Genomic DNA, 204,522 nt, shown 5'->3' on the forward strand with positions numbered 1-204,522 from the left:
GCTATTTAGTCAGTTAATATATATGCGTGTGTATTGGCACGATTGTTCAACTAATTAGCCAATTTCGTTCATCATTATAAGTAGTAATAGACTGAATTGAAAATAGGTAGCCTAATTCTAATACACGCAATGACTATTCATAATTACATTTTTATATTTATGTAGCCTACACAATAATATTCTTTTACACTGTAATCTTTTTGTTTTTAATATTTGGCATGTTTGTGTGATGCGCATCCCTGTGTGTAATAAGCAAAGTCGACGCGCACTGTGGACGCGCCCAGAGGCGCAGTTTCTACCAACGCGCTCTAACAAAAAAATATTGCGCCATTGACTTTAGACCAGGTTTGAGTTGGTCTATGGCGCAGTCTATTTTCAGCCCCTTAAAATAGCAATGCGCCGGCAATGCGTCTGAACACACCTCTTTTTTACACCAGCCCATGGGCGCTCTAACTGGCGCAAATGCATTTACTAATTTAAGGACGTGGCGCTGAATGGGAAAACGCGAACGGCGCCGGACGCAAACTAGCAAACACACTTGCGCTGCGCCTTGTGTCGCATTGCGCTGGGTGTATTATAGGGCCCTAAGTGTCAGAACTCAAAGTTGAATGTGATTTTTTTTAAGTTAAGAAACTAACTTTAAGTAAGATTTTTATTTTGTACTCATACATTTTTATTGTTCTTAACTTTAAATATTTGAGTACACTAATTTACACATTTAACTTAAAATTATCAGGTTATCTCAGTGTAAATATTTTGCTAGCTATAACAAACTAATTCAGAAAATGCCAACTTGCTAATTTGCAAACATGTTAACAACAGCATGGTATAGCACTTACTGGATGAGTACAGCAACTTAAAACATGTAACTTACCTGCTATCAAACCAAGCCGCATGTGCCACTTCTCATCATTAACTCTCCAAAAACCCACATTAACAGAGACTCTAAATTAGCATAACAAAACATTAATCACTGATAAATCTACCACTTAACATTAATCTAGCACACAAAAAAACCCAAAAACATTATATAACACTTAATTTTAGAATTTACTCTCCCTTTCAAAGTGCCATTCGCAAAGCATGCTGGGAAACAGAAATCCCAGCCCAGTTTCAGTTAAGCTTAAGTTTGTCTAAATTAAAAGAAATTAGTTCATAAAACTCAAAACAATGAAACAGTTTGGTTTACTTGAAATATGTCAGTTCTGTGAAGAAAAAGAAAGTTCTAAATACTCATAAGTTAATTTAACTGAACTAATTTGTTTAATTTAAGTTTGTCCTACTCAAACCAATTAAGTATTTTGAGCGTTAGGGTTTACTAACCCCAATGTGCACTGCACATTTTACAGAGGATGGCTTTCAGAACACAAGAGTCCAGAGAGTTCAGTGTTAGTTTCTCCTGAAAGGGCAGTTCCCACTTTGTCATGACAATCAGTTGTTTATGGTTCACAACCTGTAAGTTTGTTTTATTATTTGCTGTTGTTTTCTATCAACAGTTCCAACCTTATGTTGTTGCAATGATGAAAACAACTTTTGGAAAATTAACCTAAGTTTTGTGATTGATTACTGTTTGTATCACCATGGTTTTCTAAAAAAATTCATGATTAAATGGTGAATAACATTGTATCTAAAATGTAGAAGAAAATTACAAAACAAAAAAACATCCTGTGAAATCCGTGCTTGAAATCCGTTCTGCACGATCCTCTTGTTCAGTAACATTTTCAGGGTCTGAATGAGGGTCAAATTGGTTTGAAATTGACACCATCCTTAATATTGATGAAACTCGTGGTTATGGTAAGGGGCGTGGCATTTCCTGATGATGCAAATCACAACACACTGGACCAGCTAACCAATCACAGTACATTTCCCATTTCGGAAGGCAGGATTTCACCGCAACAGGAACTAAATGATGCGTTCGAGCCAGACTGGGATGACAAAATATGTGAAAAATAATGCATTTTGGTAACACTTTACAATAAGGTTTATTAGTTAACATTAGTTAACAACATTAGTTAACTTGAACTAATAATGAACTGCACTTACACAGCATCTATTAATCTTTGTTAATTTCAACATTTACTAATACATTGTTAAAATCTTGGTAACAGTTAATGCACTGTGAACTAACATGAACAACTGTATTTTCATTAACTAAGGTTAACGAAGATTAGTAAATCCAGTAACAAATGTATTGCTCATGGTTAGTTCATGTTATTTAATACATTATCTAATATTTAACTAATGAACCTTATTGTAAAGAGTTACCTGCATTTTTTGAACAATCAAGCACAAAAACCTATTTTAGTACGCCCAAAAAACAAAATCAAGACTTCGTAAAATGGCATAATAGGACCCCTTTAAGTTTGTGCCTGTACTTTTTACACAGACATAAATGAGATCAAAACAACAACAACTACAAAATAGGAAGACAAAAGCCTTGATCAATTGTCATAATGTTTAAAGAACAAACATGTCAGCTTTAATTTCCAAGACAAAGCCAATGCTGTCACGTCAAGGCCTTTAAAAAAACAAAACAAAAACGACTCAATTCACCATAACTTCTAGTCTCTTGCTAGAATTTTTTTATGTCTTTCAGTAAAGTGTTTACATAAAAAAGAATAGAAACTTCAGCAGGGAAAAATTGTGGGCAGAGAGAGGAAGGACGGAGATCAAAGTCCAAAGGTCCATGAAAAGGCTAAGAACCAGAGCTTTGAAGTTATTATGATGTGCTGCTCACGTACAGGATACTCCAATGAGGACTTTCCCTTGATCCCGTGGGATCTAGGTTATTGACCTTGCACTTTAACGGTATAACAGGGCCTTTCTTGAAGCACCAGAGGTGTTAATTAAATGGAGCGGCGGAGTCAGGATGCAGGAAATGCACGGACAGTGATGAGTCTGTTGTTTTACTCCACAAATAACCATTTATTCTTCACACATTTAGCGAAAATCACGGTTTATTGTAAAGGACACAAGAAGGTAGAGAAACAGAGAGATGTAGCAGTAGATTAAGTACTCGGTGCATGGCACATCATTCTTAGGGAGACGACTCACTGTGAGTCGAGGTTTTCTCTTTAATTCTGGCACCAAAAGCTCCGAAATATTCAACAGTGATAGTTGGCCAGCCAACTTGAGCCTCGTAATATGGAGTAGGAGGAGTAAATTAATCTTTGCTACAACACGAGACAAACCGTACCTTCACTTAAAACAGTTCTTTTCAGAATTTTAGCTGAATTGGGATTGATTCTGTTTCTATTAGGGCTGCACAATTAATCGGAATAAAAAAGAAAATGCGATATGGCTTAGTGTGATTATCAAATATATATATATATATATATATATATATATATATATATATGATGGTTTAACATTTGAAACAGAAGAAATTAAGTTGTACTGTACAATAAAATAATAATTATTATTAATATATTTTTCTTAAATACTCTTAAATTAAATACTATTATAACAATAGTAATATTTCTAATTTTATTTAATATTTGTATTCAGTAATAATAATAATAATAATAATAGTAATAATTTTAAAAACATCACATTTATATCACAAATTATCAGAAAATTCACAATTCAATTTTTTCCCCAAATCGTGCAGCCCTATTTTGCTTTTAGGACATACGGTATTCAATAGTTCAATATTTTCAGAAGCTGCTTAGACAAAAGTTTGAATTTGACCTCATGTGTAAATTTACAGAACTCAAATGACCCCCAGCGTGACCTTTAACACTGAAATTCTGGTCTGCGGTGCCAGAAATAGTTCTTAATTACAAACAACACAAATTAAAGAACATTGTGTCCTCACTTTGGGAGAAAAAAGAAAGAAAGAAAGAATCAAAATAGATAGTGAACAAAAGAAAAAGTGAACAACCAGTACCATCGTAACCTTGTAAAATCAATATCTAAAACTCTATAATGCATGCCATACTATGCGGTTGTTGTATTTTTTATTTTTTTATTTTTATTAAGAAAGTTCAAAACAAATGTTGGGAATTTCTTTTTCTACATTAGCAGTGTTATTTTGTGTTTGTCGTTGTTTGTGTTTTCCTACAGTGTGTGTGTGTGTGTGTGTGTGTGTGTGTGTGTGTGTGCTTATAAGCTCAGTGAATGAAGAGGGGCTTAAACAGATATGACATCATTTTTACCATGCAGAAAATCTGCCAAGTCTTCCACTGTCCTTTTAGTTGTGTTTGTCCATTTGTGTCTTTTTTAGGTCTCCGTCTGTTTTCCCACTTTCCTCTGCTGTCCTTGCTTGGCCTTGTCCGATCTGCTCTGGGGTCTTGGACTGTAGAACAGAGATGAGAAGAGAAAAGAATACATGCATATCGTAGTGCAGCGGGGCACTGAAGTCTGGCACAAACAGAGCAGGTGATTAGACATTTACACCTTCCTCTCCATTTCCCCTGTCGCCGTCAGACTGACCTATAATTTGACAAAACCTGTCAGCGCTCGCTGCAGTGCTCAGGGCTGACACTGCTTAGCACCGGAGCAAATAGTTATCTTTGAAAGGGTGTGTGTACGTCTGTGCTTACTGCGTTGTGACAGATCACTTACATAACGGAGAATATGGAGGTTCAGAGATGCATTTGAATATATTATGCCAATTTTGGCAAATTTCTGCTCCGGGTGTGTGTTCACGGTGTGTGTGTTTGATACTCACTGCTGTGTGTGTGCACTTGGATGGGTGAAATGCAGAGTACAAAATGTGAGTATGTGACACGTGACTTTTTCACTTTCAAAATTTGCATTGGAGTCAAAAGGTCTGAGATCACATTGAAAATCTGGAATTGCTTTTTTTTTATTTTTTTTTTTTATAAAATTTAGTTTTATTTTAAACCAAGAAATATTGATGTACAGTAAAATTAATAAGAAATAATTGAGATTCTGCACATATTCTATTCTAGTATATTTTTTAAAATGCAATTCATTTCTGTGATGCAAAGCATCATTACGCCAATATTCAGTATCCTTCAGAAATCATTCTAATATGCTGATTTGCTGCTCAAGTAATATTTCTTATATTATCAATGTTGAAAACAGTTGTGCTGCTCTATATTTTTGTTGAAACCATGATACTTTTTTGGGATTATTTGATGACTAGAAAGTCAAAAGCATTTCTTTGAAATCAAAATCATTACAGAAGTCTTTACTGTCACTTTTGATCAATTTAATGTGTCCCTGCTGTTTAAATTAAGTTTAATCAAGTTTTGAATGATACTGTAATTTATAATGAAGAAATTGAAGTAATATATGTAAATGTATTTCATTAAAATAAGCACATTCACTTTCACAAGTTTCAGACCTTTGGACTCCATTGTAGATGCTACTTGGAATACTTGTATGGGAGTGGACAAAAAATATATAGGTTTTTTGTAATTAAATCATACACTCTAAAAAAGGCTGGGTTAAAAACAACTTAAGTTGGGTTGAAGATGGACAAACCCAGCCGTTGGGTTAAATGTTTGTCCAACATGCTGGGTGGTTTTATTTAACTCAACTATTGTTTAAAAATTACTGTATTGCTTGCTTAAAAAGAACCCAAAATAGGTTGGAAATTAAAAATCAGACACATAATTACTAGAGGCAACAATAACAATCATTAAACTTATTACTAAATGTTCATTTATTTAACATATTAATAAATGTTAATTTCCAACATATTTTGGGTTCATTTTAAGCAAGCAATACAGTAATTTTTTTAACAATAGTTGAGTTAAATAAAACTACCCAATGGCTGGGTTTGTCCATTTTCAACCCAACTTGGGTTGTTTTTAACCCAGCATTTTTTAAAGTGTAGTTTACCCCCCAACAAAATGGAAATAATTGACTTGTTTTTCTGCGGAACACAAAAGAAGATATTTTGAATTCCAATTACGCTTTGCTTTCATATGGGAAAAACTGTTGAATCATTCCTTTAAAATCTTCTTTTGATCATGTTCCACAGATGAACAAAAGTCATACCGGTTTGGAAAGATGTGAGGGTGAGTAACTGATGACAGAATTTGTATTTTTCGGCTGAACTCTCTCTTTAATTCGTTCAATAGGGCACATCAGAACACTCACTTGACTGTGTCCAAATGTCTTTTTCATCTCAGATGAACTCTCGGTCTGATTCTGGGAACAGTCTGCTCCCACCTGAAGATACAAAGAGAGACAGAAAAGAACATGTTCATTTATAAAGCAAACAAGATCATCTTATGATTTTTAAATCCAAGTCTTAAAAAAAAAAATACATCTTTGGCCACAATGGAACAGTGATACTGTGTAGGATATTATTGTTTGCTGTTTACATTTTCCACAAAAGCCCTGAGCTATGAGATTATACAATGTTGCATAGAAAACAGATTAATCATGTTACTCAAGGGATGGAGTATTTTAAGGAAATGTTTTATATGCTTGTTTCTAGGAGCTCTGAAACAAAGATGTTTAGAGTAACACATTAAATAGAAGTCTACAAGAGACTGTGTTTAACTGGAAAATACACCCTCATTTTTTTTATTCTGACAGGACAAACAACATGGAGGTTAAGTTAATGGAAGTGTTATAGAATGGTGCCAGCCAAAAATACAACTTTATATAGGCAGTAAAGAGTATCTAAAACTCTAGTATCTAGTATGCTTACAGAATGCACTGAAGCCAGCAGAGATAAACAAGTAGCAAATATCAGCACTGAAAAACTTAAATGTATATGCTTCTGGACCACTGTTGCCAACTATTTTCAATGGAAATAGCTAAAGCCTGTTCAAAAAGTCCCTAAAGTTCCTAAATATCGTCAATTAGCACATTCATAACATCATTACGTCATATTTGCATTCTGCCTAGTGTCAGTCCTTTACATATGTTTGCATTGTTGAGCTTAAGAAGTCTGCATTTATTTGATCAAAAAATAATAATAATAATAATAAAAAAAATTATATATATATATATATATATATATATATATATATATATATAATTTTTTTTATTATTATTATTTTTTTAATGTAATTTATTCTAGTGATGGCAAAGCTGAGCCTTCAGTGTCACATGATCCTTCAGAAATCATTCTAATATGATCTGCTCAAGACATTCCTTATTGTTAATGTGCTTAATTTTTTTGAAAACTGTGATACATTTCTTTTCCCAGATTTTTTGATTAATAGAAGTAAAATCAACATTTATTTGAAACAGAAATCTTTTGTAACATTATGCATCTGTAACTTTTGTTGTGCATGTCCCTTTAAATGCAAATGAGCTACTGATCCCAGCCCGCTTTCCAGAAGAGGGCGGAGCTTTACCAGCTCACGCATCGGTTGCTTAACAACAACAAAGCTGGAGAATCTCACACAGCTAAAATGAGGATTGTCAGTAACGGTGTTCAGCCTTACATTGTTCAAACCGGAGTCGACACTGATGGAGAGACTCAGGAAGAAGTTACAACTTTTAGACGTTTCTGAATGGTTAGTGGATAAATTTATGTAGTTGCTGTGGAGTTGATTCAACTCATCCACTAGTATGTGCCGTCATGTTAATTTTTTGTGCAAATCCAGCGTTGAATTGACTCTCGTTTCTGAAACACTCTACTACAACAACTCTTCCTCTTCTCTAAAGCAGCCCAACATTTCCTCATCCCCTTTGTTATGTATTTTCTGGGGCAGTCATCATTTAAAAAGCATTTAGAAAAAAATCGCTTTTTAAAAGGCATTTAAAAAGCGATTTCTGTAAAAGAAAATATCTCCCTTTGCATTGAACTTTGAGCGTCGTAACTTTGCAGATGTTGTTTATGCTCAAACAGCAACATTGCACACTAACTAAAGTTAAAAAAGTGAAATCATAATCAACCACCCCTTTAAAATGTAAAACTTACTGATAAAACTGTAGATTCTGCATTATTTTTATTATTTTATAATAATAAAATCTACAATAATGAAAAAAACTAACTTGTGGTTTTGTCTTCAAACACACACTAAACTCTATGCTAAATAACTTGATCTTTAGTAAGAGAGAACATTTAGCAGCATTCATAAATGATAAGATGGCAGTGGTGAGAAAGTCACACTAATGTGTTTTATCTCACTCACAGTCTCTCAGTTCAGTCTCAAGGCTCCGTCACACTGCTCTCATCAGTCAGTACCATCAGCAGGGTGAGAGCTGCTTCGGGAACATTTTCATTAGACAATCTTCATGGCATGTCATCTACCGAGGATGACACCTTCTCCCTGGGATCCCGTGTTTCTCTCTCTCTTTTTGTTTCCTGTCTCTTCTTCACGTGGCTATTTTCCCCTCTCACACACACGTTCAGCTAACACACAGCCACTTACTCACAATCACACACACACAATCCTGTCATTATAGTTGATAAGTGCATGTCAGCAGTCAGTGAGATGTATCTCGTCTAGCCTACAGTACTGTTCTCTGCTCTGCTGATTTCTGTGATGTTCCCAGTTCATATTCCCAGCACTGTCTCAAACCTTCCAGAATATAAGATCCAACATCATGTGTCAACTGATGACAACCGAAGATCAAGCAAGTTTGCTTTATGCTTACATAATGTATGAGGATTGTAATCTGTTTAATCTGCACAAAAGCTTTACCTCCAAAGATGACAAAGAAAGAGCATAATCATTTTGAGGCTATTTTTAGCTATCTTGGAGGCAATATATTACAGGAAAATCAGGTTAAATCCCCCAAACTTTTTTTTTATTTTTTTAAGCATACTCATTTTTATAGTATATTGATTGTGATGTAAACTTCATCACCAGCCATATTTTTCTAAACACGTGTACTCTGTATGCTCAGCTCACACATGCACATTGAACTTCTTTAGTGCTAATCAGCTTGTCCAAAAACTGGAAACCAGGGCTTTTTTTTTTTTTTTACAGTCAAAGAAAAAAAAAGGGGGAAAAAAGGATGATAAAGAACAGCAACAAAAAACTCAACATTACACAGCTAGATGACAAGCACTTGTGTGGCACGTCCTGATTTTGATGAGTTAGATCAACATATTTTGTTGATCCTGGAACAACATTCTAGTCTGAAAATTTAGTCTTAACCCTATTCCTACCCCTAAACCTAACCCTTCCCATAAGTTATCCCAAAAATCAGAGGGAAATGATTGATGAATAACACTTATGTAGAAGCACCAATTCATGATTTTAAGTCTAAACTTGACATAATCTGTAAACTTGTCCCTCAAATCTGACGTCAAATCAAATGTTGTTCCAGGATCAACAAAAATGTTGATCCTGGAACATGTTGAACTCAGCAAAATCAGGTTATGTCACTTGTGTGAGTGATTAATGTATGGCGGGTCAACATACACTTACATACCACGTATCACTGGTAGTTCCTATTGTGTTGAGTTAGACCCTACTCTGAAGTAGGAGTTAATTTAGACCTTTAAAAGGTGTACAATAAAATCGTTCCCATGTCCTGCGGTGCAAACACACCAAAAAGCAGGTATATCCAACCATAGTTATATGACTATAAAAATGTTCCTCCAGTGCAAAAGCCCCTCTCACTAGCCCAAAACGATACTGGCTCACCAAAGGCAGTGTATCCTCAAAACAACTGGATGAGAAAATAATCGATATTACAAATGTAAAACAATGCAAATATTACAATATTGACATTAAAAAGTGTAGAAGTCACTCATTTTTATAAAGTAACACTGTCCAAGGCTAAGTTACAGCGGAAGGCTAGCCTCCGCTCAGCTCATTGACTTTTAACAGACCCCCTAAAGTGTGAGTTTGATGGGGGTTAATTGAGAATGAATGGGTGAAAGTCACATGAAAGGAGGCAATTGCCTCCATCGCGCTATAATTGGATATGATCGGTTATGATTGGATATGATTGGTTCATGTGATAAATCCCGCCTCTTGTTTTCATGCGTGTTCTTGACTCTGCCCCAATGAAGACAATGATAATGTTAATGGGAAAACTAATTAAAAAGTAAGTAAAACAACTCAGCCACTGAGTAGGAAAATAAGATGAATTACAAAGAAAAAAGAAAAGAAAAGCTGAACATTAGTTCACAAATAATATTATTTTGGAATGAATGCAAAAATGTGTAAAAACACTTGATGACATTTATACTTGGTTTTAAATACATATAAAATGTGAGGACTTTGCCTCCTCGTTTTAAAACACCACCACACACCAATGCCAATGGTGTGATTTTGAGGCAGTTCTATGTGTTTTTAGCTGACCAATGGAAGGAGTGTTTAAAAAAATCTGTTTGAAAACAATCATTATTATTGGTGCCAAGAAGGGACAGAAATTACACACTTCACCCGTGACTAAACGGAGTGGCAATATTTTCTCATGGGTCCAACAGCAGCGGTTCAATATACCATTGATCAGGAGAAAACTGCTGAGCGAGGCCTCAAAGCTTATTCTTGAACGAAATTTAATGCAAAGTTGTAAATGATCTTAAATGGCTAAGGGATACACTGAGATGCAATGAACATAAGTCGCCCCATTTAGTCCAAAGGGTAAGGAAGTGGCCATTAGAGTATAAGGGCACTAAAGATTTACCTTCACCATCTGGCAGTCTTTCGGTCCTGTGCTCTCTCTCCTCATTACCGCACTGCTCACAGGCAATTTACTTGTTGTTGTGATCCGGGGAACTTTCGGGATGTCCTTAAGGAAGAGAGCATAAAGAAACAGAATGTTACGTTATGAAAGACACAAAGGAATAGATAGAGAAAGAAAAAGAGGAAAAACAAGAGAGTGCTGGGGTTAAATTCTCCAGACGGTTTATTATAAAACATAGACAATTTTCCACTTAGGTTCATTTGAAGTCAGTTGTCAACTCTCTCTCTCTCTCTCTCTCTCTGTTGTGATCTACGACTCTACTGTTCTGTTATTGTTTTCCATTCAGCAAAAGCTTTTATCTAAAGAGACTAACAGTAAATGGCATCTGTTCAGTAACAACATCAATAAAAATGCTAAGTATTTGGCTGGTTCTGTGTTTATAGAGATTTTATTAATAATAATAATAATAATAATAATAACAACGTGTGTTTACAATATCATAAGGTTGTACTATATATTATATATATATATATATATATATATATATATATATATATATATATATATATATATATATATATATATATATATATATATATATATATATATATATATATATATATATATATATATATATATATATATATATATATATATATATATATATATATATATATATATATATATATATATATATATATATATATATATATATAATACTTTTTCTTGAGAAGCAAATCTGCATATTAGAATGATTTCTGAAGGATCCTGAGACAATGGCTGCTGAAATCCAGCTTTGCATCACAGTAATAAATTATATTTTAAAATGCATTCAAATATTAAATGGTTATTTTAAAATGTAATCATTTTTCCACAATATAACTATTTTTACTACATCAAATAAATGCATCCTTGCAGCATGAGAGACTTCTTTCTACCCAAACTTTTGAACGGTAGTGTATCTTTAGAGAATTATTTTAGGGTTTTTTTCTTTCTTTCTTTTTTAGGGGAATGACATTTTGCCTGTAATAATAAAACTAATAGAAACTGATCATGTGATCAAATAATATATATTTGCATTATTAATCTTCAGATACTCAGAACCAGCAGGAAAATATGTCTCTGATTACCGTATACGTGCTGAAATCACGTCTCTGTGTAAATCGATGTAATTAGCGTAATTTAAAGAAAAAAAGCTCTGAGTGGAGAGAGGCTTCTAGAAAAGCTTTTCACACATCCTATCACTCATTTACTGAGCAAAGACAGATGAGATAAATACTACTACAGTAACAAACTTCATACAGTCTCTGAAGCGTCTCTCTGGAGGAGTAATGATATAACAATAATCAGCTTAGGGACTCTCTGCTCCTCCGAGTGAATGAAATGGAATATGACACACTTATTGCCTCCCCTTTGCAAATCGGCATGATATCCATAGAGGCCCAGTTTTTTAGTAAGCCAGTTTTGAACGCAGTCATTTGTTATCAATTCGAGTTCTCTTTATGTACTAAAACTTCCAGATTTTAAAGGAAAATGTGTATATACAATCAAATGACTATATGTTGCACAGGTACACAGTAGACAGGTAAAGATTTGCACATTTCACTTCAAGACAGATCCATGAATCTTGCATGGAGCCCTCAGAAGTCTTGATTTTACATCAGAAATATTGTGCTATATTTCAATTCAAAACAACTCTCATGAGAAAACCAACTGCATCAAGACAGAGCCGTCGGGCGACTGCTGTAAAGAGTTATTAAAATTAGGATTTGGTTTCTGAGTTACTTGTTCAAAACACCTGCTTTAATTAATCGGCTGGGCCTCTTTGGTTTAAGATGAGCTAATTAGCGGATGTTTGGTAGAAATACCTGCAGGGAAAGCAGTGGTATAAATATTTCGCTTCTCGGTTTGTTCAGATTGTCAGTTAATTAACTGTATTAAACTGTACATAGCGAATTAAGAGAGTTAACACGATCCATTTCCATGATTTCCATCGTCATCTCATCCAGTGTTCTGCTGTTGGCTTGAGACAGAGAGACCAAAACTTTTAGATATTTTGTCAATTTAATGCATTTACAAACTAGTCTTCAAAATTAGCCTGTTTACTTGTAATGTGACTTATTAAATACATAATTTAAAGATGATGTAATTTCTGCGCCACTACAGACACAGAATAGAATTGCTAAAATTTGCCATATGCTTTACCTTTAAAGGTGCCCTAGATTCAAAAATTTAATTTACCTTGGCATAGTTAAATAACAAGAGTTCAGTACATGGAAATGACATACAGTGAGTCTTAAACTCCATTGTTTCCTCCTTATATAAATCTCATTTGTTTAAAAGACCCCCGAAGAACAGGCGAATCTCAACATAACACCGACTGTTACGTAACAGTCAGGATCATTAATATGTACGCCCCCAATATTTGCATATGCCAGCCCATGTTCAAGGCATTAGACAAGGGCAGCCAGTATTAATGTCTGGATCTGTGCACAGCTGAATCATCAGACTAGGTAAGCTAGCAAGGACAATAGCAAAAAATGGCAGATGGAGCGATAATAACTGACATGATCCATGATATCATGATATTTTTAGTGATATTTGTGAATTTACTTTCTAAATGTTTCGTTAGCATGTTGCTAATGTACTGTTAAATGTGGTTAAAGTTACCATTGTTTCTTACTGTATTCACGGAGACAAGAGAGCCATCGCTATTTTCATTTTTTAAACACTTGCAGTCTGTATAATTCATGAACACAACTTCATTCTTTATAAATCTCTCCAACAGTGTAGCATTAGCCGTTAGCTACGGAGCATAGCCTCAAACTCATTCAGAATCAATGTAAACATCAAAATAAACACTGTACTTACGCGATTAGACATGCTGCATGAAGAACACTTTATAAAGATCCATTTTGAGGGTTATATTAGCTGTTTGAACTTTTTTTATGTTGTTTAAGGCAAGCGCGAGCTCTTGGGGCGTGGAGCACCAGATTTAAAGGGCCACACACCCTGAATCGAATTTCTAATTATGCCCCAAAATAGGCAGTTAAAAAAATGAATTAAAAAAAATCTATGGGGTATTTTGAGCTGAAACTTCACAGACACATTCAGGGGACACCTTAGACTTATATTACATCTTTTTTAAAAAAAATTCTAAGTAATTTCCAGATAACATATTTGGTATGCCATACATACACATAAATACAGCAGCAGCAGCAACAACAACAACAACAATCAGCAGCAATCTGAGGTCTGTCTCGAGAGGCAGGCTAAGTGGCTTCCCAATTACGTTTCAGTTTAGTTTGTGCAAACTCTGGTTTTGAAGTTAGATTTTTTTTTTTTTTTTTTACATTACGATCATAACAAATGCTGCATGACCAAACCGGTTTTGTTCAGGGAACGATATTGTGGTAACACTTTATAATAAGATTTAATTTAACTTTAGATAACTACATTAGCTAACATGAACTAACAATGAAATGACTTGTAAAGCATGTAGTTAAAGATGCAGTAAGTGATTTCTGAGAAACACTATTGATATTTGATATCATGCCAAACAAACACGCCCCTCCCTTCATTGCTCCACCCCCAAAAGGCACAAACACGCAATTCAAGAGTGGATCTCTCTTTAAAGGTGCCATTGATCGTTTTTTTTTACAAGATGTAATATAAGTCTAAGGTGTCCCCTGAATGTGTCTGCAGTTTCAGCTCAAAATACCCCATAGATTTTTTTTTAATAAATATTTTTAACTGCCTATTTTGCGGCATAATTAGAAATGCGCCGATTCAGGCTGCGGCCCCTTTAATTGCTCACGTTCTCCGCCCCCTCCCGAGCTCTCAACTATAATACGGTGCATAAACAAAGTTTACACAGCTTATATAACCCTCAAAATGGATCTTTACAAAGTGTTCGTCAGGCATGCTGCATGCATACATCGGATTATGTGAGTATTGTATTTATTTGGATATTTGATTCTGAATGAGTTTGAGGCTATATGCTCCATGGCTAACGGCTAATGCTACACTGTTGGAGAGATTATAAAGAATGAAGTTGTGTTTATGAATTATACAGACTGCAAGTGTTTAATAATGAAAATAGCGACGGATCCTGTCTCCGTGAATACAGTAATAAACGATGGTATCTAAAAATATCATGTTATCATGAATCATGTCAGTTATTATTGCTCCATCTGCCATTTTTCGCTGTTGTTCTTGCTTGCTTACCTAGTCTGATGATTCAGCTGTGCACAGATCCAGACGTTAATACTGGCTGCCCTTGTCTAATGCCTTGAACATGAGCTGGCATATGCAAATATTGGGGGCGTACATATTAATGATCCCTGTTACGTAACAGTCGGTGTTATGTTGAGATTCTCCTGTCCTTCGGAGGTCTTTTAAACAAATGAGATTTATATAAGGAGGAGGAAACAATGGAGTTTGAGACTCACTGTATGTCATTTCCATGTACTGAACTCTTGTTATTCAACTATGCCACGATAAATTAATTTTTTAATTCTAGGGCACCTTTAACATAGCTGAAGACAAGCAAAATAATGCTTTGCCAAGAAAAATAAAGGTAAGATGGTGAATGAACGACAAGGAAGAACAAAAAATTAACATACAGTACACAAGAGTATATACAAGCAGAGTTGGTTGTTATTCGCCTGCAGCTCCAGACAAACAATGACACTCAAAACTGTTCAGTTATAGACATTACAACAACAACAACATGTAGCAAAACCAATGTTACTCATGTATGGAGAAGAAACAACACAACCTCAAAATCCATTTTCAAGCCTTCTCGCTTGGGTCTCTCCAGTGCTGGAAAGCTTTTCTAATATTAACGCAGGTCCTAAAGCTCTTGCCTGATCATAACCCTTTTTCCAGTGATATTCCTCTGAGCTTTTCTCTTTTGTAATGTCTTTCAGCCATCTCTTTTTCTACAGTCTTTCTTCAAATCTTGCTCACTCTCTCTCCTTCCCCAATCATGAGTTGAGACGCCCCCTACGGCTGATTAGCTCACTCTCTTTCCTCCCTCACCACAAGGACACGCCCCCTACTGCTGATTGGCTAACAACTAAGCTTTTATGCTTCTTGTGGACCTATATAAATGATCAACTTCTTAAATTCATTTGCATTAATACGTGGACAATGATATTTTGATCTAAATAATCTACTTCACATACGCGTATTTGCTAACAGGCAAACAGCACAAAAAACATTAATGTTGCAATTTAACAAGCTAGCACACAGCATCCATCAACGGCTGTTAAATATGAAGCGACTCTCATTTAAAACTGGCTGTTTGTTAAACCCTCACGCTGATGAATTTTTCAGCAGCAGGGACTAGTGTGCACTGGCTGACAGTATAGGTTCTGCACGGCTGTTTGGAAAGGATTAAGGCTCATTATGTTCCCAACAGTTGATGAATAGGGACTGTAATGAAATGCTGAATGGGACACTGTAAGGAGGACCAAATGTCTTTTCCTCATCCACTTAATTTGAGTGGAAGAAAATGATTTGCACTTGAGAGAAAACCTTATTTTACAATGACATATTTAATCTCAAGAGAACACATCTTGACTTTTCAGAGCTGAGGTTTGTGTCTGGTTTCCAATTAAAGTCTTGCTGAAAAGCTCAAGGTGAAACACTTTAGATAAAGATTTTAACAAAATTAAACAAATGTGATTATATGCAAAGATACTGCATCTTTTTTCACTTTCATGTCTTTATGAGTGCTTAATAATAATACATTTTGAATGCCATGTCCAAAGTTCAGTGTCTTACTAACTTCTACTTACATTAAATAAGCTTATTTGGAGAATAAAGCTGAAGGCTAAAGCCTTGTTTTATGAGGTCTTTTGATGTTCTCTAATATGGTTCTTCTGAGACCTCGCTTACGGACAAGAGTATTGGAGCGTAATCAAAAAGCACTGCTCTGTCCTCTGGGTAGTGAATATAAGCATTGAGATTCTTAGCAACACTTCTCACTGAGGCTGAGAGCTTTTGCGTCATCTAGGGAAAAATAGACACAGATTCTCCCACACTGTCTGCTAAATAAATCAAGCACTGTTAAGTACTGTATGCACTGAAAGAGCTGTTACTGAACAGTTTGGATGACAGTATGTCTTTTGTAGATTATGACATTTAACCCTAAGATTATAGTGTTGCGTCAGAGTAACAAACCTCTTTTTTCACTTTACAATCACACTATGCATATGAGATGACAATACAATTGTTAAAGGTGCCATAGAACTTATTTTTAAAAGATGTAATATAAGTCTAAGGTGTCCCCTGAATGTGTCTGTGAAATTTCAGCTCAAAATACCCCATAGATTTATTAATTTTATTAACTGCCTATTTTGGGGCATCATTAAATATGAGCCTATTCAGGCTGCAGCCCCTTTAATTCCTCACGCTCCCCGCCCACGGAGCTCGTGCTTGCCTTAAACAGCATAAACAAAATTGACACAGCTAATATAACACTCAAAATGGATCTTTACAAAGTGTTCGTCATGCATCATGTCTGATCGCGTAAGTATGGTATTTATTTGGATGTTTACATTTGATTCTGAATGAGTTTGATAGTGCTCCATGGCTAAAGCTAACATTACACACTGTTGGAGAGATTTATAAAAAATTAAGTTGTGTTCATGCATTATACGGATTGCAAGTGTTTAATAATGAGAATAGCGACGGTTCTCTTGTCTCCGTGAATACAGTAAGAAACGATGGTAACTTTAACCTCATTTAACAGTACATTTGCAACATGCTAACGAAACATTTAGAAAGGCAGTTTACAAATATCACTAAAAATATCATGTAATCATGGATCATGTCAGTTATTATTGCTCCATCTGCCATTTTTCGCTGTTGTTCTCGCTTGCTTACCTCGTCTGATGATTCAGCTGTGCACAGATCCAGACGTTAATACTGGCTGCCCTTGTGTAATGCCTTGAACATGAGCTGGCATATGCAAATATTGGGGGCGTACATATTAATGAGCCCGACTGTTACGTAACATTATTATCGTATACATTTTAATATAATTACGGTAGGAAATGTACAAAATATCTTCATGGAAGAGGATCTTTATTTAATATCCTAATGACTTTTTGGCATAAAAGAAATATCAATAATTTTGACCCATACAATGTATTGTTGGCTATTGCGACAAATATACCCTTGTGACTTATGACTGCCTTTGTGGTTCAGGGTCAAATATCACACAGGGGCTATTTTCTCAATTATCAGCACAGTTGCAAAATGTGATATTCATTTTATACAACAGTTCAATAAACAATAAGCTGATTATATGAATTGACAATTTTTAGACAAAACATTACATTTTACTGTTTTTTTGGTCAATCAGGTAAATCAATTTAATTTTTATATATAATAGTATCATTTGATTCCACCCCCCCTTTAATCTCATAACATTATTTAGGCAGTTGTAATTGCAGTGTAAATGAATTTTAATAAATGGCAGATGGATAATGTTGATACTGATTTCATCTAATTGGTATAACATCCCTATAGTATATAGTTTTAAATAGTCTAACTAATTAAAAGATGATCAACAATATGTAACTATATATATATATATATATATATATATATATATATATATATATATATATATATATATATATATATATATATATATAAATCAGTTTCAACTTGAGCACCTGCCCTTTAAAATGTCTGTGCACAGCCCTGCCATTTTCAACTAAAAACTTAAGTATTTTGGCATTTTTTGTGGACCTGAAAACCCAAACTTTTGAGAACAGGTTTCAAAGTGCATTTCTTTGTAAACTACAAAAATGTGAATTTGTGAAAACGGTGACGTTATGCATATTATGTGTTCAGTCTTTTTTGTTTCTTTACAAAGTGACATCGCCACCTACTGGCCTGGCAGCATAATACAGCATTTTTAGTCGTTTTTGCAGATCTGTGTGAACGGGGATCCCTGTTTTTAGTACATCGCTGTCATGGAAACATACCATACATTTCTCCATTTGTGTTCTGCAGATGAAAAGAGAGTCATACTGAATAAATGATATAATTTTTTTAATTATTCCTTTAATATTTGATGGAATGACTTCATGAATAAACCAAAATAAATAAGTCTGTTTTGATCATACTACATCCGATGGTCCTATTTTTCTTAGAACCTTTTTCTGTGCTTTTTCATCACATCAGAGAATGGTTTTGGTGTTCGTACCTTTGCATGCGGCTGCTGAAAGGTGACTCTGGAGTTGTTGACCAGGGCTGAGTACCTCAACAGGTTGGTGGGCGTGGCTGGAAATCTGTGTAAACTTCCTGTCTGGCTGTGTAGGACAGACGAGAAGCAGATATGTACGGTGTCCTTCAGGGCTTTCAGCTGTGACTCCTGCAACAAATTAAGTGAGACAACACACATGAGATTAATGGGCAAATGTTTATCACACTGTCATCTTATCCTTTTGTCCTCAAACCATTTATCTGATCATTTGCTCCACGCTCTCTGCAGAAATTGCAAAATCCCTGGCATAAAAAGATAATAGAATTCATTTTCAAAGTTTACATTTTAGAAGATAGCAGAAGGAACTGGAATGATGAAACAGATCGGCTCATGTCTCACCTTGTCCAGCGCTGCCTTCTCCAGTTCATCTTTGGCTACTTTGAGTTTATTCTCCAAGTCCATCAGCTGCTGACCCTGCACAGAAGATGCATTGATCCTCTTATCATCTTACCAAACTGACATAGGCCTATGTCTTAGTTCAAACTGTCTATTTATATTTTAAGTGGGTTTAGTTCTAAAAGTCTAGCAAAAATGATTCTCACTGGTAAAACATGATAGCCCCATTAAATTATTTGAATTTATGTCTTCTCTTTAACTTTTTGAATTTTGAATTCAAGTTTGAGTAATCCATTGTGAGCTGAAGCAAAGGTTATTTTCAAGGTGAGTTTACTAAGGTTTAGTTGAGTTTACTCATGTTTTTAAGGCAGCAGGAGATATTTCATTTCTATGTTTAACCAACTGGAAATGTTTTGCAGTATAATACATTTTAATTCAATACATTTTTCACTACAAAGTAGATTGTCAGCATAGTTTAAGAGAATCATTTAATAGAATAATTAACAGGAATTTACAGAATGATTTGAGAATGATTCAAAGAGCATCTTGAGCTTCAATGGAAGAATAACATTTTCAGGACACACTTACTTATTTGATTAGTGTCCTAGAAATAGTCCAGAATCTTAAATATGACTTTCTTAAATATTTAATTTTGCACCTGTTTCTTTGTTTTAAAACCTGCTGCTTACTTTCAGGTTTAACCCTCTGGTGCTTCTCACATGGTGGTCAAAATGACCAATTATTATTCTTATTTTTATTTCAATGGAATTAATTTACTGTATTTTAGTTATTAGTTATTTCATATTTTAGGGGATTTTATGGTACTAAATTATATTTAGCAGTAGTTATAATCCATTTATTCACTTTTTGAAAATTAAATTTTCAACTTAAACTGTCATAAATCTTGAATGCTCAGATTTAAGGTCTCTTTTTAAAGAAGAGACTTGGCAGATTATTGCTGAAGTTTAAAAAAGTGAAAAAGAAGTTACAGAAGTTTACGTTTATTGTTATGAAAATTGCACAAAATACTATTTTAAATGTTTATATGAAATATATATTTTCCAAGCATGTTTTACTTTAAATCTGAAAGAAAATCAAAGCAATACATTTAAACAAGTTGTGTTTCAAATTTGAGGTTGATATCTCGAAAAATTAGCTTTCAGTAAGATTTCGTTTGGGCGCAGAACCAAACGTTTCCACTAGATGAAATTCGTTTCCCAATGCGGCCATTTTATTTATTTTTTTGACCTTGAGGAGTACAAGTGTGACTATTTTTTTCAGCACCATTTAACATTTGCGAATCAAGATTTTGTGTGTGTGTGTGTGTGTGTGTGTGTGTGTGTGTGTGTGTGTGTGTGTGTGTGTGTGTGTGTGTTCATATAGCAAGTGCCAAAACCTTTATAAACTTTCGTACCATTACGACAAATTAAAAAATTATAAAAAAAACCCAAAACTTAACATTTTTTGGTCAGAAATGTACAAAGAGCACCAGTGGGTTAAATTATATTTGAATCTTATATTTTCAATGTGTTCAAAGACTTTGTGAATAGAAAGTGTGCAAAGTGAACAAACTAACCAAAAAACTATAGCTAGATTTATCTTTATATCTCTAGCAGATCTACATCGTTTTCATGATTTGTTATCAAAACATTTTTTCTTTGTCAAATCAACTTCAAATGATTAATGTGGTTAAGATAACATAATATTTTGAGTTTCTGTTGATTAAACCAATCGCCTTCATTGTATTAACTTAAATTTTTAATTTTAGTGAACAAAATTTTTATTTGTTAAACCAACAATTCTTTTTATAGTGTAAAGATAAATCTTGGTATAAAAAAGATGTAGTTCTTATGTTAGATTGCTCATTTTGCCCAATTTTTATATTTAACTAGATAAGACATACTTTTGGTTCAGTGAGCTCTACTGTGAATCCTTATATAATTGAGCATGATGCTCTTTATTCCGGCAGAACTACATAATGACTTGCCTTCAGTATGTCATTAGTTTAGCTTCACAAATATTGCTATATGACTGTGACACTGTGTGTGCAGTCAACAACAGACTCATTGAGATCTAAACAGGTAACAGAGATTCCCCACCTGGGATGATTAGCACACGTTATCTGCGCGATGAAAAGTAAAAAGCTCGGTTATAAGAGAAATGTGGTATTCATTCTTTACAGAATAGACTTAAAATGTTCACATAGCTTTTTGAATATGAGTAAGTCATCTAAAATCGAACATGAACAGGCTATGATTTTGCATTTCAACAAGTTTGAATGTTCCTGAAATTATGAAAAATGATGAAGAATCATTTTGTTTGTGCTAAAAAGCCATTTGTTTTATGAATAGCCCATTCGGAATGAGGTGAAACCTTTAGAAAGTTCTAAAGCCTTTAGTTTTGAGCATGAAACAAAATCAATGGAAAAAACATCAGTCTAAAGAAAAACAGCACTAAGATAGTGTTTTTCAGTGACTTAGCAATTAAGCATGCACACACACACACACACACACAGTTATTACACAACAAAACACAAGTAATTTAGAAGTGAAAATAAGATTAATCCAGCCGGCTGGATAAATCAAGCAAATCTTTAATATTTCATTTTGTATTACATTATAAATTAACTTGTGACTCTACATCAGTGGTTCTCAACTGGTTTGGCCAAAAGACCCACATTTTCCCATGGTCATTATGCTGTGACCCAAATTTTTAGGCATTTAAACCAAGCAAATATTTTTTTCCAAAATTATTGAGAGGCACATAAGTACCATCCCAAAATATAGAAAATAACACAAAGTGAAAATAAAGTGGGTTAAGGTTACTACAGTTTTACAGCATGGTAAATGCACAATACTAACGTGAACTGTTAAAGGGGACCTATAATGCCCCTTTCACAAGATGTAAAATAAGTCTCTGGTGTCCCCAGAATGTGTCTGTGAAGTTTCAGCTCAAAATACCCCACAGATCATTTATTATAGCTTGTCAAATTTGGGTCTGAGCAAAAACACAACGTTTTTGTGTGTGTCCCTTTAAATGCAAATGAGCTGCTGTAGAGCTTTAGGCTCGTGCTTCGGTTGCTCAACAACAACAAAGCTGGAGAATCTGTATGTAGTCCATACCAGCTGTTTGTTGTAGACCTTAAACAGCGAATTCTTTAAAAGAAAAATCTCCCTTTGCATTGAACTTTGAGCATCATAACTTTGCAGATGTTGTTTATGCTCACAGCAACATTACACACTAACTAAAGTTAAAAACGTGAAATCATAATCAACCACCCCTTTAATAAAACACATGGACACTGATGAATAGGACACTCTTATAAACTAGGCCTGAGAGAAGAGTCAACTGCTTTCACACACGTCTTTCAAAATAAAAGTCTTGCATCAGAAAAACATTTAGAATTATGTTTTTTGTTGATGTTGTTGTTTCTTTGACTTACACACTCCGTGACCCACTCAAAATGGTCTTGGACCCACTTTTGGGTCACGACCCACCGGTTGAGAAACACTGCTCTACAAGAATGTTCATTTTATAGTGACTGTATATCATTGTAGGATATTCTGTAATGAGATTTGTTTTCAATCAATGTAATATTATCGTAATCACAGTAGATTGTGGAATATCCTTAATTGCTTGTTAAGCAGCTGCCGATTTATAAAACTGTATTCAAAATATGATTAAAACAAAGAACATTGCAATCATTTTGATTGTGCTATAACAAGCTATTATGTCATTGCCATCACAATTTAATCTATTTAATCTTTAATCTATGTGTAATTATTTTCACAGACATCTTTCGAGCAGAGCCACCAAAGAGATGGATCACGAAAGCCAAATCTTAAATAAGAAAGGTGTTTTGCTACAGGAACTGAAGAGAACTGATGGTAGAACAGGTGAAAAAGGACAACTACTGTACCAAGCAAACGTTAATGCTTTATATTACTATGTTTTGAATAAACAGCAATGTCACACAATATGTTCCTATGAATAATTTGACACATACATGTTCATAATTCAGGCACTTCACAACAAAGAATGATTGTGATAAATGGCAGCGATTTGAATGAGAAAAAAAATCCATTTAATGCTAGCTAGATCTGGGAAAAATACTTTGACAAAGCAATCTTGCTCATTGTCCTTCTCGAGCTTTGCCGTACTATCCTAAGCATCTGAACATACCTTTGCTTCCCATTACCGAACAATACCTCTTCAAACAGACTCGTACTTAAAAGGCAACTCTAGACAAACTCTGAAAAGAACTTCTTTAATCATGAATATAAAAGGAGGAAGGATAATCTTCCTTCATTGATTTCAAACGGGGGAGGCAGAAATAGACGTACAGCGAAGATAAAAACACATTAGAGGAAGGTAAGCCCAGATTGGATATTGCTTTTTGAAAAAGTTTTGCATACGACTCGACCGACAAAATTAATAATATTCTTTCTTAAAAATTTACGAGACATTTTTTGCAACACGTGTTAGCCTGTCTTCCTGATTAAGAAGCAATGGTTTTAAAGTGATGCACTTTGTGTGAAACCCCAGTGTTTGTATGATGTACCAAAGGGCAATGTGCTGGAAATATCAGCTGACATTTTCCCATCTAACACTGCAAATAAGAGAGGAAAGGTCAACCTACATGGCAGGAAAGGTCACTGTTTTTTACATGAATCTTCACTCTCATCGCACATGAAAAGGTCAAACCATTCAATTAGAGTGCACATATTACCCTAATCTGCTTTATTTTGGCCAAAAATGCAGATTATTGTGTGTGATTTTTAGGATGGTGACATTCACATTGCTTTGTTTGCACTTTCAAAAGCATCTCAGAAGTCAGAATGGTTAAAAGCGGTTAAAGACCCCATTTGTGGAAGCTCTAAATGCTTTTGTACTTATAAAAGTTGATAAAAGTAACTTATAACAATTATATTTGACTTTATTCTTGTTTTCCTTTGGATAAAATAAATACACTACACTGTAAAAAAAATTCCATTAAATTTACGCCAGCTGTGGTTGCCAGAAATTTACTGTAAAAATTACGGTAGCAATGTCTTAGGTTTTGCGGATTTAACTTATATTTACAGTAAAATACCGCATTTCATTAACTAATATAATGTGAATTTACCAACCTATTGAAGAACTATTTTGTACCTTTATAATACACTGACAACTACCAAACACAATGGTGATGAGAGTCACATGATGAATCAAACAAGTAGCTTTTCCACCATCTGAGAAGGTATATGGGTCAATGAAGTGACGGGTCATTTTTTTTTTTTTTTTTGTCCAAAAGCCTTAATAATAATAATAATAATAAAAAACAAAGATATGACACCCAATGTATGTGAGGTAGTACAACTAGATCTCTCTTATTGAATCCAAAAGGTTTTAATTATATTACTACATATAAAGGTATTTTAAAGAATCTGAAGTGTCAAAAGGTCATTCGGTTTAACCATCCAAAGGCCAATACAGACATTTCATTTGTTATTAAAATATCTTAAAATGTAATAAATGTATATATATATATATATATATATATAATTTTTTTTTTTTTTTTATTCTGACATGACTTTATAACATCATATATCAAAAAACGGTATTACAATTATTATTTTATTATACCAGTTTTATTAAAATTGGTATTAAAAGTCGTTGCTTTGTTATGAGAAAAGATGTCCGGAAAAATGAATTTCATTGATGTCATTTGGAGTAACCAATATAAAGGGACCATTTTGGATCAAGTCAAGTAGTCAATATCATGTGACAGGATGTGACATCATTCAGACACCTGCAAAGGACCACATGGTCATGAAGCAAAGTAACTAAGTCTCTCTTAACTATTTGAAATAATCATGTTTTCACTTGCTCATACGCATGTCCCGAAACATCATTTGGTACAACCGCTATAAAACATGGAAAATGTTGTAAAATTTTAAATTGTCCTTTTGCCAGCTAGATATCAGCCTGTTAGCATTGTTGAAAATATTGTCATTTAGTATAACCAAAATTGCCATTCGGTAAAACCGAAATTTTGGTTAAACCGAATGACTTTTCTTGTAAAAAATGACAAAAGCAGTGCTAATTGATTATAAAAACCACATAATCTCATTGTTAACACTCAATAAAACTTCAAAATTAATTATACCTCCAATATGTTTTTTTTTTAATACTTTTAAAAACCGTCAATGACCCATATACTAATATATAGAAAGTGCAGAGTGTCACACAAACACTAAACACCATCATGGTAACACACATGACATTAAAACAAGGCAATAAACATTAATTTAACAACATTAGATGTAACATAAATCCTTAATGTACATAACTGATTAGAAAAAACTAAGAAGAAACAATTATTTCAACAAAAATACATCAAATGTCAAGTATCACGCAGGGAATTCTGGGAAAGTCAAATTTCCTTTTTTTTTTTTTTTTTTTTTTACTGTAAATTACACGATGACGTTTTTTTTTTCACTTCCAAAAACTGTAAATTGAATGGTATTTTACTGTAAAATTACATTAAATGCAAGGTTAGATCTACTACGTACATAAACTTTCTGTAAACCAAATAACAGCATTTTTACAGTCTTTTACCGTTAAAATCGTGATTTTTTTTTTACAGTGTAGCATTCAAAAGTTTGGGGTCAGTAATATATCATTTTCCAAAAGATTTCTATTTCAAATAATTGCTGTTCTTTTGACCTTTCTATTCATCAAAGAATCCTGAAAAAAAGGTTCACATTGCTGCAAAAATGTAATGTAATGATCCTGAAAATTCAGCTTTGCTGTCACAGGAATAAATTACATTTTAATATGCATTAAAACAGAAACAGTTTTTTTTTTATTGTCTCATGGATCAAAGAGATGCAGCCTTATTGAGTGTAAGAGACTTTTAAAAAAAAAATCTTACCAACACCAAATATTTGATTGGTAGTGTAGATAATACATCTAAGGACAAGCCAAAACCTCCTGTTTCAATAGTACTGTAAACACGTCAACACTGTGAAAACTGCTCATCTAGAGATTACATGGGGTGGTCTTAGCACAAATAAACTGAAGCATCTGCTGATGTGTCCTGGCTGACTGACATCAGGCCGAGTGAATCAGAAACATCCTGTCAGTGGTTACAGTAACAAGACAACGCACAATAGCTTTAAGCTTCAGACCTGTAGTCAAACTGCTCAGGTAAAATGATCTTTTCAAGGAGGCGCTAATGCCCCTGCGCATCATGCAAGGGTACAGTAATGACACATCCTCTTTGTTTGGTTCTTACCTTAAAAATTAAATCCTTTTTGCCATACCTCAGCTCTTTCAGTTGGGCTTGGATTTTTTTGGACTGCAAAATGAAGATAAGAGAGAATGTGCGTTAGCTTATTCAAATAGTAAAATTGGTTTTAGATTGTGTAGCGGGCTTTTTGTGGCCGTGCCGAAGTGTTCCTTTGTGAGGGCTTGCTGGGCAAAGCTCCAATTCAAAGAAGAGACCGTCAGTGAGCAAGAATATATAAAACTCTTCCCTTCAGTGGACTGCAGGGACCACTCGATGACGCAAACACATTAACACATCAACACTCGCACATACACACTCATACAATAACACTCACTGCATGGTATGGAATTGTCTTGGCTTGCTGCCTGTGGATTGCTGCCACAGTTGTAAACATTCACAGAACACACACACTTCTCTTTCTCTATAGCTTCAGTGTCTTCAGTAATCTCTTAGTAACTGCAGTGTACAACACCTCAGCAAAACTAATGACATTTCATTACTCTCATCCCCTTAGAGAAGCAAAGTAACGCTGCCAATACACTTGCGTTTAGTTGTCTACCTTGCCAATTTTCTAGCTTGGAATGTTTAGAAGGTTGAGTCCGTAATATCAACGTTTCTCGCTGTTTGCTCAGTTTAAATAGAATAAGCTGAAACAACACAAATCTTACTTCACTTTCATTGCACTCAATTTAATTGCCTTAAATGTTAAAATGTTAAGTTTACTTAAACCATTTGTGTTGGGACTACATGAATCATTTCTTTTGCATTGAATGAAACTGGGCGGTGGATTTCTAGTTCCCAGCATGCTTTGCACAGAGACAGATCAGGAGAGTAAATGTTGAAATTAAGTGCTTTTTAAAGGGTTAGTTCACCCAAAAATGACATTTCTGTGATTAATTACACTCCCTCATGCCGTCCCAAACCCGTAAGACCTTCGTTCATCTTTTTGATGAAATTTGAGGGTATGTGATCCACACATACACTCTAAAAAATGCTGGGTTAAAAACAACCCAAGTTGGGTTGAAAATGGACAAACCCAGCAATTGGGTTGTTTTAACCCAGCGGTAGGGTTAAATGTTTGCCCAACCTGCTGGGTAGTTTTATTTAACTAAACTATTGTTTAAAAATAACTGTATTTCTTAATTAAGATTAACCCAAAGTATGTTGGAAATGAACATTTATTAATGTTCAATGAATAATTATTAAACAATAAACATTAATTAAATTGTTTATTAATAAATTTATATTAATAAACTAAATCTTAATAATTAAAGCTTATTAATAAACATTCACCTTTTGTCTATTATTGTTGTCTCTAATTGCATCTGGTTTTTAATTTCCCAATTATTTTGTGTTCATTTTAAGCTAGCCATATAGCAATTTTTAAATAATAGTTAAGTTAAATAAAACTACCCAGCAGGTTGGGCAAATATTTAACCCAACCGCTGGGTTAAAACAACCCAATCGCTAGGTTTGTCCATTTTCAACCCAACTTGGGTTGTTTTTAACCCAGCATTTTTTAGAGTGTAGATCGGCCAATACTGAGCCTGCGTTCGGACATAAACACTGAAGTGCTGCAATTAAAACAGCGTAGCAGTATGACAGGGGAATGCCGTTACTGCCTATGTGTGGATCAGATACCCTCAGATTTCATCAAAAATATCTTAATCTGTGTTCCGAAGACAAAATGAAGGACTTTCAGGTTTGGGATGACATGAGGGTACGTAATCAATGACAGAAATTTCATTTTTTGGTGAACTAACCCTTTAATGTGTTTTTCTTTTTAGTAAAGGGAAAGGCTTGTTCGTGTTTGATGTTAAGTTATGCTGGACATTTAAAAGACTTTCTATGTTGAAGTGGTTACCACTGTGCTGAGGAGTAGAGCTTGTTGTTAGGTTGTGGGTGGTGACATTAAACTATCATTGAGCCATAGCTTTTTTTGCCATCGTTGCAGTAATTGGTAGCTTTTTATTCATTATATTCAAATGCTATAGCTATAAAAAGTCATGTATGAACATGTTCCAGACAAGCTATTTATTGTAACTTGAAGTAAGATTAGTTGATTACAGTTCTGCTCTTCTTCATAGGCAGATTTAGCCATCTGCGTACGGTTTATGACCCCGTCCCCCCAATCATGAGAATCAGACAATGATGAAACTCTCATGTGCGCAACCACAACCTAAGCACAAGCTTCGCTCTTCACCACAACGGTAACCACAAAAACAATGAATTTAAGTTCATACAACAAGACTACAATAAGTCAGTCCAAACTAATTATTTTTTGTTGAAAAAACATTTTTATATTATTTTCCTTAAGTTCACGCAACAAATTCTTCTTCTGACACAAGAATCCAAATTAATTATTTGTTTAAATGGACTTCTTGTTGTATGAATTCAATTGTGTGGAAAAGTTCAATTAAGTTGAAAGAACAAATATTAAACTGTTCAAAAATTACAGTAAAGACATTTATAATGTTAAAAAAATATTTTGGTAATACTTTACAATAAGGTTTCATTTGTTAACTTTACTTAACTACTTTAGTTACATGAACTAATGGGAATGTAAACTTTTTGAATTGGATGAGCAGGATAAAATGCTTTTTTTTTTTTTTTGTCTTCTGGGAAACATGATAGTATCTAGCTTCTGAAGGGCAGTACTAAATGAAAAAATATGATCTTCAAACAAAATAATAAAAACTTGCACATCATCTTGTTCAAAAAGTTTTCACCCCCCGACTCTTAATGCATCGTGTTTTCTTCTGGAGCATCAGTGAATGTTTGAACCTTTTTTAATAGTTGTGTTTGAGTCCCTCAGTTGTCCTCCAAGTGAAAATATGGATCTCAAAATCATTCAGTCACTGCTGGAAATGGTTCAAATACGCAAAAAAATCCTGGAAAATTTTTGGGATCTGGAGGAGAGCTCAGGACAAACAAGGGACTCATGAACAACCATCACAAAATAAAACAAAAAAAACAGTCGTATATCATCCAGGCAACCACACACAGTATTAAAAATCAATGGTTCCCAAACTTTTGAACGAGGTTATTTTAATAAATTCTGCTTTTTTTTTGTATTGTTGACTTTATGCAAACATCTGTTATGTGAAATAGTTTATTCAGGACAGTACTAAATAAAAAATAACATGTCATTTTCATGATCCTTCTTATTTTTGCATATTCTGCAAGGGGTAAACTTTTGAGCTCAACTGTATATACAGTAGACTGCAGTATTTTCCACTATGTTTGTGTGTTCAACATACCTCCTCTGCATGTATGTCACAGAGCTTGTTCCCAGACAGAAGTTTGTTCTTCAAGCTTTTATTCTGCAAGGCAGGAAAAGGCAATAAATAGAGATATACTGTACAGACGGCTTTGTAACATCAAACATGAAACAAGCCCCGACGTCTTGTTTTATCTAGGCAAATACACTCAATTTAATGGTACCCTGTCCCTGCATACAAAAGCAAAGCTTCAACTGTTTCCATAGAGTTCATTTTGACAGTTCCCTCACAGGCTTATTGAAGCTCAAGGTGACCCAGGAGTATATGCCTCATTTCTGTAATAACCCGCAGTGGATGTCTTTATGGAAATAGATGATGGTAGATTAAGAATCAATACAGAGATGATGGTGGTGCTGAGTTTAATCTAGTGCTTTTCTCCACCTCCTCCTCTGTTTGTCTCTCTGTTCGTGTCCTTTTTCTCTCATTATCTCTCTCTCTGCCTCAATTTCTCACTTCCTTTGTCTGCGTGTTGCTCTCAGATGCAAATGTGCATGCTTTTACTGCCAATGTCACTCAGATTCAGACCTACCAGGATTTCACAGGACTTTTTTCTGATAATTGCGGCCAAAAAAAATTTCTGAATTACTAGAGGCTTTTCTCCAAAATTGTGATGCTGATGTGGTACTTTAGGTGTTGTTTTGCAGTGAAAACCCACCAGCAATCATGCAATTAGTGTTAGTGACAGTAGAAGTACAATTACCTTTAATTGTTTTAGTCCATAATAACAGTACAAATTGAAATATTAAGACAACAATGATGCCATAGGCTTTATATTTGTGTATTCAGCATAAACAGAGGGATCGTGTTAATAAAACCTTTTCAGTCATTAACACAAATAGACAGTTCGATTGTGAGAGTTCTGGGAATAATTTTCTTTAGACACAACATTTATAATGTCATACATAAACAGCAATTTACTACTCTCATTCATTACTGTTCCGTTAGCGTCATTAAAGTTTGCCTGCAAACAATTTTATCACTTAAAACTTAACTTTAATTATCAAAATTCTATGTTTAAATGTTTTTTCCCTGTGAAAATAATTACTTCATGCCTTAAATAGCTTGAATGTAACTCTACGCCTTTGCTTCATTTAGTATATGTGGAATTTGAATATGCAAATTAGTCCCCGCCTCCACTCGCTCACACCAGCTCAGATTACCTGATCCACTCAGTCAACTGTAGTAAATGCTACATAATGGCAAGTGGAAATATTGGTTTAATTCAGCCATATATGTTTGAAACAGAAACTGATTCAGACATGGTTACACAAACAATGTTCCATTTCGCCATCTCAGAGTCAGATAGCTGTCTTTTAAAATCAGCATCCTTACAAATGCTTTGAACATCAGTGGAAAAAAACCCCGCCCACACGTGACAAGACTGGTTACATGTTTGTGATGGAAGGAAACAGGGGCGTTGTTGAGACTGTCTTTGGTACACTGTAGTTTTAAATAGAAAAATGGTGTTGACTGATAAATTTGCACATGGTTTGTCTTAAAGCATATTAAAAACACCACATAGACATATAAACATTAAACGTAACATTAATTAATAACAACTTGATTTTCAACACAGGGGGACTTTTAAGATTTTTTCGCTCTAACACTATTTTACAGTGTCCTTGTTTAGGGCTGGGCGATATACCTGTACCTAAAATCTTGATATCTTCCAAATTTTGGAGATAATTGATATACTGTATTTTAATATTTTTGCAGTTGATCTAGAATAATTAAAAAAAATATATTTTCTTTTGCCACAATTAAAACAACAAACATGATTTTGATAGACCAGTTATTGTCTCTAAGCACATTCAAAATGTTTAGTGCAAAAAAAAAAAAAAAAAAACAGTAAAAAAAAAAATCTCTAGAAAACCTAGTGACCACTTACTTTAATTAACATATGTAAATGTAACAATATGAAAGAGTGCAAAATGACATTCTGACAGCTTCTTTAGAGCAATATAATTCACATACATCTTACACTGTGCAGCTGAGGTAAATCCTGCAAGTGTTTATGCATTCAGATGGGGAAATAGTTTCTGGAACACATAAGTACTTCTTGGCTAGTTTTGCATGAGGAAAGAAATTGCCTGTTGGTGCTGTCTTTGGCATATTATTCTTAGTTTTCAACAATATTTGGATATTTTTGTAATTTTTTATTGATTATTAGGTAACACTTTATTTTAACTAGTTGCTTATTAGCATGCATATTACTAGAATATTATTGCATTATTTTGCATGACCTAATTCTACATTCTTATACCCAATATCTAAACTTAACAACTACCTTACTAACTATTAATAAACAGTAAATTAGGTTTACTGTTTATATGTTTATTTATATTAGTTTATATGTGTTCCCTATACTGAAGTGTTACCGATTATTAAATTATCATGATAATATTGCTTATATTCGATATATAACCCAGCCATGAGCGTACTATAGTAATAACAGCACATTATGCATAATTGCAAGCAACTAACTCTAAACCAAACCAAAACCATAATTATATATACAATATAATTATATATACAATAAGTACATGTTATTATTTGTATAATAGCACTGTAACAAGGGCACTGTAAAATAAAGTGTAACTTTTTTTAAAGATATTAGCAAAGGATGCATTAAACTGATTAAAAGTGACAATAAAACTTTTACATTGTTACAAAAGATTTATGTTTCAAATAAATGTTATATCATGTAAATCATGTGACACTGAAGACTGGAGTAATGGCTGCAGAAAATTCAACTTTGCCATCACAGAAAAAAAGTGCTTTACAAAGAAATAAATGAAATGAAAAAAAGTTCTTTTAAATTGTAATAATATTTCACAATTTGGCTGTTTTTATTTAATGCAGCCTTAGTGAGCATGAGAAACTTCTTTCAAAACATTGAAAAAAACCTTACTGACCCCAAAGTTTTGAACAGTGTACACAGGTTGACACACATCTACAAACTTACTGATGTTAACGTTAATCTAACTAGTCAGTAAATGAGTGTGACTGGAAAACTGAACATCCTAATATTTATGTGAAGATCAAGGGCACATTTCAAGTAGCACGTTCAAGGGCACTGCGGAACGAGACACTTTTTATAGGGTCATTCCAAATGAACTTGAGTAAATGGACAGGACACAAAAGAGACAGTATCGAATGCTGTTTTATTTGTCTGAACAGTCTTAACTGATATGACTTCTGCTACTACTGAAGGTTTTTTAAATATTATGGCACACTTGTCTTTATCTAGTGTTCATGTTGTATTGCAAAACACTTTTACTGCTATTGAGGTGGGATAAGGTTATGTTTTGGGACATATTTGGTGGTATGGTTAGGTTTAAGGTAATCTCAGCCTCAAACATCACGTCTACAGATTGGCTTAACGTCTGATGCACATAGCACAGAAAAGAGTTTCAGAGTCATCATCTGATTGGTTGAATTCTCCAGGATTTCACATGTGTTTCACATTCTTTAATGGTCCACCTGGAAACAAAGCCGTCGTGAAGCCAAACCCCCTTATGGAAAAAGAAAGCTGTTGTGTTTACAACTGTGACAATGAGCGCTTGTCAGGGATAATGCTGGATTTTTATAGGTATGTGAAGTTCACAGCACCATTGCTGCGCTATTGTTTCAGTAAACTTGCATGCAATCTTAAATGACCAAACGAGCTGTGATTGGTTGCTTTACATGTCAGTCCGACGGCCAATGAAAGCTGCTATGGAGTCCAGACCTTCTGCTGTCAGTCTGAAGATCTGGCTGCATGAGACTAGGTTTAAGGGGTGAGGCAAGGGTCAAAAGTGTAATTAAAGATGTCATTACAGAAATTATTTACAGCTTTCATTACATGCAGGTAAAATGTAAAAACTTGTATAGTGCATTGCATTGTATCAAATGATTAACTTAAATTATAGTATTTAAAGATATTTAATATAAAGTGGGTCTAAAATTGTTTGAATATTAAGTGGCAGTGATGTCTTTGTGTAGCCAGACCCTTCAGGGTGTTGATTCCCTTTCAAGTTTGTGTTTTTTAGCAGAAAAATTGTGAAAAATGAGACCAAATTGCACGCTATTACAAAAAAAATGGCGAGTGAATTGTTTGAATTTGCATCATTAGATTGCTAACTGTGGAATTTATTCTCATGGGGTGCAGAAATGCTCAGTGTTTCACTCACTTCCACAAAGTGATGTTTGACAGAAAATTTCAAAACAACTAAAAATGGCAAAGCCATTATCACAGCAGAACACTTGCTTTTCAGACCATATGTTCAGCGCTTCCGTCATTAAATTAACGCTGGAAGTTCAACAGGCTCCTTTCTTCTTTTACTGTAATTACAACACCTGCTGTGTAACGAGTCACAGTGGCCCACACCAACAGATTGACTGGGGAATATATTATAGCTGCTGGGCCACAGAGGTGTTACATTAAAGTGACTGTGTGTGAAAGAGAAAGAATGGGAAAGAAAAGAAAGTAAGGGATGTTCCGAGAGCAAGTGAAAGAGTATTTGAGGTAATGAAGCAGAATAGCATTGCAATACGATTCAATGAGGTGGAATTGGCTGACTATCAAATCCACACACTTGCATCTCAAACCCTCTATGAAGAAGAGCGCGTGCCCAAGTCTGCAAGAAAAATGGCAGCTGTCATTAAAAGTGACATGAGTCTGCCCTGCTACAGACGGCAATGACACAGGGATCCACCCAAGTAGATAGGGCACAGTGCAGTCAAGTCACTTCAAACAACAGCCATGAACATTCAGATTCGAACCGCATAGCCTTAAAGGGACAGTTCACCCAAAAATGAGACTTCTGTCAGCCTCAGATTGTTCCAAACTTGTATGACTTTCTTTATTCTGTGGGACTCAAAAGAAGATATTTTGAAAAGTGTCTCAGTGTTTTTTGTCCTTACAATGAAAGCAGTTCCAGAGTCGTTGTCATACAGGTTTAGATGACATGAAGGTGAGTAAATGATGGCAGAATTTCCATTTTTGAGTGAACTATCCCTTATTATTGTTATTTTGTAAAACTATAAAACTAAATTGCGTGATAAGCAATCCACTTTAATTATCTATGGCTTGACTTCAGTTGAACTAAAGGAGACGATTTTAATTTTATGTTCAATTAAAAATGATTTCACCGCAGACTTTACCTTGAATAACACAGCATATTGCAGAAGTAATAGCATAATTTCTCCATTCATTCATTTATGATCAGCCGTTGGCTGGAAAACATTCAACATTGTTTCATTTAATTGCATTTAATCTCACATATCCTGTGAATGCCAGGACTATATTTTTTCTTTGATGTTCTGAGGCATCATTGCATATATTCAGAATTTATACATTAATAATAATTCCTTCTCTTCAAAAACTGTAAAATAAAAAAGTGGTGCTCAGTACCTCTTGCTGAAGGTCTTTGATGATTTTGGTCTTCTTTTCCATTTCCATCTTTAAAAACTTTATCTGCATGGAAGGGGAAAAAATATTGCATGTTAAGGCGACACTGTCAAAAAAACAAATGCTGGTTTAACTTAAAAAAGTAAGTTGCCTGGTTTCCTTAAAATTTTGAGTTCATTAAAATTAAAAGGTGATTGGTTTAATCAACAGAAACTCAACATATTATGTTACCTGAACCCCATTAATTGTCTAAGTTGATTTGACTAGAAAAAAAATATATATATATATTGTGATAACAAATCATGAAAATATTTGGTAACACTTTATTTTAGGGTCTTTTAAGTTGCTTATTAGCATGCATATTGATAGAATATTGGCTACCCAAAACCTAAACTTAACAACTACCTTATTAACTATTAACAGTTTAATACAGTGCAGTGGCATTTCATACAGAAAAAAGCATCATAAATTGTGCATGATTTTTAATCTATTTTAACAAAGAATAAAGTATGCTGTTAAAAATACACTACCGTTCTAAAGTTTGGGCACAGTACGATTTTTTAAAGAATTTGGTTTTGTTTTGTTTGTTTTTTTTTTGTTTGTGTTTTTTTTTTCACAAGTTGCATTTATGTGTCTATCAAAAAATACAGTAAAAACATAATATTGTAAAATATTATTACAATTTACATTTTTATTGCATCTTGTTTTTTCTATTTAAAATGTAATTTATTTCTGTGATGGCCAAGCTGAATTTTCAGCATCATTATCATGATTTTTCAGAATTCATTTTAATATGCTGATTTGATAATCAATAATCATATCTTATTATTATCAATGTTGAAAACAGTTGTGCAGCTTAATATTTGTGTGAAATACTTTTTTTCCCCAAAATTCTTTGATGATCTAAAAGCTCAAAAGAACAGCATTTATTTTCTGAAATTGAAATCTTTATAACATTATGAATGTCGTTCATGCCACTTTTGATCAATTGAATGAATCCTTGATAAATAAAAGCAATCATTTTTTATTTTATTTTTTTATTTTTTTTGCATGACAGTGTACAGTAATATAGAAATATAACTGCACAGTTATGTGAAAGCAAAAGAAAACCAAGAAACTGAGGCAGTCTTGGGTAGGGTAGAAACCGATGACATATAATCTGGATTACATATTCAGATTTCAAAGATTAAATACTTGTAATTAGATTATATATCTTTTAAAATATTCATAATAAGACTACTTTTAAAAAAATTTATTATCACAATGGCAGTAAATTATTCATAACTCATTGATTCTCCCTATGCTCTTATAAATAGTCATGTGACTGTCACAGAAAACTGAGACCCACACCTTTTGATCAGATCTTACTGTACATTTCCTGTATAACGCAAAGCAAATTCATGAAAACCTCAATCACTTTTACCACTGGTGAACTAAACGCAAATGAAAAGAGAACCATATAAAATATCTCGACACGTCTCTATATGGAATACAAATGTGGAAGTGAAGGTTTCCCAAAACAATCCAGAGCGTGTTACAAACAGCCAAAAAAGAATCCGAAGTGTTTACAGCCCTGAGGGTGAACCGCAACACCAATCAAATAGAACGTTCCACTATTGCTTCTTATTCCTTATTCACCCAGCTCAGCCCTGAATGTCAAACTGCCTCAACTCTCATACTCTCTCTCTCCTGCCTCCAGTCATGGCAGACACTGGGAAAATAACAACACATCTAAATACTGAGGTCGAGCAGCTGTGCACATTTCCAGACAACACGGCTGCAGCAGTGAACCTGCAGGTGGATTCATTCTGATTAGCACTTTAATTGAATTCAGTCCAAGTTCACATATTGACATGCTGCAGTCAATGCATACATATTTTTTCAATCTTGTTTTTTGGGATTACAATAGAACGGGATCTTATTTCTCATTTCCTGGTTTCACGCGGCTTTGTTTGTGAATTATATGCATCCTGAGTCCAAAATTTTCACTAAACATGATTTGATTCCCTGAATACTTCAAAGGCTTTACATCTGATTCAGGTTCATGAATCATTTCATTTGTGTCCTAAAAATGAATCAAAGTGACAGTTCACTAAAACTTCAGTGAACAACTTGTTCTTTCTTTCTTTCTTTCTTTCTTTCTTTCTTTCTTTCTTTCTTTCTTTCTTTCTTTCTTTCTTTCTTTCTTTCTTTCTTTCTTTCTTTCTTTCTTTCTTTCTTTCTTTCTTTCTTTCTTTCGAAGGTATTTTGAAGAATGTTAGTAGCCAAATAGTTTTGGTTACCATTGACTTATATTGTACAAAAAATAAATAAATTAATAAATAAAGACTTGGACCCCCCAAAACAACACTGGACCCCCATTGGCTTTCATTGTATGGATTAATATTAATATTAATATATTTTGAAATCTTCTTTTGAAGAAAAAGTCAATGACATGAGGGTAAATAAATGATGCCATAACAGTCTCTAAGTGCATGAGTTTTGAACATGCAGATTTAAAGGGTTAGTTCATCCAAAAATGAAAATTACCCATGATTTACTCACCCTCAAGCCATACTAGGTGAATATGACTATCTTCTTTCAGACAAACATAATCGATAAAATATATATTGTAAGATATATTTAAAAATTTCCTTAGTCCTCCGAGGTTTATAATGCTTGTAAAAAAAGTAACCCATATGACTCCAGGGGGTTAATAAAGGTCTTCTGAAACAAAGTGATGCGTTTTTGTAAGAAAAATATCCATATTTAAAACTTTATAAATTCAAATAACTAGCTTCTTCTGGCAGACGACCGTTGTGCATCAGGTCAAAGGATACTCTTCTGCCGCAAATTGACTTGTGCATTCTGTGTACGGTCGTCCGCCGGAAGCTAGTTATTTGAATTTATAAAGTTTTAATATTTAATATGGATTTTTTTTTTTACAAACAGGCATTGCTTCACTTCAGAAGGCCTTTATTAACCCCCTGGAGTCATATGGGTTATTTTTTTTTATGGATGGATGCATTATTTTTGACTTCAAAACAGGGCCCCCACCCCATTCACAACCATTATAAACCTCGGAGGACTAAGGATATTTTTAAATATATCTCCGTTTGTGTTCATCTGAAAGAAGATAGTCATATACACCTTGAGACTTGAGGGTGTGTAAATCATGGGATAATTTTCATTTTTGGGTGAACTAACCCTTTAATATACTGATATGGACCTTATTTCTTTTATCAAAACAGTTTAGTCTCGGGATAATGCTAACTGTTTAACATAATAGACAGATAATACGAAGGTTGTCATAAAAAGACACTTACAGGCAAACAAAAGGTCACACGCTCGTTGGGCTGTGCCAACAGCAGTGTAAAATGTTAACATTCCCCGAAATGAACAGGCACATTGTTGCAGCTTGTGAATATATCTGGGGTTGTGAATCAGCTTTGCTATCTGTAATTGGTGTCAATTGGTGGTGAACTGTTCAGAGAACGGAAAGAATGGCCAGAGCTGGTGAAATGCTAATTCTCAGAGATTCATTCTCATTCCGAACACGAGCCTCTGTGCCTCTATCCCCCGCAGTACGACGCGCAGCCACACACAGAGATGAAACAAGAAAAGTTGCATGCAGATAATTGTGTATCTCCTCCAGAGTCAGCAAGGTGCTTCCTACAGTTTTCTATAATTACTGTAACATAACTCTTCCAGACCTAAAGGTAAATGCCTAAAATAGAAGAGGCTTTCTCTGGCCCCTCCATGCCATCTCACTGATTTCAGTGAGGATTCTAGTGTTTTCCTGGTAATTAGTTTAGACGAAGGTAAGTAAAGAGGGTGCAGTGGTAACAGCAGAATGAACTAAACATTCAAACTGGAAGTCATAATTAAAACAAACATGCTTCAATACAGCAACAAAAAACATAAACAATTCTGTTTCTGTACTGATCTTTGGGGGGGATTCTTCAATTACAGAGATGTATTCGTACAGTAGTCTGATTTATTTATTTATTTGTTTATTTACTTTTAGCAACAGTCATTCTAGTTTTAAAGGATAAAACTTCATTTTGACGGTTTACTTTTAGACATTCTACTAATTATAAGTATCTTTGCAACTACATGTCAACTAGCAGTCATTAGAGTATTAGTAGACTTCCTGATTAAAGGTGCCCTAGAATCGAAAATTGAATTTACCTTGGCATAGTTGAATTACAAGAGTTCAGTACATGGAAATGACATACAGTGAGTCTCAAACTCCATTGTTTCGTCCTTCTTATGTAAATCTCATTTGTCAAAAGACCTCTGAAGAACAGGAGAATCTCAACATAACAGTCGGGATCATTAATATGTACGCCACCAATATTTGCATATGCCAGCCCATGTTCAAGGCATTACACAAGGGCAGCCAGTAACGTCTGGATCTGTGCACAGCTGAATCATCAGACTAGGTAAGCAAGCAAGAACAATAGCGAAAAATGGCAGATGGAGCAATAATAACTGACATGATCCATGATATCATGATATTTTTAGTGATGTTTGTAAACTGTCTTTCTAAATGTTTCGTTAGCATGTTGCTAATGTACTGTTAAATGCGGTTAAAGTTACCATCGTTTCTTACTGTATTCACGGAGACAAGACTGTCGTTATTTTCATTTTTAAACACTTGCAGTCTGTATAATTCATAAACACAACTTCATTCTTTATAAATCTCTCCAACAGTGTGTAATGTTAGCTTTAGCCACGGAGCACCATCAAACTCATTCAGAATCAAATGTAAACATCCAAATAAATACTATACTCACATGATCCGATGTATGCATGAATGCAGTATGCATGACGAACATCTTGTAAAGATCCATTTGAGGGTTATATTAGCTGTGTGAACTTTGTAAATGCACTGCATTATAGTCGAGAGCTCGGGGGGCAGGGCATTTTAAACACTGCTTCATGAAGCTTTGAAGCTTTGCGAATCTTTTGTTTCGAATCAGTGATTCGAAGTGCTTATCAAACTACCAAAGTCATGCCCCCCAGTGGTGAACCATTTACTGAAATCACGTGACTTTGTCACTCTGAACCACTGATTTGAAACAAAAGATTCGTAAAGCTTCATGAAGCAGTGTTTTGAAGTCGTCCATCACTAGATATTATCATAAAGTCGTTATTTTTGGGTTTTTTTAGGCGCACAAAAAGTATTCTTGTCACTTCATAACATTTAGGTTGAACCACTGTAGTCACATGAACTGTTTTAAATGTCTTTAGTAGCTTTCTGGGAATTCGAAAGTGTTAATTGTCTTGATGGCAAATGGAGCCATCGGATTTTATCAACAATATCTTAATTTGTGTTCCGAAAATGAACAAAGGTCTTACGGGTGTAGAACAACATGAGGGTAAAATAATGAGGGTAAGTAATTAATGACAGAATTTTCATTTTGGGGTGAACTAACCCTTTAAGGGTATTGAAATATTAGTTTGCCAGTACTCTATTGCTATTATAAAGTACCCAGACTTTTTTAGCTTCCTCTTTGTAATACGTTTATATTTTGTACTTTTTCCAAATAACTTCCAAAAATGTTATCATTTATTTTGTTGTGTCTACAATTTGTAATTTTTTTAATAATCAAGAACAGCTTTTCCAAATGCTTCTGCCATTAGGCCTACTATCATGATAAGAATTTATCCCCCCCCCCCCCCCCCCCCAAAAAAAAAAGCTTATATTTATTTATAGGATGACAGAATAACTTCATTTTGAAAAATCATATATGTCATTAAATCAGAAGTTTTCCACCATGATCTAAAAAGGACCTTTATTACATGTTCGTATTTAAAAATATAAATCATTTCATTTTTTATTTTTTATAAATTAAAGTTTATTGACTGATATCTAACTTCTTGTGTCAGTAACATCCAAGTTACTTTTTTTTTTTCTTTAAAAAGTGTGTGTGTGTGTGTGTGTGTGTGTGTGTGTGTGTGTGTGTGTGTGTGTGTGTGTGTGTGGTGGTGGTGGTGGGGGGGGTCATTAACATCACACATTATGCCACAATACAGTTGAAAGTTGATCAAGGCCATGATCAGATCTGTTTTCCAGGTTATGTGATGAATATTTTAACATAGACTAGAAAAGCTTCCTTTCAAAATTTCAAGTAGTCAAATATGCCCTTAACTAAAGAATCAGCCATGGACACATAATAGTAATGAGTGAGTAATGTCATGAGTAATCATGCAAACGGCAAACGCTATAGGCCATAATCATTAGTGTATCATTAGTGTTTAGGCCAAGTTTCTGTGGTTAGCTTTTGTATTTATTCAGTTTAACACATCAGTGTAAAAGGTCTCACGGTGGCCTGTTGTTTCTCTGCACGTTCAGCTGCATCATCCAGTTGTTTCTGCAGAGCTGCCTGGAGTGACTTCATCTCATCCCTGTGAATGAGAGAGACAGAGGCACAGAGAAAAACAAATGGAAAACAGTGAATAAGAGTCGCAGGGGGATAGTGATCACAATGGCCACTCTAAGGGCTTACTTTTATCTTGAATGTGTGATATACACGTTCTACAACACACATACATTCATGCCATTTCTGCACATGAGCACAACCAAAAATCCATCAACATCTGACCAATATCAATAAATAAAGGCCCATGACAAATAAGTAAATCAATACAAGTCGGTACTGAAAATCTGATGAGCTTGTGAACACAATGGCCAATCAGAGGTGTTTATGAATCCGCTCAACAGCACTCAAAGTGTCACATTTTTAAAATCTCAGTACCAACTTGGTATCGAAGTCAGTACTTTTGACAACACTACTATATGATGCAGGGTTTGCCCAGGGTTTGACAAACAACAAATATTGTGAATTGATTATGAACGCCATACCCTTTACTAAACTAAAAAGACTAAAATATAATTAGCTGCATTGTGCAGTATAAACAAATTTGCTGTGTATCAATATTTTATGTCATTAGAATTGTTTACAATTGACTATAATCTGGGAGTTATTGCTCACTAAATGTTCAGAAGGAAAAGAACCATTTGATTTGGTCATTCAAACAGTCATGAAAAAACAAAACAGAATAATTAAATAAATAAATGGAGATAAATGAGCAAGGGGGGGAGGGGCAAGACTGAACTTTTTTCCCTGTGGTGAAAATTCACCAAACTTTGCATTCATGCGAGGTCTGTGGCTAATTGAATTCTCTGTAATTTTAGGATGGATGGGATGTATGGTTGCCTAGCAACTAGTGGATAAATGTGCAATATTCATAACATCAGCTCCACTACAGTGTTCAGCGCTCAAGACTTAATATTTCACATGAGACTCATTCTCCTCATGGGAAAGAAACTTTGCCTCAAGGACCACCAAGTTCCACCATAAAGATGTTTTTCACTATTTGACATTTCAGGCAAAGACTTTATTAAAGGGTAACACTTTATTTTGATGGTCCACTTTATTCTACTGACTATAAGCAACTTTGCAACTTCGTGTCAACTTACAACTTCAGGTCTTCTATAAAGTCTAATACTCTAATGAGAGCTAGCTGACATGTAGTTGCAAAGTTTCTTATAGTTAGTAGAATGTCTAAAGTGGACCATCGAAATAAAGCATTATCATCAGGATCAAACTGTGAAAGAATGGTTGGGAGGGAACATGAAGAATCAGTTTCACACATGAATTGGCACCTCTGAGCCCAGACCTTGAATTCACTGAAAGTCTTTGGGATGTGCTGAAGGTGATTTTACAGAGTGCTTGACTCTTGCATTGTCAATACAAGATCTTGAGCAAAAATTGATGCACCTCTTGATGGAAATACATGTTGTGGTGCCCTGATGGTGATAAAGTGTTGAAATATCCTTTCTAAATTACCTCATCTTGAAGCTTTCTGATACTTTTTCATTACCCATGTATGGGAGGGCTCTGTTCAGCTTGCTTAAAATGTAACACATTTCATTTGTTTATAAAATGTATTGTCATGGATCTAGATATTGTGTAGGATTGTCAATGCAATTTCATCTTCACAAAAGGGCACTTAGGGTGCAAAGCAGCCACAAGGGCTTGACTCACAAAGACCTTCTGAATCATGAAATGACATAAAAGACAGCCTAAAGTTGTGTTGCCTTAACAGACACAGACATTTGAAGGTCACAAGACCACAAGCCTCCATCAAGTGCACCATTTCGGTCAAGTCCATTTCTCTTTCATCTACTTTATGATGTATTTTTATACCCACTGGATTCTATTATTTGCTGCTTGCAGAATTTTATAGTTTTTCTTTTTTTTTTTTTTTTTAGTTTAATGAAGTATAAAAGTCATACTTACTGCTTATTAAATGACTATATCAGCACGTAGCTTAAATTCTAAAAGAAATGGGATCCAAAGGATTGAGACCACCAGTGAAAATGCCTTTATTTAATTAAATATATTCTTATTTTAAATTATATTATCATTTCAACAATTTTAATGAAAAAAATAAATAAAATAAATTTAAAAATATTAAGAGAATTCCAGGATTTTTCTGCATTTAATACCTTCTAAAACATCTGAAACATTCAACACAGGCTCATTGTAAAAACATACCTTTGGTGACATCTCTGCAAAAAATTACACAAAGTGAAATGTCCAGTGAGTGCCGTTAAAAGCGCATTCAGATGTATCCAAAACAGATTAATATGAATCTGGCAACATTTTGCTATGCTGGTTGTTGTAAGTCGTGGCAGTTCAGAAATGAAATGTCTGGTGAGTGGTGCTAAAAGTTAATGCTCTATCACATTTTAAAATAGCAAAGCACCTACACTAAACCTACTCTCACCCTCAGGCACCAACAAACCATTGGCTGAACATCTGATGCATACGGCACACTAAATGGGAAACACTTCAGAAGTTTTGAAGTCAGTTTGAATTCTACAGGATTTCCAGGAGATGTGTGTTCCACCTGGAAACAAAGCTGTCGTGATGCTAAACTCCCTCATGAAAGAAGAAAGCCGTCGTGTTTACAACTGGTTTTAAGATGCGTTTTGGTCGATCGGATCACGAGTAGATGAGGGAGACACATTCCCATTTACACCTGGTGTTTTAATCTGACTCTTTTGTCCACTTTCAACCACTTCTGTCCTGATTTCTTTGAGGGGAGGGTCTATGGGCAGGTAAACATACAGGTTTTTTCAGATCTTTTGATCTAATGGACAATATAAGCTCATGCAATTTGAACATGACTGGAGATGATTGAAAAACAGATGGAGAGCATCAGCTTTCATTTCTGCTCTGACAGCCACAAGACTGGCTGAACGCTGTGAGTGCGTGTTAGAAATCAGGAATAGTGGGAGAACATTGTGATTGGTACATTTTTCGTCTTCAAACCAAACTTGGGTCTCCAGATGAAAAAGTTCAAATCCCATCTGGCTAGAGCGCTTCCCATAATGTTTACACATTAGGTCAGTAGGCAGAGAGCAGGCGGTCTTTTGTGGCTGTTCAAACAAATTTGAGCATTTATATTACAGTCGAATGCATTTTCGACTACCTCTGGAAGTGCTCGAAAGTGGACAAGCTCAAAACGTTTTAGACCTCATTTACACCTATATTTAGCATTGTCCACTTGTGATCCAATCAACCAAAACCATCTTAAGGTGTAAACAGGGTCAATGAGCGCTTATCAGGATGAACTAAATGATGGATTTTCAAATGTATGTGAAGTTTGCGGCATAGACTCTTTGAAATACGTCCAAGAGCTTTACTAGCAAATCGGTTATAGTTGTAAGTAAGAGATAAAAACACATTTGCTGAAGCAACCATGCCATTTTAGCTTCCTTCTATGAGACTTTGAGCTCTTTTATTGAGTGGCATGACTTGAGTTTCATGGGAGTGTTCAGTTTGTTCAATTCTGTACCAAGTGAGTTACCGAGCAAATTAACTTTTTTGAAAAAGGCATATGGAGCTGGTTATGTGATTCAAACTTCAAAATGTATTCATTTACAAATCATGCACTATTATAAAAGTGTTTTGTGGTCATAACATAGTATTGTGCAAGGAACTACAAGAAAATAAGTCTTTATTAATCAATAATCTGCCCCTTTATTCATAATTTATGTGAAAAGGAATAAAAGTCATTGGCATTTTACTGCATCTGGTGTTTATTTCAGCTGGAAACTGCAGTGAATTGGATTTATAGCCACGTTGTAAATAGGGCTTGACATTAACACCCGCCAAATGCGGATGGATTTTAGCAGTGGTGTGTAATGCAGTCACTCCTACTGGCCACTTTGGCAGGTTGAATTTTATATATAATATATATATTTTATATAATATAGTTGACACAAACCCGCCTCCCCTCACTCACTCATTTGCACTTAATGAATATTGTTGGGGTTACAGGGCTTGAATTTCAGTGTGAGATTTCATGTATTGCACATAATTTTACCCAATCCTGAAGATTTTATGCTCACACCCAAAGTGCACGAGCATAAAGCCACCTCTCAGTACTAAATTGAGTTCTTTTTCACTGCTTATCTTGTTTAAACAAATACACACAAAATAATGTCAACATGCAGCTCTTGGTGAATATTAATGCAAACACATTCAGTTATGTTTTAAGTGAAAGCAAACAGTATAATGAATCTGTGCATCAGGTCTTAAAGTGACTGCAGCCTAATATACCTGCTGCCAAAATTATGAGATAATATTAATAATATAAATATGTCAAAATTGTGGCAAGTGAGACACGTTTTTAATCAAAATAAATATTTCTTATTCATTCAAAATTGTAAAGCTTTCTGTTTATTTCCAGGTTTTGAATATCAGATTTTCTATGTGCTGTCAGGTTTTTGCTTCTATGCTGCACTAAAGCCTCAGAGAAACATCACGGTTTGCCAACTTGCAGGCAAAATACAGCATCCATTGTCATTCTCCTGACTTGCGTAATCACAAATGTCCATGAGATGGTCTGCCCATTTCTTTTTCTACTGGGTGCTTATATTGTCATTTTAATCAAGAGAGTGAAGGTCAGGAACTTCAGCACATCTGCCCTGAATTTCAATATCTGTCTGCTGTTGATTGGGGTTAAAAATAGAAGCCATTACGCACACCTGACACAGGGGGAAATTGAATTCTGTCACTAACTCTCCACAGCCAACGTGGTTGAACCTTGATGGATCCAGTCTCTTGCCATGATGCAACCAAGAGTGTTCTGCAGTTTTTTGTGACTGAAAACCTATGACAATTCAATCTGGTTTAAACCGAGGAGGTCGTAAAAGCTGCGTTAAGAAACCCTGTTGCTCTTGAAACTGGGAAATAACAGTCGCTGAGAGAGCCTTAGAAATGCACACGACAAATGGCGGAGCATCTGTCTACAGCCGTGTGCATGTAAACAGTTGCTAACAGTCTCTAATTACTGATGTTGGTGTGTGAGAGTGAGTAATTCATTAAAATGGTCTCTAAGAGCACTGTTTCCTTCACAGTTCATTTCATCTAAAGTTGACTGAAACACTGCATGGGCTGAGATCCTTGACTTTAAAATTTTTTGAAAAGATTTATTTATTTAGGCACTGCTCATTTAAAAAATGAAAACAAAAAACAAAAGAACAATAAAATTAGGGCTTAACCTTAGAAACGTTGCACATGTTAAGTAAGGAATTAATATATTTATTCATCAAGGACATTTAATTGTGACAGTAAATAGATTTATGGCGCTTAAAACCGTTCTTTTGAACTTTCTATTTATCAAAGAATCCTGAAAAAATATATATCAGTTTCCAGAAAAATATTAAGCAGCACAACTGTTTCCAACTTTGATAATAATAAAAAATGTTTTTTTTTGAGCACCAAATCAATATATTAAAATGATTTCTGAAGGATCGTGTGACAATGAAGGCAGTAAAATTGTAATAATATTTCAATCAATATTTCAATCACAACATTGTAATAATATAATTGTAATAATATTTTATTCCATTAATAATATTATTAATGGAATATTAATAATATTCCATTAATAATATTTTATTCCAAAATATTTTATTCCAACTGTAATAATATTTCAATCAATCACAAAACTGTTTTTGCTGTATTTTTAATCAAACAAATGCAGCCTTGGTGAGCATTCTTTAAAAGAAAAAATCTTACCGACCCCAAACAGTAGTGTACATGGTAATAGAATGCAATTTTCTATGATTTTTATTTTTCGAGCTGATGAATAATAAAATCATTGACAGCCAATCAGAATCCATGCTGCTTTAAAGAGCTCGAGCATTTAAAGTGGCAGATGACATAACTGTAGTGCGCACTTATAATCAACAGAACGATATCGTCTGCTGGTGTGGACACTATCATAGTTATCTTTATAGCTATCAGTCTTGGTGTGAATGGGCCTGTAGTGTTGCAGATTTATAAGTAATTACAGTAATTTATACAATGATTCAGATCATGGGAGGAGCTGCGGAGAGAGAACATATACCTTTGCTTGTGACTGAGCTCCAGGATCCTCTGCACATCCTTCTTGGGCACGGCATCATCATTCTTAAGAGACTGTGGAGAAAGAACAGAAGGTTGTGATGTATGCTTTATGATATTACATATTTGTTTGTGAATGTTTGAGCTGTTTATTTTTGGATTTGACATGGCAGATGACGCTGACACTGTCAGATTTGTTCATCTGTAAAGATATGTCAACCTCCTATATGCAGATTTTTTTTCAGTAAGCCCGGAAAGCCCAGTAAACAGAGCTTTACCAAATTAAGCAATGGTGTTTTGGTGGGGCAGTTCCAAAGCATCTGTTTCCTTCCTCAGAGAAACATCAGCGAGATCAGAGGGAGGAAATCTGACTAATTCTCATTATAGCCTCATTTCCATTTTCTTCAATCAGCGTACACCATGAATAATGGAATGAAAAACCTTGAAAGAAAAAAGATATTGAACCTCTCTCATTCAGCGAAGAATTTTGATGTTTATGAGTGTTAATTTTTTTCTTTCATTAAAATATGTTCAATTTTTTTCCACTGACAAAGAGAAGTCGTGCGCTGTGTTGGGTACTCTGGATTACATAATCAGTTAACACTGTTTATAATTAATGTCACATATTAATATTAATCACTATTAATGACTCAATAACAGTATTAATTGTAAAATTATAGTGGGTTTACTCCTCCGCCATTGATGCTCGCTGTGAGAAATGCCGTCAGTATAGATCTGGCAGAAACAAGCGGAGTGATACAAATTGTGAAACGGGTTTCGTGTGATATTAGTAGAATGTCATATGGCTGGAAAAGGCTCTCGGCCAATCAGATTTGAGAACCATTGCTAGAAACCGTAATGCAAACCGACAAGACATATGTAATTGTTAAAGATAAAATGCATTATAATATTTGCAGATTCATTATTACATATGAAACTGGTTGTTTGTCATTTGTTTTAGGTGTAACCATGTATTATACTATAAGCTGTATTACAAGGCATAATTAAAGGCAAGGCAAGGCAAGGCAAGGCAATTTTATTTGTATAGCACATTTCATACACAATGGTAATTCAAAGTGCTTTACATAAAAAAGAATAATAAAAATAGAACATAAGGAATAGAAATAACAGTAAAAACAGAATTTTGCTATCTGGATGGAAGAGCTAGGAAGTCTCAGGGAGTTTTTTGTTGTTGTTGTTGTCGTCCATCAGAGTTGGATCTAAACAGATCCATTCATCAGAGCAGATCAGAATGGATCTTCCTCATCCAACAGGACTGCTACCTGTTAAGGCACTTCAAACTGATAAACATAGTTTCAATCTCCCCTTTTGCCAAGACACCTCAAACTGCACCACACAGCCCTAATCCCCCTTCCGGAGATATCTTACCTATGGAACGCAGTTCAAATTTCCCCTTTGGAAATTTCCCCCTTTGGAATGTGTCCTGGCTGTAATCCAGAGATATCTTAACCATGCACTACAGCTTAAATTTCCTCATGGTTTGTCAAATTTACCAAATTTTAACCTAATCAATTTCTTCCTAATTCTCCCAGCTCTTTCAACCAGACAGCAATAATGCATTAAAAGTCAGAATAACAAGATGATACATAAAAGATATAAAATACATTAAAAATGAAATAAAAACAGGAAAAGGAATTAAAAGAATAAAAAGATAATACGTATAAAATAAAGTGCAAACAGTTCGGACATAGCACAGTGCTCAATCAGCAAATGCATAGATAAAAAGATGTGTTTTGAGTCTGGATTTGAATGTGGCTACTGTTGGAGCACACCTGATCTCTTCTGGAAGCTGGTTCCAGCTGCGGCTGGCATAACAGCTAAAAGCAGACTCTCCTTGCTTTGAGTGAACCCTGGGTATTTCTAAATGACTTGATCCTGATGATCGGAGTGATCTGTTAGGTTTATATTCTATGAGCATATCTGCAATGTATTGAGGTCCTAGGCCATTGAGTGATTTATAAACAAGTAACAGTACTTTAAAATCAATTCTAAATGCAACTGGAAGCCAGTGCAAGGACCTGAGGACTGGTGTGATGTGTTCATGTTTTCTGGTTCTGCTCAGAATCCTGGCAGCAGCGTTCTGTACGAGCTGCAGCTGTCTTATGGTCTTTTTGGGAAGACCAGTGAGGAGCCCATTACAATAATCCACCCGGCTGGTGATGAAAGCATGAACAAGTTTCTGTAAGTCTTGACTGGAGACAAAGCATCTAATTCTTGCAATATTTTTGAGATGATAATACGCTGATTTAGTTATTGTTTTTACATGGTTACTGAAACTCAAGTCTGACTCCAAAATCACACCAAGATTCCTGACTTGATTTTTAGTTGTAAAGGATTAGTTCACTTTTAAAAGAAAACTACCCCAAGCTTTACTCACCCTCAAGCCATCCTAGGTGTATATGATTTTATATGTCTTTCTGATGAACACAACTGGAGAAATATTAATAAATATCCTGACGCATCCATCGGGATCAACAAGTATGAGCTGAAGATAGTGTCTCCATTCACATCCATCCATCATAAACATACTCCATATGCCTCTGAAGGGTCAATAAAGGCCTTCTGAAGCAAAGCGATGCGTTTGTGTAAAAAAATTACTATATTTAACAAGTTATGAAGTAAAATATCTAGCTTCTGCCAGATTGCCTTCCGTAAAAAAAACAAAAAAACAACAGAACTGCCGTCGTGTCAGTTATGTTTTTTTCCTGTAAGTTGAATAGGGAAGGTGTAGGATGTAGCATAAGCTTTTTGAACTGCGAGAGTTTTACACTTTTACCGTAAGTAGGATACAGAAAGCGGTGTGGCGGAAGCTAGATATTTGACTTCATAACTTGTTAAATATGGATATTTTTCTTACACAAACGCATCGCTTCGCTTCAGAAGGCCTTTATTATCCCCCTGGAGCCGTGTGGAATATGTTTATGATGGATAGATGTGGATGGAGGTGCTTTCTTCAGCTAATACTTGTTGATCCCGCTTGCTGCCATTATAAAGCTTGGATGCATCACGATATTTATTAAAGGTGCCCTAGAACTTCTTTTTAAAAGATGTAATATAAGTCTAAGGTGTCCCCTGAATGTGTCTGTGAAGTTTCAGCTCAAAATACCCCATAGATTTTTTTTAAATAAATTTTTTTAACTGCCTATTTTGGGTCATGCACCGATATATAGGTTGCGGCCCCTTTAATTCTCGTGCTCCCCCTCCTCCGGAGCTCACGCTTGCCTTGAACAGCATAAACGCAGTTCACACAGCTAATATAACCCTCAAAATGGATCTTTACAAGATGTTCGTCATGCATGCTGCTTGCATACATCGGATCATGTAAGTATAGTATTTATTTGGATGTTTACATTTGATTCTGAATGAGTTTGATGGTGCTCTGTGGCTAAAGCTAACATTACACACTGTTGGAGAGATTTATAAAGAATGAAGTTGTGTTTATGAATTATACAGACTGCAAGTGTTTAATAATGAAAATAGCGACGGCTCTTGTCTCCGTGAATACAGTAAGAAACAATGGTAACTTTAACCACATTTAACAGTACATTAGCAATATGCTAACGAAGCATTTAGAAAGACAATTTACAAATATCACTAAAAACATCATGATATCATGGATCATGTCAGTTATTATTGCTCCATCTGCCATTTTTCACTACTGTTATTGCTTGCTTACCTAGTCTGATGATTCAGCTGTGCACAGATCCAGACGTCCTGCCCTTGTCTAATGGCTTGATCACGGGATGGCATATGCAAATATTGGGGGCGTACATATTAATAACTTATGTTGAGATTCGCCTGTTCTTCGGAGGTCTTTTAAACAAATGAGATTTATATAAGGAGAAAACAATGGAGTTTGAAACTCAATAAATGTCTTTTCCATGTACTGAACTCTTGTTATTTAACTATGCCAAGATAAATTCAATTTTTAATTCTAGGGCACCTTTAATATATCTCTGATTATGTTTATCAGAAAGAAGAAAGTCATACAGTATATACCAAGGATGGCTTGAGGGTGAGTAAAGATTGGGGTAATTTTCATTTGAAAGTGAACATCCTTTAATGCATACTTAATTGTGTTTATCATACTTAATATCTGAAGTTAACACATTAACTTTGACAGCCTATATTTTGTAAAATCATTTAAGCATGGGGGTACTTTTAAAAAGCCCTGGTTTTAAGCCTCTGGTTTGTCCTCTTTACACCCCTTTGTATTTTTGTCACTACAGTACTAGATCATTCTAGTCTCTGACAGCAAATAAATAGTAGTTCAAACAAAACAATCCCCCCAAAAGATGCAATCATTGATAAACCCAATTGAAATCTTCTAGACACATAATTACATTATATAATGTACAGCACTTAAAACAACAGCACATCACTTGACTTCAGGACATTCTTTGGCGTGAAACATATTGGTCATCACTATTGCTCCGTCGCCTCTCTCAGACTCCTTTGTGTTTCCAGAGACTAACAGCAGCAAATCTTTGTCAGGGGAAGACCATCTGTGCAGCTGTTGAGTTGTATTGAGATTGGCATTGCAGTGTCTACTCAGGCCAAGCTGGCAGGAAAGTGCCGGCACAAACACACAAACCTCTGCCAAAACTACAGGCTCCATCAGGCGAAGTTTAATGATGATGAGCAGCACTCTGGGGAGCTCTCATTATAAAAATAAACAGTATGGACAGTAAATCTGCTCAACAAAAAGGTTAATTGGTCACATATACATAATTGATCACGCTAAAGGGGTCATAGTTGATCATGGTTTTACAAATCCACTGGAGATCTCGGACTTAAACTCAAGGGATCTAGCAGCTCGGCGCGGGGCCAGGGATTCTCCGGCTGCTGTCCAGCAGTCGGGCCCCGGAGGTTCTGCTACTCCTGCATACCCAACTAGAAACACCACATAACATCCTAACAGACCCATTAAACGTACACTCGCCTATTACTATGAATTCACATGCAGGAATCGCAGGAGTGACCCATTGAATTTCAATGAACTGATTCATACAGAAACACAACTGCGTCAAAATCATGATAACCCATTTCAGTGATAGATATATTTCTCAATATAAAAAAGCTCTTTCAAACTATTTCTGTCAGTTTTATTTACGCCGTTATTGTCCTTATCCATTAATGCTCCAAGCACTTTAGCAGAACAATAAATCGCTCTATGAATTAGATTGAATGCGTTTGGAGCGTATGGTTTTTCTCAGGCACCGGTGCCTGGTTGACTGCCATTGGACAAGGCAATCAAGTATTTGATTGACTGGCTCAGATGCCTGGAATAATGCATTCTCTTTGTGGCTAATCGGTCTCCATATGCGCTTGCCAGGTTTACTAATGCAGCTTAGTTTTTTTATAGTTGCTTGGTGGCTATTGGTTGTATTTTAAATATTACTATGTGTTTTGCATATTGGTTTAGTTGTTTCTTCTTTCCTGTTCACAGTACAAAATCCAACAGATAATTATCCTCAAGGATTTTGGAGTTCGCTCATGCAATAGCATGTAATAGGGCGCTTTCATTTGCAATTGTTAGTTCAGCCAGAAAGTTTACCCATCTACTTGGGCTAACAAACATTGCAATGTGTAAGAAACAAGCCTTATTTGTAGACTGTGAATATTTGATAACTGCTCAGTGTGGTTCATGCTTAAAGGGACAGTACACCTCAAAATGAAAATTCTGTCCCAATTCACCCTCATGTCGTTCCAAACATGTATGACTTTCTTTTTTCTGCGGAATACAAAAGAGGATATTTTGAATAATGCTGTTACTAAACTTCCACTGCATGGATATCTTCGTTTGTGATCCACAGAAGTCATACAGGTATAGAATGACACAAGGGTGAATAAATGAGGACAGAAATTGAAAACTGTATCTTTAAAATTGAGATCTTTTTTGAGGCACAAATACTACAAACCACACAAAGTCATAAAAACACATTTATATTTCATCAAATTAAGATATTTTTCATGAAATCCTAAAGTTTTTTTATCCCCCATTGACAGCAATTTGACCACCACTTTCAAGGTCCAGAAAGGTACTAAAGACATCGTTAAAATAGTCCATGTGACTGCAGTGGTTCAACCTTAATTTTATGAAGCAATAGGGGCTTTCACACCGAATAGTTCTAGGAATTCAGTTATAGAAACTAACCACAAGGATAGTTCCCCGAGAACAAATTTCTCCCTCAGGCCATGTTCCTGGTTGGTTTTGCACCGGGAATAGGAACTCTGAAGCGGCCGACAGTGGCGTCTTTATGCTAAAATCTGGCGGATGGAAGATGCTGTGATCGTAGCTGTGTTTGTTGTGTGTCGTGGGTTTCGTGATAACGGAGATGAAATGTAAACGCAAAATTTACGAGACTGAAAGAGCAAAAAGTGGGGCTAAGAGACGAAATCTACTATAACAACTTTCAGTATTACATGTCAATGAGGCGAAAAAACGATCTCAACCCTAGACAGCAGGTTATCACTGTTTTTCATGTTCGTGAAGTAAATATATTTACACAGCTTTTTAAAAATGCTGTGTGCCGGTGTTTGATATTCGTTTGACCAATTAACATACATTTATGTCACTGATAGTTCCTGTAGAGCTGGTTTAGACCCTACTCTGAAGTAGGAGCTAATTTAGTTCTCCCAAAAGGAGTTCCTGGAACTAAAATCATTGCTGTGGTGCGAACATGGCAAAATCTGGGTACTTCAGCCAATAGTTCTAGGAACTATGAAAATGATCCTCTGGTGTGAAAGCCCCTAAAGTCTTTAGTACCTTTCTGGGCCTTGACAGTGGTAATTTAATTGTTGTCTGTGGAGGAATCAGAGAGCTATCAGATTTCATCAAAAATATCAAAATTTGTGTTCTGAAGATGAACGAAGGTCTTACTGGTTTGGAACGACACGTAGGCGAGTAATGAATGAGAGAATTTCATTTTTGTGTGAACTAGCCCTTTAAATCGTGTAACAAAGATGCACTAAAATGGATTATTTAAATTTTCAAATCACCATCACATGAACAGCGCTGAAGAGGCAGGAGAGGGTTTTACCTGCAGGTTCCCCTTGATGCTGTCCAGCTCCTTTGAGGTTTTGGAGAGTTGTCGTAAAATTCCTGTCCTTTCTGTGAAAACCTCCTTCAGCTTCTTCTCCAGCCCCTCATAGCTACAGGAAAAGAAAAGAAATAGAAAGATGACTTCTTTAAATCTACGGCATGCCTGGCAAATTCATTCTGCACGGCAGGTTAAAGCAGCCTGGAGGATTTGAAGCCATTGTGAGTGGATGATGAACTCAAGAAAACCCAATAGTTGATCACGAAAATCCTGAAAAACAACTCGCGGCCTCGCCTCAAAGTTACATCAAGGTCTGTTTTAGGATTTCTTAACATCTAAGGCAGCAGACAGAGATGTTTAAAAAGCCATTCGGTAACACTATGACATACATACTTTATGTACGTTAAAATATTAAGACGATCTCATTGGCCGCAACTGCTAAGCTACAAAACATCTGGCCTCACCCACATAAATACACACATATACATATTTATCAGGATTTCAACATTTTGCCAACCCAAAAAGACAGACACAGCTGTGCATAGCACAAAAACAGATATATAACGTGCCGTGATTTTCTTTTTGTCATCGTCCCAAATACAAATCATAAATAAGTTATGTAGAGTAGTCAAACGCTTTCAACAAAGGGCTCTTTGCCAAAGCATCCTGTGCTTCTCATAGCTGAACCTTTATGTCAGGGAAACCAAAGCACAGTCATACTAATCTCCATCATAGGAAAGCAACACCTGTGAAATAAATAAATCATGCTGGAAGGCATCATGCCTATAAAACTCCCACAGTGTGATGTCTGTGAAACTGATCAAGGGTGTGGGCTGGAAGAGACAGGTAGAGATAGAAAAAATATCATTCTCTCTCTACTAGATTTCAGTTGGAGTTTGGCTCATCTAGAGCAGACCTGTGAGAGGTCAATAATGGAGTCTGGCTCAAACAAGGGGTCAAGGTTTGGCTGGTTAGTGTGACCCAGTTAGCCTCTGCTGGTAAATGGTGCAACTACAATATCTGGCAGCAAGAAGCACCTTCTCTCTCTTCATTGACGGCCATTCAACCAGAGTTGTGTATGGTATGTGTGACGAGCAGGGCGGGCGAGAGCCGTGAGGGAACGGCGCGAGGCCGGTGACGCGAGTGATAATGAGCGTCACCTGCGAGGCGTGCCGGCCTCGAGTCTCTCAGACCAGGCCTGGACTTTATTTTATGGTTTATTATGTTTGTGTGGCCGGCAGACGTCCGCGAGGGTCTGCCGGCATTACTTTCGTTTTGTTTGTTTATTTTATATTAAAGTTTTGTTGAATGTTAAAAAAAAAAAAAAATGCTGGGTCCGGCTCCCATACACACTGCCGCTCGGTCCTCAGCCTGCCAAGAGGCTCTTCTTCGCGGTGCCATGCGGTGGCACTGGACGCTCGGTGGACGGCCCGATCCTCGACCGCCTCCTGGCGGCCGGCGATGGCTCCTCCGACTGAGGGCAGCCGGCAGCGAGTCCCCCGTCCCCTGCTCCTCCCCTTCATGGCGGACGGCAGCAGGCTCCGGCCCACGGCAGACGGCGGCGACTCCTCCGCTCCCTCCAGGTCCAGGACGGCAGCCACCCCACCTCGTCCCAGGAGCACGGCATCCGGGTCTCCGTCCCACCTTTCACTTGGCTCCAGCACCACCGCCTCGGGCAGCCTCTCGCGGTCTTCACTCCCGCGCTGCCCGAACTCCGCAGCACCGCGATCCCCCTCAGCAGCGAGGGCTCTCCAACAGCATGTCCCTCCTTCCTCCCGGGTTTCGGCACCAATGTAACGAGGTTAGTAGATGGGGGAAGAAGGAGGCGGGAACCGGTGAACTTTGAACCAAACTTTAATATAAAATAAACAAAGAACAAAACGAAAGTAATGCCGGCAGACCCTCGCGGACGTCTGCCGGCCACACAAACATAATAAACCATAAAATAAAGTCCAGGCCTGGTCCTCTCTCGTCCTTCACTGATGTCGCTCCTCCTTTTATGCCTCCGGAGCTCCTCCGTGAGAGACTCGAGGCCGGCACGCCTCGCAGGTGACGCTCATTATCACTCGCGTCACCGGCCTCGCGCCGTTCCCTCACGGCTCTCGCCCGCCCTGCTCGTCACAGTATGGTACTGTATTTAGCTGTGCACATCATTATTATTTTAAAATGAATGTGCCCTCATAATCTCTAATCAAAATAACTCAATAGCAACATCTCTTCTCTGATGTTTACTGGCATGAGAGCGGGACAACTCATCACTCACATTAGATCAACCAATAGCAAACCATTCAACGATCCAATCAATTCCCCACGGACAAAATCAAGTACTGCTCTACATTGTAACAGTCACTGCCTGTCACAAGGTTTATTGTATTTATGGTTGCTATGTTCTTCCTGTACTCTAGGGGGAGATGGAGCATACTCATTATGGTATATAACAGGAAACAGTAGAGTAAATGGTAGGGTCTGTTTGATAGTGGCTGCGTTCAAAAACCTAGGTAGCTGTCTTGCTGCCTCGCTGTCTTATAAGAGAATGACTTGTACGGCAGCGTTTGTACATGAAGGCACCTCACGAAACAGATTTCGGACAGACTTCTGAGGCAGCCTAACGTTTTAATGATCTACAGCAATATAGCGCGAGCTTTGGTGAGACCTAAACAAATAATTAATTATTACAGTAGTAATTTCTCGATAGAAATGTTATCAAAATTGAAATATGTTGGTCAAAATCGTACATTTATACACAAACTGAGCAGCAAATGCAACTTTCGGACGCCATCTTTATTTTTCTAGCTCAACTGTCACAGAATGGAAAGCACAGGATTGTGGGATATCAAAGGCAGCTAAGGATACATCCATGCTTCCTTCAAAAATCAATCTGAGGAAGAGATCTCATGAGAGAGGAATTGAAGCTAACATTGGATTCGGATGTGCCTTCATGCCTTCTTACCGTGAAATGTGTCCTCAGAAGGCAGCATTTTCCAGTTTTCGGACGCAGCCAGTGCCTCGTGGTTGTTTGCTACCCGTTTACGACCTGTTTGCCTATCCTGTTTAAGAAACTGTTTGTTTCCTGCTCAAACGTAACTTTAATGTTTGTATCATTGTCATGAACTTGCATGGAATGTATTTAGTTTAATTGGTATATTGTTTTCCCTTTATAGAGGATTTTGCTGTGATGTAGCTTTTGCTAATCAACTATGGCTACTTCTACATGTTTACATACACACTGTGTTGCTGAAGCCACCCTTGGTTCATGTGGTGTGAAACTGAAATTGACCAAACATTCAACAAACGACCTCATCAACTTCTTCATCCTCTGTAACCATACTCAACAAAAGATAACACTGATAACATCCTTCAATTCCTGAACTGTTTATGCACATACACTTTCCTTTGATGAAATCGTTGAATTGTATATGTATGTATATTTTTGATGACTTGTGGTATTGTGAATATTGAATGTGAATTTTTTTTTTTGAATACATGCTAATTGTTTGTTCAAGACTTTATTTATTAATAGACCTTTCTTGCACAAAAGACGATCTCCTTTTCAACTCTTGTAGCTTGACCTGTGCACAGTAACTGGGATGGTTATAATTTTTTTTCTTGTTGAAGAAGCCATTTCACTTCAGCTACATGCTGACTTTAAGTGGTGAACAGTAACTAATTATTCTCACTTTGTTACTGTACTTAAAAGGATAGTTCATCCAAAAATTAAAATTATCCCATGATTTACTCACCCTCAAGCCATCCTAGGTGTATATGATTATTTTCTTTCAGACAAACACTATATGAGATATATTTAAAAATATCCTGCTTTTCCTAGCTTTATAATGGTAGTGAATGGGGGCATGATTTTGAAGCTCAAAAAAAAAGCATCCATCCATCATAAAAATAATCCATACGGCTCCAGGGGGTTAATAAAGGCCTTCTGAAGTGAAGCGATAGGTTTTTGTAAGAAAAATATACATAAAAAATATACCCTCTGCTTCACTACCTTTATAAAGCTTGGAAGAGCAAGGATATTTTTAAATATATCTCTGATTGTGTTTGTCTGAAAGAAGAAAGTCATATACGGCTTGAGGGTGAGTAAATCATGGATCATTTTCATTTTTGGGTGAACTAACCCTTTAAGATATTTTTCAAGAATCTGTAATTTATTGGAGTATTTTTACTTTGGGAAAATTTTACCATTACTTCACTACATTCCAAAGCATAATATCCTACTTTTTACCCCACTACATTTCATAAAAACATGTCGTTCCTAGTTATTTTGAACTGAAGCAATTGTCACCCCCTCTGAGACACGATATCGATGTCCTTATTTTCAATTAACCTGTTAAATTGGTTTGCAAATCACACTGAACTATTAATTCGTGAATTGGACTGATCCTATTGCATCTGTTGTCGAGTCAACAACTCATGCCTGTAGTTCACAACTCACTGAATTCACAAGTCTGTCTCAAAATGAGCCAAGAATGGGAGATCGTTGAAGCTTGAGTGCATGTGCGCCTGATGGCACAAAGTGTACTTATCGCTAGGACAATACTTTCTCAATACTAGATCACTTTTCTCAAAACTCTTCTTCAAACCAACTTTCAGCTTGGCACATCAGTTACATTTTTAATTTTGCAATCAAATTACACTAAAACAACCAAAATACTTCTTATGTCTCAAATCCACTCATTCTTACGTAACACTAGCAAAAGATGTGACCCAACAAGCAAACTTTGTAATAAAAGCATAACATGTTTACATCACAGTACAAAATGATTCCTAAGTTGTCTCTTTTTATAAATGGTAATGAAACTGAAAGGCTAACACCCATGTAGGTGTTCAGCTACATCTAAATGTTTGAATAGCATTTCATTTTACCATTTTTATATGGTGTTACTGTAGAAATGTCTTACTCAGTTTTGTATTATGTTCGGTTTTGAACTTAAAGGATTAGTTCACTTCTGAATAAAAAATTCCTGATAATTTATTTACTCACCCCCATGTCATCCAAGATGTTCATGTCTTTCTTTCTTCAGTCGAAAAGAAATTAAGCTTTTTGAGGAAACAATCCAGGATTTTTCTCCATATAGTGGACTTCAACAGTTACCAGTGGGTTGAAGGTCCAAATGTCAGTTTCAGTGCAGCTTCAAAGAGCTCTACACGATCCCAGACGAGGAATAAGAGTCTAGTGAAACGATCGGTCATTTTCTAAAAAATTTATATACTTTTTAACTACAAATGCTCATCTTGCGCTCTGGGATCCACATGCATGACGTAATCACGTTCATCATGCGTGACGTGGGCGGAAGTACCGATCCAGTGTCTACAAAGTAAATGTGCAAAGATTAAGCCAAATGCCCTTTTGAAAAAAAAGGTTAAATAACGATATCGAATGATTTTGAAGTTTTTACCGTGGAACTTCCGCCTATATCTCATGTGATTTGATGTACACTGTAAGTGCACATTCAGTACAATTAAGAGCACTTCTTTTTCACAAGGGTCAATTCACTAGCAGCATTTAAAAGGGGCAAAGAAGACAGTTTTTACAAACCACATGCTACCTGCGTCAGCCAAGCAGCTGCCATTAGATGACCGGGAATGCTAACGGATAACTTTCTCCCAATATCATCAACATCCTTTGGCGCAAGAACAGCTTCATCGACACAACAGTGCAGATAACCACAGAGTCTGGATTATGAGGAATAAATTGGTCATTACTATCACAGGTTAATAATTATGCTGTGACCTCTTTCGACACAGCTGTTTTGGCAGGCTCTCATACGAGAGAGACCACAGAAAGTGTTCTAATGAGAATCAGCCTGTCAGACAAACAGGCTTATAATCGCACGCTGCACTCCACAGCTCCTCATTGCCAGCGATCGCATAGTTCTGATTAAAGCCACACCATGTGAAGGTTGACGATAAACCACAATCCTTCTTGAAGAAAAGGTGGCTAGCTGTAAGGATCTGCCAGAAACAATCTGCACACATGAATGGTGATGCTGTCTGAAAAAGTGATTGTTCAGGATGAAGGGAGCTTTGAATAACAGCACACGACAGGCAGAGAAACAAGCAGGCGCACACGCAGCCTCATTAGACAGAACCTCCCTACCCACCCAGTACGTTTCTGTGCTCGACTTTCAATTTTATGAATCTGATCTTCCTCCGTAATGAAGAAGTGCTGAGCCCTGGTCATTAAAGTGGAAAGTGCTGAGTTTCACAAGTCCAGCGCACGAGCTGCTGCTACAGCTCAGTATGGATATATAGGCCTTTACTGAGGTAAAGATCAGATGGAGTGTGACTGGGCTTTAGCCAACAAGTCAGGAAACATCGCTCCTCGTCTTCCATTAGCCACTGTTGGTCTGAACATTTCCTGTAAAACTAATGGCTTTACAGTGCAATTTTATGTGTTTTCAGAGTGATATAATAAAGATATCGTAGCACCCTGAATATTATATATAAGACATCTTCACCCTTTATGCCCAGGCTGTCATACAAAGACATTATAAGAACATGCAAAAACAAGAGAGAATCAATGAAATATTAATAACAGATTATACTGTAGTTAGTGTATGCCTTTTTTTTTTTTTTTTGGTGTTATAGTAAAATAAAGCCTGTGGCTGTAGTTTACCCCTTTTTTGCCAAATATTTTTGTTAGAAAAAATAAAAGTTTAGTGTTTTGTTCTTCTCTCATATTACAAATATTTAAAAACACAAAATATTTTACTCATATTTTGATGGTTTATTCGAACTTGTAGGGTCATTAAAAACAAATCCTCAAACCGATCCCCTCTGGATATTACTTTTGGCCACTACTTTGTTTTTTATATGAATCAGTTTTAAAAAGTAACAAATTAAAACACACCTAGCATTTAAAATTTGTAATCATAAATATATTCGTACATTCAGTTCTAAATTAATCCAGTATAAGCATGAGCAGGTGTAGACATGGGAAGTCGGGGAAAAAAACACAGCACTGATAGAGTTTTTTTTATGTTAAATAATCCATATTATTCACAGAAAGTAAGACTAGTCCTATTTTGATATGATCTAAAACTAGACTAAGAATAGCTGTCACACGTGTAACTATTTTTTTTTAAGTCAATTTCAAAAATAGTATGCACATATAGTTATGGAAGTTGTTTCCGCCATAAATAATAATAACAATAATAATAAAAAAAAAAATTAACAATTGTGATATAAACTCACAATTGCGAGTCAGAATTGCGTGATACAAAGTCAGAATTGTGAGTCATAAAGTCAGAATTGTGTGATATAAAGTTAGAATTGTGTGATATAAAGTCAGAATTTTGTGATATAAAGTCAAAATTGTGTGATATAAAGTCAGAATTTTGTGATATAAAGTCAGAATTTTGTGATATAAAGTCAAAATTGTGTGATATAAAGTCAGAATTTTGTGATATAAAGTCAAAATTGTGTGATACAAAGTCAGAATTGTGTGATAAATTTTGTGAGTTATAGTCAGAAATGTGCATTATAAAGTCAAAATTGTGAGTTATAAAGTCTGAATTGCATAAAGTCATAATTGTGTGATATAAAGTAAGAATTGCGTGATATGAAGTCATAATTGTGATATAAAGTCATAATTGTGTGATATAAAGTCAGAATTGCGAGTTATAACATGCAGTTCTGACTTTCCTCGCAGTTGCAAGTTTTCATCTCGCAATAATGACTTTATATCATGCAATTCTGACTTTTTACCTCACAATTGCGAAAAAAGTCAGAATTGTGAGATAAAAAAATCAATTACCTTTTTTTATTTTTTTTTTATTTAGTAGCAGAAACAAGCTTTCATATATAGTACCTTACCTAAAGTTTATTTATAGTTTTCCTTGCAAATACAATAGAGAATAAAAAACTTCTGTAGTGCATTTTTAAATACTTTAGTTGAATAGCTGCGCTCAAACAGAGACGAATGCATCCTGCAGCTGCTGAGCATTATGACCAAACATCTGCCACTACACATCCTGTTCGGCTGTGTGGGATTTAATGTCCTCTATATATTTTCTGCATGCTTTGAAATTCTTGGTTATGTCAATTTTGCATTAAATATGAATGAGAACAAAAAGAAGGAGAAAAGAGAGATAAAAAGGGAAGCACTAAATGAAAAATTGCTGGGGAAAGCCACATTACTCCTTTTAAACAAGCTGCAGTGCTGGGATGTCAGAGTATCTTTTGTATCCATACCATTTGCTTGAATATCAAATCCTTATGCGCTGCCATTCTTTGAGCCAGATAAATGTGACAGCAAGCAATTGGCAGGAATCACTGTGGCCACAGACAAATACTGTAAAGGTAGAGTAATAATGGAAATAAAAATTGCGACTGGAGCTGCCCATCTAAATTCCACACTTTCTAGCCTATTCATCTGCATAAAACCCTTCCACAGTTGTAGAATGCAAATAAATATGCAACAGCTCATACAAAATCACGCACAAAGAATTCAATGCCACAGGGAGGAAATAAACAGAAAAAGGCAAATCAGCCCTGTTTAAATGCTCTTCATAAACACAGTACAGTTTATATTAGTCCACTGAATGACCAGGACAATAGCGTGTAATGGCAAATGCAACAAAAACCAATTCACATGTAAAGCACAAGAACTATATTTGAGTAGAAACACATGAAATGAGTTTGATGAGCTTAGACTGCACTGAAAGGGCATGCCAGAAAGCTTTGAAATACATGGTTGCCCAAAATCATTTGTGCGGTTGGAGCTAAAATTAGGGCACTTGTCATACTGCACATATAATCTGTTACTATGAGACTGAGTTTAAAGGGGGCGTGAAATTTCCAATTCATGTTTTCATGTTGTTTACCATTTGCAGTTGCAATGAAACGCTCATCTACAATTCTACAACGCAATAAGCATGCTAACATCTGGAAACAACCTGTGCCCAGTGAGCTCTTTACTGCCTCTGTTTCAGTATTCACATCACCGTCATTCTGCTTTGCTAGAAATTACTTGAGTTTGAGCTTTAGAGTTGACTCATAATTGCTGGATATGTCATTAATAATTTGTCCCAGGCGTAATCTTGAAATTGAAATATAATCCATGATGCATTATTGAGCATTTCATTCAGGCATTGCAGACGTGACCAGATATGTACCAGCCATATCGTGCATTCCTATTAAATCCTGTTTAAAATAACTAATTAATTGAGGTATTTCCGGAAGGTACCGGGGTTGTTTGCTATAGATTTGTTTTGACTCAATTTTCAACTCTAGACATGTGATATGATTCTCTCCAGCTGCTCTCTTGTCTGGTAGGATGTTAATATGTGTAATAATGCCCAGCTGGAGGTGTCTAGAGCCCCCAGTATTACAGCCAGACTGGTAGTGTTGTCACAAGATCTGGAAGATATTTTTTAGGCCAATTTAATACCTGGAATACATTTTGTACCTCTCTGCACATTGCTAAATATACGGCAGAATACATGCAGTGAGTCAGTAAGCTGGTGTATCCTAATGCAATAAATTATGTCCTTGACAAGCACTCTATGACTATATATTACATTGTCTAACACTGGTTATTTTTGTTTGCCTCGTAGGATTAGGGTGGACATATACGTGTTGATGATAAAGAGCCTGATAACACAGTGTGCTTCGATGAGTTTGGAAAGGCTGCACTTAAAATACAAATGCGTCATTAAACTTACAGCTAGAATCAAAGATGAAATGAAGCCTATTATTGTGGTACACAACAACAGTCACTGGAATTGTCAGATTGTGAGCAATTAAGTCATATCGCATGAGCGGGAGTGGTGTGGCTCTGCATATATGCAACTGTAATCAGCAATTTGAATACTGTTGTGTGTGTGTGTGTGTGTGTGTGTGTGTGTGTGTGTGTGTGTGTGTGTGTGTGTGTGTGTGTGTGTGTGTGTGTGTGTGTGTGTGTGTGTGTGTGTGTGTGTGTGTGTGTGTGTGTGTTAATATTAAGTAAATTACTAGGGCTGCCCTCGACTAAAGATTTTTCTAGTCGACTAGTAGTCGTTCATCTAAGCGATTAGTTGACCAATTGCACGTTTATATTAATAAACCATAAACCATATAAATCATAATAATGCATATATAGCCTATAATACATAGCCTAATCAGCGCTAAAATGCATGCATAAAGCTTGCAGCAGAACACCGGCAAAAGTAATGATTATGAATGTGGCATGAAAAAAAACAGAAGGAGACTGTCTGAACATTTTAATAATTTATTGATAAACTAGTGTTTTGTTTGTTTTCGGCTGCAGAGATGAAGTTATCTCCGCAGTAGTGGACACGCCTATATGCACGTTTCATACAGATGACATAATCTGAGAATATTTGCTTTAGATTTGAATTGGTTCATTTAAAAGTAGACATTTCTTTCCATAGATACATTTCTCGTGTCTGAGTTTCGGTTCATTTTTGTGGCACGCTCAAGTTCAGTTGAGACCGAGATGGTAGAAAGCACATCCTGTTTATTTTAATTATTTTACAGAAGTCCACATCTAATGGATATTTTAAAAAGTGATTTCTGATGGATCTAGTCACCTGTTTTGCTCCTTAATCATGAATGAATAGGTGAAGTAAATGATTCAATGAATCACTGAATTAGTTCCTGGATGAACTGTTTTTGAACAAGTCATTTGAGTAAAAGATTATCATTTGTTGGCCCCAACAGAAATACTGATTTACTGTAATATGCAGAAAGTATCAGTGAAAAATTCCACCACTAAAGGATTCTGATTGACTGTTAATGTTTTTATCATTCATCAGCTGGAAAAAATCATTCTAAAAATGAGTCCAATGTTGTTCCTCTATGTTGATATAGCTATATATGTAGCTATGGTGTGGACTTAAAATAATGATAATTAAAAGTTTCAGTTACCATTCTTGGTGTGAACGGGCTTAATGCAAAGACTTTATATTTAAATACAAAATGCACATTAATAATGTAAATATTAGCTTTTACGCTATCAGTAATCTTGCTTAGTAGTAACTTAGTTTAATCACAGACCAGTTTTACCCATGCAGAAATTTTGTGTTTTGCGTGTATTCCAAATAATCTTCCTATCAGGATAACAATTAGTTTTAAATCTGACATGGAGGTAAATACAATTCTCTGAAAAAGGCTAATTCATTGGAAGAAAAAAGGCCCTGGGATACTAGGTTCACAATTCAAAGGTGTTTGTAGCAGTGATCAATCAGCAAAGAGCAAAAAAGAATGAGTGATGCTTGGAAATCGTCCAGCCCCATACCGAGCCAAAAGCAGTTCAGCATGCAATGCTGCAATTTCATCCTACAAATCACAACTCAATATGCCATACTGACCAGACTTGACAGATTGCTCCACTAACATTATATGGAGGGAAAAAGTCACAGGAGGTACACAAATCACAACTGGTGACTTCCTACTTCTGTCCTTACTTCCTAGAAAATCAGCATTTGGATTTAATTTAAATTAATTTCAAGTATGATTGCCCTCATCTCATATTTTCAAACACCTGAGACATTACAATACTAAAATGACTAAAGTCGTAATCTTGTTAGGCAAGAGTAACTGTCCCTGGTTAATTCACTGGGTACGCATTTTAATTATGTCGCATAGATTACCAATATGTTGACAAGAGTCTTTGTTTCATTCCAAAGGGCAGTGAAACATTAAAAATCAATCTCTTTCCATTACCCTCAGATACCTGTATTGACTGGCTCACAGCGTCTCAGCGTCCTCACATATGAGAAAAGACAGCAATCTGACAAAGCCCGCAAAGACAAAAGAATGACCTTTTGGGTTTAGTGTAAGGAAGGGCAAAGTGTCGCTGTGGGATGGTTCAGGGCCTCTGTGCTCCAAAGGCAATTTTCAAAAGCTCGGGACACACGTGTACACACTTTCTCCAGTGAAGCGTTTAGGAGCGCTGCTCTGCTTCAATGATCCTTCTTGGAAATGTAATTTGATTTTCTTTTTTGCCATTTTGTGTTTTTAAAGAAGAGGAAAAAAAAAACACATTTAACTATCATACGACAAAATGAACCTGTACATAACTGAATCTGCTCCTAAAAAATGTCAAGGTTTTTTTTACTGTAAAAAACTGAATATTTAAAGTAACGAGAAGATTCTGACACCCATATGGTTTGAGAGAAATTGGATATAAAAATATTCATAAGTCTAGGATCAGTAAGTGTTTACTTTCATCCTTTATTCAGCATACAATTTATTAAAAGTGACAGTAAATACATTTATAATGTTACAAAAGATTTCTGTTTAAATGCTGTTCTTCTAAAATAATAAGAAATGTTTCTTGAGCACTAAAGCAGCATAGTTGAATGATTTCTGAAGGATCATGTGGCACTGAAGACTGGAGTAAAAATTCAGCTTTACCACCACAGGAATAAATTACATTATAATATATAAAAATTAAAATAAAAAAGTTTTAAATTGTAATGATATTTCACAATACTACTGTTTTTACTATATTTCCGATCAAATAAATACAGTCTGGGTGAGCATAAGCGAAGTTATTAAGTCAGAATTGCATGATATAAAGTCAGAATTGAGATAAAAACTTGCAATTCTAACTTTTTTTCTCAGGATTGCAGAACTCGCAATTCTGACTTTATATTACTTTTTTGCGACTTTTTTCCCAGAATTGTGTGATATAACAATATATATGCAATTGCAAGTTATAAAATCAGAATTGCGAGATATAGTCTCAATTGCATGTTATAAAGTCAGAATTGAGATAAAAACTTTTTCTCAGAATTGCGAGTTTATCTCTTGCAATTCTGACTTTATACCACTTTTTTGCGACTTTTTATCTCACAATTCTGACTTTTTTCCCAGAATTCTGAGACATAAAGTCGCAATTGTGAGTAATAAAGTCAGAATTGTGAGATATAAACTCGCAAATATCTTTAAAATTGTTTTATTCCTTGGCGGAAACAAGCTTCCATATCTTGCACACTGGGGCGCACCAAGATAAGTATTAAAATCAGTTCATAACCCTAAGTGCTGATGTTACCCAGACTAGACGATTATTGTTCCATTGGGGCCATAATTGTATTTCAAAGATGCACAGTATCAAGTAGCATTCAATCTTTTTACATCAATTTGGATTAAATGAAAGTGATAAGGTGTTCTCAGACTGCAAGCCGCATGAACACGAGCAGTAAAAATGATTTGCCGCAGCCCATAATGAAGTGTTTTTGTGTCTCCTTGTGTCGTGTGGCGCCTCATTACCGAGCCGCTGCCCAAGGTAAGCACTATGTGAAGCACTGGGGTCAAATCTGAGAATGAAATTATGTGTCATTTCCCTAATCAAACCTTTTCAGTAGATGGTTAGAAGTTATGTTAAATGACAGAGAAAAAGGCCTTGCTGGTCAGGAATACGTTTGATTACGTATCAGATAATAAGAGCAATTATTTGTGCTTGTGGGAATGAGGTTTCAAAATACTTTATTGTTCTGTACAGTAGCAGGCAGAGGGAGCCGGACTAAATAAGCATGCCAATCTTCACCTTCCCATGTGGAATTAGACTCAGGTGCAATGTTTTCTCGCAAGGCTTTAATTCAGAGCGCAAATAGGGAATCCAACGTCCCTGCTTAGAACATATGTGCTTATGGAAGTGGCAGTACTGACTATTTATCCTCAGTGTAGCCGGCTCAAAGTGTTCGCTTTTCGCCACGGGCTTGCACCTGGTTCCTCTGTGAGGATAAATTATTAACCCTCGTCGCTTGCATTATGAATCGTCATGCCACCATCGCAATGTATGCATGCCAAGAGGAGCGAGAAACCTCACAAGTCCCGTTCCAGTCAAATGGCAGTCGTTTCCTACAGTATACAGACTGCCAAAGGTCTCTCTGCAGTTCTGACCCCTCATCCGTCTTAGTGCAGCTCTGGCTGCATGGGCTACTCTCCTCTATGCTAGAAGCTGCCAACTTCTGCATTTGCCAATGTTTGCTGAATGAAATCATTCCAAATGTTGATACCAACCAATGATGTCACTGTTTAACAGACCTCGTTCAACCTCAACTGATCCATCTGCATCAGTGTGTCTACAAATGTAAAAGGGAGGGAGAGAGAGACTACTGAGCATTTCTATACATCTTTGTAAGCAAATCTTTCTATTCTCATTTTCCTTTCCTTGCTCAAATGCTAAAAAGGCTAAAAGCCATCAGCCAGCAATAGGTTCACCATTAATGAGGAATAAACATAAAATAGAGAATGTAATTCGATGAAAAGCAGAAACCAGATGGAAAGAAACAGAAATGTTTGACCCTTTTTGCCAAGTTTCTGCTCTAAATATTGTACCATATTTAATTTAACTGAATACTTTTATTCAACAAGGATACATTAAATTGATCAAAAGTGAGAGTAAAGACATTTCTATTTCAAATAAATACATTATGGGTTCCACAAAAATATTAAGCACAGCTATTTTAAGAGGATAATAATAATAATATTTTTGAGCAGAAAATCAGCCTATTAGAATGATATGTAATAATATTTCGCAAATATTACTGTTTTACTGTATCTTCGATCATATAAAAGTAGATTTGATGAACATAAGAGACTTAAAAATCATACACCTTAAACACTGTAAAAAATGACTGTGATTTTAACGGTAAAAGACTGTAAAAATGCTATGGTAAAAAATTAGTAAGACATTTAGATCTAACAGTAAATTTAAAATACTAATAGAAGTGAAAAATAACAAGTCTTCGTATAATTTACAGTGAAAAACTGTCAATTGACATTCCCACAATTCCCTTTTTTCATTGAAATAACTTCAAATAAACACAGTTTCTTCTAAGTGTTTTCTAATCAATTATGTTCATTAGGGTTTTATGTTAAATCTTATGTTGTTAAATTAATGTTTATTGCATGTTTATTGCTTGTGATAAACTGCATTTGATGATTTATCATGTGACTCTCAGTGTATTACAAAGGTACAAAACAGATATTAGTACTTCAATAGGTTGGTAAATTAACATTATACCAGTTAATGAAATATGTTTTTGTGATTATTACAATATCAACCTTTAAATTACATGGTTTTGAACTGTAAAATACACAGTAAACTAAGTGCTGTCCCGTAAAACCTTAAATGTTGCTACTGTATTTTACGGTAAAGTTCTGGCAATCACAGCTGCCGTTTTTTTACCATAAATTTTACAGGGATTTTTAAAAAATGTATATGCAGTATGGTAGTGTATACTCATATCACTATGCAGTTATATTATCCTGGAACTTAAAAAAATAGCAAACTTGTTTTTAGCAACATTCCCATTGCAAACATTGAAAAAATGGTTATCTCTACAATCCCTCAACAATTACAAGGGTGGTTAATTATTTTCATCCTCCAACATTCACCCGGTCCTGACACTAGCTTTAGTGGTGATGCCTCCACAAATATCAGCCTTTAAAAGTCTGGGGATCACTTAGAGTCACTCCTGCCAGTGTCAAGTATTTCAGCTGGAACGCTGGGACATGATTGTAGAGGAAGAGAGAAAGAGATATATATATATATAGTTCTCATTTTCAGATGTATTTTCACAGCCATCTGTTCGCCCATGGGTGTGCTGGTCTGAAAACGAGGTGTGTTCAGGCGCATTGTTGGCGTGTTGTTGGAAAATAAAGTCAATGGCACAGTATTTTTTTTGTTATTTAAAGGGCGCGTTAATAATATGCGCCTATAGGCAGTGCACAACACGTGTACACTCTGCTTGTTATATAGCTAACTAGTTTACTGAAAGAAGTGCCTTATTTAATGTAGTGTGAAAAATAGCATATGCTAATTGTGACATTAAACTGTTTACTTCAGCACGTCAGTGGCGCCGTTTACCCTCTTATCATTTACTTCCACTTTCTAAACCAGAAATGGGAAAAAGATCCATGATAATCTTTAAGGATCAGTTGAAACAAGAACAACTGATCTGGAGAACGATTGTGACCTGATTGTTTTTTTTTTTTTTTTGTTCTCTCTCTCTTTCTCTCTTCCTCTACAATCATGTCCCAGCGTTCCAGCTGAAATACTTGACACTGGCAGGAGTGACTCTAAGTGATCCCCAGACTTTTAAAGGCTGATATTTGTGGAGGCATCACCACTAAAGCTAGTGTCAGGACCGGGTGAATGTTGGAGGAAGGGGTAATGGTTTCACTAATCTTGTACGTGCTAGACATCCCATTAAAGTTGTAGGGACAAGATGTCAAGGGAACAATCAGTGACCACTTAGAGCCACACAAAGCAGGTGTCAAGGTTCTTTCACATGTAGAAATGAGAATATCTCTTCGGGTTATCCGCTGGTGTCTAAGAAAAAGAAAAAAAAAAAAGCTGTGTGGTCAAATTGGGTGTCAACCACAGGTAAAGGCTTGACATTTAGATGTGTGGCAGATAGGCAATATTCTTCTGTAGGCAGAATTGCTTTTGTCATTTGGTGCATGTGAGTGTGCTGCCCTGATGCTGATGGGGTGAGTCCTATTAAGAAACTCTTTGGAAAAGGGATTCAAAGTAACATTGCATGATTTGTTCAGTAACTGATCAAACTCAAAAGTCATTTTGATCACTTCTGAACTCTGAAACTTTCTGAGAGGCATTTTAAATGACGCTCTTAGTCACCACAGTCAATGAGTTTGTCTGAATGTACCCTCAATTACCTGTCCATTGGATTCAAAAGTGGTCTGTGTGTTAAACGGCCAATACCTGGGTGTCACTGATAAGCATTCACTGTCATCTGACAGCTGTTCATTAGGGTTTGACAGTGTACCAACCTTTTGGGTTAATTCACACTCAGGCTGTCATACTGATACGCACCAGATGTGTGTGAGTGTGTGTGAGTTAAGGTTAGGCTATAACCTGTTCAAATGTCTGCCTGAAACCAATCAAAACCTGGCAGGAGATCCCATTCACAGTGCTTGATTTCAGTGTGTGAACACAGTGGCACTTCACATTAACAAGCAGCAATCGATATACTTTGAGCTTTCAAAAAAAAAGAAAGAAAAATCGCATGCTCAGCATATTCACGAGGACTGCTTACATTAAATGGGGGGGAAAACGCCCATGTGTTTTGATGTAATCAGATATGCTCTTTTAAGCCGAGCCTGTGGCCTGTTTTAATCCTGCATTTCAAGAGTAAAAGAGATAAAAGCGTTATTATTTTCAGAGCAGAGAGCTTTTGTTATTTTTCCTCAAGGGCACTTACTTTCGAAGAATTTGTTTACCATGAACTGAGATGTTGTGTTCAAGGACAATAATTAGACATTTCACAACTCCCACAAGACCAGTGTGAGAACATCCCACAGAGCATTTCTGCAAACGAGCAGTAAAACTATAAGAAAGCAAGAAAGAAAGAAAGAAATGTTTTAAAGTTATATGACAAAAATAATATAAACATATACATACATGCGTACGCATTTAACCCCTCTACCCAGATCCTACTCACCCCGCTCTGTGCGGGCCTCGAACCTGGGTCTCCAGCGTGGGAGTTGGACGCTCTAACAAGGAGGCTAAAGGCTGCAACCTCTAGCATCAGTTGCACTCACCCCCCAAACCTCACTCCCATCCGGGTCACGGCACCAATGTAGCCCCTCCAGTTTGCACCTGCCCGCTCCAAGTGGGACGCGAACCCAGGTCCGTCCGCATGGGAGTCGGACACTCTAAAAAGGAGGCTTAAGGCTGCAACCTCTAGCATCTGTCGCTGGAGCATCTCTTGAGATCAGGGGAGTGAGGTTTACATGCACAGCTCTTACTAGCCTATGTCTGTTGCACACACACACTTCTGTTCGCCCATGGGTGTGCTGGTCTGAAAACGAGGTGTGTTCAGGCGCATTGTTGGCGTGTTGTTGGAAAATAAATTCAATGGCACAGTATTTTTTTTGTTATTTAAAGGGCGCGTTAATAATATGCGCCTATAGGCAGTGCACAACACGTGTACACTCTGCTTGTTACACACACAGGGATGCGCAGCAGCACACAAACATGCCAAATATAAAAAAATAAAAGGATTACAATGTAAAAGATTATTATTGTGTACATAAAGGCCCCATTTACACTGCACATTTCAAGTGACCCAATTCCGATTTTTTCCTCCCATGTGGCACAGATCGGATATGAGTCACGACCATGTAAGCAGGAAAAAAGCGCATGGATTAGTATAGGAACTAGTATAGTATAGGATGGCTGATTCGAGCCCATGAAGCTGTGAATATCTACCCGTACCCGTGTATTATTCAACTCGCACGCTTCCAGCGGAGCTGCGTACAGTACGTATACTGTCATGAAGAATTTGTATTATTTTTATTCAGGGATGTAACTATTGCATTAAAAGGGTTTCTATATGAATTCATGTCAATAAATTAAGCTAAATGTACCATTGAAATTGATTTGTGATATCATATAGGCTATTTTTGGTACGTTTCGCCAAGTGCAGTGTAAAAAGGAGACATCCGATACAGGTCACTTTTAAAAGAAATGTAAGCACGTCGTCCAAAAAAATTGGATATGGTCAAAAGATCGGATCTGTGCATTAAGACTTGCAGTGTAAATGCGGCCAAAGATAAAAATGCCTACATGTCATAATGGACAGTCATTGCATGCATCAGAATTACCTATTTGCAGTAATGACGAATGAAATTGACTAATTATTTGACCAACCCTGGCAATACACACATGTATTTAAACTGACTCGTCAGGTTGAGAGTGTCTATATTCCACCATGTAAATATCAATCCACCATGGTGCAAGCACACCTGGAATTTAAAGGGAATGGGAGATGACACTCTGATTGGTTTATTGTATGTTATGCCCAAAACACACCCATTACTTATTAAGAGTGCACCTGCGCCATGCGCTTCAGACCATGTGCTTAGATCATTACATTGTGCTCTCTTTACTACAATAAAAAACAAAAACAAAACAGAATGAATGAATCTGAACAGTTGGAATGATTGATTCATGAATTAGACTGAACCGGTTCTCAAGTTCAACTCACTGATTTAATGATCCAGTCAGCTCACTGTCTGTTTATCACACAAAGTTTCATATGACTTCAGAAGATTTGTAATGTAGTATTTAAAAGAGCAGCCAGGATATTGTTTGGAAGTTCTTGTGCTCCACAGATGACAGAAATTCAAACAGGTTTAAAACAACATGAGGGTGAGTAAATAAAATGGCAGAATTTTTATTATTGTGTACACTCTCTCTTTAAATGAGGTGTTATTAGCACGGACGATATAATCATCAGAGATGCACGCAATTACATGTGAAAAGAGGCAAGCTTCGTTTCCAAATGCCCCAAGTAAAGATATCCTGTCAATTTTATAAACTTATATAAACACAGCCAGTATAAATACAATGAAAGCATCCAAACTGCAATATTTAACATACATACTGTATAACTATAAAGCCTCCAGTGTGAGAACAATATTATTTACGCACTAAATTCCACATAAACTCCAGCACAACCTGAATATTTTTAAACACTCAAGACAGAGTCACTACCTGAACCTCATAGCGATTAGCTGCCATGTTTTTCACTTGATATCTGCATAAAGTCAAGAACTGCTCTGGTTTCTCAAGTCCGCTGCCAATCCCACAATTCACACACGAGCATGAGGCTCAACTTCCATGGGAATAAATTGAAAACGCTTGCTCCGCTCCGTGCCAGTGGGCATGCAACGTAACCCTTCAGATTAGAGGCTACTAGCTTCAAACAACTGAAAAAACAGGGAGGCTGCTTCAGTGGTGAGTTAAAGCTAGCTCCTCTTATTACATTGGACAGGAACTGGTTTAACGTCATGCTAGTTCAGGAACTAGAGTGATGCATTTGTCTCTCTGCATTACATTCACTTGGGTTCTTCAGTTTGGAGCATGCTGACACATGTTGACTGTGTGAAGGTCAACCACCATCTCCATTCATTCCACTATAACTCAGTGGTTGGAAATGGAAGTTCACACTTAATGTGCACAAACTGTACATACATGCATTGCACACAGATACAAACATGCCCAGTTTTTGTCTATCTTGGATGAGATCTTTTTTCCTGCATACTGAAGCCCTTAAAACCACTTTCTAATGGTTTAATTAGTCTAATAACAATGTCGAACATTGGATATATTCACTGGGGTTGGGGTCCAAAGTGTCGTTTCAGTGCAGCTTCAAAGAGCTCTACACGTTCCCAGATGAGGAATAAGGGTCTTATCTAGTGAAACGATTGGCCATTTTCTAAAATAAAAAAAAAATTATAAACTTTTTAACCACAAATGCTCATTTTACACTAGCTCTTTCGCCCTACCATGGTACTTCTGCCTAAATGTCACACGTGACCTTTCCAATGTGATTATGTAATGCGTGGTGCGTCGCAGAGCAGTGCAAGACGAGCATTTGTGGTTAAAAAGTATATTAATTTTTATTTTTTTAGAAAATGACCGATCATTTTACTAGATAAGACTCTTATTCTTCGTCTGGGATTGTGTAGAGCCCTTTGAAGCTGCACTGAAACTGACATTTGAACCCCGTTGAACCCCAGTGAAGTCCACTATATGGAGAAAAATCCTGGAATGTTTTTCTCAAAAACCATTATTTCTTTTCAACTGAAGAACGAAAGACATAAACATCTTGGATGACATGGGAGAGAGTAAATTATCAGGAAATTTTCATTCTGAAGTGAACTAATGCTTTAAAGTCTGATTGTAGTCAGCGCACAAAGACAAAGGCTTTTTTTTTCACAAACCAAATCAAACACAGAAAATCACAGGAGAAATAGTATAAACGACTTGTCGAGCAGTTGCGCTCATGCAAAATATATATGTTTGAATCTGTCTTGTCAATCATTTTACAATATTATGTTTAAAAAGTGAACATAGCAAAACGGGACATGAAAGAGCAGCAAACCATAGAGAGAAATGTATTTTGAACTGGTGTAGTATTTTTGCCCCAGGGAGCAAACACTGCATCACTTCCCATTAAGATCTACACATGAAATACATGTAAGGTCACACCTGTCATGGCACTCTCCTCTACACAGGGCCTGGCAGAATAAATAAACCTCTCTCAAAGACCGAGGATGCTGAATGACAGGGGTTCGGACCTTATCTTGGCATCTGGACGGATCTTCATTCAGGCCCCCCACGTCACCGGCCCTGAGCTAAGCTCATTATGTAAAACACAGCATGGTGTGAGGGCCACATCCTGGTGACTAAATCCACATTGACGATGCACTTCATGTTTGGAAACATCTATTTTAAGCTGACACTGTCTGCAGCCCCGCTCAGAGGACAGACGTCGGGCGCAGAAATCTCCAGTGACATTGAATCACCCCTTCCCGGCTGCTTTGTTTATATCCCTCCACAACACAGGTAGCCCACTTTTGTTGGACTATTTCTTTCAGGAGATGAGAAGCACTGCAAAAATTGCACTTGAAGTCTTGGGTTTTTAATAAATAATACCTTATACAATATTTCTAAGCTAATAATGGACCTGAGATCCAGTGGCCCACATGGTGCATCTATATTTGACCAAAGTTAAGGGAAGAGAATCACATACAGTGTACACACTTTTAAATTCAGCCCAATATGGCTAAATTTAGGATGGGCAGAGGACTAAAACATCCTTAAAACCTTTAAATATATTAATGGAAAATTGTGCAATTAATCTAATTAGTTAAGTAATGGCCTAAATGATTAGAAACAAACTAAACAGACTTTTAATTGGCTGCGAGGGAACTTATCATTCCGGCATTGCACGTCTATTTCATTATAATTCAAAAGACTTGCTTGGCGCACTCGAAAGTAATTGAGGTGATATTTTAAAACTGTAGTGTTAGCAGCTTTTCTAAGATGTTTTTAAAATGTGATGATTTGTTCATGCATGAATATGGAGGATTTCTCGCTTCATGCTTTTGCATCAACAAACTGAGGGTATGCCTATTTAAATTCATGCTTAAATTTCTCCCATAGACGGTAATGAATTCCAATGAATATTCCCGGGTTCGTATTTAGTCAGATATGATTTCTTCTGACCTGTTTTCAGAAGTAAAGACTGACACTGTGATTCAATACTGATTAATTGCTGGCCCTCTGTGGATGTTTTCACTGTGACAGAATGACCTGAGATAAATCACTACGGTGTGTTTAACATATACCTCTATGTGACTTTTTCATGCGGATTCAAATTCGTATAAAAACCTACACTATTAATGAGAGAATCTTGATTAAAATAAGTAGAATAAAAGCAGAATATCTTGGAAATCCTGTCCAAACCACCCATTTTGTCAGTCAGTCTACTCGATAGGTTTTGCATGAAGGCCCAGATGAACTTTCATCACCCCGCTTTTGAGTTGTGTTTGCCCCCATCAGTAATGGCTGTCCCCCTCAGTGCTCTTCCATCTCAGATGGCCCATCATCCACCCCACGATCAATTCCTCAAAGTGATTTGCCATTAACCTTGCCGTTGTGATGGACTTCTGTGGCCAGTGGCTGTAGCCCAGCAATTTTTCCGGTTTGGAGTTTGATAGGAAAATAATGAGTGGAATCCCTGTTGTAATCTTTAACAGTAGGGGGAACATTTGCAAGATCCACAGGCTCTAAAACGCTTGAATTACTTGACAGGCTACACTTCGCTGAAAGCCACCGATTAAACCCTGTAGAACAGGAACGTCAATCCCAGTTTCCCCAAGAGGTAGGCAGTTAATTTTCCTATCAGCACAATTATATAAGTCAATTACATGAATGTGAGCAAACAGGAAAAGATTAAAAGATCAACAAAAACAATCAATCTATATAGTTCTGTATTTCTACACTGTAAAAAAAAATATATTTTCATAATTTAATCACAACATTCTTTTTTTTTTTTTTTTGTCGAATCAACTTAGACAATTAATGTGGTAGATAACATACTTTTTTGAGTTTCTGTTGATTAAACCAATCGCCTTCATTGTCTTAACTCAAATTTTTAATTTTAATGAACTCAAAATTTTAAGGCAACCAGGTAACTTACTTTTTGAAGTTAAACCAACAATATTTTTTTTTACAGTGTACTATTAAAAGGTTAGTTCACCCAAAAATGAAATTCTGTCATTAATTACTCACCCTCATGTCGTTACAAACCCGTAAGACTTTTGGACTAAACCACTCAATTCAAATGGATTAGTTTTAAGATCTCTTTATGAATTTTTTCAAAGTGGTAGTCAAGTAGCTGTCTGTGGAGGGATGGAAAGCTCTCAGATTTCATCAAATAGATCTTCATTTGTGTTCTGAAGATAATCGAAAGTCTTACAGGTTTGGAACGGCATGAGGGTGAGTAATAAATGACAGAACTTTCATTTTTGGTTGAACTCACCCTTTAAGATGAACCAATCCACCCTTATAAGGCCTCTATAGCCATAAAGCTGTAGTTTGTCATTTTCATGAGTTCATTAGCTAATCCAGAGCTTCAAACGAACTGGTCATATAACTGGTGAAAATCATTTAACGGAAACCATTACAGAAACCGTCTCGCAGTCCTCCCTACCATCAATTTTACATTACGTTCTCAAGAAGAATCATGTTTAATGATTATTTTCAATTTCGTTTTTCAGAGCAGCAAAAGTACTGCATAGTTATTCCTTTGATATATTGAATTGTAGCTGAAATAGAAATTACTCCATTCAAAGGATTTTAAATCAAACTCATACAGAACAGACATGTATCACTGAAGCAAAATATCAGCTTTTAGGACTGCTAGGTGAGTAAGTTGGATTATTACTCAGCCGCCTCAATATTTCACTCAGTATTTTACTCAACATTAATTTCGCACAGCAGGACTTGAAGACTCCATATGGTAACTTGGATGATTTGCTAGAATACAAAAAATAATGATGCATATATTTTTGACATCTTTTCCCTTTTAAATACTTTATTTCCTTAAAGGATTTCATTTATTTCAAAAGTTGCGATTTTCGCTTTCATGTGACAGCACACAGACCGAAAAAATAAATAAATTGCAGTTATCAGTTATTTTCACTGTTTACTCCTTGTTTCTTCTACTTGTTTTGTCCAAGAAATTGCTTTGCAGCAAGTATACAAGTATATACTGCCTAAACTCTAAAATTGTGTTCTAGGAAGACAGATAACAAGTCCAGGTTTCCAGCTCTCACAAACAACTTGATTACTCTATATAAATTTGTTGAAGGTCTGACTAGTTAAAGATATTTCCTAGGACTTAAATGTGGCAGTTGGGCTGACTGCACTGATGTGTTTTCGCCAGTGTCCACAACTCGACACGCTATATCGTCCAAATTAATTTCCTTTAATTTGCACTCTGCCAACATCACATTTAAATTGTGCTTTAAAGTTAGGCCTCTGTGGAATATGGCTGTGTGAACCATGTAACTAATGTTCCATGAACAGCACATCGTTTGAGCTTCCCTCGCAATGCAACTTGCTTTGGATATTAAAATCCATCAATGAGTCCTCAGCTGTCATGTAGGTCATGAAAGAGCAGAATGTCTCTTCACCTGCCAAGCAAACTAGATAGAGCCAAATGTTTTTGATAAAACTGGAATATTTAGTCAAAAATGGGTTTGGGTGGTTATTTTTTCAGCTTTACTTTTTACAGGCACGTACCCCTCGCTTGGTTTTCTTTTTTTAAGTCCAATTAAACTTTTAAATCCTGTAAGCAAGGCATTTGGAAATCTTCAAACCAAATAATTGGATGCCTTTAGAAAGACAAAGCTAAATATGAACTCATTTTGGCAATAAACATTCTCCTTTTCTCTTAATTTAAAAGTTTATTTAGTCATCTTCCAGTTCATTATGCAATTTCTGACTGTCGCATCAACAATGGAAGCGTTCGGAGATCTCCTGCAGTAATGCGCCTGTTTCTTTTGGGTGTATCGTGCAGGCTGTTTTTGTTCACCGAAGAGCATCAGCCCACCTTGGTCCTCTGGGAGCCGGTCCTGTTTGCTGTGTCTGATGTAAATGTCAGGTTCTTCGTATGTATGTTGCTCTGTTATATTGAGCATGAATAGCCTCAGGGGAAGTTATGTCACCATCGATCTGGGGATATTTTCTTCACGCTGATGTCCTATTCTTTCTGAATGCAGTTTCAACACAGTTTCAGCACTCTTGTCAGATGTGCTCATGAGGTGGCCCCAGGAAAAATGCTCCAGAAACTTGGGCATACTTAAAGAAAGGGCCACTGTTTAATCAGTGGGAGCCGGGACCCATTTGAGAGGTTCAGCACACTTGAACGATGGCTTGAAAGACACATTAGACAAAATCAGCTTTAAAATAAACAAAAACATCTTAAAACCAATACATGAACTGACATATTTCTTATTTGAATTTTTTCCCCCTCAGCAATGTAGCGACAGATCATTCTGAGTTGTGGCGTATATCTGAGCCTTGGTTCTATCCATCAGTTGATTGGATGAAGGCAGATCTGAATGTGAGCTCAGTAGATTATATGAAAGGGGTGGGATTTTTTTTGTTTGCTTGTTTTTTTTTATAAGGACAATATGATTGGAGGAGTCTTGCATATGTCACCGGTGAAAAGTCTTGACATTTTCTTCAAAACTTAAATAAATAAATAAACATGGATGAATTGTTCACAAAAAGATCATGCATTTAGAAAATATACACTTTAAAAAGAAATTCAGGGGACCTGTTACCACGACTTCAATAAATGCAATTCAATATGATTCAATTAAAACTTTTAAGTTGCAAACATTACTCTGAATTCTGTTGACATAATAATGTTGATCATTACATTAACTTAATATTGTGTGTAATTTAAACTCACATTTTTTTTAAATTAAGTTGTTGTAACGTAATGAAATTGTCTTGATAACTTTGGAAACTAGGCAGTGGATTTCTAGTTTGCATGCTTTGTGAAGGACTGGATGAGGAGAATAAATGTTGAAATTAAGTGTTATTTTATTTGTTTTTAGTGAAGGGAAAGACCTGTTAATGTTTAATGTTGTTATGTTTGACGTATAAAAGATTTTCTGTAATGTTGGTGTTTTTGTGGTTACCATTGTGCTGAAGAGTATACATGAAAGTAAATACATTGACTCTTTAAGCAGTGACTGCGCTAATGTCAGTGAGATTATTTATTTAGCATGTAATTTTAATAAGCAAGTAAAACAACATGCTAAATAAGTTACATTAAGCATGTGATCGCTGTGGATTTTAAAGTCCCCCTGTGGTGAAAAAAGCTTTTAATGTTGTTTATATGTCGATGTGGTGTTTTTAATGTGCCATTGCAGAGTATTTTCTCTTTAAAACTGCAGCGAACCAAATACAGTCTCAAACGCTGTTTGAAATAGCTGGTGTTTCTGACGTCACACATGACCTTGTAACCAATCACATCAATGTGTGATCATCAACGAGGGGATCTCTGAGCTCGTGGAGTGGGTGGAGGTGGGATTCATTTGCATATTCATAGGATCACGTATACTAAATGAGGCAAGGGTGTAGAGTGCATTCAAGCTATTTTAAGGCATGAAGAAATTTTTTCAAGGAAAAAAATGTTTAAATATGTCATTTCAGTGATAAAAGATGAGATTTAAGGGATAGAATGATTAACTACATGGGGACTTTAACATAGTCTGACATAAATAAGATTAATTGGTTCCAGGGCTACAACTACTAATCAACTTAAAATTTGTATTTATGTTACAAATGATTAAGTTCATCGAACTCAATATAGTTTGTTGGTTGAACATAACATAATTCAAAGTTGTCATAACTAAAAAAAAATAATGCAAATGGTTATTTATTTATTTTTTAATTTTTTTACCATTATTTTAGTATAGTGTAAATTTCCATTTCATGCTGACTTTAAGAAGCAAAAGCTAAATTTCCTTTGGTAATAGTGGGAAGCTTTTTTTGTCTTCTGGGAATCCTGGTCAGTGTCTTGGTTTATGCAGTGCTTTTTTGGGGAGGTAGTATGTGGACGACAAAAATAGGATTAATAAAATGATTAGGAAGGCTGGTTCGGTTATTGGTTTTACTTCAGATTCACTTGAGGTCACGGTGGAAAAGGGAAAAAGGGCAAAATTAAAAATGGCTTTGACTTATGAAAGTCATCTACTATTTAGTATATTTAGTGGACTTAAAAGTTCATTTAGTGAAAGATTAGTGCTGCCTCAGTGTTCTACTAAGCGATTTAGAAGGTCTTTTATTCCTGCTGCAGTGAGTGTTTTTAATGAAGCTGTGTAATTACTGTATGGATTGATTGTAGGGGTGTAACGATACCCTCATGTCACCATTCGATACATATCATGATACTAAACTCATGATACGATATTATTGCAATACTCCAAGACATATGGTTAAAGGTTAACAAAAAATGTTGATTAAAATGTTAAATCTGGTATTACATTGGGGGTGGAAATGAATAGGCTTGGACTTGAAACACAGATTTATTTTAGATGAAAATGCTTGCACTCTTTTACTGACTAGATATATTTAAAATAATGTAGGCCATTACTGGTAACATAATTTTATGTAATTTTGTTAAGTTGCTTTTAGTTGTACTTTAAATGATTTTATGTTCTTATGTACAGCTATTTGAGAAGCTGCTTTAAAGGCGCTATATAAAATAAAGGTATTATTATTATTATTATAAAACATTGGGTATTATCAGGAGCAACAAATATTCCCTCATTGCATTACTATACATTATATTCAATATTATATATAGTAGCTTAATGTAGTACTGACATTAAAACTCTGTTAACTTGAATATTAATTTTGGGTGAACTATACACAATACATATTATCACTATCCACGATACAATATCGTTGCATTTTTGTATTGCGATATTGATTGTGTTGTAATGTTTAAGTATTTGTGCTGTTTGTGATGTGTAATGGTGGCAAATGAGTTTCCATTCAAGGGGATTAATAAAGATTTCTAAAAATGTGATTTCTAGGCCTGGAAAACTCATGTAAATCAATAAAAATGTAAAAAAATTATAATAAAAAAAAAACTAAATGATATTTCTGACATATTTCTTTCTAATTATGTCAAGCTTTAAAATATCTTTGTGTACACTGTAGGGAAGCTGCTGTTTTTGTAACTACAAAATAATAAAACGACTGGAAAAGACATTAATTCATTAGTCATAAAGAGTTTCAACTCTGAAAAACAGTCAGTTCTTGAAACTTCTGGAATTAAGTAATTCATTTTGATTTTATAATTTATAATTATTTTATTTAATCACTTAAATATTGCCACCCAAGTTTCTGTAAATAAAAGTTTAAAAAGCTTTGTCACCACTCTCCTGGCCAACTTCAGCAGGGAAGTAAAACACTGATATCAATCTATTGCGGACCATTCCTATAGAGACTTTCGGGACCTTTGGCAAGTGCTATTCGGGACCCTTTCTTTTGATGTTACAGATTGATTCGTCAGTGAACAGAAGTTCATGCACCCAAGTGACTTGATCCAACTCTTAGTTCCACTAGACACTTTACAGCCAACATCAGGGGGCCTTGAAATATTGTCTTGAAAATATTGGTCCAAGCTTTGGATCCAACCATTTTAAATCATTTCTTCCCCTTATATAAGCTACAAGTAACCACAGTAAACAAACAGGCCTCTTGTGTATATTCTGAGTGTTCCTAAACTCCAGCAGCCTCTCGCTGCACACAGAGAGCACTGGCTCTCTAAAGAGCAACGCACATTAAACTTCAAATGATCTCATTCCAACTGAGAATTTGGAGCACGTTTAAATTGGCTCCCATTATCAGAGTGACTCATTTCTTGTACGGGCTGCGCAAAGTCATTACCAGAATTCTCACCATAGTGTCAACCTAAATTGGCTGTCTAAATGTACCCGGTCCCACTTGAAAGTGGAAAATGTAATTTATATTTAAAGTTTTTTGCATTTTAAAACAGAATAATTATATTTTTATACTAAAGCGATATAGTCAACATGTGGTAATACTATCTGATATCTATGAGAATTATGTGTGAGATACCCATCACAGGTAATGCGCTGATGTATTCAAACATTTCTAGGAGTTGGTCCTTGACAAGTTATTAAAGATAAGGACCATGAGGAGTCCCGCAGGATTCTAGTGTCATCCTTTATATTAATGATTTCCTGGAGAGAGAAACTTGTTCTGCACAGAATTCATCTTGGCAAAGCTATGCTTTGTTTGATCGACATCCTCTTTGTTCCAAAGAGTTTGCATTTGTCATTCTCCAGCAGCACAAGTAATGATCAGACTGCATGATAATCATATCCACTGTCACTCCAAAACATATGACATATTATACATTACTGCATTTTTCTTTCTCCTGAGACAATTTTTTCCATTGACAATAGACTGATTACATGCCCCCTGAAGGGTGGATATTAGCTTGAGTTGTTATTGGTAATTATTAACACCTGTGCTCAATCAATTTTTTTTTTTTTTTTTACAGAAATACATCAGTGAAGCATAAGTCTGGTGAATATTGTAGCTCTTTGTGCCCAGATTCAACTAAGCCAATAGCTTACACCAGTCTATATCAGGTTTGCTACTTTTTGAATCATCTGACCAGCAAAACCATCTGAAAAACAGTTCAATGTTACAATGTTTTGTCTTTATGAAAGAGTCAAGGAATCATTCTTTCAACCAAGCAGTTCAAAATGTTGATTCATAAACGAATGAAACAAATGGCTGCATCCAAATTCGCACACTTCATCACTATAAAGCAGGCGATAAGCAGTATGTGAACAAAGTATGTCTGAATTTACACTCTAAAAAATACTGAGTTAAAAACAACCCAAATTGGGTTGAAAATGGACAAACCCAGCGGTTGGGTTAAATGTTTGCCCAATGTGCTGACAGTTTTATAAAACCCAACTACTGTTTAAAAGTTACTATATGGCTGGATAAAATTACCCAAAATAGGTTGGAAATTAAAAATCAGACATAATTACTGAAGTCAACAATAATATTCAAAAGGTGAATATTTATTAATAAGCAATTTAATAAATGTTTATTGTTTAATTATTATTCATTAAACTTATTAATAAATGTTAACTTCCAACATATTTCCAACATACATTTCATTTTAAGTAAGCAATAAGGTCATTTTTAAACAATAGTCGAGTTAAATAAAACTCCCAGGAGGTTGGGCAAGCATTAAACCCAACCGCTGGGTTAAAACAACCTAGTTGCTGGGTTTGTCCATTTTCAATCCAACTTGGGTTGTTTTTAACCCAGCACTTTCAGAGTGTACAGTATTCATTGAACTGTAGGAGGAGGACCTACTATTTCCGGCGAGATTCTGACGTGTGTATCCAATGGTAATTTTACTCTCCCAAGTGACGCAACTAACACATGAAATGATAATGACAGCATGATGAATGTAGAACACGCAGAATACATTCGTACCAAACATGTTTATGAATGTTTATATAGAACCTGAGTGTCCTTGAAATGGAGACATTGAATCTTTCATTCATTAGATTCAATTAGGAATAAAACAAATGACTGTCCTTAAGAGTGACTAATGGAATCTTTTATTCAAACCAGTGAGTCACTGATGAATTTATTCAACCAGTTCATTCAAAAACATGAATTCATTCAGTACCAAAACACTACCTGCTATACATTGCTCAAAGACGTACAGAAAGCAGAGAATAGGTTATGTGACATACCCAGGTGAATAAACAGATAACATAACTTTTTGTTCCAAAAGCTGAAGTAACTTTCAGGGTATGTAAGTAGCTATAGCAACTTGAGTTACAGTTAAATTAACTGGCAATAATAAGTCTAAGATATAAGTTACTCAATTTTAACGTCTTATTTATTAAACTGCTGTATAAAAGCAATATCACCTGTACCTCTTCATGAGTTAGGCAGTTTTGATTTAGGCCTATATGCCGTTTAATGTTTGAGTGTGTTATTTTACATGTGTGTAAGCAATGCTTCCATCACTTGTTTCGGCTTCTTCTTCTACTGTGTTTTGATCCGGAGGTTCTGTACTCTTTTAGAAGATGCGTAATGGCGCTTCCTACCGTATAACCGTGAAAACATGGATTGCCGGAAAACCCCACCAATGGAGTGGAAGCGTTGTGTCATAAATAACGGTGGGGAAAGATTTAAACAAACACTCTTTTGAGAATGTACGTGTTCACCGTGAACATGCACTGGGTTGACTGAACTTATGCCCCGCCTTGTTCCTGGAAGCTAAAAATTTTGACTGAAAGGTTTAGGTTTATCAACCAAGAGATCAGGGTTTATGTGACACTAAGTTAACCCTGCTTTCTGGAATACCCCCAGTTAAATCTGCTTTAGCGTCATTTGGAAACTATTTTAAAGAAAAACAGGCAAAGTAACTGGCAATAGTAGGCATAAAATTTAAGTTCCGCCTTATTGCTTTTAAACAACAGTTATATCACACTTGCAATCATGCTTTTTTTCTAAATGTGATTACAACAGTCTTGCTTTTGACATTGCTTACACATTAGCAACACTCAAAAAAGTAGTTCAGGGTTACCACAGCTTAAATAAATGCATGATTTAAAATGAGTTAAAAATTCTAATTTATTGTTTTAATTAAACCTTTTAAGTTGCAAACATTATTTTATTGAGTTCTTTTGACATAATTATGTTGATCATTACATCAAATTAATATCATCTGTAATTTAAACTCAAATTTCTGTTTTAATTGCCTTTTTTTATATATATATAAAAAAATGAGTTGTAGTAACTAATAAAATTGTCTTCATAACTTCGGAAATTGGGCAGCGGATTTCTAGTTTCCAGCATGCTTTGCACACTCTAAAAAATAAAACATTGGTTTAACAAAACAAAAAAAGTTAACGTTTTCCATTAGAATTTTTAACTTAAGCCAATTGGGAGAATTAGATTAATTCAAATCAATATTTTGAGTTGATCCAACATAAAGTAAGGTGAAGACGTTTTTTTGCCACAATAAAACATTTCTAAGTAGCATGAACTTAATTGTCAACATGAATGCAACTATTTAAGTTGATCCAACATAATGTTTTAAGTAAGGTGAAGATGCTTTTTGGACACAATAAAAATGCATTTCTAAGTAACATGATCTTACCAAGCACTGCTTGTAACCATGATGGTAACTATCCAAAAACCCACATTAACACATGAACTCTTCTAAATTAGCATAACAAAACCCTAATTACTGCTAAATCTCCCTTACCATTAATCTTGTGCAAAAAAACATTATATAACACTTAATTTTAGCATTTACTCTCCCTTTCAAGTGCCATGGGCAAAGCATGATGGGAAATATAAATCCCAGCCCAGTTAAAAGAAGTGTTCATACAACTCAAAACAATGAAACACGTTTACACGTGATCAGGTTGTATTTTATATTAACAGAACTTAAAATGAAATACATTTTTGATTAACTGAAAATGTTCAACTATGACAAGTCATGATAGTATATCGAATCAATAGGCATAATTTGTGTGTCATCCAAGCTCAATAAAATAACAATTACAAGCAAAAAGTCTAACAGCATTTCAGAACTTGATTTTTTTATTTCACAACAATATATATATATATATATATATATATATATATATATATATATATATATATATATATATATATATATATATATATATATATATATTTAAGTAATGACTAAAGGTCCCCTGAATTAGTTTTTAGAGTGCATAGGGCTGGATAAATGTTGAAATTAAGTGTTATTTTATATGTTTTTAGTGAAGGGAAAGACCTGTTAGTGTTTATTGCTGTTGTGTTTGACATTTAAAAGAGTTTCTGTAATGTTAAAGTCTTCGTGGTTACCATTGCTGAAAAGTAGACATGAGGGAAAACACTATTTGCGCTAATGCCAGTGACAAGTAGGACACTTTTTGACATTGAGCTGACTTGAAAAAAAGTGTCCCAATCAATCTGAATTCATTCTAATATCTTACTTGTTCATCAAATATACATGTTAACAACTCTAGTAGTTGGAGTGACTTAATTTATTTGAGTAATCAACTTAAAAATTTGTATTTATGCTACAAATTAAGTTCCTTTAACTCAATGCAGTTTGTTGGTTGAATGTAAATTCTCTCAAAGTTGTCATAACTTTAAAAAATTGATGCGTTCATTTTTTTGTAGAGCCAACACATTATTTTTAGAGTACATTTAGTGAACTGCAATTAAAAAGGCTAAAAAACAAGACCCTTACATCCTAAGTTGCCCAAACAGAAATATAGGCGCACATTTTCATTGAACTAAAAAAGCATGAAAACAGCATTGCATAGTTATACTTCAGAACAAAGCATCACTCTGCGATGCCTACATGATAGCTATGACTCATCATGCAGACTACACAATCAAAGAACTTCATAGGAGCTCAACAGCAACGGATGCACGCATACACTCAAACCCATCGTGATTACGAGGAGTTTGCTCAGTAATTTGGCTCTGAACAAGCACATTTGTTCAGTATTTGGTCATGGTGTGGAAATCAGACACAGAAATCCTCTGTGGACTACTCTGTCCCAGTACAGCTGCTGTGAAACTCTGTGCTCTAAATGAACAGCTAAAAAGGGTCACCAGTTATACGACTTTCCATAGATTTACTAGGCTATTTTTTATTTCTAAGGTTAAGTGACTCATAATGTTTACAATAGCTTAATGTTATAGCATTTCATTAATTTAATAAAAATGTCTAGCAACATTTTAGGGGGGAAAAAAGCTGTTCTACTCTTGTCTAGTTAGTGTTTCAAAATCTTGTTATGCTTCATTTTCATCATAATTTTATCTAGTTAACTTTCGCTTTCAACCTAATGGCTGAAGCCACATATCCTTAGAAGAGGCATGCATAATTAGTGATATAATAATCATTAAAAAGATTAGGTTATTGATGCTGCTCTATACATAATCTATAATTGCTTATTTCTTTCTCATAAATGGCCTGAGAAGTTAACACCCTTCCTTGATAATCCCCTTTGATGAGTTCTCAAGACTAAGTGCCAGGTGCTGTACCATATCCAGACAAGCTGCAGTTTCCCTGCCAACAGTGGGCAAGAGAATAATTAACTCGGCGTCCCAATTAAAGAGACACAATCCTGGGAGAGCATTGAAAGACGTGGACCAAATAAGGTAGAGTATACTCAACAGGAGCAGCCCGAAAGGCCCAGATAAATACATTAGAATGAGAAGGGAATCAGATAAAAGATACAGTAAAGAATAGAGGGCAAGAGGGACCCAAATCTAAAGCAAATGAAAAGAGGCTGATAGGATAAAAGCTCTCCAGTAATGACCATTTCATTTATTTCTGCCCTCAGTTTCCCTTTCAAAGAGCTCTGTGGCCACAATAAGAGCTTAAGCACTTTGTGGTATATACCATATTATACACTGCCTATCCTACTAAAAGTAAAATAATAATAGGCATTATTACACAACAAACTCTCACACACACTACATGTTTAATTTCACCGTATGTTATCATCTTGGAAATAATAATAATAATAATAATAATAATAATAATAATAAAAAGTTAATTTGGCTCTTTAACCCAATTTTGGTTATTAACTTTTGGCAATCCAAAAAAATAATGAGTCAAAAAAACATTTGTCACACTGGAAATTGAAGGTCAAGTCGAACACACTGCATTGTGGGAAATAGCACTGGAGTATACAAGTAAATGTGCTTGTATACTGTTTATTTTGGCAAATGTTGAAGTAGGTCATCTATGCATTCTGAACATATATACTGCTGCAATTGAAAGTACATCAGAAAAATGTGGGGGGGGGGGGGGGGGGGGAAGGCAGTAAGACCAAAATAACAAATAAAAGAGTTGGGGAAATGAGATTTAGCCTGATTTAGACAAACAGCCAATTAATGTCACTGTGAGAGGGAAGACTAAATCAATTATGTAGTAACTAATCACAAATTCTATTGGCAAAAATATCTGCTTGTGAGTTATTTATTATGGTAGGCCTCTGGGGTGGCCTGTTTTAATAGGGTGAATTGTCTATCTTGATTTAGTAAGATACTTCCTCTTTTTTTACTGTATAAAGGTTACTGAAAAATCCAATTAACACTAAATCTCATCCTTGTGAAATGTTTAATGGGTTAGAAAAACTGCATGGAACAGGATACAATTTATTATCACATGAGCATAAAGGAGAGATGGTTAATTGTACATTCAATATCGTTTAAATTTGCTGTACTGTATGCGATTCCAGTGCTTGGATGAATGTTAATGATTAATAATAGAATAAAAATGCCATTGTTTTTTAAGAAAGAGGAATGAACTCATTTACCAAGTTAATTTGTTTAATTTGTTGCATGTTCCTGCAGCATTGCCATCCAAAAAATACTCTCAAAATAGCATATAAAAGTCTCTTTAAAATGGCTTACCTGACAGCTAACAATATATTGGTTCAATCTATTATGTAAGTGCCCTCGAACGCTTCTTTATTAAAATAACTAATAATGAAAATTAGTTAATGAACCTGACTACTCTGGAATACAGTCAAATGATATAGGTTACAGAGAAGACTAGAGACACAAAATGTCACTGAGTTTGAATTTGACCTGACACCATTTGCAGGATTCAGGCTTGTTTTGACAGATCTTTACAATGTTTTGAAGGATTGAGGTGACAGACCTCTTTTTACCTCATATTATCTGGCTCACACCTGCATGCAACCAGAGTTTGGCCCTTAACATCTCTGTTGTCAGCGTGTAATGTGATATAAGCTGGGCAGTTCGCAGCAGAACATGAGATTGGTAAGTCCATGGCAGACAGGTAGTCAATATCTAAACAGCAGTCAAGCTGTGACTAGCCGCAAAAGAACCAACTTGGAATAAGGAAAAATCTGAAGGCAAAATGGAGGCCACAGGAAGGAAAAATAAAAATGCCAACAAGGTAAATTCACTTCGATTCAATGTTAATTGCAAATAATGCTATGTTAGGTCCTCAACAAATCATGCTGTTGTTTTCAATTCTTATTCAGCTCATCAGTCCATTGTGATTTAGAGGGGAGAACACATGCTCTGACTCATTTAGATCACCTCTCATCAATGCACGGAAGCAGAAGCTCACACAGCCACCATAAGTCATCAGTGAAATCAGTGGAATTTATTATTTTTTGGATTGCATCCCTGCTGATTTCCATGATAGCGCAGCTGTACTGCTTTTTGTTCTTTTTGTGTGTGTGTGTGTGTTGTGTGAAATATAAAACGAATTGATTCAGACCATTGCTGGACTATTGTAAAAGTTGTTTCTCTCTAGATAGCCCTTATGCTGAACAACCTGAAAAACAGCCAATTAATCCAAATGACCCCAATTCACTGAAATGTTCTGCGTGTTCCAGGTAGATTGTTAATGTTTTTTTTAGTTGTAGGGATTTTTCAGTGGTTCTTTTTGCTATGCAAGTAGGTGGCGACAAGTTAAAATCTGATGGTCCTGAGATGGCAGTTTTGTCTCGGGTCCAGCATAGGTACTGAAACAACAAACAATCAGATTTTTACACCCCAGTCTTAGGAGACAATTTAAAGGTGCCATCGAACGTTTTTTTACAAGATGTAATATAAGTCTAAGGTGTCCCCTGAATGTGTCTGTGAAGTTGCAGCTCAAAATACCCCATAGATTTTTTTTTTAATTAATTTTTTTAAACTGCCTATTTTGGGGCATCATTAACTATGCACCTATTCATGCTGCGGCCCCTTTAAATGCTCACGCTCCTCCCCGCCCCCAGAGCTCGCGCTTGCCTTGAACACCATAAACAAAGTTGACACAGCTAATATAACCCTCAAAATGGATCTTTACAAAGTGTTCGTCATGCAGCATGTCTAATCACGTAAGTACAGTGTTTATTTGGATGTTAACATTTGATTCTGAATGAGTTTGATGGTGCTCTGCGGCTAACGGCTAATGCTACACTGTTGGAGAGATTTATAAAGAATGAAGTTGTGTTTATGAATTATACAGACTGCAAGTGTTTAAAAATGAAAATAGCGACGGCTCTTGTCTCCGTGAATACAGTAAGAAACGATGGTAACTTTAACCACATTTAACAGTACATTAGCAACATGCTAACAAAACATTTAGAAAGACAGTTTACAAATATCACTAAAAATATCATGTAATCATGGATCATGTCAGTTATTATCGCTCCATCTGCCATTTTTCACTATTGTCCTTGCTTGCTTATCTAGTCTGATGATTCAGCTGTGCACAGATCCAGACGTTAATACTGGCTGCCCTTGTGTAATGCCTTGAACATGGGCTGGCATATGCAAATATTGGGGTCATACATATTAATGATCCCGACTGTTACGTAACAGTCAGTGTTATGTTGAGATTCGCCTGTTCTTCAGAGGTCTTTTAAACAAATGAGATTTATATAAGAAGGAGGAAACAATGGAGTTTGAGACTCACTGTATGTCATTTCCATGTGACAAACATGGAACATTCCATGGAAATTTTGTTGGATTTGAAATGAAGTTTCAACATGTATCCGTTGTTTTACATTAGAAGTATGTAAGCCCATTTTCAATAAGAAAATAAACTCAACATTTTGACATGTTACATCATAATTCTGACTTTTTATCTCAGAATTATTACTTAGTACTGTATGTCAAATTTGACTTTTTATTTCATAATTATAACTTACCAAAGCACTTGGTAATTTTTTGAAAAAAGTAAGCATGAAGGGCCACCCCTAAACCTAATCCTCAGTTGGCGAAATGACCCCAGTTTGATTAAAACTATTGAAATGTTTGGTGTGTTCCAGGTAAACTGTACATTTATTAGTGATTTTTCAGTGATTTTCAGTGATTCTTTCTGCAAGTTACATTGTTAGGCCAATAGGTGGCTACAGTTATCTGAGTGAGTCATTGAGTCATTTATTCAACCATGTTTAATTAAATTTAATTAACAAAAATAGTAACTGTCTTTGAATTAGTGAAAAAACAGAAGGTGAAAGTGACATGCTAACCCATATGGATGGATCATTATTACAGTTATTATTATGTTTTTCACTTGCAATAATCATGTTGGTCTAAATATCGCAGTCAAAAACAGTAGGCTACTACTAAACAGGATTTGAAATACAGTATGTTGGATTGAAAATGAAGTTTCAAAAGTATCATTTGTTTTACATTAGAAGTATGAAAGCCCATTTTCGGCACATAGGGAAAAAAAAAAAAAAATCACCATTCTAACCTTCACCTTTTTACATCATAATTCTGACTTTATCTCATAATCATGACTTAGTACTGCATGTCAAATTTGACTTTTTATCTCATAATAATGAGTTAGTATCTCAAAATTTTCATAATTATAACTTACCAAAGCATTTTTTTCTTATTTGGCAGAAATGGGCAGAGAGTCAAAAGCTAGATTTTTAACCTAATCTAATTAATTTCCCTGCTCTGAAACTAAAACAAAGCGTCCAAAACAAGTACAGGTTTCACAGCCCTAATAAGACTGCAACGGACTACAAGAAAAATGATGAATTAAACATACACCACCTAGAGTGCTGTAGACTAATGCAATTGAGAAAACGTCCTCTCCACCATCGACCCAGCTTGTCTAGAATTCACCTGCAGTGCATCCTCATCCTCTTCATTTAGTCAAGCCTTAGTCTATTGATATCATCATTTCTCTCACTTCACCAGAGCCTCTCCAGAATCATAATTATGACAGCATCAGGCTCGGCCTCGGATCGTGTCTCCGAACGCTGTCAGTAATAGGTCATTTACGGGCTTCTCTCCACCGCATCCAATCAGACACCAGAACTGTGTCAGTCCCTGCCTCCAGGCTCACGCTCACCTCTTCAGACTGACATTTATGGGTTTGAGATGGAGCCTCGAGGACCATCACGACCAAGACGAGTCTTAAAGATGGACTCCGTGTGAGTGGGTTTTATTTAGTTCTGTCGAAGGGACCTGAAGGCTCAGAGGCAACAGCTGTTCCCGCAGCTAACTGTGACTAATGTTGCAAAGCTGTGGATGTGGAAGCGAGGAATGCAAAGCTCTATACCTTCTGTTGCGATAATCCTACAGCAATGCTACAGTATAGTCAGTGATGATTGCTTGTGTGGTAGGCCTAATGCTTGTTGTACAGAAGCCAGTATGCAATGCATATTGACATTGATGAGCTCAAATGTAAATCCACCAAAAGAATGACTAAAATATTCCTAAATATTTGCCTATTTGTGCATTTTTATTTTTATGTCATGCTGCTGACTAGGTCCGTGGGTTAGTATTTGACCACATACGCCTATCTAGGTCAGTGAAAGAGTGGATGAGTTCCCATGGCAATGGGGCCGTGTAAATTTAGTCATCGACCTACGTGCGGCTTTCTCTCCACTACTAGCGTTGAACTCTGGCTCTCAACCGTCCATTTTGAGGACAAAGCGTGTGTCATCATTGATGAGGTGCTGCGTGTTATCAACACGGGCGTGTAGGTGATATGATTCAAAGGTCGTATTTGCGGATGCTACAGCGGCTGGAATAATTGTCATCACGTTGGAACCATGGCCCTCAGAGATTGTGACACACAGCTGCAGTTGTGTTTATGACCCTGCACATTTCTGGGTCAGCATGCAGTTATCAGTGCTGTAGCTCTGTCATAAGCAAGACTACATAACAGCATCCCGCAGTGCCTTGGATAGTGTAGGCGGGTCTTTTCTTACTCTGGCTAAATATCCAAATTGAATCATGACCTCCAAGTCTGACCCAAATGCAACAACCAACACATTAGTAAGATCTGAAGCCGTACGGTCTTAGCAACCCCATCATTAGAAAGCGAGACTAAATTCAATGCGGTACAAATGTGAAAGATATTACTGAAGGAAAGCGGCTGAAATTAAATCTGATACCTGTAAGGCAAAGAATCCTTTTAGTCATTTGATTTGCCTCTTACTTAAACTCAAAGAATATCATGGCTTCTGCGAGTAAAATGTCTCTTAAAAATCACATTAGAGAGGAAACAACAGAGAATTGTTCTTTTTTTTTTTTTTTTTGAGACAATTGTACAGGTTGTAGCACCTGTATGGTTCTTCGTAATGCAACAAAAGTCTGATAATGTTTGGAACAGGGCAGCCAAGATTGGTTTTCTTATAAGGAGATAACACCAAGACCTTGCTGAAGGCTATGGCATGTTAAATCTAATTTTCAAACTGGGGGAAGCTAATGGATTGTACGAAAAACAAAGGAAGACAATCATTTTGGGATTAGAGAGCCTCCTCTCAGATGCACAAATACATCTATATAAATCATCTCATTCCACAGCCGTAAAACCAATCACAAACGCACACAAAAAAGCTCACAAACCATCAGTAGAGACACTTTATGCCAAGTTTCCACTGGCAGGTTGACAACTTCCAGTGAGGTAACAAAGATCAGAAGGTTTTAGGATGGAAGCATGCATAACACGCTGGGAGATTTGAGTAGGTGCTGTCGGAGGTTAAGCTGATTAAGACAGTCATGATATGCCAGTTTTGTCACGGGTCCAGCATGCTAGGTACTGAAACCGCAAACAATCAGATATTTACAACCCGATCTTAGGAGAAACGTAACTTAAAGGATTAGTTCACTTCAGAATGAAAATTTCCTGATCATTTACTCACCCCCATGTCATCCAAGATGTTCATGTCTGTCTTTCTTCAGTTGAAAAGAAATTAAGGTTTTTGAGGAAAACATTCCAGGATTTTTCTCCATATAGTTGACTTCACTGGGGTTCAGCAGGTTGAAGGTCCAAATGTCAGTTTCAGTGCAGCTTCAAAGACGATCCCAGACGAGGAATAAGAGTCTTATCTAGTGAAACAATCAGTCATTTTCTAAAAAAAATAAATAAAAATTGACATACTTTTTAACCACAAAATGGGCGTCTTGCACTACTCTGCGATTTGCCACGCATTACGTAATCACATTGGAAAGGTCAGGCGTGACAGGCGGAAGTACTGCGGTAGGGTGAAAAACTCCATCTCATTTTATCCTCCAAGCTTTAAAATCGTCTGACATTGCCATTTTACCTTTTTGTTTTGTAAAGGGCATTTGACTTAGTCTTCGCTTGTTCGCTTTGTAAACACTTGATCCGTACCTCCACCTACGTCACGCATGACCTTTCCAACATATTAACATAATGCGTGCCGCATCATAGAGCAGTGCAAGACAAGCATTTGTGGTTAAAAGTATATAATTTATTTATTTTTTTTAGAAAATGGCCAATCCTTTTTGATCCCTATTCCTCGGCTGGGATCGTGTAGAGCCCTATGAAACCATATTGAAACTGCAATTTGGACCTTCAACCCGTTGTACCCCAGTGAAGTCCATTATATGGAGAAAAATCCTGGAATGTTTTCCTTAAAAACCTTAATTTCTTTTCGACTGAAGAACGAAAGACATATCTTGAATGACATGGGGTGAGTAAATTATCAGGAAATTTGAATTCTGAAGTGAACTAATACTTTAAGTTTTGGCAAATTTGTTGTCAAATTCGTATGGATTTGTATGATTTCAGTTGTATGAAACATTTTTAGAAAAAACTAAGCATGAAGGTCCTCCCCTAACCCTAACCCTCAGTTGGGCAGATTGTACAAGTTGTATTGAAATATGAATTTGCCACCAATTCGCCAAAACGTAAAACTGTTACGAATTGCCATGAAAGTGTTGGACCTTTAGTTTATACTGTAGGTACAAAATGTGTGTTGTCTTGAAAACTGAAATTGCAGACACAGTACACAGTTACACAGTTCCTTTAGGAAGTCATAGGTGAGATATGACTGTCAAATGATCACCCAAAGGAATGGGCTTCTTCATCTGCCAGTCATTCTTGACAAAATTCACGGAGACAGCAGCTCCCTGAAATATAAATATGTACTCAGAGTACCTTAAGGGTCGATCTAATCAATAAGCCTGTGGGAGCTCACTGTCACATTAAATTTGAGGCCGGAATGCTCACACAAAATGGGTGGCTCAGACTTCCCAGAAGGGGAGGGCATTGATAGGCGGTTACCCACTAATTCAGAGATCCTTGTCAATCACTGTAGGACAACAAATACATCAGTCTCACTAGAACAGCACCAAAAGAGATAAAAAAAAAGAGGTAAATTGAAGAAAAAAAAAGAGAAATATTTCACCCCAATCAATCAATGTCATTCTCATTATGTCACTTAGTATCAAATGCCCATATGCCGTTATATTTTCACTGAACATTTTTGTAGAGAATCTTTAGCTCCATAAATCAGTCCATTTGGCTTGTGCACTATATTCCAGGTCTTCTCAAGACATATGACAGCTTTGGCTTGAGAACAGCTCTTAAATATGGTGTTTATGGTGCAGGCTGGATGTCTATATGATTGAATGTCACAGGTTCTTGTATATATTATGATCAAATGGCATGATGTCCAACCTGGTGAAGATTTTCAGTAAATAATCACTCTTAAATACTAAGGTTCTTTATTGGTGTCAATGGTTCCATGAAGATCCTTTAACATCCATGAAACCTTTCCATTGCAATTAAGGTTCTTTAGATTATTAAAATGTTCTTCACACTAAGAAAAATTGTTACTTTTAATAACTCTTCACTGAAAGATTCTTTGGGGAACCAAAAATGGTTCTTCTGTGGCATCGCTGCAAAAAAAAAACCCTTATGGAACAGTTATTTTTAAGAGTGATGGATAAATTCGGGCAAAGTTCATCACACAAAGCTATTGTATAGCTTCAGAAGATTTGGAATATGCAGCCAAAGTCACATAGACAGACATTATAAACATTTGTTGCATGGAAGCTCCTTTCGTGTTCAAAAAACGGCAAAAGGGTTTGGAATAACATTAGGGTGAGAAACTAATGACATATATACTGTACACCGCCATTCAAAAGTTTGGGGTCAGTATGCTTTTATATGGTTTTTGGAAGAAGCCTATGTGCAAGCATATGTGCAAGCTGCACGTGGCAGGCAAAGCAGGCACTCCTGTGGACACCACACATCAGTGCTGATTGCAGCTCACAGTACTTCCTGATTACCCTCCCATGGGCTGACAGTGGCATGACTTCTCCTGTAGCGTCCTTCTTTCTGTAGGGAACACCTGAGTAGAGTCCCCTACTGGAGCGGAAACTGGCGTGCGCCAACCTTTCCGAACCCCCTGCCAAGGAACACATATGTCCGCCTGTTTGCTCACTAGCCAGACCTTGAGGCAAAGGGATAGATAGCAACATGGAGTTCTAGTTGTATTTCTTTCTCTTTTTTTATAGGTCTCCTATGCAGCCCACAGAAAAAAAAAATGATTCAGAGACCGAAGCAAACATTCGGTCACACAGATCTCCCAGGAATGTTGCTGCAGAGTCTGGTCAAGAATGATAGTTCATGGTTGAATGAAGCTGGACATATTGTTATACTGTCCTCAAGATATATCTGCACAGTTATACTGAACTGTGTACTTATAACTGAATCAAGGATCTGATTCCCTGGATCTGAACAAGCCCTTTAAATAAAAAAGAAAATAAGATGAAATCATTAAGTGATTATTGCAGGTAATTAATTCTGCTATCACAACCAGTTGGCACTTTCCGTAAATATTTTCATTTTTATTTCAATTGTAGTGTTGATTTCATTCCTCAAGGTCAACCATTCAACCTTATTGCCCAAGTTATTAAAGAAATGAATGTGTTTGTTTGTATAATTATATACGTTTAACTAGTTAGAAAATAAAATTTGCTAATAAAACAAAACAAAACTCCCACACTTGATATTAGGGTCCAATTCTCACTATTAAATAAATATTAAATATGACGATTGCCTATTGCTCCTAATTACTGCTGATTAATAGTTAGTAAGGTAGTTGTTAAGTTTAGGAATTGGGTAGAATTAAGGGATGTAGAATATAGTTATTATAGGCATTAAAGCCACAATATGTAAGATTTTTGGATTAAAATATCCAAAATCCGCTAGAACAATGTTATATATTTTGTTGACTTGTGTACTTACAGTATCCCAAATGTTTCAAAGAGTGATAAAAATCCAGAGAAATAAGTGTCCGTGTGTAGCCTATCAATGACATCACATCCGCGTTACCCTCGGTTTCCGGGTTTATTTTGGAGAAACCATGGAAACACTAACAACACTTTAATATATTATGTGTTTTATTAGACAGGTGAGCAATTGTTTGGATACATTCATTGACAGAAAACGAATCATGTTATATAGCTTAACACAGTAAGTCTCAGGGCCCTATAATACACCCGGCGCAATGCGATGCAAGGCGCAGCGCAAGTATGTTTGCTAGTTTGCGTCTGGCGCCGTTTGCATTTTCCCATTCAGCGCCACGTCCTTAAATTAGTAAATGCATTTGCACCATTTGGTGCGCCCATGGGCGTACTGGTGTAAAAAAGAGGTGTGTTCAGGTGCATTGCTGGCGCATTGCTATTTTAAGGAGCTGAAAACAGACTGCGCCATAGACCAACTCAAACCTGGTCTAAAGTCTAAAGTCAATGGCACAATATTTATTTGTTAGAGCGCGTTGGTAGAAACTGCGCCTCTGGGCGCGTCAACAGTTCGTGTCGACTTTGCTTATTACACACAGGGATACGCATCACACAAACATGCCAAATATTAAAAACAAAAGGATTACAGTGTAAAAGAATATTATTGTGTAGGCTACATAAATATAAAAATGTAATGATGAATAGTCATTGCGTGTATTAGAATTAGGCTACCTATTTTCAATTCAGCCTATTACTACTTATAATGATGAACGAAATTGGCTAATTAATTGAACAATCGTGCCAATACACACACATATATATTAACTGACTCATCGCGCGGAGCAATTTGAAAGCCTGCATTTGCAAGCCCGCTTTAACTTAAGCAGATCGGTTTCTTCGCTTGAAAAGCGTTCAACTTTTCCGCCAACAAATTCCGCCATGTAACTAATTGTAGCAATCCACCATGGCGCGAGCGTATCTCGCTCTTAAAGGGAATGGGAGATGACACTCTGATTGGTTTATTGAACGTTACGCCTATTACTCATTAAGGGAATATAGACAACCCATTTCAAAAATGCGCCCCGGCGCACGGACCGTTTTTCCGTCGTTAAAATAGCAAAAGTGGATTTGGACACGCCCTGAGTGCACCTGCGCCGTGTGCTTTACACTTTGCGTTTAGATCGTTAAAATAGGGCCCTTAGTGTTTAAACCTTTTTTTTCTTGATTTACTGAGAATACCATGTTTTACCATGCCTAATATAGATCTAGCTTACTGCAGTGTGCAACAAGTGTCTCATAGCAGCCGCCGGGTGAATGCAGAGTAACACTATAACAACTTTCAACATACAAATGTATCTAATATGATAAAACAGCTCTGCTTTTCCCCACATACGCATGACCGAAATTGCAACTGCGGCATAATAAAAGCTCCGCTGCTCTTGAGACGTTTCTCACACTCGTCTCTCATTAGCAATCGCTCCAGCGGCCTTGTTTCTGCTCTCACAGCACTCGGCCCTGCTCTGCTTCAAACTACAGTTATATTAATATTAATATTCTCATCCATGAACATGATTTCTGCCCAAGTCCCATCCTGATTCATTTCCACATGGCTGTAGACGTGAAGACAACACCTTCAGCGAAATCAAGGCATCATCAAGCTACGCCTTTGTTTTGAATAGGTGACCTCTAGTGGTGAAAAATTACATAGTGTGCCTTTAATATGTGCTTTATAAGTACTAATAAACAGCTAATATCCTAGTAATATGCATGCTAATAAGGAACAAGTTAATAGTGAGATTTGGATCCTAAACTAAACTAAAGCATTACTCGAAACTCATATTTTGGTAACATGGTTGCAAAAATTATTTTCTATTCATTGGCTCATGTATTATTTAATTCGACTTCCTGAGTTTGGCAATCAGCCTCTTTCTGTGCATCTCGTTCCAAAAAGAAACAACTTTTTTTAAAGAGTTCTCAAGAGTTGTAGGCCCCTGTACCCTACAGTACTTGTGGAAAGTGCCAGTTGCTAAACAGAGATAAACAGACATTACAATGGACCCACTTCCATCACATAAAACTTTTCATTCAGTTTCTTTGCAACATGAATTCAGTGCAGCAGTGACAACACGGTTTCAATCACATAAGTGAGTGTTAGCTCAATGTACTAAGAGTGTCTGGGGAATGCAGATAGATGGCTAAGCAGGACTGGATGCTTGGCATTTTGCGACTCCAGGGACAGTAGTTTGCAGCACTTCCGTTTTTTTAAGTCTGTAGCTCAGGATTATTCTCTTGATGCATTGATGCAGCAGGATCATTGCTTTCCTTGTGTTCTTACATTAACATTATAAGTTATAGACCAATTAGAACACAGAGAATCCACACTGCAGCAATAAAGACAGACAAAGTTCTCCATAAATCTACTTTGGACCCAGAAAGACCTTTTGTTTTGATCATGGTCTGTGTCCTGCAGGGTTGCGACGTAACTGTAAATTGCTACTTAGAAGCACGTCATTCCCATTCACCTTTAAAGCTCCCGCAATGCTAAACTACACAATTCTGGGGTGGAAATAAAGAAGCTTATAGGCTTTACCTAGCAGGGGCCAACCATAGACAGCCAGTTTGGCAAATCCCTGCAAATACAACATCTGTGCTAATCAGGTTGCGTTGGAGGTTACGCTGCATTATTGGTCCTATCCATTAGGTTAATAGGATTTACACTGTTATGTTAGCAGGCTCTGCGCTGTCTGCTTTAAACAGCGGCCTAAGGAACATTATGGATCGTATTTGCATTACGCAAGCCCAGAGTGACTCGTGAAATCAAAGCCTCTCAATACGAACACCTTTTGCAAATCTTTATTACTTTCATTAAACCTAATGAAATCCTATGGATTTCTTCATTTAAAACCTCCAGGTTTGAAACCTTATCAGGATCGAATAAATCAAGAGCATAAAACATTGAGATTTATTTTGCACCGCTTATGAGTTCTAGCTAAAGATTCTTACGGTATTACACACTATATCAGCAGAAGGTCTCTTCAGTGATCAAATTACAATAAATGTCCAAATGTAATTTTGTTATATTTTGTTTGACAGAAGTCTCTTTCAGTTTTAATCAGGGAAATCTCATTCAAAAGAAACTCATTATGTGGGGTCAGTGAGTAGATGAAGAAACTGAAACTCATTCTCTTTTTATGAATACCGGAGAACGTATCAGGATAACGCTGGCCGTAGAATAGTTATTCTTTGCACATCATTACATTTTTTTCCATTTCAAGAGCCTCATTTCATTTTCAAAGCATCAATTTCCTCTGCTTTGCCCTCATTTTAATTGCTGTTTTTTTGCCATCCCTTGTTTCCAAGAAAGTGCAATAATGAGATATTAAAAATATGGCATGAAACCAAACTTTTTGGCAGAAGCCAACAACAAAATTAGACCTTTTAAATGACATTCACTTGATAAAGAACAATATTTGCAAAGCAGAAACTGTGAGACCTTCCTGTGACACAGCTGATTATTCATGCCTGTCTGACCTTCCTGTTGAGGGAATTTAATAAAGCCAATCCAAGAAGCACTTCACGGAAATGCTGTTAAACATCAACACGAGAAGAGTCAAAGTGGAGAAGAAATAAGTTTTAGGGACTGAGGGAGACAACTTTCTCTACAAACAATCAAATATTCCCTTCCTGTTGACTCTCAGCCTTAAATGTTGATCTTCTGAGCTTCTTTATCACTTGTCATTCACATGTTCAAAAGGATTCAGTTGGTAACGTGGGTGGTTTTTGTCATCTCCACATACAGAGAGAAAAGCCATACACGAGGGGCTGAGCTGGTGGATTGACAGGCGGCACTTAAGCATCCGTGCTGAGCCTGTTTCATGTGCTTTATTCCTACACGTTGAATATTAATAGAAAAAAATTTAACCACAACTCAACTCCCACAAACTTTCTCTTTCCCTTTTCTCTGTCTTCAGTTGCCGACACCCTCTACACTACACCAGTAAGTTCAAGGCATTGTTGAAGAACTGAACTTATGAAATGCCAGTATTTGCATTGGATATGAGATCACAGGATTCTTATTCCAAGGCACAAGACTGTCTTTTACCCAATTTATATGCAAGGCCTCTTTTGTCCAAGCCCCACAAGGCCTGCAAGTTGTTGAATCTAGATTCTACACAGCCCCCTGTGACAATGTCCTTGTTTTCAATGACAGTTTAAATTGTGGAGCGCTTGTCTGATTGTCCAAGGTTAAGATAAGATTGCAAAGGCCAAAGCAACCAGGGCTCCCCTGGATCAACCACTAATCGCTCACCTGCAACTAAGACTTGGGCTAATCAGTCTGAGTAACTTCTACATGTGGGAGTAAACTAAACTGAACTAGGACAATTACACAATATCATTTCTCAGCACAGTCTAATCTTGTGGCATTTTCATGTTTAATAGGTTCAGTGGGTTCCTCAAAATTGGCTAAGGGTAATTAAATGTAACAAATCATGTAAAAATGTATTATCTTTTATTGGAAAATTGGATCAAACTTTGATAATTGCATTTATCTTTTAAATTAATGTCAAGTTTATAATTTATTACATCAGCATACCGTATGAGAGTCAAATTAGAGGACTCTCACACAAAGTTGTTTTTATTGTCTATTATAACAAAAAAAATATTTTATTTAACCCCATAAAAATGCAGATCCTGTTCTAAATAATTTTGACTCATATAGACCTTATGTGCCAGAGAAACGTGCACGCAGCCACGTTGAGAATTTTGTCTTTGTATTTCCGTTTTGCGATAACCCTGTATATTCCTATGCATCGCTGTCAAAGAATAATTAGCTGGTGAAGTGGATTTACTTACTGTAGAGTTAACAAAAGTTATCATGAGCATTATAGTGTTTGAGGCAGATTTCTTAATGTCAGTAGACTAGCATGATTTTAAAACGAACAGTTCATTCATAAATATGTAAGATTGCTGTGGAAATACAAACTGGAAGTCAAAAGACAATGAGCGCAGTGCTAAAAAGAGGCAGGGCTACATAAGGTCTATAGAACCCTTTATGTCAATAAGGTTCTATAAAAGGATACATTTTAAAGGTGCCCTAGAATCAAAAATTGAATTTACCTTGGCATAGTTGAATAACAAGAGTTCAGTTCATGGAAATGACATACAGTGAGTCTCAAACTCCATTGTTTCCTCCTTCTTGTTCCTTATTAATGTCTGGAGCTGCACAGCTGAATCATCAGACTAGTTAAGCAAGAAAGAACAATAGCGAAAAATGGCAGATGGAACAATAATAACTGACATGATCCATGATATCATGATATTTTTATTGATATTTGTAAATTGTCTTTAGAAATGTTTTGTTAGCATGTTGCTAATGTACTGTTAAATGTGGTAAAAGTTACCATCGTTTCTTACTGTATTCACGGAGACAAGACTGTCGTTATTTTCATTATTAAACACTTGCTGTCTGTATAATTCATAAACACAACTTCATTCTTTATAAATCTCTCCAACAGTGTGTAATGTTAGCTTTAGCCCCAGAGCATATAGCCTCAAACTCATTCAGAATCAAATGTAAACATCCAAATACCATACTCACATGATCTGCCGCATGCATGCAGCATACATGAGGAACATCTTGTAAAGATCCATTTGAGGGTTATATTAGCTGTGTGAACTTTGTTTATGCACTGTATTATAGTCGAGAGCTCGGGGGGCAGGGAGCGCGTGATTTAAAGGGGCCGCAGCCTGAATCGGTGCGTAGTTAATGATGCCCCAAAATAGGCAGTTAAAAAAAATTAATTTAAAAAAAAATCTATGGGGTATTTTGAGCTGAAACTTCACAGACACATCCAGGGGACACCTTAGACTTACATTACATCTTGTAAAAACTGGTTCTAGGGCAAATGATTGCATAATACTTTCATGTTTAATGGATTATTTCAATTTTTTCTAGTGTTAAAGTATGCTTATGTGCAGTTTAATTCATAACATTTAATCAAAATAAATGAATTGACAAATGACAACATTAATTATAACTTAAAACATTAAGTGCCTGGCAGAACCCTTAAGGTTCTATATAGAACCTTTTCTTCTAAGAGTGTGGGTTGCATAATTTTTATAAAGTGCAAAATATACTGGGTCCCACTGAAAAATTTTAACAAAAAAAAAAAGTCTCCTTTTTTTATTATTAGTTATTGGGATAGCAATTTCATTGAAAAGTTCTCATGAATTTCTGAGTTTGTATTTGGCATGTTTTCCTTTTGCCTTAATCACAGCATGCATTAACACTCAGTTTCGACATGGATTACTGAACAAGAATACATGAACAGGTGTTGGCCTGCCATCATCTGTTAGCAGGCGTGACAAGGTTTTTCATTCCAGCATATAATAATGAAATTAGCTTTGTAATAAGTGTTATAAAACCTTACAGCAAGTGACAGACTGAGAGATCTCTTATACAACTCTGGGAAGGTGATGGAAAGGTAAGAACAAATTATTTGCTCACAGTGCTTCTTTCTCACCACAAATGACTAGAGAAGAATAACATACAACCTGCTAGAGAAAGACAGGGTGCTAGCTACAGTATGTATTACTGATGTTTTTATATCCATGGTTTATGAGAGGGAATGTCTCATGAATGTCTCAGTGCTTCATGGTCAAATGTACACATAAAGCCAACCAAGGATTTGCTTTGGTTTTGCTAGCCTATTGCATTTTTATGAGTGTTCAAATGAAAGTTTAGTCAGGCTCCATGCGGATGATGTCCTGGAATTTCCAACACACACGCAAGACAAACACAATCAGAATTGAGCTGGGCATTGAAGGATTTCAGATATTTCAAGGACAAATATGGAATAAATATTGATTAGGTGCACATGGACATACTCTGTAATCTGATGACAATGTCTCTGTTGGACAGAGCATTGCTTCTTATTCATCCAGTTTTGCAGGTTGCATGTTTTAATTAGAATTTAACAAAGCCCTTAGAGAGTAATGCATTCTGTTATAACATAGTAGATGATCCAGGTTAGGGCTGGTATTAGTTCTCAAAAGAAGAGTGTTAATTGTAAGGCTATTATTAGAGCATCCCAATTAAATGTTTGAACATTGTGAAATGTTGTTAAACATCCTTTTGAGAGCCATATAATTTGCAATGAAATATGAATAAGTACTACTGAAAAACAAAGAATGATATACATTATTTACATATTGGTTTCGTTAAATACTACCTTTTCAATTCTAACCAATAACCAATGCCAGAGTTACAGATTTCAAATACAGTGTTTTCAGATCACAAACAAAAAAAGCAAAAAAAGCCATATGACCTTGTATTATCACATTCAAATTCAGAAGAGCTTTTCCCAGAGCTCAGAACTGTTAGAATCTCAAGACAGGCACAAGAACAGCTGGTCTTCTTCTGTTGTGCATGTAAATTGCATTTCCATTATGGTTAATCAAGATGTTAACACTCAACTCCCAGCATCCAACAAGATCTTATAGAGAAAAAAAAGCTGTATTCTTCATTCCGCTCACATTACTGTGATTTATTGAGCGACCGTATAGAGTCAAATTTCAGAGGGTCTGCTTTTTAGGATGAGCCAGACCACAACAAAACAAGTGCCAAGATGCAAAGCCAGATTATGCACGTTCACGTTGTAACATTAGTATGCAGAATGTTGCAATAGCAGTTTTTAAATGTCTCACTCAGCATCTAAATGGGTAAATGAGGGCTAAAAAATGAAGCAACATTTTAAATGGCTTTTCTTGAACTGAATTCATAATTATTTAAACGTATTTACTGAACATGAGGTGGCCATGACTTGAGGTGCCATCATTATAATCGCCTATTTAGATCATCTCCTAAAAGTGTGCATGACACTAAACTGTTCAATATTACATGCTTCATTTCATGTTTTCTACAAAAAAAAGAAAAAAAAAAGAAAAACAGTGCTTGTTGTCTTAAATAAGCAAATAAGCACTTGAAATACTATTCCTCGTTACACACAGACCTCAAGACTTGGTCCATGAGCCATGACAAGGGTAACAACCGAGTGTTACTAGAGAAACAAACATCCTGACTCCACAAGACAAGTTACGAAACGCGACAACAAAATCAACACCAGCAGTGTAAATAAAACTGGCAAACAGTCATACAGTGCAACCATATTAATAATTCATGCCCCAGTGCATGCTGGGAAACCCAGCTTCAGAGAAACCAGTATCCGTGCAGCGGGTAGAATAAACATTTGTACTACAGACAAGACAGCTACTAGACTTCAGTCCGGTGGATCTCTACTGGTTTTGCTTCAGAACACCAGATTTGAACTAACACGAAACCCTTTGTTTCTCATAAGGTAAAAAAAAAGTCCTTAAAATTAAACATTGAAATGTATTTAAGGGGACCTATTATGCCCCTTTTCAAAAGATGTCTCTGGTGTCCTCAGAATGTGTCTGTGAAGTTTCAGCTCAAAACACCCCACAGATCATTTATTATCGCTTGTCAAATTTGCCCCTATTTGGGCGTGAGCAAAAACACGCTGTGTGTCCCTTTAAATGCAAATGAGCTGCTGCTTCTGGCTCCCTTTCCAAAAGAGGGCGGAGCTTTAACTCTTCAGTTGCTCAACAACAACAAAGCTGGAGAATCTCACACAGCCAAAATGAGGATTGTCAGTAACGGTGTCCATTGTTCAAACCTGGAGTCGACACTGATGGAGAGACTCAGGAAGAAGTTACATCTTTTAGAATGAAACTGGACGTTTCTGAATGGTTAGTGGATAAATTTATGTAGTTTCTGTGGAGTTGATTCAACTCATCCACTAACATGTGCCGTCATGTTAAACTTTTGTGCAAAACCCGTATGGACGGCCAGTATACATTGCGTACATGTTTGCCAAACAGAGCCATACACACCAGGCTAAAGTTTATGATTAGTATCAAATGCTGTAAATGGTCTAAACAATTTTCCAAAATATCGCTCGGACATAAACATTCTTTTTTTTAGCAATCGAGCATGCCAGGGTCAACTTGCAGGGTATCCAAGCTAACAAGACTCTAAATAGTGTTCTGTGCTTGTCTGTGCAGCCTAAAACAGAACAGTTAGCATGCTTTGCTCGATCTTTTGCCATGGCATTAGAATCAGTACACCATTGATGCTTATGAAAACAAAATGGCAGCGCTATGTGTGGAAACGTGCAGATTAAGGGGCAGTAATAATATGATAAGATCCCCTTCCTACGTCACTAGGAGAGCAAAATCTGAGCGGCTCATTTTTTCACATGCTTGCAGAGAAAGGCTTACCAAAACAAAGTTATTGGTTTGTCTTTTTTCATGTTTTCTGGGTTGGTAGATGCACCGGGGACCCGATTATAGCAGAAAAAGTCATTATAGTCGTAATATCATTTTCATGATATGTCCCCTTTAATATTACAAACGACACACCAACATCATGCAAAGTTTAGATGCCAACAGATCTCCGACGACAAGCATGCACAATTTAATGGCAATAAATATCTAAATATATTTTTAAAAAATTATAAAATAAAATATGTTGATTTTTTATTCTTTAAATCTGTGGAAAAAAATCTGAGAACAATTATGAAACATTTTTATTACAATTATGTATTATTATTTAAATAATAAGCATGACTACAAACTGAACAACAAAACCATTTTTCTTCCCTGTATAGGCATATTTGGACAACAAAAAAAAAACTCCTATATTATATATATATATATATATATATATATATTTTTTTTTTTTTTTTTTAAGAGAGGAGGAAAAACTGATTTTAAACTCACGAGAGACACCCTGCATCATGACTGGCACAAATGATAATGCAATGTGAACAGCATAGGCAAGTAAAGTGTGATTATGGGCAAGTGTTCAGCCTGCGGGTGTGTGTATATGTATGTGTGTGTGTGTGTGTGTGTGTGTGTGTGTGTGTGTGTGTGTGTGTGTGTGTGTGTGTGAGACACATCAGTTCACCCCTGTGGCAACAGACAGCATGTAAGTGAACAAAAGAACGTGTTGTAAATGAGAAAAAAGGACGGAAAGAAAGTACAGTACATGTATCTGTGTGTGTGCTGGTTATGCTCACTGATGCATACAGATAAGCAGTATGCTCTCTGGGACTGTGTCCGAAACATCCAAAATATCTTATCAGACCGTCTATGGAGAAGGCATCAAGACAAGTTTGAATCTAATGTGCGCATTAACACCTGTCAGCTGAGATGCCTCCATCTGGTCAACTTCTTTTCGCTAGAAAACTGCACTGCAGAGCATTTATTGCATGGACAGAGTAAGATGTGTTTAAAACAAACTATTTGCTGAAATATCCATAAAATTAAAATCAACACTAAAATAAGTGTGTGTGGTTTGTGTGTCAATCCAATGTGTGTGTAAGCTGAGTTTGTTACTATAGCAACAGTTGGGTAACGGGGGCGTTTTCGTTCAGAATCATTCATTCATTTATAATATTAAAATAAAGTAATGTACAGCAGGGTTTAGATATTCTATTATGATTCAATTCTATTATGATTCTATTACAGAAAGCTAAATGGTAGACCTAATATTGTTGGTTTAGATATTCAAAATTGTGTAATTATTGTCTACAGCACATACTGACATAGAAAAAAAAAACTCTTCATGAGTTATGAGTGTGATGGCTACCATATTTATTAAAATGGCTTTAAATGACAAGAAATTGTACTGCTTTTATGCTGCCAGCCTATCACCAATATCAAAAATCAAACCTACATCATTGCCTGTGAGTGCGATTTGGCGATCGAAGGCCCTGATGTACTCAAGGCGAAGTTCTTTTTTTGTTCTTCGCTTAGGGGTAGAGCTGCACGATTCTGGATAAATTGAGAATCATGATTTTGTTTTGTTTCAAACGTTCTCCCACGATTCTGAACAGACAACTAAACAAAATAGCTAACGTCATTTACTAGGTTCTGACAAAATGTTAAAATGTTAAAAAAATAAATAAAATGAATTTGAATGATTAAAAATATCAGTTTGAATGAATGATTCAATGATTCATTCATAAGGATTCACTTTCTTCATTTCTGGATGAATTACCGTTTTTAAACGGATCTCTTAAATGAATGATTCAGTGACAAACGGTCAGTTCAGTTTTTAATTTTTCGTTTTTAACAGTTTTTAACAGTCACTTTTCGCCCACCTACTGGTGTAACAAAGTAATCAATACAATCGTTATTTAATGCACCAAATTAATTTCAAAAGGTGATTTACTCTATTTTTATTGCTTCCATAGACTTCAGTGTTTATATCCGAAATATAAACTTTGATCCCAGTACTGAATTATTGTAACACAGAATAATGATACTGTGTGTTTGAAAAGACTGAAGCTGTTTCCACATACTTATACATGACAACTGCTCTCTCTGGCTCCATGACAGCTGTGAATGTACTTGTCAAAAGTTTAATAGACACAGCCGAATCACTGTCATTAGTAATAAAAATCACGTGGGTGTTTGAATCGAGATCGCAATCTTTTAATGATTAATTGTCCAGCTCTACTTAGGGGTAAAAAGAAGATCGAATAGTTTGCAGCAGCACTCCAGTTAAGTCATAATTATTTATATTGCACTTTATACAGTATATATAGATATATAGATTGCTTTAAAGCAAGCAGCTTTATAGTACTAAACAAATGTTTTCATTGACGTCACACCATTTTGTTCTTCGAATCCGCTTGAACTATTCAGGGTACTTGACTGAACGAATAAAAAAGTTATGTTATATGTCATCAATGATTCTGTCTCTACCGAGAAACAAAAACGGGAGTCATTAAATATTCACTTGCTGATCTCAAATTCTCATTTGAATTTGTTCTAGATCTTTAGATGTGATAGTTTGGAGCCTGGAAGCCAGTCGGAAAACCAGACTGGGCAGCTGCCGCCTGTTTCAAGCACACCCTGGATTTGTGCCTTGGGCCCAGGCTGAAGCGTACACCTGATTCATGGCTCTCTCTTCACATCTACAGGCAATCTTTTGACAGCCTAACTAGGCCACAGCAACAGATTGAGCCGTACCCCACAACCTCTTGTCATTTCATAATAATAAGTGCCGCTCGGCTTGGCAGAGCTCAAAACAAATCTTCACACGTTACTGTATCATATGAGCCCTTGCCGACATTGTTTTCAGGTTACATATTTGTATGCAAGTCATAGACCCACTTTGCATCCATGAGACAACTTGTGGTTTCACACTGCTGTAGCTTACAAGAACTCCAGTGTTTTATTGAAACAGCAATAGGTCAAACCGAAATGTGTGGTGCTTGCAACACCAAGGTCATGGTCTCAACTCAGAAGAAAATGAACTTGTATATCTTGAAACCAATATAAGTTCATTTGAATAATAACATACAGGTTTCAGACACATGACCAAGCAAAAAGTATTTGAAAATCGGATAAAAAGACACGACTGTGTACTTAACAGCTTTAATGAGGGAAATAATCAAATGAGGAACTGAAATAAAATGATACATAAATATAAAACTATTGATTTAAAGATTGAGTTTTAGGGGTGTAACAGTACACAGTTGTATCACAGTTCGGTGCATACAGTCAGACGACGAATACAGTCACTCACAGGCAATCCACACTCTAATCCAGAAGGGGATGTGCGGTAATGCAATGCTATTTGCAATGCAGGAAAAAGTTAAGAAAAAGAAGAACAGACAATCTATGCATCTATTTTTATGTGTAATCTCAAGTCCTTCAACTGTAGAAAGACATAAAGAAAACAGCTTGAGAATAATATCTGACGTGGCATTACATTTACCTCAGGCAAGTCGTTCAGTGTCCACAGCATGTTAGTTCACTAGAGAAATTAACTTTAGAGAGGAGCATTTCACTAAATATATGCACTATATTAGCTTATATATTCATTATATTTATTTTACCTGTTAGTAACATCTTAATTATTTAATGTTATTTAATAAATAAATGACATTAACTGTGTAAATGATCATATTTCAAAAAATGTTTTTTAGTAGAAAAATAAATTTCTAATTAGATTTAGAAGTTAACAACAAAACCTGCCTTATGTGCAATTTACATGTTTTTTTTTGTTTGTTTGTTTTTTTTGTTTTGTTTTTTTGAGTGTTGATTATTATATCTAAAGATAAACAGCAACTGAATTTAATAGTTTGGGCTCTGTCATTAATTGTAACCTTTAATATTTTAGTAAAGTGCAAGAAAATGCTCCCTGTATATAGTTAACAGCATTAGCTTTTTTTTATCCTTAAGAAAATGTTCATTATAATTGAATTTATTTAAAGAGAGACACATTTTGTTCAATAAACCACTGTTGAATAAAAAAAGAAGAAAAAAAAAGCAATTTTATGTTTAGTTTTCCAAACCGTGACTTCAATGCTGAGGTACGTACCGAACCATCATGTTTGTGTACCGTTACACCGTATTGATTTTATATAGAAACAATACAATATGTCAATACATGATCAATAATCAATGATCAATCATTTTGATGAGCCTAACAAGGCCACATATTAAGGTGTGGGTAGATTAGATGGTAAACAAACAATCAATGTGTTGGATGCAGAAATAAAGATCTGAATGACTTTGGCAAGGCCAAATTGTTATGGCAAGGCGACTGGGTCAGAGTATTTCTGAAACAGCAAAGTTTGTGGGTTGCTCCCGGTCAGCTGTGGAGAGAATTTACCAACAGTGGTCAGAGGAGGGACAAAACAAACCGGCGACAGGGTGTTGGCCGCCCAAGGCTCATCGATGCATGAGGACAACGAATACTATCCCATCTGGTCCAAGCCAACAGAAGGTCTACTGTGGCACAAGTCACACAAAATTTTAATGCTGTTTATGGCAGGAATATGTCACAACACACAGTTCATCACACTCTGCTGCATTTGGCTGTGTAGCTACAGACCAATCAGAGTGCCTATGATGACCCCTGTCCACCACTGAAAGCACCTACAATGAGCATGCGAAAGTCAAAACTGGACCTTGGAGCAGTGGAAGAAGGTCGTCTGGTCCGATGAGTCCTGTTTTCTTTTACATCACGTGGAAGGCTGTTTCAATAAATACTGGAGATTTTACAGCTGTGTTGAGGATTTATTCTTGCATCTTTGTAATATTGCGTCCTCCAACGTGTCTGCCTGCAGCCATTCAGATGTATGAAGGGTGTTTATATTTTGTTATGCATTGTGTTTCTAGATCTATTAAAATGCTGGCTGTTTGTCTCAAACTCTAACAACTCAATACCACATAATATCTTATTGACTTGCGGGAAGGCCTTATGAATTCTCATTTAAAATTCCCAAGTCGATTCTCTGTTAAAATGCAAACTTCTCACTCTCTATCACCAGATGTTGCTGCACTCCTTTGAGAACCCTAAATACGTCTGTGTGTGAGTGTGTGTGTGACGAGCAGGGCGGGCGAGAGCCGTGAGGGAACGGCGCGAGGCCGGTGACGCGAGTGATAATGAGCGTCACCTGCGAGGCGTGCCGGCCTCGAGTCTCTCACGGAGGAGCTCCGGAGGCATAAAAGGAGGAGCGACTACAATGAAAGACGAGAGAGGACCAGGCCTGGACTTTATTTTATGTTTTGTTATGTTTGTGTGGCCGGCAGACGTCCGCGAGGGTCTGCCGGCATTACTTTCGTTTTGTTCTTTGTTTATTTTACATTAAAAGTTACGTTCAATGTTCGCCGGTTCCCGCCTCCTTCTTCCCATATCTACTAACGTCGTTACATTGGTGCCGAAACCCGGGAGGAAGGAGGGACATGCTGTCGGAGAGCCCTCGCTGCTGAGGGGGATCGCGGTGCTGCGGAGTTCGGGCAGCGCGGGAGTGAAGACCGCGAGAGGCTGCCCGAAGCGGTGGTACTGGAGCCTAGTGAAAGGTGGGACGGAGAGCTCGAGGCCGTGCCCCTGGGACGAGGTGGGGTGGCTGCCGTCCAAGAGGGAGCGGAGGAGTCGCCGCCGTTCGCCGTGGGCCGGAGCCTGCTGCCGTCCGCCATAAAGGGGAGGAGCAGGGAACGGGGGACTCGCTGCCGGCTGCCCTCAGTCGGAGGAGCCATCGCCGGCCGCCAGGAGGCGGTCGAGGATCGGGCAGTCCACCGAGCGTCCAGTGCCACCGCATGGCACCGCGAAGAAGAGCCTCTCGGCAGGCTGAGGACCAAGCGGCAGTGTGTCGGGGAACCGGACCAAGAATTTTTTTTTCTTTTTCCTCTCTCCCCTCTCTCGTCCTGTCGCTCCCCTTGCTTCCGTCTCCTTTCTCTCGTCTCGTCTGTCCTTACCCCCAGGTGCTGCGGCCGCCGAGACAGGCCCCGGGGGGGAGTAGAGCGCAGTCTCGGAGGTACCCCCCGGCCTGCGAGGGGCGTTGGGGGTATGTGACGAGCAGGGCGGGCGAGAGCCGTGAGGGAACGGCGCGAGGCCGGTGACGCGAGTGATAATGAGCGTCACCTGCGAGGCGTGCCGGCCTCGAGTCTCTCACGGAGGAGCTCCGGAGGCATAAAAGGAGGAGCGACTACAATGAAAGACGAGAGAGGACCAGGCCTGGACTTTATTTTATGTTTTGTTATGTTTGTGTGGCCGGCAAACGTCCGCGAGGGTCTGCCGGCATTACTTTCGTTTTGTTTGTTTACTTTATATTAAAGTTTTGTTGAATGTTCGCCGGTTCCCGCCTCCTTCTTCCCATATCTACTAACCTCGTTACAGTGTGTTTGTGAGTGAGTGAGTTTGTATGTGCTGCAGATCATGCGGAAACCGCGCTCGCCCACATTGACATTCACCCCTGCGCGCCCCTGCTGTCATCCTGTCAGCATCGTCACAGGCGCGAGCCCAGCCAGGAGAGCTCCAAGACAGACAAACCGGGCAAATGGGGGCTGTGGACTTCAGCAACATAACAACGGCCTTTCACCAAAAGCCCTGCTGACCAGCATCCAGCACCATGTCAACCCTCACCACAGAAACCAACAGTTCCCACCACCCCCAGGGCTCACACTGTCAAACAACGGCACAAAAGCCCATACAAACAGCCATACAGGCATATAAAGTGGCCCCAGAAAGTGTTTGGATACTTCTGTCACACTTAATGAATATCTTTACTTTATTTACTTATAAAATCATAAAGCAATTTACTGACATAACTGATACCAACCTTCATTAAAAGATCAAAACTCTTGAAAAAGAAATTATTTTAAGAGAAAAGAAAGTATTTTAAGTTGGCATTATCTGTTTTTTTTTTTGTTTTTTTTAGGATTATTTATTTTTTTAGGATATATTAGTGGTGGGCCGTTATCGGCATTAACGTGCTGCGTTAATGTGAGATTCTTATCGGGCGATAAAAAAAATATCGCCGTTAATCTATCCTCAAAGTTGGGTTGGGAGCTGGGTCTATACTACGCAAGCTATGATGACTTTCACCTTGATATTTTAGCGCGGATGTATACCTAGCCGAACTGACCCTTCGTAAAGACCCGCCCCCCTTAGTTACTATTGCTTTGTCCGACAAGCCGTGGTGCTGTCACGCCACACAGAATGATATATGCATCACGGAGCAAAGAGGACACTGACAACACGTCGACAGACAAGACAGAGCAGGTTACTTATGATATTTAACAAAATCCCAACTTTAAAACTGTGTAGTTTTTTAAGAATTTCAAACAATAAAAACCGTTTTGTTGCTCTTTAATGTGTCGTGACAGATCGCTGTAGCGCCTCAGCTCAAGAGGCTCGTAAACCGATCATCTCTTACTACGAGTCCATTTATAGCATCAAATGAACATGAGAATCAATGTTGTTTAAAACGCGGAAAGATGTCAATATACACAATATAATATACAAAAGTTTATCTCCACAAAAGGTTAATCTTCTAACTCCTATCTGTTTTGTCGGATAAAATGCTGGATTACTTTTAGTCATTTGCTGCGTCCCAATTCGACTACTTATACTACGCCCTAAAAGTATGTACTCTTTCTGTGAACAAAAAGTACTTACTTTTGAGTGTGTAGCAAAAGAGTAGACAGGCTTTGGGACATACTAACACGTCATACAATCGCGTCTTTTCTCTCTGTCGCATCCTGTCACCGTAAACTGGCCTGTCAATCATCTCACATCCTCCACATTTCATTTAGTTAATTTCCTACCGTATCGGAGAGAAATGTAGCAGGTTGATCTGCAGTCGCGGGTCTTTCATGTGGAGAACTCTCCTCATATTAATGCATAATGATGCATTTAAAAGTTAATGGCCAATCAGATCTTTATAAAAGTCCACATTGGTATTTGCAGATGAAAAATAACACATATAACATTAAATAAATATTTCTATCAGTTTGAACTGATTATTAGTCACTCAAACAATCTCTCAGCATCGATCGTGCATATTCGTCATGTTTTGTAATTTTTAATACTTTTTACTCGTGTTTGTAGTTCTGAACTGAATCCTCGTACAATGCGCAATGGGTTGTGGGCAATATTAGCCTCTATAGTGTTCACGGATCCACACTTCGAAAATCTACCGGAAATAGTGGACCATCCGGGGAATTTTGGCATACTCTTTTCAACATACTATGCTTTGGGACACACTTATTTTAATCTCACATACTATTTAGGATGGATAGTATGGACATTGGGACGCAGGGACAATTTGGGTATCTCACATATTCTGAATGTCTTCGGCAGAATTCAAACGAGCCATTTTAATCTAGATTAATCTAGATAAAAAAAATTAATCTATGCCCACCACTAATATATATATACCTTTTGAACAGTAGTATAAGTGCCCAAATACTTTTTTTGGCACCACTGTATACCACTGTGAAGAACTTGGCACAAACATGGCTAGACAGATGCAAACACACACTGTGGCATTGCCAAATCCAATGATAAAGACATTGCTAAAGCCAGACACACCTGAGTGCTTTTCCATTACCAAGCCAAGTTGTAATTCACAGTTTAAATTCAACACAAAATACAAAAATTAGTTGGTGGCACATCAGGGCACTGCCAATAACACGCCTTCAAAGAGCCACTCTTCACAGAAAAACTCCTGTTGAGCAGAACCGCAAAAACATCATTTCTCAGAAAAGTTTCGAACCAAATGAGGCATTTGATTTAACATTCCAGCTCATATCTCAACACTTAACACCAGCCGAGCGCTGCTCTCACGCTGAGCATGTGCGTACAATCCCATAAACAACTGCTTAGATTTGCTGCTCTGCTCGGTGCAATTTCGTCGCTCGATCCAGCATTTTATTTGCAGAGAATAAACAAAGGAAGTCGCTCTGCAGCACAGAGCCTGGCGTGGCGGAAATAGACCTTGCGAGTCCAGACTAAAAAAGGAAAAACAAACCCAGAGAAATGAAATATCAGCCCAACAGATAATGTTCCACTGCAGCATTATTGGCTGGGAATTTTATCAGTGTTTCTTGAGAGACATCGGTGGCAAAATACTCCCTCTTCACTGACGCACACGCGGGGGGGTTGGGGAGGAGGGTGCTTATCAGAGAGAGGTGTCAGGGCAAAACATTGCACCGCAGAGGCTAGATACAGCACTAATGCAAGCAGCTTTCCTGTCAGAGGAGATGGAGGCAGACACAGAATATGCTTGGTGAGGGAGATTAGATAAAAATAACGGGATCCATCCCCGTGTCGTCCGGGGTGTAGCGGGTATCCTGATAAGGGATTCAGATTTATGTAGGGAGGGAGCAAAAGGAGCAAATATGACATTTTGGAAATGAAATAAGGCAGAGAAAAGAGGCAGATTTAAAGGTTGAAGCAGTGGGGGTTGACGTAAGCCTGGGAACAAAAGATAGCCACATAAGGGTGCTACACTGGCTCTTATACAATGAATGACATCAAAATCAATTTTCTGTCGCATTTCTTTCCAGCCATCATGAAAAGAGAAAGGTCTCTGTGCCAGATTCTACCCAGACTGTCAAAACTTTTATTTATTTACATGATTAATCAAATAAACTGCATACATATTAATATTTGCTGGGGATAATTCAAATGAATTACATTATTGTGGTAGACGAAAGATTTAAGACAGAAAGTGGAGTATGAAGTCAATATACAGTATTATCTTCTTCCAATGTGGATGAAACACTGTACAAAAACAGAGTTTCCTGCAATACTGCAACACCACTGAATTCACAGCGCGAACAGTGTAGAGCAAATCCGAAATGACCGAATCTTATGAACAGGTACTTATTAGTGAATCAAACACATACAGTGAAACAAATGAAGTCTGATTCCTGAATGAATGACTAGGTCACACTTTAGATTAGGGTCCAATTCACTATTATTAACTAACTATTAACTACAACTTTTGCCTAAATAAACTTCTAATTTCTGCTTATTAATAGTTGAGGTAGTTGTTAAGTTTAGGTATTGGGTAGTATTAAGGGATTTAGAATAAGGTCATGCAGAATAAGGCATTAATATGTGATTTATAATTACTAATAAACAGCCAAAACCCTGGTACTATGCATGCTAATAAGCAACTAGTTAATACTGAGAATTGGACCCTAAACTAAAGTGTTACCAATGACTCTAGTGAGCCGGTTCTTTTAAGTGAATAAAAAACATACTGCAAAACCAGAATAGGCCAGTTCCCTAACAAATGACTCTTATTTTTAGTGAATCAAACACATACAGTGAAACAAGTCCAGTCCGATTCCTGAAGGAATTACCCTAATGAGCTGGTTCTTTTTAGTGAATCAAACGCATACAACAAAAGGAGTGAAATCCAATTCCTAAACGAATGACTCCAATGAGTGGATCCTTTTAAATGAATCACCAACACACAGTAAAAAAAGTGAAGTCTAATTACTAAAGGAATTACCCTAATGAGCTGGTTCTTTTTAGAGAATCAAACACAAACAGCAAAACAAGTAAAGTCCAATGCCTGAAAGAATAACTCTAATGAGCCGGTTCTTTTAAGTGAATCAGAAACATACTGCAAAACCACAGTAGGTCAGTTCCCTAACAAATGACTCTTATGAGTAAGTTATTTTAAGTGAATCAAAAACACACTGTGAAACAAGTGAAGTCCGATACCTGAAGGAATGACCCTAGGGTTCTTTTTAGTGAATCAAATCAAACACATACAGCAAAATCCGATTCCTAAACAAATGACTCTAATAAGTCGGTTCTATTAAAGGTGCCATCGAACAGATTTTTACAAGATGTAATATAAGTCTAAGGTGTCCCCTGAATGTGTCTGTGAAGTTTCAGCTCAAAATACCCCATACATTTTTTTAATTAATTTTTTTAACTGCCTATTTTGAGGCATTATAAGAAATGCGCCGATTCAGGCTGCGGCCCCTTTAATTGCTCGCGCTCTCCACCCCCTCCCGACCTCTCAACTCTATCATTGCATAAACAAAGTTCAAACAGCTAATATAACCCTCAAAATGGATCTTTACAAAGTGTTCGTCATGCAGCATGTCTAATCGCATAAGTATGGTATTTATTTGGATGTTTACATTTGATTCTGAATGAGTTTGATGGTGCTCCGTGGCTAACGGCTAATGCTACACTGTTGGAGAGATTTATAAAGAATGAAGTTGTGTTTATGAATTATACAGACTGCAAGTGTTTAATGAAAATAGCGACGGCTCTTGTCTCCGTGAATACAGTAAGAAACGATGGTAACTTTAACCACATTTAACAGTACATTAGCAACATGCTAACGAAGCATTTAGAAAGACAATTCATAAATATCACTAAAAATATCATGATTTCATGGATCATGTCAGTTATTATTGCCATTTTTCGCTGTTGTCCTTACTTGCTTACCTAGTCTGATGATTCAGCTGTGCACAGATCCAGACGTTAATACTGGCTGCCCTTGTCTAATGTCTCGATCATGGGATGGCATATGTAAATATTGGGGGCGTGCATATTAATGTGTTATGCTGAGATTTGCCTGTTCTTCGGAGGTCTTTTAAACAAATGAGATTCATATAAGAAGGAGGAAACAATGGAGTTTGAGACTCACTGTATGTCATTTCCATGTACTGAACTCTTGTTATTCAACTATGCCGAGGTAAATTCAATTTTCAATTTGATGGCATCTTTAAGTGAATCAAAAACATTCTGCAAAACCATAGTAGGCCAGTTCCCTAACAAATGACTCTTATGAGCAAGTTATTTTAGTTATCTAAAGTCAAAGCCAATTTTTTCAAATTGCATTTACATTAAAATGTACTTTTTTCCAAATATTTATTCCTTACAAGTACTCAGGAATAGTTTAGAACTGGTGCCATTCTGTATGACTCCCTGCAATTTCTCTGTAAATTCTTTTCAATTGCTTTGAAAACTACATCATAAACATACAGGTCAGGGGTCACTATCAAATGAATTCACTTTACTTATTTATTTTATTTATTAAATGAACACATATTTAAAATAAGAGCCCTAACCGCTACGCTTTGAAGTTTCTTACCAAAACCCAAGTGATTTTATTCCCGAGGCAAGACCCCAGTTTGGCTGATCCGGCTGTGGGCCGCTCCATCACTCAACACAAATACAGCCTCCCTCCGGCACTGGGCCATCCTCCTTTCATGATCAGAGCCATAGATTTGTAGCATGTTTTATTCATGATGTCGTCTTTTGTACATGCCTGACCAAGTCTCTTCTTGCACACTTTAATCTGAGTAATCACTATTGAGTTACGCATCTCTGCTTTTTCTTTTCAGTTCCATGGGGGACCAATTACAGGCTATTAAGGAAGAGAGACAAGACAAAAGGCACGAGGAGGCGGAGACAGAGATACAATCATGATTTATAAGAAGCTTTCATGGTGCGATGGCTGCTTGACATAAACACCCGGATATAGTTTGTTGTTGCTTCTACCATCTTTTCCCTCTTAAATAATTCATGCTGCTCCACTAAAAATCGGTAACATAAATAGAGGCATCAGAGCCGAGCCATTACACCACACCCTACGAGACGGTTCCTGAGAGAGGACTCGAGAGCCGGAAAACGAATTTCTGCTGTCTTCTTAGAAAAATAGCTCAGGGTGTGAAGATTTGAAAATCTCGTATTATTATTATTATTATTTTGCTCTCCGTTTGATCACCCTAATGCTGGAACTAATGCAAGCGGAGAATTAACGTGCATTAGTGCTCCTGATTCAAAAGCGCAGTGTTTTTTTATTTCACAGACATCATTTGTTTCAGAGTAATTTTCCCCGAGAGCCTGTGGAAAACATCGGAGCGCTGCATATGCAACGGAAACCTCTAATAAATTTAAGTCCATATATCTTTGACTTCAGAGTTTGTCTTCTCAATCAGCTAATGCTTTCGAACATCTTGGCGTAATGTGCTGCAAATAAATGCACACAACTTTGCAGATGCTAGAGGACGTCATTTGAAAAGGGGCTAAAGAGTTTCCGGCTTAAATAATTCAGAGGATCCTTTCAGCGTCAGTTAGTCGGTCATTCTGAATGTCCCCTTTGTCCTTTTCAAGTCAAACCATGTGGCATCCTTGCAAACCGCTCATGTCATTGCATTGCAGTGTTGTTACCCTCGATACTGGGGGAAAAGGCCTCATCCGATCCCTGGACTCTGATCAACCTTGGTGACAAGATTGATGGCTGAATAAAACTCACAAACGATCGGACATTTTTGGACTCTCTTCCGCCCTAGATCCCCGAACGACAATACATGCACATACATAAACACACACACACACTTTCCCTCTCCGGCCTTGTCCTGACACACCTCAGGTCGCAAAGCTGCTGGGAGATTCAAGTTTGACTGACAGGCGGCCATTTTTCTCTCTAGGGGGTGTCAAGGTTACTTTCCTTTTCCTCTACAGCATGCATGAAGTTTAAAATAAAAAGCAGACAGACAGATCCGCAGGGTCCTACAAAGAGATGTGACTTTATAATCAAAGCTCAGGATCAAACAGTACAAAGCAGGGAATACAGTATGCCAAACAGCTTTATCAGAAAAGTTTTATTTTCTGACAAATGCCACTTTGGATTCACAACACATTGATTCTTGAGTTCTGGGACAAAACGGGCAACAACACTGGAAAAAAAATAAAGGTTTGTGTGAAAAGGATTTTTTTTTTTTTTTTTCCTGTTCAGCATGTTCTGAGGTTTTCACCTGTGTTTAGGTGCAATCTCTTGATGTTTCCTTTGTCTCACAAAATGTGTTTTTCCTTGCCTATCACTCTTTATGGATCAACACGGCTATATACATCAATAAATACTGACAAATTCCCTCCAAAGATTGAACTCATTTAGACCACAGGATGGTTTCAAACTGATGTTTAGCTCCATCTACTGAATTGTCACCATAAAAAATTGCCATATTTTGCACAGCACACATAATATATTCAATAGCCAGCTATTGTTGTTGTTACCAAATATAGAAGCTGTTTAAAATGCAAAACCATTTTTTGATAATCTGTGTGACGGAATTGGCATATGGTTGTTATAAGCACAATTACTTATACTATTTAAAAAAAAAAAAATTACGCAACTCTACAGAGCCTGTATATACACCGATCAGACATAAAATTATGAGCACCTTCCTAATATTGTGTTGGTTTTTGCTGCCAAAACAGCCCTGATCTGTCAAGGCATGGACTCCTCTAGACCCCTGAAGGTGTGTTGTGGTTTCTGCACCAAAATGTTAGCAGCAGATCCTTTAAGTCTTGTAAGTTGTGAGGTGGAGCCTCCATGGAACAGACTTGTTTGTTCAGCACATCCCACAGGTGCTCGATTGGATTGAGATCTGGGGAATTTGGAGGCCAAGTCAACACCTCAAACTCGTTGTTGTGCTCCTCAAACCATTCCTGAACCATTTTTGATTTGTGCCAGGGCGCATTATCCTGCTAAAAGAGGCCACAGCCACCAGGGAATACCGTTTCTGTGAAACATGACCATGCTTAGGTAGGTGGTATGTGTCCACATGAATGGCAGAACCCAAGGTTTCCCAGCAGAACATTGCCCAAGGCATCACACTGCCTCCACTGGCTTGCCTTCGTTTCATAGTGCATCCTGGTGCCATGTGTTCCCCAGGTAAGAGACGCACACGCACCCGGCTATCCATGTGATGTAAAATAAAACGTGATTCATCAGACCAGGCCACCTTCTTCCATTGCTCCGTGGTCCAGTTCTGGACCACAGCCCCATACGCAACAAACTGTGATGCACTGTGTATTCTGACACCTTTCTAACAGAACCAGCATTAACTTCTTGAGCAATATGAGCTACAGGAGCTCGTCTGTTGGATCAGACCACATGTGCATCAATGAGCCTTGGCCGCCCATGACCCTGTTGCCGGTTCACTTTTGATAGATACTGACCGCTGCAGACCGGGAACACCCCACATGAGCTGCAGTTTTGGAGATGCTCTGACCCAGTCATCTAGCCATCACAATTTGGCCCTTGTCAAACTCACTCAAATCTTTAGGCTTGCCCATTTTTCCTGCTTCTAACACATCAACTTTGAGGACAAAATGTTCACTTGCTGTCTAATCATAATAACCCACTAACAGGTGCCGTGATGAAGAGATAATCAGTGTTTTCACATTCACTTCACCTGTCAGTGCTCATAATATATTATATATATATATATATATATATATATATATATATATATATATATATATATATATATATATATATATATATATATATATATATATATATAGCTGTTTTGTCTCAATGTTTAAGAATCAGTAAGCAACAATAACAGTCTATTATAACTGTATATGTTATATGTCCTTACATTCATGATCATTTATGTTATAGAAAGACATTAAAACAAGGGGATTGTTCTTGTTACATGTGTTTGAGCATAAAGTGTACCACATTCAAGGTCCAGAGAAGTAGTAAAGATATCATTAAAATAGTAAACGTGACTACAGTGGTTCAACCTTAATATTATAAAGCGACAAGAATACTTTTTGTGCTAAAAAAAAAAAACAAAAACAAACAAAAAAAATAACGACTTTATTCAACAATTTCTTCTCTACCCTCAGACTCGTATGCATTTGATGCTGTGGACGAAGTTCAGCACTTGAGGATACAAAAAAAAAACTCTTGGATTTCATCAAAAATCTCTCAATTTGTGTTCTGAAAATGAACAAAGGTCTTACGGGGAGTACTTAATACCAGAAATTTCATTTTTGGGTGAACTAACCATTTACGACATTTTGAGATAATGATGAAAAATGTTGGAAATGGCTTTTAGAAAATCGATATACTGTTTTAATGGTGCAATTATTGTAAAGTAATGTTATTGTGGAATATATAGATGATAGGCAATTATGTCTCATGATATATGCTAAATTATACAGTAACCAATCCATTAGCAATCCTAAATAGTATCTTAAATATGCAGTATACTGTAGCATTTCATGAAAAATCCATGAATTTAAAGATTTAGAGGCAGATTCATTCAAATATTGTGACCATTATATTTTGCCTCTGGCAATGCATTTCCCTCAAATCCCTTAAAAAAAAAAAAGAAGATAAACTTCTGAGAAACATAACCAGTATAAATATGGCACTCAAGTGAAGCACGTCTAGTCCAGGGAAAACAGGACAGACTAAATGCATTCTGTCCCAGGGTTATTCTGATATAGCAGCTGTCTGTCTGCCTCCATTTGTCCTTGAACTTTGAGTTTCACCTAAAAATCAAAATCATCTCAGTACCAAAAAATTACTGGAGAAAAAAAAGAAGGAAAAAAAACAAGGAGGGACTTGAGAAGTTATGACCCAGAGAGGATGAGAAAGTAGACAGAAAGAATGAATTGCCTCACCATTCCTTCCATCTTTAATAACGCTCTTATTTGAAAGAAAAAAGAAGCAGCCTGAACCAAGGCCAAGCTTTTCTGTGTGCCTTTTATGAGCTCTGATGAACGTTCGTTTTATGGAAATTGCCAATCATGCCGTTCACCAAAACATCTGGCTTGCAAAATCTTTGCCTTATCTTCCCGAGTAACCAGCAATTCCTTGGCGCTTTCATTTTTATCTCAATTAGAAATGTCAGAAGGGAAACATTTTTGGTGGGGAATCTAAATTAATTTACTGTAACATCCCGTTTGCAAATAAAACTCTTTCCACTCTGCTCTGACTGGAAATGGAACTGTTTGGTACTAGAAAGTGTTTCTCACCAGGGATCGGAATCGAAGAATTCAACAGTTCTGGTTCTGATTCCAGTTCATAATCAATATTTTGAAATTAAATGCAATTTTATTTCCAAATGGTAATACATATCAGTAATACATTTATTTAAACCATTCTGGTGTGCCTATATAGATTTTTTAGTCATTTTAGAGGCTGCATAAGTGACTGTAGTAATAATTAGCAATTATGCATAATTACATGCAATTAACCCTAAACCTAACCCTTATCCTATAGTAAGTACATATACAGTAGTTAAAGTCCCCCTTTGGTGAAAATCAAGTTTTTAATATTGTTCATATATATATTGTTCATGCAAATATATTCTTTAAAACTGCAGTAAAGACAATCTCAAACCCGTGGTTTGAAATCGCTGGTGTTTCTGATGTCACAAAATACCCTGTAACCAATCACGTCAACGTGTCGGCAGGCTTTAGCATATCATCAACTGACCATGCAAGGGAGTCTCAAATGAAGGTTATCCCGGTATATTTTTCTGTTGATATGAAAAATCAGGTAGATTTGGCAATATGGCAGGTGTATGATGTATATAACCATGTTATGATGAACTATATGCCTTTCTCCACTGACGTTCTGAATTGCTCAAAGCGTTTCTAAGAATAGTGATTGTTAGAAGGCAGCTGTCTGACTCATGAATGTGAACAGGGTTTGTGTAACTTTAGCAACACATTATTAGCTGTTTGATAACGTAGTCAAGCAAAACGCTAATCATATTAATTACCGTTATGTATCCGGCTTTGTAAAAAGCGATAGCATCATGCACCGTTTACCTCAGTAAGTTGACCGAGTGGATCTTGTCTGAGCTTGTGCGAGCGAATAGAGGCGGGGCTAATTATCATATTCATAGATCCATGTATATTAAAAGAGGCAAGGGTGTAGAGTTGCATTCAAGCTATTTTAAGGCATTAAGATTTTTTTCACATGAAAAAAGGTTTAAATATATAATTTTGGTGATCAAAGAGGAGTTTTAAGGGATAAAATTATTGACTACAGGGGAAATGTAATTATTATTACTCAGTATTTAAATGTAGAATTACACTGTAATATTGACACCTTAAAATAAAATGTAACCAAAAAAACTAATAAGCATAGTTAAATGTATAACTACACTGTAAAAAATGCTGGGTTGTTTCAACCCAAGTTTGGGTCAAAAATGGACAAACCCAACCATTGGGTTAAATTTTAAATGCATTTTTTAACCCAACTGTTGGGTTTGTCCATATTTGACCCAAATTTGGGTTAAAACAACCCAGCATTTTTTAGAGTGTACACTTATTAGTTGTGTATATTGACTCAAATGAAACTAAAACGAGCCAACATTTGAAATTAAACTAGTTGCGCTGTGTTTTTGATTCACCCCCCCAAAAAAAAAACTATTTGCTTGGGAGTCACTGTTACACTGTTTTTGATTCACTAAAACAACTTACATTGTTTCATAAAAGTCACTCATTCATAAATTGGACTACACTGGTCTTATCCGCACTGTAGATCCAAAACGAAAGTCATTCGGTTCTGGATTATTTTTTTTAAAAAACAGGAACGCTTCTAAATAACAGGTCCTCTGTTCCCACATTCTTTTCAGGGCAAGTTAGAGAGCTCATGAGGTTTGTGAGCCATCTCAAACTGTACGTTTTTGACAGTTCAATTTACTCCTATTGCGACAAGTACCAGACATGCTTCAATGTCTACGTAACAAACGCAGAACAGCCAATGCAATACTTCACACCACTCACTTCCTGTGGGCATTAATTTTAAGCAAAAGCACAGAGTGTGGCGCTCCCTGTCCCTCTATTTAAACGGCTCAACCGTCAGCCTCCCTCAGCCACTCTATCAGTGGAAGCCCAGCTGATCTAGGGCTCCAAACTTCAAGCACTAGGTAAGGCATACATCAAATCTCTTTGTCTGACAAATCCCCTGGGGCCATGCTCTCCCTCCTGTTCCGAAACTGTTCCCGCTGCTTATTTATTTATATGTCCCTTACAATCCTATTAGAGTGTTTATAAGACATGGTTTTATGATTTCTGCTATAATTCCACTAAGAGGTTTTGCATATTCATTCATGTCCCTTCATAGAGGGACACAAAGCATTATCATATTCTGAAATCGACCAAAAAATACAAAAGGTTATGCACTCCCTCCTTTTGTCCGCACTACTTTATGAAAGCCTTTCTTTTGACCAGGGAAAAATAACCTCCTGCAGGGGTGTATCTAAGGAGGAAGCAAGAGTTTTCATGCTGTTTGAATGTGTTGCTGAGATTTTCTCTCCTGTGCACAACTCCGCTCCCCATGTGGATATATATCCACCAACATACAGTACTGCACTGTTACTGTTAAAAAATGTGTTAAATACAGTACGATTTGAACCCAGAAACCTTTGCACTCACAGCAAAAAGCTTACTTCAAATCCAACTGTGCAGGATATAAAACTGATGTTATCGAATAAAAAATGTCACTAGCTCACTGGAGCATTTGAGTTTATCAGAAAGAATGATGTCAAACACAACTCCATTAAATATGCTTTTGAAGCGAAGTAATTCCCTACATATTAGGGAATACTCTCCTCCCATAAATTTTGCATCTGAAAAGGTATCTCCTACAAATGCTTATGCAATGAGGTCAGCCGCAAAAATAACTATATCCACGCCTTTCCGGCACTATTTTTTCCACTGAGTGTCTTTAGTAAATCCTGACAGTAGTTTTTTAATGCCAAAAGGTTTGCCCTGGCACAAACTGACCCTTCGTTTCTAATCAATGTTGATAAATTGTTGACATTCTGATTTGACTTGGAAATGAGCAAATGCTACAATAAAACCCCATCTTGAGATCATAATGTTATTATGTTCAAATATATGTAAAGCTGCTCTGTCTGTCTGCTATTTTTTCCTTGATGGCAAGTTGGCACAAATGCTATAAAACTGAAGCCAGTTAGAACAGAACATGAATTTAAAATCCTACAATTACATTATGTTTGACTGTCCCAAACACTGCATAAAACAATGTTTCAGTGTGTTTTTATTTGTTTTTTTGTCTTTGTCTTTGTTCCAATGTAAATTTGTTCCACACGATGTTTAAATGGTTTCTGGGTTAAATGCACATGGAGCACATATACCTTACACTTTGGACTATCAACATTCAACTGATACTATAATACGTATGTAACATAGCCTACTTTTAGGCCTTTTCAACCTGGTATTAAAGGGGTGGTTCAATGTGATTTCACTTGTTTAACTTTAGTTAGTGTGTAATGTTGCTGCTTGAGCATAAACTGAATCTGCAAAGTTACAGTGCTGAAAGTTCAATGCAAACGGAGATATTGTCTTTTAAAGTTATGGCAGTTTATTGCAGGTTTGGACTTCAACAAGCTTCTTCCCGGGTTGGTGACATCATAAACCCTTGCTATTAACATAAACACTGCCCCCCGGGAACACGCAACAAAGTGGGCGAGGCCATGTGGCGCAGCATAATGGAAGCGGAAGAGTTGTTTACGCCGAACGCGAGCTGTGCGACGCGACGCATCAAAAGATATAGAACCCATTATTATCTGTGATATTTTCTACACTGGATGCGGTGCTGAAGACAGATTCCAGAATCTACACAGTTCAATGCTGGATTTACACAAAGACTTTTACTGAAAGATGAAGCAGTTCCCATCTTTAAAAGCAGAAGCTGCTGTTTATCAGCCCCAAACTGTTAGTACGTTTTATTGTTTGTATGTCTTTTAAATGTAATGTTATAGTTCTGTTGCTATTTTTAATGCATCAAGGACATATGAGCAACTCGTTTTTGCTAGCCAGTTAGCTAAATTCTAGTGCAACAAACACCAACAAACTTCTATGTTCATAGACACAGTTGTTCATGCTATAATTTAAACGCTACCTTTACAAAAATGCGACTACTCAGTCATGTATTCGGCTACAATAAAGCTTTAATCAGGATAAAACTGTATATTGAAAGCTAACAAACAGCAGTGACAGCTTATCTAAACACTTTGACACAAATACTAAATGAAATACCATTCATAAACGTCCTCTAAAAGCCGTGATTGCAGAGGTTCTGCTTGACTCTCTTCATCTGGGTCTGATTCGGCTCAATTTGATACAGCAATATAGGCGCTATTATTTACATTTCCTCTGAAGCGCTAACTACGAATTGTAAGGGGCGTGGCGTTTCCGGACGCTTCAGCGAATCATGATACACTGGGCCAGCTACCAACCAATCTGAGCACACTGCGTATTTCGGAGGGAGTGGCTTAATAGAAGCAGGAAGTCAAACGAGCCGTTCATATGACAGTGGAAACAGAGGTGTAGAATAAAGCTAGAATATATGAAAAATACAGTGTTTTCAAAAAAAATGACGCATTAAGACCCCAAAACACAATCAAGCCTAGAAAAAAAACACTGAACCACCCCTTTAAGATGTGTTTTGGTTGATCAGATCACAAGTGGATGACGCTAAATACAGGTGTAAACAGGGTCTAAAGCGCTTTGGATTGTCGACTTTCAAGCACTTCCAGAGATAGTTGAAAACTCATTCGACCGGACTGCTTTCATAGTGTAAACGCTCATGTGGTCGAATGCGTTTGAACAGACACAAAAGTCTCTCCATGTACTGACCTAATATGTAAACATAATGGGAAGCGCTCTAGCCGGGTGGGATTTAAACTTTGTCAGCTGAAAACCCAAGTTTGGTCTGAGGATGAAAAATGTACCAAGCACAATGTTCTCTCACCATTCCTGATTTCTAACACGCACTTGCGGCTGTCAGAGCAGAAACGAAAGCTTCTGCTCTATGTGTGTTTTTCCGCCTTGTCCTTTCATGTTCATATGTAAATTGCACAAGCTTATTTTGTCCATTAGATCAAAAGATCTGAAAAAACCCTTACATTTACCCACCCATAGATTCTCACCTTGAAGAAATCAGGACAGAAGTGGTTGAAAGTGGACAAAAGAAATCACTACGAATAAATGTGTCGGAAATGTGTCTCCCTTGTCTATTTGTGATCCGATCGAACAAAACAATACCAGGTGTAAACAGGGCCTTTATGAAATCACATTTTTATTGACAATTTTGTTACATTGCTCCAAAAATAAAAGCATATCATGTGTATCTTTTATTCACCACTAACTGTTCACCCTCTTTTCAGGCCATTAGTCATCAGGTGCTCTGTAAACACCAGGGGTTATGAAGGTCACAGGCACGGAGGTGTAGCTTTATTTAAGGAGCTTGCATTGTGCTTTTCAAAAAGTTTATTTTGATTCAATGGTGATTTATTAGCTTTTTTGGTACATTTTAGGTCGATTTGCGAACCAGTTTATGTACTGCCACATATTTTGTCATCAAATTCATGGAGGCACTGCCTTGAAAAAACGCCCCTGACACCGACAAACCCACTGGAGGAAGGAAGCAGTTAAAATGCTGACGTGTCTCATAAACGGTCCAGGTGGTAATCGTCCTCGCAGATCACCAGGTGCCTTAATTAGTTTTATATTTGTCGTGGAAATGCAAGGTTCTGTTTATTGCTAATTTACTTTGTGACTGTTTGACAGCCTGTTTGGTTGCCATGGCTTTCTGATTATGGTATGCCTCTTGAATTTCAATTTTCACTTTCTGTCAAGACACAGAACAACACCTCTCTGCATTAACGTCCAATCTACCCCTATCTGCATGCATATCCTCACACCTATGACATTGTCTGTGCATTCAGAACATCTCTGGGAATCTCTCTTTCTGATTGGCTTATCTCATGGAAGCCGCAATCCCACTTCAATCATCACACTTGCATGAAGTATATGGTTGATCCAACCGCAGAAAACAGTAAGTGCTAAAACCTATTATTTATTAATGCCTACTATGTAGGTCAAGCTAAATAGTAATGCCATTTCTTTACTTCACACATTAAAGCAATATTACAGATTCAAGCCAAGTTCAATCAACAGCATTTGGCATAATGGTTATTACCATTAAAAATAAATGATGACTTTATGGGGTTTTGAGGTTATGGTGATTTTTGGAGGATTTTAAAGCAAAAATGTGAAGCATATCTCATAAAAGCACTTACATTAAAGGAATAGTTTACCCAAAAATGAAAATTTGCTGTTGATTTACTCACCTTCAGGCCATCCAAGATGTAGGTCACTTTTTTTTTTTGAGGATTTTCAGCTTAAACTTTGGTCCTTGGTGATTCATATAATGCAAGTCAATGGGTACCGTCTCTTTGGGTGTCAAAAACACTTTTGGGAGTCACTTTTTTAGCTTTAGTTAGCGTGTAATGTTGCTGTTTGAGCATAAACAACATCTGCAAGGTTATGATGCTCAAAGTTCAATGCAAAGGGAGATTTTTTCTTTTACAGAAATCATTTTTTAAGGACTACAACAAACGGCTGGTAGGGACTACAACAAGCTTCTTCCTGAGCTGTTGACATCACTAATCCCAAAATTTACATAAACCCCGCCCCCGAGAACATGCAACAAAGGGGGTGAGGCCATGTTGGGCTGCTTTAGAGAAGATGAAGAGTTGTTGTAGTAGAGTGTTGTTATCATGCCGTCATTTTACTCCGGACTGCTACACAAACGAGAGTCAATTAAATGCTGGATTTGCACAAAAGATTAACATGACGTCACATGCTAGTGAATGAGTTGAATCAACTCCACAGCGACTACATAAATTTATCCACTAACCATTCAGAAACGTCCAGTTTCATTCTAAAAGTTGTAACTTCTTCCTGAGTCTCTCCATCAGTGTCGACTCCGGTTTGAACAATGTAAGGCTGAACACCGTTACTGACAATCCTCATTTTGGCTGCGTGAGATTCTCCAGCTTTGTTGTTGTTGAGCAACCGAAGCACGAGCTGTTAAAGCTCCGCCCTCTTCTGGAAAGGGGGCCGGGAGCAGCAGCTCATTTGCATTTAAAGGGACACACACAAAACAGCGTGTTTTTGCTCACACCCAAATAGAGGCAAATTTGACAAGCGATAATAAATGATATGTGGGGTGTTTTGAGCTGAAACTTCAGACACATTTTGGGGACACCAGAGACTTATATTACATATTTTTAGTGCTTACAGCATTACGTTGTCATGGTGGCAAAGTTTGAATTGGACACAGAAGGTTATTTAGTAAGCATTTTTCACACTAAAATGATGCTAACATCACACATTGCGTGTCTTGTGGCTATAATAACAAATAAAGCAGTGAGTATTTTAATGTGTACAAATTCCATTGTAAGTGCCTCACTGTAACCTAGATTTTTGGACAAGTCCAAATTCATTTTTATGGTAATTAACTTTATGCCAAAATTCTGTCGACTGAGCTTAACTTTCACTGAACCCATAATACATCTTTAATATACATGAATCATGCTCCTTGAGCTGGGTAAAATTTGAATTAAAGCAATCTCAAATCATAAAGCTAAAATGCAATCACAATTTCTAATAGAAATCTCCCAGTGCACAAAACAGATGCGACCTGAGGAGAGAAAGAGGTCTGTAAGGTGGCTGCCATGCATCACGCAGGTGAGCACAGAATAATGTTGGACCTTTTCCATTTACTACTCACGATGCCAAGCACTCTGGGCGCGGTCACGCATGGGCACCTCTGGATCTGCCAACAAATCTGTTCTATTCTCCAGCCTGGCACGTGCTCCTCTCGACTCTGATAGATTCTAAAGTATAAGGAACTGCTGTGGCTATATCTTGCGTTCAGTGACACATACAGGGAGAGGCTGTCAGATTAAAGCGATTGCGTCAGGCTGGATATTTTAAGAAAATTTTCACATTTCAGAGGTTTAACACCCAGGATGCTGCCGAGGTAGAAAAAAAAAAAAAAAAGACAAGACACGGAGAAAATGGGAGCAAAAGAAACATTTCTTCTCAAACCACAGTCTTTTGAAAAAGTTTCAATCACATGCAACTGGGTTAACCTGAATTAGAAACTACATTGTCTTTTAGTTTGCCAAAGGAATGAAGCACAAAGCGACTCGCTACTAAACAAATCACACAAAAGCGCATCACTCCATCACTCATCAGTGTGTTCGCTGCAAATTCTGCTAGTACACTCACAGACGAGAGCGATTCCTATCGAGGGAACAATCACGGTTGCCATGGCAACCAAAAAGCATCATTCAAGGTCATTATTCACACAAAGCAAGAATGGAATATTTTATCGCATCCCAGTAGCCAGAGCGCAAGGATATCAGCGAGAATGTTCGAGCCATTAAAACACGAGATTTATGGGTAATGATCGGGCCCATAGAGCACGGCTATGAGACATATGACCCCCTCCCACCAGCCACCGTGTCATCGATCCACACCGCAATGAGTTTGTCTTCCCAGTCATTTTCCGACATGACACCACTGCCTCTGAGGCTTCGCCTGATAGAAACAAAAGACGCAGGCTTCTGCAGGGGAGAAAAAAAAGCACATGAGCAATTACATGACCTATCCGCCATTCTTGATCTAGGTTTAAAATGGGAGTTCCCCACCTTTCCTCTTACATTTATACCTTGGCAAATGCTCCTTTTTGACATTTCAGTCACTTCACTGGAGGCAAAGTTTTGGCAGAAGAGGCTGCCACGGTTCCCTACATCAAAGTTTGAGTCATCAGAGAGAGAGACTGCGATCCTGAGGGAGACGCTGCAGGCGTGCGAGCGGAACTGAAAAGCACTGACAGTTGTAACAGTGAACTAAGCCACTTGAGCCGGGAAACCAAAACCCAGAGCCACAATATAGAGGATGTGATAAAGAGACGTTTAAAAACTTATCCTAGCAGATGTGAAAACTTTTTATGGACATATTCCGAGAACTGATCATTCAAACAAAGCATAAAAGAATGTGTTAAAGGGGTAGGTCTTCCAAAAAAAATGTAAATTGTGTCATCGCTTACTGACCCTTCGTGCCATTCGTTTTCTTCGGTGGAACACAAAAGAAGACATTTTCAAAAAAAAAAGTTAATGAGGTTCAGCGATGTTTTGAACCCCACTGACTTTCATTAAGAGTACAGAAACTGTTGAAACATTCTTCAAAACATCTTTTTGTTCCGTACAATAAAAGGCATACAGGATTGAAAATGGAGTTGAAGTAAACGTTGATTGAACTGATTTTTTTTTTTCATAAACTGTTCAAAAGGGGGTTTTAATTATTTTTTTTTTTAAATAAGTTTCTTATATTCACAAAGGCTGCATTTATTTGATAAAAAAAATACACCAAAAGTAGCAATATTGTGAAATATTATTACAATATAAAATACTTACAGTTTACGTATTCAAATTTCAATATATTTTAAATATATTTTAATTTATTCTAGTGGTAGCAAAAATATGTCATTTTAAATATTTAAAAAATGAACAGAACGGTTTAACACCGTGTCCTCCTAACCAGGCGTTAAAATTGCGATAAAATTCCAGCGAAAAACTATTTGTCTGTTCACACCAGACGAGACGCGATAAAGTCAATCAAAAGCCACAGCCAGAAGAGTGCGTGGGCGGGAAGTACACAATCAAATTCATCAATATTACACCATTTTAACATGATTAAAAATACTTACTGAGTTACTGAAACAATCTTTATCATAGAATACGCTTGTCTGTTCACAATGAGTTCTTGTTTCCTTCCATTTAATTTGAAGATCTGAGGTGAATTATCAATTGCTGCTTTCAGTACGGCTATAAAAGACAGACAAAATGATATACAAACTCGCATTAGATATTTTTAATATTAAATAAAGCACATAAACAGTACATGAGATTATCATTGCCATACTTTTTGCGTTGCTGTTCCAGCCAGTTAGGACAAAAACTCTGATTAACATGGAAAAGATACCTTTTTTCGCATGTTGCATTTCACGTCGCGTTTGGTTAAGACACAGTGTAATAAGAATATATGTAAAAGCTTTTTTTACCTAACTCAGGCCTAATGCAATATTCTCAAAGTACAAGAATTCCATGAGAAGTGTATGGCCTTGTATGAATGCATAAAACATTCTGACATGCACAGTGATGTATTACCAAAGCAATGATGTATAGAGCGTAACATGCATACACCGCAATGCTTATGTTAACCTACAGGGGTGAAAATTTATACATGCAGGAATGGTAAATTTCCTTTACTGTCCGAGATTTACTGTGTTTTATGGGTGTGTGGCAAGGTCATGGTTACCCTTTCAAATGAAGTTCCCAATTCATTCATCAGCCATGGCTTGACCTATTCATCACCCAAGTGCACAGGCATGCCATGCACATGTAGCTGTGGAAGAATTCAATTGCTTCAAATAAGCAACACCCTCACCTCATCCAGCCATTTTTGCGCTACTTAAGAGGCTCTGATGAAATCGCTCAGTACAGTTCTGTTTGGAGTAGGTTTCCCCAAACATCAAATGCTTATGCAGCATAATGTAATCATCTCTCTGTATAAAATGCTGAATAGTACAGCTTTGCTGATTTATACATGTGTAGCTCAATGCACTTGTCTGTTGAGCTTTGCAGACCAGTAAGCAGAATTGATGAAATGTTGGTGTAGATTGTGAGAAAGCGTTTTTGCTGTTGGCATGAGAGCAGTTTACTGCTGAGCTGGGATTCTGGATATCTAAATGAGAGCCACGCAAACATATTTTATGACTATGTTTTTAACCAAGGTATCTGAAGGAAGTCGTTTTAAATTGAAGGAAACTTCAAAAATGTAGGTCGACGAAAGTCTAAAATTTCTATACTAATAATAAGTGAGAATGTATGATTTTTGAGCTCTATGCAACCGTCTCTTCTACTGTAACATGGTATGTTTTATGCACTAGAAAATTCTTGATATGAGATTTTATGGACCATTTCTTTCAGAATCCATGATCTTTGGAAAGGTAAAACTGGCCAGAAGTGACAGACTCATGTTCATCCTATACCACTTACTTTAAATAGTGTGCTAGATTATGATTAGCAACAAAACTGAATATAAAGACAATATAAACACACAAAAAAAACAAAACAAAAAAAACAATAGACGACAAGTATCATCAAAGACAACAATAGTATGATTCTGAAACTCTCAAGAGTCCTAATGATGTGAAATTAAGGGAAATTAGGGCAAGTGTAGTTTTTTTTAAACCACTTGAGTCATTGTAGGTTGCTGTTTTTCTGCTCCACTGCACTGTATCTCAATGGCTGAGAGTGTCTTTTGCCAAATGTCTGGCCAAAAAAAAAGAAAGAAAAAAAAAAAACTGCAGAAAGCCATTTTGAAAATGTCTTTGATGTCCTTAGTAATAACCAACAAATAGAATAATTCTTTTGAAAAGGTGTTTTCATCAATAAGAACTGAAAGCAAATGATCTGTAGAATCACTCAAAGTAGAAACGACAAGATCATGGGTTCGACTCCCAGAGAAAGCAAGAACCGATAGAAAATATGTACCTTGAAAGCAATGCATTCAAAAGTGTATTCCATATGCATAAATGTAATGTAAACGCAAGTAGGAAACGTAAAATGAAAATGTATTAAAAAGTTGTTTTGATACAAAAAGATTCTCTGTTCAGTAAAACATCACAGACATCATCATCCAGTGTCACTTTCAATGCAGTTGCATCTGGGTTTGTTCATCTCATCTCAGTTGCAAATTCATCTCAGTATTTGAAAAGGGATGTCAAATGTGTGTTTGACTTTGCCCTATAATCTGGAGATGTGACTCACAGACACTGGCCTTGATAAATGTCTTGCATTAAGAAAAAGCAAGTGAGATTAATTTCTCTTTAGGTTATAAGATGATCACATTTACATATTTTATTCTGGCCATGCATTTGATTTAAGTGTATAATGTTTGAGTCTGGTTAATAGACCTTGATCAGAGCAGAACATGCTATGGATTTCATAAAAAAAAAAAAAAAAAAAAAATGGCACTAATTTTAACAGAATGTAAAAATGTTACAATAAAAACAATATAAATGTTGACATATGAGAAATTATATTATAATAATACAATTACAAAAATATTGCAATATATATTTAAATTTAAATTGTTTTGGCTGTAAAATGTTTTGTAATATTATGTGGTTTTTATATTTTAAGTAAAAAGCAGGTGTTAGTTGTCCAAGTAGCATGGTACTCTCTAAGAAATGCTGGGTTAAAAACAACCCAAGTTGGGTTGAAAATGGACAAACCCAGTGGTTGGGTTAAATGTTTGCCTAACGTGCTGGGTAGTTTTATTTAACCCAACTATTGTTTAAAAATTACTATATGACTGGCTTAAAATGAACCCAAAATAGGTTGGAAATTAAAAATCAGATACATAATAGAGGCAACAATAATCATCAAAAGGTGGACATTTATTAATAAGCAATTTAATACACATATATTGTTTAATTATTATTTATTAAACATATTAATGAATGTTAAATATTTTGGGCTCATTTTAAGCAAGCAATACAGTAATTTTTTATACCCAGCAGAAACAAAACAAAACAACCCAATCACTGGGTTTGTCCATTTTCAACCCTACTAGGGTTGTTTTCAACCCGACATTTTTTAGAGTGTTTATTAACATTATATCAGTAAGCAAAATATATGGTTATGAGCTGTAAGATATACAGGCACCCGAGGGCCACACCATACCAACAGAACGCCGGATATCTGGCAAGCACATCTGCCGGTTTTGTTTTGTGTTTTAATTAATACACGGATGATTTTAAAATAACTGTTACATACTAGTGGCAAAGTGTGTTAACGTTTGTATTGCAAGCCTGTGTACTCTAGGGCCACTCCCTGGACAAGTCTAAAGGGCAGAAGTATTTGCAGAACAAATAAGCTATTAATACGCTGTTTAATTCACCCAAAAAGAGTATAAAAATACCCCAAAGATGATAAAGTCAACGTTCAAATCTTGGCTGAATGCTCACTGACCTTTCCCGTGCTCTGGGTTCAGAGAGGAAGAGGCACGGCTTTATCAGTAGTTAAATTAATGATCAATCCTTGAAAACTCCCTGACTCTGCAAGACTCCTCCTGGCTTAGCCTTTCTTCTCTCTTTATTCCTCATCTCAGATTCTTCCCCTCACCGCATAATACACACACACACACACACACACACACACAAATTCTGCAATCGCACAGGCATCCCAAAGCTCTGCCTGCCACAAAACTTGCTCCTTCCCGTGAGCCACAAGCCCCTGCCACATTTCACTCACTCTGTGTGCCAGAAAGCGAACGTCTCTGTTTTGTCTGCAGCACTAGCCAAGCCCAGAGCAGAGGCAGGAAAAAGTTGAGCTGTTATTCACCTCCGTCTCAATCACTGTGCTTCTCTCTTCAGAGGTTTTTAAAGCTTAAACAGTAGCACACATCACTGTGGTTGTCACAGACGAATATAATCAGCTATTGTGTCCGCGGCAGACAGACTGATGTGGCTGAAGGATAAAGCCGGAGATGTAAATCTGCTCTTACCTGCTGTTGAAGCTTAAAGCAGGAAGGAGGAACAGGAGGTAAAGGGCTCCGATGAATTTCATTGCTTTGTCTTGCTCTCATGCACTCGGTGTCTCTTTGCCCCTTTTTCTCTCGATCGCTCGCTTTTCCTTTCTCCCTTTCTGTCTCCCTCTCCTCGCTGGCTTGCTCACCCGTTCTCTCTCTCTCTCTCTCACGCGTTAACGCAGGCACACGCCGCGGCAGACAGATGCAACGCTGCGAGCGGTCTGTGTATGTGAAAGTGCGGGGCTCTTCGGCTTCAAATAGCAGGGATAGGGAGACGGACGGATTTATTAATGGCCAGAAAGCAGGGGGGGGATCCGGAGAGGAAGACTGGAGAATGATTTGAGGTGGTGAGGTGATGTCAGCATCAATACAGCCAGTGGCTCCCTGTCTTTCTCTTCTACGTTCCACGGCGAGATGAATACCTGCTGGTGTGTCCCACATGATATCCATCTGTCTGCATTATTACCGGCAGCCTTGGGACGGGGCAGGGCGATTATCTGGGCTCGAAGCGAGCAGGGTTACTCCACAAAGACCAAATTAATCAATTTTCGTGGAGATTACACTTTGATGGCAGGGTTCATTAGTTTGACATTTTTGTTCTCTGTTGTCCGTCAAAGTAATTGATGAGACATTTCCCTGCTCACCGTCTCATATTGTGAGATTAAGAGGGTAACCCCATGATGATAAATTTAACAGTCATGGAGTCACTTCACTTTACCTTTCGGCCGTGCTGCATCTGATGTCTCCATTCGCGTGGTCAAATTCTGGACAGAAGGAAACAAAACATCACAGGAGGTATATGAAATGATCAACATCAGGGTCGTGCCGCCCCCACTTTACATTCACAATTAAACTCGATCTTTGTGAAAGACTGGAGGTTTTGTTTATTGATTTATTAATAAACATGCACTAATATAAAAGCAACAAGCATGTTTTCTGATTTCTTTTTTCATTCTGCAATGTAAAAAAATAATCAACACGTAACCTCTACAAATGCAAACACATATTGGGCCGGCAGTAGCCTATTCGACGTAAAGACGGGACGCGCAAAGCACAAGTCACTAGACACACGAAAGCCGCAAATCATTGGTAGTTCTAGCTAATTGCGAAGCGACGGTGTGCAAGCGGTTCTCACGCCCAAAATCCCGTCACTTGTGCGTGCACAGCTTCATTATGAATAAAATAATATATATAATAATATATATAAATATACGGCATTTATAAATATTGTGCACACAAAAGTGAGCAATGTGACTGCTCTGCTTTCTCTCACACACATAGGCGAAAATCTCATTTGTTATTAGGCTATCTATTCATAAAAAACGGGGACAATACATTTTTTTTTTATTGTTTTTGTTTTTTAATTGTTGCAGGTTCCCTATATCATTACATTAATAATTATTATGATTTAATTTTATTAGGATTTTTGTTCTATTTTTAATACAATTCACCAAAAAATATTACACTATTAACCAGGCCTAACTAAGAAAAACTATTTTGAAAATTCACATTACAAAAATAAAACAACATAAATATTAGATTAGGCTATATTAATAAAACAGCATTTAACAAATATTTTTAACATTTATTAGTAAATTTAATATTTTCATTTTTACGAGCTGGGCTAGCCTGTAGCCTACAGAAATTTCAACTTTTTAAAGTTGTAACTATTATTTTGCATTTTAGTCTCAATTTATGCACTAAGTAAGTTGCAAGTGTATTATTTATTTATTCATATCTGAGTGTACCTTCACCACTTGATAAGACATGTGGAAATTGCTGCGTTGTGACCAGTGTTGGGCAGTAAGGCATTAATGTAACGCAGTTACTTTTGACAGTAACTAATACTGTAACGCATTACTTTTTAAATAAATTAACTCCGTTACGCTGCATTCACACGGGGCGCCGGCGTTAACGCTTCTCATTTACTTTGAATGGGTGACGTCATGCGTTGCCGAACTGAATTGTGGGTTCCGTCGCATCACTTCACTCACGTTGCAAGCGGCAGAAGTTGAAGATTTCTCAACTTTTCAAGCGCCAACACAGGCATCATCCAATCAGATGGCCCTATGCAAATACTCTAGAGCAGTCGCTAGCCAACTGCGTTCGTGCAACACCGGAAAGTAATGTGATTGGCTGTAATCACTATAACGGTCTCGTCAACACAAGCTTCAGACACGCCCTCCGTCAAGCGTTGATGCTGACGCCCCGTGTGAATGCAGCGTTACCATATGGTGCGTTGTACGTTACTTTTTTAAATTAATTAATTTTGGCTGAAGTGTAGCCTACCGCCTAACCTGTTTACAGCAGCGACGCATTGTAGGATTGGTGGATGCCAACCACTGTAAACACTAAGACGCACTGTGGGCGTGTTTCCGTTTATTCAAGTACTGTATGTGCGGCAGTCATGGCGAGTCAAGGCGAGAGCAAAACGAGTTTCTCAAAGTGGAAATATGCTCATTATTTCACTTTAGTTGAGCATAAAGACAAAAACCTATTAGTCAAATGTAAGCCGTGTCTTTCTGGTTCGAAGGTCCTATATACTGCGATAAACATGTGACATGCTGGATCGAAAATATGTGAAATAAGTTTTTCTAGTCGACTAGTAGTTGTTCATTTAAGCCATTAGTTGACTAATCACATTTATATTAATTTAATTTCTTAAATACTGGAGAGAATAAACTAATAATGAGCGTTTATGTAATATAGGCTATGCACCATAAAGAACCGGCAAAAGTAATAATTACGAATATGACAAAAAACAGCAAGGAGACATTTTAATTGTTTATTAATAAAGTAATGTTTTCTGAATCAGTGTCGGCTGCAAAGATGAAGTTGACATTGCTGACTCTCATCATCTCCGCATATACTGAAGAGAGAAAATGCACATTTCATTCTGATTACATAATCAGAGTAAACTATTTTCTTTTTTAATTATTTCGTTTTAAAGTAGATATTTCAAGCTTTCTATAGATATACTTCTCATGTCTACGAGGCAAGCAGCCGCTGAGTTTCGGTTCATTTAGCCTATAAGTCGCGCTCCAGTTCACGCGCCAGTGATCGCGCCCGCGCATCCATTATATTGTCTGCTATATTTGCTTCTTATTTATTAAATCCAGGCAATTGGTTGATGAAACATTGATTAAAATTAAGATACAATTTTTACAAAATGAAATTCACTTTAAAGAGAGGCTTTCTATAAAAACAAAACTTAATGAAGTGGTCAAAATCATGTCTGACCCACTCCATGACTCCCGATATTGCGCATCTTATGATGCATCTTACTAATGGTTTTCACTTTTCATAATCAAGTAAATTAATTTAAAACATAACATAGGACTATTTAAACATATATATGACACTACATTTTCTTTAATGACAGTACAGAGAAATTTCATAAGCAAGAGCGGATCATGAGTCACGAGTCGGATCAAGAATTATTTATTCTTAGACTTATATTTAATATTGGGGGCATTCAAGTTATTTGACGTATTTTTTTTAAGTAACGCAACAGTTACTTTCCCTGGTAATTAGTTACTTTTATAATGATGTAACTCAGTTACTAACTCCGTTACTATTTGTGAGAAGTAACTAGTAACTATAACTAATTACTTTTTTAAAGTAACGTGCCCAACACTGACTATGTTATGGAAGCTTGTTTCCGCCATGAAATAAAAAATAAAAAAGTTAATTGCGAGTTTTTATCTCACAATTCTGACTTTTTTTTATTCGCAATTGTGAGTTTATATCTCACAAACTTTTTTTCCCTCATAATTGTGTGATATAAAGTCAGAATTGCAAGTTAGAAAGTGAGAATTGTGAGATTTGAGAAGGCACTTTAACGCTTTCCCCATCACTAGAAGAATTTTCCGGCAATCCATGTATTCAGTGTTAAATGGTAGGGGGCACTATTATGCATCTTCTGAAAGAGTACAGAATTTCTGGATCAAAACACAGGCAAAGAAAAAGCAGAAACAAGCGAGAGAAGCATTGCTTACATGAACATTCAACCGCATATAAATCAAAACTGCCTACTGAATGAAATGTTGAACCCATGAAGACTGTACAACTGCTGGGGGTGCTGATCTACTCTATGTTTTGATCATCGTTCTGAATCCGATCCAGACATAGTCTTTGACAAAAATGATTTTTTTTTTCAGCTTTTTGTTCAAAATGTTGCTATTTTTAATGAAACTTACCCATATTCAAGTGTTGATAGACACACAAAAGCAGAGGGTTCTTTCTTTTGATAGATTGTACAGTATGTTCAAATATTCATAGAACAAAATATTCTGGGGGCCATTAAAGTTTTGTGAAAATGATCAAAAAGGCTGGCGCTTGCTGGCAAACTTAAAGCAAGACACTATAGGCTAAAATGCTATTTTTAAAATTTTGAGATTTTGGGCTTTTTGGCTGTTAATAAAATGTTTTTTTGTTTGTTTTTTTTGTTGTTTTTTTTTTTCTCAGACTAATGGTAGGAAAACGTCCAAAGCATTTATTTATTTATAAACCTTTAAGCATTTATTTTTTGGCACTTTATCTATTTGTGTCTACTTTTCCTACACTGAGTCATATATCTTCACTTCAGAAGCACTTACATACACCAAACAGTTTAAAACTTCAAACATTACAGTTTTATTCCTATCTATATTCTTAATATATTTTATTATTAATATCATATATAATTTGCCAGATTATATACAACATTTTATTTCCAAGAAAAAATGTGGGGAAAATTCTAACTGTTTACCCAGTATTTTCTGAATTATGGAGTGATAAAAAGAGATACCCAAAATCCCCTCTGTAAAAACCTTTGACTCTAATATGTCCTGACTTCATCCAATGTTCAGTTTTTTGTACTAGAATTGTATGCAAATGAATGCATGTTTAAGCAAATAATGCCTCATTTGCATATTTAAAATAACTTTTCAGAAAACTTGTAATACAAAAATTGTTTGCAATTCTTATTGTAATCAATCCACTGGGGAATTATGGTGATAACTATTTGATTTTTTTTTTTTTTTACCCTATTCACCTGCAGTGCCTCGCCTTAAAAAGAAGAAGAAGAAGAAGAAAAAAAAGATTCACTATTCCAAGAGCTTTATGTGAGGAATAGACTAAAATTTAAATAACTATTTGCTGATAATCTCCTCCTGCTGCAGACAACTGCTGAATAGGGGCCAACTTGAGACTAGGATATATTTGATTTGTGAATAAATCCTTCAGACCATTACTGTAAACTGGATCAACCAATTCGTTTAAAAGATCTGATACAAAAAAAAAAATTATTTGACATTAAATTGGATATTGCAACTCCTTTCATGAATGCAACAAGGAATATCAAGATTTTTAGTGAATAAGTTTTGGTTCTTTTCAAATACAAAGCAATCAAATGGCTTTGGCAAATAATAGCACACAACTCTTTTATGATGCCTTTGCCTAATTTAACTTTAGGTTAAAATTAAAAAAATAAAAGCTTTATTGTAATTTCATGGAGGAAAAAAGGAAGCCTTCAAAACTTCTCCTTTTGTGTTCTGCAGAAGAAAGTCATACAGTATTTTCTTTTTTTAAGGTGAACTGTCCTTTTAGTATCCTCCTGGGACCCAACATTTTTTTTTTTTGAATTTAGCATTTTTTTCACGTCATTATATTGTTTAGAGCATAAGAAACAAATGAAAAAATACATTTTTTTAAAAATTATATTTTATTCATATGTTATGATATGTCCTCTGTAGTGGACACCAGGACTAAGTTGTTTAAAAAATAAAATGACATGAAATGACATTTATAGGCAAAAACAATGGAATTTTTTTTTAATCACCAATCAATTTTTAGGCTTCAATATTGTTTTTAACCAAACTATGTATAAAGATGATTCTCAACTATGTTATGAAACATATAATGGAATTAATTGATATACCATTTTACTTTATGCAATATGAGGGTAAAATGGCCATACATCGGTTTTCCCATTCAATACAATGTATCTATACACTGTATCTAATTTGCATATTAATGTATTTTTGGAGCAACATGCAATGAAAAAAGAAGTGTAATAATGGGAGCAATAATTGGTAACATTTTCATAATAATATCTAATAATTAATAGGAATACTGACATATAATTTCTTTCCCTATTCACTTGTTGTATCTCCTAAAATGCCTGATAAACATGATGTCCTGGTGTCCTCTACAGTGGACATGTATGAAATCAATGTTCTGTTTCATAACAGAAAGTCATATTTTGATTTGAAACCCCATAACATTTTCCTGAGATGTTGATTTATAATAAACAATTTGAAAATTAATCCGATTTAAATAAATTTTAAATTTAATCACAAAATATTATCATATTTCCATAAGAGTGCTAATTTTCATTTTCAGTCATAATTAAAGACCAAGAAGTTGTTGTTGTCATGGGGAAACCTCTAAAAATCTGGTATCTCTGCAAAGCCCTGAATGTGCTCTTTACGGGACATCCAGACTTAAAACTGTGACATGTATGATGTCAGAGAAAATCACTCAAATATAATGTCCACTACAGAGGACAGAAGTCTATTCCTGGGTCCCAGGAGGATATGAATGCTTAGTTTTTTTCTGAAATGTTGTGAAAAAGGCCACTTTAAAACAAAATGCTTTAATATGAGGGCTAGAGCAGAATCAAAACAACCAAAACTCATTAGGAATGGAGAAATGAAAAATGGAGGGCCTGAAGTACCCATCCCTCTTTTTACCTGTCTCTCTCACACTATTTTTGTCTTCAAAGGGAATAAAAGATTTAGGGATAGCCACTGCTTTTAGCCATGGAAGGCTGACTGATTCAAGTTCTATGATCAGAACAGTGGAAATGGAAGAAAGATGTGTCGGCGGTAGAGGTCGTGTTATAAAAGAATGATGAATGGTTTCCATTAGACCACTAATGGAGTTTGGAGTCTATTGTCCCTAAGTTCTACTCTCTGCTCCTAATTCCGCACCTATTTGATTTGCGTCTAATTAGAGCGTCATGGGTTGCATAGGCACTCAGGGAGTAGTCACAGATGAGTGGGGTCCTGGCCCTTGGGACTGCAATACGTATCTTTAGTAATCTGCTCTTATTTGTCTTAGTCACACCTCCAGCAGTCTGTGTCACAGTAGACAAGGTGAAGGAAAACATGTCTCCTGTCAGGTTTAAGAGAAATGAACAGTGCTTTTAGATGAACAATGTGAAGGCAAAAGAAGGATGGTCTGGAGGGTTCTTGCTTTCTGGTAAAAACATTTAAACCATCTCATAAAATAAAACTGTTTAAGATCATTTGAGTGGATGTCAAATAAATATTGAATTAACTTGTTTTAAGCATCAATTTTATTATCCTTCCTCATCCATTATGCTTAAATCAAAGGGAAAAACTGACAATGTGGTTAATTTAATTCAAGATATGTTTTTCTGAAATATTGATATTTGATATTTGATAGTTGATATTTTTGACAACATTAAGACAACTCATTAAGAAAAGGATTTTAGCAATTTACATAAATAATGTTTTAGTGCATATTTATTAATGCATTGAAAATGAATATTTTAAATATGATTATTTGAAGCAACTGTACAAAGTAAAGCACAAAGTATATTGTGTATATGGGTCAAATCAAAGCCTGCTGCCTGCTGTGTTAGTGTTGAAAAAATAAAGGAAAACAAATAGACAAATGACTAAATCCATTTTTAATCCAACTCAGTTTTCTCTCTATGCCTTCCATAAAAAGCAATATTATAAATGCTTTATAGACCAAAATAAACCAAAATATTTGGTCTGTTTTATCATTGGAGAGTTTATAGTTTATAGTGGAATAGTACTAATTAATTGTTTTCTTATTGACATGAGCTTTATCTTTCAGTTTCTTGTAGGCAAAATATGTGAAGATGACGGATATGATACTGTATGTCAGAGAATGTATAAAAGGAAACGTGGAGTACAGATGTAGTGATTTAATCTACCTACATTTTCTTAAGCCTTATGAAGCAGATGACTCTATAGAAATGACTTTCTGTGGTTGAGGGATTTGCTTCTCTTCCAAATGAACAAAAATATTTCATTACACAAAGATATAAGAAGCTGTACATTTAAAAAATGAATCTAATGCAGTGGGTCTCGGCCTTTTCAACTCCACAGCCATAGTCGTTCATGATTGACTGGATTGAGGACAAAGACTTTTCAAGACAAAGAATTTCTACCTGATCAAATATTTTAAAGCTTGAAATAACTAGATTATATATTTATTTATTTATTTATTTTATAAAAATGCCCAATGGAGTTATACGATTTTATTAATTTACATAATATTTCCAAGTCTAGAAGGTCTAGACCAATTCATACCAAGAACATTAACTATAAAGATAACTATATTAGTGTCCACATCAGCGGACAATATTGTTCTGTTTATTCCATGCAGTCTGCCTCTTTAAAGCAGAATGGATTCTGATTGGCTGTCAATGTTGTTCTTGTTCATTAGCTGGAGAAAAAAAAATGATTGTAGAAGTAATTACAAAGATATTGTTTCTCTGTGCCATTACAGTTATTGTTGTGGTGTTGACTGTGCTATTCTCTTACATTTACGGGTTTTTTTTTTTTTTTTCATATATAGTTATTGTTATAGATCCTTTATCCAGGTTCAGCTAGACAGTTATATTTATATATATATATATATTATATATATATATATATATATATTACATTACATTACATTACATTAGTATATATATATTAGGAGTGTAACGGTACATGTACTGCCGAAACACAGCTTGAGAATCTCACATAGCATTACATTTACCTCAGGCAAGTCATTCAGTGTCTACAGCATGTGAGTTCACTAGAGAAAATATAAAATTTAAATATAAACTCAAGAGGGGAGCATTTCACTAAATATATGCACTATATTAGCTTATATATTTATTATATTTACCTGTTAATAACGTCTTAATTATTTAATATATGTTTAAATAAATCTGTCATGAAAACAAGTTATGACAGTGTGTAAATGATTATATTTCAAAATTGGAGTAGAAATGAAAAATTATTTTATAATTGGATTTTTTTTTATGTGAGTGTTGATTATTATATCTAAAGATAAATAGCAACTGAATTTAATAGTTTGGGCTCTGTCATTAATTGTAACCTTTAATATTATAGTAATGTGCAAGAAAGGCACCCTGTATAGTTAAGATAGATTTTAAGAAAATGTTAATTGTAATTGAATTTATTTAAAGAGAGAGACACAATTTGTTCAGTATACCACTGTTTAATAAAAAAGAAGAAAAAAGAAGCATTTTTGGTTTTAGTTTTCTCCCCCCTGCTGTACTGAACCCGTACCGAACCGTGACTTCAATAGTTGAGCTCGAACGTTTACATACCCCTTGCAGAATCTGCACAAAACATGGTAATCGTTTTAACAAAATAAGAAGGATCATAAAAATTGCATGTTATTTTTTATTTAGTACTGTCCAGATTATTTGATTTTCCAGCATCTTCTGCATATTTAAACCCTTTCCAACAATGACTGAATGATTTTGAGGTCCAGCTTTTCACACTGAGGACAAAATTTGTTGAGGAGTTAAATTAAAATAAGTAATAAGTAAAATAAATATTAGTTTATTTTAATGCTTGTTTTTTTCTTGTATTTGGTTAAATCATCTTGAGGCACCTTGGCTGAGAACCACTGGTATAAAAATGCACAAATATGGTGGAATTTAAAAACTATTTCCACAAAGAGATGTCCTTCACAGTCGGTGCAGAAAGATCAAATAATCTACACGTCTCGGCTTATTCTTTTCTCATCTTGTCTCCTCTCCGAGTGTCAGCAACTATAAACTCTGAAGGTATCTAAAGTGGCTCCCTCACTGCACTTTCTGCAGACAAAAAAATCACTGTGACTTCACACTGTTTCAGGCCCGTCTTCAGACCTGCATGTGTCACAGATCATTAGACATGGGTCACCTCAATCAGACCCCCCGAAAAACTGGCACATGGCACATCCAAAAGAAAAAACTGGACATGCCCCGAGGGAGAGGAAAGCAGCATGACTAAGACATGAGTAAGAGGACAGCTGAAAGCTGCTCGGCCACAAAAGCTTGTAACAGAGGAACTGTGAAGGCTGTCAAAACAAATCCAAGAAGGGAAAAATGCCAATATGCAGAAACAATCCAAAAAAGATAAGCAGGAAATAAATAAACATATGTTGTTTAACTGTTCCAGATCTCCTTCATATTAATTACCAAGAACAAGCACCAATCACGGGCCAATTACTCCTCTGGCTGCTCAATTCCAAATTATATTTTTATTGCTCGCTATTAGGCAGTAAAATTACATCCATCCTTGTCCACGGGAGAATTAATAATTCATTGGAAAGAAAGAGTCAATGATCCTTGCAAAGGGAATTCAAATGACCATTAAAGAATATGACTACCGCCACAGCTGCTAGCAATAGTGTTACTACACAACCTTTGTTGAGAGTTATACTGCCTGAACACTTCCCACAAATCCCTTCCACAATAAAGGTCATCATCACTTAATAAGTGTTGGTATTGAAAACAGGTATAATATTGGGTCAATGACAAGTGTCAACAACAAAGAAAAGACAAAAAATCTCATTTAGTAAAAGTTCTTATACACATACTTTTTTGTATACATGTTGGTTTCATATGGTTCTGAAAAACCTTTATACCATTTTCCAGAAAAGCTTAATTTTATGACTCATTTTCCTGATAGCTTGAGCACGTGTGAATGTACACCTCTTCATTATTTAAATTAAATATATCTTTCAATGCAAAAATGTAACAAATAACAAATAATTATATATATATATATATATATATATATATATATATATATATATATATATATATATATATATATATATATATATATATATATATATAGTTTAGAAACACCCCTGGCAAAGTGTGGTTTTGGACGATATCAGCATAAATCTTTATCATTTTTTGGTGCAAATACATTAAAGTAACTTGACATTATCATTGAAGACCAGCAATAATAATTTTCATTTTGATTACATAATAATGGCAATACATACATGTCAAAGTCAGACATGCCCCTTTGCCAGCTGTGATGCCTGGTTACAGATTTACACTTGGCCCAGGTTTGTAAAGATTTTTGGGTCAGCACACCTTAATAGCTTCAACAATTGATTGCCAATTAAGTTTAGAATACAATGAAGCAATCAGAACCCAGTTTAGGTCAGATAACTGCTAATGGTGGATATTTTGAGGAATCAAAGTTTTTTCTATGTATAAACTGTTTATGTAATAAAATATGTTTTCGTAGTTTGTGTTGTCCCTTATCAGTGCAAAATTATCACAAATTAAAAAGGATTCATGCAAATGTTGTCCAAACCTTTTGGAGGGCAGTGTATATTATATAAATATATATACACACACACACATACAGGAAATGTGTCAATGTCTTAAAAAAATAAATACATTATATTTAAATAGTGTTGGGGTAATGCATTACAAGTAACTTAAGTTACGTGATTACTTTTTCAAGTAACTAGTAAAGAAACACATTCCTTTTCCAATTTACAACAAAATATCTGAGTTACTTTTTCTCAAATAACATTTATTGACTGACAGCTCTCTTCTCCCCATGTTGAGAGAAATAAAGTGCCGAGGTGTGCACTGTGCAGTTGTAGACTAAATGTGAACATGCTTTTACTCATCTCTCTTGCACAAAATCATTCAGTATTCCTCAAAATTAATAAAAACAGTGAAATGCTCTGAAATCTCAGAATTTTGTAATAATTAACTATATTAAATTTCACAAATATATTATTATATAATATATTTAATGTGATTTTATTATCCAATGTCTTTACCGGTGACCTTCAATGATCTAAGCAAAAATGACTTTATATTAGATTTAGAATTAAGTATGGAAGCTTGTTTCTGCCACCTAATTAAAAAAATTAAAAAGGTAATTGTAACTTTTTATCTCACAATTTTTCTTCTTGCAACTGCAACTTTATTATCATGCAATTCTGACTTTATAACAGAATTGCAAGATTTAAACTCACAACTATGAGTCAAAGTTAAAATGGTGAGAAAAACTCGCAATTCTGCGAAAAAAAAAATGTAATTTTTCCCTCACAATTGGACATTATAACACGCAGTTGCAAGTTTGTTTCAGAATTCTTACTTTATAACTCAAAATTCTAACTTTATAACTTACAATTCTGACTTTATAACTCGCAATTCTGACTTTATAACTCAAAATTCTGACTTTATATCTCGCAATTCTGACTTTACAACTTGCAATTCTGACTTTATACCTTGCAATTTTGACTTTATAACTCAACATTCTGACTTTATAACTCACAATTCTGACTTTATAACTTGCAATTCTGACTTTATAACTTGCAATTCTGACTTTATAACTTGCAATTCTGACTTTACAACTTGCAATTCTGACTTTAAATCTTGCAATTCTGACTTTATAACTCAAAATTCTGACTTTATATCTCGCAATTCTGACTTAACTTGCAATTCTGACTTTATAACTCAAAATTCTGACTTTATATCTTGCAATTCTGACTTTATAACTTGCAATTCTGACTTTATACCTCAAAATTCTGACTTTATAACTCGCAATTTTGACTTTATAACTCAACATTCTGACTTTACAACTTGCAATTCTGACTTTATAACTTGCAATTCTGACTTTAACTCAAAATTCTGACTTTATAACTCGCAATTTTGACTTTATAACTCGCAATTCTGACTTTATATCTCGCAATTCTGACTTTATATCTCGCAATTCTGACATTATATCACACTTCTGACTTTATAACTCGCAATTCTGACTTCATAACTCAAAATTCTGACTTTATAACTCAAAATTCTGACTTTATAACTTGCAATTCTGACTTTACAACTTGCAATTCTGACTTTATAACTTGCAATTCTGACTTTATAACTTGCAATTCTGACTTTATAACTCACAATTCTGACTTTATAACTTGCAATTCTGACTTTACAACTTGCAATTCTGACTTTATAACTTGCAATTCTGACTTTATAACTCAACATTCTGACTTTATAACTCACAATTCTGACTTTATAACTTGCAATTCTGACTTTATAACTTGCAATTCTGACTTTATAACTTAAAATTCTGACTTTATAACTCGCAATTTTGACTTTATAACTCGCAATTCTGACTTTATATCTCGCAATTCTGACTTTATAACTTGCAATTCTGACTTTATAACTCACAATTTTGACTTTATAACTCAACAATCTGACTTTATAACTCACAATTCTGACTTTATAACTTGCAATTCTGACTTTATAACTCAACATTCTGACTTTATAACTCACAATTCTGACTTTATAACTTGCAATTCTGACTTTATAACTTGCAATTCTGACTTTATAACTTGCAATTCTGACTTTACAACTTGCAATTCTGACTTTAAATCTTGCAATTCTGACTTTATAACTCGCAATTCTGGCTTTATATCTCGCAATTCTGACTTTATAACTTACAATTCTGACATTATATCTCACACTTCTGACTTTATAACTCGCAATTTTTACTTTATAACTCGCAATTCTGACTTTATATCTTGCAATTCTGAATTTATATCTTGCAATTCTGACTTTATATCACGCAATTCTGACTTTATATCACGCAATTCTGACTTTATAACTTGCAATTTTGACTTTATAACTCAAAATTCTAACTTTTTATCTCGCAATTCTGACTTTATAACTCAAAATTCTAACTTTTTATCTCGCAATTCTGACTTTATAACTCAAAATTCTGACTTTACATCTTGCATTTCTGACTTTATATCTTGCATTTCTGACTTTATATCTTGCAATTCTGACTTTATATCTTGCAATTCTGACTTTATATCTTGTAATTCTGACTTTATAACTTGCAATTTTGACTTTATAACTCAAAATTCTGACTTTATAACTTGCAATTCTGACTTTATATCTTGCAATTCAGACTTTATATCATACAATTTTGACTTTATAACTCAAAATTCTGACTTTATATCTCGCAATTCTGACTTTATAACTTGCAATTCTGACTTTATAACTCAAAATTCTGACTTTATATCTCACAATTCTGACTTTACAACTTGCAATTCTGACTTTACGTATTGCAATTCTGACTTTACGTATTGCAATTCTGACTTTACGTCTTGCAATTCTGACTTTATAACTTGCAATTTTGACTTTATAACTCAAAATTCTGACTTTATATCTTGCAATTCTGACTTTATATCACGCAATTCTGACTTTATAACTCAAAATTCTGACTTTATAACTTGCAATTCTGACTTTATATCTCACAATTCTGACTTTATATCACGCAATTCTGACTTTATAACTCAAAATTCTGACTTTATAACTTGCAATTCTGACTTTATAACTTGCAATTCTGACTTTATAACTCACAATTCTGACTTTATAACTTGCAATTCTGACTTTACAACTTGCAATTCTGACTTTATAACTTGCAATTCTGACTTTATAACTCAACATTCTGACTTTATAACTCACAATTCTGACTTTATAACTTGCAATTCTGACTTTATAACTTGCAATTCTGACTTTATAACTTAAAATTCTGACTTTATAACTCGCAATTTTGACTTTATAACTCGCAATTCTGACTTTATATCTCGCAATTCTGACTTTATAACTTGCAATTCTGACTTTATAACTCACAATTTTGACTTTATAACTCAACAATCTGACTTTATAACTCACAATTCTGACTTTATAACTTGCAATTCTGACTTTATAACTCAAAATTCTGACTTTATAACTCGCAATTCTGACTTTATAACTTGCAATTCTGACTTTATATCTCGCAATTTTGACTTTATAACTCGCAATTCTGACTTTATAACTCAAAATTCTGACTTTATAACTCGCAATTCTGACTTTATATCTCGCAATTCTGACTTTTTAACTCAAAATTCTGACTTTATATCTCGCAATTCTGACTTTATATCTTGCAATTCTGACTTTATATCTCGCAATTTTGACTTTATAACTCGCAATTCTGACTTTATAACTCAAAATTCTGACTTTATAACTCGCAATTCTGACTTTATATCTCGCAATTCTGACTTTTTAACTCAAAATTCTGACTTTATATCTCGCAATTCTGACTTTATATCTTGCAATTCTGACTTTATATCTTGCAATTCTGACTTTATAACTTGCAATTTTGACTTTATAACTCAAAATTCTAACTTTTTATCTCGCAATTCTGACTTTATAACTCAAAATTCTGACTTTATATCTCACAATTCTGACTTTACAACTTGCAATTCTGACTTTACATCTTGCAATTCTGACTTTATATCACGCAATTCTGACTTTATAACTTGCAATTCTGACTTTATATCTCACAATTCTGACTTTACAACTTGCAATTCTGACTTTACGTCTTGCAATTCTGACTTTATATCACGCAATTCTGACTTTATAACTTGCAATTTTGACTTTATAACTCAAAATTCTGACTATATCTTGCAATTCTGACTTTATATCACGCAATTCTGACTTTATATCTCACAATTCTGACTTTATAACTCGCAATTCTGACTTTATATCTTGCAATTCTGACTTTATATCTCGCAATTCTGACATTATATCACACTTCTGACTTTATAACTCGCAATTCTGACTTTATAACTCAAAATTCTGACTTTATAACTCAAAATTCTGACTTTATAACTTGCAATTCTGACTTTACAACTCACAATTCTGACTTTACAACTTGCAATTCTGACTTTACATCTTGCAATTCTGACTTTATATCACGCAATTCTGACTTTATATCTCACAATTCTGACTTTATAACTCGCAATTCTGGCTTTATATCTCGCAATTCTGACTTTATAACTTACAATTCTGACATTATATCTCACACTTCTGACTTTATAACTCGCAATTTTAACTTTATAACTCGCAATTCTGACTTTATATCTTGCAATTCTGAATTTATATCTTGCAATTCTGACTTTATATCACGCAATTCTGACTTTATAACTTGCAATTTTGACTTTATAACTCAAAATTCTAACTTTTTATCTCGCAATTCTGACTTTATAACTCAAAATTCTAACTTTTTATCTTGCAATTCTGACTTTATAACTCAAAATTCTGACTTTACATCTTGCATTTCTGACTTTATATCTTGCATTTCTGACTTTATATCTTGCAATTCTGACTTTATATCTTGCAATTCTGACTTTATATCTTGTAATTCTGACTTTATAACTTGCAATTTTGACTTTATAACTCAAAATTCTGACTTTATATCTCGCAATTCTGACTTTATAACTTGCAATTCTGACTTTATAACTCAAAATTCTGACTTTACGTATTGCAATTCTGACTTTACGTCTTGCAATTCTGACTTTATAACTTGCAATTTTGACTTTATAACTCAAAATTCTGACTTTATATCTTGCAATTCTGACTTTATATCACGCAATTCTGACTTTATAACTCAAAATTCTGACTTTATAACTTGCAATTCTGACTTTATATCTCACAATTCTGACTTTATATCACGCAATTCTGACTTTATAACTCAAAATTCTGACTTTATAATTTGCAATTCTGACTTTATAACTTGCAATTCTGACTTTATAACTCACAATTCTGACTTTATAACTTGCAATTCTGACTTTACAACTTGCAATTCTGACTTTATAACTTGCAATTCTGACTTTATAACTCAACATTCTGACTTTATAACTCACAATTCTGACTTTATAACTTGCAATTCTGACTTTATAACTTGCAATTCTGACTTTATAACTTAAAATTCTGACTTTATAACTCGCAATTTTGACTTTATAACTCGCAATTCTGACTTTATATCTCGCAATTCTGACTTTATAACTTGCAATTCTGACTTTATAACTCACAATTTTGACTTTATAACTCAACAATCTGACTTTATAACTCACAATTCTGACTTTATAACTTGCAATTCTGACTTTATAACTCAAAATTCTGACTTTATAACTCGCAATTCTGACTTTATAACTTGCAATTCTGACTTTATATCTCGCAATTTTGACTTTATAACTCGCAATTCTGACTTTATAACTCGCAATTCTGACTTTATAACTCAAAATTCTGACTTTATATCTCGCAATTCTGACTTTATATCTTGCAATTCTGACTTTATATCTTGCAATTCTGACTTTATAACTTGCAATTTTGACTTTATAACTCAAAATTCTAACTTTTTATCTCGCAATTCTGACTTTATAACTCAAAATTCTGACTTTATATCTCACAATTCTGACTTTACAACTTGCAATTCTGACTTTACATCTTGCAATTCTGACTTTATATCACGCAATTCTGACTTTATAACTTGCAATTCTGACTTTATATCTCACAATTCTGACTTTACAACTTGCAATTCTGACTTTACGTCTTGCAATTCTGACTTTATATCACGCAATTCTGACTTTATAACTTGCAATTTTGACTTTATAACTCAAAATTCTGACTATATCTTGCAATTCTGATTTTATATCACGCAATTCTGACTTTATATCTCACAATTCTGACTTTATAACTCGCAATTCTGACTTTATATCTTGCAATTCTGACTTTATATCTCGCAATTCTGACATTATATCACACTTCTGACTTTATAACTCGCAATTCTGACTTTATAACTCAAAATTCTGACTTTATAACTCAGAATTCTGACTTTATAACTTGCAATTCTGACTTTACAACTCACAATTCTGACTTTACAACTTGCAATTCTGACTTTACATCTTGCAATTCTGACTTTATATCACGCAATTCTGACTTTATATCTCACAATTCTGACTTTATAACTTACAATTCTGACATTATATCTCACACTTCTGACTTTATAACTCGCAATTTTAACTTTATAACTCGCAATTCTGACTTTATATCTTGCAATTCTGAATTTATATCTTGCAATTCTGACTTTATATCACGCAATTCTGACTTTATAACTTGCAATTTTGACTTTATAACTCAAAATTCTAACTTTTTATCTCGCAATTCTGACTTTATAACTCAAAATTCTAACTTTTTATCTCGCAATTCTGACTTTATAACTCAAAATTCTGACTTTACATCTTGCATTTCTGACTTTATATCTTGCATTTCTGACTTTATATCTTGCAATTCTGACTTTATATCTTGCAATTCTGACTTTATATCTTGTAATTCTGACTTTATAACTTGCAATTTTGACTTTATAACTCAAAATTCTGACTTTATAACTTGCAATTCTGACTTTATATCTTGCAATTCAGACTTTATATCATACAATTTTGACTTTATAACTCAAAATTCTGACTTTATATCTCGCAATTCTGACTTTATAACTTGCAATTCTGACTTTATAACTCAAAATTCTGACTTTATATCTCACAATTCTGACTTTACAACTTGCAATTCTGACTTTACAACTTGCAATTCTGACTTTACGTATTGCAATTCTGACTTTACGTCTTGCAATTCTGACTTTATAACTTGCAATTTTGACTTTATAACTCAAAATTCTGACTTTATATCTTGCAATTCTGACTTTATATCACGCAATTCTGACTTTATAACTCAAAATTCTGACTTTATAACTTGCAATTCTGACTTTATATCTCACAATTCTGACTTTATAACTCGCAATTCTGACTTTATATCTCGCAATTCTGACATTATATCACACTTCTGACTTTATAACTCGCAATTCTGACTTTATAACTCGCAATTCTGACTTTATATCTCAAAATTCTGACTTTATAACTTGCAATTCTGACTTTATATCTCACAATTCTGACTTTACAACTTGCAATTCTGACTTTACATCTTGCAATTCTGACTTTATAACTCGAAATTCTGACTTTATAACTTGCAATTCTGACTTTATATCTCACAATTCTGACTTTATATCTCGCAATTCTGACATTATATCACACTTTTGACTTTATAACTCACAATTCTGACTTTATATCTCGCAATTCTGACTTTATATCTCGCAATTCTGACATTATATCACACTTTTGACTTTATAACTCGCAATTCTGACTTTATATCTCACAATTCTGACTTTATAACTCGCAATTCTGACTTTATAACTCACAATTCTGACTTTATATCTCGCAATTCTGACTTTATATCTCGCAATTCTGACTTTATATCTCGCAATTCTGACATTATATCACACTTTTGACTTTATAACTCGCAATTCTGACTTTATAACTCACAATTCTGACTTTATATCTCGCAATTCTGACTTTATATCTCGCAATTCTGACTTTATATCTCGCAATTCTGACATTATATCACACTTCTGACTTTACAACTCGCAATTCTGACTTTATAACTCGCAATTCTGACTTTATATCTCAAAATTCTGACTTTATAACTTGCAATTCTGACTTTATAACTCAAAATTCTGACTTTATATCTCACAATTCTGACTTTACAACTTGCAATTCTGACTTTACATCTTGCAATTCTGACTTTATATCACGCAATTCTGACTTTATAACTTGCAATTCTGACTTTATAACTTGCAATTCTGACTTTATATCTCGCAATTCTGACTTTATATCTCGCAATTCTGACTTTATATCACAATTCTGACTTTATAACTCGCAATTTTGACTTTATAACTCAAAATTCTGACTTTATAACTCGAAATTCTGACTTTATAACTCAAAATTCTGACTTTATATCTCACAATTCTGACTTTATAACTCGCAATTCTGACTTTATATCTCGCAATTCTGACATTATATCACACTTTTGACTTTATAACTCGCAATATTGACTTTATAACTCAAAATTCTGACTTTATATCTCACACTTCTGACTTTATAACTAGCAATTCTGACATTATATCTCACACTTCTGACTTTATAACTCGCAGTTAGTTACTTTTTAGGGAGTAAAGCAATATTGTAATGCAGTACTTTTAAAAGTAACTTTCCCCAACACTGTACATACAAATAAAATAATAGATGAAAAATAAGCACCACATCAATGACCCTAATATTAATGGCAAGTAAGCCATATGCAGCCGCTTGCGGTCTAACTATCTATAGATTGCAAGAATCTGTAATAAGCCGCAGGGTTGCAAGCAGAGCCAATAGCACCTCGTTCTTTTGGGAAGTGTGCCCAAAACAGGCTGGCCTCCCCTACAACAATTACTCATATTTTCCTCACAACCCTCAGAGACGCTGGAAGACAGCAGTCATCCATTCTACCTGCAGAAAACAAGTGCTGTGCATCTCTGCCATGCTCAAAAGCTCTGCTCACCCACTCCTCTGGGTTGTAAGAGGTTTAAGATGGGCATGAAATGCAGTGATTATGACAGCAATAGAAGATGATGGGTTGATTGTGTTAAATCTGGCTTTATCAGACACAGCCCAATCAAAGAGGTTATCTGGCATTTAGGGAGATCCGTGCAACAAAATGACATCAGATGAAAAGAACTCTAATCCTTGCAAGAGAATTAAACAACTCTGAAAAGGGTAACATGTCATCGCATGGCTGACGAATGAAAGAATGTTCTCAAAATAAAACAAACAAAACTTCTGTGAAGAAGATGTCAGGCAAGCAGGATCTCTGTCAAATGTAAGTGGTTCTGTCACTCAGTAGGGGTTCTAGAAAAAAGGAATAGGCCTCTTTCTAATGTTTGCCTTGAATAAGTTAGAATTTAAATTAAAAGTCGTGCTTGCAGTTTATTCCTTTGCCCTTTTCAGTTGACTGCAACTTTCTGCAAATACATGACAAGAGCAGACAGAAAAAAAAAACTCAAATGTTCCTTGTGAGATGGAGTCTCTGGACTCCTGTGCAATTAAAACAACGAGATATTAGGGTGCACAATGGATAGCATGTTAAAAAAAAAAAAAATCATGCAAATTAATTATGGATTTAATGTCAGTGAAAAGAGCATCTTGGGATGCAGCAAGCAAAACAGCTCAATAATCCTCTTTTCACACTAAAACCTTTCGACCTTCCAGTTCTCCTTCCCAAACTCATGAGCTAATAGTGAAAGCCCCACAGAGCAATACATTAACCTGTTTGTTTGCCCCTGAGATATGTGACCTTGACTCATGAGGCAAAGGCTTGTGACATAAAACTCAGTCCCTGACTGCCACAGCCATCTGTGCCCTGAGGAGGCGATCTCCCTGTGACTTCATACTCTCTCAATTCATCCAAAATTTTAGCCGGAGCTGTTTTGATCAATCTCACTTTCCCAAGGATAATTTTTTATTTTTTATATATTTATTTTTATGAGCAAAAGGGTCACTTGATTATTATTGAGGCATGTAAACAACTTGTGAAAAAGAAGAATATACATTAAGAATATAAGTAGGAACTGAATGTACTGTAATTTGCATGTTATTTACAGTTGAATGAAAATATATTACAGTGTTATATTATATTAAAGGTTTAGTTCACCCAAAAATTAAAATTGTCATAAATTACTCACCCTCATGTCGTTCCACACCCGTAAGACCTTCGGAACACAAATTAAGATATTTTTGATGAAATCAAAAATCAGAAAGCAACATAATTACCAGATTCAAGGTTCAGAGAAGTAGTAAAGACATTTTTAAAATTGTCAGCATGACTATAAAGTTAGTGGTTAAATGAAGCAACAAGAATACTTTTTGTGTGCAAACACAAAAATACTGAGCTTGTGTTCTGACGTAGAACCTGGAAGCTTTGCACTGCGTTTACAACATCAACAGCGTAGGAGACTGACACGGAAGAGAAGAAATTGTTATTTTTGTTTTGTTTTTGTGCACAAAAAGTATTCTCATCGTTCATAACATTAAGGTTGAACCACTGTAGTCACATGGACTATTTTAACGATGTCTTTACTTTTCTGGACCTTGAATGTGGTAATTTTGTTGTGGATTTCAGCAAAAATATCTTAATTTGTGTTCTGAAGATGAACAAAGGTCTTACGGGCGTGGAACAACATGATGGTGAGTAATTAATGACAGAAATTTGTGAACTAACCTTTTAAATGCAGTTAGCTGACCTTTAAAGGTTTTTTTTTTTTTTTGGACCCACTTCAGTAGGACTTAAGTTCATCTTTATATGTAATTTTATGATTACATATAAATTACATTCATAATTACATAATTACATTATTTTGTTTGAAATATGGTTAAAAAGGTCATGATATGAGAAATGTTCCTTGATCTTAGACCTCCAAGGAGGTATTTTTACTATAAAAGAAAAAAACACTGCAAGTTTTATAGTCCTCTTCAGTACAAAAAGAGTGTGCAAAAAACTTTAATAACATTATAAGATTATATGAACCTCAGGAACATATTAAAGGTGCTATCAAACGTTTTTTTACAAGATGTAATATAAGTCTAAGGTGTCCCCTGAATGTGTCTGTGAAGTTTCAGCTCAAAATGCCCCATAGATTTTTTTAAATAAATTTTTTTAACTGCCTATTTTGGGGCATCATTAGAAATGCGCCAATTCAGGCTGCGGCCCCTTTAATTGCACGCGCTCTCACACAGCTAATATAACCCTCAAAATGGATCTTTACAAAGTGTTCGTCATGCATGTTGCATGCATGCATCGGATCATGTGAGTATAGTATTTATTTGGATGTTTACATTTGATTCTGAATGAGTTTGAGGCTGTGCTTCATGGCTAAAGCTAACATTACACACTGTTGGAGAGATTTATAAAGAATGAAGTTGTGTTTATGAATTATACAGACTGCAAGTGTTTAATAATGAAAATAGTGACGGCTCTTGTCTCCGTGAATACAGTAAGAAACGATGGTAACTTTAACCACATTTAACAGTACATTAGCTACATGCTAATGAAACATTTAGAAAGAAAGTTTACAAATATCACTAAAAATATCATGTAATCATGGATCATGTCAGTTATTATTGCTCCATCTGTCATTTTTCACTATTGTTCTTGCTTGCTTACCTAGTCTGATGATTCAGCTGTGCACAGATCCAGACGTTACTGGCTGCCCTTGTGTAATGGCTTGAACATGGGCTGGCATATGCAAATATTGGGGGCGTACATATTAATGATCCCGACTGTTACGTAACAGTCGGAGTTATGTTGAGATTCGCCTGTTCTTCAGAGGTCTTTTAAACAAATGAGATTTACATAAGAAGGAGGAAGCAATGGTGTTTGAGACTCACTCTATGTCATTTCCATGTACTGAACTCTTGTTATTTAACTATGCCAAGATAAATTCAATTTTTAATTCTAGGGCACCTTTAAATTAATTTCTTGAAAAATCCATGTTATTACCCCTTTAAAGTGCACTGCTGAATGTACTATACTGACAAGCATTTATGTTAAACTAAAATACTCTTTAAAGGTGCAGTATGTAATATTGACAGCTAGTGGTTGAAATGGGTACTGCAGTCTAAATATTGGAGAGTTGATTCCCCAGCCCCTCTTCCTCAGACTCGATGCTCACACGGGTTACCAGATTGAAGATACACAACAAAAACTAGCGCAAATGACAATGGAAAGTAATGAGCCTTACAATATGTTGAGGAGTTGATTTTTCTGCGTTTAATATGCCTCTGGTCATAGAGCTTTTTAAGATGGATGCTGAGGCTTTTTAGGTCAGATAGTATCTGTGATCTATGACCCAGATTGTTTGCTGGCTTCCATGGGTACAATACGCTGTGTTTTCCGCTAAGTGGCAACTCAGGGTGTCAAAATACTGTTGGGTAAATTGGCAGTGGGCGGGATCACACAGACCAAAACAAAAACAGACATTCCGACACGGAACTCACATTTTAAAATAGAATAACTGCTCAAATTTGATCATATGTTTATGCTTTAGAACAGTCCAAAAAAAAAAAAAATGACATACAGCACCTTTAACGTAATTACTATTGAAACTATGTCATGTATTTAAATAGATTTGTAATTACATTTTAAATAATTATCAAGTAATCGAGTCCTTTTAAAAAGCACACTTAAGTGTGTTAAGAAACAGTCATGAAAGTGTCTATTAGCTGGCTATTTAATTACACTTAAATGGGCTATTTATTTCATTAATATCATCTGCAAGTGCAGTTTGTTAAAAATATACTTTTAAGATTTGAAGTACACTACAAGTGGTCATTTAAAACATTTAAGCGCACGTCTTTACACAGGGCGAGAGTCCTGTCAAGACAATTATATTGATAACGATGTACGCTACTATTTGTGTTCTCGGTGCTGCCTTGTTGTACGCTTTCTATTTCTGAAGCCATCTGCCGCAGCCTGATACTGAAGTACGCGACAGATTTCACTCTAACAGATACATCAACACAACCAGGCAGCCATACAAATGAAAAGGAGATGTCATCCATGTCAGAACAAAGTGTGAAATGTTTGTTTCAACACGCTGCAGGCCTTTCGAGTAAGACAATAGACAAAACATCAGGATGTAGCCGTTAGTCAGTCATGATACAGCCGCAGAGAAAAAGAACAGACAAATTACAGCTAATTGCAAGTTGAAAAATCAGGAAGGGTGGGAGGAGGCTGCAATTTTGTTCCGAACCCAGTGCATAAAAGCCTTCAAGAGGGCTGGCAGATGATCGCAACGAGCTTGTGTGCACCCCTTACAGTATCGCCAACACTTTTTATGGAAAGAGGAAGGCTGTAACTGCCTATCACTCTATTAACAACACAGAGAACGCTCGTTTCCCAGCAGAAAAGCAAACGCTAAGACGCATTTAATCGCAGACAGCGGGAGCTATTAAAACATATTAAATGATGGGTCAGTTTCAGACGCATTCATTTCATTATTAGAGAAATCCTTCTGTGTGTAAAAAGTGACATTTGATTGACTTTTTTTATGTGGATGGAAATCCAGCATTAAACAACTGGAAAAATACTGTTATCATATAATAGAGGTTGAAGGAAACTGAATGTTTATGACTGGAAATGTAGAATGAAAATGAGTCCTAGGATACAGAGCTGGAAAGAGTAGGAAATGAGTAAATAGTGCTTTTAAAAACAGTCCAATTTACCAGCGATATGTCTTCCCTTTGAAACTGAAATGTCATTAAATGTCCAGTGACAGTGGAAAAAGATATATATATAGGAATCAAAATACTGCTGAGGACTATAATCAGCCATGACAGGCAGGCAGATGTCTGCATAAACAAATTACAATTTATGCAAGCAAAAATATCCTGATTTAAGCATAAAGACCCTTTCACACTAGAAGCAAAAGGAAAAAGTGAAACAAATCGCTGACGATTGGTTTATACACACCAAAAGCGAAACGAATATCTGTCGGGCAAATGCACGATGGTACAACAACACCTTTCAGCTGGTCTGCTATTCGGCTCTCATGATGATGATTATAGCCCGCCTCCTTGAAGACGACAGCTAAACAGTCTCAAAGAACTATAAAGAAAAAGACAACCAAGCAAGACCAAGACTAATGTCTTGTGACAGCGATACATAGTATAAATACATAAGTCATAGCGAAAAAAAGAGCAAAATATAAGCATATAGGATGCATAACACTCATTTTACTATTTTGCTGTGAATTATAATATAGCTCATTTTTACAAAAAAAAAAACAAACAAGCGATAAATTACTGTAAAAATGCACATGTATTTTTTGTTGAATATTACATAGATTTAAACTGTAAATTATATGGTAATTTATCCACCGTATTCCATGTTTTGAATTATGGGTGGCGCTTTTTCTTGTTTTTCTCCTCAAATCCTCACATCTCTTTACAGGTTTGTTTTCAAAGGTAAATACAATTTATTATCTGTCAAAAGGACGGAAATCACTTTGAAATAGTATCAGGCAATGCTGAAGATTTTTGATTATGGCAATATGTTACATAAATTTAACCCGGTTATTGCTGTGGAAAGAATCACGGTTTCGGGGTTATTCATGGATACCTTGTTGATGCTTTTACACTTTTAAAGGGTTAGTTCACCCAAAAATGAAAATTCTGTCATTAATTACTCACCCTCATGTCGTTCCACACCTGTAAGACCGTCATTCATCTTCGGAACACAAATTAAGATATTTTTGGTGAAATCCAATCGCTCAGTGAGGCCTGCATCGCCAGCAAAACAATAAACACTTTCAATGCTCGGAAAGCTACTAAAGACCTGGTAGTCAACCGTAATGTTATGAAGCGAGGATAATGCTTTTGGTGCACCGAAAAAACAAATAATGACTTTATTCAATAATAAGTTGATGAGCGATTTCAAAACAAGCTTTGAAGCTTTACGAATCTTTTGTTTCGAATCAGTGGTTCGGAGCGTGTATCAAACTGCCAAAGTCACGCCCCCCAGTGGTGAACCATTGAAATTTCAAAACACTTATGACGTAACGAAGCTTCGTTTACTGAAATTCACATGACTTTGGCTGTTTGATACGTACTCCGAACCACTGATTCGAAACAAAAGATTCAAAAAGCTTGGAAGCTTCATGAAGCAGTGTTTTGAAGTCGCCCATCACTAGATATTGTTGAATAAAGTCGTTATTTTGTTGTTTTGCTTCATAACATTAATGTTGAACCACTGTAGTCACATGAACTGTTTTAAATATGTCTTTAGTAGCTTTCTGGGCATCTAAAAGTGTTAACTGGCAATGCAGGCCTCACTGAGCCATCGGATTTTTTCAAAAAATATCTTAATTTGTATTCTGAAGATGAACGAAGGTCATATATGGGTGTAGAACAACATGAGGGTGACAGAATTTTCATTTTTGTGTGAACCCTTTAAATGTCATTTTAATGTTCAATGGTTGAAGGGTGAGTGGAATAATGTCATCTCAATGAACCTAGTTTACCAAATAAAAATAAATAAATAAACATATTATTGCATAAAATTATGCACAAATTATGGAAGTTACACCCATAATTTGTGCAAAGCGTCATGGGGCGTAGGATGCTACTTTGACTTTTTACTTCCCAAAACCCCAGAAAGATTACACATAATGCAATGATAAACCATTTTAAACCTTCTTTCACCATATATGGTTAGTTAACTTAACCAGTAACTTAAAGCTGCAGTATGTAACTTTACTTTATTTTAATAAAATAACAAAAATCAGTAACTGAGCAAGTACATGAGATAGTGTCACTACCGTATCCCGATTTGCAAAGGTAAGCTTATAAAAGTGATTTAAATTTGAGCTGTCAGGTCCGATTTTGCTAGAAATGTCAGTTTGATGTCTTCGCATGGTTAGGTCACATCCGTAAACAGAAAGAAGGCGGCCCGGCTACTATATGGAGTGTGCTGAGGATGCAGTTGCTTAATTTAAACTTGTCATCTACATGGCTGCTTTTAATCTAGTAAGGTCTAAATGGCAATCATCGTTGACATCAGGGGAAATCACCTGTTGTCAACACCAAGAAGCCTCAAACTGCAGAGAGCATGCAGTATAAAAGGGAAAGTGACAGAGTCTGTGCCAAAACGAGAGTAAATATCAGCATGGCATTTGAGAGGTGGTGACATCTCAGAAATCTGAAGGAATCGAAGACTGACACAGAGATGGTTTACTTTCTGCTGAAAAGGCAAGACAATTCAGTGGCTCAACAGGTAGCTAGCTAATGTGCAATGTGATCTGACCATCTGACTGAAGTAATGTGATTTATTTTAAAACATTTACATTGAGTCAGAACAAAAGCGGCAGATATATTACTCGTTCAGATGACATTCTTTCAGATACTGTATATGCCTCGTATGAGGTAGTTCTTATTGTCATGTTGATGAACAATGAAGATCTACTCTGATGAGGTGATCACAGATTGGTGTGGAGCTAGACGGTCCAACCACACCCTACATAACCTTATCGCTACACATAACTCCACCCATTGGGTCCACAGAGGTGGAGCTGGACTAGGCACAACCTACGCAAAAAATATACCTCTTCAAGTATCTTGCGATTTTATGTTTCAAAGAGAGATGGCGATAGAGAGGCAAAAGTTCCGTAATGCAATTACAAGTGCTGAGCACACTGCGTTTTTTACCGGCCACCTCGAGTTGAATAATGTTCAACTTTAAAGGTGCCATCGAACGTTTTTTTACAAGATGTAATATAAGTTTAAGGTGTCCCCTGAATGTGTCTGTGAAGTTTCAGCTCAAAATACCCCATAGATTTTTTTTTATTAATTTTTTTAACTGCCTATTTTGGGGCATCATTAACTATGCACCGATTCAGGGGCTGCTGGCCCTTTAAATCTCATGCTCCACGCCCATCGAACTCGCGACTCTATAACACTCTGTTCACAGAGCTAATATAACCCTCAAATGGATCTTTACAAGATGTTCGTCATGTATGCTGCATGCATGCTTCGGGTCATGTGAGTATAGTATTTATTTGGGTGTTTATATTTGATTCTGAATGAGTTTAATAGTGCTTCGTGGCTAAAGCTAACATTACACACTGTTGGAGAGATTTATAAAGAATAAAATTTAATTACATTTAGAAAGACAATTTACAAATATCACTAAAAATTTCATGATATCATGGATCATGTCAGTTATTATTGCTCCATCTGCCATTTTTCGCTGGTGTTATTGCTTGCTTATCTAGTCTGATGATTCAGCGGTGCACAGATCCAGACGTTAATACTGGCTGCCCTTGTGTAATGCTTGAACATGGGCTGGCATATGCAAATATTGGGGGCGTACATATTAATGATCCCGACTGTTACGTAACAGTCGGTATTATGTTGAGATTCGCCTGTTCTTCGGAGGCCTTTTAAACAAATGAGATTTATATAAGGAGGAGGAAACAATGGAGTTTGAAACGCACTGTATGTCATTTCCATGTACTGAACTCTTGTTATTCAACTATGCCAAGATAAATTCAATTTTTAATTCTAGGGAACCTTTAAATAAAACGCTGCGCTCATCACTAGGTGCATTTACATGGAAGATTGTAATCGGTTTAAAAGTCCAATTCGAAAGAAAAGACACCTCAATCGGAAAAAAAATGCCCAAACCGAATGAAATTGTAATAGGGATAGGATAAACCTTTCTATAAACAGAACAAAATAAAAAACCTGCCATGAAAACATGTTAAACTGATTATTTGCATCTACGTCATCACGTCAAGAGGCCATGGGTCGTCAGAATGCACAATGGCGGCGGCAAAATTAAACTGGAGTAAAACATAAACACACATTTATTAAATACACTGAAGGAAGTCAGTGTATCATTACTACGGACCTTCATCCATACGCTTCTGCTTTTCGGAGGAGGGAGGGGTAGTGTTGAGATGCACCTTAGAGATGCACAGCCCCCAAAAATGTCAGCTTCTTGCGCCCGTCTTTTCAGCAGTAATATGCTACAAATTCACGCTGTTGCTTGATAAAGAGCAACACTTCACATAAAAATAGCGCACAAAAGAAATAATGAAACTCCATGTTGACAGGAATAAAAGGCGGCAAACGGGACATGAGCATGTGCGCATGTCACATGTTCATTCCGACACATGTAAACACCATATCGGATTAGATAATGTGTCATGTAAACAGTCCACCAAATTATTCAATTGGAATGATTTTAATTGGAATGACAAAAAAAGTGGCTGTTGTCACTTTTTAGCCAGCCGTCCAATCAGAGTGGAGAAAGGGCGGGACAAATACAACACCGAACAACTGTCACAACATTCTTGCTGTACAACAATATCAACAAGCAGAGAGCAGAACAAAATGGATGAGAAATTAATACTGGTCTCCGAACATACAGTACATAGCACTCTACAAAGTACTCTACATTGTGTCAAGTCGGAAACACATTATCTGCGAAATCAGTTCAAGTAACAGTGCTGTGGATATTCCATATCATAGCAACAAAGCATCTCAACTGAGGAAAAAAAAACAAAAATGCTGCACTGCCAAAGCGCTATCAAATGTCCTTCCGCTATCACAGCTAGCCATTTTTAGCTTTGGTGGACACACAGCATAAAGGACCCGATATACTTCAAGCGAAATTGAAGAACAAACTTATGTGACGTAATTTCGAACAAAATCAGGCCAAAACGTAGTTCTTTTAGAGTTAGTTTTGGGAGTTCCGGAAAAGTTCGATATGGCTGGTAAACACATTTGTACTACCATTGGTCCGTGGTGATTACGTAATAGGTAGGTGTGAGCTGAGGCTCTGCCTTCTTTAACATGGAAATTGTTTCTGGCTCATTTCTTCTGTTGAGTCCGTGGAGGTCAGACGTGACCTGCGAGTGAAAACATGCACAAACTGGAGAGCTGCTTTACAGTAGAAAATGAAGTTGTACTTCTGATGAAACGAGACGCTAACACTGTTTTTTATGTTTAATATGGTAAAGCTGCTTGATTTTAAGCAATTTATTGTATAAAGTGCTATAAATAAACGTGACATGACTTAATTAGAGTGCCAAATTGCAGAGCTCATGCAAACATATCCATGTTGCTATCAAGTCAAGTCAAGTCAAGTCACCTTTATTTATATAGCACTTTTTTAAATGCAGATTGTGTCAAAGCAGCTTTACATTGATAACTGGTACATCATTTTTGCTGCACAGCAGCTCTTAAAGAATAGTGTCAATGCAGGCAGATCAAAGCGCTGTTGAATAAATGTCAAGAATACTGTTGAATATCAAATGTCAAGTCAAATGTCAAGTGTCCCCAACTAAGCAAGCCAAAGGCGACAGCGGCAAGGAACCCAAACTCCAACAGGTGACATCAGGTGGCAAACAAGTGGCAAATAGGTGTTAAAATGGAGAAAAAAACATTGGGAGAAACCAGGCTTAGTCAGGGGGCCAGTTCTCCTCAGATGCTTTTCTTATTTTGTTGCAGATGAATCGCCATCGATAATGAACACGATATTGCATGGCTTGTCAGTGATCTACGGCTCTGTCTATTAAATGCCGCTCCATTTGAAAGCAGGTGATGGCGATTTAACGGTAATCAAGGATGTGATATATTGTATTATTTTATACTATTTTGTTGTGTGTTTATTTTGTTATTGAGAGCAAAGCACGCAGCACATATTTACATATTCATCTACCTGTCACTCTCAGCAGCATGGGCGGCGTTGGATATTATATCGCTGGTTGCGTATTTCGAACTTCGTTTTACCCCTAAACAAAGAACAAAAAAGAACTTTGCTGTGAGTATATTGGGGCCTTAAGAATCCACCAAGAGCTATTCAAAATCCTGTTTGCAATGAAAATCCGTGCTTTGGTGTAAATAAACCATAAAGGACTCTGAGCTCCACAAAAGTATTTAATCTCAAACTGTGAGGTGATTCTTCCCTGGATTTTCTGAAACACAATACTAGTTTTCAGTCAGGTTTCCAACCTTTGAGCACCACTAATGGAGAGAGATGCATTTTTCTCACAAACCCCATTTTTCTGATCGGTGGGAAAAGAACAGTTCTAGCTGAGGAGTTGAGGTTGCGGTAAGCAAAAAGGTCCCTCAAGAAACCAAGAAAGAAGTGAGACTGAAGTAAAGAACACGATGCCAGTGTTTCTTTATCAGCAAGCAACTGATGTCCCAAATACTGTAATGACTGCAATGATGAGTAATGAATCATTAGGCAAATTTATAACCTTGCAGAAATCTTTCTTCTTCTAAACAGCACGAGAGTGTCAGTGACGCAGGGACAGCAGAGGCAGCAGAATGTTAAGTGCTGCATGAGGGCATGCAGAGGAGGTGAAGAACGTCCCTGAGAGAGACCAAACAGCTGGTGCTGCAAAATGAAGACTGGAGCATTACATGGTTTTGTTATGAAGGCACAACAGTAAAATGCAGTTGTGGTGCATGAATTATGTGATAAAGAATTTTAGATTAATATCTCAGAGGCAAGTTTACTAAACAATTGAACAATATGTCAGTGCAAATAGCAATGTCTTATTCTCTTAACACCTGCAATCCAGTTCATTTAACTGAATGCTAAATGGACTGAAATAGCGTGGGACTGTGAACATTGAAATTCCATTAAATTCCGTTATATACTACGAGGCTGTTGAATGCTTGATTGCTTGATGTCGGGTTGATGAATGCTCTTAGGTGCGCAAATACTTTTGCAGGAAACACACGACTAAAGTAGTTCCAGGCAGGTTTTGACCGCATTACAGATCCATATCACTTCGCCAAACTATTTCAGTTATTTCAAAGCCTACGACAGCAAAAGAACCAAAATCCACAAAGACATTGACAAGCAAATAAACAATAGGATAAAAAATGAGTGAATGAGCACAATTTTTGAATGTTACCATGTTTTTACCATGCTGTTACTTAATTTAGCCCATTATTCATTAAAAATTGAGAAATTGTTTGAAATTAAAAATGTTACAACTACAGCAAAAAGTGTGATGCAAGAACATATATAGTTTTATCATTATTTATGATTAATTTTATTCGTATATTTCATGAGAATATATAACATTGACTTTAATGGATTTAATTAAATTCCTTTAAAACTCATGACTGCTCAAAACGGTCTAAATTTATGAAAAATACATTCTTTTTCTAATAAAATCAACATAAAACAACATCAGTAATGCATTGAAATGTTCAGTTTACTTGCATAAACTTTTACTTTCACAAGATACTTTTTCATGCTGTATAGGTTCATCAATAGGTGTCAGTTGACTTTTTCGAATCCACTTTTCTTTTTTAAATCTGGATTATTAATTTAATTTATTATTTTATTTTATTTTCAGAATTATTGTATGTGGACACGTTTTTAAACAAAATACAGTCCCAGTTGGAAGGAAAAAATGTGTGTGTGAGTGTAGGAAAGAGGCTAAATGTATTTTACAGAAGTAATTTGAGACAAATCAAACTAATAATCTAATCTAACAGCATAATTTCATAGAATGCCACAGTTCACTTTTGGGTCAAACCAGACCTGAATGCAAAAGGTGTAACAATGTAGTTGAAATGGTTATATATTTTACATTTTTTATTAAATAAATAAATAAAAAATAAATAAATGTGTTTTGCTTTTGTATTTTGTATTTGTATTTATGTATTTTGACAGTCTTAACACCTACCCAAAGTTTCTTTCTATTTTCTATGGAATATATATATATATGTACCTCTTTCGAATCAAAACATATCCGAATACATTAGCAGGGTTAAGGACGAAAACCTGACAAAAACATCTTAAGGTGTGGTATAACTGTAGGAATAATTGACGATGCTTTGCTTCATAGTCAATTTATTATAATTCAATGGCCTAAAATCTTGTACGCATTATGAATTCAGGATAAATGTAAAGTATTTAATATATGTAATAAAATCAAAAATCAGCATTTTTTAAAATGAATACTTTTTAGCAAAGATGCATTAAATTGATCAAAAGTGATAGTAAAAACATTTATAATGTTACAAATGATTTCTATTTCAAATCAATTTTGTTCTTTTAAACTTTCTATTCATCAAAGATCATGGTTTCCACAAATTACTTTCAACATTGATAATAATAAGAAATGTTTCTTGAGAAGCAAATGGTAACCTAGTGAAAATGGGGTTAAGCAAATCTCTGAATGTACCTAAGATTACAGTTAATTCAACAATAACAAGGAAGTAATAATGATCATATAAAGAAAATCCAACAGCAAACAATACATAAATAAGTCTACATCCTAGTTACTGTACTTAAAAAGATAATTCAATGTTCATTTGGCAACAAGAAAACATTGTGTATAATATACACAGAATATTCAAAAGGAGCACAAGATAAACACAACAGCTTCACTTTGAAATTATTCTATCACAATTACAACTGCAGCTGCAGAGATGAGTCACATTAATTACTTTAGGTTCATTTGCAAATTAGAAGTATGTGTCAGCTATTTAAAAAAGTGTGACAATTAACACTTTGATATGCAAGTTTTCAAAGCCTCATGAGGCAACTATGAAACTTCTCAAGAGGATAAACAATCTGTGCCTGAATGCTGGTTATTTCTCTGTTAAATAGAACAGTTTCATAAATAATGACATCATATTCCAGCCAAATCCATTTTATTTGTATAGAGCCTTTTGTAATATGTATTGTTTCAAAGCAGCTTTACAGAAAATCATCCCTTAATGCCTCCAGTGAGAGAGCCAAACATGGAGAGACAGCAGTGGTGAAAGGCAGCGGTGGTGGCTATCCAAAGCTCATCAATACAGACAGACAGGCGCTTCACAGGCTGGTTGCTAAGTGCCACAAAAGAACAGCCTCAAAAATGACCACGGGAATAAATAAGCTCCTCTGTGACCCAATCACCACAAAAACTGTACATTGAGCTCACAAAACTGACATTTATGGCAGGGCTGCCATTCAGAAATCACTTGTATCCATGGAAACGAACAAAGACCCATAACTTGCTGTAAGAAGCTTGTAACATGAACCCCAGAGCAAGGTAATGGTGTCATGGGTAACCCTATTTGCTACATCTACGCTCAGGAAAAACAGGTTCAGTCTGGTTCAATATAGAACCCTAGGGTTCTTGACTCAATTCCAAAGAATGCTTTATGCCAAAAAGGTTCTATTTTAGGAGATATGTCTTAAAAGACTGCATAATTACAAACTGTTTAATTCATAAGATTTTATTAAAATTAAAACAATATTAATTAAAACTACATCCAAAACATGACCCATGATTGGAACTCCTAACATTTTACCCCATATTTAAAACCCTTTGGGCACATTATCATTACATGGTTCAAGAGACCCAATTTTTTTTTTCCATGTCGCACAGATAGGATATGACCCACGGATGTGTAAGCAGGAAAAAAGCGCAAATGGATTCTGAATATTCTCAGTTCGGTTTCATTCATAATGGAAAAAAAAAATCAGATATGAATTGGACACGTGCATTTTCGTCTGACGTGCAAGCGGATAGATCGGATATTCCCGTCAATGCGAGTCGTATGTGATTGAAAAAGCAACTGTGGCGAATGACGTCAACTCAAGTTGACAGACACCAATCGCGATCACATGACTCTTACAATGGGGCAATGGAGGACGAAGTTTTCAACCCAAAGCTTGTATTATCATTTCCGTTTTTATTCCTTTTTGGCCTAAGTTTTTCCGTGTCAGTACGTCTACCTTGGGTTGTTTCGCTTAGTGTATATAGTGTATCTATGGAAGCTTGTTTCCACCACTAAATAAAAAATGTAAAAAAAAAAGTAATTGTGACCTTTTATCTCAAAATTCTGACTTTTCTCACTATTGTGAGAAAAGGAAGTCGGAATTGCTAGTTATAATGTCAGAATTGCAAGATATAAACTCACAATTGTGAGAAATAAAGTCAGAATTGCGAGTTATAAACTCACAATTGCGTAATATAAACTTACTATTCTGTCTTTTTTCTCGCAATTGCGAGTTTATATCTCGCAATTTTGACTTTTCTCAGAATTGTGAGATATAAACTTGTAAATGCGAGTTATAAAGTCCAATTCTGAAGAAAAAAAGAATAATTGTGACTGAGAAAAAAGTCAGAATTGTGAGATAAAAAGTCACGATTACCTTTTTTATTGCTTATTCAGTGGCGGAAACAAGCTTCTATAGATATCAGATATGGGTCACTTTTAAAAGAGCATGTAAGCTGGTCATCAAAAATCGGATTTGGGCATCAAGACCTGCAGTGTAAATGCGGCCTAGAAGGTTCTATATAGATTTTAGAGTGTAAATGGGTTTTTTTTGTTTGAAGAAAACCAAAGGATGCCCTCAACCAACATTCATTGTTTAAATTGTTCATTGTTTTATGTCAGGAATTTCCAAAGTTATGTCAACCAAACCCCTTTGACCTAAAATATTTACTTGAAGTGCCCCTTGATTTCAAGTTAACATTTCAATAATTTAATTTTAACATTTACATTTGCATGCTAACAGTTCTCCGATGGTAGTTAATGGTCACATGACATGCAGGTAAACAAATAATTAAATATTTTTTTTTTGTAGGTGTTGTATTTTGAATGTTTTCATTTTAGAATTACTTAAGTGACATTTTTATGATTAAATTACTTATTAGCTTTTTATGAAACTGATGAACCCTCAGTTTTCTATATGTTGAATATAAAGCACATCTGTAAGGTTACAAGAATGCATGTTGTTTTGCTTTTTATAGAAAAAATAAAAAAATAATAATTCAGTTGGATAATGGTCGCTTCAATTGTAAACTATTGTGAACGTCTGCTCTGCTCATCCAGCACGAGCTGCAGAGTCGCACACAGTGCAGCAGGAATCAGAGTTCACTGATCACACGGCGAGAGTAGGGCAAGATGACTGACAGGACCATGGTGGAGGATTAGTTGCACATAACATCTGATAAATGTCTTATCTTGTAGAATGCCCGCTTAGTACCACCAATCCCTATTCACTGAGTACAAACCCGATTCCAAAAAAGTTGGGACACAGTACAAATTGTGAATAAAAACAGAATGCAATGATGTGGAAGTTTCAAATTTCAATATTTTATTCAGAATACAACATAGTTGACATATCAAATGTTTAAACTGAGAAAATGTATCATTTTAAGGGAAAAATAAGTTGATTTTAAATTTCATGGCATCAACACATCTCAAAAAAGTTGGGACAAGGCCATGTTTACCACTGTGTGGCATCCCCTCTTCTTTTTATAACAGTCTGCAAACGTCTGGTGACTGAGGAGACAAGTTGCTCAAGTTTAGGAATAGGAATGTTTTCCCATTCTTGTCTAATACAGGCTTCTAGTTGCTCAACTGTCTTAGGTCTTCTTTGTCGCATCTTCCTCTTTATGATGCTCCAAATGTTTTCTATGGGTGAAAGATCTGGACTGCAGGCTGGCCATTTCAGTACCCGCATCCTTCTTCTACGCAGCCATGATGTTGTAATTGATGCAGTATGTGGTCTGGCATTGTCATGTTGGAAAACGCAAGGTCTTCCCTGAAAGAGATGACGTCTGGATGGGAGCATATGTTGTTCTAGAACTTGGATATACCTTTCAGCATTGATTGTGCCTTTCCAGATGTGTAAGCTGCCCATGCCACACGCACTCATGCAACCCCATACCATCAGAGATGCAGGCTTCTGAACTGAGTGCTGATAACAGTATAAAACCTATCTGGGCTGTGTATTTGTAAACACCTCTTAGCTCTGGTCTCTGTTTACACTTTGAATATTGAGAAAGTACTTTGGTTGCACTTATTGTTTGCACTTAATAAGACTAAGAAAAAACAGTTTTTGTTATTTATACAGTTTTTATTTCTCTGTTCAATTTGTGGAAAGGAGTTGAATTAGGAGGTCACACACAGCCTCAGTCAGAAGTTCTGGAAGCTCATAATTCATGCACAATAAGGTCTGAAGAGACTCATATGAAAGCATACAGAACAGAAGCCAGTCAGTTGAGTTTGTAGCAAAACCTTTTACAGTTCTTGTATATTGTTGTTTTTCACTGCATATGATAATTCATACTCAGAAAGTAGAACTGAAATGACATTCATTACAAGATAATTAGTTAAACATTTCAAAATGCACCTGCAGACTATTTATGAATTTTGTCATTAAGGATTTCTTAAAAATACTGTGCAAAAATCTTGTCTCATCTCATTCTCATTCTCGTGTCTCGTTTCGTGAGCTAAGTGTCTCGTCACAACACTGGTGGTTATAGCAAACGGCACCTGACAGTTTCAAAGTGAAAGTAAATAATATATGAGAAAGTAAATGTCTCAAAATCAGATCTTCCACAGAAATACAACAGAGCACTGCACTTCAGCCACTTTAAGCATTATGTGTCTTATCCTCTAATGTTATGTTGTCAAGATGATACATTTTATAATAATATATTACTGATATATACTGTATATGTCACCCGCAGCATATCATACTGTTGTCAGAGGCAGTAAACCCATCAGACTGAATGAAGTTACGGTTGTTATATTAATTAAATTTGCAAAATAAGATCAGCTGCAGACACATTTAGATGAGTGATCCTGCGGGTGTCCCTATCACCTTGTCGTTGAAGAGCTTGTATTCACAGCTGTCTACTTTAAGCTTATTTTATTCATTTGGATAGCATAAAAATGCTATTTGGGATTGTTGGCTTTTTTAAGGTGCAAAAAAAACTATACAACATGTAGGCATGTTGTTCTTTCTAAAAAATACCCAAATCTACTGGAAATCCATGATAAAGCCCTATTAAATTTGGTTAAATGCTTTCCTGAATCATTAAATAGATTCCACCTCATCATTTAATTAATATTGTTCTTCATCCTACTCCTGAGTTTGCACTGTAAGTTTACAGTATGTAATTATTTTGTTAAATTGTTGTTGTTGTTTTTTGAGGAATTTGTGCAAGCGCAAATAAATAAATAAAATAAAAATAAAAAAATTAAAAAAAAAAAATTCTCCACACAATGAAAGTCAATTTGGTCCATTGGCTTATACATTCTTCAAAATATCTTTTGTGTTTTGCAGAAAAAATGAAGGTCATATAGGTTTGGAACAACATGAAAATGCAGTAAATAATGATAATTTTCATTTTGCCTCTTAAAGAAATGCTTTTTCTTTTTTCCCCCCGAACAATAGTGTAGAATCTCAACACACAGCAGAAACTTTTCTGACTCTTCAGCTGGTTGACTTTAATATATGGTTAGTGTATACTTTCTTTTCCTGTGTACATTGTTACTTCCAGCTCTATTATTGATTTTAAACACTTGGTATGTATGAGTAATTTAAAAACACTAAACTATTTTTCGTTCAGGGGCTCATGACTGCTTGGGGGTCTAAGTTATGCCTTGTTAAGTTAAGGGTAATCACATATTGATCACTGGCTATGTAGCATTTCATTAAAATTGCACTTGACACTGCTATTAACCCTGGATCCCTCAGCAATCTGTGTAAATAGGCTAGTGAAGTGCTGTACTTCTGTTGAGTGGCATTGTGCCCGGATGGCTACAGTATGTTGTCTGTTTTTTGTTTATGTAGGTAAACTGCTGCACCAGTGATTAAATTACTTAAAGTCCCCCTGAAATCAAATTTTAAGTTTCTTAGCTTTTAGTATGAATATGTTATCCTTAAGGTTATGAATAAGCTGGTGTGTTCCAAAATCTCCATTTAGGAGATATAAGCTTTCAAAACTTGCAGTCTCTCACTTCTGCTAAAATGGATCACAGATTTTCATGACGTCACCACGCTTCTCATCAAATCTTCTGTCCAATCAAATGCTCTCTAGAATCTGAAGTCCCGCCCCCTCCTACATTACAAACAGACACTGAAGCTGCGGCTGAAATCGGTCATTAGTTCACACATTTGCTATTTTCTACATATAGAGAATAGGGAACGATTCAGACAGTGTAAATATGCTTTTCATTGACACGAATGAAGTCCGTTTTCACGGTAGTGTCACGTGAACCGCCGTAGCGGCAGCACAGTCTGCTCTGGTCCAGAGACACGAGATCACAGAGCGGATCATATCATATCCGCGGTCCGCGAGTCGGCTCAGAGCACAAACAGTATCGGACTCATTTGAATTCTGGACAGAATGCTGTTTTTAAAGCGATATGGAGGAGATTAGGAGGAGAAGCAGATAGAGATTAGAAGGAAACTGAGGTTTTACCGAGATTAACGGCTCTGGCCGAGCTGTGGTATAAACAAAACGCTGTTGGCAATTTTTAAAAAAAGGGGTGGAAAGTGGTAACTAAATACATTTACTAAATACAATACCGTCCCATGCCAACTTTATGTAGAAATCAAAGAGTGATGCTGGGCTAGATAGCCAACTTTGTCCTCAGTTGATTTTCTGACAATGAAACATGAACAATTTATAATTATATTATGTTTCATCTTTTAACTAATTACCCTAACTTGACCAGATTGGGTTATAAATACTGAGCTGTTTACGGAGGAGGGAGATAAAGTTCTAATGGTGGCAGTAAAAAAGACAGGCAGAGTGGGCAGAAGAAACAGATGGTTAGTGCTTTGGAGAGTTGGAGAGGATGGTTGGCATGTCTGAATCTAATGCCATGCAGTAGAGAGAGGCGGCGCGTCAATGATTTAATGAAGTCCTCTCCTCACCTCCTCTAGAGAGCTGCTTTAATCTAAAGCCATCGCTGCACAGCTCTTCTCTGACAGGTGCAGGAAATGCAATCAGCATTACATGCTGCCCCTGAGAGTGCTCCACTAGAGTAAAGCCATGAATTAAACGCTTTTTCCACTGTTTCCATCTGAGGCCTTTCCCCGTCTCTCAAACTCAACATACAGATTACAGTAAAAGAACATGACATCCTGAATAATTAATTTCCTGAAAATAACAATAATTTGGAGTGGTTTTCAAGAGCATGACTGCTAGAAAGGGAAGAGTAGAGTAATAATCTATCCCAGCTGTGAGCGCAAGTCATTTGGCAGTGTTGATATTTCGGCATTTTGAATAAATATTCTTTTTGCATGACTGTATGCACTGACTAAAACAAAGACGAATAATGTGCTATTATGCTTAATGCATTGCTTGCAATTTACTAATGGGTGAGAATTTTAATAGAATAAATGACTCAGTTACTCAATTTGTTGTGAAACAGTTTGTAAGGAGGAAGTCAGCATTCTTCCCTCTTGCATTCAGTGTGCATTTACTGATCACAGCCATTAATATGATCTTTTTGGCAGCAATTGGCCAAAGGCGAGATTTATGCGTCTGAAATCAACGGATGGTGTTATCTGTGCTGGACAGTGGGGTAAGTTGGCCAAATAAGGTTACGTCCCCCAAAATAATGAGCCATTATTCCATTAAAGTTGTTATGTATTAATGTTTTCTGCCCTCCTCAGTTATGGATTATGGATGTTTCCTTTTAAGTCCCATTTCAGTAATATTTCATATTAATGTTACTTTTTATTATAAATAAATGTATGCATAAAATGATGTTTATTTGTCTGTTGGTGATCCTCTTTTGATTTTACAACTTGTCTTCCCAAAGGGAAACAGTTATTTTCTTAAAGTAAAAAAGGTTCTGTAGTGTAACCGTTTGTGGAATTTAAAAGCTTCCTTCACCCGTATAGGGAATGATCATCCTTCACACTAAACATGTTGAATTACCTAAGGGAGCATGAAAATCACCAATAACCTGCGGATTCAGTGGTCCAATGTAAACCTCAGTTATGCTATCTTTCATTGCTTTAAAGGCTCTGAAATGCATGAAATACAAATTGTATTGGAGTCAGAGATGCACACGATGGAAGGCTATAACAGTCAGGGCTATTCGACTGAAAACCCAGAGGAAGATAGAGACAGGGATAAAGCAGATCACAGGAAGAGCTCTCTCCAAACAAGTGCACTAAAATCCCATTATCCAGTGTAGATGGTAACCAGTAGCAACACATTTACTTGGTTGTAAAACAGTATTTGCATAGGATACAGCGAGCACATTCCACGAAAGAGTACAAAATAGAGCCTGAAATGCATAGAAATGTTTCTTTATTTACTCAAGATTGATCAGTGCTTTTCAAAAACTACAAACTTCAAGAGGTCAAACAAATTATCCATTTTATGTTCTATATTCTATATGCAAGGCCAAATCTTAGTTTTGTAATAAAAGATAGTGAATAATTACAAAAAAAAAGTGTTAAAAGTTTCAATTTTGAAGTCTTTCAAAATAATGGAACTGTGTCTCAAAGATTTAAAAAAAAAAAAAAAAAAGAGCAATAAGTACCGTATTTGTACTGTAAACATACTAAAACCATCTGACCTCTTATACAGTGACCGGACTTTGGCCCAAACTGGCCTTTAATACACAAAGAATGATAACTATAAAGATAACGATAAAGATATAGTTCTAAAAATCGCACTGTCTACACCACAGCTATAACAATAATGATATAGAGATACGATATCATGGGGATCACATTCAGAACTATTTTTTTTTTCAGCTGTTAAACGATAAAACACTGACAGCCAATCAGAATCCATTCTAATTTAAGATCTCGCACATTTTAAAGGTGCCATCGAACGTTTTTTTACAAGATGTATTATAAGTCTAAGGTGTCCCCTGAATGTGTCTGTGAAGTTTCAGCTCAAAATACTTTGGGGCATTTTGGGGCATCATTAACTATGCATCGATTCAGGGGCTGCTGGCCCTTTAAATCTCATGCTCCCTGCCCATCGAGCTTGCGACTCTATAATACAGTGCATTTACGAAGTTCACACAGCTAATATAACCCTCAAATGGAACTTTACAAGATGTTCGTCATGTATGCTGCATGCATGCTTCGGATCATGTGAGTATAGTATTTATTTGGGTGTTTATATTTGATTCTGAACAAGTTTGATAGTGCTCCGTGGCTAAAGCTAAGTGTTTAAAAATTAAAATAGCGACGGCTCTTGTCTCCGTGAATACAGTAATAAACTGTGAAAACAGTAGCCTACATTAGCAACATGCTAACGAAACATTTAGAAAGACAATTTACAAATATCACTAAAAATATCATGATATCATGGATCATGTCAGTTATTATTGCTCCATCTGCCATTTTTCGCTATTGTTCTTGCTTGCTTACCTAGTCTGATGATTCAGCTGTGCACAGATCCAGACGTTACTGGCTGTCCTTGTCTAATGCCTTTTATAATGTTGGGAACATCATGGGCTGGCATATGCAAATATTGGGGCGTACACCCCGACTGTTACGTAACAGTCGGTGTTATGTTGAGATTCGCCTGTTCTTCGGAGGTCTTTTAAACAAATGAGATTTATATAAGAAGGAGGAAACAATGGAGTTTGAAACTCAGTGTATGTCTTTTTTTCATGTACTGAACTCTTGTTATTGAACTATGCCAAGGTATATTCAATTTTTAATTCTAGGGCACCTTTAAAATGGTGGTTGACATTGCAGAGGAGTTAATCGCCGAGGTCCAGAAAAATCCACCATTGTTTGACCAGTCAAAACCCCTTTTCAAGGATACTTTAAAGAACATATATACATATATATATATATATATAGAAAACAATCGCCCATAGCTTCGGAATAAATGGTGAGTATTAACGATGAGATCATTATGCCAGGCTAGCAAACAGTGAAACAAAATGACCTCAGGTATCCAGCGCTAGTTTTGACAACATTGTTGTCTTGCTTCCTTTGAAGTTGCAAGTGAAAAAAACTAGGTGTTGTTTTTATTCCACTATTGCCTTCATCAGGTAAATTCACTGTTAGATTAGATCGATTACACTAGCTATTCACCCGAAACATAGCATGCTGAGGACATCTGCTGGTTAAAGCCATGAAAACGCAAAAAGAAAAGCACACTCTTAGCCCAGATTTTATATTTACTTAAAAATATATTTACAATATACTTAAAATATTTAAGTTTGGTTGTATTACTTATAAAATATAAGTATATTCTACTAATTTGTGGGTGTATATGAAAGTGTTAATAAATGTAAGTTAAATGCACGTTTTTCTCCTGACCACGCCTCCTACACACTGGTTTGCGGCAGGTAATGACACCATTTTGTCGTGGTGTGTGTGAACTCAAGGAGCTGTTGATGAGCAGTTGGAACATTTGTTTTGGCTGTTCTACAGACATTTTTTCCAAACATTAGTTTTTCACCAAAGGAGAAAATCACAATTTTTAAGTTACCATCATCGAGGTCAGGGTTTGTTTTAGTTGAGCTCTTGACCCTTAACTTTTTAATTTTAAATTTTGTTTGGGCAGTTTTAACTGCATTAAAACCAACCAGACAAGCAAAGTTAAAAGATGATCAGGTGGTGTTGGTTATATTTATATAATCATTATTTGATCTGAATCACTGAACTCATTTAAAGCCCAATCTCTGAGTTAGATTTACATTATTGATTACAGCAGCACTGTGATTCTACAGTGGAAGATCAACTTTTACAATACCATTTTTTTTTTTAAATGTCCTTATCACAAAAAAAAAATATATATATATATATATACATATATATATATATATATATATATATATATATATATATATATATATATATATATATATATATATATATATATTTTACACACAGACATCAAGAATCAGCATATGAATCTCAACAACGGTGACAAGCAACATATTCTGATAAACAGATCGACTCTGAACATTAGAAAACAAGCTACTAAAAAGTCACAGAAAAACAGCAAAATTTAAATAGTGAGAATAAAGAAAATTACTAAGACAATTCAGCTCATAATTTATTCATGTAGCAATGCATGATGGGAGGCATGGATGAATTTTGATTGGTGGCAAGTTAACTTGCTTAGTACACTGAACTTAAATATACTAGGTGTAATAACTACAAAGTAATTAATATTACAAAACATTTTAAGTTAAATTAACTCGAATTATTATGTTAACATTACTTAATTTTTTTAGGGCAAAAAGTAAATTCAACTTATCCGGGCTAACAGTGCAAAAACATGTTGTACACACTTTAAAACCGCAGCACGTGAGCTTAAAATAAACAGACCGTTTTCGTTCGTTAGTGTGAATGCAAATATAGTTATGATTCTTGGTATGAACGGGCCTTAACACAATAATTGGTCATTGCGATTCAAGAAAATCCCTCTTTATATCGGGCTCCAGAGTCCAGACTGAGCCTTTAAAAGTTCCCATTTTGTTTGAGTCCATCAGTTTCAGTCAATAAATCAATGTCAGACTGAGATTTGTTTGCCCCAGGAGAATGGGACACCACTGACGTCCCGTGAATGGAATGAAAATAAATTCACAGCATGTCAGAATTTTCTAGATTAACTGCACGAAAGTTGCATGCCGGCAGAATGCTATATTTTCAAACACATTTACGAGTATGCTGACTGAGCATCATACAAAGATGATTTAAAATGATTAATTTATGAGTCATTAAGTTTGATCAATTATTCATCTATACAGTATTTCACATTTTCCACTTCATTCATAAAATATGTGACCCTTATTAGTCGCAATAAAGTATTGAATGAAATTGTCTGCCACTTTACTTGAATAACAATGGCTAATAATTGTATTTGGGTCGAGGTCTGGTCACTGTAGGCCCATCGGAGGTCAAGAAGGTGCTTAAATTTGACTGCTCAGTCAAATAACAGAGCACGCTATATGGTTGATTACTAAAAGCTCAATGCAGGATTGTTTGTGCCATGTCAGCTTTGAAGAGGAAGTTTAATTATATCCCAGAGGAACACTCACAGTATCTCCAATACAGTGAGGTCAGTTCCTGCGTTCCACTCTTCCTGTTATACTTGAGGTAAAAGATCATTAGCATTCAACTCAGCACAAAGCAGCAAAAGCACAGGCTTATTTGGCCAATCTGTCATATTCTTTTGAGCAAGAGTCAAGATGGTAAGATAGATTCATCGGCATTTTTATTGTGCGAGTTCCGAGAAAACAAGTGTGTGAGAGATCCAACATCCTGGACTAGGTTTTTCTAATCATAGCGGGATACACTGTACAAACATTAGATTTGGTATTTTATCCCAAATGTCAGTGCAAACATATTTATGTCATTAAAATTCTCTAGCAAAAGCTGACATGCCGCAATCAACTCTCTCAGAGAAGTCGATGTCACAGAGCATCAGTTGCGACTGCTAAACCGAGACGCATTTCAAAGACGTCTGAGTCACTTCTGTAGCACTGGGACTTGCAGCATTCGTTCGGCTAGGGTCAATTGGAAAATCGTGTTAAGTTTACGTCTAGATTTGAATGGCCCCGCTTACCGTGTCCTTGCAGCACCCTCGATTTATTCATCTGTAGTATAATGTTGCTTCCTCCCCCAAGGTAGTTAGAGAACTTTTGTTTACGTGAAGTCAGAGTGCTAATCCTGCAAGTGCTAATCAAACAGTCTGAGAGGTTGTGATACCTACATATGAAATCAAAGCATGAGTCCGTGTCTCTGTTCTTCAAAAAGACCACTAGCTACCAACGGCACCTCATCAGCCAATATATAGTGAAGCTGTTCACATCAGTTCACATTTAGGTATTTTAATTAACAGCATCGCTGTCAATTAATTTTTCATTCTTTAATTAGCACAAAAGAACTGCATAGGATTCATCACATTTGACAAATTTGTCAAAGAGCCTGTAATGACCTATAAGGTAGTGCCTTTTATGTTTTGCACCATTTTTCTGTTTCAGTGTTTTAATGATAGCCTGTTGGAGATGATGAAAAATGTAACTGATTTGGCCCACACAGAGACTGAGAAATCTAAGCATTCATTTTTGTTTGTTTGTTTTTTTACACATCCTCCGCATGCACATCCCCTCCTTGAATGTTTGTGCATGACATTTTTAGCCAATTTTATTATGCTTTCAACAATCAATAAGAGTGGAGTACTCTCTAGGGATGCACAATATATCAGCACCATCTTAGTTATAAGCCAATATTAGCTCTTTTTTAATTTAATGATATTGGATATTTCATTATTTCAGTCTGTTTTAAGATTTAGTTGGCTTTTTCCATTATCTAGCACCAAATTACAGGCATAGTGATATATTATAGCAAAGAGTTAACCCTTTAAAGGATCAGTTCACTTCAGAATTAAAATTTCTTGATAATTTACTCACCCCCATGTCATCCAAAGAGTTAATGTCTTTCTTTCTTCAGTCGAAAAGAAAATAAAATTCTCTAAAAAACAAAAATGCATACTTTTTAACCACAAATGCTGGTTTTGCACTGCTCTGCACTGCACCATCCCACACATTACGTTGGAAAGGTCACACGTAACATAGGCGACAGTACTGATCCAGTGTCTACAAAGCAAAAGTACAAAGACTAAGTCAAATGCCCTTTACAAAAAAAAGGTAAAACAACGATGTCAGACGATTTTGAGTTTTTCGCCCTACCGCGGTACTTCCACCTGTCATGCATTACCTTTCCAATGTGATTACGTAATGCATGGCGCTTTGCAGAGCAGTGCAAGACAAGCATTCGTGGTTAAAAAGTATATACATGTTTATTTTTTTTAGATAATGACCGATCTTTCGCTAGACAAGACCCTTATTTCTCGTCTGGGAGCTCTTTGAAGCTGCATCGAAACTGCAATTTGGACCTTCAACCCGTTTTCCCTCAATAAAGTGAACTAATCCTTTAAGGCAGTGGTTCTCAAACTTTTTTGACTCTTAGGTTCCCCATTGTCCACAACAATGTTCAAAAGCCCTCATGTCTTTTCCAGTTGATTGATTGTCTAGATAAGGATTAAGGGTAAGAATTAAAAAAAATATTTTTATTTAAAGTTTCTACCCTATGAAATATTTCCAAGCTTTGCATAAACATAAAAATGTATATTCATAAAATGGCTGGTTGAGAACCACTGCTTTAAGAGAACCATCTCTTTAAAGGGATAGTTAACACAAAAATGAAATTTCATTCCAAACATGTAGTATGCCTTTCTTTCATGCCTTTTATTTTCAAGGAAAAAAAACAAAAACATTTTTTCCATACTCCTACAATAAAAGTCTTGCTTTCTTCCAAATACCTTCTTTTGTGATTCACAGAAGAACAAAAAGACATGCAGGTTTGGAACGATATGAGGGTGAGTAAATGGTGTAAATGACAGTTTTCATTTTTGAATAGTTAACCATTTAAGAGCGCTCATGCGACATGAGTTGCCACACACATGTAAAGATAGCAGAGCTTTGTGTGTATAGTAATGAGTCAAAGTAAATGTCTTGAAAATAAAGTACAACAACCTAATTAATGTTACTTTGAAATGTGCAGTAAACTGTTTCTGAACACACACACAAATTCTAATACCAACTATTCAAACTCTCCGAGCTCTATCAAGGACTCCAACCAGCATTCCAGAGCTTTTCCAATATTATTATAAACACTTCTTTATCTCTCATTCAAACAGTTTACCGTTTTTAATATCAGATTTCAAAAGGAGTATGTATTCATCTTACTATATGTTATAATGTTGTTTAGATTGTTTTAATTCAAGTAAAATAAATCAAGTATTTCAAGTATTTACTATAAAATGAATATTATTTTATTTGAATTTGTACTTTGAATATAATTTGAATTTTTTATATTCTTGAAATATTTATATTCTTGAATCTTCAGCTGTCATGTTTAAGTCCAGATTTTCCCAGAAAATCAGCACAGAATAGTCCTGTTACCTTTGTAAAAAAAAAGAACTGCACTTAATTTTACTGATTGTGCAGATAGTATAATATTAATTAAATAAAGGGCCATTTAAGTGTTCTTAAAGATGGTACACTTTCACGACTGTTTTAAAAAGTGCACTGTTTAAAAGGCAATAGAAGCAATTGTGAAATTACATATAAAGATGCACTTCAAGAGATAGTTAACCAAATTTTGTCATCATTTACTCAAGTTATTCCAAACCTGTATGAATTTCTTTCTTCTTTCAATGAGTAATGTAACTGTCTGTGAATGTAAACAGTCTGCAAAGTTGTGAAGCCAAAAGTGCACGATAAATAAAGTTAAAGTCTCTCAAAAGAAAGAATCGGCTCTAAACAGCTTAAATGAGTCGCTAAGAATTCAAATTCCACTTCCGGTGGCTACACATTTGCCTAATGCCCGCCTAACTTCTTCATTGGCTCCCCACGAACATGTCTTCTCAAACGCTGTAGCTGTAGCTACATGTCGAGAAGATTCTGTTTTCAGCTCAGCAAATTCTCTTTGTAAACACTTCCAAAGGATGAGGATGTGAAGAGTCAGTCGTTAAAGTTACCACAGCGTTACAACAGCAAAATAATATTTTCACGATTGTTTCTCAAATCTCCATGAAGATAGGATAGGACAGTAGCCACTTTATTTGGATCTACTTGCTTCTCAGAATCACAACCTGTAAGAATGATTAATTATTGATGTATATATTTTCAACTTGGTGTTCAAAATACGTAGTTTTGTGTTTTATATTGTGCTAGGTCTCCGGCTAACCAGCTAACTCATGTTATCACTGTCTTACTGAAATACTTCTGCTAATCATCCGTGGCTGAAATACAGTTGCAACATCACATATGTCAAACTGAGTAGTGCATCACTGAGAAACGTCCTGCTCAAATCATCCTTGCGATGGAGGTTTGGGTTGAATAACTAGTTCTTCCAATATTTCATCATCGGACTCGCACTCAAGATTGATATGGTAAAATCGATGCCATCCTTACCGTCTTTACTGTGTGTACAGTCACTAAGCTCCGGAAGTCTCAGAGCTGAATCAGTTATGATAATGGCTGCTTGTTTCTGTACGCGGTGTAAGTGGTAGACCAATCACAACAGACTGGTCCATCTGGCCAATCAGAGCAGAGCAGACTTGCGGAAAAGACGGATTTAGAGAGACTGATTCATCCGAAGAGTTGTTTGAGAATCAGTGAAAAATGCTGTGATGTGCAATGTATATTACGAGAAAATAAAAGCATTTTTTGACCTTTGTTGCATGTAAACCTGTTAAAACAAAATTAAGAACCTTTAAAAAAGCATAATAGGGGCACTTTAAATTAAAATAGCAGCATATGACCCCTTTAAAGGGATAGTTCACCCAAAAATGAAAATTTGATGTTTATCTGCTTACCCCCAGTGCATCCAAGATGTAGGTGACTTTGTTTCTTCAGTTGAACACAAATGATTATTTTTAACTCGAACCGTTGCCGTCTGTCAGTCTTATAATGCAGTATTAAACAGTATTTATATCATTTTTTTTTACCTCTAATACACCACTATGTCTAACTGCATTCAGCACTCGGTTAGTGAGGTCTGAACTCGCTCTGACAACTGAAGTGGTGTCTCACACTCATTGAAGTATAAGCGCGAGACATCACTTCCGTTGTCAGAGCGAGTTCAGACCTCACTAACCGAGTGCTGAACGCAGTTGGACATAGTGGTGTTTTAGAGGTAAAAAATGATATAAATACTGTTTCTCGCACAAACCGATCGTTTCGTGTCTTAGGACATTAATGTGTCGTCACAAGCCGCAGGGTTTAATTTGGATTTGTCTGTGCATGTTTATTTTTACTCTTATAGATGAAGTTCCCATTGACATGCATTATAAGACTGACAGATGGCAACGGTTCGAGTTAAAAATCATCATTTGTGTTCTACTGAAGAAACAAAGTCACCTACATCTTGGATGCCCTGGGGGTAAGCAGATGAACATCAAATTTTCATTTTTGGGTGAACTACCCCTTTAATTGCAAATAGCATGCAATGACATGTCTGAAAAGATTACATTCAGTTCGCCCTTTAGCATATTCTTTTAAAGTATATTATTTTCATAAATACTGCTAATGTGTACTACTTCTTCCCAAGGGTGGGCATGCTGATTGTCTGCAAACTTTCTCTCACAGATGAATTACTCACATTTATAAAAAGCACTACTTTGGATAAACTAATAAATGGAGTTGACGATGTCACGAGTTTCCTAAATCAAACTTGCGACTCTTCTGCACCCTGACTATGACAGACTACTTCCCTTGAGAGTTTCACAAAGACACAATGTAATTTTTTACACATCATTAGGTTACCCAAGCAAACCCCCTCAACAATAAACTGTTGCTCCACTGTCATTACAGTCTTCCATTTCGTCCCCCTCCACGCAGGAGAGCACACCCATTCCCTGTGCATTTCAAAACAGATGGTGAGAGACGGATATTGATACAGTCATGCGAACTGACTCATCATGGAAGTAATTTATCTTAATTGAGAACGGAACCTTCCCGGGGTGAAAAATGACATTAATTTACTATATGATTAAGTGAATAACCGACTAAGGTGGAATGAAGATCAAGAGCCACGAATATGAGCCTTGAATATCATTTTTAAAAAACGTACTGTGTAATGTAGGCCACAAGGCCTGTTACAAATTTGCTTTCTACCATCACTCTTTTATGCGTTCCTCTAAAGTTCTGCCAACCAGCAAAGTTCTCTGATAGAGCTTCATAAAATTACATGTAGATTAAAAAGGAAACTTAATTAATTACGGTGCCTGCCAAGCTACATTCCCCTTATGCTAGAATCACTCTGGTGTTCAATGCAACTCAAAGCCTGCTCAAACGGTCAGTTGGACAGCCAGAGAAGTGCACAGGCAAATTGCACTGGGAAATACTGGCAGTGCAGGAGACAGACTAGAACATGGCCTTCCATTTACGAAGCCTGACCCTATTTTGTAAGCTGACTGGACGTGTATGAAAGGAACAATGTGAGGTCGGTGTTGTTTTTGTATGGAATAATAATGAACGGAGCTGTGACCGCTACTGCTGATCCTGCAAGTGTTGCCAGCATTTGGGAGGAACAACAATAAATAGAACACAGGTGTGTGTTCGTGTATGTAAGCGGCCATGTCCGTCGCCCTTTACCTTGGCAAATGTTTGCAATTGTTTTATTGTCCGGAATAATCAGGATTCACACCGTGATGCGCTGCGGGTCTGAAATCTATTTCAAGAGGCTAACAAATAACTAACACGGAATAAAAGCACAGCCAGACTGTTTAAGAGGCCTGACCCATTTCGAGAGGACTTAACAATGCACATGCTCCCTCCGTCTCGCTCTTCCTCCACCCACTGCTAACACTGCAGGTCTAATGTAGCATGAGTCAAACGTTACAGTCGGTGCTCTAGGGCAGGAGAGCTTCAGCCCATTAAGTTAACAGAGAGCCACACATCAAGATGAGGGGTGATAGAAAGCATAAAATGTTGGACAATTTGTCGAAAGGAACAGACGACGTATACGCCAGACAATGCTACAGAGATTTCTCATTGGACACACAAGCAACTGCTGTATTGGTGTTAAATGGTGCTGAAATTTGGGTTTATTTATTTATGCACTGCTTAAACAACAGTCCATTGACCAAAGTGCTGTACATTTTAAGAACCACATACAAGGACAATCAACCATAAAAACATAACAATAAAACCACAGATAACATAAAATAAATAAACCCCACAGATGGAATATACAGCCAGTTGTGATTACCCTGCCACATCAAATGCTAATGCGAGGGGATATTCTTGCTCTTAAAAGTGCTTAGCGTGGGTGCCAATCTGAGGTAAAGAGGTAAATTATTCTGAAGTGTAGGAGCTGCCACTGCAAATTCTCAAACTTACTCATGTTTCGTCTGGTCTTAGGAATCGTTAAGCTGAAAGTATACTTTGTTTTTTTTACGTGTACGCGTACGCGAAAGCACAGCCTTATACTTCATTGGACTCGTACGCATACACAGGCGTTCGACGCATGCACAGATTTTTTAAGCAATATCTCGCCATGAGATACAACCCATGTAAACATCTTTGTATTCTTTCAAGCTAGAGTTGTACAAATGAGGGCACTTTCTAACCTCTTTGCACAATATCTCGTCTATGTAGGCCTCCATTGTCACTGTAGCTTGCATGCGTTCCGTTCTGTTCTGTTTATGCAGTTTTTCTTTGAATACCTTGTGAATCTACGCCCCCAGGGCATGGATGCCACCTTGTAGATAAACTAATTACTGCAAAACAAAAATTTAAATGCGCATATGCGAAGAATCCGGCACTGTGTGTACTCTTCTGATGACGAAATTTGCGTCACACGCACTGTACGCTGACCCTCGCGTATGAGTAAAAAGTGAAGTATACTTTGGCCTTAAAGGTCATCTGGTCAGTCGTTTTCGTTTATATTCCTTAATTCCTCCAAATACAGGGCAGTTACAGTGGGTACAGAAAGTATTCAGACCCCGCTTAAATTTTTCACTCTTTGTTATATTACAGCCATTTGCTAAAATCATTTAAGTTCTTTTTTTTCCCTCAATGTACACACAGCACCCCATATTGACAGAAAAACACAGAATTGTTGACATTTTTGCAGATTTATTAAAAAAGAAAAAATGAAATATCACATGGTCCTAAGTATTCAGACCCTTTGCTATGACACTCATATATTTAACTCAGGTGCTGTCCATTTCTTCTGATCATCCTTGAGATGGTTCTAAACCTTCATTTGAGTCCAGCTGTGTTTGATTATACTGATTGGACTTGATTAGGAAAGCCACACACCTGTCTATATAAGACCTTACAGCTCACAGTGCATGTCAGAGCAAATGAGAATCATGAGGTCAAGGGAACTGCCTGAAGAGCACAGAAAGACCAAGAGCACTGCCCATGAGCGCAGAAAGACAAGCATGCCACACATGAGTCCTGAAAAATTAAGCCTTGATCGCCCTCAGGTGGCTGGATGCAGTATAGGTCATAAACCCCGCCCTTTCTCTATGTAATGTAATGGGAATTTAGACGAACTAAACAGTCAAATTACATGTCAAAAATGATTTTTAATCACGCTGATGTTAGTTAAAGTGTTCGTTCTTTAAATAAGTTTTAGTTAGTTATTTGATGCTATAAAAACGCATGTTTTGATGTCCTGATTGACAGCTGAGATTGACAGCTTCTCTGAGCAAAGTCATCACTGAAGCACCAACTGACTTTCTTCTGGATCTTCAGGAGGAGATTGGAGCTTTAACTTTATTTTCTACATTTCCTGAACTGTTTATTTCACAGTGACATAATGAGTTGCTCTGCAGTATTAACCAATTCTGCAGGAGTGTGGGAGGGGCGTTGATATCGCGGCTCCACTTCGCGCTCACTACTGCGCAGATTCGGGCTCCAAGTTCACTATGCGCAGACTCGAGACACAAGATGTCAGCACCATATTGGCACACTGGCGGCTTCAGTTACTACAATGGAAGAGAGTGAAGGTGCGTCATCCATCTTTTTTTACAGTCTATGAGAAAGACGCGTTTTGGCGCATGCACACTATCTAGTGGTCTGCTGTTTTCAAGTGCTCAAGTCACTCGCACATGTGCTGTTGTACACAGACGTCCGCGGACCCTCCTATTAACGAAAATTACACCATATGAAAGGTGTGTGGATGGCCGAAGTATACTTTGGGCTTTAAGAGTACCTGTTAAGAGCCTCACAGCAGCATTTTGCACCAATTTTTAAGTGGTTTAGTAATGATTTGTCAATACCCACGTATAGTGAGTAGTCTAACTTTGTAAAAACAAAAGCATGAATGACTTTTTCTAAATCACATTTGGACAAAAATGGTTTTACCTTTGCAATTAATCACAGGTAATAAAAACATGATTTAACCACAGACTAAATCTGCTTCTCAAATTTAAGATCGTTGTCAAAGAAGTCCACCAGATTCTACATACTAGCTTGCAAAAGGGAGCTAAGCTGCCCAGATTAGAAAAAATGCTTGCTTCTGGTTCTCTAAACCATACTACTTTTAATTAAAAAAAATGAAAACTACCCACACAAACACAATATAACGTCGCACATGAGCAGAAAGGCAAAATTACACTCGCCTCTTGTCTGACAAAGCGAACTGTCGTTTGGCAAAAGGGTCAGACTATTTTCCTACCAATTTCCAAGTGAAATCACTCTTCAGCAGAGTGTCAAGGCCTATATTTGAAATGCACTGCGGTCCTTTCCTGGAGAGCAGAATTCCAAGTCACTTGAAATTTATCTGAAAGCCAAGTGCCATATTTGAACAGTGACACTTCAAAAGCTTCTCTGTTTTATTGTAAGACACCAGATCTTTTGGGAGAGTCTTTGATATTCTCATTGAAGCTGTATAGACACCTTTCTGGGCTCCACATGATGAATTCTAAGGTAACTTGGAGACACTGATATGAGAGTTTGTTCCTTTCATCCAATCCTGTCAAGTTATGAAGGGTAAAGCTTCATTTAAAGGGTTAAATAAAGAATTCAAGTACATCTTAATGTACTTTTGTAGATTTATACTTTTTTATGTTTTAAGTTCATCCAGTTCCTCCAACATGATAAAACTTCTTATTTTTGGGAAACGCAAAATCATGGGTTCAATTCCCAGGGAATGCACAAACTGATCAAATGCAATGGTGTTTTAGTGTGTTGTTAAGCAAGAACCACATTCACAACATGACTTACACGTTCATGTAACATTTGCTTGTGTATTTGTCTTTTTGTGCAGATGCTAGCTGTGATATTATGTTTATGTTGTGTATATATCTGATATACTAAACTCATAAGATGTTTCTAACCTGCTAGCAAAGTATTTCAGGTTACTGGTTTTCATGGTATGTTTACTGTTTATTGCCAGCTTTTTTTTTTTACAGCCTGCTGATTAAGCAGTCCCGATAAGAGGACACACAGTAGCCTAAAATCAATTACCTCAAATAGTCAATCATGGGTTGGCACAAACTGAAGCAGCAGCATCCACTGTGGCTCTTGTATATTGAGTTTGACTTGTTTGAGGTATTGCTTGGGAAAGCAGAAGTGGTGTACTTTAAAGGAACACCAAACAGAACAGCAAATGCATGATGGGAAAACAGACCTGTTGGCACACAAAAGAAGTCCATTAAAGACAGAGACCCCATTTCTCAAGAAGCACTGGAAAATCTAGACGCTGAAAATGAACATCCTTGGTTCTGTGAACACATCTAACATCAATACACCTTCTGACGCCTGTACTAATATAACACAAACATAAAAAACACTATAATCACCAACATTCACAAACCAACCAGTACATTTAGGGGGTACTTTAATTAAATGACGATATGGTGTATCGAAACAATGTGTAAAAAAAAAAAAAAAATATATATATATATATATATATATATATATATATATATATATATATATATATATATATATATATATATATATATATATATATTTTTTTTTTTTTTTTTTTTTTATGTTTATAATTTTAAAAAGATGCACCTTTATTTTGAAAGTCTCATAGTCACATCTGCACACTATGGAAGCTTGTTTCCTCCATGAAAAAAAAAAGGTAATTATAACTTTATCTCACAATTCTGACTTTTTTTCTCGCAATTGCAAGTTTATATCTCACAATTCTGACTTTTTTTTCTAAGAATTATGATATAAACTCACAATTGCGAGTTATAAAAGTTATATGTACTATAATACATATAATATATGTAATCGCAATTATGAGAAAAAGTCAGAATTGTGAGATACAAAGTAAGAATTGCTTGATAAAAACTATTGCAAGAAAAAAGGTCATAATTGTGAGAAAAAGTCGCAATTACTTTTTTTTTACTTTATTTAGTGGTACAAAACAAAACTGCATGCATTTTGTGGAAGAACATTATTTTGGCTATATGCTTCAGCTCTGCATGACTCGAAAATAAATTCCAGAACAGCACTACAACAACTATAATGAAATAAGCATTCACAGTAGAAAATACTTTATAATGAACTCTGTTAGAGAACTACATTTTTTCTACATTTTTTTTGACAATTTTTCTGTTTGATAAAATACCTTACTCACCTGTTGAGTAATAAAACACCATCTACACGTAACTTTTACAACATTTCAAAACCCTCCGAAAAGCAATGCCAATGTTGATTCTTGTTTTATTACAAGCTCTGTCATATTCTCTTTTTGCCAGCAGACTCTCCTCTGTCAACTTGTTTAAAACAGGTGATTCTGCAGAGGTTTGAGAGTTAGCTGCTCCATGTCAAACTTTCTCTGTGACAACTTACATCTGCTACTCAGATGTAGTCAGAGCAACTTTTCTCTATTTACAGATATGACAATCCACACACGGGCAAGTGACGCATGTACACAATTTCCCGTGATAACCATCCTGACAGGTCTAAAATATCAAATATAAAACACTTATAAACAGGCTTACTATGGTGAATCAGGGTAAGACAAAAACATGTTTTGGAAGAAGGATTGACTGTATTGAATCATTTAAATGTTCATAAAAATAAAAAAAAAACGTTAGGCTTACATAGTGTACCTTTAACTTTGTTTTGTATGTATGTCCTTTGGGGATAATAGATTTGCACATTTTAGAGAGCACAGAAGACTCAAAGTGTGTGTGTACTGTATCTCTTAAGAGAAGCTTGGGGGGGGGGGGGGCAGTGTTTGTCACATCAACCATGGAAATCAAATCAGAATCCATAAATCTCACTCATAACAACACAGGATACACACAAGCACACACACACACACACAGACATAAAGATGCACGGCCTTCTCTCAGGACCTATAAATCAAAGCCGAGCTGAAGCAGTACTCCTCCTCTATCCATCTGCATTGTGAAGTTCTTGCTGGCCGTTTGGCCCCCACAGCCTTGTCAGCACTTCACACAGAAGTAGGCCTACTCCTGCGACTCCTCAGACCCACTTGTATATATATTCATTCCGATCACAAAGGCTTATGCCTTATTTATACGCCTGCACAGACGGCACCTTTAACATCTGCGTGGGGTGTTTAGTTGTAAATTGCTACAGCCATGCAACATCACAGAAGCCGCCTAGTTATGGAAATATGGGTTGATGCCTGCACCTTAAAGCACTGGAGTGTTACTGCAGGGATACGCCACACTTTTTGATCTTCGGTGTATTAGTAAAGTATGTCAGAACAGAGACTTAAACCTTCCCACTACTAAACTCACTCTCTCATTTTTGCTCTTTGGTTCAAAATGTTTAAGAAAATGTTTGACAAACTTTATTCTATGCATTTATATATGATAGATTTCTGAACTTCTGAGATGCATGATGATCATATGTCACTATAGTCAACAATAAATACAATAGGGTTAAAAAAACATGAGTTTAAATTAAAGTTTTGTGACAAAGTTTTAGAATTTTGAACATTATTCAAAATGTTATGACATGAAATGGAAACATTTCAGATTCTGCATTGTTTTTCACTCAAATTATTATACTGAAAAATGTACATACAAGTGGGCATAAAAATAAACATTCATCTTCCTTTGCTGAAGACATTCTTTTGTTGATTTATGAGGTGTGTGTTTTGGATCATTGTAATGCTACAAGTTCTCATTTTCAAAATTTCTTGTATTTTTATAGGGGACATATCATGAAAAACTGACTTTTTCCATGTTTAAGTGCTATAATCGAGTCCCTGGGGCATCTACCAACCCAGAACATGTGAAAAAGGACAGCCCAGTAACTTTGTTTTGCAAGCCATTCTCTGCAAGCAAGTGGAAAAACGAGCCACTCAGATTTAGCTCCCCTAATGATGTAGGAAGGGGATCTTATTATAATATTACCACCCCTTAATCTGTACGTTTCCACCCACAGTGCTGACATTTTGTTTTTGCAAACGACAACGGTGTAATAGTTCTTATTTTTTATGAACTGGTCCGTATTATTCTCTATATTAATAAGCACTGTAAACTCCCTGACATGCCTCAATTGTAGTCTTGAATTTTCCTCTGGGAATGAACACATTACAATATTTCTTATTGAAATAATTCCTGCCCACGGCATAAACAAAAAAGGGGGTTAGGCCTGGTTGAGTTGCATTAGTAGTGTGTTGAAACTCACGGTTATGGTAAGAGGCGTGGCATTTCCAAAAAATGCTTGAAGCAGTTGACCAATCACAACACACTGATCCAGCCAACCAATCAGAGCACATTGTGCTTTTTGGAAGGAGGGGTTTCATAGAGACAGGAAATAAACAGAGCAATACTGACAGACTGGGAAGAGAGGTGCTGCAACAATGTAAAATATGTGAAAAATAATGTGCTTATTGAACATTCAAACATGAAGACCAGTGGTGTATTCTATGTGACACATAGGTATACGTAGTACACGCACTAGGAAAGGTCAAGAAAATCAGTATACCCACTTAAAAAAGCACGAGGATATGTAATCATCCAATAAATCACAATAAGCTTTGTTGCTTCTGACCTGAAACAAAGTCTCATATTTCAAATTCTGCCCATTTTACAACGAAAAAAACAACAACATAAAAATCATTTTGGCGCTCTTTAATATTGCGTAACAGATTGCTGTAGAGCCTCAGTTCAGTGAAGTGCATGGGAACTGATCGTCTCCTCCGCTTTAATACCAGTTACAACGTGAAATACACGTGAATGAACATCTGAAAGCATGTTAAACGAAACAGTACAACTTACCGAAATGTGTCGTGTAATCACTCTATTATTATTATAAATGTAAAACAACCGCAGAAAGACGTTAAAGGTGCCCTAGAATTAAAAATTTAATTTATCTTGGCATAGTTAAATAACAAGAGTTCAGTACATGGAAATGACATACAGTGAGTCTCAAACACCATTGTTTCCTCCTTCTTATATAAATCTCATTTGTTTAAAAGACCTCCGAAGAACAAGCGAATCTCAACATAACACCGACTGTTACGTAACAGTCGGGATCATTAATATGCACGCCCCCAATATTTGCATATGCCAGCCCATGTTCAAGGCATTACACAAGGGCAGCCAGTAACGTCTGGATCTGTGCACAGCTGAATCCTCAGACTAGGTAAGCAAGCAAGGACAATAGTGAAAAATGGCAGATGGAGCAATAATAACTGACATGATCCATGATATCATGATATTTTTAGTGATATTTGTAAATTGTCTTTCTAAATGTTTCGTTAGCATGTTGCTAATGTACTGTTAAATGTGGTTAAAGTTACCATCGTTTCTTACTGTATTTACGGAGACAAGACTGTCGTTATTTTCATTTTTTAAACACTTGCAGTCTGTGTAATTCATAAACACAACTTCATTCTTTATAAATCTCTCCAACAGTGTGTAATGTTAGCTTTAGCCATGAAGCACTATCAAACTCATTCAGAATCAAATGTAAACATCCAAATAAATTCTATACTTACGCAATTAGACATGCTGCATGACGAACACTTTGTAAAGATCCATTTTGAGTGTTATATTAGCTGTGTCAACTTTGTTTATGCTGTTTAAGGCAAGCGCGAGCACCGGGGGCGGAGAGCACGAGAATTTAAAGGGGCCGCAGCCTGAATCGGCGCATATTTAATGATGCCCCAAAATAGGCAGTTAAAAAAATGAATAAAAAAAAAATCTATGGGGTATTTTGAGCTGAAACTTCACAGACACATTCAGGGGACACCTTAGACTTATATTACATCTTTTAAAAAGACGTTCTACGGCACCTTTTAATAAAACAGCTTGTAAACAATGTCAGGTAATGTCATATTAACCTCAGAAAAAACATATTCAGTGACCATAAACTCGTTAGTCAGCTAGAAAAAATAACTCTAGAGAGGAGCATTTAGCTAAATATATGCACCATATTATTTTTTATGTTCTTCCATAGCCTATATAATGCATGTTTGAATAAATCCATCAAGTTGACAGCCACCATTTAAATGTTAATATTTCAAAAAACTAATTGGAGTAGAAATCATTTTAAAGCTAGAAGGCCTATTATAAATTTATTATTATCAAAATTTAAGTGTAATTTAAGTTTGTATACACATCAGTTCATTTTAACCTTCGATATTAATGTAGTACCAACTGATTGCCATGTATATTTTACAGCATTAGTTTTCTTGAGAAAATTGGCCATGTACTGTACCTGATATACAGTATATCCAAAATAACTGATATTGAATCAGATTGCAAGCTGTCAATCTTCTGAAAGGCATAACTGTCATATATGATGACAGATTGGCAGGAAATGGTGCAAAACAGGAAATAAAGTACAAACAGGGTGATATTGTGACATACTGATAAGCTTCATCTTTCCATTATTGTTAGTAATAGTTGCAACTTGCACTCTTAATGTGCATTGAATGTTGCCAGCTAATAAAAATATGCTCAAGGGACCATATTAATATAACATCTAAGGTTAAATGTAGATCTTAACTGGCTGAATTAGATGGTGATTGACACTAAACAGTAGAAAATCTGTCTCTGCAGCTGTAGATGTCATTAGGGCCTGAGCACTGATGGTGTGAGGACCCTATTGTAATTGCTCTGTCTATTATTCTTCTTCTCCTAAATGAATCACATTTTTGAGGGCTTAAACATGCTCGAAAACTCATGAAACTTTGCACACGCGTCAGAAATGGTGAAAATGTACATCTGATATTGTTTCAGAATTAGGTGTGGCAAAATGGTAGCGGCACGTACAAAATTTCAATTAAGCGTCCCTCGCACTACGTTTCATTTACAAGTAGGAAATTGGGTACATACTGTACATGTAACAGCCCAATACCTACAAAAAAGTCCCCGGTGCAAAATCTGAAAACCTAACAGGTTGTGAGATATTTCAAATTTTCTCTGCAAAATTTTTGCAGCTTTTGCCATTTCGAGACATTATACTTTAACAAACTCCTCCTAGAGATTTTATCAGATAAACATCATATTTGGTCAGTGTAATCTTAAGGCCTTTGCGATATTAAATTGCAAAGATCTAGAGTTTTCACTGAAGGGTGTGTCCACGGCAGCTTGATAAAATTTGATGTTTCACCATGAAACAGGAAGTTGTTGTAACTTGGGCATACAATGTCCGATCTGCCCTAAACTAAACATGTTTTATTAGAGTCCTGGCCTGAAGACCAGGGCCCTTTCAACGCTGTTTATAGCTATAACTGGCTGTTAAAGTCTTGTGTTGCTTATAATAAATTGACATGTCGATAACATAAATAAAAGCAGTCTTTCAGAATTACATGTAGCCTAGATCAGATGCATACTATATGCATTAGTGAGTGTGGTGGTGCTTGTGGGGTGGTGCTCTGGGACGGGTGAGTATGAGGCTGGGAGGGAAAAATCACAGTATACTCACTACAAAAAACTACTCTACACCACTGATGAAAACCTATTGTAGTGACTCCCTGACCAGTTTTCTGTCTTCTAATCAATTTTGGTGGGACACCCAATTCACAATAATGTCGCTGTGCCATACTTTCTCCACTTGTTGATGATTGTCTTCACTGTGCATCCCACTGATGCTTCGTAAACTCTTGTAGTAGCATGCAACCAAGAAGACAACTGAACACAGCCACATATCCAATTATAAAAGGGTGTGCACACTTATGCAGTTATGTTATTAGCTTTTATTTCTATAGTTTTTTTTTTCTGAAATGTGTTACTTTGGGTTTTCAGTGGCTTTGCATAGGTTGTAATTTTTACACGGAGATGCAAACATTTTTCTTTGTATCATTTATTTACGTGTAAGTCTGGAATTAGGCTTAAGGCTGCAATTATTTTATCAAAAATACAGTAAAACTGTAATATTTTGTGAAATATTAAAAGCAGCATATAATTTCTTGGGGTTTAAGAATAAATATTGGTTCATTAACATCAATATTTTTAGAACCAGCCCTATTACATATTTATATTATAAAACGACTACAGAATTTCAATAAAAATATATAAAATTAAAAATATGCAAAACGGATGCATTTTTACTACTGTTCTCAGAAATTATATTGCATTATTTATTTAAGTCATACATTTCCAGGCACAGGAACAGCCAGTTTAATTATGTTGCTCAAATGTCTTTGTTGTTTTGTAGATTAAATCTACAAAAACCACCAGATGGCTCTATTGACTATATCTTTAGATAAGGTTCTTTAAACAGCAGCTGTTTTCAGGAGGTTATGAGAACAACATATGCTCAGGGTTAGTCAAGGTGGGGAACAAATAAGAACCTGACCTAGATGACACCGTTCTGCAGTATTACAGAAGCAGTATCTTTCTGACTTTTCTACATCCAGATATCATCAAACTTAATAAAGCTGATTTTCCTGACAACATTACCTAGAAAATACAGCATTTAAAATCTAATTAATTCATTAACAAGAAAGAGCTTAGCAAAATCCATCCAGATGGCATCAAACACACAACCAAAAAAAGTATTATTATCTTAAATATGTTTAAAAAAAAATTGGCATGCTGTGAATTTAATAAGCATCTTAAGCAACTTTCCAACTAACCTTCAAGGTCTTATTCTTTATAGCTGTTAGAAAGTTAGAAACGCTTAAGCTGGACAGCTGACTGGTCACAAAACAACTATAGGAGGTTTAAGACAAAACGAATAACAACAAATGCCAAACACTCAGCAAGCTCAACCCAACAGAAGTAAACAACAACAACAACAACCATTGCTAAACAACATTAGACTGCAGCAAACTTCAACAACCTGACAGCTACAGCAGTCCTGCTGCCGTTCTTACAATGAAACATCCAACACAGTTTGGCAGTCAAAAGCACTTGATATCTGCTAATGTTAGTTTTTCTCATTCTCAAAACTCTAAGATCATTTGGCAAAACAGTCTTATAGTTCAGCACAACACTATAGCTCATATCTCTCCAAAAACTGTTCACTCATGTGTCAAAACTAAATGTCCTTCTCATTTAAACAGTCAGAGCCCCCAAAATGCTTCGTCCCTTTGGCATTGTGTAAGCACTGCAAGTCAAAATGTTTAGATGTTTTGTCACTATGGCAGAGGACCATTGAAATATCCCTCATGCCCACCTTTCAGTCTTAGCCCAGTCCTTCATTGACAATGGTTACTGTACTGTTTTTTTGTATAGCTAACAGAATACAATTGTGTAGCCTCCAAGGTTTGACATCACACATTGCACTCATACTGCCAAGAAAATTGTAACCATTATCATTCACACACATAAAGTAACTTCCATACATCAGAGTAAAAAGAAAATGCATACAGCATAATATACTGTAATACAAACACACAAACAAAAAACAATGAAAATTATATACAGCCTACAGTGCAGTAAATAAAGCTCCTTCGTTAGTCAAGTTCTAGTTTTTACCTGACTGTCAATTGCTGTAATAAATGTTCCAAGGATTCATATATGGTATTCATGGCATTATGTTCTTGACTAATTTTGACAATTGAACAGACTATTGTGCACGTGATGACTTATACAATGAAATGACGCTGACACGTTTTGGAGCAAACAACCATTAGACTGAGAATCAGCAATAAGTTTAGATCAACAAGATCTATTCTCTTGGAAATTGTGCTAAATGTAGGCTACCTGTACTTAATCATTTGCAAAGATGTACTGAGACATTGAGACATGTACTTAGACATTTGCAATTTGATGAAATGAATGAGAAAATCAATTCTGTTGTGAACAATTGCCAAGTGGTTTGGAGGTTTGTCCATGTTGTTTTGAGAATGTAATTTCTGTTTCAAGAAATGAGCCAAACCAATGTAAGTTAGGTAGTATCCCAATGGTAGACTTTAAGTGCCATCTAATGGGTAGATATAGACATTGCAAAGGGATAGAGAGCATTTTTACTGCCTTGAGGGTTATTATTGTCGATATTATAATGTGATGATTTACATGATTTACAGCTAACCCTACCACAATTACATTTACTACAAAGAAACAACAGGAATCTATCTCTAATCAATATGTAATTATGAACGTCACAAACAAAAATGAGACATTCAAATGCCTAAATGTCAAGGCATTCAATATTTGCTTTATAGTACTCTTATAACATGTAATAGTGACAAAGCATTAAACATTTAACAGACATTTAACACACATGTTAAACATTTAACAGACTTAGACAAAAGATAATGAGGGAATGGACAAAATATCTCAGAAAAATACTCAAGTCAAGATGATTTTTACCGCTTCAGACCCTGCGTCCAGTGAAATGGACATCACATGGATTTTGGTTTAAACCAGTAAAATTTTATGTTTTCATAATATAAGTAACGCCTGGTCACTGATTGGTCCCTGATCTACCAATTACAATGAAATAATGACCCATAACTTAATCTGATTGTGCTCCAGGCATCACAAAAGACCAACTAGACAGGAGGAGGAGGAGCTCCTTTTTATGTTTTATATGAAGATCTATGTTCATGCCATCATCAACTTGCACCTATTGTAATCTTAATATCAAGTGATAATATTCAAAGTTAATTTGAAAATCTTTCAGAGCTGAAGAACACAGGATTTTTTTAAGTTTGATATCCATCACAATGGACATTAGGTCTTAATCAAATTATTTTTTATTTTATTTTTTTTTCTGATTTTGTCTTCCATGTTGAGATCATAAGCTGTTATTCAGTTTTTCATTAGTTTTAGTGAAAAACAGAAATAGCAAATGTGAAATGAGTGCATACACTGCAACACACACGCACACACACGCACTGATGCCCTGATGCTATACGCACACAATTATATATTTATCAAAAACAGCAAGTACACACAACACACCCACAAACACACAGAGACATATATATACACATATTCCCATTCACCCACTGCAAACAACAAAAACAATAAAACAAGTTTTTTGAGAATTCTTATCATCTTACATTTTCTCTATTATCTTATTGCATTGCTCTTTGTTACAGTATGTGTTCTTTTCAAAATCTTCAATGCTATAGTTCACATATTGTGTTTGAACTCTAGCTCGAACTGTATGGTTAAAATATGACACATTTTTTGTTGCTTAAAGGATTACTTTCAAATTAAAATTTCCTGATAATTTACTCACCCCCATATCATCTAAGATGTTCATGTCTTTTTTTCTTCAGTCGAAAATAAATTAAGGTTTATGGGGCGTGTCTTAACCGAACCAGTAAAAAAAAAAACTCTGCACTCAATTGGATAGACCTACATCCAATCAGAGCAACGCAGTAAGTGACGTATGTTGAACTTGTACTTAAACTTTTGCCGAATCCCGTTGGAAGGACTGCAAACACATCTTTCCCATTGACAAATGCAGTGATTGCGGTTCTTTGTTCGTCTTTTAAAATTAATGCGCTGTCGATTTCTTTTATTACATACGTGATAGCGGAATATAAACATCTTACTTCTCCAGCTGCAGTCATTGTTGGTGAAAACCAATTCAACCCAAGCGTTCTTTGATGACGTGGGTGGTTACGTAACCGCAGATAGCCTGTCCATCATCGATTAAAGCCCGTCCTGGCAATTTGATTGGCTCGGCCTTCTGGGAGCCGAGCATAATTACTCCACAATGGATCAAGTCCAGACCGAACTTCCAGTCCAAAAAATGTTGTGGGCGGGGTTCGGGCTGGCACCCAGGCTAGAAGAGAGCTAGTTCAAGATGAGAATTTATTGTTAAAACTTATATATATATATATATATACATATTTTTTTTTTTTAGAAAATGAGTGATGGTCTCTAGATAAGACCCTTGTTCCTTATCTGGGATCGTTGAAAGCCCTTTAAAGCTGCAATGAAACTGTAATTTTGACCTTCAACCGTTTGGGCGCCTTTGAAGTCCACTATAAGGAGAAAAATCCTGGAATGTTTTCAACAACAACCTTAATTTCTTTTCAACTGAAGAAAGAAAGACAAACATCTTGGATGACATGAGGGTGAGTAAATTATCAGGAAATTTTAATTTGAAAGTGAACTAATCCTTTAAGCCCTGATGTCCATTGTAGTGGACATGAAAAAAATCTAATAAAAAAATTAGTTTGCAGAAATTATATATTAGACTCATTTATACATTAAAGAAGAGCAAATATCAAGTGGATAAAACATTTTTTGCTCAGTGGAACATAATTCTGATCTGAAGGGGTTAAAAATGGCATCAACTTACTGTCTTTTTCTAAAAAATAACATATTACTTGATACATAAAGTGAAAACCAAAGTTTAAAGAAAAAAATATATATATTAAATTGTTTTATTTGAGCTCTATGAGCCCAATTCA

General features: G+C 36.0%; 1 protein-coding gene across 2 annotated transcripts; it reads right to left on the reverse strand.

Moving 5' to 3' along the window:
* Nucleotides 1-4,084: 4,084 nt before the first annotated feature.
* On the reverse strand, nucleotides 4,085-138,152 carry luzp2 (leucine zipper protein 2). Of its 2 annotated transcripts, none has more exons than XM_067389420.1 (12): nucleotides 138,078-138,152; nucleotides 54,574-54,685; nucleotides 47,514-47,584; nucleotides 41,408-41,489; nucleotides 35,100-35,162; nucleotides 29,684-29,746; nucleotides 26,430-26,492; nucleotides 19,154-19,228; nucleotides 18,755-18,922; nucleotides 10,528-10,632; nucleotides 6,076-6,147; nucleotides 4,085-4,297 (listed from the first exon to the last, which is right to left on the reverse strand). In XM_067389420.1, exons 1-12 carry the CDS (start codon nucleotides 138,137-138,139, stop codon nucleotides 4,193-4,195), a joined length of 1,041 nt encoding a protein of 346 aa, XP_067245521.1. In that variant the 5' UTR covers nucleotides 138,140-138,152; the 3' UTR covers nucleotides 4,085-4,192. The 2 variants fall into 2 exon arrangements, with proteins under 2 accessions (XP_067245521.1, XP_067245522.1); XM_067389421.1 differs by lacking the exon at nucleotides 138,078-138,152 and adding an exon at nucleotides 103,613-103,641.
* Nucleotides 138,153-204,522: the final 66,370 nt, after the last annotated feature.

Source organism: Chanodichthys erythropterus, chromosome 7 (genome assembly GCF_024489055.1).
Source record: "Chanodichthys erythropterus isolate Z2021 chromosome 7, ASM2448905v1, whole genome shotgun sequence".
NCBI lineage: Eukaryota > Metazoa > Chordata > Actinopteri > Cypriniformes > Xenocyprididae > Chanodichthys > Chanodichthys erythropterus.

Bases quoted from the DNA above. Each gene is read 5' to 3' on its own strand.
- luzp2 (XM_067389420.1), bottom strand. From the start codon at position 138,139: ATGAAATTCATCGGAGCCCTTTACCTCCTGTTCCTCCTTCCTGCTTTA. The intron at 35,163-41,407 runs GTGAGACCTTTT...CCTTCCATGCAG, and splicing joins CAGAGAAACAACAGGCCACC to ATAAAGTTTTTAAAGATGGA. The intron at 29,747-35,099 runs GTACTGAGCACC...CCTGCCTTGCAG, and splicing joins TCAAAGACCTTCAGCAAGAG to AATAAAAGCTTGAAGAACAA.